Raw genomic sequence first — 288358 nt, 5'->3', positions numbered from 1 at the left:
ACTAGTTTGTATTCCCACCAACAGGGTAAGAGGGTTCCCTTTTCTCCACACCCTCTCCAGCATTTACTGCTTGTAGACTTTTGGATAGCAGCCATTCTCACTGGCGTGAATGGTACCTCACTGTGGTTTTGATTTGCATTTCTCTGATAATGAGCGATGTTGAGCATCTTTTCATGTGTTTGTCAGCCATCTGTATGTCTTCTTTGGAGAAATATCTGTTTAGTTCTTTGGCCCATTTTTTGATTGGGTCATTTATTTTTATGGAATTGAGCTGTAGGAGTTGCTTGTGTATTTTTGAGATTATTTCTTTGTCAGTTGCTTCATTTGATATTATTGTCTCTTAATTTGAAGGCTGTCTTTTCACCTTGCTTATAGTTTCCTTTGTTGTGCAGAAGCTTTTGATTTTAATTAGGTCCCATTTGTTTATTTTTGCTTTTATTTCCAATATTCTGGGAGGTGGGTCATGGAGGATCCTGCTGTGGTTTATGTCGGAGAGAGTTTTGCCTATGTTTTCCTCTAGGAGTTTTATAGTTTCTGGTCTTATGTTTAGATATTTAATCCATTTTGAGTTTATTTTTGTGTATGGTGTTAGGGAGTGTTCTAGTTTCATTCTTTTACAAGTGGCTGACCAGTTTTCCCAGCACCACTTGTTAAAGAGATTGTATTTTCTCCATTTTATATTCTTGCCTCCTTTGTCAAAGATAAGGTGTCCATAGGTGTGTGGTTTATCTCCCGGGTTTCTATTTTGTTCCATTGATCTATATTTCTGTCTTTGTGCCAGTACCATACTGTCTTGGTGACTGTGGCTTTATAGTAGAGCCTGAAGTCAGTCAGGTTGATTCTTCCAGTTCCATTCTCTTTCTCAATATTGCTTTGGCTGTTAGAGGTTTTTTGTATTTCCATACAAATTGTGAAATTATTTGTTCTAGCTCTGTGAAAAATACTGTTGGTATCTTGATAGAGATTGTATTGAGTCTATAGATTACTTTGGGTAGTACACTCATTTTCAATATATTGATTCTTCTGATCCATGAACACGGTATTTTTCTCCATCTATTAGTGTCCTCTTTGATTTCTTTCACCAGTGTTTTATAGTTTTCTATATATAGGTCTTTTCAAATGACTCAGCTCTTCGCATCAGGTTGCCAAAGGATTGGAGTTTCAGCTTCAACATTAGTCCTTCCAATGAATGCCCAGGACTGATCTCCTTTAGGATGGACTGGTTGGATCTCCTTTAAGTCCAAGGGACTCTCAAGAGTCTATTCCAACACCACAGTTCAAAAGCATCAGTTCTTCGGCGATCAGCTTTCTTCCAGTCCAACTCTCACATCCATGCATGACCACTGGAAAAACCATAGCCTTGACTAGACGGACCTTGGTTGGCAAAGTAATGTCTCTGTTTTTTAATATGCTGTCTAGGTTGGTCATAACTTTCCTTCCAAGGAGTCAGTCAGTCAGTCAGTTCAGTCACTCAGTCGTGTCCGACTCTCCGCGACCCCATGAATCACAGCACGCCAGGCCTCCCTGTCCATCACCAACTCCCGGAGTTCACTCAAACTCATGTCCACAGAGTCGGTGATGCCATCCAGCCATCTCACTCTTGGTCGTCCCCTTCTCCTCCCACCCCCAACCTTTCCCAGCATCAGAGTCTTTTCCAGTGAGTCAACTCGTCGCATGAGGTGGCCAAAGTATTGCAGCTTCAGCTTTAGCATCAGTCCTTCCAATGAACACCCAGGATCCATCTCCCTTAGAATGGACTGGTTGGATCTCCTGGTGGTACAAGGGACTCTCGAGTCTTCTCCAACACCACAGTTCAAAGGCATCAATTCTTCAGCGATCAGCTTTCTTCACAGGCCAAGGAGTAAGCATCTTTTAATTTCGTGGCTGCAATCATGATCTGCATTGATTTTGGAGCCCCCAAAAATAAAGTCAGCCACTGTTTCCACTGTTTCTCCATCTATTTGCCATGAAATGATGGCACCAGATGCCATGATCTTAGTTTTCTGAACGCTGAGCTTTAAGCCAACTTTTTCACTCTCCTCTTTCACTTTCATCAAGAGACTCTTTAGTTCTTCAGTTTCTGCCATAAGGGTGATGTCATCTGCCTATCTGAGATTATTGATATTTCACCTGGCAATCTTAATTCCAGCTTGTGCTTCATCCAGCCCAGCATTTCTCATGATGTATTCTGAATATAAATTAAATAAACAGGGTGACAAGATACAGCCTTGACGTACTCCCTTTTCTATTTGGAACCAGTCTGTTGTTCCATGTCCAGTTCTAACTGTTGTTTCCTGACCTGCATACAGGTTTCTCAAGAGGCAGGTGAGGTGGTCTGATATTCCCATCTCTTGAAGAATTTTCCGTAGTTTGTTGTGATCCAGACAGTCAAAGGCTTTGGCATAGTCAATGAAGCAGAAATAGATGTTTTTTCTGGAACTCTCTTGCTTTTTCGATGATCCAGCGGATGTTGGCAGTTTGATCTCTGGTTCCTCTGCCTTTTCTAAAACCTGCTTGAACCTCTGAAAGTTCACAGTTCATGTATTACTGAAGCCTGGCTTGGAGAATTTTAAGCATCACTTTACTAGCTTGTGAGATGAGTGCAATTGTACAGTAGTTTGAGCATTCTTTGGCATTGCCTTTCTTTGGGATTGGAATGAAAACTGACTTTTTCCAGTCCTGTGGCCACTGCTGAGTTTTCCAAATTTGCTGGTGTATTGAGTGCAGCACTTTCACAGCATTATCTTTTAGGATTTGAAATAGCTAAACTGGAATTCCATCACCTTCACTAGCTTTGTTCATAGTGATGCTTCTGAAGGCCCACTTGACTTCACATTCCAGGATGTCTGACTCTAGGTTAGTGATCACACCATCGTGATTATCTGGGTCATGAAGATCCTTTTTGTACAGTTCTTCTGTGTATTCCTGCCACCTCTTCTTAAGATCATCTGCTTTTGTTAGGTCCCTACAATTTCTGTCCTTTATTGAGCCCATCTTTGCATGAAATGTTCCCTTGGTATCTCTAGTTTTCTTGAAGAGATCTCTAGTCTTTCCCATCCTATTGTTTTCCTCTATTTATTTGCATTGATCGCTGAGGAAGGATTTCTTATCTCTTCTTGCTATTCTTTGGAACTCTGCATTCAAATGGTTATATCTTTCCTTTTCTCCTTTGCTTTTCACTTCCCTTCTTTTCACAGCTATTTGTAAGGCTTCCTCAGACAGCCATTTTGCTTTTTTGCTTTCCTTTTCTTGGGGATGGTCTTCATTCCTGTCTCCTGTACAATGTCACAAATCTCTATCCATAGTTCGTCAGGCACTCCGTTGATCTGATCTAGTCCCTTAAATCTATTTCTCACTTCCACTGTATAGTCATAAGGGAACCCCATATTGAGAATCACATGAACAATATGGAAAGGCAAAAAGATAGGACACTGGAAGATGAACTCCCCAGGTCGGTATGTGCACAATATGCTACTGGAGATGAATGGAGAAATAACTCCAGAAAGAATGAAGGGATGGAGCCAAAGCAAAAACGTCACCCATTTGTGGATGTGACTGGTGATAGAAGCAAGGTTCGATGCTGTATAAAGCAATATTGCATGGGAACCTGGAATGTTAGGTCCATGAATCAAGGCAAATTGGAAGTGGTCAAACAGGAGATGGCAAGAGTGAACATTGATATTCTAGGAATCAGTGAACTAAGATGGACTGAAATGGGTGAATTTAACTCAGATGACATATCTACTACTGTGGGCAGGAATCCTTTAGAAGAAATGGAGTAGCCATCATATTCAACAAAAGAGCCTGAAATGCAGGACTTGGATGCAATCTCAAAAACAACAGAATAATCTCTATTCGTTTCCAAGGCAAACAATTCAATATCACAGTAATCCAAGTCTACGTCCCAACCAGTAACGCTGAAGAAGCTGAAGTTGAACAGTTCTATGAAGACCTACAAGACCTTCTAGAACTAACAGCCAAAAAAGATATCCTTAGAGACTGGAATGCAAAAGTAGAAAGTTGGAAACACCTGGAGTAACAGGCAAATTTGGCCTTGGAGTACAGAATGAAGCAGGGCAAAGGCTAATAGAGTTCTGCCAAGAGAACGCACTGGTCATAGCAAACACCCTTTTCCAACAACACAAGAGAAGACTCTACACATGGACATCACCAGATGGTCAACACCAAAATCAGATTGATTATATTCTTTGCAATCAAAGATGGAGAAGCTCTATGCAGTCAGCAAAAACAAGACTGGGAGCTGACTGTGGCTCAGATCATGAACTCCTTATTGCCAAATTCAGACTGAAATTGAAGAAAGTGGAGAAAACCACTAGTCCATTCAGGTATGACCTAATCAAATCCTTTATGACTATACAGTGGAAGTGAGAAATAGATTTAATGGCCACAAATCAAGCCTCAGTAAATTTAAGAAAATTGAAATTGTATCAAGTATCTTCTCTGATCACAACACTATGAGACTAGATGTCAACTACAGGTTAAAAAAAAAAACAGCAAGAAACACAAACTCATGGAGATTAAACAATACATTACTAAATAACAAAGAGATTACTGGAGAAATAAGAAAAGAAATCAAAAGATTCCTAGAAACAAATGACAATGAAAATGTGATGACCCAAAACCTATGGGACTCAGCAAAATCTGTTTAAGAGTGAAGTTTATAGTGATACAATCTTACCTCAAGAAGCAAGAAAAGCATTGACTAGACAGCCTTACTCTACTTCTAAAGCAGCTGGAAAAAGAACAAAAAAACCCCAAAGTCAGTAGAAGGAAGGAGATCATAAAAATCAGAGCAGAATTAAGTGAAAAATAAATGAAGGAAACAGTAACAAAGATTAATAAAACTAAAAGCTGGTTCTTTGAGAAAATAAACAAAACTGAAAAACTACTAGTCAAACTCATCAAATTAATAAAATTAGAAATGAAAAAGGAGAGATTACAACAGACAACACAGAAATACAAAGGATCATAAGAGAATATTATGAGCAACTGTATGCTAATAAAATAGACAACATAGAGGAAATGGACAGATACTTAAAAAAGATCAGTTTCTCAAGACTGAACCAGGAAGAAATAGAAATTATGAACATCCCAATTACAAACACTGAAATTGAAACAGTGATCAAAAATCTCCCCCAAAACAAAAGCCCAGGGCCAGATGGCTTCACAGGGGAATACTGTCAAACATTTAGAAAAGAGCTAATGCCTATTTTTTTGAAACTCTTTCATAAAATTGCAGAGTAAGAGACACTTCCAAACTCATTCTAAGAGGCCCAATCACCCTGATACCAAAACTAGGAGAAGACAATACGAAAAAAGAAAATTACACTCATGAACACAGGTGCAAAAGTCCTCAACAAAATTCTAGCAAACAGAATCCAACAACCCATTAAAAAACTCATACACCATGATCAAGTTGGGTTTATTCCAGGGATGCAAGGATTCTTCAGTATATGAAAATCAGTCAACATGATACACCATATCAATAAATGAAAAATAAAAACCATATGATCATCTCAATAGATGCAGAAAAAGCCTTCGACAAAATCCAGCATCCATTTATGATAAAAATGCTTCAAAACATGGGCATAGATGGAAACTACCTCAACATAGTAAAGGCCATATATGAAAAGCCCACAGCAAATATTCTTCTCAATGGTGAAAAATGAAAAGCTTCCCCTCTAAGATCAGGAACAAGACAAGGGTGTCCACTCTCAACACTATTATCCAACAGAGTTTTCAAAGTCGTAGCTATGGCAGTTAGAGAAGAAAAAGAAATAAAAGGAATCCAGGTTGGAAAAGAAGAAGTAAAACTCTCACTGCTTGCAGATGGCGCGATACTATACACAGAAAACCCAAAAGAAACTATCGGAAAATTACTAGAGCTAATCAGAGAATTCAGCTTTAGCATCAGTCTTTCCAATGAACACCCAGGACTGATCTCCTTTAGGATGGACTGGTTGGATCTCCTTGCAGTTCAAGGGACTCTCAAGAGGCTTCTCCAGCACCACAGCTCAAAAGCATCAACTCTTCGGAGATCAGCTTTCTTCACAGGCCAACTCTCACATCCATACATGACCACGGGAAAAACCATAGCCTTGACTAGATGGACCTTGGTTGGCAAAGTAATGTCTCTGCTTTTTAATATGCTATCTAGGTTGGTCATAACTTTCCTTCCAAGGAGTAAGTATCTTTTAATTTCATGGCTGCAATCAGCATCTGCAGTGATTTTGGAGCCCAAAAAACATAAAGTCTACTTTGGCCACCTCATGCAAAGAGTTGACTCACTGGAAAAGACTCTGATGCTGGGAAGGATTGGGGGCAGGAGGAGACGGGGGCAACAGAAAATGAGATGGCTGGATGGCATCACCGACTTGATGGACATGAGTTTGAGTGAACTCCGGGAGTTGGTGATGGACAGGGAGGCCTGGTGTGCTGTGATTCATGGGGTCACAAAGAGTCGGACACGACTGAACAACTGAACTGAACTGAACTGAAATGAATCAGAGAATTCAGCAAAGTCACGGGATACAAGGTCAATACACAGAAATCACTCGCACTTCTATATACTAACAATGAAAACTCAGAAAGAGAAATTAAGGAATCAATACCACTCACCATTGTAACAAAAAAATAAAATATCTAGGAATAAACCTACCTAAGGAAACAAAAGACCCATATACGGAAAACTATAAGACACTGATGAAAGTAATGAAAGATGTCATAAACAGATGGAGAGATATTCCATGTTCCTGGGTAGGAAGAATCAATATTGTGAAAATGACTATACTACCAAATGCAGTCTACAGATTCAGGGCAAATCTATCAAACTACCAATGGTTTTTTCCACAGAATTAGAACAAAAAATTTCACAATTCATATGGAAACACAAAAGACCCTGAATAGCCAAAGCAGTCTTGAGAAAGAAGAATGGAACTGGAGAAATCAACCTTCCTGACTTCAGACTAGTCTACAAAACTACAGTCATCAATACAATATGGTACTGGCACAAAAACAAAAATATAGACCAATGGAACAAGATAAAGAACACAGAGATAAACCCACACACCTTTGGGTATCTTATTTTTGACAAAGGAGGCAAGATATACAGTGGCTTCAATAAGTGGTGCTGGGAAAACTGGACAACTACATGTAAAAGAAATAAATTAGATCACTGCCTAACACTATACACAAAGCTAAACTTAAAATAGATAAAAGACCTAAATGTAAGACCAGAAACTATTAAATTCTTAGAGGAGAACATAGGCACAACACTCGATGACATAAATTAAAACAAGACTTTCTATGACCCAACTCCTAGAGTAATGGAAATGAAAACAAAAATAAACAAGTGGGATCTAATTAAACTTAAAAACTTTTGCACAGTAAAGGAAACTACAAAGGTGAAAAGACAACCCTCAGAATGGGAGAAAATAATAGCAAGGGAAACAACTGATAAAGAATTAATTTCCAAAATAATCAAGCAGCTTATACAACTCAATACCAGAAAAGCAAACAACCCCATCAAAAAGTGGGAAAGGGACCTGAAGAGACATTTCTGCAAAGACATACAGATGGTTCACAAGCACATGAAAAGATGTTCAGCATCACTTATTAGCAGAGAAATGCAAATCAAAACTGCAATAAGATACCACCTCACACCGGTCAGAATGGCCACCATCAAAAAGTCTACAAACAATAAACGCTGGAGAGGGTGTGGAGAAAAGGGAACACTCTTAACATTGCTGGTGGGAATGTAAACTGATGCAGCCACTATGGAAGATGGTATGGAGACTCCTTAAAAAGCTAGGAATAAAACCACACCAGCAATCCCACTGCCAGGCATATACCCTGAGGAGCGACCTAGATGTTCACCAACAGATGCATGGATAAAGAAGCTGTGGTACATATGTACAACTCAGCCATAAAAAGGAATGCATTTGAATCTGTTCTAATGAGGTGGACAAAACTAGAGCCCATTACACAGAGTGAAGTAAGTCAGAAAGAGAAATATAAATATCATATACTGACACATATACACGGAATCTGAAGAGTTAGCAGTGATGAATTTATTTTCAGGGCAGCAATGGAGGAACAGACATAAGGAACAGACCAATGGACAAGGTGTGAGGAGAGGAAGAAGGAGAGATGCATGGAGAGAGAAACACAGAAATTTACAATATCGTGTGTAAGACAGACGGCCAATGGGAATTTGCTGTATGACTCAAGGAACTCAAACAGGGGCTCTGCAACAAGCATAAGGATGAGGAGGGGAGGGAGAAGGGAGGGAGGTCTGGGAGGGAGGGGACATGGGTGTCCCTATGGCTGATTCTTGTTGATGTTTGACAGAAAACCACAAAGTTCTGTAAAGCAATTATCCTTCAATAAAAAAATTTTAAAAAGAGTCAGACATGACTAAGTGACTAAGCATAGCACAGCATATATATATATATATATATATATATATATATATATATATATATGTATATATATACATGTATGGTGGTGGTGGTTTAGTCACTAAGTCATGTCCAACTCTTGCGACCCCAAGGACTTTAGCCTGTAAGGCTCCTCTGTCCATGGGATTCTCCAGCCAAGAATACTGGAGTGGGTTACCATTTCCATCTGCTATACATGCATACATATATATATATATAATGTATAAAGAATGTGTTGGGGTGTAAAGTGTTATTTGTTGCCATGGTTTTTGTTGAAAACAAGTTTGACAATGCAGTATTGCATAATACATGTAGAGCATTTCACATGATACTAACACATAGGAAGAGAAAAAGGTTTGCCACAAAAATCATGACAGAAGAGTTTCAAGGATGAGCTGATTAATGACGTGAAATGCAGCAGAAAACAGAACAGGATGAAATCTGAGAGCTGGTAGTTTTCCAAAAATTAATTAACTTGTAAAAACTCTACAAAATATGACAGGCTGCAAATAGCTATTGTTATTAACATACACAGTTGTAATGTTTTATAGCGCCAAATGATAGTTAAAAAGAAAAACTATACATGGAAAGAAGCAAAATGATTTCTATACAGAAATTGCAATAAACAATGACTAGAAGCTCCATCCCTTTAAGTTTCCTCTTTAAAAGGAAGTAAACCACTTATACATGTATGTTATGCTCCATCATGTCGCACTTTTCAAAACCCTGAGGACTGTAGACCACCAGGCTCCTCTGCCTGTGGGATTCTCCAGCAAGAATACTGGAGTGGGTTGTTGTGCCCTCCTCCAGCGGATCTCCCCAACCTGGGGATGCAACCTGCATCTGCCTGTGTCTCCCACGTTGCAGGAGGATTCTTTACCACTAGTGCCACCTGGGAAGCCCAGAGGGGCTCTGCTTAGTCACTTTAGCTCCACAGATGGGTAATCATACCTCTTCATTCACAACTCCCCCACCTCTGTCACGTGGGGATACAGTGATTAGAAAGACAGGTATATTCTTGTCTCATACATTAAAGGGTGAAGAGAAATAATGGAGGTATTTTGCTACATAATACGTAGTTCTCTCACAGCTGTGACTGTCAGTCATGGCTATGTATTAGAATTGCCTAAGAAAATTTTAAAAACTGTCATTTTGTTTGTCTGCTTATTTTGTTTCTAAACTGCTCAGGTCATTCTAATATGCAACTAAATTCGATAATTTGCATTGTCCTAGACAGTGCGTCTCGACCTTTAATATGCATTTGAATCACCTGCAGATCATGTCAAAGTACAGATTCTGATTCAGCAGTTCTGGAGCAGTACTTGATGTTACGAATTTCTATCCAAGAGACGATACTGTTGGGCCAAGAATCACACAGTAAATAACAAGGCCCAACTCAGATGACCATTATATCTACTACTGTGGGCAGGATTCCCTTAGAAGAAATGGAGTAGCCATCATGGTCAACAAAAGAGTCCAAAATGCAGTACTTGGATGCAATCTTAAAAATGACAGAATGATTTCTGTTCGTTTCCAAGGCAAACCATTCAATATTACAGTAATCCAAGCCTATGCCCCAACCAGTAACGCTGAAGAAGCCGAAGTTGAACAGTTCTATGAAGACCTACAAGACCTTCTAGAACTAACAGCCAAAAAAGATGTCCTTTTCATTATAGGGGACTGGAATGCAAAAGTAGGACGTCAAGAAACACCTGGAGTAACAGGCAAATTTGGCCTTGGAGCACAGAATGAAGCAGGGCAGAGGCTAATAGAGTTTTGCCAAAAGAATGCACTGGTCATAGGAAACACCCTTTTCCAACAACACAAGAGAAGACTCTACATATGGACATCCCCAGATTGTCAACACTGAAATCAGATTGATTATATTCTTTGGAGCCAAAGATGGAGAAGCTCTATACAGTTAGCAAAAACAAGACCAGGAGCTGACTGTGGCTCAGATTATGAGCTCCTTATTGCCAAATTCAGACTGAAATTGAAGAAAGTAGGGAAAACCACTAGACCATTCAGATATGACCTCAATCAAATCCCTTATGATTATACAGTGGAAGTGAGAAATAGATTTAAGGGACTAGATCTGATAGATAGAGTGCCTGATGAACTCTGGACGGAGGTTCGTGACATTGTACAGGAGAAGGGACCAAGACCATCCCCATGGAAACGAAATGCAAAAAAGCAAAATGGCTGTCTGAGGAGGCCCTACAAATAGCTGTGAAAAGAAGAGACGTGAAAAGCAAAGGAGTAAAGGAAAGATATAAGCACCTGAATGCAGAGTTCCAAAGAATAGCAAGGAGAGACAAGAAAGCCTTCCTCAGTGATCAATGCAAAGAAATAGAGGAAAACAACCGAATAGGAAAGACAAGATTCACTTCAAGAAAATTAGAGATTCCAAGGGAACATTTCATGCAAAGATGGGCTCGATAAAGGACAGAAATGGTATGGACCTAACAGAAGCAGAAGATATTAAGAAGAGGTGGCAAGAATACATAGAAGAACTGTACAAAAAAGGTCTTCACTACCAAGATAATCACGATGGCATGATCACTCACCTGGAGCCAGACATCTTGGAAAGTGAAGTCATGTGGGCCTTAGAGAGCATCACTACGAACAAGGCTAGCAGAGGTGATGGAATTCCAATTGAGATATTTCAAATCCTGAAAGATGATGCTGTGAAAGTGCTGTACTCAATATGCCAGCAAATTTGGAAAACTCAGCAGTGGCCACGGGACTGGAAAATGTCAGTCTTCATTCCAATCCCAAAGAAAGGCAATGCCAAAGAATGATCAAACTACCGCACAGTTGCACTCATCTCACATGCTAGTAAAGTCATGCTCAAAATTCTCCAAGCCAGGCTTCAGCAATATGTGCACCATGAACTTCCAGATGTTCAAGCAGGTTTTAGAAAAGGCAGAGGAACCAGAGATCAAATTGCCAACATCCGCTGGATCATGGAGAAAGCAAGAGAGTTCCAGAAAAACATCTATTTCTGCTTCATTGACTATGCCAAAGCCTTTGACTGTGTGGATCACAATAAACTGTGGAACATTCTGAAAGAGATGGGAATTCCAGACCACCTGATCTGCCTCTTGAGAAACCTGTATGCAGGTCAGGAAGCAACAGTTAGAACTGGAAATGGAACAACAGACTGTTTCCAAATAGGAAAAGGAGTATGACAAGGCTGTATATTGTCACCCTGCTTATTTAACTTCTATGCAGAGTACATCATGAGGAATGCTGGGCTGGAAGAAGCACAAGCTGGAATCAAGATTGCCGGGAGAAATATCAATAACCTCAGATATGCAGATGACACCACTCTTAGGGCAGAAAGTGAAGAGGAACTAAAATGCCTCTTGATGAAAGTGAAAGGGGAGAGTGAAAAAGTTGGCTTGAAGCTCAACATTCAGAAAACTAAGATCATGGCATCTGGTCCCATCACTTCATGGGAAATAGATGGGGAAACAGTGGAAACAGTGTCAGACTTTATTTTTGGGGGCTCCAAAATCACTGCGGATGCTGATTGCAGCCATGAAATTAAAAGACGCTTACTCCTTGGAAGGAAAGTTATGACCAACCTAGATAGCATATTAAAAAGCAGAGACATTACTTTGCCAACCAAGGTCCGTCTAGTCAAGGCTATGGTTTTTCCCATGGTCATGTATGGATGTGAGAGTTGGCCTGTGAAGAAAGCTGATCACTGAACACTTGATGCTTTTGAGCTGTGGTGCTGGAGAAGACTCTTGAGAGTCCCTTGGACTGCAAGGAGATCCAACCAGTCCTTTCTAAAGGAGATCAATCCTGGGTGTTCATTGTAAGGACTGATGCTAAAGCTGAAACTGCAATATTTTGGCCACTTCATGCGAAGAGTTTACTCACTGGAAAAAGACTGTGATGCTGGGAGGGATTGGGGGCGGGAGGAGAAGGGAATAACAGAGAATGAGATGGCTGGATGGCATCACCGACTCAATGGACATGAATTTGAGTGAACTCTGGGAGTTAGTGATGGACATGGAGGCCTGGTGTGCTGTGATTCATGGAGTCGCAAAGAGTTGGACATGACTGAGCGACTGTACTGAACTGAATTGAGAGTGTCTAAAACTAATTACATCTCACCAGTTAATTGTCTTCTGAATGTTCTTCCCTATAAAGCTCCAAGCAGAAGTTATTATTCTTAGAGAATGTCCTAGTTTTAGGTATTGAAAAAATAAATCCTAGAAAAGAAACAGCATCTCAGCATGTCAGAAAATCCACCTCATCTCACCATTCCTGCTGACTATGGGTCATCCAAATAAATAAGTTCATTTAACTAAAATAATGATATTTATTTAGCTTCGCTCGTGGCTCAGGTGGTAAAGAGTCTGCCTGCAACGCAGTAGACCCAGTTTCGATCCCTGTTCAGAAAATCCCCTAGAGAAGGAAACAGGAAGTCTTCTTGCCTGCAAAATCCCATGGACAGAGGAGCCTGGTGGGCTGCAGTCCATGGGGTCGCAAGCATCAAATACAACTTTGCGACTAAACCTACCTACCTGTCGCCTCTCTGTGGCTCTGTGGAATCACACAAGGCATTAGGAATGCTTTGTGTGTGTTCTACAAAGAACAGATCTAGTAGAAAGAGTCCTGGATTAGGACTTAAGAAAGTGGATTCTAGCTTCAGTTCTGCTGAGTGATCTTAATGAAGTCTTTGGTTTTTCTAAGTTTCTAATATTTTCTTAATTTCTCATTATAACTTTCCAGAGGGGCATCACCCCTGGAGTAGACCAAAGGGGACTCTTGGAGGAGGCAATTCCATAGAGGCTGTGAACACATAAAGATGGATTACAGTTAGCCAGATAGTGAAGCAAGAGTACAGGATGAAAGAACACGTGCAAAGGTAAAGAGCCAAGAGAGAGGAAGCCCCCACAAGGGGGTTGGTATGGCTGGACTGTAAGGGGCATTTATTTTGTTTTGTTTTGCTTTAATCTCAGTTTTATTTATTTATTTACTTTACATTATTGTATTGGTTTTGCCATACATTGACATGAATCCGCCCCGGGTGTACATGTGTTCCCCATCTTGAACCCCGCCTCCCACCTCCCTCCCCATCCCATCCCTCTGGGTCATCCCAGTGCATCAGCCCCAAGCATCATGTATCATGCATCAAACTTGGACTGGCGATTCATTTCACATATGATAATATACATGTTTCAATGCCATTCTCCCAAATCATCCCACCCTTGCCCTCTCCCACAGAGTCCAAAAGACTGCTCTATACATCCGTGTCTCTTTTGCTGTCTCGTATACAGGTTTATCGTTACCATCTTTCTAAATTCCGTATATATGCATTAGTATACTGTATTGGTGTTTTTCTTTCTGTAGGGGGCATTTAATGAAGGGGTGAGACACGAGGCTGCAAAGAGGACGGCCGGCTCATTAAATGACAGCAGAGTTGAGCATCTGTTACACACTGCGTCAGACACTTTGCTCCATGCTTTATATACACTATTTCATTTAATCCTCACACAAACTCCACAAGAGGCAAATAGTGAAGAAATTTATGATATGGCTTAGAAACCATCAGAAGCTGAAAACATGTTACCTGACTCATATCCTGTAGTTAATACCTGATAGAGCCAAGTCTCTGCTTCTCTCTTGAGTTCATGGCTCAAATCCACGCGATCAGCTTGAATCGAGAGTCAAAAATGAGTTTTCAACACAGAAAAAAAGATGATAACTTTTGTCATTTCACAGTGATGATCCAAACAGAATGTAGGATAGATTAAAGAAGGTAAAAATGGAGACTTAAATACAGATTAGGATTCCTCCTCAGAGTTACTACAATCTGATCAGTTTATCAGTGATATTTGAGAGCTGAGAATGGGTCTTATTTTTCTTGGATTAGAAGCACTTAACACAGTGCCTGGAATATAGTAGGATATTGGTTGAGGAAATAAATTACTCCTATTATAATTATGTAAAAGAGAAATTATAAATGCCTAAACTAAGGGAGTTGGTGATGGACAGGGAGGCCTGGCGTGCTGTGGTTCATGGGGTCGCTAAGAGTCGGACACGACTGAGCGACTGAACTGAACTGAACTGAACTGAAACTAAGGCAGTGACAAGTGAGATTAGGAATGGAATGGATTAAGCAGCCAGTTGAGTAAATTTCTGCCAGGCAAGTAAATTCATGTTACTTTTAACAGCAGAAATGTTAGAAATTCAGAGGGCTTTTCTAGTATTTTTAATCCACTGTAATGACGGCTATATAACCCTGGAAGATCAAAAAGAAAATAATGGATGTATAAGAGGCTGTGAAAAAAAGAAAGCCTATCAATAAGTAATGTCCGACTCTTTGCCACCCAACAAACTGCCCACAAGGTCCGTGGGATTTCTCAGGTAAGAACTTTGGGTTGTGTTGCCATTTCCTTCTCTGACAGGAGTCCATGGGTGCTCCTTAAATGAGTCCATGCAGGCAGCTTTGACCTTAACATCAGGCAGGTGGGGTCCAAATCAAGTTATGTGGTATGAAGCCTTGACTCAAAAGTAGAAGCTTGGTTTTAAGTCTCTTTTTGGAAGGAGAAGGCATATGACATTGGTTAAATCAGAGCCTCTGATTTCTCATCATGATTATGGAATAATGTGGCAGGGAAGAAATTAAATAATAATGATACTAGCTCTTTTAAAACAGGGCTTTCATGATCTAAATCCAAGTATTGATTAGATTACTTCTGGTGCAAGATCTGCAATGTTTCAACCATATTTATAATTGAGTTTTAACATGAATCTAAGCAAATGCCAAGAGATAGCGAAGGATAGAGAAGCCTGGCATGCTGTAGTCCATGGGGTCACAAAGAGTCAGACACGACTTAACTGCTGAACAACAACAAATACATGTAGATATGGGGATTTTTACGATTTGCAAATTTCCCTTTTTTTCGTTTTTTTTTTATTGGAGGCTAATTATTTTACAATATTATATTGGTTGGTTTTGCCATACATTGACATGAATCCGCCCAGGGTGCACATGAGTTCCCCCTCCCGAACCCCCCTCCATCTCCCTCCTCCCCTTATCTTCCCTCTGGGTCATCTCCTCACACCAGCCCCGAGCATCCTGTAACATGCATCGACCCTGAACTGGTGATTCGTTTCACATATGATAATATACATGTTTCAATGCCATTCTCCCAAACCATCCCACCCTCACCCTCTCCCACAGAGTCCCAAAGACTGTTCTATACATCTGTGTCTCTTTTGCTGTCTTGTATACAGGGTTATCATTTCCATCTTTCTAAATTCCATATATATGCATTAGTATATTGTATTGGTGTTTTTCTTTCTGGCTCACTTCACTCTGTATGATAGGCTCTAGTTTCATCCACCTCATTAGAACTGATTCAAATGTATTCTCTTTAATGGCTGAGTAATACTCCATTGTGTATATGTACCAAAGCTTTCTTATCCATTCGTCTGCAGATGGACATCTAGGTTGCTTCCATGTCCTGGCTATTATAAACAGTGCTGTAATGAATATTGGAGTACACGTGTCTCTTTCAATTCTGGTTTCCTCGGTGTGTATGCCCAGGAGTGTGATTGCTGGATCATATGGCAGTTCTATTTCCAGTTTTTTGAGGAATCTCCACACTGTTCTCCATAGTGGCTGTACTAGTTTGCATTCCCACCAACAGTGTAAGAGGGTTCCCTTCTCTTCACACCCTCTCCAGCATTTATTGCATGTAGACTTTTGGATAGCAGCCATTCTGACTGGTGTGAAATGGTATCTCATTGTGGTTTTGATTTGCATTTCTCTGATTATGAAGGATGTTGAGCATTTTTTCATGTGTTTGTTAGCCATCTGTATGTCTTCTTTGGAGAAATGTCTGTTTAGTTCTTTGGCCCATTTTTTGATTGGGTCATTTATTTCTCTGGAATTGAGCTGCAGGAGTTGCTTGTATATTTTGGAGATTAATCCTTTATCAGTTGCTTCATTTGCTATTATTTTCTCCCATTCTGAAGGCTGTCTTTTCACCTTGCTTATAGTTTCCTTTGCTGTGCAGAAGCTTTTGATTTTAATTAGGTCCCATGTGCTTATTTTTGCTTTTATTTCCAATATTCTGGGAGGTGGGTCTTGGAGGATCCTGCTGTGATTTATGTCAGAGAGTGTTTTGCCTACGTTCTCCTCTAGGAGTTTTATAGTTTCTGGTCGTACATTTAGCTCTCTAATCCATTTTGAGTTTATTTTGGTGTATGGTGTTAGGAAGTGTTCTAGTTTCATTCTTTTACAAGTGGCTGACCAGTTTTCCCAGCACCACTTGTAAAAGAGACTGTCTTTTCTCCATTTTATATTCTTGCCTCCGTTGCCAAAGATAAGGTGTCCATAGGTGTGTGGATTTATCTCTGGGCTTTCTGTTTTGTTCCATTGATCTATATTTCTGTCTTTATGCCAGTACCATACTGTCTTGATGACTGTGGCTTTGTACTAGAGCCTGAAGTCCGGCAGGTTGATTCCCCCAGTTCCATTCTTCTTTCTCAAGATTGCTTTGGCTATTCGAGGTTTTTTGTATTTCCATACAAATTGTGAGATTATTTGTTCTAGTTCTGTGAAAAATATCATTGGTAGCTTGATAGGGATTGCATTGAATGTATAAATTACTTTGGGTAGTATACTCATTTTCACAATATTTATTCTTTCAATCCACAAACACGGTATATTTCTCCATCTATTAGTGTCCTCTTTGATTATTTTCACTAGCATTTTATAGTTTTCTATGTACAAGTCTTTTGTTTCCTTAGGTAGATATATTCCTAAGTATTTAATTCTTTTCTTTGCAACAGTGAATGGAATAGTTTCCTTAATTTCTCTTTCTATTTTCTCATTATTAGTGTATAGGAATGCAAGGGATTTCTGTGTGTTGATTTTATATCCTGCAACTTTACTGTATTCATTGATTATCTCTAGTAGTTTTCTGGTCGAGTCTTCAGGGTTTTCTGTGTAGAGGATCATGTCATCAGCGAACAGTGAAAGTTTTACTCTTCTTTTCCAATTTAAATTTCCCTATTGTGCAATTTTATTACTGATATTGAAGGCTATTAAGACTGAATATAGGTCTATTATAAAAGCTACTGGAACATTATTTATATACTTTGTGTATTTAAAATTTCTATAATGACTATATATTATTTTTATAATCAGTTGATAGCTGAGATTCTTATTTGTGAAGTCTCTGAAATCATATTTGCCAGTGATTTTTATGTAGGAGTCAGAGCAGACAAGAAGTTTATAAATTTAAAGCAAGGAAAATCATTTTCAGTGCTTTAACAGGTAGATTGACAAATTCAGACTCTGAACACAGTTTTGCAAAGGTTTCTAAACTGGACAGAATCAACCTCATTTCCACAATGGTAGTCCAAGTAGGAAGATGTATGCAGAATTAAATGCACAGCACCTGAAACGGTGACCTTTTGCTGAAAAGTCATTTAGAGCAGCATTTGTTTTACAATAAGTGTCATGTTAGGCACAAACAGAAGTAGGACAAAAATGAAAGTTATTTTGTTTTTCTCTTCTATCCAACTTGCAGACTACAACATCAAGAACACAAACCTACATGTAAAAGTTGATGAGACTTTGTTAAAAAGCATCCTGTTTGAACACACTACTTATTTGGACTGGGTGAGACTGCTTCCAAGCTCTGGGTATTTTAATTAGCTCAGTAATTAGGTAGGGTCATAAGGTGTGTGCATTTTCTTTTTTGGCAGATTTCAAAGCATCATAAAATTATGTACTTTCAAAGAGAGTTTAAGGTCAAGATGGTTTTAGATCTAAACTTTTCTGGCTATATGACCTAAGGCAAACTACCGAAACACTCTCAGGCACACATCGCCTTTACTGCAAAGTTGGGGGTAGCTATACACACCTAACTCATACTGTCATCTTATATTTGACATTTTTTGATAATTGAATTACTATATACATCATCATTCCTCAATTGCTTATAAAAATTATTAAAACATACTAAATCTTATCTCATTTTCAGTGTTTTTCCAGCTTTATTGAGGTAGACTGACAAAAATGTGTATATTTAAAAGATGCAGTCTAAAGTTTGATATATTGATACACATGCCCTATAAAATACTCATCACCATCAAATTAATAAATATGCCCATCATCTCACATAGGTATCATTTTCTTTTCTTTTTTTGTGATGAGACTACTTAAGATCAATCTTTTTAGCAAATTTCGACTATATAATACAGTATTGTTAGGTATAGTCACATTGTTATCCACTAGACCACCACAACATCATCTACTTCACCTCTACAAAATAATAAGCCACAGGGATATAACATAAAGCATGAAGAGCAGAGTTGGTAACATTGTAATAATAGTGTATGAAGACAGATGGTTACTAGACAGCGTGATCATTTCACAATGTATGCAAATATCAAATCACTATATACAATACCTGAAAGTAACATAATATTGCACATCCACTCTATTTCAATAAAGATAATTAAACTGGAGGAGAATAAAGAAAGTATGCCTGTTTTTAGTACAGTTCCTTATATAGCACATACATAAGGGTGTTTATAAGCATTATATAATAATACAATTCAAGGGATATTTTCCTTGAAAATATTAATGTGTTTTTTAAACTAAGACATATTATTACATATTTTAATTCCCAATATGAAAAAATCAAATAATATATCCAGTAGGTCATAATGTTTGCATAACATCATTTGAGAACATTGTAAAAATAAAGCAACTCCCAGTTTTGACTAAGGACGTTGGCTGACATTTTACTTACAACATGTTACATTCTGTCTTTATATTTTTAAACAATGGCAAAAATTCAAAATATGAAGCACCAAGCTGCTCTTGTTGGCTCTAGATATGCCTTGCTTTTTTGGGTTTCAGTCAAATATTTGACACCAGTTCAGTTTACTTTTAGATTGTTAATTTCAGAAATAGACATAATCCCATTTATGTAGTTTTCATTTACATCTCCAAGTTATTCAGGAACTATGTCATTGTTTGCAAAATTAATATTTGCACAACACACCCTTCTCATTAGTAATGGTAATGGTATGGAAGAAAGAACAAAGTTTTAAGTCAGACAGTCGAGATTTGAGTTCTTACTTTATAGCCTTTTAATCTTAGGCAATTTCCTTAGACTCTCCCAGTCTTATTTCCTTGAGGGGAAAATAGAGATGGTAATCTCCACCTTATGCTAGCTATAGGATCTAGTTAATCATAATCATAACCATAGTCTGATTCGTAATGATAATCATAATAGAGAGGAGGGAGGGATAGTAGTAGTAACGGTGCTATCTGGGCCAGAAGTAAAGTGAATGCTATTTACAGCGACGTTCATCAAACTGCTTCTGATGAACCAGATATTAAAGTATTTCTAAATGTCTAAATCAATTTAATCCTTGCAGCAATTCTACAACCCTCGATCTTTAGGAATCTGTGGTGGGAGTAAGAAAGGAGGCAAGGGAGAGAGATCATGAATTGTGAAACTACAGAGGTAGAGAAGAACCAAGTCAAGAAAAACTGCTGAGAACACTGGGCTTAACAAGGTTCTGTTCAAGGCGATTAAGCAGGGCAGTAAAGTGATTAGATAGATAACACCCAGAGCTGCTTGAATCAAGTTTTCCAGGTAAGAAAAAGTTCAGATCTGAGCTAAGAGACTATGAGGTGTTCCTTCTCACTCAGTACTTTCAACTTTAAAACTCAATCTTCCTCCTTTTTCCAGCACCACAGTTCAAAAGCATCAGTTCTTTGGCGATCAGCTTTCTTCACAGTCAAACTCTCACATCCATACATGACCACTGGAAAAACCATAGCCTTGACTAGACGGATCTTTGTTGACAAAATAATGTCTCTGCTTTTTAATATGCTATCTAGGTTGGTCATAACTTCCTTCCAAGGAGTAAGCATCCTTTAATTTCATGGCTGCAGTCAGCATCCGCAATGATTTTGGAGCCCAAAAAAATAAAGTCTGACACTGTTTCCCCTGTTTTCCCATCTATTTCCCATGAAGTGATGGGACCAGATGCCATGATCTTAGTTTTCTGAATGTTGAGCTTCAAGCCAACCTTTTCACTCTCCTCTTTCACTTTCATCAAGAGGCTTTTGAGTTCCTCTTCACTTTCTGCCATAAGGGTGGTGTCATCTGCATATCTGAGGTGACTGATATTTCTCCCAGCAATCTTGATTCCAGCTTGTGCTTCTTCCAGCCCAGCGTTCCTCATGATGTACTCTGCATATAAGTTAAATAAGCAGGGTGACAATATACAACCTTGACGTATTCCTTTTCCTATTTGGAACCAGTCTGTTGTTCCATGTCCAGTTCTAACTGTTGCTTCCTGACCTGCATACAGGTTCCTCAAGAGGCAGGTCAGGTGGTCTAGTATTCCCATCTCTTTCACATTATTATGATATAAGGTGGCTGTAATTTTTTATATGACTGCTACCTAGTTTCTAAAAATTGTTAACACTGTTAATTTAGAGTCTCTTTAAATACTGTGCTATTTAGTTTAAATTTTCTTTAAAATTCAATCTTATCCATCTCTTTGTCTTCAGATATTATTAGCATAGTGCCTAATCCTGGAATATGAGAGAGAGAAAAAGAAAAGTAAAACAATAGAAAGAAAATGAGGAAAAGTTGATCATGATAATGATTTACCTTAAGAATCTGATGAAGATTTGTGTTATGGCACCTGGTGGTTCATTGTTATTCAGATCCTTTTGGTGAGCAGTAGGAAAATATGACCTCTCTCTCCTTTAGTGAATAAACAAATATTGTTTATTGGACAATTATTTCGCTTTGGATAGCACTAAAAAGTCAGTAAAAACCTCCTTGGAGAACGTACTTATGTATCTCTTGACTTAGGCACTTAGATGAAAGGCAGTTGAAGAGAAAATAGCTTTATAATTAAAACCCCAGTGGTGTAGGATGATTAGTCACAATAAAATTTATGAATACCATGAGTATAATTTTGTTTGTAACATTTGTATTCATTTAAAAATGGCTCAGACAGTAGAAAAATGCTAACATTTCTTATTTTAGTGTGTTGGAGCTGAATAATTCTTGTATTTCCTTCTTTTTCTCCTCCCCCAGCAATGTGTTCATATTATTTTGATAAAGAAAAATATAATAAAAATTTAAAAATCTAGCACTGAAATATCAAATTCTTGTAAAGAAAGCTTTATTTAAGTCACTTGTCAGTTTTATAAAATTAGATTCTAAATTCAAGTTGGGAAGGAGTACACTTAGAGAACTCTCTCTCAGAATTAAAAGTTATCAAACACTCCTATGTACAAGCATGCATAATGCAAACACCTCTATGTACAAAATATCATGGAACTGAACAGTAAAACCAAAAAGGATGGAAACATACTATAAAGAAAATCCAGTAAGAACAGCAAAATTTGCCAAAGCACCATGTCCCAAATGTTCACCTAGCTCAAGAATAATTCCAGGGAAATTTCCTGGACACCCAACTTAATGGGCACAAATATTTAAAAGAGCAGAATCCTGGAAAACTCTGAGACTATTCTAAGTTAATTTCCTTTTTTAACAAGAGTTTCACTAACTCAGAGAATTAAATCTATCCCTAGGGGACAAGCTCTGGGAAGAGTTAAACAGAGAAACCTGAACCAAATCCTATACGATATAGAACAAAACAAGATTCTAATAAAAATCTGACTAATATGAGAGTGAACCACTCAGTGATGGTGTGTGTGGTGTGGAGATGGAGGTTGTTTATTCAAGAGGAGAGTAGGTGGAAAGGAAGTTGGGAAGAGGAAAGAGAAAAATAAAGACCATAGACTGTGCCAGTTCAGGTAGAGAGGAACTTTGAAGTGTTAATCACTCAGTCGTGTCCAACTGTTTGTGACCCCATGAACTGTAGCCTGCCAGGCTCCTCTGTCCATGGACTTCTCCAGGCAAGAATACTGGAGTGGGTTGCCATTCCCTTCTCCAAAGGATCTTCCTGACCAAGAGAAAGAACCTCGGTCTCCTGCATTGCAGGCTCTTTACCATCTGAGCCATCTAGAGAGGAATTAGGAAATACTATATCAGGAAAATAAGGTCTATGCTTATGCCCAGAACAAAAGCCATTCTTCAGAATGGCTAGGAAAGAATCTTCCTGTCTAATCTAATCGCAGAGCAGTGTCACTGAGAGTAAACATGAACAGTGTGTTTTTGGAGAATTAAGAAAATCATAAAAACAGCAGTTGAGACTTGGAATACCTGAGAAAATGCTATTAAATTTCCCCTTTTCCTAGTAAGAATTTTGTTCTATTTGTCCTCTCAACAAAGTTGGGCAGCTGGAGATAAGATTGACACGGTGAATTTAGTCAGGTGATAAAATCAGACATCCCTGTTGGAGAATGGTATGGAGAGTGGTGAGAAAAAAGCAACCTGGGGTGATCAAAAGAGTGGAGCTGGGACAAGCTGTCTAGCATTAACAACCTTTACAGCAAACAATAGGAATCTATGCAGGAAAGTGGTTCCTGAGTCTGCATGCATGAATTTATAAATGGGGGCTTGTGTTCAGAGATGGGGCTCTAGTTCTTAGGAGTTCAGTTAGTCAATATAATTGACATTCATTGTTATAACAAAGAACTTCCTAATCTTAATCACTTAATGGGAAAACATTTTATTTCTCATTCACAGTGAACCAGTTGGAAGCAGATATAACTGCTCTTCCGAGCAGCTTTACTCCAAATAGTGATTTGGGGAACTGGGGCACCAGGTAATTTTTTCTGAATTTCCAATCTCAATGAGATAGTACTAGCTGATGTCACCTTAGCATAAGAGCCTTCTCTTTATTTCTGCCAGTCTGAACTGTTGTATCTTTGTGAGGTTTCTCCCACTAGACTGGGAAAACTTAAAGGTGGCAATGGTATCTTTAGTCTGTGTTCTGGGTAAAGAAAGATGTTTGAGGGGGAAAAAGAAAAGAAGAAAGAAAAAAGAAAGGAAGGAAAATATGAAAAACTCTGTTTTAAAGGAAGATTATATAGAAAATACAAAGAAAATCAGTTTAAAGAATTCACATAGATGGCAATGACATTTATTTAGTAATAGGGTAATAAGGTTGGAACTGTGGCAAGTAATTTTAAAAAAGCCATTTGTTGAGTGCCTACTATTTGTCAGACACTGTGTTCAGCACTTTACATAGTTTGTTCTAATCTATACAACCATAATTTGAGCTCCATTGCATTCTTTCCATTTTTAAATATCTAAGACTCAGTGAGACTAAGTGACTTCACCAAAATCGTTCAGACAGGTGCATCTGGGATTCAAATTCAAGTCTGTTTTACCCAAAGTTTGTGTAAGTTTTAATACTGCTTCATTCGAAATCTTAAAATTACTGTTGTGTGGAAAGAGGTTTGGCCCTAGGTTTGTGGGTGGGGTCAAGTGTATGGCCTCAGGGGTCTCATAGAAAAATGCAGAGTTAGAGATTTACCCGTATCTTTGTAAGAAAAGACTTAGGCCCCTAAGGGCAGCTTGAGCTTTGTGGTCAGTGAAGTTTTGCCTGTTAATCCTCTTGATGAAAATCAACTCTGGCATATATGATGTTAGAACTGTTGAACTGCAATAAAGAAAGGCAGCTGGAGCTAACTTAAGCAAAACAGGATAACAAATTATACTGGGGAAAAAAAAGAATGTCATGAAACCCAATGGAAAGAGTGAAGGTTGGCCACAGGAAGTGAGTCTTAGCGAGGCAGTAGTGAGTGGTGGTGTGCAATGGGATCTTACTTCCCTACCCAGTAATTGAAGCTACGTAACCTGGATAAGAACCGGGAATCTTAGCCACCAGACCAGTGAGTGCTAAAGACTAGAAGCTGTTTTTCCCTGGATCTCTGCCATCTGTGATAAATGCATTTATCACAGAGGCATAAACTGTAAATGCCGGTACAACGTTTGTTACTAGAGACCTAGCACAACAAGTGGGAGAACTCAGAGAGAAGCAGTTTGTTTAGTTAAGATGGAAGCAAGGCAGAGATACACACCTGGAGAGGAAGGATGTGGACTCCCCACTAGTGAGGAGGAACACAGTGAACAGTTGGTTAAGTCGTTTCTATGGGTCAGTTCTTCCAGGCCTTTGTTCACCTTCAGCCAAATATCTGGTTTCTTATTCCACACCTGACTTACCCTGGGACCCTCCCTGGGCTGCACGTGCATCCCTCAGCCAAGACAGATCTTGAAGTGAATGCTTCTGGGAAGATCAAGATGCATTATGGCCTGGCACTATTCCCTGACTTTTCACCTACAAGCAGCTTTTCTGTGCATGCGTAGTGTCTTCCATGTCCTTAAAAGGGAGGGCTCAGAGATCCCTAATCCTTCACTCAAACAGGGTTTTGATCCTCTTTGTCCGTGCCATGACTATTACATAAAGGTATTTATAAGAAACACAGACTAGCTATTTACCCTGTTTCTGCTGTGACTTCCATTTTGGAGAGCAGACAGAAGGCTGATCATAAATTTCTTAATTGGAGCCCACCGATCTGTTGTCTCAGAAAATGCTAAGAGGAGACTGGTTGCAGGTGTCTCTAGTCTTAAACCCACTTCTTTGTGTCCCTTGAAATGCAAACAGGAGGTCAGTTGTAAAGGTCTAACCTGGAGCCCATCTATCTCCTGCCTCAGACGGACGGGGATTGGGTTCTGGAAATAGAAACTATTGAGAGCCCAGGCAGAAATCTCTCTTTCTCACTTCAACTTCTCTTTATATATGTTTATTCTTTTTCTGTACAGTTTGTCATCCTCTGCTTCCCAGTCTACAAAGTCACACATATTGCGTTTAATTTTACTTCTTGGTCATTAATTTTACTTTTGTGTTATTAATTTCAAAAAGCCAAATAAGGGGTCCCAATTAGTTCAACTTGTATCAGATGTCTATTCATGAACTAATAAACTCTGACCAAGAAGGAGAGAAGTGAAGTAATGAGGTGATTGGTAATCTAAAAGAAACAGTTTTCTTGAAGAACTAGTATAGATTAAATATGGGTGTATATGTAATAGCTGAAGTGAGGGGCAGGTAATTAAGGGGTCTTTATGCTAGACAGAGATTATGACCTTGCTTATACCTCGTGGCTGAAAAGAATATGGACTCTGGAGCCAAGCAGATCTAAATTTGAATATTGTTTGGCAATTTATATAACCTTGTATAGATCATTTTAGCTATTTTTTACTTATACTACTGGGTTTATAACTCATGTTTTTCATAATTACTATGATGCTTGACAATAGAGTATGTGAAATAGCCAGCATACAATGGGTGCTAAAAACTGATATTTGTCATTGTTATTAACAGTTCTTTTACATTCTTTTGTGTCTTTCATCTATATTAAAGTGAGCTTCCTCCTCCCCCAAATATATAGATTTTATAATATCCAAAATCCCAAGAAACAGAAGCCGTTGTGCTATAAATATTACCTGCACAGATTTCACCATATCCGGTATTTGTACACTGTGTCTAATTTGGTAAATAACTCTCAGTTATTTTCCAGTCTTGGATATATTTCCCAATGAAAGATTTTTAGTTAGCCATTGAAAAAATGAAAGCATTAAACCATCTGGAGATAGGGTTTTAGAGTTTGTAAACTGAAGTTAGAGTAAGGTCACATCCCTGTCCCTTTGGCACTGTACATCTGGTCACAGTTTATCTTTCATAAAGTGATTGGTGGTTGATATTTTGTGTTCTGCTCTTTGGAACGGTATCTTCAGGAATCTTGCATTTCTAAACAGCTCAGGATATACTCTGGAATTAGCATGAAATAAAAGTATACATCATATTTGTGGTTTTTAATGAATAACCCTTGGCTTCAGGACTGTCTAGGATCTGTTCCCAGGTATTTTACCTGCTTGAATGTCTTCTGATGTTATTGTTTAGTTGGTATATTGAAGGTTCATATATTCAGGTTGCTTTTCTTGATTTCCGCAATGCATTTCTTTCATCCCTTGCACTGACACTGGTTTTAGTTAACTTGATGATGGTTGTAAATTGGACACATTGTACTTTTCTCTTCCTACCTTAAAATCAGCCTCAACACAAAGTCACTTAAAAAAAAATTCTTTTGAAAACTCTTGAAAATAATGCAAATTTTTATTGAGGGTCTGAAGGATACTGAGAAAGGGATTAGATGGTACATCAAACACCAAACTTCCAAAAGCATAGTAATAAATGCCGCACATTTATTTTTCAGTAGCATGGAGATAAAAATATCTATATATGTGAGATTTAGAGAAAGAGATCAAAATTAATGAAAACATGCTCAATGTCCCATAATTAGGAAATAGCAAAATAGGATTACAACTCACGCCTGTATGGGTCAAAACTCCATGCTCTTAATCACTATATGTAGCTCATATTCACATCCAATATGAAAAGATGTAGAAAATATTCACTGCCTTTAAATTTTACTCTAGAGATCTTCTTACAAAGGAAAGCTTCTTTCCCCAAACACCTTGATAAGCTCTGGAGGCACAAAGGGGCCTAAATACTCAGTTGACTATAACCGAGGATTCAGAGAGGAAGAAACACATTGTGTGCTAAATATTCCTATTTGGAAGAATTTTTCACACACCAGTTTCTGACTCCAGGCATTTCAAATATTATTATTTCTCCATTATGCACATGTCTACCAAAGTTAGAGTGAGATCATGTCATTGTCCCTTTGGCCCTGTAGCTTCAGACCAAAAGTTAAGTATATTGTCAAATGGACAGAGAATATTCGAACAACAAAAGAGTTTATAATAAATTAACTATAAATGAAAGTGAATTATAAACATATTTATCACTAAGTTCAAATCATATGAATTCTCAACTCAGTGTTGCCTTTGTTACCTAGAAGACATTGATGATAGAAATTGAAGATGACATAAATAAATGGAAGGATCTACTATACTCATGGATTGGAAGGATTAATATTCTTAGAATGACCATGATACTCAAGGCAATCTAAAGATCTAATGCAATTGCTGTCAAAATACCAAAGACATTTTTCACAGAACCAAGACAAATAATTTTAAAATTTGCATGAAAAAACAAAAGACCCTGAATAACCAAAATAATCTTGAGAAAAAGAACAAAGCTAGAGGTAACACACTCCTCAATTTCAAATTATTCTACAAAGCTGCATTACTGCAGCTGTATTTGTGGCTGCTTCCTGGAGAATTCCATGGGCAGAGGAGCCTGGCGGGCTACAGTCCATGGGATTGTAGAGTCTGACATGACTGAATGGCTGAGAAAACTCTATGGTACTGGTACAAATACAGATACATAGATCAATGGAACAGAGTAGGGAGTCCAGAAATAAACTCATGCTTGTATGTTCAATTAATCTGCAACTAAGTAAGCAAAAATATACAACAGGGAAAAGGCAGTCTCTTTAATATATGGTATTGGGAAAACTAGGCAGACAAGAAAAAGATCTAAATGGTTCAATTCATGATACAGGATGCTCGGGGCTGGTGCACTGGGATGAACCAGAGGGACGGGGTGGGGAGGGGGTGGGAGGGGGTTCAAGATGGGGAACACGTGTACACCCAGGGCAGATTCATGTCAATGTATGGAAAAACCAATACAATATTGTAAAGTAATTAGCCTCCAATTAAAATAAATTTAAAAAAAATGGATTTCTTTGTCACACCATACACAAAAATAAACTCAAAACAGATTAAAACTTGGGTGTAGGACTTAAAAATCGTAAAACTTCTAGAAAAAATTAGGCAGCACACTCTTTAACACTCTTAGCAAGAATTTTTTTTGGATCAGTGCCCTCAGGGTCGGGGTAGGGGAAAGAAAAATAAGCAAATGGAACTACATGAAACTTAAAAGCCTTTATACAGTGAAGAAAACTATTAACAAACAAAAAGCGGCAGCCTACTGAAAGGGATAAGATATCTGCAAGTGATACATCCAGTAAGTGGTGAAAATGCAAAGAACACATACAACTCAATGCCAAAAAACCAACAACCAAACAAAAAATTGGTTGGAAGGCCTGAATAGACATTTTTAAAAGAACATATGAAGATAGACTGCAGACAAACGAAAAGATGCTCAACATCAGTAATCGTCAGGGAGACACAAATCACATCCACAATGAGATAGTCCCTCACACCTGTCAGAATGACTATCATCAAAAAGACAACAAATAACAAGCATTGGTGGGGGTATAGATAAAAATGTACAATCCCACTTTTGTGTGCTCACAGTGGGACTGTAAATAGTTGAAGTCACTATGGAAATAGTATGTCTATTCCTCAAAAAATTAAAAATAGAACTCCCATATGATCCCGAAGTTTCACTTCTGGATATCTACTACCCTCCCCCAAAAACTTACTAATTGAGAAGATATATGTACCCCTATGATCATTGAAGTGTTATTTACAATAGCAAGGACATGAAAGCAATCTAAATTGATATATGAGTGAATTGATAAAGATGTGATATACCTACATATATAAGATACATATACACACAATGGAATATTACTCAGTTGTAAGAAAAAAAATCAAATCTTTCTATTTGTGACAACATGGATGGATCTAGAGGTTATTATGCTAAGTGTGATTTGTCAGTCAGAGAAAGACAAATATGCATGATCTCATTTTTATGTGGAATCTAAAAAATAAAAGAAATAAAATGAAAACAGACTCACAAATACAGAGAACAAATGGGTGGCTGCCAGAGGGAAGAGAATTTGCAGAAGGGTGCAAAGAAGGTGGAGAGGAGTAAGAGGTACAAATGTCAGTTATAAAATAAAAAAGCCATGGGTATGTAATTTATAGCATAAGGAATATAACCAGGAGTATCATAATTACATTGTATGGGGACATATGGTTGCTAGATTCATTGCGATGATTATTTCATGATGTATGCAAATGTAAAATAATTATGCAGCACACCTGAAATTAGCATAATACTGTATACTAATTTATTTAATTTATATTTAAAGTATATTTAAATTTTTAAACCAGAAAATTTTAAAGCTAAAAATAAAATTTCGATAGCATTATTTTCTCCAAACTGATTTTCTCCAAATTGATTCAATGGTTCAACTAGATCACAATTACAATTGTAGTAAGATATTTTTGTAAAGAACATGACAAGCAGATTCTAAAATGTATAGGGAATTTCAAATGACCCATGTCAAATGATTTTAAAAAGGAAATACAAAGCTGAAAGATTTATACAACTTGATTTAAAGACTTATAAAACTGTATTAGTCAGGCAATGTCATGTTGGTAAAGAGTTCAATGGAAAGGAATAGATAGTATCCAAAATATATTCACATATATATGGCAATTTTTGGAAAATGACGTTAATATAAGAGAGTTTTTTAAACTTTGGACAATGTGGGAGAAGGCGAGGATGGGACGATTTGAGAGAATAGCATTGAAACATGTATATCACCATATGTAAAACAGATGACCAGTGCAAGTTCGATGCATGAAGCAGGGCACTCAAAGCCCGTGCTCTGGGACAACCCCAAGGGATGGGGGGAGTTCAGGATGGGGGACACATGTACACCCATGGCTGATTGTTGTTAGTGTATGCAAAAACCACCACAATATTGTAAAGTCATTATTCTCCAATTAAAATAAATTAATTAAAAAATCAAATAAATGGTGCTAGAATAACTGAATATATTTGTAGGGGAAAAAATGAACATCAATCTTCACCACATACCATTCAGAAAACATCAAATTGAAATGCATTTTACATATGAATTTGCAATCTAAGATATAAAATTTATAGAAGAATATATAAGAACAATCCTTGACACTTATAGTGTGTATCTTATCTAGCACTCAAAGATTGTAAGTTCCCAAAATTGACACATTGAACTTTAACAAAATTCAAAATTTTTGATCCTCAAAGACACCATTAAGGAAAAGACTACAAATTGTAAGAAAAAAATGTGTAGAACATATATCTGATGGAGGATTTTTATCCTCTGTGTATAGAGAACTCTTTTGACCCATTAAAGAAAAAACCCAGTATAAAAATGAGCAAAATATTTTAAGTGATGCTTTCTAAGACAAGATTTAAAATGACTAATAAGCATATGCTGTGCTGTGCTTAGCTTTCCAGTTATGTCTGACACTTGGTGACCCTATGGACTGTAGCCCACCAGGATCCTCTGTTCACGGGATTCTTAAGGCGAGAATACTGGAGTGGATTGCTGTGCCCTCCACTAGGGGATATTCCCAACCTAGGGATCAAACCCAGGTTTCCCACGTTGCAGGTAGTTTCTTTACAATCTGATCCACCAGGGAAGCCGAAGAATACTGAAGTGGTGGAGTGGGTAGCCTATCTCTTCTCCAGGGGATCTTCCTGACCCAGGAATCGAACAGGGGTCTCCTGCATTGCAGGTAGATTCTCTTTACTCAATTCAGAGAAATGCAAATTAGGACCAAAATGAAATACCTTTGGATATATCTGCTAAAATAGCTTAAAAAGATTTTTTAAAATAATAATACTAAATATTAGCAGGATATCGGGTAACTAAAGCTGTTATTCACTGCTGGTACAAATGTAAAATGGTATGACTACATTGCAAAACCATTTGGTTTATGAAGTTTCTTATAAAGTTAAATATACATCTATAATATTACTCAGCTATTCCATAGGTAGATATTTATCTAAGAAAATACAAGATATGCACACATAGGGATTTGTACATAGGTGTTCATAAAGTTTGTAATAGTTTCAAACTGGAAGCTAAGACTAATTTAAACATCAATCAATAGGTGCTTATATTAAAAATGCAGTATATCCATATGATGGAATGCTACTCAGTAATCAAAAGGGACACCATTTTTATACAGGGAACAATACGCATTAATCATGAAATGATTATGCAGAATTAAAGAGCCAAATGCAAAATGATGTGATTCTAGTCATATTCCTTTTGAATATAAAAGTATTTATGTTAATATTAAAATATAAAAGTTTACATGTAAGACAAACTATTCCATCATGAGAGAAATAACATTAGTGACTGACTAGGACCAGATTTTGAAGCAATTCATAAAAGGCACAAAGAAAATGTTTGGTGAAAGGAAAATGTTCTATTTTCAATGTTGATTGTGGCATGAGTAGATAAATTTGTTTGTTTTCATTGGAACGTGCACTTAAAATGGGTACATTTTATTGTACATAATGTGTACTTCAAGCTTCCCTGGTGCCTCAGTTTGTAAAGAATTTGCCTATGACACAGGAGACCCAGGTTCAACCCCTGGGTCAGGAAGATCTCCTGGGGAAGGGAATGGCAACCCACTCCAGTATTCTTGCCTGGAGAATTCCTAGACAGAGGAGCCTGGTGGGCTACAGTCCATGGGGTTGCAAGGAGTCAGACATGAATGAGCGCTGGACACACCACACACACACACACACACACACACACACACACACACACTGCAATGTACACTTCAATATGTAAAGTAAGTAACTCATATGGGAATATGAGGCCATGTTCTGCAATGATCAAAATACCAGAGAATATTAGATTAACTTTCTGAGTCTTGGGGATTTTTTCACTTACAGTATAGATTAAATTCTACATATTACATTGAAATAAATGGTACAGCATAATTAAATATTTATACTTAATAGCTAATCAGTCCTTTCTTTCCCCTTAGTTCCTTTTAAGTAACTATGTTTCTTTCCTTTGGTAAGTATCCCCTCAAACATTGTTCAGGAGAAAACACTAAGAACTTGACCTTTGTAGTAACTAGGTACTAAGCAGAGATCTGCTCTTTGTTTAAGGTTAACCAATTTTCAGGTATGATTTTTGGATTTTTTTCCACTTTTTCTCTTTTTTAAAATTGAAGTATAATTTCCATCAAACTGAACAATATTCACTAGTGAAAATCTAAGTATATTACCATATGTGAAATAGATCACCAGTCCAGGTTCGATGCATCAGACAGGGTGCTCAGGTCCAGTGTAGTGGGATGACCCTGAGGGATAGCATGGGGAGGGAGATGGGAGGGGGGTTCACGATGGGGAACACATGTACACCCATGGTTGATTCATGTGAATGTATGGCAAAAACCACTACGATATTGTAATTAGCCTCCAATTAAAATAAATAAATTAATAAAAAATAAAAGTGACCAATTTCAGCACCTGCTAAACAAAATAAATAAATAAAACTGTCATATATTTTTAAATTAATATTTTTGGGAGTATAGTTGATTTACAATGCTAATTTCTGCTCTACAGCAAAGTTATTCAGTTATACATATACATATGTATATGCATTCTTTTTTACATTCTTTTCCATTATTGTTTATCACTGGATATTGACTATAGTCCTCTGTGCTATACAATAGGACTTTATTGTTTATCCATTCTATATATGAATATCTATATAAATTTGCCTCTGCTAACCCGAAATTCCCAATCCGTCTCTCTCACTGTTCTCCTTGACAACCATAAGTCCATGGTTTGGTTTCTGTTTCATAGGTAGTTTCCTTTGTGTCATATTTTAGATTCTATATATAATTAATATATAGTATTTTTCTTTCCATTTCTGATTTACTTCACTTACTATGTTAATCTGTATTTGCATCCATAGTTTGCTTTTTCATATTCTCACTTACGTCTTTTCTCTTATGAGGGGTTGTCTTTTGTCCTCGCTCAGTCGTGTCCGACTCTCCGCGACCCCATGAATCACAGCACGCCAGGCCTCCCTGTCCATCACCAACTCCCGGAGTTCACTCAGACTCATGTCCACAGAGTCAGTGATGCCATCGAGCCATCTCATCCTCGGTCGTTCCCTTCCCCTCCCGCCCCCAACCTTTCCCAGCATCAGAGTCTTTTCCAGTGAGTCAACTCATCGCATGAGGTGGCCAAAGTATTGGAGTTTCAGCTTTAGCATCAGTCCTTCTAATGAACACCCAGGATCGATCTCCCTCAGAATGGACTGGTTGGATCTCCTTGCGGTACAAGGGACTCTCAAGAGTCTTCTCCAGCACCACAGTTCAAAAGCATCAATTCTTTGACGATCAGCTTTCTTCACAGTCCAACTCTCACATCCATACATGACCACGGGAAAAACCATAGCCTTGACTAGACGGACCTTTGTTGGCAAAGTAATATCTCTGCTTTTTAATATATTATATGCTTGCCAGTTGAGAGTAGTTTCTCATATTGGTTCTTTTATTTCCAGGTAATCTATACACAGTCAGTCAGTCAATCAGTTCAGTCGCTCAGTCGTGTCTGACTCTCCACGACCCCGTGAATCACAGCATGCCAGGACTCCCTATCCATCACCAACTCCCGGAGTTCACTCAAACTCATGTCCACAGAGTCGGTGATGCCATCCAGCCATCTCATTCTCGGTCGTCTCCTTCTCCTCCCGCCCCCAACCTTTCCCAGCATCAGAGTCTTTTCCAGTGAGTCAACTCGTCGCATGAGGTGGCCAAAGTATTGCAGTTTCAGCTTTAGCATCAGTCCTTCCAATGAACACCCAGGATCGATCTCCCTTAGAATGGACTGGTTGGATCTCCTTGCGGTACAAGGGACTCTCAAGAGGCTTCTCCAACACCACAGTTCAAAAGCATCAATTCTTCGGCGATCTATACACATAATTAGTTAAATTCATTGTAAGAGATGCTGGTATAAAGACGAGAAACTCTGAGCTCACTCTTGTAACCCAAGAGCACAAGTTCCAGGGATATTTAGTTTAATTGCTTGAGAGACTGCTTTTTCCTACTCTCTGGATAACTGGTTTTTGAGAAGGACTCTACAATAAATTGTGGATAAACTAGTATGGATTGACTCTGCTTTCCTCAGTAGATATTACTGTTACATTCAAAAAAATTAGTAGTTTACTTTTAAAAATTCTTCAATCAGTAGTGATTCTCATTTCAAAAACTCTAATAATTTTCAAGTCATTTTTCAGTATTCTTCAAACATTTCCCCCCCACACTTTATTTAGAGAATTCAAACTGTTCTCTTGCATCTGGAATGTGTGTTTGTGTTTGCTAATGGGTGAGAGATATATATTTTGGAATATAATTCCTAAATATTTTCTTTTGGTGGGGTTATGTAATAGAATGTTATTGAATGCTAGACATTTGGGGGAATAGTTAATATGTTTGTTTTTAAATCAGTAAATATTTATCAAGCACTGACATGACAGTATGTATTTTGACATGTAGCAAGGGGGAAAATAAGGCTTTCTGCCAAATAATTTTTTTCTCAAATCCTCCAGGCAACAACTGTATGGTCTAAGCCCTTTGGTCTACTCAGAATCATTCTACCACTAGAAAGCTACCCTTCCTTCAACACTTCCCAGTTCTAAAGAGACCATCTGTCACAATGCACCATCTGTAGTAGTCCTGTTCCTTACTTTAGCATTTGGTCATCGCTCAGCAGGTAAAGAATCTGCCTGCCATGCAGGGGACACAGGAGATGCGGGTTCAGGGTTCAACCCCTAGGTTGGAAAGATCCCCTGGAGAAGGAAAATGGCTACGTACTCCAGGATTCTTGATTGAACAATCCCATGGACAGAAGAGTCCAGCAGGCTACAGTCCAAAGGGTCACAAAGAGCCGGATATGACCGAGGAACTAAACCCATTGTTTGCCACTGCTTAGCTCCTGAAATTTTGGCTTAATAAATCTCTTCTTTCTGGAATGTTTCCCCTTGCGTTGATATGCCAGAGCTTCTTTAAAGATGTCCTTGATTTCTTTCAATGGTGGAAATTTTCACCTTTAAAGTGATAAAAACTTGTATAGGTCACAGTTTATGCACTTTTTACTTTTTATCCAATGCCTCATTTATCTTCTGTTTAAAAACCATAATCACCTTGAAATCTGAGTTTCTTTTCTTTTTGTTGTTGTTGCATCTGCAAATCTCTCCCTAGAACATAGTACAGTTTCATATAGAAGACATTATCTATCTTGAAAACCTTCCCCTAACATCCTGCAAACCAAATGAAGTGGTAATCTTTAATGCTTCCACCATATTATTCAAATCATAGCACATCTCATAGGGTTCAAAATTTTTCTGTTGGCCTGTCTCCCTTATTTTTCTATAATTTAGTTAAAGGCTTGAAATGTGCTGATTACCATTTTATGCCAACAGCCTCACTCAGTAACTAGGAATGTAACAGACACTCAGTAAGTATTAATTGAATTAACGAATAAATGCAATGCATTGTAATCCAATGTAATGACTACAAGATATTCTTTACCAACACAGTTTAAAAACTTTTTTCCAATTTACATCTTTTTGGTAAAATTTCAGATCATAATCACAGGTGGACTTTTAAGTGGAAAACTTTTTGAATGACAAATTCGGAAATTGTAAAAAACGGAATATATATTAGGTGCCGTCTCATTGAGCCTCCTTGCTTAGCCAGTTGGAGTATTGAAGCCCTGCAGTTTAGTGGAAATACTCATGTTGCCCAGTTCATGAAGGGCAGATTTTCTCATCTCCTCTTCCATTTTTCCTTTTGTCAAACCATACAGCTTTTCATTTGGTATTGGATTATCCAATTTGGCAAAATTACTGGGAAGGGATTTCAGATTTTTGTTTCTTAGTGGAGTGAATGCTGCTGTGGACTCACTCCTCAGTCACTAGAGTGTCAAAGAGATAGAACAAACCCAGACCAAAATGATTTTGATGCACTCTTGCAAGGAACACCAAAATGGCTACTGTGCACCTCTAAATATATATATGTGTGTATCTATCTATCTATATGAAGATCACTAAGATAGAATTCCAAAATACTCATACTATCTTTGTTAAGGTAGCTGCTACTGCTACTGCTGCTGCTAAGTCACTTTAGTCGTGTCCGACTCTGTGTGACCCCATAGACGAAAGCCCACCAGGCTCCCCTGTCCCTGGGATTCTCCAGGCAAGAACACTGGAGTGGGTTGCCATTTCCTTCTCCTAGGTAGCTACTAGTTCTAATTTTGTTTTCCTCTGATTTTACTGCTTTCCTTACCAACAAGTAACATTTTTGCCTCCAACTCTCATCCCACTGATTTTTATAATCAGTATAAGAAATTTGATAATTGAATTCTTATGATTATTTTCTTTAGCTGTGCAGAAAACATCCGAATTTTACCGATAACAATTATGATCTGTTCCTATTAAAAACACAAATAGATTCCTCTTGGAGAAGGAAACGGTAACCCACTCCAGTATTCTTGCCTGGAGAATCCCATGGACGGAGAAGCCTGGTAGGCTACAGTCCACGGGGTCGCAAAGAGTCGGACACGACTGAGCGACTGAACAGACAGACAGACAGACAGATTCCTCTTATTAATTGTTTGTCTCTTTCCAAAAAAGCGAATTTTATTTATTCTTCTCATCTCCATTCTTTATTCTTCACTTAAAATTTTTTTAATTCTGTGTCTACTTGCGTGTTAATTTTCTTTTAATGTTAAAAAAAAAATCTTAGCTCTATTCAGCCAGTTCATTTAATCTTTGTTATTTGGGATTTTAAATCCAATGTGATGTAAAGTCAAAAGTTTCTATGCCTCTGACATTTGCTGGAATTACTTCATTTGATACTCCAAATAATTTAACTTTGAGTTTTACAAATAGTCTGCCAGTGATTTAATTTTCTTCACTGAATAAAAATGTATTCAGCACCTACTATGTTGTAGGCACTGTGCTGAGTGCTGGTCATACGTGGTACACAAAACAAATGTAATGCTAACACTTTGGTGCATGTAGCCTCATGAAAACTATACATATGTTGAGGTAATAAGGGAGATAAGCACTGAAAAGCATATAAGTGTTTTCAAATCACATAAAAGAAGTAATAGAAGGTTTACCTGGTCAATATCGATATCCAGACATCGATATACTGATGTAGTCAAACACATAACTTGAAAACTTGATGAACAACTGGAGTTGTCCTTAGAAAATATATAAATTTTATAAACTGGGTCAAATATTAAAAATAATTTAAAATCTCAGAAGACATTACAGAAAACTAAAGCCAGTAAAGCTTACTCTAGAAAAGTTGGAGCCGGAAAGGGCAAGAAATGCAAGCTTTCTGGCATAGAGCACTCCCCAACTTGTACACAATTATTCACAAGAGTTTTTTCATTCTAACCAAAATTTAGAAGCAATCCAAATGTCCATTAACAGGTAATGGATAAAAAATGTTATGTTATCCTCATACCGTAGAATAAAAACAATAAAAAGAAAGGAAAATTGGGAAAGGAATACGGTTAAAGCAGGAGGAGAAGGGGACAACAAAGGATGAGGTATTTGGATGGCATCACCCACTCGATGGACATGACTTTAGGCAAGCTCCATGAGTTGGTGATGAACAGGGAAGCCTGATGTGCTGCAGTCCATGGGGTCACAAAGTGTCAGACACGACTGAGCAACTGAACTAAACTGATACTACAGTTTCTAACCAAGGAGAAAAGACATAAAATAGAAGGCATACAAATTGTGAAGGAAGAAGGAAAACTACCTCCTTTTGCAGATGACATGATCATGCTTATAAGAAATCCTGAGGAATTGACATAAAAACTATTACTAAGAAATGAGTTCCAAAAGTTTGCAGTATATCAATTAAAATTCCATACACTGGCAATGAATAATCTGAACAATGAAATGAAGAAATCAATTTCATTTACAATAGCATCATGAAAATATTTAGAAATAAATTTTACAAAGGACACTTGTATATTAAAAATTATAAACATTGTTGAAAGAATTTAAAGAAAACCTAAATAAATGAAAGTATATTCAATGCTCTTGAATCAGAAGACAATATTTTTAAGATGACAATGTTCTCCAAATTGATTTATGGAATTAATGTGATCTGAATCAAAATCTCAGCTGTCTTTTTTTGCAGAAATTAACAAGCTGATCATAAAAATTTTATAGCAATGCAAGTCAGTTCAGTTCAGTTACTCAGTCGTGTCTGATTCTTTATGACCCCATTGACTGCAGCAAGCCAGGCTTCCCTGTCCATCACCAACTCCTGGAGTTTATTCAGACTCATGTCCACTGAGTCGGTGATGCCATCCAGCCATCTCATCCTCTTCTCCTTCCGCCTTCAATCTTTCCCGTCATCAGGATCTTCTCCAATGAGTCAGTTCTTCACATCAGGTGGCCAAAGTATTGGAGCTTCAGCTTCAGTATCAGTCCTTGCAATGAATATTCAGGACTGGTTTCCTTTAACATGGACTGGTTGGATCGCCTTGCAATCCAAGGGACTCTCAAGGGTCTTCTCCAACACCACAGTTCAAAAGCATCAATTCTTCACCACTCAGCTTTCTTTACAGAAAGAAACCAACTCTCACACCCATACATGATGACTGAAAAAACCATAGCCTTGACTAGACGGACCTTTGTTGGCAAAGTAATGCCTCTGCTTTTTAATGTGCTGCCAAGGTTGGTCATAGCTTTTCTTCCAAGGAGCAAGAGTCTTTTAATTCCATGGCTGCAATCACCATCTGCAGTGATTTTGGAGCCACGAAAAAGAAAATCTGTCACTTTTTCCATTGTTTTCCCACCTATTTGACATGAAGTGATGGGACCAGATGCCATGATCTTAGTTTTCTGAATGTTGAGTTTTAAGCCAACTTTCTCACTCTCCTCTTTCACTTTCAGCAAGAGGCTCTTTAGTTCTTCACTTTCTGCCATAAGGGTGGTGTCATCTGCATATCTGAGCTTACTGATATTTCTCCCAGCAATCTTGATTCCAAAGAGTAGGACATGACTCAGTGACTAACACACTGTCACACATATATCTATTCCTTCTCAGATTTTTTTTCCCATAGAGGTTGTTCCGTTCCGTCGCTCAGTCGTGTCCGACTCTATGCGACCCCGTGGACTGTAGCCTACCAGGCTTCTCCATCCATGGGATTCTCCAGGCAAAAATACTGGAGTGGGTTACCATTTCCTTCTCCAATAGAGGTTGTTACAGAGTATTAAATATAGTTCCCTGTGTTCTACAGTAGGTCCTTGTTGGCTATCTATTTTATATATATATGAGTGTGTATGTGTTAATATCAACCTCCTAATTTATCTTTCCCTCTTTTCCCCCTTGGTAACCGTAAGTTTTTTTCTAAGTCTATGAGTCTGTTTTGTACATAAGTTCATTTGTATCATTTTTTAGATTCCAGATATAAGTGTTATCATGTGATATTTGTCTTTTTCTCTCTGACTTACTTCACTTAGTATGACAATCTCTAGGTCCAACTGTGTTGCTGCACATGGCATTATTTCCTTCTTTTTTATGACTAATATTCCATTGTATATACATACCACATGTTCTTTATCCAATTCATCTGTTTTGTGTTTGTTTTCAAATGAGATTTGAAACCAAGTTTTACAGTGTGGGAGACCTGGGTTCGATCCCTTAGTCAGGAAGATCCCCTGGAGAAGGGAATGGCAACCCACTCCAGTACTCTTGCCTGGAAAATTCCATGAATGGAGAAGCTTGCTATAGTCCTTGGGCTTGCAAAGAGTCGGACACGACTTCACTTTCACTTTGACTTTCTAGGGGACACAATGAGTTAAGACAAAGCTCTTCTGGAATTCCTTTCATGAATGTGGAAATATGGTAACAAAGAGTTCGACAAATACTTCTCCAAAGATTTCAGTAAAGTCATTTATTCAACAATGTTTTCAATGCCAAATATGTTCTGGGCACTCTGCTAGATCCTCGTCATGCAGTGGTGTGCAGCTCAGTACAGAGCCCTATTCTAACAATACTTGAAACCTGCTGTATAGCACAGGGAACTATACTCGATATTTTACAATAACCTGTAAGAGAAAGGAATCTGATGGTACTTGCATATCTGTGATGTTTATATACAGACCAGCAGCTGCAAGTGTGATTAGTGGGAGAGAGTCACAGAATCGATTTAGAAGCACATGGTAGGTTAGGTAAGGATTCATTGGTCAAGGGGTGTTTGATTTCAGATTAAAATGAACATATTTTTTTAATCAGGGCCTCTCAGGTGGTGCTGGTGGTAAAGAACCCACCTGCCAATGCAGGAGACCTAAGAGACACAGATCCTATCCCTGGGTTGGGAAGATCCCCTGGAGGAGGGCACGGCAACCCATGCCAGTAGTCTTGCCTGGAAAATTTCATGGACAGAGGAGTCTGGTGGGCTATAGTCCATAGGGTCACAAAGAGTCGGACGTGACTGAAGTGACTTAGCACACATTGATTGGTTTAATCACTAGGCAATAATGCAATATGTCATGAAATCCTCCAACATATCCAGTAAAATATTTTTTTAGAAAAGTGCTTGGTAGAGCTCAGAGTCAAGCTCAGCAGTACCAACACCTGCTAATGGTATTTATAATCTCCTTGTAAGAATGTTGGTGGTCCTAGTGAGAAGGTGCTCCTTTCATATGTTTATGAGTTCACTAAACTGTGATGATGATAAGGGAAGTAGGGTCTATTTGAAAACAAGTACGAGGTATGTGTGGAGCCCACGGAAAATCTGGAGAGTGGTTCACCGCTTTGGAAAATGTTACTTTGCCCCAATAAATGCAAGCCTCAGAGAACGAATCCCAGAGAATACTTTCAATGTTTCTAAAACCTTAAATGTGCTCCAAGCTTCAAAGTTGGTGAGATTCAGTCTTCTTTGAGAGAGAACTTAAACTGTCTGCTGATACACAGGTATTTGTAAACAGGACTCTGTCATCATGTTTGCAATTAGCTAGAAAAGGACTAGTCTTAAACAATAACCCTTCCTTATGAAGTTTCTACCAGAAAATCCTTCCCCAAAGTCTCCACTAAAAAGTGACGTGGACTCCGAAAGAGACATGTCACATTGCTGCATACTAACATAACATAAATAGTTATTTCTAGAAAAAAAAATGCTGCGATGTCAAATAATACAGAAATGTTTATCTAGGATCAGTGAGGCAGCAGCAGCAGAAGTGTATTAAAATTAGAAGTGGGCTTCCCTGGTGGTTCAGTGGTAAAGAATCCACCTGCCAATGCAGGAGACACAGGTTCTATCCTTGATCCGGGAGGATCCCACATGCCATGGAGCTACTAAGCTGATGTACTACAAGTACTGAGCCTGAGATACTAAAGACAGTGAGTGGACTGCAAACTCAGAGAGGCTATCACTTACAGATTTCTTTTAGGAGTGAACAAAGTTTAAATCCTGGAGTAGGATTTTTACAAGTTAAGCACTTCCTAGGTCCAAGCAGTGTTACTCAAATAATATGCATACACGGAATGTAAAGTAGATGCATCTTACTGCTAAGATGGAAAAATGATTTTTTTTCCCCAGAAAAATGTATCAAACATTCTAGGTTTGTGGGACATTCTTATCTTTTCATTTTCTCTTCATTTATCTTAAACCATTGTCATCTGCCATTATATATTAACACTAAACTCAAGTATAAAACAATATCTGCTTTGGTAGAAAATTACACGGTTTGATAGCAATTAAAGTATAATCTTTCATGTTCTTTTATAAGAAGTATTAATAATAATACTTTGGGGCACTCTCAATCTGCACAATTTTGAAAGGCATTGATCTGGGGCTGTAGTCGTGTTTAGTTGCTGAGTTGTGTCTGACTCTTTGCAGCCCCATGGACTATAGACCCCGGACTACTCTATCCACAGGATTTCCCAGGCAAGAATATTGGAGTGGGTTGCCATTTCCTCTGCCAGGGGCTGTAGTAGTCTCAATCTATCACACTCATTGACAAAATTCTATCTCAGGGATATGGAAGAACATTTTGTAGACTTCACATTTTGCCTGGTGAGTTGGCCTATGTTCAACCCAGGCGAATAGAAGCTATATCCTGGGATAAATATATATATGTATATATTTTTTCATCTCTCAACAGCAAACATAGGCTTCTTTGCTCTGCCTGATTTATGAGGAATGCTCCTGTTGTCATCCCCTAAGTAGCTTAAATGATTCTTCTGTATAGAATCTCAATGAGGAGGGTGCCTCCTAGAATAAGCCTGAGAGTGTGGTCACTTTGGCAAGCCTGACACTCTCTGTCCTGGCTAGAGGCCCAACAGGTGCTTTGCAGATGGCTCTTCATGCCTTCAGATTAAACTAATATCTATTTCTTCGAAAGAGGCCACAGTTTCCTAGAAAGAAAGCAGGAAGCTGTCTCTTCACCACTCTGTAGATTCTGATTATCCTCATTACAGGAGGTTGTGCACATTTCTACTGCCAACCACCCCAGGTCACCCTTTTGATTTATGAGGCCTCGCAGAGCCTGGCATAAAGAAGGTAGAGAATTGTGAGTGAACCTTGGTCATCTTTACACAGAGTGACATCAGAGGATAGATGGCAGCTGGTTAAAAATCAGGAGACACTGACACATCCATGCATTAATTCTCCCTCAACCCCTGAATGATTGTACGCCCTTGAATAGGTTACCGAGCCTTGCTAAGTCTAAAATTTTTCACTTTCTATCCCAGTGGCTCCTTTTCCTATGCTTCCAAGGCTGACTCTGACCAAGAAATTATTTCTTCAGATTATGTTGCAAAATTCAGTTTAATTCAGTAGTGAGTTTACAATGGCTCTCCTAGGTGGTTTTATACACTTTTTTCCTGAATCATTGTATATTTGTTTTAAATTTGCTGGTGGATCAGTCAGTAAGGAATCCACCTGCAACACAGCAGATGAGGCTTCGATCCCTGGGTTGGGAAGATCCCCTGAAGAAGGAAATAGCAACCCACTCTAGTATGCTTGCCTAGAGAATCCCAGTGGACAGAGGAGCCTGGCACACCACAGTCCATGGGGTTACAAGAGTTGGACACAACTTAGCAACTAAACTACCAAAACCACCATATATTTGTTTTACAGTTGCTAGTGCGTAAATTCTCCGTGCCTCCACCCCACTTTTATCATCATCTAATGCAGTTTGGGTCTCCTAGAAAGACAGAAATGGCAACCCACTCCAGTGTTCTTGCCTGGAGAATCCCAGGGATAGGGGAGCCCGGTGGGCTGCCGTCTATGGAGTCGCACAGAGTCGGACACGACTGAAGCGACTTAGCAGTAACAGCAGAAAGACAGAACCAGCACTAGACAGACAGTTTCATCTTGCTTTATCATTCCAGACAATTGTTGCTTCTACAAGAACCATTACAAATGGAAGTTGGGGCTGGGTGAGGCAGATGGCCCACATTGGCCACTGACATTATATGACACTGATCTTTATTCCTTTGAAGTCAATTTTTATTCAAGACTGAGACTATTTTCAATTAATTGTGCTGGTTAATGTGTAAGAGACACTATCGGTTATATTAGTAATCAAGATAGATTGTGTCTTTTGTACTTCCATTATCTTTTGGCCATGTAATTCTGTTGGAAGAAAGAAAGTAATTAGGTTTGTTCAGAGTGATTTATTCTTTACAAATATATTCTGCTTATTGTTTCTGATTCTATTGTTTCTTTTCTTGAGAAGCAGAATCATGGCATTTACCATTAAAAAAAATAAAAGCAGCATAAGAGACGTATTTCCATAAAGTCCTCAGTGACATCATGATCTGAATTTGGATCTGAATTATGTTTCTTGAATAATATGAAAACACTAAATTTTTCTTCTGTGCTGTAGCTTTCTGTCTGAGAGTTTGTATAGTATGATGGAAACCCTATGCAATCATACAACTCTGAGTTTAAATAACAATACTTTGCTGCTTTGGGAATCTGGCCTGTGGTTTAACGTTTCATAGCCATAATTTTTCTGCCCATAAAATGGGGTTAATAATAGCTACCTTAGAGCATGTTGTAAGCACTCTATAATAGAGCATCTGTAACAAGCCTGGCAAAGTGCCTGGCAGATTGTTGATATTAGTTTCCTGTCCTCACTCCCTGACTTCACCTTGTAAATCTTTCCTAAGAAGTGTCCCTACTTTGGCAGTCTTTGGCCAAGTCGGAGAGAATGGGAATCTATGACATGTCATTGGGCAAATGGTTATATCTTGTTTCAGTAGCTGCACTCCGGCACCGTCCTGAGTGTATAACAATCATAAGCAGATTTTTTAAATATCCATAACTACGTCTATTTTCTCAACGTGAATAATCTTAAAAGGCAAAAGAAGACAATGGTTCAGAGATGTTGATGATTGAAGTTACCATCAGGTGTATTTGGAAGCTCTGGGCTCTCTGCCCCCAGGTCGGCCAGAAAGCAGCATTTTTTTTCAGAGAGCCAGGGCTAATTCACAGGGCACGTCATATCTATAGTACAGATGTACCAACTGTGTAATAAAGGTTTGGACTCATGGTCTGCAAATTCTCATGCTATTAAGATCTTACATCTAACAGTATCTTCAGGGTTAGGGAAATGTTAATTTGTATATCAATAGCTATTGCTTTGTACCATTTGAAAAGCATGTTTATTTGATCTCCTTAATTGTACACATTCTAAATGAATGGTTGCTTAGTATAAAAATAAATCTCCCTCTATATAAACTATAAAGGCAGATACAAGGTCTGAATTGGTTTATGTGAGAGTGGATGTCTAATTATTTAGATTTTATTTCCAAGTTATTTAGATTCTTTGACCTTTGAATTAACTTGATTTTTCTAACAAATCATTTTTGTTTTTAAAGTCCCATCATTGCTATTCGTGGGAGAAAATAACTCCCTCTAGAAGCTTACTTCTACTGAACTTAACTATGACCTCTCTAATACTTACCATGTGCACAATACTAAATTGGGCACTGCAGAAAATGAGAGAAGACTAAGTGAAAGTAATTAGAGCAAAGCAAAATATTACATAAGGTCGTTCAAAGTGAGAGAAGCCCATCCCATTTAGATACTGGATTGCAGTGAGGGATAGATTTAAGGATGACTTTTAACACAAAGTCACCTACATACCTATACACACGTCTTTAATCTCCTTCTAATACTTATATAGGCATACCTCAAAGATGTGGTGGGTTTTGTTCCAGACCACTTCAATAAAGTGAATATCTCAATAACGTGAGTCACGTGAATTTTTTGGTTTCCCAGTGCATGTTACAGTGATGTTTACAATATACTACAGTTTACACCCCTTCATGGATCACAGCTTTGTCATGCAAAGGGACTTGCATAACTCAGTCACGCTACGAGCCATGCCATTCTCGGCCTCCCAAGACAGTTGGGTCATAGTGAAGTGTTCTGACAAAACATCATCCTAAAAGATGATGCTGTTAAAGTGCTGCACTCATTATACCAGCAAATCTGGAAAACTCAGCAGTGGCCACAGGACTGGAAAAGGTCAAGTTTCATTCCAGTGCCAAATAAGGGCAATGTCAAAGAACGTTCAAACAATTGTGCTCATTTCACATACTAGCAAGGGTGTGTTCAAAATCCTTCAAGCTAGGCTTCAACATTACATGAACCAAGAACTTCCAGATGTACAAGCTGCATTTAGAAAAGGCAGAGAAACCAGAGATCAAATTGCCAATGTTCACTGGATCATGGAGAAAGCAAGGAAATTCCAGAAAAACATCTACCTGTGCTTCATTGACTACACTAAAGTCTTTGACTGTGTGGATCACAACAAACTGTGGAAAATTCTGAAAGAGGTGGGATTACAGAGCACCTTATCTGTCTCCTGAGAAACCTGTTTTCAGGTCCAAAATTACTGTGGACGGTGACTGCAGCCATGAAATTAAAAGATGCCTGCTCTTTGGAAGGAAAGCTAAGGCAAACCTAGACAGCATTTAAAAAGCAGAGACATTGCTTTGATCCATGGGCTGCAGAACAGATGCTGTGTCAGCAGACATGAAAACATTAATCCCATCTCCACCAGAGCTCTTGGGTGACCAGCTGCACTGTCAATGAGCAGTAATATTTTGAAAGGAAATCTTTTTTTTTCCTCCTGAGCAGTAGGTCTCAACAGGGGCTTAAAATATGCAGTAAATCATGTTGTAAACAGATGCGCTATCATCCCAGCTTTGTAGTTTCATTTATAGAGCACAAGCAGAATGGATTTACATAATTCTTTGAGGGGTCTGTGATTTTCAGTGCAGTAAATGAATACCGGCTTCAACTTAAAAGTCATCTGACCAAGAGAATCAGTCTGTCTTTTGAAACTTTAAAGTCAGCCGTTGACTTTTCCTCTCTACCTATGAAAGTCCTAAATGGAATCTTCTTCCAATAGGAGGTTGTTTCATCTACATTGAAAATCCATTGTTTAGTGTAACCAGCTTCATTAATTATTCTAGCTACAATTTCTGGACAGTTTGCTTTAGCTTCTACCTTAGCACTTGCTGCTTCACTTATGACTTTGAGAGATGGCTTCTTTTCTTAAATCTTATGAACTAACAGCTTCTGCTGTGTGTGTGCTCAGACACTCAGTTGTATTTGGCTATGCAACCCTGTGGACTGTAGCCCACCACTCTCCCCTCCGTGGGATTCTCCAGGCAAGAATACTGGAGTGGGTTGCCATTTCCTTCTCCAGGGAAACTTCCTGACCCAGGGATCCAAACTGCATCTCTTCCATCCCTGCACTGGCAGGAGATGCTTCACCAGTAGTGCCACCTGGGACCTCTGCTAGCTTCAATTTTTTCTTCTGCAGCTTCCTCACCTTTCTCAGCCTCAATAGAATTGAAGAGTTAGGCTTTGCTAAGGGAACACTTTGGCTGGTTTGATCCTCTCTTCGGACCATTAAAACTTCCTGCATATCAGCAGTAAGTCTATTTTGTTTTCTTATCATGTGTGTGTTGACCAGAGTAAACTTTAATTTCCTTCAAGAACATTTCCTGGGACTTTCCAGGTGGTCCAGGGGTAAAGAATCTGCCTTCCAATGCAGAGGATGCTGGTTCAGCCCCTGATCGGGAAACTAAGATCACACACGCCATGGGGCAACTAAGCCTGTGTGCCACAACTAAGAACTGATACCACCAAGTACATAAAAAAATTAAAAAAAGAAAAAGAACATTTCCTTTGCAATCTCAACTTGGCTAACTGGTACAAGAGGCCCAGGTCCAGGCCTATCCTGGTTTTTTGGTGTACCTTCCTCCCTAAGCTCAATTATGTATAGGTTTTGGTTTAAATAAGTGATGTGTAACTCTTCCTTTCACTTGAACACTTAGAGGTCATTGCAGAATGACTAACTGGCCTAATTTCAATATTGTTTTTTCTCGAGCATAGTGAGGCCCAAGAAGAGAGGAAAAGTTGCAGGAATGGTCTGTCAGTGGAGCACACAGAACATACACAGTTTTTATTGATAAAATTTGCCATGTTATATAGGCACGGTTCATGTGCCTGAAAACAATTACAATAGTAGTATCACAGGTAACCGTAACAAGAAAAATAATAGTGAAAAAAGTTTGATGTGTCATAGTATTTCACTGGTGTTTTACATATGCTATAAACTCCACACTACATTATTCATATTTTTGTTCAAAGTATCAATTTATATACTAAGAAGATGTAAATAATATGAAAAAGTTTATATACTCACCCACAGAGTCTCCCTTGCAGTGATTATCATTCTTTTGTATAGATTTTTCTTCCATCTGGTATTGCTTTCCTTCTGCCTCACAGACTCCATTAACACTTACTGTAGTGTGGATCTGGTAATGATAAACTTTTTCAGGTTTTGTGTATCTGAGAAAATATCTGTTTAACTTTCATTTGTGAAAAGTGTATTTGCTAGGAATAGACTCATATGCCTGGATATTTATTTACTTATTTCTGATAACAAAATTATATTTTACATTGAAAAATATTCTTTTTCCAAAGATTGCCTGAAGGAACACTATGTATTTGGTATTCCCACATTTAAATTTGCCATGTTGAGTATTCCTGAGTGACCCCACAGGTACAAGGTATGGTATCTATGTCTGAATTTTGGCTAACTTTAACCTATTATTACAAAGGATGTATGCTTGCTGTGCAGAGTGACCTGGGTATTTTATGTTAGATGCTAGACTTTGTATTTTACCTTATTTGATGTTGGACGGTTTTATATTTCTAAATATATTCTTGAGATTTTTCCAAGGTCACAGTTAAGTTACATGGGAAGAGTGATCCTTTTTGACTGATTTTGTCTTGCTTTGTAGATCAAAATGACTTTTATTCTAAGGCTAATCCACAGCTGATCTTTTGACATACTTTACTCGAAATCCTGTGAATTACATATTTTCCAGGCAGAATGGTGGGAAGAGGTACTGTTCCTGGCTCTGCTGGACCAGTGAGCACTACCCCCTTTTACCTTTCTGTAGTTCTTTTTCTGTGCTCGGGCAGGTTTCTTCACACTGATCAATACTCAGGGGCGGCCACTGAAGATTTCTGGAATTCTCTACTAACGCATCTTCTCTTCTAAGTGAAACCCTTTGCTCTCCCAGACTCTCAGCTTCATCCTGGCAATTCAGGAGTCTCCTGGGTTCCATCAGTGTCCTCACTCCCCACATCTCAACCTAGAAACTTTTTAAAGGGAAAGACTGGGGCAATCATGGGATTGACCTTGCATTTTTTCCCATTTTTAGATTTCACTACCCTTCCTCACCCCATGTTCAATATCTTGAAAGCATTGCCTCATATATTTTGTGTGGTTTTTCAGTTGACTCAGATGGGAGGAGACATCTGTATACCAATGGTAGGTTCATGTTGATGTAGGGCAGAAAGAACACAACACTGTAAAGCAACCATCCTTCAATTAAAAATACATACATTTTAAGAAAGGAAAGCTAAATCTATTCCTTGTTTCACCATTTTGGCTGGAAGCAAAAGTCCAATTACGTATTTCAATATTTTTATGTTAATTATAACTTGTGACTCTACTTTGTAGAACTGGTATCGGTTTTCATTGCACAAGTAAATTATCGTTTCAAGATCCCTGTGCTTCCCTAACATTACACTTGCATCAAATAACACAACATTATCTCTTCACTGAACATCCCCTTCAATTGTCTATTCCCTAGTCATATTAGCATACTAACCCTGAGGTCTCTCAGCTTAAACATTAGGTTTTTAGAAAGGTCTTTCCTGACCCTTGCTTCCCATTATCTCCATATTATTCTTGATCAATAATTTTCATTTTTATTATGACCTATGCCATTTCTAATTTTATTTTTGTTTCCTCATTTAACAATTACCTATTTCATTTGAGTTTAATCTTTCTCTTCCCAGTGATTTTTGTCTTTCCCTCTAGTGGGCCCAATTTTCTTGAGGTACTTTGCATCTAGCAGGGAAGACAGACATTAACAGTTTCTAACCTAAAAAGCACCATGTAGGAGAAAAGTAAGGTGATATAGAAGTGATACAGAAGTGATAGAGAGGGGACCTAACTTCTCTGTGTTAGGCTTTTCTGAGAGAGTAGTAGTTAATCTCAAAGACCTTAAAGATGAATAACAGCTAGTAATGAGTGACTTAGGAAAGGAAGAAGGAATTACTATACTTAGCCTAGAGAAAGATGCTTGTTGTGGAAACTAGGTGGGCATAGAAGGAAAGGTGATAGGTAATATTCTTACCTTAAGTTTGAACTTGACTTCCCAGGTGATGCTAGTGGTAAAAACCTGCCTGCCAATGCAGGAGTCAGAAAAGATGTAGGTTTGATCCCTGGGTTAGGAATCTTCCCTGGAGGAGAGCATGGCAACCCACTCCAATATTCTTGCATGGAGAATCCCATGGACAGAGGAGCCTGGCAGGCTACAGTCCATAGGGTCACAAAGAGTCAGACATGACTGAAATGACTTAGCATGTATGCATGCAAGTTTGAACTGTTACCATGTTAAAGAAGAATTAACTGTAGTCTCTACTGCCTCCAATGCAGGAGACCCGGGTTTGATCCCTGGGTCGGGAAGATCCCCTGGAGAAGGAAATGGTAACCCACTCCAGTATTCTTGCCTGGAGAATCCCATGGACGGAGAAGCCTGGTAGGCTAGTCCACGGGGTCGCAAAGAGTCGAACACGACTGAGCGACTGAACAGAACGGAACGGAACTACTGCTTTCAAGTTCAGAGATAAGACAAGAACCAGCATTGGTGGTATAGTGGTGAGCATAACCGCCTTCCAGAGATAAAACAAGGGAATTAAGATGATAATTAAAGTCAGGGGATTTTGACACAATATCAAGAAGATCTTTCTAACACCTGGAAACGTCCAAACCAATTGCTTTCAAAATATAACAAGTTCTCTGAAATTAGAGGTGCTCAAAGATTGCATGATCGATGTTTGAAGATATAAATAAGCATAATTTTGCAGTAGTTCCAAATGTAATATTCTAGTCACAAGTACCCTGAAATATAATTTATTCTGGGACTTAGACTAGCAGTTGAATTTATTCATTCATTTATTTGACAATTACACAGCAAATACCTCTTAGATGCCAAGTATCATTCTAGGTACAAAGTGAACAGAGGAGCTTAAAATAGGCCTGATCCCAGTCCTTAAAACTTCTAACCTAGGAAGTGTCAGGCCCAGATATAATAGCAAGTTTTCACATTAATTAATCCTCAACTTAGCACTGTTCTGAAACATCTTTGTGTTGCTTAGGGTGGCTAGTATAAAGCTTTCCTTGAATGGAAGAAGAGTTAATCAGTGGATACTACATTTAACTATCTGTCACTTGTCTGAGCTTCTTTCTGGAACTTTTCCTTACAACTTCTTCTACCTTGTTAACTAGTACTTACCCTGTAAGACTCAGCTCATACGTCACCACCTTCGGAAAGTAATCCTTGAACAATCATCAATACTCTTAGAAGATACTTTAGTGTTTTCTCCTCCTGGGTCAGCGCTGTTCCAGGACAAATGGTCATCCTGGGCAGGATGATTTGGCATCATCTCAACATAAGCTCTCATTGTTTGTTAAACTTTGCTTAAGGATAGGAGCTAATGAGCATGTCGTGAGACAAGGATAAAGATAGAAATGGACCTAGAGACTGTCATATTGAGTGAAATAAGTCAGAGAAGGAAGTATCATATGACTTCCTTTACATGCAGAATCTAAAAAGAAATGATGCAAATGAACTTGTTTACAAAACAGAAACAGACTCACAGACAGTATTCCCAGGTGGCTCAGTGGTAAAGAATCCACTAGTGGTAAAAGACCCGCTTGTCAGTGCAGGAGATATTAGAGACACGGGTTCGATCTCTGGGTCAGAAGTATCCCCTGGAGGGGGCATGGTAACCCCCTCCAGCATTCTTGCCTGGAAAATTCCATGGAGAGAGGAGCCTAGGGGGCTACAGTCCATAGGGTTGCAAAAGAGTCAAACGTGACTGAGCACACACACACAACACACCGTAAATAACATTGAGGATAAAAGTATGGTTGCTAGGGGAGAAAGACGGAGGAAAGGGATCGTTAGAGACTTTGGGGATGGACAGGAACACATAGCTTAAAAGGGCTAACCAACAAGGGCCTATGGTATAGCACAGGGAATTCTGCTCAATGTTATGTGGCAGCCTGAATGGAAGAAGAGTTTGGGGGAGAATGGATACATGTGTATGTACCGCTCAGTCTCTGCTGGCCACCTCAAAGTATCACAGCATTGTTAATCTGCTACACTCCAATATAAAATATAAGGTTTTTTTAAAAAGATTTTTAAAAATACCCAAATAGATTATACGGTGTCCCAGACTTCTCACTTTCACCCCTCACCTGTCAGTTTTCCAAAGAACAGATCAGAAGCTATTTCTCCCAGTAGATTTGGGAGGGCTGATGATGTAAAAGCCCTGTCAGAGCACTGTCACCAAGGTGATCCATACCTTAAATGCTTCATTAAAGCATCTCAAAGCTTACCTTCAGTCAGTAACAGTGGTAAGGAAAAAAGTATTTGCATCACCAATTATCTGACTTTAGGCAGTTTCAGTTTGTACCATGTCTTTTTTTTTTTGCCCCCTACTTTCAGTAAAACAGCCATTTTAAAAGGGGGAAAAAAAAAGAGGAGTAGAGACAGAGGCCCTTCTCTTACTCAGTACCATTCTTTTCCATTTCATTACCACCCATATTGTGTTCACCAACTGGGCTTATACACTCCCCAAAACTGCTTTAAGTAGAAAAACTCTAATTCTGTAATTCTCTGCCCACAACCTCCATTGTTTTGGGGATTCGCTTTTTAATTATTTTTATTACACCTCTTCAACTATCCAGAATTCTACAGTATCCAGTTAATTGTCCTATTTTTTCCTTATCCACTGGCCTCTTCTTCATTTCTTATGGTCCCCTGTTTCAGGCACTTTTGCCATCTCTATATTTCCTTGCCCCTTTGCCCAGAAAATATCACACTTTAGTTAGTACAATTCTCTCCCTGGGTCAGTGGCTCCATGTTCTTGAAATTCGTTTAACTACAATGGCACAATGAAGCAGAGAGATTGCTCTATAATTCATGACTACTACTATAATTCATGACTATAATTCATGCCAGTTTTAACTGGCAGTATTCCTGTGTTTCTCTGATTAGCTGTCTTTCCTACTTTCTACAACTACTATTTTAAACCTTCTCTATTCTCTCTAAACTTTTGATCTCTTGTCTCATTTCTAACAATTTCAGCAGGTAAAACTTTTTCTATTTTGCAGAAAAAAAATGGAAGCCGTCACAGGGAGACCACTTCAACTTCCCATTTCCAACTTCATAAATCTTCCTGTGTCTTCACCACCTTTTCTTCTTCCCTTCTGTTAAAGGATGTATTCTTCCTCCAATTAAACTCTTCCTGTGTTATGAGTTTCATACTCTTCTTTTCAGGAACTTTTCCTATTGACTAACTTCTTAAGTTCTTCTATTATTTTTGTACTATCTGCTTTCTACTGGATACTTTACATTGCCATTAAACACCCTCTCCCACTAGTAGAGAAAAAAATCCCTGAATTTTCTCACCCCTTTCAACTACTCTCCAGTCTCTCTTCAGCCCTTTATAGCCAAATATCTGAAAAAGTATCCCATTTCCATTTCTTGCATGCTTAGTAACTCCAGTCATATCTGACTCTTTGCGACCCCATGGACTGTAGCCCTTCAGGCTCCTCTGTCCACAGGATTCTCCAGGCAAGGATACTGGAGTGGGTTGCCATGCCTTCCTCCAGGGGGACCTTCCCAACCCAGGGATCAAACCTGCACTTCTTGGGTCTCCTGTATTGGCAGGTGGGTTCTTAAAAATTAGCATCTCCTGGGAAGCCCTTCCATTTCTTATCTTCTATTAATTTCTCAGTCCACTCACTTTGGTTTCTATTATTCAACCAAAACTAGTACGTTAAGCTCTCCAATGACCTCTGGGTTGATTATATTAGTAGATACTTTTCCGTTCCGTTCCGTTCCGTTCTGTCGCTCAGTCGTGTCCGACTCTTTGCGACCCCGTGGACTGTAGCCTACCAGGCTTCTCCGTCCATGGGATTCTCCAGGCAAGAATACTGCCTTCACCATATTTGACTTTTCTGCAGCTGTTCATATAGTTGAACGTACACTATTTCTAGAAGTACCATTTTGTTTTGGCTTTTTGACACCGAATGCTTCTGTTCCACCCCCCGCCCACCCTACCTCTGCTCGCTTCCATCACTTCTCTCATTTCCTTCCTCTTTTCTATGGGTGTTATATGTTAAATAGCCTCAGTGCTCTGCCCTGGGCTTGACCCCATTCCCTTTCCCTCTTTCTCTCTTTTCCTCTCTTTTCTTGTTATGCTTTCTACCTTAACGACTTAATCCACTCTCATCATTTTAAATACCATATGCATGTGAACTGCTAACTTTGTAATACATAAAGCAGTATATATTTGATACCCCAAATATGTCTATTAAAATTTAGACCTCTGTATCCAAATGCTATTCAGTATTTTCTGTACGTTTCACATAGGCAGCAGCACAGACTCATTATTCCAAATTGAAATCCTAATTCCTCCCTTCTCCACAGTAATCATGTCTATGATTCAATCTAGTTTAGCAAATGTAATCTATACCAGCTGGCTGCCGAAGGCTGAGAATACAGTATGACTTTTGAAATCTCATACTTCTTCATCATCAATGTCCAAATTAATCACAATTTTGGTAGTTCCTAGCCTTATACTGCAAGAAGATCCAACCAGTCCATTCTAAAGGAGATCGATCCTGGATGTTCATTGGAGGGACTGATGCTAAAGCTGAAACTGCAATACTTTGGCCACCTCATGCGATGAGTTGACTCACTGGAAAAGACTCTGATGCTGGGAAAGGTTGGGGGCGGGAGGAGAAGGGGACGGCGGAGAATGAGATGGCTGGATGGCATCACTGACTCTGTGGACATGAGTTTGAGTGAACTCCGGGAGTTGGTGATGGACAGGGAGGCCTGGAGTGCTGTGATTCATGGGGTCGCGGAGAGTCGGACACGACTGAGCGACTGAACTGAACTGAACTGAACTGAGATTCTAAATATACCAAAACTCTATTCATTTATTTCTATTTAAACTATAAAATGGCAACCCACTCCAGTGTTCTTGCCTGGAGAATCCCAGGGAGGGGGAGCCTGGTGGGCTGCCGTCTATGGGGTCGCACAGAGTCGGACACGACTGAAGTGACCTAGCAGCAGCAAACTATAAAAACCCTGTTAAATTCGCCATCACCTCTCACACATCTGCTACAATAGCCTCTGATCTGGTCTTGTATCCACAGCGAGTGAGTGAGTGAGTAAAGTCACTCAGTCGTCTCCGGCTGTTTGTGGACTATACAGTCCATGGAATTCCCCAGCCCAGAATACTGGAGTGGGTAGCCTTTCCCTTTTCCAGGGGATCTTCCCAAGGCCTGGCTATTGCCCTACAAATACCAGTTTAAATACTTCTTAATGAGAAAAGATTCCCTAGGACTCTTGAATGGAGAAAGTTTATTTTATACCTTACAGTGTTGTCTACCTATCTCAGCAGAACTTCCCACAAATGAAATTAATTATTATTATTTATTATTATTATTGGCTTGCCTGATGGCTCAGATGATAAAGAATCCTGCAGTGCAGGAGACCCAGGTTCAAAGTCTTTTTTTATCAGGTTCTGGAAGTGGCTCCTTTTAATTATGATAAACTATCACTAAACACAACTTGTATATCTTCTGTAACTCCAATATACAATGGTAGAATTAAAAGCTCCCCAGTTAAAGTACCCTGAGAAGGACAATATCACCTATGGAAATTATAGTCAAGAACACACACATGGAAACATTATTCAGCCATAAAATGGAAAGAAATTCTGACATATACAATAATGCGGATGAACATTGCTAAGGTTGACTTATGCTAGTGAAGTGAAAGTTACTCAGTCCGACTCTTTGTGACTCCAAGGGCTATACATACAGTTCATGGAATTCTACAGGCCAGAATATTGGAGTGGGTAGCCATTCCCTTCTCCAGGGGATCTTCCCAACCAAGTATCAAACCCAGGTCCCTGATTTATGGTAAGTGATATAAACCAGACGTGAAAGGACAATTACTAAATGAGTTCACTTATTTGAGGTACTTAGAATAGTCAAATTCATAGAGAAAGGAAGAACAATGGTTATTAGCAGATTCTGGGGAGAGGAAAATGGAGAGTTATCATTTAATAGATACAGGATTTCAGTTTGGGAAAATGAAAAAGTTCTGGAGACAGATGGTGGTGATATTTGCATAGCAATGTGAATGTACTTAATGCCACTGAATTCTACACTTAAGAATGGTTAAAATGCTACATCTGTTATGTATATTTTACCACAAATAATTTTTTAATTAAAAAATAAAGCAAACCATCCTTTCAGAAATGTAAAAAAAAAAAATGAAAATCTCACAGTAGTTTTTGTCTAGAGCAGATGTTAAATTATCCTGGGCAGGAACTGTGAAAGCTTCCTGCTGGGGAAGTAGGTTCCTTGGTTAATGAGTCTGCCAGACTTGAAGTATCTCCCCTGTTCATTGGCCCCTGTAATTTTGATTTTGTGTGTGTTGGAGGGGGGAGAATTTTTTTCCTATCCACTACCCATATCAGAAAGCAGCAAGAAAGAGTGTGCTTCACTTAGGGCAACTTTAGGAGACTGAGTATTGTGTTAGAAATTTAACAATCATAGGCTCTTGTATGCCAAGTTTGTAGTTTCTTTGGTGAAAACATTCCTTCAAAACCTTAGTAGAAAAATGAGAACACTAACTTAAAAAGATATCTGAATCCCCATGTTCACAACAGCATTATTTACAACAGCCAAGATATGGGAGCAACCTAAGTGTCCACTGACAGATGGATAAAGAAGTTGCAGTATATAAATACAATGAAATATTATTCAGCCTTAAAAAGAAGAGAAATCTTGCCATTTGACATGACATGGATGGACCTTGAGGGTCTTATGCTAAGAGAAGCAAGTCAGAGAGAGAAAAACAAATACAGAATAATCTCATTTATACATAAAACCTAAACAAAACACACAGACACAAATAAACTCATAGAAAAAGATTAGGTTTGTGGTTCCAGAGGTGGGGAAGCAGGGCGGCAATGGGAAGAAAGATTGGGCATTGGATGAAGGTGGTCAAAAAGTACAAAATTCCAGGTATAAGAAAAATAAGTACCAGGAATATAAATAGGACATGATATATATTATTAATATTGCTGTATGTTATAAATGAAAGTTTAGAGTAAAGCCCAAGAGTTTTAATCACACACACAATTCTTTTTGTTTTTGCTTTTTCTGTATCTATATGAGATGACGGATGCTAACTAAACTTGCTGCAGTGATTGTTTCCCAGTATATGGCAGAGAAACCATTATGCTGTACATTTTAAATTTATACAGTGATATATGCCAACTATATCTCAATAAAGCTGAAAAATCACAATAAAAACGTTAGTATACTTTTTGTTTCTAGACAGTTCCATGCAGAATAGCCACACTCAAAGACATCTTTTGGACAAATTTCCATAGAGATTATAGAAAGTTTTTCAGACTTTTATTGTGTTGTTTGCTCTGCTCAGCTCTCTTTCCCTTAACTTAATGTCAGCCATCCTAATGTCATCTGAAACTAAAGTCTTGGCAAGATGGTTGGGAAGCTAATAGTCTTAAATGGATATTTTACCTCTGGCTGAATCTGATGAAAATGTTATATCATGCTCTTTGTGGAATAGAAGCAATTGACTTTTCCAACCTTGTAAGGCCCCAAATTAATGGCATTTTAATCCATTAAAAAGCAGGTCAAGGGTAGGAAGACTTTCCATTAGTAGAACTATAGTCTCTTTCATCTCTATTTGCAAATGGACCATTTCTTGTCTAACTTTAGTGCGTGTCTCTTGAAGTACTTCTCTAAAAATGCCAAGTAACAGCCAACTTGCACAAAAATCTGCATTTTTAAAGCTTATTCCTCTAGAGCTACAAACTTGCGGTCTGTTTCCAAGTTAGCATGTATTTTTGAGTGCATAACAAAGACATTTCTTTCTAGCCTGAACATCTCTCAGCCTGCTACACAACTTGCTAAACTAATGTTACATATTTTGATTTTTATGATGATGGTATACCACTCACAGAAGCCAATTTCTATAATAATAGTGTACAAGCTAAGTAAATGTAACCTAAAATATAGTGTGTCAGGATTTCATTTCTTTCTCTTACAACAATCAAGAAGAAAGCTATCCAGGTGGGCAACTGTGACTCATGTAATCCAAATTCCTGGTATCTTATTTCTTTGTTTTCATTCAAAGTATTATCCTTACCTTGATGTTTGAAGTATATTTCCAGCCTGTGGGGAAAGGGAAAAAAGAAAATGGAGTGAAAGCAGTTTCCTTTGTGATGGGGAGGTACATAGCCCTTTGTTCACATCACATTTGTATAAACAGTCAGTATCTACTACTGACTGCAAGGGAGGCTAAGCCATGTCATTGCTAGGTGGGCATGTTTGATTTAGCTGAATCTCAAGTAATTCATTGCAAAAATGAAGAAGAGGAGAATAGAGAAAGATTTGCAGATTCAGCCACTCCAATGAAATCCCACTAATACAGAAATAATTGGGTGACAAATAATTGCATCATAGTTCAGAATTCAGTTCAGTTCAGTCCCTCAGTCATGCCTATTCTTTGCCACCCCATGGACTGCGGCACACCAGACTTCCCTGTCCATAATCAACTCCCAGAGCTTACTCAAACTCATGTCCATCGAGTCGGTGATGCCATCCAACCATCTCATCCTTTATTTTCCCCTTCTCCTCCCACCTTCAATCTTCCCCAACATTTTCCCCAGGGTCTTTACAAATGAGTCAGTTCTTCACATAAGGTGGCCAAAGTATTGCAGTTTCAGCTTCAGCATCAGTCCTTCCAATGAACACTCAGGACTGATTTCCTTTAGGATGGACTGGGTGGATCTCCTTGCAGTCCAAGGGACTCTCAAGAGTCTTCTCCAACACCACAGTTCAAAAGCATCAATTCTTCAGTGCTCAGCTTTCTTTATAGTCCAACTCTCACATCCATACATGACCACTGGAAAAACCATAGCCTTGACTAGAAGGACCATTGTTGGCAAACTAATGCCTCTGCTTTTTAATATGCTGTCTAGTTTGGTCATAGCTTTTCTTTCAAGGAGCAAGCTTCTTTTAATTTCATGGCTGCAGTCACCATCTGCAGTGATTTTGGGGGCCAAGAAAATAAAGTCTCTCACTATTTCCATTGTTTCCCTGTCCATTTGCCATGAAGTGAGGGGCCCAGATGCCATGATCTTAGTTTTCTAAACGTTGAGTTTTAAGTCAACTTTTTCACTCACCTCTTTCGTTTTCATCAGGAGGCTCTGTAGATCTTCTTCGCTTTCTGCCATAAAGCTGGTGTCATCTGCATATCTGAGGTTATTGATATTTTTCCCAGCAATATTGATTCAGAGAATGGAAAACCACTTCAGTATTCTTGCCTTTAGAACCCCATGAACAGCAGTTCAGAACTGATCATATGTAAATAATTGAGCATGTGTAAATCTGAATTAAGGACTACGAAAGATCAGTGGAGGCATAGTGCTGCCTTCAGGGAGAAACTGATTCAAAAGAGGTTCCAGATAAAGAATTGATTCCCAAGTGGCGGTAGTAGTAAAGAACCTGCTTGCCAATCAGGAGATTCAGGAGATGCGGGTTCAATCCCTGGGTTGGGAAGATTCCCTGGAGGAGGGCACGGTAACCGACTCCAGTATTCTTGCCTGAATAATCCCCATGGACACAGGAGACTGGCAGGCAGCAGTCCATTGGGGTCGCAAAGAGTCACAGAACTGAAGTGACTTAGCAGGTATGACTGCTAGGCTATACACAACTGCATATGGACATAGAGACATTTAAGTTTCTTTGTCAGTAGAAGCAAGAGTGAGTCATGCTTTTGAAATTTCCAGTCTCAGATTCTTGGAGAGCAGGCAAAGAGTCTGAAGGTTAAATTCCACAGAGACCTGTTGAGGAGGAAGAAAAGACAAAAGTCAATTTTTATTTTCTTTCATGTTCCTGAACTTGTTTTCCATCCAGTCTAGCATAAAACCTTTCCTACTCTAGACTGAAAAAACATACAACCTAAATGTTGGGAATTATGCTTTATTCAGTGTATTTTCTGAGGACTGAAGCCCAAAACACAGCCTTTCAGAGCTCTCTGAGGGACTGCTCAAAAGAGATAAGAAAGGAGCCAGGATCATGAGTTCAAACAACAACAAAGGCAGAAAACAGGTAGTTGAAAATGAAAAGACTACTGCCAGTTAAAGAAAATCAGACATCTCTATTAATGACATAGTGCTTTTCTATGCATGGGAAGATACAGATTCTGGGTTCATTGAAATCATTGCTTTGATATGCACCCTCTGGTGGCTCAGATGGTAAAGCATTTGTCTGCAGTGCAGAAGGTTTGGGTTTGATCCCTAGGTTGGGAAGATGCCCTGGAGGAGGAAATGGCCACCCACTCCAGTATTCCTGCCTGGAGAATTCCATGGACAGAGGAGCCTGGCGGGCTACAATCCATGGTGTTGCAAAGAGTCAGACACAACTGAACAACTAACAGAACAACAACTAACTTTCTAGGGACAGTAACCTGCTTTTTTTATATCCTGAATCCCCTCAGGGTGCACAGAGGTCTCGAGCTTGATGGCTGCAAACTCCTTTGTATACTGACAAGACAGCCAACATTTTTCATCCACACTGCACTCTGGGCAATTAGAATAAAATTCTGTAAGTGCTGATTTTCCACTTGGAAAATAACCTAAATTGTTATTGCATGCTAGAGTTTCATTCACTCATTCACTAAATATATTTTGAATTCTTACTATATGCCAGGCTTTAGGTAATGAAGAAAAATTTCCTGTCTTCAGTGTGCTCAGAGTTTAGTTGGAGAAAAAACCTAGAAAATAACTCATCAAATTCGGCCTGATAACTATTCTGAGGGGGCTTCCCTGATGGCTCAGATGATAAAGAATCCACCTGCAATGCAGGAAACTTGGGTTCGGTCCCTGGGTGGGAAAGATACCCCCATCCAGGTAATCGATCTATCCTAAGAGAGGGACTATAGGCTCACAAAAGTTTCCTGATCCCACTGGGAAGAATCCACGTGAAACTTTAAGAAGAAAGGATACTCATCTTGAGCTTGGAGACTAAGTGAGCATCAGTAGGTCTGGTGTGCCAGGAAGCAAGAACACCACACACACATGGATGAGACTCTGAGAAAAAAGAGTATATTTGGGAGAGAGAAAGAATTAAAGAAGTCTGAAATTCCATGTCGGTGTAGAAAAGGAAATAGTGTGTAAAGATTATTGCAAGAGAAGTTGGGAAATTTATTCTCCTCTGGGCTTTAATTTCTTTCACTCAAAATAATTGCTGAGCATCTACTCATGTTTCAAGTCCTGTACTTGGCCTCAGCATAATAAGAATGAGAAAAAACAGAAATGGACTTACCTTTGGGAAGTTCACATTTTATGAAAGAGATAGTCATTAATCAACTAAGCTCATAAAAATATATAAATATATGCTATCAGGCTGTGCAATGACCCAGTGCTGTGTGTTGGTGGGGGGGCACGGGTTGGTGAGCTCAAAGGGCTGAGAAAAGGATTTTAGTCTCATCTCTAACAAATTAAGTAGAAGTTAGAATGCTCTCCAAAGTCTTTCCTATTCAGATGTTTTTTAAGACTTCAAAACATACTATTCAACATGGGTTGTAATAGTTGTAGCTTAAGATTTTTATGGTATGTTTAGAAAGTGAAGGAAGACTAGGAAAAAAGTCCCATCTTATTCCCTCAACAATGCAAAGATGTTTGAGAATGCAATCAGAAACATGGAAGCAGGTGCTAAGATCATTTTTTGGGGTGGGGGGCTCCTGGGACACTTTTATTTAAATCTTAAAGAATAATAAAATAACATACACATCCAGGAAGTATTTCATTATTGGCTGCATTCAGGAAATGCCACATGATAAAAAGACAAATAATGATAACTAATAGACAAGAGAGTCTTTTGAAAATGTGCACTGTCTTAGCACACTAGTGATTTCCTACAGACCTCAGATTGTTGGAGAGAGTCATGCCAACCATGGCTCCATCTGGGGTCAAAAGTTTTACTGCTCAGAACACATGGAAATTCTAATTCAGCAATGACTAAAGGGTGTAGAGGAAGGAAATGGCTCAGTGACCTTGTTACTGCCCCTGTGATTCAATTCCCTTATGTATAAAATTAGGATGAAGTTAAGAATGGGCCTACGCATCTTACAGAAGAGATTTGAGAATGAAATAAAAAATAACTAGAGGGGAAGGAGGGGAGAAATATAATGAGTTTCTATAGAAGTTAGAGGCAATCAGTATTTCTTACAGTTATTTTTGTGTTAAAAATAAATTTTCTTTAATAAGCATGGCAATGGTACTTTTATTTATTTGTTTGTTTTTCACTTTAAAAATTGTCTTTGCTTGCATTAAAAATTTGTTTAGTCTGTGTTGATTTCCATTTATTTTTGCTTTTTGAGATTTTATTCATCTATGACATTCAGAAGTTTGGGAAAGTATTCTGTGTAGAGTAGTTATGAAAAAAAGTTTATTATTATTCATTTTTATTCAACAAACTTCTATTGAGCCTCTTCAGTCTGGCATTCTTAAATTGCTTTCACATTAGCAAGCTTTATTTTCCAACAAAATATCTTATCCTTGAGGGTGTAAGACGCTCTCCAGCTTCTTCAGTTATTTCTCAGGGAATTGACCCAGCTGTGTGAGTGCACGGTAGACATTCCTAAAGGCCTGAATCAGAAGATGGTCTACACTTGTTTTTGTGTAAGAATGACAATGAGTCACTGTCTGGAACTTGTCGCCAGATTTGTTAATGTTAAGCCTTTGGACCATTTCTTGCTAGTTCCCTGAGGGGTCCTTCTTCCTTGACAAGGGTCCCAGGGACAAGGTGTAGCTGCCTTTTCTCTTTAACTTGGCTGGCAGTTATTCATACCTTTAGGATTCTTTTGCCTACTTTACCAGTTAAACTGCCTACTGGGACAGAGTTTTCCTACCTTCTTCTTTTCTATTTGTAAGAAAAATACACAGGCTCTTTTCCGTTTTTGAGTTTAATACTCATGACTCCTCATAAATCAGATAGGGATACCCAAAACAGTAAACTCAGTCAAGTCACAAAGGTTAAGAAAGTTTATTGAGTTCTATCTGGCATGATTCCTCGTCTATACTTTTTGACTTCTTGACAGAAAAGTTAAGGAAAAGTTCCAATTTTTATATCTTAATGTGAATTTCCTCAAAATTCCTTCTCTCAGGCTGGCATATCTAACCGGGGAAAGAAAATTAGCATCCGTTAAGCTACTTCATGGAGAAGGCAATGGCAAGCCACTCCACTACTCTTGCCTAGAAAATCGCATGGACAGAGGAGCCTGGTGGGCTGCAGTCCATGGGGTCGCAACTAGTTGGACATGACTGAGCGACTTCACTTTCACTTTTCACTTTCACACATTGGAGAAGGAAATGGCAACCCACTTCAGTGTTCTTGCCTGGAGAATCCCAGGGACGGGGGAGCCTGGTGGGCTGCGGTCTATGGGGTCGCACAGAGTCGGACACCACTGAAGCGACTTAGCAGCAGCAGCAGCAAGCTACTTCAGGGGCTTCCCACGTAGCACTAGTGGTAAAGAACTCACTTGCCAATGCAGGAGAGGTAAGAGACATAGGTTCAATCCCTGGGTCTGGAAGATCCCCTGGAGAAGGGCATGGCAACCCACTCCAGTATTCTTGCCTGGGGAATCCCACGGACAGAGGAGCCTGGCTGGCTACAGTCCTTACAGGCTAGTGCATAGGGTTACAAAGAGTTGGACACCACTGAAGTGACTTAGCACATGCATGCAAGTTACCTTAGGGCTAGAGTAGGCTCAATAGTGACCACCCAGATATATCACATCCTAATCCCAGGATCCTGTAAATAATATTTTTTATATAAGACAAAGAGGGTTTTGCAGATATAATTAAGGATCTTGAAGATTATCTTAAATTATCTCAGTTCAATTCAGTCATTCAGTCATGTCTGACTCTTTGCAATCCCATGGACTGCAGCAGGCCAGGCTTCCCTGTCCATCACCAACTCCCGGAGCTTGCTCAAACTCATGTCCATCGAGTTGGTGCTGCCATCCAACCATCTCATCCTCTGTCGTCCCCTTCTTTTCCCACCTTCAATCTTTCCCAGCATCAGGGTCTTTTCCAATGAGTCAGTTCTTCGCATCAGGTGGTCAAAGTATTGGAGTGTCAGCTTCTTCAGCATCAGTCCTTCCAGTGATTATTCATGGTTGATTTCCTTTCGGATGGACTGGTTTGATCTCCTTGCTGTCCAAGGGACTCTCAAGAGTCTTCTCCAACACCATAACACAAAAGCATTTATTCTTAGGCGCTCAACTTTCTTTATGGTCCAACTCTCACATCCATACATGACTACTGGAAAAACAAGATTTATCTGGGGGCCCTAAATACAATTGAAAGAGTCTTTATAACAGAGAGGCAGGGGATGATTTTGTTGTAGGAAGGGGACCTCTTCTAGGGCCCAAGAGTCTCATCTAACACTTGGAAATGAATTGTCCAAGGAGACACACATGCTCACAATGTAAGAGACTTTATTGGGGAGGGGTGCTGGGGCAGAGAGAAGCAGGGTAAGGGAACCCAGGAGAACTGGTCTGTCATGCTGCTCACAGTCTCAGGTTTTATGGTAATGGAATTAATTTCCAGATTGTCTCTGGGCAATCATTGTGACTCAGGGTCCTTGCTTGTGTTGTGTGCATTGCTTAGTCAAAATGGATTCCAGCAAGAAGGATTCTGGGAGGTTGGTAGGACATTTGGATTGGCAAATGTCAATCCCTCCTCTCTCCTTTTGACCTTTCCTGAATTCTTCTGGTTGGTGGTAGCTTGTTAGTTCTGCATTCCTTACTGGGACCTCCTGTTGCAAGATAATTCATAAAAGTGATTATTGTCTTGCCTGGCAGGGTGGGCCATTTCTGTCAGTAGTTCCCCTTACAATGACATATACACACTGGAAGAAGAGAAGCCGTGTGATCGTTGAAGCAGAGAGTGGAGTGATGCAGCCCTAAATCAAGATACGCCAGCAGAATCAGGAAGGGGCAAGGAGCAGATTCTCTCCAAGACTCTCTGAAGGGACTGTGGCCCTGTTGACACCTTGATTTTCACCCAGTCCTCTTGACTGAAGACTTCTGACTGCCAGAACTGTGAGAGAATAAATTTCTATTGTCCAAATCCACTACATTTGTGAACCCCAGAAAGCTAATATAAGTGCCCACTTGTCCCAACTGCATATCCTATGATTTTGGTATAGGTGACACCCATATGAAGAGTCCTTGAACCACTGGTTATTTTCTGATGTTAATTATCAAGCTAATCAGAAATGGCCTTTGGGCTAAGATCACATATTGGTATGGGGGCTTTCCAGGAGGCACAGTGGTAAAAATCCACCTGCGAATACAGGAGACACAGGAGATGCAGGTTCTATCCCTGGGTCGGGAAGTTCCCTTGGGGGAGGATATGACAATCTGCTCTAATATTCTTGCCTGAAAAATTCCACAGACACAGGAGCCTGATAGGCTAACGTCCATGAGGTAACAAAGGGTCGAACACGACTGAACAACTGAGCACATAAGCAGAAACTTTTCTTTCATTACTGGAGAAACTGGAGTTTGAGGGAGCAACAAAAATAAGGATAATATGCTTAACTATTAATGCTATTCATTTATCAAGCATTCTGAAGTTCTGGCTATATGACAATCTTTGTCCAAAGTCCTGAAATATACAAGATCTCTGCTCTTGAAGAGGTCACTTGATGAAGGGAAATAGACACACACACACACAACTAAAATAATATGTGGAAAATGGACTAGTGATCAAATGTCTGGAGTATTATAAACACACTGAAGAATGTACAGACTACAGGATGCATCTGTGTGAGCAAAGAGGCAGGGAGGGCCAGGGAAAGCTTCATGGCGAAGCCGACACATAAAGGAGCTGACTAGTAAAGCAGACCAAAAGGGAAAACTTTTATCTGTTTTTTTTCAGTGGATTTAATATTTTGAGGGATGCTGTCTGTATTTGAGTAATAAATAATAGACCAAGAACATCCCTAACTGACAAACAGAATTTATAATCAGTGTAGGATGATCACTACTATTTTACTATTATTTCAGCCAAGAGCAAAGGTATCTATCATTTGGTATTTTTTTCTGTGAAGTCTTTTTTCCAGGTAAAAGTGTGATTTTTTAAATTATGATTTTTAGAATACTGATACAGCTATAGGATTCTCTCTTCATTATTTTCAAGGACAGTCTTCCTTATCTTGGGAAAGACAGTATCTACTTGCACTAAACAATATGGCCTAGAGAAAATTATATTGAAAAGAACCTCATTCAAAGAGGTTCCTTCCTCTCTGAGAGTACTTTTCTGTACATGGCTTTAGCTCTGTTCCTTGGGGACAGCTTGCAGTGTCATTTCCTTGTTAGGCAACAGAAGCAGTTAGGATCTAATCTCCTTTTACAGAGCTCCTATAAAATAACAGTGATAAATGTAATAATCAATGTTTGTAGAGCATTCTATCATGGTACAAAAGAGTTTCACAAAAGTATCTGATTATGGGTTTTTGGAACTGTAAGTAAAACCCTGCTTTTTCATCTCATACAGGTTTTTCTTCTCTCTCTCTTTTTCATCTTTATTGTGAGGTTCTTACTCTTCCAGTTAACATAATGCTTTGTTGAGATATAATTGACATGTAACATTGTCTGAGTTTAAAGCATACATCAGGTGGATTTGACCCACTTATATATAGGGAAATGATTATCATCCAAGCCTTACCTAACACCTCCATCATCTCACATAACTACCCTTTTTGTGTTTTAACAGAACATTCAAGATCTATTCTCTAAGCAACTTTCAAGTATGTAACCAAGTGTGGTTAATTATCATCACCATGGCTGTGTATTAGATCTCAAAAAACTATCCATCTTATAACTGGAAGTTTGTACCTTTTAACCAATGTCTGCTTATTTCCCCCCTCCCTCAGGCAAATTTCTTAATCTCTTTTGGCTTCAATTTCCTCAACTCGGAAGTGAGGTGGCTCATATCCACATGGAGAGCCAAGAGAATGAAGTGAGATTTTGTATGTGAAGTACCCAGGACAGTGGCTGACACAGTAAGTACATAGTGAGAGCTGGCTCCATTGTTTTTGTCTTTTTTTTTTTTTTCTGGAAGTAGTTAAACTTTTATAAAAATTATCTTTTATTCTACTGTTCTTCAACTGCTTCACTCCTCTCAACTCATGACAAGAACCTGCTCATTTTGTCAGAATCTCCTCACCTCCCATCTTTTGACATTGAGGCTAGAAGATGGCTTCTTCAGGTTGAAATCTGAGGAATGCTGATGTGTCTCAGAATTCGACCTGCCTCCAGTGGTGACAGTCCTTGGGTTCTCCCTGAGCTCTTCTTCTGGTCCTTCAGGCATCACATGGTAGATAAAAACTGGCTGTTATTTATGAATAATGTGCTCCCTAGCTCCAGAAAGATTTGAGGCAGTTTTCAGGATTCAGTCCAGTTCAGTTCAGTTCAGTCGTGTCCGACTCTTTGCGACCCCATGAATCACAGCACGCCAGGCCTCCCTGTCCATCACCAACTCCTGGAGTTCACTCAGACTCATGTCCATTGAGTCGGTGATGCCATCCAGCCATCTCATTCTCTGTCGTCCCCTTCTCCTCCCGCCCCCAATCCTTCCCAGCATCAGAGTCTTTTCCAGTGAGTCAGCTCGTCGCATGAGGTGGCCAAAGTATTGGAGTTTCAGCTTTAGCATCAGTCCTTCCAATGAACACCCAGGATTGATCTCCTTTAGAATGGACTGGTTGGATCTCCTTTCAGTCCAAGGGACTCTCAAGAGTCTTCTCCAGCACCACAGTTCAAAAGCATCAATTCTTCAGTGCTCAGCTTTCTTCACAGTCCAACTCTCACATCCATACATTAGATCATGCATAAAACAGTAAAGTTATACGTTAAAAGAGATGACAAGACTATTAGAGCACTTTGTGAATTATAACTGGGATTTGATACAGATTTGTTTTTTTGAACTGAGGGTTACAGTCACTAATCAGTTCACAAAATTAATTGAGATAAGTACATTCCATGAGGTAAAGAAATCGTGATTTTTGTGGAATTTTTAGTTTCAATTATATATTATTGCATGTTTGTAAAATGTATTTGTCTTAAAAAAAAAAATAGAGAAAGATGGCTTGAGGGCCATGAGATTAAGCTGCCAGTGGTTTACTTTTTCTGACACTAGCGGCTCGAGGTGAGAAAGTTCCTGTTTTAACAAACCTTTCTCCAGCACTTATTTTCATCGGGCATTCTTTCACGTGCATGATTTTTTGTTTCTTCCCTAATACTGATGAGCTGCAGTGTAGCATAGGTAGCCTGGGAAAATTCCACACTTTCATCACCCTTGACCGGGCCTCTGGTACAAGTCTGACAGGATTCTTATTCCGTAAGGGACTCTGATAACAGGTAGCAAAGCGCACTGAATGGAGTGAATCGGAGCTTCCCTGAAAATTCCGTCAGTTTTAACCATTAACTCCCTGGACTCTTGACTCAGAAGTTCCTCTAAAGCTCTGCGTCGGTGTTTAGGGACCGGGCGGCAGGGCGAGGGGCAGAGGCTGAGGCCAGGGCTGCGGCGCCGAGGCCGGGCTGGGCGCGGGACGCGGGCCACGGGGGCTGCTTCCGGCTCGGGTTTCCGCGGGGGCCTGCAGAGGGGCCTCTGAGGGGGTGCGGGCACGAGCAGTCAAAAGGAGCAGGGCTGTGTGCGTGTGCGTGTCTGCGTGTGTCTGTGTGTGACCAAAGGGGCGGCGAAGGTCCGACCAGTCAAAAGGAGCAGGGGTGTGTGTGCGTGTGCGTGTCTGTGTGTGTCTGTGTGTGACCAAGAGGCGGCGAACGTCCGACCAGTCAAAAGGAGTAGGGGTGTGCGTGTGCGTGAGTGCGTGTGTCCAAGAGGCGGCGAAGGTCCGACCAGTCAAAAGGAGTGTGTGTGTGTGTCTGTGTGTGACCAAGGGGCGGCGAACGTCCGACCAGTCAAAAGGAGTAGGGGTGTGCGTGTGCGTGAGTGCGTGTGTTCAAGAGGCGGCGAAGGTCCAACCAGTCAAAAGGAGTGTGTGTGTGTGTGTCTGTGTGTGACCAAAGGGCGGCGAAGATCCAACCAGTCAAAAGGAGTAGGGGTTTGTGTGCGTGTGTGTGTGTGTCCAAGGGGCGGCGAAGGTTCAACCAGTCAAAAGGAGCAGGGGTGTGTGTGCGTGTGCGTGTCTGTGTGTGCCTTTGTGTGACCAAAGGGCGGCGAAGGTCCAACCAGTCAAAAGGAGTAGGGGTGTGTGCATGTGCGTGTCTGTGTGTGCCTGTGTGTGACCAAGGGGCGAAGGTGTGTGCATGTGTGTGTGTGTCCAAGGGGCGGCGAAGGTTCAACCAGTCAAAAGGAGTAAGGGTGTGTGTTTGTCTTCGTGTGTGTGTCCGTGTGTGTGTCCAAGGGTAGCGCAGGTCCCCACTCTGAGCACCGTCCTCCACATCTTGCTGTCTTTCCAAGCGGGCCAGCCGGTGTGTGTGTCTCTTTGTGTGTGTGTCTTCGTGTGTGTATCTTTGTGTGTGTGTGTCTTTGTGTGCGTGTGTCCAAGGCGGCGCAGGTCCCCGCTCTGTCTCAGCACCCTCCTCCACATCTTGCTGTGTCTTTTGAAGTGGGGCAGGCCGGTGTATGTGTGTGCGCGCGTGTGCCTGTGCGTGTCATTGTGTGTGCGTGTGTCCAAGGGCGGCGCAGGTCGCCGCTCTGTCTCAGCACCCTCCTGCACATCCTGCTGTCTTTCCCAGCGGGGCCGGCCGCTGGCGGCTGCTGGGCCGCCTCCCGGATCCCAGACCGGGACACCCCGCGCTGCGGCGGCCACAACAGCAGGCTCTCGGCAGACAAAGGGCGGGCGCGGCGGGGAGCGCGCGCTCGGAGCGCGGGTCCCGGCCGCCAGGGGCGCCGCGCAGACCCCGCGCCGGCCGCGGCCGCGGCGCCCGGAAGAGCCGGCTCCGGGCGCAGACCCCGCCCGGGCTGGCGCGGCGCCGGCCCCGGCTCCCGCTCGGTCTTTGACCCTCCGTCCCCTCGCGGCTCCCCGGCCCCCCCCGCGGGCCGCGCCGCTGGAGCCGCTGCGCCCGCGGCCGCCGCTGCTTGTCGGCCGGCGGGCTGAGAGCGCGGCGCGCGGGCCGGCGGCATGGCCGTGTCCTGGAGGAGCTGGCTGGCCAACGAAGGGGTTAAACACCTTTGCCTGGTAGGATGGCGGGCGAGGGTCTCCCGGCGTCTTGTTTCTGCGGCAGCGATCTAGATTCATTCTCTGAACGTGCGCGGGTGGGAAGCTGTGGAAGTTTTGCCTCTAGTGCAAAACATCCTCCACTAACACAAACTTTCTGCCGGTAATACCTGGACATAATAACCATCTCCTCCCTCCCTTCCTCCAAGCCGTCGGGAACTTGCCTACACTTTGATGCGAGAGCGGATGCGGAGGAAGGGAGATCCCTGTTAGTTAACACAGCTTTTCCTTTAACCCCTTAAACATCTTCACCACCCCACCCCCCTTGTCTCTTTTCCCAGATTGTTTCTGTCGGATTTTATTTTATACAGCAAAGAGCCCTCTTCTTTATTATCTATTCATTAAGAGGATATTTTAAAAACTTAAACATACAGTGCTTGGACCTTGGTGATGTCACTCATCACTTAGCCTTGTTTGGTCCTCCAGGGGATATCTGCGATCTTTAGGATACCTATTGCAGCCCAAATACTTAATCCCAGGTGTACAGGGGCTGAGTGAGTTCAGATACGTTTTCCTCTTAGTGGTTTGCAGCTTGCTGGTCAATTGAGAAAGCTTTTTGCAACGACTAATTGAGGTTCCATTGAACGTATTCTGTCCGACCAATGTACTTGAGGTTTCCATTCATCGGGTAGTATTTACTTTTAATTCTTTTTTCTCTTTCTCCATATGATTTAGCTTATCTGGCTCTCCATGAATGTCCTGCTTTTCTGGAAAACCTTCCTGCTGTATAACCAAGGGCCAGAGTATTACTACCTCCACCAGATGCTGGGGGTAAGTGGGCCTTGGGTGACCTGGTGGAGTGGGTATAAGGTGGGCAGACGATGCTACAAGACTTGGGCAATTTTTCTATTTATTGAAGAAACATTCGGTGGGTTGTTCACTTCAGGAGCGTTTGTTAGTCTCTAAAGTAGTCAAGTTTTCATGATTTATCATTTACACTCGTGGAAGTTACAATGATTGACTCTTTTAAGAGCCGAAGATAATCTTATAAAGAGAACTGTTAGGCTAGTAATACCTGAGAAAAGTTGTTACTTCTTGCCAGCTACAAAGTGCCCTGAAGGGTCTCCTTCACTTAAGGGACCAACTGATGACAGGCTTTTCATTCTCACTAATCAAGTCTTCAGCTTGCCCATCAGCTTATCCAGAGGATTTCTGCACTGCTTCCTTTTACTGTTAGTTCTCACACAGTGTGTGTCTAAGGCAGTTATTCATTCTTGGGCATTTCTCAAATGCTTGCCCTAGGTTATTGGCTGATCATTGTTCCGGTGTTCTGGTCTAATAGGAGAATGCTATTGTGCAAAATTTTGCTCTGATTTGTCTCATGTGTCAATATTTTTCTTTCTTTTATATTTTAAGATGTTCCTGTTTTCATTCTGCCTCTCCTTCCCCTTCCTACTTGGTTCCTGAACAAAAATGGTATCACTGAGCACGTCTTACTTTGTGTAAGGAGATAGCTTTTTCTAAGAAACAAACAACAACTATAAGACATTGAAAAATCTTAGGGCATACGAAAAAGCAGATTTTGTCATTCCTTTTCATCGGAGAAGAAAATGAATTTTGAATAAAAGGTGCATCATTTACTTTTTCATGGTTTAATGACTGTTTACAATTATGATTAGTTCAGATGAATTCAGTGGAACCAGTCTTCCATTTCCTGTTTTTATAGTTACAAATCTTATTTCTCTTTAAACCTCAGCTTTTATAGTAGTGCTTGGCACATATTAAGATTGCGAAAAATTGAGGCTGAACTAATTGATTTATATTTTATTTTATAGAGTAAAGCACTGTTTTCATTATCTGTTGTTCACACAGTTGGTGTTTTTAAAGTTTAATAACTTTTTCATGTGTTTGTATGTCTTCTTTGGAGAAATGTCTGTTTAGTCTTTGGCCCATTTTTTGATTGGGTCGTTTATTTTTCTGGAATTGAGCTGCAGGAGTTGCTTGGATATTTTTGAGATTAATCCTTTATCAGTTGCTTCGTTTGCTATTATTTTCTCCCATTCTGAAGGCTGTCTTTTCACCTTGCTTATAGTTTCCTTTGCTGTGCAGAAGCTTTTAATTTTAATTAGGTCCCATTTGTTTATTTTTGCTTTTATTTCCAATATTCTGGGAGGTGGGTCAAGGAGGATCCTGCTGTGATTTATGTCGGAGAATGTTTTGCCTATGTTCTCCTCTAGGAGTTTTATAGTTTCTGGTCTTACATTTAGATCTTTAATCCATTTTGAGTTTATTTTGGTGTATGGTGTTAGGAAGTGTTCTAGTTTCATTCTTTTACAAGTGGTTGACCAGTTTTCCCAGCACCACTTGTTAAAGAGACTGTCTTTTCTCCATTTTATATTCTTGCCTCCTTTGTCAAAGATAAGGTGTCCATAGGTGTGTGGATTTATCTCTGGGCTTTCTATTTTGTTCCATTGATCTATATTTCTGTCTTTATGCCAGTACCATACTGTCTTGATGACTGTGGCTTTGTACTAGAGCCTGAAGTCCGGCAGGTTGATTCCCCCAGTTCCATTCTTCTTTCTCAAGATTGCTTTGGCTATTCGAGGTTTTTTGTATTTCCATACAAAATGTGAAATTATTTGTTCTAGCTCTGTGAAAAACACCTTTGGTAGCTTGATAGGGATTGCATTGAACTTATAAATTACTTTGAGTAATATATTCATTTTCACAATATTTATTCTTCCAATCCATGAACACGGCGAGGGTGGGATGATTTGGGAGAATGCCATTGAAACATGTATATTATCATATGTGAAACGAATCTGACGTGGTTGGGGGCTCCCCACCTCAACACTCTGTGGATTCAAGAGGCCATTCCTTCTGGAAGTGTATAAATTAGCCTGGGATAGAACCTGCATGCTGAATTTACTAATTAAGAAATGAGAAACCAGAACGATAAAGGTGGCATAGAAATACAAGAAACCATTCTTAAATAATCTTTTAAAACTTTGAACAGAGTTACAGATTTTACCTTTTGTGATAAACTGGTATATATAATTTAACCAGAACCAAAAGAAAATTAGTATTGTGTGAATTCTGAAGCACTTTCAACATGTTGTAGGAATAATGTGGACTTTCTTGAGTTTTACACATTCATAAGTAAAGGGTCTGTATCTCGAAAAAAAATAAAGTTTAATAACTTTTTAAAATAATTTTTTTAGAGCTGTTTAGAGTTCACAGTCAAATTAAGGGGAAGGCACAGATTTCCTATATGTTCTCCTATCCCCACACATGCGTAGCCTCTCCCATGATCAACATCACCCACCAGAGTGGTACAGTTATTACTATTTGATGAGCTTGCATTGACACATCATAATCACCCAACATCTGTATTTTAAATGGATTGATAAAAATAGTTGCAAAGATTAAATTCCTAAATCTGAACATTTCTTTCTTTCATCCTACCAACCCTCCATTCAGCCATACAGAAAACTGTCATGAAACCTTTTCTTTTCAAATGGGCACATAAAGAGTAACTTCTCCCCTTTGTCTTCAAGTTGCTTACAATCTAATGGAAGTTCCAACAAGTAAATACTTGTAATTCAATAAGCAAGTTAAAATTTTTTTTCTCTAAGAAATGCATGAAAGTTTACTGGTCTATCATGTTACTTTGTTTCCTCGAAATCCCGTTCGGGTGTAAATTGGCAAACAGGAGGTTTTCCAGTGCAACATAGATCTGACCTATTCATTATATTACTTGATGAACAACTTGGAGACAACTCTTGAGAGTTATGATGGCAAACTTTGCTTTGGAAAATGGTGAATCTTGATCAGGACGTAGATGTAATAATATAAAATCTAAGGAAACAACTTGGAAAGACATAATTGAACTTGGAATTTCAGCTTTATGACATAGTATAAACTAAAATGATAATTTACTTAAAAAATAATTATGTTGGGAACCAAGTTAATTTTTTACTAGGTTGGATGCTGTGTAACAACTTCAAATATATTTTGGTGACAAGTCAAATATGAAGAATACACACATACACACACATATACAGCCCAACTAATTAAATTATATATTTCACCTCTCTCTACATCATCCCACTTTAGTGGTTTTGTTTGAAAGAGATGATAGGCTAGTGAGGTTCAGTGGTGAGGCCCGCAGAAGATAGGCCTGGTACTAAGCAGGGGCTCAATAAATATTGATCAGATGAATGAAGACAAAAAAATAATAAAAGGACTAAATGGAAGACTGTGAGTAAAATGTGCAAGAGGCAGATTGAAGAAGAGCAGGGTCATTGTAAATTAGTTTTCATAGAAACATAAGAAGCATCATAGTTAGTCAAGCCTTAACCGTATAGTTAGGAGTCCATATTTTATGAAGAGTCACTGTGGAAGAGGACAGCTTTTCTTCTTGACATCATGACTAAAGAAGAAAGATGACTTTCATATGTCTTACTTTTCATTAATCACTTACATGAATTTTTTAGTCATTAGTTTATCTACATCATTTGGAATAGATATCTGTCATTTTAGTGAAAAAGGAATTCTAGCTATAGTTTGACTATTTGCTTAATGAAGGAGTATTTAATTTTATTTGTCTTAGGCTTATCCTTCCTAATCTTTTGATTTTTGTGGTACTGTTTCATAGTAAAAGAATTTGCAAGCATTTTTTTGTATTTAAAGGAATACAGCAGAACAATGAGATATAATTAATTTTTAAAATAAATATTGTAGGTGCCCACATTTTACATATTTAATAACTGTATAGTATGAACTTTATGCCTTAGAGCAGTTTTTCTTAGAGCCTACCAGACACTCACAAGAACATGGTTCCACCATGATAGAAATCCTGAAAAGGACATAGATATTCTGATAAGTCTCTTTTAGGTAAATTTTAAGTTAGTAAAAATCATGATGGTATTTCCGGACATGGACTTGATTGCTACCGACACTAAGGAAACAAAGCTTCCATTTGTTGAACATTTTGATAATAGGATTTAGTCTAAGGTTGTCATTATTCGTCTGTAAAATGTAAGGTAATAATAAAGTTGGACTAATATTACAGGAAGAAAATGTCCACAGGATATAGCTCATTTGCAGGAAGTCATAGACATTGAGAAGCAGTAAATTCTTCTCAGTAGTCTAAAAATCTCTGCTTTCTATTGAAAAACAATTTATTTGACAGTTTCTTTAAACTGATGGTATACTAGTCACTTTACAAATATTGTGTTTAACTAGGAAACTATTCTTCCCCTTTGCACTGGGGAAGTGTAGGCTGAGGAATCTGAATGAATGGCTGCCCAAATCCCTTTGGATGGTCAATGTCAAAGTTAGGATTTAAATGCAGTGCTGTCTGGCCTTTTGCTTTTTTTTTTCATGCTGCACAGATTTTCTAGATCACTTCACTGGCCCATCTCAGATAGTCATGTCACTGGTTAGTATTGCTCTTTATCAGTACTGTGCCTGACAGATAAATTATGTGACTCATCCATAACTTAAAATTTCCCAGTAGTACTTCAAAAGAGTAAGAAGCCAGTGGCATTAACTTTAATATATTTTATTTAAAATAATATATCCAAAGTATTGTAATAGATTGAAGCATTCAACATGTGGTCAGTACTTTTAAAAATTATTGATGAGATATTTTATGTTATTTTTGCCTATTCTTTGAAATATAGTATATATTTTCCACTTATGTACATCACAACTCAGCCACTGAATTTTCATTAGAATTACTTGGCCCGTCTTTAAGTTTCACAAAATTTTTACAGATGAAAAAGTGGATTCACTCTTTCATCTGTAAGATATACAAGTTGTCAAATATAAAGATTTTCCACTGACACAAGTGAATTTCAGTTTTTTTCAATTTAAATTAGTAAAGATTAATGAACCTAAAAATCCAGTTCCTTGGTGGCCTTGGACACATCTCATATGCTCAGTAGCCACACATGGTTAGTGGCTACCTTTTGGACAGTACACATGCCGACTGTGGGGAGATTTTATTACCCTCATGGCCAAATGCAGCCATCATTTTGCTTTAAGGCACGCAACTCGCCACCGGTCAGCCACATAAAAAGAAATCAGGATATGGGCAGTCCTAAACAGGAGTTAATTTTGAATGGGAGCTCATGGGCTCTAGTAATTGGTGTGTAACTGTAAAAATATTTCTGACTTAATCTTCTCTGCTTCCTGGGAGGTGGGAGCCTTTGAGAAAAATGCTAAAATTATTTAATCCTCAGAACTAGAGTTATCTTTTTTATTCCTAATAGGCTAAGTGACTGTTCTCAGACCACAGTTAAGGGTTGAAAACTTACATAAGAACTGCTAGGGAAAAGAAGATCTTAAATGATAGAAGATAAAATAATCTTGGGACTTAATATGTCTTAGTAGGAATTTTCATCAGAATTGTTTTTTCCCAGACTGGTTTGACCCAGGCCTGGAGGCAACATGGTCACGGCTGGTTTATGCCTGAGTTAATGTGCTAATCAGACTGTGCACTTCCTAGGAGATGTTTAATTATGACATGCTGTGAATATTGGAATCTTAAAATTAGCTAAGAGGGGGGAAAAAAGTCTTTTGAAGAAAACCAAAGCAAACACTCAAATAAACATACCAAACAACTTTTTTCATCTACAGTGCTTTAAATAAAGGACTCTATTGATTACTTAAGATGAAATTTGTTTTTGATTTATTTTTTTCAAGGAATGGAAAATGTACATAGTATTTTAATAGCAAGTGCTAATGTATTGTGACAGACTCTGAGAGTTTCCTAAATTTTTTGAAATGTTGAGGCAAATTTAACTCAGGATATTTTCATATCAGGAGCCTTCATATATTCATCTATTCCTGAGTTCTATTTCTGACATTTTAATGATTACAGGATATAATTTAATTGGTATAAGCATTTTAATTTGAGAAGAGAATGCATTTTGTGGTACCAGATTCAGTGTGTCTTTATTATTTTTTCCCCAAAGCTAACATTTGTGTATGAATCTTTCAGTTTCAACCTAGTTTTTCTCAGAGTACCATAATGAGAATTTAATTTTTTTGCCTAATCTCACAATTATTGTTTTAGATCTGCTGAATGGACATGAAGTTTTTTTTTCTCATTTTTAAATTCTTATTGAGATACCTGTGTCATTTGGAAGAAGGTTGTAAGCATTGAGGTTTTTTGAATTGTACAGTGATGATCTTTCTTTGGTCAATCATTATCCTTCAAGTGATTTAGAAACATTAACAATTTACCCTCTGAAGTATCCTAGGAATCGTATCAGAATTAACATTTCTCAGAGACAGAAATCTGATGTCATGTGAATTTCTTGAGGTTTGAGATTGGCATCTCTGTGTGAAGGAACCTATGATTTTAAGTCAGCATTGGTTTTACAGCTGACCTGTGTGTGTGTGTGTGTGTGTGTGTGTTAGTCGCTCAGTCATGCCTGACTCTTCGCTATCCCATTGACTGTGGCCCCCCAGGCTCCTCTGTCCATGGAATTCTCCAGGCAAGAATACTCGAGTGGGTGTCCATTCCATTCTTTGGGGATCTTCCTGACCCAGGGATCGAACCCAAGTCTCTCGCATTGTAGGCAGCTTCTTTACTGTCTGAGTCACCAGGGAAGCCCACATCTGGCCTAAGCAGCTATAATTCTGCAGAGAAGGAATATGTGCCTCCTGTCAATTTCAGAAAGCGCTTGATCATTAACTCTTTCTTTTTACTGCTCAGAATATTGTGGTTTCAATTAAAAGGATACTTTTCAATAAGTTGGTCTTTGTTTGTGTTTATTCTTAATATTCTGCTAAGGTGTTAAGCTTCTTGTTTATTGACAGGTGAAATTAGTTCCATTACACTGAGGCAGTCATTATGTACTTAATTCATTTATAAGAGAGACTCATGTAATTTTAGACTTGAAAGAAAACTTTGATGTCTTTAGTTAGATTTTCCCAAATAGAAACATGAGGTTGATAATGAGCTCATTATCACTGACTCAATTGGTGGCTTGGTCACTCTCCTGGTTCATTGATCCTCACTCCAATATGAAGCCTGTTATAATGAACAACTCGATAGACAGGCGTATGTAAGATGCATTAAGCTCCATACTCTGTAGGTCACTAGCTTTTCCTGTTTAAAGGTGTTGAACAGTTCAAGAAGTTATGGAATATTATTGACTTACACCCAGGATAATGTATTTTTCCAGCGTTACAGTTGTTTTAGACTTGTTTCAGACATGTCGGTAAGGATTACGAGATGTATTTGTATTTTTTTTCTGATTACATGATGTTTGCTAGAATTTTAGTACAAGGTTCAACTTCTTTGTTATACTCAGCTAAATGTCCGTTGTATAATTCTCTTTTATCAGTACCATCCAAAACAGCGTAGAATTGAAATTTGAAATTAGTTTCCAAGATTTTCAAATTTACTTCCCTCATTTCATTATTAATAATATCAATTCATTGAAGACTAAGCACCAGGTATTACTCAGAGAGCTTTGCTTAGATTAATTTATTTAATCTTTTCATCCATCCTATGGAGTAGATATTTTTAATTCTTAATTTTGAAGCTAAGACATTGAATTCGAGAAGTGCTGTAACTTGCTGATAAGTGACAGAGCCAGATCTCTAACTCAGACATACTGATTCTAGAACTTGTACAGTTAACCATTGGGTTCTTTTGCCTTTAGTCAATGTTAGTGTTAGACTGAACCATGGGACTGCTGTTTTGGTAGAACAAAAATATCAGCAGTCTCAGATATGCAGATGAAACCACTCCGATGGCAGAAAGCAAAGAGGAACAAAAGAGCCTCTTGATGAGGGTTAAAGAGGAGAGTGAAAAAGCTGGCTTAAAACTCACCATTCAAAAAGCTAAGATCATCGCATCTGGTCCCATCATTTCATGGCAAATAGATGGGGAAAAAGTGGGAAAAAGTGGAAACAGTGGCAGATTTTATTTTCTTATTCTCCAAAATCACTGTGGACAGTGACTGCAGCCACGAAATTAAAAGATGCTTGTTCCTTGCAAGAAAAACTATGACAAACCTAGACAGCATATTGAAAAGCAGAGACATTGCTATACAAAGGCTATACAAAGGTCTGTATAGTCAAAGCTATTGTTTTTCCAATAGTCATGTACAGATGTGAGAGTTGGACCATGAAGAAGGCTGAGTGTCGAAGAATTGATGGTTTTGAAATGTGGTTTTGGAGAAGACTCTTGAGAGTCACTTGGACAGCAAGAAGATCCAACCAGTCCATCCTAAAGGAAATCAGTCCTGAATATTCATTGGAAGGACTGATGCTGAAGCTGAAACTCTTAATACTTTGGCCACCTGATGTGAAAAGTGGACTCACTGGAAAAGACCCTGATGCTGGGAAAAATTGAAGGCAGGAGGAGAAGGGAGCGACAGAGGATGATGGTTGCATGGCATCATCAAGTCACTGGACATAAGTTTGAGCAAGCTGCAGGTTTTAGTGAAGGTCAAGGAAACCTGGTGTACTGTCATCTGTGGGGTGCCAAAGACTTAGCAACTGAGCAACAACAATCAGCCATTTCATGTGATTCAACCTAATGCAAACTATAAATATTTATTAATCACATTGGGAGAGTCGGACACGACTGAGCGAATGAACTGAACTGAACTGAACTGATGCCCCTGATAGCTCAGTTGGTAAAGAATCTGCCTGCAATGAAGAAGACCCCCGGTTTGATTCCTGGTTGAGGAAGACCTGCTAGAGAAGGGATAGGCTACCCAGTCCAGTATTTTTGGGCTTCCCTTGTGTCTCAGCTGGTAAAGAATCCACCTGCCAATGTAGGAGACCTGGGTTCAATCCCTGGGTTGGAAAGACCCCTGGAAAAGGGAAAGGCTACTCACTTCAGTATTTTGGCCTGAAGAGTTCCCTGGACTGTAGAGTCCATGGGGTTGCAAAGAGTTGGACACAACTGAGTGACTTTCACTTTCATACACCAGGCACGGTTAGTTCTTTGGTCATTTGTAATCTCATTTAATCTTTACATAGTTAATTTAATTGTTATAATAATCCTGGAGGATAGGAATGATCACTTTTTACAGAATTGAGAAAAAGATTCTGAGTGGTTAGGTAACTTCCCCATGGTCACCCAGCTAACAACTGCTGCTGCTGCTGCTGCTAAGTCACTTCAGTCATGTCCAACTCTGTGCGACCCCATAGACGGCAGCCCATCAGGCTCCCCATCCCTGGGATTCTCCAGGCAAGAACACTGGAGTGGGTTGCCATTTCCTTCTCCAATGCATGAAAGTTAAGAGTGAAAGTGAAGTCGATCAGTCGTATGTGACTCTTCGCGACCCCATGGACTGCAGACTACCAGACTCCTGCGTCCATGGGATTTTCCAGGCAAGAGTACTGGAGTGGGGTGCCATTGCCTTCTCCGAGCTAACAACTAGAGAAGCCCAATTCTAGCCCACCTTTGTCTCATATTAAAGACCACACTTGATCATGCTGCTCCTCCAGGGAGGTTCTGAGACAAAGAGAGTTAGAGCCTGGAATTTTCTAATCTTTCTAGGTAAGACCATTTGTATGTATGGTTGTGTGTTTTGTCTTAATTAGTAAAGGTAAGACTATAGTTTATGGATTACTCTTAAACCTGCAGCAGACTTGTACGCCTTATCCTGTGTTTTTTATCTCAGTCACTCATTAGGTCAGAATCTTTGTGACCTTATGGACTATACTCCTCCGCCAGGCTTCTCTCTTCGTGGGATATTTCAGGCAAGAATACTGGAGTTGGTTGCCATTTCTTCCTCCAGAAGATTTTTGCAACCCAGGGATTCAACCCACTTCTCCTATGTCTCTTGCATTGTCAGGCGTATTCTTTACCACTGAGCCACCTGGAAATCCTAGCTGATTCCTACTGCATTAATTTGCTGAGGCTTCCGTAACAAAGGACCATAGACTGGGTGGCTGTAACAACAGAAATTCATCTCCTCACAGTTCTGAAGGCTGTATACTTTCTCCTACAGAGTACCCAGCCTGAGGGAGTGAAGCTTGTGGAACTGCAGAATGTTATAGTACCTTAGGTATTGTTCTAGTTCATTTGTCTCATTTGACAGACAGATTTAATACAAGGAAAGGCCATCCTTATATATTCAGTGCAAAGTTGAATGTGGACAGTAGGTCTTTTAACTCTAGTCAGTGTTAATGGTTTATCATGCTAAGCATTGTGGTGAACATAAAATTGATTTCAAAAGTGCATAGGTAATTCTGGGGAGGAAAAATCAATCATCCTTGTGTACACCTTATTCACAAGATTGTAAACTTTGGAGCTGTATGGGTATGAATTTGAATCCTGGCTCAGGCATTTATTTCCCTTTATGATTTTGGCGAATTACTTCTCTAAATCTAACTTTAACTAATTTATAAGGTTAAGTTTAACCTTCCTATTAGGTTAGTTGTGAGGATTCCATAAGAAAATGTTAGTGAAATGTTTAGCCTTTGGTGCATATGTGCATAGCAAAAGATAGCATTATTGTAAATATCAAGTAATATTATTTGATGTTAATGGTGTTAATACTATTAATAGCAGTAAATGGTAATATAAATTATTTATGCTTATCAATAAAAATATTAAAGGGATTCAGAGAGACATGATGATAGGAGGAATTTGCTGAACATATGGCAGATGACATTAGGAGAGAGTGACTTTTCCTTTCCTTTGACCTCTGGCTGCCCCCCTGATCCTTCTGGACAAAGGAAGGCTCTACATTGCTATTTGTAATTGGCACAAAATTTGCACCAGCTTAGTTATGATTGCTGAGTGGAATTTCAGCTTGAGATAGAGCACATTTTATTCAGAAAAGCTTTTATTAATCTTCACTGAACTTTGGCATCTTCAACAGAAAAACAAGGGAAGTAATGCCTATTTCTAGTAGTCATATATTGTGACAGTTGGACTATAAAGAAAGCTGAGTGCCGAAGAATTGATGCTTTTGAACTGTGGTGTTGAAGACTCTTGAGAGCCCCTTGGACAGCAAGGAGATTCAACCAGTCCATCCTAAAGAAAATCAGTCCTGAAATTTCATTGGAAGGACTGATGCTGAAGCTGAAGCCTCAGTACTTTGGCCACTTGATGCAAAGAACCAACTCATTAGAAAAGACCCTGATGCTGGGAGAGATTGAAGGTGGGAGGAGAGGGGACGACAGAGGATGAGATGGTTGGATGGCATCACCGACTCGATGGACATGAGTTTGAGTGAACTCCAGGAGTTGGTGGTGGACAGGGAAGCCTGGCATGCTGCAGTCCATGGGGTCGCAAAGAGTCGGACACAACTGAGCGACTGAACTGAACTGAATGCCTGTTTCACAAGATTACTGTGAACCTTAAAGAAAATTGAAATAATAGCAATAATAGCTAGAGCCGACATTCACTGAGTTGTTCTCATGGGCCCGACGTGATAATTTCTTTAAGCAAAAGAGGAAGCTGAAGCATGGAAATTATAAATAATGTGCTCAAGGATTAAAGTACCTTGTGCAAAGCCTATTATATAATAAGAGTTCCAGAATGCCAGCTTTCCTTCCCTCTTCTCTCATCCTTCATATTCATATACCAAAATCCACTTACCTGTTCTGTATTCCCATTGAAACATGATAAAATGATCCTACTTATCGCAACTGAGCATTAGGTATGACTTAACAAATAGCGAACTACTTTGAAGAATTGAAAGCATCACAGAAGTTAAAAATAATGGTGGTTATTATATATTGTTTCTGTCTGCTGTTCATTCTTTTCAGCTCTTAAGGCGCCAGCCATTGGTACCCTAACAGAGCTCCTTTGGGAGTTGTAAAGGATGGTTTGGACAAAGAAATGAGAAGATTTCATTTTCGTGACAGAAAAGCAACAGGGTACCCTTAATATCTAATATACTTTACATTTGCAGTTTTGATTATCGAAGTAGGATATTAAAGGGCTGTGACTTGTAACTAATAATTGCCACGATATGAACTAAGAGTGAGACGTTAGTATAAATTACCTGGTATCCATGTCTTAATGCAGCTTTTTGATGTGATAAAAGTCGATGTAATAAACAGCCTTACCAAATGTAGTTTCTTTTCGGTTCTGGAAATGGGGTTAAAGAAAAAGGTGGTGGTAAAGAATAAAGGTGGTATTTTCATGACCAATCGAATTTGTTTACAGTTTTAGAAATTGGAAAGTTGAATTTGACAATGACTTCTATCTATGGATAAATGATTCCAACATGTATTTTATAGGCAAAAGTTTTATGCTTTGATGGTTTTCATTGATTTGGACATTGTTAAAGGTCTCCAGACACATATCAAGAATACCAGAGGTCTAATATAGTTTAAGGCAAGAAGAGATGAATAATGTTCACAAAGTGAAAGCATCTTATATATCTGATATATTTAAAAAATGAGTTTGTGAACACCAAGATGCATTTAAGAAATGATCTATGGTGAATGCCTTTCTGATTACTGTCATTTTTCATATGATAGTATTTTCACATAGCTGATTTTAAATTTCAAGTAAGTTTCTTTAATATAATCTTGGAAAGCTCAGGTTCATTGGAAGGATCTGAAGTGGTGATGATCCAAACAAGTTTCTTTTTCCCCCTAGTTATATTTTGGTTATCTTTGTTGACTTCCTTTCCCTGCAATATACCCTCTCTTATGTGCCTTCCAATTAGCATGTTATCCTGTGAACTCTCTGTCACCCCACCCCCTGCAGGAACATGGATTTCAAGGATGCCCTCAAAAGAGATAGTTGTGGAACAAGAAAATAAGAACTGTTTGTTGAAAATACTGATGAGGTAGGGTGATTAGAGTATTTCTTTCGCTGACTTTTCTTGGCCAAGTTACTTTTGATAAGTTACTTTGGGCTTTTAAGCTGTGTTAATTTTCTTGGTTTGAAAAGCATGGGCCCCAAAGCACATTAGTAAAGTGCTTAGAGTTATGCAAACAAAAGTGAAGATACATTTTCTTTTCTTTTTTCCCATAGCTCAGAGTAAAGGGAAAACCAAGCAAATATCAGCAGGATATAATAATGAATTTCAAATTGGAAAAAAAATCACCCATATAAACCACAAGAATGTAGAGCTTCAGTGTGAAAGTTCTTCTTTCACTTGGGAAATGGCATTTGTTGTTGGGCATTCTCTATATTGGCTTTCCCTGGTAGCTCAATTGGTTAAGAATCTGCCTGCAATGCAGGAGACCCTGGTTTGATTCCTGGGTCAGGAAAATCCCCTGGAGAAGGGAATACCTACTCTAGTATTCTGGCCTGGAGAATTGCCTGGACTGTATAGTCCATGGGGTTGCAAAGAGTTAGATGTGACTGAGTGACTTTGACTTTCACATTCTCTGTATTACATCCATTACCTTCAACAAAATTTTTCTGGGATTTGGGCCTTGGCTTGGACTATGTAAAACCCATCATTGAACTACTCAACTGTTTTGATCTTGTGCATTTTTTAAAACATAAGAGAATGAAAAATGAGTCAAATGAAAATCAGAAAAGTTTAGTTTCCTGGATCATAATGGATCTACAGGGTTTCCTTAATTTTGATTTGCCAGAAGAAAACTAGTCTTAGACTTGTACTGGTTTCAAAGCTTGAGTGTGTTATGTGTAAAGGAGAAAATATGCCTTGTTCAATCCACAGATTTTAGATACATGAAATTTAGTTTGTCTTATATGGCATTTATCCTAATTCTTGTTAAAACCAAGAGTCTGCTATTGCTTTTTCCTTAGCACAGAGAAGCTATTAGCTTAAATTTCATGTATAGTAATATCTGTGAAAATTTCAGATTATCAATGGCAGCAATGTAATACAGTTAAGAGAAAATTAATTTTGGGGACAAATTGACCTAAGTTGAAATCTTGACTTTATGTCTTAATAACTGTATCTTGAGTAATTCATTGAAATCTTCAAAGTCTTACATTCCTCAGTTTTAAACTGAGAATTATGTTATTAAATTGAACTACATAAAAATTCCAATATTGAAACATTTTGACTTAAAAAATGGCAATTTTGCATATTTTAAGCTTATTTCTCTTTTATAGGATTATTATCATTATTATTATTACTGATTTGAGACAAGCATAAAGTAAGATGAGGAAGAAATGAGTTGTGTTTCTTTCCTTCCTTCTGATGCCAAGTGATAGTAGACAGATTCATGAAAATGCTAGACTCATTTCTTTCAGGAAAGACTGTTGAAGTTCAGAATGTTTTTATATTGAAATGTATTTGTAAATGTTTCCTAATACTTAAAGTTTCCTAAGTAAACTAAGAGAAGTTAATGTCTAATTTTGTGGAAATGTATAAATTATGAAGAATTGGGTTGGCCAAAAAGTTCAAGTTTTTCCATAGGATGGTATGGAAAAACTCAAACGAACTTTTTGGTCAAGTCAATATTTAAGAAGACAGTTTGCAAATTATAGTATACATTTTTTTCTTCTTTATGATTTCAGAATTATTTGACTGATCAGTCATGTTTGACTCTTCATGACCCTTGGACTGTAACTTGCCAGGTTCCTCTGTCCATGTGATTGTCCAGGCAAGAATACTGGAATGGGTTGCCATTTCCTCCTTCGGAGGATCTTCCCAACTCAGGGACTGAACCTGAGTCTCCTGTGTCTCCTTCATTATAGGCAGATTCTTTACCTCTGAGCCAATGGGGACTGTCACAATTAATTGCTTTTCGATTAGCAGTAGTTCTCAAATTTTAGCTCCAAATTTGTTGATCTTTTTAAAACTTTCCATTGAGCAAATCAAAGATTGAGGTTCCTATGAAGAAGACCAGTTTCATAGGACACTAGCAGTAGATCCTCTCTGGAAAAACAAAGGATTCAAAAAACCTATGTTTCTGCTATTGGGTAGAGAGTGTTTAAATATATACCTTAGCTTGCAGCACCCAGTCTTCATGGGTCTGTGCAAGACCCCTGCTTTCTTTCTTCACTGTTTATTTGTCTACTAATCCCTTAACCACTCTTCCTTCCACAATCCCGTTTTCCTCCCAACATTGGCAACTTTTCTAATAGTGTGTGGACATGTATCCTATTGGTGTTTTATTATGCATGTAGTTTTTGCTTGCTTTTTTAATCCACAAGAATGACTTTGTGGGAAGGACTTTCTCTCTTTCTTGCTTTTCTTCATCTGGTATTGTGTTTCAAGGGCTTCCTTAGTGGCTCAGTGGTAAAGAATCCGCCTGCCAATGCAGGAGATGCGGATTCAGTCCCTGGGCTGAACAGATCCCCTAGAATTAAGAAATGACAACCCACTCCAGTATTCTTGCCTAGAGGAGCCTGGTGAGCTACAGTCCATGGGGTCACAAAGATTCAGGCATGACTTAGTGACTAAACAACAACAAATTATGTTTCCGAGTCTCTCTGTGTGACTGCATTTCTTTGGTCCTTTGCCTCTAGCTGCTGTAACCATTCCACAGTTTGCACCTGCCACAGTTTACTTGCTTGTCCTCCTAGAAATAGACACGTATTCCCCACTACTTCAAGAGACATCATGATGAACACAGAGCATGCTATGACAGTGTGAATAGTTTAAGGTAGTTTGCTAGTTTTATGATTTAAAAACTGCCTACTGGGTTTTCTTGAGATGGAAGACTACAAATTTGTTCATATTGTAAAAAATATAAAATTTTGGTATTTATTATAATGGTTTTAGTTGGATGATGATAGTGGAGGTGATATCACACAGGGTACAGTTCTAAAAAAATAAGACACTTGATTATAATAGCTCATTTTCAATGAGAAATCTTAGGGATATTGGGTGACTGAAGGGATGAATGCAGTGAGTGTTTTAAGTATTATTTAATTTCTGTATTTACATGGCTTCTTTCTTATGTATTGCCGATACTGAAAACCATCTAAACAAAAGATAGCCATATTAACAGTTACAGTAAAAGCAACAGCAACAAAAGAACATCGGATTGTGAAATACTAGGAAACTGGACAAACCAAGGAGAGAACATTAAAACGGTAGGTGAATACAATGAAATGAATTACAGAAAAGACAAGTTAAACAAAGATGTGTTACAGCAATTCACTAACTTTCTGAGCTGTAAAGTATTAACAGAGAACTTGTACCTGCCTAAAGGAGAAGGAAATGGCAACCCATTCCAGTATTCTTGCCTAGGAAATTCCATGGACAGAGGAGGCTATGGTGGCTGGTGGCTATGGTCTATGGGGTTGCAAAGAGTCAGATATGGTTAAGTGACGAAACAACAACACCAACCAACCCAAAAGACTAACCAAGGTTAGAAAAGTTAGGAGCATGGAGTGTAAGTGGAGGATTGTTTGGTTTATTTTTTGTTGTTTTGTTTTGTACATGGCAGCATATCAGGGTTTTATTTACTAATATTTTAATGCATGTTGAAATACTTTTTTTTTTCAGAAACTGTTAACTAAGTGTCTTAACAGCACATAAACTAACCACACTGTAAGAAATATAATATGGCACTTGAATAATATGCAGCTTGAATAATCTTTAATGTTTGGGCCACTTAAGTATTAAAGAATCAGTAATTTTGTCTCTTAGCCCTCCCATGCCCTCAGTAATTCTTCTTTACAATACCTGGAGCCCTTTTTTTCCTTGGTAGCTGTGTGTCACTCATTATGATTTACATTCTTCCCTGTTCCTGTCCTGTTCTGTCTTGACCTATTGATCCTGTGCTTTAAGTGAACATCTCTTCATTTATCTGAAGGTTAGAATAAAAGAGGTCAGCAAGTTAATGTCCTTCTGAAAGCTTCCTCTTTAAGCCATGAAAATACCTGCAGGATGATTTTTACAAGTTTATTGTGCATTTTTGAGTATGAAGCTAATGTATAAAATTAAGGAAAACAATAGAAAATACACAAAAATGATAATGAAAATTGCCCCTTATTTTCATTTAAAGGTAATATTCCTCCTTCTCAAGTTATACTTTTAAGACATTCCCCCTTTATTTTCTTTAGAAAATAATTTTCTTTTGACTTCCATATGAATTAAATATTTTTCCCTATTTATTATAGAATATAAGGGAAAATGTAAAAAAATAATATATATCTCAGCATCTGTACATACCCATGGTTAACATTTTAATGTGTTTTTAAGATTCAAGTTTTTTTAAATAACAATGTGATCATTTCAAATAAACAGTTTTGTACTCTCTTTTTAAAATATAACATTAAATATCACATCAGATTTATCCCTGTAATCACAAACTGTTATACTTGCATTATTTATTTTTAATATTTTACTAAAGGAATAAAAACACACCTCACTTAAACATTCTTATATTTTTGGACATCCAATTAAACCACTTAACTTAAGCATTCTCATATTTTTGGACATTCAGTTGGCTTCTGTTACTTCACTTACCTAGAAAATGCTGTGAAAAACATCATTGTGTAGAATACCCCTTTGGGTATATTATAAGAATTTCAAAGTATGTTAACGCATTTCATTTATTGTGAATTTTTTTTTATCCATTTGATTCTTGGTACTTAATTATTAACTATACTACATTTCAAAATACCCGCTTCCCTATGAATGCCAATAACACAAAATTAGAAACTTCTTTTAACTTCTAAGAGATATAACCAACTGTATGTATAAAATCTATGTCAATTTCTATACCTATGCTTATGCCTGTATATGTAGTTTAACATTTGTATACAGGCATATTCTTAATTCAAAAATATCACATTTTTATTATTTTTTATTATTTTATTTCTATTATATAAGTTACTTTATTTTATTTTTAATGGCTACATAGTAGCGCATAATATGTATGATCATTTGTTTTATATTTCTCCACTGTTGGCCTTTTTAGTTTTATTCATTGTATCACAGATTGTACTGCAGTGAATATTTTAGAAATTTATATGTATCCTTGGTTCATTTATTTGCTATTTACTTTCTTAAGAAAGTTCAGGCTGTGATGTTTTAATCTTACTTACTGTCAGGAAAAAAACTTTATTTACATTTTTCTTTACCAATATATCATATTATATTTGATTTAATGTATTGTTCTACCAGCAGATGGACTAATATGGCCACTGTATGTTGACTAATTAAGCACTGAAGAGTCTTAATTTGACTCAAAGAGTTTGTCAGAAGAGTCTAATACTTAAATATGTGTGCAATAGGAAGTTAGGTAAATGATCTATAACAAATGATCAATTCATTCTGTCCATCTTCATTTTACCTACTCTGGTAGGTATTTGTGCCATTGGGCTTCCCAGGTGGTGCTAGTGGTGAAGAACCTGCCTGCCAATGCAGGAGACATAAGAGATGTGAGTTCGATCCCTGGGTCAGGGAGATCGCCTGAAGAAGGGAATGGCAACCCACTCAGTATTCTTGCCTTGAGAATCCCATGGACAAAGGAGCCTGGTGGGCTACAGTCCATAGTGCTGTGCAAAGTTGGACATGACTGAAGTGACCTAGCACACATGCAATGTATCCAGAGTTCTTACTCTTAGAATTGATAACTTCTTGAAACTATATGCATAAAATATATATATATATATTTTTTTTTTTTTTCCAAAGAAACAATGGAAGAAAGCCTGTTTCTAAGTTGGAAGTTATGGTTAAATGATGCTGAATTAGCCAATATTGCTAGTATTTTGAAGACAGAGATAGAACTTAAAGACACTTTATAGATTCAGTTGAAAATGTTATTAACAAACAAGATTTAATTCAGCAGTTGTAAAATAGATATGTTTAAGTAGGTTATGCTTGACAGACATGTGAAAAAAATCTTATTTTTTTTAAATTTTTATTTTTATTGGAGGCTAATTATTTTACAATATTATATTGGTTGGTTTTGCCATACATTGACATGAATCCACCCCAGTTGTACATGAGTTTCCCCTCCTGAACCCCCTTCCCACCTCCCTCCTCCCCTTATCCTCCCTCTGGGTCATCCCCACATACCAGCCCCGAGCATCCTGTAACATGCATCGACCCTGAACTGGTGATTCGTTTCACATATGAATATACATGTTTCAATGCCATTCTCCCAAACCATCCCACCCTCACCCTCTCCCACAGAGTCCCAAAGACTGTTCTATACATCTGTGTCTCTTTTGCTGTCTTGTATACAGGGTTATCATTTGCATCTTTCTAAATTCCATATATATGCGTTAGTATATTGCATTGGTGTTTTTCTTTCTGGCTTACTTCACTCTGTATAATAGGCTCCAGTTTCATCCACCTCATTAGAACTGATTCAAATGCATTCTTTTTAATGGCTGAGTTATACTCCATTGTGTATATGTACCAAAGCTTTCTTATCCATTCGTCTGCAGATGGACATCTAGGTTGCTTCCATGTCCTGGCTATTATAAACAGTGCTGCAGTGGACATTGGAGTACATGTGTCTCTTTCAATTCTGGTTTCCTCGGTGTGTATGCCCAGGAGTGCGATTGCTGGGTCATATGGCAGTTCTATTTCCAATTTTTTGAGGAATCTCCACACTGTTCTCCATAGTGGCTGTACTAGTTTGCATTCCCACCAACAGTGTAAGAGGGTTCCCTTCTCTCCACACCCTCTCCAGCATTTATTGCATGTAGACTTTTGGATAGCAGCCATTCTGACTGGTGTGAAATGGTATCTCATTGTGGTTTTGATTTGCATCTCTCTGATTATGAGGGATGTTGAGCAATTTTCATGTGTTTGTTAGCCATCTGTATGTCTTCTTTGGAGAAATGTCTGTTTAGTTCTTCGGCCCATTTTTTGATTGGGTCATTTATTTCTCTGGAATTGAGCTGCAGGAGCTGCTTGTATATTTTGGAGATTAATCCTTTATCAGTTGCTTCATTTGCTATTATGTTCTCCCATTCTGAAGGCTGTCTTTTCACCTTGCTTATAGTTTCCTTTGCTGTGCAGAAGCTTTTGATTTTAATTAGGTCCCATTTGTTTATTTTTGCTTTTATTTCCAATATTCTGGGAGGTGGGTCTTGGAGGATCCTGCTGTGATTTATGTCAGAGAGTGTTTTGCCTACGTTCTCCTCTAGGAGTTTCTGGTCTTACATTTAGCTCTCTAATCCATTTTGAGTTTATTTTGGTGTATGGTGTTAGGAAGTGTTCTAGTTTCATTCTTTTACAAGTGGCTGACCAGTTTTCCCAGCACCACTTGTTAAAGAGACTGTCTTTTCTCCATTTTATATTCTTGCCTCCTTTGTCAAAGATAAGGTGTCCATAGGTGTGTGGCTTTATCTCTGGGCTTTCTATTTTGTTCCATTGATCTATATTTCTGTCTTTATGCCAGTACCATACTGTCTTGATGACTGTGGCTTTGTAGTAGAGCCTGAAGTCTGGCAGGTTAATTCCTCCAGTTCCATTTTTCTTCTTTAAGATTGCTTTGGCTATTCGAGGTTTTTTGTATTTCCATACAAATTGTGAGATTATTTGTTCTAGTTCTGTGAAAAATATTGTTGGTAGCTTGATAGGGATTGCATTGAATGTATAAATTACTTTGGGTAGTATACTCATTTTTACAATATTTATTCTTCCAATCCACGAATACGGTATATTTCTCCATCTATTCGTGTCCTCTTTGATTACTTTCACTAGTGTTTTATAGCTTTCTATGTACAAGTCTTTTGTTTCCTTAGGTAGATATATTCCTAAGTATTTAATTCTTTTTGTTGCAACAGTGAATGGAATAATTTCCTTAATTTCTCTTTCTATTTTCTCATTATTAGTGTATAGGAATGCAAGGGATTTCTGTGTGTTGATTTTATATCCTGCAACTTTACTGTATTCACTGATTAGCTCTAGTAGTTTTCTGGTCGAGTCTTTAGGGTTTTCTGTGTAGAGGATCATGTCATCAGCGAACAGTGAAAGTTTTACTTCTTCTTTTCCAATTTGTATTCCTTTTATGTCTTTTTCTGCTCTGATTGCTGTAGCCAAAACTTCCAGCACTATATTGAATAGTAGTGGGGAGAGTGGGCACCCTTGTCTTGTTCCTGACTTTAGGGGAAATGCTTTCAGTTTTTCACCATTGAGGATAATGTCTGCTGTGGGTTTGTCATATATAGCTTTTATTATGTTGAGATATGTCCGTTTTATTCCCACTTTCTGGAGTGTTTTTATCATAAATGGATGTTGAATTTTGTCGAAGGCTTTTCCTGCATCTATTGAGATAATCATATGATTTTTATTTTTCAGTTTGTTAATGTGGTGTATTTCGTTGATTGATTTGTGGATATTGAAGAATCCTTGCATTCCTGGGATAAAGCCCACTTGGTCATGATGTATGATCATCTTAATGTGTTGTTGGATTCTGATTGCTAGAATTTTGTTACGGATTTTTGCATCTATGTTCATCAGTGATATTGACCTGTAGTTTTCTTTTTTGTGGTATCTTTACCAGGTTTTGGGATTAGGGTGATGGTGGCCTCATAGAATGAGTTTGGAAGTTTCCCTCCTCAGCAATTTTCTGGAAGAGTTTGAGGAGAATAGGTGTTAGCTCTTCTCTAAATTTTTGGTAGAATTCAGCTGTGAAGCCGTCTGGACCTGGGCTTTTGTTTGCTAGAAGATTTCTGATTACAGCCTCTAGTTCCGTGCTTGTGATGGGTCTCTTCAGGTTTTCTATTTCTTCCTGGTTCAGTTTTGGAAAGTTGTACTTTTCTAGGTCCATTTCTTCCAGGTTATTCATTTTATTGCCATGTAATTGCTGATAGTATTCTCTAATAATCCTTTGGATTTCTGTGTTGTCGGTTGTGATCTCTCCATTTTCATTTCTAATTTTATTGATTTGGTTCTTCTCCCTTTGTTTCTTGATGAGTCTGGCTAGTGGTTTGTCAATTTTATTTACCTTCTCAAAGAACCAGCTTTTGGTTGTTTATTTTTGCTATGGTCTCTTTTGTTTCTTTTGCATGTATCTCTGCCCTAATTTTTACGATTTCTTTCCTTCTGCTAACTCTGGGGTTCTTCATTTCTTCCTTTTCTAGTTGCTTTAGATGTAGAGTTAGGTTATTTAGTTGATTTTTTCTTGTTTCTTGAGGTGTGCCTGTATTGCTATGAACTTCCCCCTTAGCACTGCTTTTACAGTGTCCCAGAGGTTTTGGGTTGTTGTGTTTTCATTTTCATTCATTTCTATGCATATTCTGATTTCTCTTTTGATTTCTTCTATGATTAGTTCATTATTCAGCAGCGTGTTGTTCAGCCTCCATATGTTGGCATTTTTAATGGTTTTTCTCCCGTAATTGAGATCTAATCTTACTGCATTGTGGTCAGAAAAGATGCTTGGAATGATTTCAGTTTTTTTTAGTTTACCAAGGCTAGATTTATGGCCCAGGATGTGATCTATCCTGGAAAAGGTTCCGTGTGTGCTTGAGAAAAAGGTGAAATTCATTGTTTTGGGGTGAAATGTCCTATAGAGATCTATTAGGTCTAACTGGTCTATTGTATCATTTAAAGTTTGTGTTTCCTTGTTAATTTTCTGTTTAGTTGATCTATCCATAGATGTAAGTGGGGTATTAAAATCTCCCACTATTATTGCATTATTGTTACTTTCCCCTTTCATACTTGTTAGTAATTGTCTTACATATTGCGGTGCTCCTATGTTGGGTGCATAAATATTTATAATTGTTATATCCTTCTTGGATTGATCCTTTGATCATTATGTAGTTTCCTTCTTTGTCTCTTTTCACAGCCTTTGTTTTAAAGTCTATTTTATCTGATATGAGTATTGCTACTCCTGCTTTCTTTTGGTCTCAATTTGCATGGAATATCTTTTTCCAGCCCTTCACTTTCAGTCTGTATGTGTCCCTCGTTTTGAGGTGGGTCTCTTGTAGACAACATATATGGGGGTCTTGTTTTTTTATCCATTCAGCCAGCCTTTGTCTTTTGGTTGGGGCATTCAACCCATTTACGTTTAAGGTAATTATTGATAAGTACGATCCCGTTGCCATTTTCTTTATTGCTTTGCTTTCGAGTTTATACACCCTGTCTGTGTTTCCTGTCTAGAGAAGATCCTTTAGCATTTGTTGGAGAGCTGGTTTGGTGATGCTGAATTCTCTCAGCTTTGGCTTGTCTGTAAAGCTTTTGATTTCTCCGTCATATTTGAATGAGATCCTTGCTGGGTACAGTAATCTGGGCTGTAGGTTATTTTCTTTCATCACTTTAAGTATGTCTTGCTATTCCGTCCTGGCCTGAAGAGTTTCTGTTGAAAGATCAGGTGTTATCCTTATGGGAATCCCCTTGTGTGTTATTTTCTGCTTTTCCCTTGCTGCTTTTAATATTTGTTCTTTGTGTTTGATCTTTGTTAATTTGATTAATATGTGTCTTGGAGTATTTCGCCTTGGGTTTATCCTGTTGGGGACTCTCTGGTTTTCTTGGACTTGGGTGATTATTTCTTTCCCCATTTTAGGGAAGTTTTCAACTATTATCTCCTCAAGTATTCTCTCATGGTCTTTCTTTTTGTCTTCTTCTTCTGGGACTCCTATGATTCGAATGTTGGAGCGTTTAACATTGTCCCAGAGGTCTCTAATATTGTCCTCATTTCTTTTAATTCATTTTTCTTTTTTCCTCTCTGTTTCATTTATTTCTACAGTTCTATCTTCTAGCTAGCTTATCCTGTCTTCTGCCTCTGTTATTCTACTGTTTGTTCCCTCCAGAGTGTTTCTGATCTCATCTATTGCATTATTCATTGTATATTGACTCTTTTTTATTTCCTCTAAGTCCTTATTAAACCTTTCTTCCATCTTCTCAATCCTTTTCTCCAGGTTATTTATCTGTAACTCCATTTTGCTTTCAAGATTTTGAATCATTTTCACTATCAAAATTCGAAATTCTTTATCAGGCAGATTCCCTATATCTTCCTCTTTTGTTTGTGTTGGTGGGCATTTATCTTGTTCCTTTACTTGCTGGGTATTTCTCTGCCTCTTCATCTTGCTTATATTGCTTTGCTTGGGGTGGCCTTTCCGTCTTCTGGCAGTTTGTGGAGTTCTCTTTATTATGTAGTTTCCTCGCTGTGTGTGAGGTTGGATGGGTGACTTGTCAAGGTTCCCTGGTTAGGGAAGCTTGTGTCGGTATTCTGGTGGGTGGAGCTGGATTTCTTCTCTCTGGAGTGCAATGAAGTGTCCAATAATGAGTTATGAGATGTCAGTGGGTTTGGAATGACTTTGGGTAGCCTGTATATTGAAGCTCAGGGCTATTTTCCTGTGTTGCTGGAGAATTTGCATGGTATTTCTTGCTCTGGAACTTGTTGACCCTTGGGTGGTGCTTTTTTTTAGTGTAGGTATGGAGACGTTTGATGAGCTCCTATTGATTAATGTTCCCTGGAGTCAGGAGTTCTCCTGTGTTCTCAGGATTCGGGCTTAAGCCTCTTGCCTCTGGTTTTTGGTCTTATTCTTGGAGTAGTCTCTAGACTTCTCTATCTGTCATTTCCAAGGTGGTTCCCTCTGTTTTAGCTTCTGTTTGCTGGTCTCTTCAGTGTCTAATTTCCACCCTGATACTAGGGGGTGGGTGGACACTTTTTAAGGCTCAGTTGTTCAGTCCCGTTTTGGGAAGGGAGGAACGCTGCAGACAAATATCTCTGGCGTCTGTGGGGTGTGCTCGTAGCATCTCGGCCACACTGGGTTTGCCCCCGCTCACAGCGTGTGTGTTGTCCCAGTCTACACTGCACAGGCTCTAGGTTGCTCTGCCGGGAAGTGTCCAAGGCCTGTCCTGGGTTGTATGCACTTCCCAGGTCTGAGCGGCTCAAGTTCAGTTTCTCGGGTACTCCACAAAGGCTCAGACTTGTTTGGGCCTGCGTTTTGTGCCTTCCCCGGTTGGAGCAGCTCAGGGGACCAGGTGTTTGGCGAGTGTGGTAACTGCAACTTATCGCCTCCCCAGTCCCTGCCACTCGGTTTTCTGGGTGTACAACTGGCGTACCTTCTCAGGCGGATATCGACCGGCCTGAGCCCAAGAAGTCTTGATTAGCAACAAGCCTGCCTGCAGTTTGTATCGGATGCCTTTCTGGGGCCGTGGTTGCCCCCTCCGGCTCTGGCTGACCTCCCTGACTGTCTCGGCAGGGGATGGGGGTTGGGCGATGGGCTGACTGCAGCCGGCTCGCTCTGCTCAGCCCTTTGTTCTGTGAGCGGAGCTGGTGGAGTCTTAGGTTCGAGCTTTCCGCCTTTTTGTGGGGAAGCTATCCCACAGTCTGCTTTGCTATCCCCAGTTCTATCAGATTGCCCTCGCGGCATTCAAGCCCAGTCCTCTCTCTAAGCATTTCAGCCGGCTCCTCCCTGCCCAGCCCCCGCTTGCTAATGGCGTATGCAGGCGTCTGCACTGCTTCTCTGCTGGGAGTTACCGTTTGGTAGGTAATCTGTGGGTTTTAATTGTTTCTTTCTTTTTCCTTCCGGTTATGTGGCCCTCTGAGGTTTCAAGGCTCGCCACAGATTCATCAGTGAGAGTGTTTCCTGGTGTTTGGAAACCTCTCTTTTTAAAGCCTCCCTTCCCGGGACGGAGCTCCGTCCTTAATTCTTTTGTCTCTCTTTTTATCTTTTATGTTTTTTCCTACCTCCTTTCGAAGACAATGGGCTGCTGATGTCCTCTGCCAGCATTCAGAAGTTGTTTTGTGGACTTTACTCCACGTCCAAATGTTCTTTTGATGAATTTGTGGGGGAGAGAGTGGTCTCGCCGTCCTATTCCTCCGCCATCTTGTTCCTTCTCCAAAAATCTTAATATTGAATATCCTATATCCAATATATGAGTTTTAATATATATTGTTATGCATAGTCTGATTAAAATTCTAACCAAGTGAGTAAGTACCATTGATATGAGTATTGTTTTCTTCCAAAAATAATTGCATATGCTCCGATTATTGGTACATCTGCTTTGCCTTATAAAATTTTAGGGGGAATTTTGATAGATTGAAAATGGTGTAAAGAAGTGGAAGAACAATACAAGAAAGAAGAGTAGCTTGCTGCTGCTAAGTCACTTCAGTCGTGTCCGACTCTGTGCAACCCCATAGACGGCAGCCCACCAGGCTCCCCCGTCCCTGGGATTCTCCAGGCAAGAACACTGGAGTGGGTTGCCATTTCCTTCTCCAATGTGTGAAAGTGAAAAGTGAAAGTGAAGTCGCTCAGTCATGTCTGACTTGTAGCGACCCCATGGACTGCAGCCTACCAGGCTCCTCTGTCCATGGGATTTTCTAGGCAAGTGTACTGGAGTTGGAAGAGTAGCTTAGAGGTAACCATATATTCAGCAATTGTGATCAGATGTTCTGAATCTGTGATAATGGAGCAACAACCAACCAGTCTCTGCAAAATACATTTCATTCCTCAGTGCTTTCCCCTGTGCAGGGATCATTTGTGTCAGAGGAGGAAAATGTAAAAATGACATACAATCAAATGCTCTGTAACTCTTGAGGCCCTTTTGTTGGGCCTTAGAAAGGAGTGGAGGCAAAGAAATAGGTGTGAGTATCCACAGTAATGTCATAGGTGAATTTTAAAAATTCCATTTTAATTATGTTTATCAGCCAAAGAGGTCAAATAATTTTCACTTGATATGTGTTTACCTTTTAGATCAGTTCCATAAAGGAAAGTGGAGGGCATTTTTATTTCGGTTCTGTTAAATTCTTCAGTGCTCAGTTTTGGAGACTAGTGACCTTGGCAGAGGTCACAGGTGTTAGGTGTGTTAAAAATTTCATACCTTTTAATTGGTGACTGGTCACTAGACAGCATTGCCTTTAAAAACCCATGAATGTGTTCTTGTGCAGTTCTGACTACCATTTACATTGAATTTAAGTTTTTCCAGACAGACGCAAAGTCTAGAAGTGAATCTCTTCTGCTCTCGAGGCTTTTGGCACAGGAAAGACAGCAGAGAAAATCAGGACAGAACTGTCATATGTCAGGTCTTGCGTTCTCTCTGTAGTAGCTAAATTTCTTTCTGATTCACAGTAGATTTCTAAGGAAAGACCACATTCTCACTGAAAATGGAAGGAAGTTCATTTCTAGAAAGTGCAGAATGAAGTATGTTGTTGTTTTAGTTGCTAAGTCATGATCGACTTTGTGACCCCATGGACTATAGTTGGCCAGGCCTCCCTGTCCATGGAATTTCCCAGGCAAGAATACTGGAGTGGGTTGCCATTTCCTTCTCCTGAGGGATCTTCCTGACCCAAGGATCCAACCTACCTCTTCTGCATTGGAAGGTAGATTCCTGATCACTGAGTCACCTGGGAACCTCTAGAATAAAGTATGATGACATCTAAAAGGAAAGATTTGAGTTAAACATAAAGTTTCTGGTCAATGTATCAGAATCAACATTATACTTTTGGTGGTGCCTTAAGTTATATGGGTAAAATTTTTCTCCAAGCATCCTTCTTTCAAACTTATTTTCGAGACAGTGTTAACAAAAAATAAGGCAGTTTATAGATAGGAAGAAAGGTCAGCCTAAGTCAAAAATTACATCATAGTTGAAAGTCTCCAGGCAGTAAGTTGACAGAAACCAGCTAGGATCATTTGGAATGAATTAAAATTTTTTTATTATAGCATGAAGGGGCATTCATGAGCTTTTGGATATACCCCAAGAGCCCTGAATTGGTAGCTTTTATTGGGATTTATTGAGAAATAATTACTCCAGTTATTATTAACTACTTTCTGGTTGCTCATGACACATTATTCATTATTGTTTCCATATGAAACCTTATGAAAATAGTTAGGTAATCCACGTTTGAAGTAATTCTTCCTTGAAATGTTTTTGTCCTTAAGTGCGATCTTTCTCACATGGAATGTTCATCATTTTCTAAATTAATATCCCTTTCACGATATATTATTAGTGTAAATTAAGCACTTAAATTAGAGTCACAATTTTCGTTTATAGATACAGCAAAAATAAATTGTTCTGATTTTCTGCCATGAGCCCTTTTATTTACTATGAAGGCAATAAAAATGCCTACCATTGACTTGGAAATTATATAGAGTACTTTACGAGGTTGTCTCTTCTTGCTCATGTATTTGTCTCACGACTACTTTCTTTGGCTATCATTGCTAAAGGAACATTTTCCCCAAGGAATATTTTGTTGAAATAGATTTCTCTAGTATTGACCATGAATTTTTGAGGTTCCTAGGAATAAGGGTCAGTTTGGGTACGCAGAGTACATCATGAGGAACGCTGGGCTGGAAGAAGCACAAGCTGGAGTCAAGATTGCCAGGAGAAATATAATAATCTCAGATATGTAGATGACACCACCCTTATGGCAGAAATAGAAGAGTAACTAAAAAGCCTCTTGATGAAAGTGAAAGAGGAGAATGAGAAAGTTGGCTTGAAGCTCAACATTCAGAAAACTAAGATCATGGCATCTGAGCCTATCACTTCACGGGAAATAGATGGAGAAACAGTAGAAACAGTGTCAGACTTAATTTTTCCGGTCTCCAGAATCACTGCAGATGCTGATTGCAGCCATGAAATTAAAAGACACTTACTCCTTGGAAGGAAAGTTATGACCAACCTAGATAGCATATTAAAAAGCAGAGACATTACTTTGCCAACCAAGGTCCGTCTAGTCAAGGCTATGGTTTTTCCTGTGGTCATGTATGGATGTGAGAGTTGGACTGTGAAGAAAGCTGATCGCTGAAGAATTGATGCTTTTGAACTGTGGTGCTGGAGAAAACTTTTGAGAGTCCTTTGTACTGCAAGGAGATCCAACCAGTCCATTCTAAAGGAGATCAATCCTGGGTGTTCATTGGAGGGACTGATGCTAAAGCTGAAACTCCAATCCTTTGGCCACCTCATGCGAAGAGTTGACTCACTGGAAAGGACTCTGATGCTGGGAGGGATTGGGGGCGGGAGGAGATGGGGACACAGAGAATGAGATGGCTGAATGGCATCACTGACTCGATGGACATGAGTTTGAGTGAACTCCGGGAGTTGGTGATGGACAGGGAGGCCTGGCGTGCTGTGATTCATGGGGTCGCGGAGAGTCGGACACAACTGAGTGACTGAACTGAACTGATACTGCCACTTTCTAGCTTTGTGGGGGAAGACAAGCATGTGATAAATAGGTAAACCATTACAATGTATTGAGTCAAGTGTTTCAAAATAGGTATAGTGAAAGTCAAAAGGGAAATTTTGAGAAAGATGCCTCAGATTTTTCAGGATATTGGAAAAGGAGAAAACTTTGGAGATGTAAATGAGGTTACTGTTGGAGATGTTGGCCTTAGCAAGGGCTCCGTGAGAAAATGAGCCGCGGGCTGAGACTTGAGGAATAATGAGTTCATGTGATAGCATAGAGGTAGTTAGAAGAGGTGTAATGCCATCATGATAGAAGAAGGGCAGCAGCATACGCTGCAGATAGGGAAGTGAGATATGCAATAAAGTGTGCAGTCGCTGGTCAGGATGATGCATCCAGGAGGTAAACTGAGTTATATAATGCGAAAGTGTAACTGAGTGCCCTTACGGTTTCAGCAGTTTGGCTTATTTACAGGCTTCTAGTATAAGTTGGATCAACAAGAAGGTTGGACTGGATGACATATACAGTCTCATCATAGAGCTACAGCGGCCCTGAGAGTTTTCTTCACATTGCATGTTGCTCAGTTCGATACAGAAGATCCCAGTGCCTACAGTGGTGGGTGTTGGGAAAATGGAGACAGAGTTGGTATCCTGGGAAACATGGTTTGATGGAAAGACCAGGTCCGGAGTTCTGATCCTAGCTGTGAACTAGATAGATCTCTTGGGTAATCACGCTCGGTTTTGATTCTTTTTCCTTTATTTCCAAAATGAGGGCATTAAAGGATCATCTCAGAGGCTCACTCATTCATGATCAACCATACATTAATTGAATACCTACTAGTTACCATTGACTATGCCAAAGCCTTTGACTGTGTGGATCACAATAAACTGTGGAAAATTCTGAAAGAGATGGGAATACCAAACCACCTGACCTACCTCTTGAGAAACCTGTATGCAGGTCAGGAAGCAACAGTCAGAACTGTACATGGAACAACAGACTGGTTCCAAATAGGAAAAGGAGTATGTCAAGGCTGTATATTGTCACCTTGCCTATTTAACTTATATGCAGAGTACATCATGAGGAACCCTGGGCTGGAAGAAGCACAAGCTGGAATCAAGATTGCTGGGAGAAATATCAATAACCTCAGATATGTAGATGACACTACCCTAATGGCAGAAAGTGAAGAGGAACTCAAAAGCCTCCTGATGAAAGTGAAAGAGGAGAGTGAAAAGGTTGGCTTGAAGCTCAACATTCAGAAAACTAAGATCATGGCATCTGGTCCCATCACTTCATGGGAAATAGATGGAAAAACAGTGGAAACAGTGTCAGACTTTATTTTTTTGGGCTCCAAAATCACTTCGGATGCTGATTGCAGCCATGAAATTAAAAGATGCTTACTCCTTGGAAGGAAAGTTATGACCAAACTTGATAGTATATTAAAAAGCAGAGACATTACTTTGCCAACAAAGGTCCGTCTAGTCAAGGCTATGGTTTTTCCAGTGGTCATGTATGGATGTGAGAGTTGGACTGTGAAGAAAGCTGATCGCCGAAGAATTGATGCTTTTGAACTGTGGTGTTGGAGAAGACTCTTGAGAGTCCCTTGTACTGCAAGGAGATCCAACCAGTCCATTCTAAAGGAGATCAATCCTGGGTGTTCATTGGAAGGACCGATTTCTAAAGCTGAAACTGCAATACTTTGGCCACCTCATGCGATGAGTTGACTCACTGGAAAAGACTCTGATGCTAGGAAAGGTTGGGGGCGGGAGGAGAAGGGGACGACAGAGAATGAGATGGCTGGATGGCATCACCGACTCTGTGGACATGAGTTTGAGTGAGCTCCGGGAGTTGGTGATGGACAGGGAGGCCTGGCGTGCTGTGATTCATGGGGTCGTGGAGAGTCGGACACGACTGAGCGACTGAACTGAACTGAATTAGTTACCTGGAACGCTCTTTAGTTCTTTAGATACACTTGAGTGGAATAAAGCTTGTGATGGGCAGCTACTATGCTCCGCATCTTCTAGGCTCTGCCTCCGTTACAAAACTTCTTGAACCACCACTGCACTGTAAATTCGTTAGTTCTTGGGACAAATGCATGGTTGATGATGAGAGTTGTCTCTCTGCTTTAGACCCATTTTGAACTCAATTAAGAAAATCGGTTGAATTTGCTTTTTGTTTAACATCATTTCCACAGTCTAAATAGAAAATAAACAGCAAGTAATAAGTAACTAGCAAAAAAGCATAAAATAGGAAATGTGCATTAAAATGATTATAACATAACCATATTTATTTAAGAATGTATTCCACTATCAAGTGGCAAATTTCAACAGTGCAAAAACTGAAATTATATGTTCATCAACCTAATAGTAAAAGTGCTTCAAACTCAGGTCTGTTTGTCTCCAAAGTGATTGTAAAACAATGACTAGCAAACCGGATTGTACCTACTGCAGGAACTCCTACAGATCTAAAGAATCAGAATTTCAGAAAGTACAACAGAGATAGCATTTGTTTTTAAATAATCCATCAAGTAATTTTAATGTGTAATTAGAGAAATATTTGGAGAAGGCAATGGCAAGCCACTCCAGTACTCTTGCCTAGAAAATCCCATGAATGGAGGAGCCTGGTAGGATGCAGTCCATGGGGTCGCTACGATTCAGACATGACTGAGCGACTTCACTTTGACTTTTCATTTTCCACATTGGAGAAGGAAATGGCAACCCACTCCAGTGTTCTTGCCTGGAGAATCCCAGGGACGGGGGAGCCTGGTGGGCTGCCGTCTATGGGGTCGCACAGAGTCGGACACGACTAAAGTGATTTAGCAGCAGCAGCAGAGAAATATTAAAGATTTATATAAAATGACAGGAAAATCCAGTGGTTGGATAAAAGGCTAAATAACTGAAAGAATAAGGACGTTTTATGGTTTGGAAAGAGGATTTGAATCCACATCCCTGTTCTGATGAGCAGCAGATTCTGTTCTTAAGGAAGTAACAGAGAGCATAAAAGGAGGCCAGGGTTCCAGAACTGTGTCTGTATGAACTAACTGGCAATGCAGACAGAGGCAAAAGTTTGGCCTGTATGACATGTAAGGCCTCATGAAAGAGCTAAGTTCTATGATTATAAAAATAATTAAGAATTAGGTGTTGTGTAAGCTTTATTTGGTTTGATTAAAAATATTTCCTTGGAGAAAAAGAGTCAATAAAATTGACCTTAACAAGTACAAATTTACATAATTTTTGACAAACATAAAATACCAGATCAGAATATAAAAAATCTTTTGTAAACCTCTATGCTAATTTTTATTTTTATTTTTTCCTTGAAATGACTAATTGTTGACTCACCATAGGTAACTAGGAAAATGACTAATTATTAAAGATTGCTAGTAATACTACTCTGGCCTTTTCAGATCCCTTTGAACACCGGTTTTGCATAGATATTTACATGTAGAATTTCATTTTATATTTCCCTAAAATTGCTGAGAAAATTCCCAGCTGAGAGAAAAACGTTCATTTGAAAGTTAATTTACCAGAAAAGGTAGTTTGCAAGTCCTCTCTAGAGTCAACTATTTCAACAGAATTTTGTTACAGTTTAATAGCTCTGTCAAAAACTTGGATGAAGATGAGGAAAACATGAATGTAAAACTTTCAGCTAAGGCAAAATTGGAAGGAAAAAGTAAAAATAGAGCATTCACATCCAATATAATATAATGGGCTAACACTAATACATTCTTACATTTATGTACCTGCTGTCTCACACTTCTGTCCCCTCCCCGCCTTTTTTTTTTTAAGTGCAGGATAGAGGGGTTGTTTCTTGATAGCAATTCATGTGAGAAAATTGTAAACACAAGATGAGTCATTATGCAACATAGTTCCCCACAATATAACAGTCTTGGAATCAGCAGAACTTGTCCTTAGTGAGAGAGAGCATAATATTAACTACTGAATTCTGGTAAATTGGAAAAGGTCACTGAGATGATTGCTGAGTGATATCCGACTCTTTGCAACCCCATGGACTGCAGCACGCCAGGCATCCCTGTCCCTGTCTGTCTTCAGAGTTTGCTCAAATTTGAGCAAATTTGCTCCATTGAGTTGGTGATGCCATCCAACCTCTGTCATCCTCTGTCATCCCCTTCTCCTCCTGCCTTCACTCTTTCCCAGCTTCAGGGTCTTTTCCAATCAGGTGGGCAAAGTATTGGAGCTTCAGCTTCAGCATCAGTCCTTCCAACGAATATTCAGGGTCAATTTCCTTTAGAACTGACTGGTTTGATTTCCTTGCTGTCCGTGGAATTCTCAAGAATCTTCTCCAATACCACAGTTTGAAAGCATCAGTTCTTCAGTGCTCAGCCTTCTTTATGGTCCAACTCTCATATCTGTACATGACTACTGGAAAAACCATAGTTTTGACTAGATGGACTTTTGATGGCAAAGTGATGTTTCTGCTTTTTAATAATACACTGTCTAGGTTGGTCATAACTTTTCTTCCAAGGAGCAAGCGTCTTTTAATTTTGCAGTTGCAGTCACCATCCTGGAGAAGGCAATGGCACCCCACTCCAGTACTCTTGCCTGGAAAATCCCATGGATGAGGAGCCTGTTGGGCTGCAGTCCATGGGGTCGCTATGAGTCGGACATGACTGAAGCAACTGAGCAGCAGCAGCAGCAGTCACCATCCACCGTCAGTGATTTTTGGAGCCCTAGAAAATAAAATCTGCCACTGTTTCCATCTATTTGCCATGAAGTGATGGGACCAGATACCATGATCTTAGTTTTTTGAATGTTGAGTTTTAACCCATCTTTTTCAATCTCCTCTTTCACCTTTATCAAGAGTTTAGTTCCTTTTTGCTTTCTGCCATAAGGGTGGTATTATCTGCATATCTGAAGTTATTGATATTTCTCCCAGCAATCTTGATTCCAGCTTGTGATACATCCAGCCCAGCATTTTGCATGATGTACTCTGCATATAAGTTGAATAAGCAGGGTGAGAATATACAGCTTAATGTACTCCTTTCCCAATGTTGAACCAGTCCATCGTTCCATGTCTGATTTTAACTCTTGCATCTTACCCTGCATACAGGTTTCTCAGGAGACAGGTAAGGTAGTCTGGTATTCCCAACTCTTTAAGAATTTCCCACAGTTTGTTGTGATCCACACAGTCAAAGGCTTTAGCATAATCAATGAAGCAGAATTTTTTTTTTAAATTCTATTGCTTTCTCTATGATCCAACAGATTTTGGCAATTTGATCTCTGGTTCTTCTGCCTTTTCTAAATCCAGCTTGTACTTCTGGAAGTTCTCAGTTCACATATTGCTGAAGCCTAGCTTTAAGGATTTTGAACATTACATAGCGTGTGAAATAAGCACAATTGTCTTATAGTTTGAACATTCTTTGGCATCCCTTTCTTTGGAATTGGGATGAAAACTAAACTTTTCCAGTCCTATGGCCACTGCTGAGTTTTCCAAATTTGCTGTCATATTGAGTGCAGCACTTTCACAGCATCATCTTTTAGGATTTGAAATAGCTGTTAGAATTCTGTCACTTCCACTAACTTTATAGTAATACATCCTAAGGCCCACTTGACTTCACACTTCAGGATGCCTAGTTCTAGGTGACTAACCACACCATCATGTTTACCTGGGTCATTAATACCTTTTTTTTATAGTTCTGTGTATTCTTGCCATCTCTTCTTAATCTCAACTGCTTCTGTTCAGTCCTTGCTGTTTCTGTCCTTTATTGTGTCCATGTTTGCTTGAAATTTTCCCTTGCTATCTCCAATTTTCTTGAAGAGATCTGTGGTCTTTCCCATCTATTGTTTTCCTCTATTTGTTTGCATTGTTTTCTTTTTTTTTTCTTTTTCTTTTTTTAAAATTTTTATTTAATAAATGGTACAAAGCACAATGCCAAAAACATTGAGTTAAAATTTCACCAAATGAAAAAATACTATAGAATACACAGTTGTAAAAAGCTACATTAAGTTATTTTACAACTGCCTCAAGCTGCAAAAAGAAAAAAAACCCAATGCCATACCTAAGTTATTCCTCTCTCAAAATAATGCCATTTATGTTATAAACCATGAGCACCCCATCAAAAGATGGGAACTGCTTTTGTATATATATATAATATATATATATAACTGTATCACTTTGCTATACACCTGAAACAAACACAACACTGTAAATAAAACATAGTACAATATAAAATAAAAATAAGTAACAGACCTTTGGGGCTTTACACCGAGTTAGAGTTCCTATCAGAGGGATAACAGCACCACAGCCGTACTGAATCCTCATGAAGGAGGCACACAAATGACTGGATTACAAGAGCTACAGGAATGAGAGCTGCTCACTTCCCAGAAACTACAGCTCACAGAAAACCAACAAAGGCACGAGATACAGACCATTTACTTATGAATGTGTAAAACTCAAGAAAGTCCACATTATTCCTACAACATGTTGAAAGTGCTTCAGAATTCACACAATACTAATTTTCTTTTGGTTCTGGTTAAATTATATATACCAGTTTATAACAAATGGTAAAATCTGTAACTCTGTTCAAAGTTTTAAAAGATTACTTAAGAATAATTTCTTGTATTTCTATGCCACCTTTATAGTTCTGATTTCTCATTTCTTAATTAGTAAATTCAGCGTGCAGGTTCTATCCCAGGCTAATTTATACACTCCCAGAAGGAACGGCCTCTTAAATCCACAGTGTTGAGGTGGGGAGCCCCCAACCACGTCAGATTCATTTGACATATGATAATATACATATCTCTCCTTGCCATTCTCTGGAACTCTGCATTAAGCTGGGTATATCTTTCCCTTTCTCCTTTGCCTTTCCCTTCCCTTCTTTTCTCAGATACTCGTTCGTAAGGCCTCCTCAGACAACTATGCGTTCCTGCATTTCCTTTTCCTTGGGGATCGTTTTGGTCATTGCCTCCTGTACAATATTACAAACCTCTATCCATAATTCTTCAGGAACTCTGTCTACCAGATCTTCCCCATTAAATCTGTTTGTCACTTTTACTATATAATCACAAAGGATTTGATTTAGAAAGGTCTAGTGTTTTTCACTACTTTTTTCATGGGGGGAGTCTTAAAATTATAGCAAGAATTTTAGAGGCCTAAAGAATTGTGTTTAACCCAAAGAAAACAAAAGTGAGCTAGAAAATCATCTACATTTCTTTTCCATATTTTTGCCAGTGCCATGTGGCATGTAAGATCTTAGTTCCCTAACCAGGAGACAAATCTGCACCTCTGCATTGGAAGCACACAGTCTTAACCACTGGACTGCCAGGGAAGTCCTGAAGCCATCCTAGTTTTAGCTTCAGTTATTTAATGTCTATTTTAGAATATTTTTATCCAGAGTGGCCTTGTAGGTAGAAGTTATAAAAACACATATTTCATGTCAGTGTAAGAAAACAAAATAGAAATTTTTGATGGTAGAACTGTTTGCTCTCTCTGGACATATTCAACAAAGGGTGTGGATTGTCTTTGATTAGGACTCTCATGAGAGATTAAACACTGGGTTGATGGTGGCATATGGGTTTGACCATTTTAGTTCTCCGATTTTAGATGTATATGTTTTAGGAAATTATTTAGCAAAATAAACTTACTGATAAACTGTTTAGTTGAAACTGAATCCTTTCTATATGTAAGGTTCATATATAATTACCATAAAATGTATTTCTTGTCTGAAACAAAATCTCACTTTTGTGATGATTAACTGCACAAAGTACTGCCGTTGCCCAAATTATGTTCTTCCAATTAGTTATGCACACTTCATTCAGAGTTTTCATTGCCAAATTCTGATGACTTCTTACCACCTCCCTGCTCATGGCATAATGCTCTGCACTGATTTTAGGATAAACACACACATTTTTAATATGACCTACAAAGTTCAGCAAGGTCTAGCCCTACCTGCTTCTCCAGTTTTATATTATACTATTCTCCATTTCTGATCCAACCGTATTGGCCTACTATTAATTTCTCACGTATGCAATGTGCTCCCATTTTCCGCACATCAGTTTCATGCTGGGGCTTTTTTTTTTTCTGGCATAGTTGTTCTCATTCCTAAACCGTTCAGATTTCAGTCCACTTTTCCTTTAGTCCAGGAAGCCTACCTGATCTTCCTATGTAGATCACATTCCCTGTTATATATATATATGCACATATTCTGTAGTTCTCATTCACTGCATTGATCTCAGTGTATTGTTTATAGTTTACATTTGATTGTGTAGCTGTTTGATTGTCATGTTTTCATTACTAAAATATAACATCCTAAGGAAGAAAGCATGTTTTGTTTTAATTATTGAAGTCCCTGTACCTTGTGATATGTGTAAATGTATGTTGAGTGAACAATATAAGTGGGATAGTTAACACCTACTATGGAAGTACAGGAGAGACGATTTAGAGAAAGGATGTGATATACTGACCCTAATCAATAAGGTAATTTTATATAGTGCTCGCCGTTTTTAGACCAGTTTTACTTTTCACAAAAGTCATGAAAGCTGGGATTATTATATCACATAATATTCTTTTAATTCTATGGATAAGAAAATTTTATTTTTCTCAACTTTACAAATAAGGACAGTTAACAAGCAAGAAGAATAGTTATTAAGTAATAGATTTAAGATTAAAAAAAGAAAAACAAATGTGTGCTTGAGATTTTAGGAAGATGACCGTGTACTCGTTGTTATACTTAGATAACTACATTCTTTTATGGATGTGTGTGTGTGTTAGTCACTCAGTTGTGTCCTACTGTTTGTGACCCCATGGACTGTAGCTCACTAGGCTTCTCTGTCCGTGGAATTCTCCAAGCAAGAATACTGGCATGGGTAGCCATTTGCTTCTCCAGGTGATCTTCCTAACTCGGGGATCAAATCTGGTCTTCTGCACTGCAGGCAGATTCTTTATCATCTGTGCCACCAGGGAAGCCCCACCACATTCTTTTATAATTTGCTTTATATGGTATATTTTCTTATAGGACTGTCTTAGTTCAGGCTGCTACAACAAAATACTGGGTGATTTAAACATTTATTTCTTTCAGTTTTGAAGGCTGGGAAGTCTAAGAACAAGATGCCTGCAGCTTTGGTGTCTGTTGAGAGCCCTTTTCCTGGTTTGCAGATGGCTTCCTTCTTGCTGTATCCTCAAGGAAGAGAGAGGGAACGCTGGTCTCTTCCCGTTTTAAATAAGAGCACTAATCCCATCTCATCTCGGGGCTCTATTCTCATGATCTTGTCTAAACCTAATTACCTACCAAAGGCTCCACCTTCAAATACCATCGTGATAGGGTTTCAATGTATATGTTTGGGGGACACAAACATTTAGGCCTTAGGAAGGACCAAACTATGTATTGTTTATACATACTCATCTAAAATATATTTCTAGTTTTATAATTTTACACATGGAATTTTCAGTTACCTTTGAGACTTGTCTGCAATGCAGGGAGGGGTTCGATCCCTGGGTTAGGAATTTCCCCTGGAGAAAGGAATGGCTACCTATTCCAGTATTTTTGCCTGGAGAACTCCACGGACAGAGGAGCCTGGCGGACTGTAGTCGATGGGGTTGCAAAGAGTCAGACACAATTGAGTGACTAACACTTTCACACTTTTTGAGATCTTCACAGGTAAGATTTGAACCATGAAAGTTATGCTGCCATCTAGTGATAACTAACCTGAATGGAATTGGAAAACTAGAGTAGCAGGTTAAGCTCTCCAGGAATGGTAGAACATGTCATCCACATAGAATGGGCTGGACATATAACTTAGGCAGACATTTCTTTTTAGTGGACATTTGAAGTAGCTGATTCTTACAAAGATCATGAATTAATAATGACTAAATAAAACAAATCTTAGCTGTAGAATATTACCCATGTAGTAACTGGATTAGATGGTTTCCTGTGATTGTGCCATTTAACTGAAATCTGTCTCCGTTTCCTTACTCTCTTGACTGCTTCTGAATGAGAGAGTTTTGTACTCTGATAACCTAATAAAACCCTGAAGAAGGAAATGGTAACCCATTCCAGGATTCTTGCCTGGAGAATCCCATGGATGGAGAAGCCTGGTAGGCTACAGTCCATGGGGTCGCAAAGAGTCGGACACGACTGAGCGACTGAACAGAACCTAATAAAAAGCAATTTTCATCTTGGTTTAAAGAACTAACCATATTCAGGAACAAACATATATGAGGATATGAGTCCTTGGTGAAATTTCCAGTTAGATTTTGCAGCATCATAAGGAAGAAGTGGAATGCTAAAATAAGCTTCATTTATTCCAAGTAGACACTTAAAGCCACTTTGAATTAAATTACTGTGATTTAATGTAAACACAACAATAAAACACTTCCAGATATTCAATAAATGGTTAGAAAATACATAATATGTAAGAATTTTCTTTAAAGCACTGAACCACAAAGAAAATTTGAATAATTTATGTGTATTTCTTAAGTCTTGAACATACGTGATCGATTTTAGCTGATGTATTTAAGTGAGTTATTGTCCTAGTACGTTAGAACTGCAGATAAAATTACCATTAAAATCCCTCAAGCTAAAATTTTCTTATATGCACATCCAGATTAAAAAGAGATAACAATTATTCTATTTCTCTGGAGGCCTAAACAACAAAAATTTATCCCTCTGAAATGATAATTTTGCTCGCAGATGTGAGAAAATTGTATTTAACAATTTTTCTTAGTTAGTCCAGAGAGGATTGTTTCTCTTTGTCCATTTACTGGTATGCTCATTGAACTGTATCCCTGAGGTGTTCAAACTCATGGTGGAGAAATAGCCTAACTGGAAAAATTAATTACTTTTCATATAGTTCAATGAAAATTATGGCTTTCCTGACCTAGCTTCTTACCCTGTGTCCCCTTCAGGAATAATATTTCATGTGCTGACAATAAGCAGTGTGTAACAGAGTTGCTATTTTGCCAGAAGTTAAGTTGGGAATTTCAGGGTCATGAGCAATTTTAAGATAAGTAAAGCAATTGACTTACACCTGTTTCTTTGTTGATGCCCTTAACGTAAAGTAGTTTTGTGTTTATTGCAAGACAAGTGCACAAATATGACCCCATCTCTTGGGGTCATATTTTCATGTGACACACTGTTTGTATGAAGAATGTAGATAGTATCAGAAGACAGCAGATGTCAATCTAGCAGGAATTTGATTTAAAATTAGTTGCCAAAAGTATTGGATCATACCAGAGGAGTGTGCGTCTTTAAAAAATATGTTGTATTGCGTAGTTATGATCAGCTTTTTATGAAGCACAGATGATCTGGGACCTCTCTTGGTTCTGGGTTAGGGAAGACCATTTTTTTAAAAAAAATATTGTGTTTGCTTATTTTGTAGTTGAGTTGCAATGTTATGTTAATTTTTTCTGTACAGCAAAGTGATTCAGTTATGCATCCATGCTATACATATATGTGTGTGCTTTTTCATATTCCTTTCCATTAGTGTTTATCACAGGATTTCGAATATAGTTCACTGTGCTATATAGTAGGACCTTGTTTATCCATTCTGTATATAATACTTTGCATCCACTAAACCCAAACTCCCAATCCGTCCCTCCCACACTCCCCTCTGCCTTGGCAACCATTAAGTCTTTTCTCTATCTGCAAATCTGTTTCTGTTTCATAGATAAGTTCCTTTGTATCATATTTTAGACTCCACATATAAGTGATGTCATATGGTATTTGTCTTTCTCTTTCTGACTTACTTCACTTGGTATGATAATCTCTAGGTCCATCCAGTCCAGGTTGATACAGATAGCATTATTCCATTTTTATGGCTGAGTAGTATTCCACTGTATATATGTACCACATCTTTTTTGTGTGGTATCAGGAAAGCATCAGGAAAGAACTTTAGAGGAGGAGTGCTTAAGAGGAAGCCTGAAAGATGGGTAGTGTCAGTAATGTGGAGAGCTTAAAGTCATATCCTAGTGTGGAAAGGAGTTATCCGGAGGCTCAGAGTGCTCTAGAGAGTACACAATTGAAAAGACCTTTGTCTGAAATTCTTGTTAACTTATCAGTGAACAAAGGATTCAACTCTGCACCTGTGTGGATGCACAGAATTTTCTGAAACTTTAGGGCTCTTACCACCCAGATCATTATAGAAGGAGTGGAATAAGAAATTGACCTTGCCCTGAAATGATGTAATCAGGTGATGAGAACACTAGTAGAAATGAGAGGAGGCTAAGTTTTATGGCAGTGCAGAAGAGAAAGAGACCAGGCTCTCTTTTGCTAAGAGAGAAGGTGGAGGGTTATTCAAGACCCTTGAAGGAGTTGGCGTTTGCCATGGTTCTGCAGGGTGAGGTTGGCAGCATGTTTGTAGTTTACTTGTGTCCTTGACTGTGTTTTGACTCTTGCCTTATTTGTTCAGCTAGGATTGTGTCTAAGCAGAGCCTCTGCATCTGTTCTTAACCTCAACTGCAGCCTTATCCTCTTACCCATGTGCCGTACGCTCCTGGCTTACCTTCGAGGATCGCAGAAGGTAAGGAAAAAAAGTTCTAGTCACTGATTACAGCATAGCTTTCAAGTGTAAAAGTATCGCGTTCAGTTCAGTTCAGTTCATTCACTCAGTCGTGTTCGACTCTTTGTGACCCCATGAATCACAGCACTCCAGGAGTCCTACTTAATTTTCATGCTCTGAATTTTTGCTGGAGCGATTTCTTCAAAGACGATCCTGATGTAGTAAAAACCTCATCATCTGCCAAGGTGATCACTGAACTATTATTTGTAGAAATAACTTTCTGTAGGTTGCCAGCTATTGTAAGTTAGGGCAGTGGATAATAGAAAGAGTATCAGATACTGTGCTAACATATATAGAATTCACATATATACTTGTGAATCCTCGCATGATTTTGGGTGTATTGCAAACAAAGAACCTGAAGCATAAAGAGTTCAGTTAACTTGACCAAGACCTTAGGACTAGTGAATGGTAGAGCTGAGATCAGCCCCAGTTCTTTCCACTAAACTATTCCTCATTGAAGTCTTGTAGTTTCATTTAATTAAATGCAGGTGAGCACACTAGAGCCCCGTGCTGTGCTTAGTCTCTCAGTCGTGTCCGACTCTGCTTCCCCATGGACTGTAGCCAGCCAGGCTCCTCTGTTTATGGGATTCTCCAGGCAAGAGTACTGGTGTGGGTTGCCATTTCCTCCTCCAGCGGATCTTCCCAACCCAGGGATCAAACCCAGGTCTCCCACATTGCAGACATATTCTTTACCGTCTGAGCCACCAAGGAGGCCCAAGAGCCCCACGGACTTTGATTAATACACAGGATGGCTGCTGGCATTGGTGGCAGTTTCTTAAAACACATTCCTGTTTTGAGTTGTGTCAGTGACTTGAAATAGAGTTCTTGAATATGATGTGATGTTGTGTATGATATTTAGTGTGAAAGAAAGGATTTGAGAAAAGAGAAAAGCTCTTTGAAAGTTAAAAATCCAACTCAAGTTGTTTTCTGTCTTCTCTTGTCCGTGTGTGTGTATTTATGTACGTGTGTGTTCGTTGCTTTCTTCACTAAGATAGTTAGGCACTTCTGGATCGATACTGATATTTCAAAAGGAGTTGTTTACATGAGGTCATTTTGATGTTCTGTGAAGTTCATGTAAGTGGATTTACTGCAGTTAAAGTTCTCAATCTTTTCATGAAATTATATTTAGAAACTCTTTACCCTTAATGCAGTAATTTGTGGAAATAACTCTTTCTGTAGGTTGCCAGCTATTGTGAAATGCTAGGTTTTGATCCCTGTGGCTGGCTATTGGCTTGGTATGAAGAAAGAGAAGATAAATGGCAGGAAATGGAAAGTGCCCACCTAAGTCTGTGGTGTTTAATAAGACTGAGAATTGTCCCCCAGCATGAAACAGTATTCAAAGATGCTTGACGTTTTATTTTTGTACAAGATCAAGCAGGCATTTAAACCTGTAGATGAAATTGTTTTATTTTAAAATAATCTTAGCTTTTCCACCACAAAAGGAAATCACACATATTGTAAAATGAAAACACTGCAGAAATATGCAAAGTTATCAGTGAAGTGTCCCCCTAATGTTGCTCTGCCAGCACAACCACAGTTTGAGAAAAATGGCTGCAAATATGTTAAGATATACAGTGCCATTAATTTTAAACAATATAGGATCATAGTGTAGTTTATGTGTTGTAACATTTTTACCTAACAATATATCTCGAGTGTTTTTCCATGTCAATACTAAGCTTCTTCACATTCTCTCTAATGATTTGAGTGTTCCACTGACTAGAGACATCATACTTCATCTCATCAGGTTTTAATTGATAGACCTCTGCCATATTTCCAAAGCTTTGTGCATGTCACTGATTTGCTGCATCACTTTTATCATATTAAATTTTTTAAATTTAGGTTCCAAGTCGGAGAACCAGAAGATTGTTGGATAAAAGCAGAACATTCCACATAACCTGTGGTGTGACTATCTGTATTTTCTCAGGTGAGGAAAACAAAAAGATGTTAAGTATTATGTTAGAACATTTTATGAATGGCATTTTTATTGTTTATGGTTTTCTTATTATGTAGCTTAATTTTCTCTTCCGTGTGTATAAAGAAATTTGTCTAATGGCCTTACAGAAAATGGGTAGGTCAAGTATATTTATATATGTGTTCAAAGTTTGGTCCTTAAGCTGGTAATGATTGTTTTTCTAAAAGGAAATAATTTCATTTACAAAGATTAGAAAAAGGTTATTAAAAGTTTTCAACATCTAAAATTAATGACATGATACAAGTTTAAATTCTTGAAAATTAAACTGTGAAATGTACATTCATAGAATATGATTCCTTCAAAATTATATATATATATTTTTTTATTTTCTTTAAGTAATTAATTTATTTTTTTATCGGAGGCAAATTATTTTACAATATTATATTGGTTGGTTTTGCCATACATTGACATGAATTCGCCCCGGGTTTACATAAGTTCACCCTTCTGAATCCTCCTCCCACCTCCCTCCTCCCTTTATCCTCCCTCTGGGTCATCCCCGCACGCCAGCCCTGAGTATCCTATAACATGCATCGACCCTGAACTAGTGATTCGTTTCACATATGACAACATACGTGTTTCAATGCCATTCTCCCAAATCATCCCACCCTCACCCTCTCCCACAGAGTCCCAAAGACTGTTCTATACATCTGTGTCTCTTTTGCTGTCTCGTATACACTGTTATCATTTGCATCTTTCTAAATTCCATATATATGCGTTAGTATACTATATTGGTGTTTTTCTTTCTGGCTTACTTCACTCTGTATAATAGGCTCCAGTTTCATCCACCTCATTAGAACTGATTCAAATGTATTCTTTTTAATAGCTGAGTAATACTCCATTGTGTATATGTACCAAAGCTTTCTTATCCATTCGTCTGCAGATGGACATCTAGGTTGCTTCCATGTCCTGGCTATTGTAAACAGTGCTGCAATGAACATTGGAGTACATGTGTCTCTTTCAATTCTGGTTTCCTCGGTGTGTATGCCCAGGAGTGCGATTGCTGGATCATATGGCAGTTCTATTTCCAGTTTTTTGAGGAATCTCCACACTGTTCTCCATAGTGGCTGTACTAGTTTGCATTCCCACCAACAGTGTAAGAGGGTTCCTTTCTCTCCACATCCTCTCCAGCATTTATTGCATGTAGACTTTTGGATAGCAGCCATTCTGACTGGTGTGAAATGGTATCTCATTGTGGTTTTGATTTGCATCTCTCTGATTATGAGGGATGTTGAGCATTTTTTCATGTGTTTGTTAGCCATCCTTATGTCTTCTTTGGAGAAATGTCTGTTTAGTTCTTCAGCCCATTTTTTGATTGGGTCATTTATTTCTCTGGAATTGAGCTGCAGGAGCTGCTTGTATAATTTGGAGATTAATCCTTTATCAGTTGCTTCATTTGCTATTATGTTCTCCCATTCTGAAGGCTGTCTTTTCACCTTGCTTATAGTTTCCTTTGCTGTGCAGAAGCTTTTGATTTTAATTAGGTCCCATTTGTTTATTTTTGCTTTTATTTCTAATATTCTGGGAGGTGGGTCATGGAGGATCCTGCTGTGATTTATGTCAGAGAGTGTTTTGCCTACGTTCTCCTCTAGGAGTTTTATAGTTTCTGGTCTTACATTTAGCTCTTTAATCCATTTTGAGTTTATTTTGGTGTATGGTGTTAGGAAGTGTTCTAGTTTCATTCTTTTACAAGTGGCTGACCAGTTTTCCCAGCACCACTTGTTAAAGAGACTGTCTTTTCTCCATTTTATATTCTTGCCCCCTTTGTCAAAGATAAGGTGTCCATAGGTGCGTGGATTTATCTCTGGGATTTCTATTTTGTTCCATTGATCTATATTTCTGTCTTTATGCCAGTACCATACTGTCTTGATGACTGTGGCTTTGTAGTAGAGTCTGAAGTCCGGCAGGTTAATTCCCCCAGTTCCATTTTTCTTCCTCAAGATTGCTTTGGCTATTTGAGGTTTTTTGTATTTCCATACAAATTGTGAGATTATTTGTTCTAGTTCTGTGAAAAATATCATTGGTAGCTTGATAGGGATTGCATTGAATGTATAAATTACTTTGGGTAGTATACTAATTTTTACAATATTTATTCTTCCAATCCATGAACATGGTATATTTCTCCATCTATTCGTGTCCTCTTTGATTACTTTCAGTAGTGTTTTATAGTTTTCTTCGTACAAGTCTTTTGTTTCCTTAGGTAGATATATTCCTAAGTATTTAATTATTTTCGTTGCAACAGTGAATGGAATAGTTTCCTTAATTTCTCTTTCTATTTTCTCATTATTCGTGTATAGGAATGCAAGGGATTTCTGTGTGTTGATTTTATATCCTGCAACGTTACTGTAATCATTGACTAGCTCTAGTAGTTTTCTGGTAGAGTCTCTAGGGTTTTCTGTGTAGAGGATCATGTCATCAGCGAACAGTGAAAGTTTTACTTCTTCTTTTCCAATTTGTATTTTTTTTTATGTCTTTTTCTGCTCTGATTGCTGTAGCCAAAACTTCCAGAACTATGTTGAATAGTAGTGGTGAGAGTGGGCACCCTTGTCTTGTTCCTGACTTTAGGGGAAATGCTTTCAGTTTTTCACCATTGAGGATAATGTTTGCTGTGGGTTTGTCATATATAGCTTTTATTATGTTGAGGTATGTCCCTTCTATTCCCCCTTTCTGGAGGGTTTTTATCATAAATGGATGTTGAATTTTGTCGAAGGCTTTCTCTGCATCTATTGAGATAATCATATGATTTTTATTTTTCAGTTTGTTAATGTGGTGTATTACGTTGATTGATTTGCGGATATTGAAGAATCCTTGCATTCCTGGGATAAAGCCCACTTGGTCATGTTGTATGATCTTCTTAATGTGTTGTTGGATTCTGATTGATATTACTACTTGGGCAGAAGAGCAAATGTCAAAATCATGGAAGTTTATTCTGCTCAATTCCAAGTTAAAATGTAAAGTGAGAATCTTTGATTTTTAAGAATCATTTTAAAATAAAGGTTTATCCTGAGCAAAGTTTTGAAGCAGAAAGTTATAAACATTTTTATTAAGTGCATGCATGCTGTCACTTCAGTCATGTCTGACTCTTTGTGAAACTATAGACTGTAGCTCGCCAGGCCCCACTGTCCATGGGATTCTCCAGGCAAGAATACAAGAGTGGGTTGCCATTTCCTTCTCCGTGGGATCTTCCAGATCCAAAGATCAAACCTGTCTCCTGTATTAGCAGGCAGGTTTTTTACCCTGGGAAGCACATGGACTCTGTCAATGGATTGTGTAGGTCTATCCCCAGGTGCTCATCTGCCTTACTGTGTGACATGATCTCTCTGATCTTCATTTTGTTGTTAACCATAAAATGGATTGACAGCAGCACCTACCTCACGGTTTTAAGAAGAAAATGAAAACACGCATGTGAAGTTCTTAGGACAGAATTAATTATTATAATTTACAACCTCATGAGTAAATTATCTCAGTGCTATTGTGTTTGTTTGCTTAGTCATTCAGTGGTGTCCAGCTGTTTATGACCCCTTGAAGTATAGCCCTCCAGGCTCCTCTGTCCATGGGGTTTCCCATGTAAGAATACTGGAGTGGGTTGCCATTTGTGGTAAGGATTAGGGTTAGATTAAAGCTAGAGAGTGAAAGGTCAAAAATAGAGGATGGTCAGGAAACATTGGCACATTCTTAACTTGATTTTTTCTAGACAGTAGTTGTGTCCAAATATTCCATCAGTTGGAGAACAACCCCGAGACTGAAATAGTGTAGAGTGTTGCCATGACTGAGCTTGTGATTCAGAGGGTTTGCATTCTGCCGCTCACTAGGGGTCTGACCATAGCTAAGTTACCTTTCTTTTCTTCTTGATTTAAAGATTTATTTATTTTTGACTTTGCTGGGTCTTCACTGCTGTGGGCTTTCTCTGTTTATAGCAGGCTTCAGTAGCTGTGGCACATGTGGGATCTTCCAGGATTAGGGATTGAACCTATGTCCCCTGCATTGGCAGGTGGATTCTTAACCACTGACCACCAGCACAGCCCCTTAGCTTACCCTTAGTTTTCTTATCTGTAAAATAGGGATGTATTATCTGTAAAACAGGATTAAATGAGAAAATCCACACAAAGCACATCACTTTCTCTCTGCTGCCTAAAATCTAAAGCTGCAAATTATTTCAAACTAAAAAACTTTTAGGGGTCTTCCCAGGTGGCTCAGTGATAAAAATATGCCTGCCAATGCAGGAGACACAGATTCGACCCCTGGGTTGGGAAGATCCCCTGGAGGAGGAAATGGCAACCAACTCCAGTATTCTTGAATGGAGAATCCCATGGACAGAGGAGCCTGGTGGGCTACAGTCCGTGGGGTCACAAAGAGTCAGATACAACTGAACGACTGAGCACACACACAAAAGCCTTTTAAGGAAGGTGAATGTATCTCTTAAGGATGTATTTCCTACAGCTGTTAGGGCACTTTTTTCGGGAGAATTAGAAAGAATGGTATTTCCTCTTAGGATGCCTTTGAACTTTTGAGACATAGAATATGTAGTGAACATATAAGCCTTCTGTTTATAATAGAGGGATTTTTTTCTTATAGAGTTTAAGAAATGCTGAAGCTGTAGGACACAGTTTTGCTTCAGTAATGTTTCATGTCTGTGCCACAGTTGAGTATCACCTTTATTTCTTTGGAACTCTGGGTTCTTTTGGAACCCACTTTCAGTTTCCTGTCTATTTATTTATGGGACCCTTTTCCTTCCTTTAATCTGGGCACTGGCAGGAGTTCATGAATCCTTTAAATAACCCCTACATTATTTACCGTTCTATCCCTTCTCTCTCACTTTTATTTGTCTTGGGGAGTAATTCAGAACACTTGGCCCATCTACATTCATCTCATATGCTAGGTTGGATTGGTTGTAGAATTTTCACTTTCCAGGTCATGTCTTTTTTTGAATCACAGCACTCCATAAAGTATAAATTGTAATGTTTTCCTAAGCAATTTTGGTTCATTTATCTTATTAACTCTCTTATTTCTGTCACCATTTTATAGAAGAGTAAACTGAGGCATTAGTAGGCAAGTGATGTGGGCAAGAAAACAGGTTTTCTAGCTGATTAAATGGTGCTTTTTGCATTACATTGTAATGTGCTGTTAATTTTAACCTTATTTCATCTGTAAGGAAAGCCTGAGAGGGAGGAGGTTATTATAGTGCTGTGCAAAAAGTCATTTGCTTCTTTCTTCTCTAACCTCATGATAATTTTCTTTTTTCTGACCATGCCAAAGGGAATTTCTCTTCAGCTCTCTAGTAATTTCCTCTCTTTGTTATAAGCTCCGAGTCAGTTGACTACTCATTAGCGCACCACTGTAGGCAGGTTATTAAATGGTGGTTATTATCTTCCTGAGTTCTTGTCCCATGAAGTTGTTACCAACACTTTTGCTATTGGATTGAAACACTATGTCTTGAATCTGTGGACTATGAAAAATGTTAACTGGTTAAAAGCCTTCTCATGGGCTTTTATCTTAGGTAGAGTGTCAGTTAAGTATACAAAATATATAACATGTTTGGAGCTATAGGAGAGGTGAAAGATTGGAAAATATATAATACAGCAGTTACCCCTTATCCATGGGGAATACTTTCCAAGACTTCCAGTGAATGCTTGAAATCAATGATGATATATCCTGTATAAACTGTTTTTTCCTATACAAACACACCTGTGATAAAATTAATTTATAAAGTAGGCACAGTTAAAGATTAGCAATAATTAGTAATGTTACAATTGTAACAATATACTATAATAAAAACTAAGTGAGTGTGATCCTCTTCTCTCTCAAAGTATCTTATTGTACCAATTTAATACCTCTTCCATCTTAACTAACGTGCACTGTGGTTGGTCACTTCTGCAGTTTGAGGTGTGACAGCAAAGTGAGTACAAAATTCTTTTTCCTTTCCCATTTCCGGGATAGACGATTCACTCTTACTGTGGATCTTAGCAACCTCAACATAGGAAATTTATTTTCCTTATTAAGTCAGAACTTTCACCTTTTCACTTAAAGGAGGCACTTTACAGCTTCCTTTGGCGTATCTGAATTGCTAGCATCACTACTCTTGTAGTTTGGGGTCATTATTAAATAAAACAAGGGCGACTTGATCCAAATACTGCACTATCTCAGACTGTGGATCTGATAACCAAACCAGTTACTAAGTGGCCAGTGGGTGGGATGTGTTGGACTGAGGGATGATTCACGTCCCAGGTGGGATGGCGTGGGACAGCCAGAGATTTCATCACACTCAGAACAGCATGCAATTTAAAACTTAAACTGTTTATTTCTGGAATTTTCCACTGAATGTTTTCAGATCACAGGTAACTAAAGCTGCAGATGGTGAAACAATGAGTAAGGGGGGTTTTTACTGTATTCAGGAGATGCTTAAATGAATAAATAAATTCCTGTATTATTATGCACATATGTGTGTGTATGTGTGTCAGTGTGTGTTGGTGTATTTCTAACTCTTGACTTATTAGGGTTATTTTATTTCGGCTTTTGAAAATTCTGTTTCTTTACATTATTTCTCGTACTAAAACTGTGTATAATTAAGATTTTTGTGCTTTGAAGACTTCCCTTTTAATTGAACATTTTATGGCCTATGTGGTTGTCAAAGTGTGACTCTGTGTTTATGTAAGGAGGGGAACCAACTCCCCTTTATTGAGTATATCTGCAAACCCCACTGACTGGTGTGATTCTGTAGGTGTGCACGTGGCCGCCCACCTGGTCAACGCCCTCAGCTTCTCAGTGAACTACCGTGAGGATTTTGTCGAACTGAACGCAGCGAGATACCGAGAGGAGGTGGGTGGCCTCTGTCTTCTCATTTACTTTGACTTGTTGTGAGATGACTAACGAGGGTCTGTGATTTTCGCAGAAAATTTGTACCTTGCTGCTCCTTTTGAGTGCTTTTAAAATGCACTTGTCAAGTTGAGTTTTATTCCTTTTCAACAGAAAATATATGTAATTACTATTTCACAGTCCTCCTGCTGAACCTGAAAGTTCGGAGAGTGTCTACTTATTGCATTCTGCGGTGTTCACATGGTTGCCACTCAGGCCTGCCTTCTGCCTCCCAACAGTTTTGTCTAATTCCCATCACTCAGTGGAGATTGTTGGGTAAAAACACAACAGGGTAAAAATCCTTCAGAAACTCATACTGTGCTTGAGGAGGAAAAGGGCAGAAAAGAAAGTTGACTGATGATCCTAGACCATCAGTTGATTTTACTTAAAAATATTATTGCATTTTAATGCTTTACTTTGTTTTATTTTGTTCTGTAATCCTTATAATAGGTGACCTTGGGCTGAATTCTATAGGGGGCAATATCTAACTTAGAGGTGCTCTTCTCCATGTGGAGCTGCCCATAAAGTGAGATTGTATGTCCAGGGAGCCGAGCTGGACCAAGAAACAGAACGTGCACAGCCCTAGTTGGGGCTCTGTTGCTTGACACTCTCATGGTGTCCTCAGGCTGCCTTTGATTCCCAAAGCCAAGACTGCATCAACACCAAAATGTTCAGGGTCCCATGTGATCAGAACCTCGCCCTGTTCTGCTCAGTTTGGTAGTGACTTAATAGATTGTTCTCCTCACTCCATCTTCCCCTTACACATCACCAGAGTTCTCTAGGTTCGTACCACAGTGGTCATGCACTCGACCTCCCTCCCAAGACAAACCAAAGGCCAAAGTAATGGCAAACAAACACGGACATAAATCATTAAACCAAAATAACAAGTAGCCCTAGATAAATCCCTTAACTATACTAGTATCTTTTCATATACCAGTGTGATTTCATTGACCTGGGTTAGAGGCAGCCACTAATATTTTTCACTGCTGAGCAATCTGTATGCAGGTCAGTTTCACTCCTGAGAAATCTGTATGCAGATCAAGAAGCAATAGTTAGAACCGGGCATGGAACAGCAGACTGGTTCCAAATTGGGAAAGGAGTACGTCAAGGCTGTATATTGTCACCGTGTTTATTTAACTTATATTCAGAGTACATCATGCGAAATGCCAGACTGGATGAAGCACAAGCTGGAATCAAGACTGTCAGGAGAAACATCAATAACCTCAGATATGCAGATGACACCACCCTTGTGGCAGAAAGTGGAGAGGAACTGAAGAGCATCCGGATGAAAATGAAAGAGGAGTGTAAAACAACTCCTCAGCATTCAAAAAATGAAGATCATGGCATCTGGTCCCATCACTTCATGGCAAATAGATGGGGAAGCAATGGAAACAGTGACAGACTATTTTCTTGGGCTCCAAAATCACTGCAGATGGTGACTGCAGCCATGAAATTAAAAGACGCTCCTTGGAAGAAAAGTTATGACAAATCTAGACAGCATATTCAAAAGTAGAGACATCACTTTACCGACAAAGGTCTATATAGTCAAAGCTATGGTTTTTCCAGTAGTCATGTATGGAAGTGAGAGTTGGACCATAAAGAAAGCTGAGCACCGAAGAACTGATGCTTTTGAACTGTGGTGTTAGAGAAGACTCTTAGGAGTTCTTTGGACTGCAAGGAGATCCAACCAGTCCATCCTAAAGGAAATCAGTCCTGAATATTCATTGGAAGGACTAATGCTGAAGCTGAAGCTCCAATAACTTGGCCACCTGGTGCGAAGAACTGACTCATTGGAAAAGATTCTGATGCTGGGAAAGATTGAAGGAGGGAGGAGAAGGGGACGACAGAGGATGAGATGGTTGGATGGCATCACTGACTCGATGGACATGAGTTTGAGTAAGCTCTGGGAGTTAGTGATGGACAGAGAAGCCTTGGTGTGCTGCAGACCATGGGGTCGCAAAGAGTCAGAAATGACTGAGCGACTGAACTAATATTTTTAAAAAGTTCACCAGGTGATTGTAGAGTATGTGCTGTGCTTAGTTGCTCAGTCATGTCCAACTCTTTGCGACTCTGTGGACTGTAACCCACCAGCTCCTCTGTCCTTGGGGATTCTCCAGGCAAGTATAGTGGAGTGGATTGCCATGCCCTCCTTCAGGGAATCTTCCCAACCCAGGGGTCAAACACGGGTCTCCCGCCTTGCAGGAGTATATCTGGCATTAAGAACCATGGAGAAGACCAGCTCCTTAGCATGCCAGTGGAAGCTCCGCATGTAATGATTTCATCCCAGGGAGAGCCCAGCACCTCTCCCTCTCTCCCATCACTTGCCCTGATTGTATGGGGTTACTTGTATCTTACTTCTGCCATGAAAATTCTTTTTTAATCTTTTCCTTCTTTGCTTCTCTTTTCTGCTTTATAATTCATATGTCTTCAATAACTGTAATGATTTAATCATTTTATTTTAATATACTTTTTCTTAAGATGCCAGTATTCTAGTCATTTTAGGATTTCTAGGCATTATATTTATTTCACTTTAAGAGAGATAGAGGCTTAATGTAAAATATTTTAGAACTCCCAAGTAAGTGAAAATTGAAAGCTTGTCTTCCAAAATAGCCACAGGTAATGATTTTATGTTTTCTTATTTTAAGTGATGTTTTATGATATATATTCTTTAGCAATAGCAGTTTGTAAATTTTTGTATTGTGACTTACTGTAGCAGAAAGTATAATTCTACCTCATCTTCTTCATATGAATATACCATAATTTATTTTTAGTCTTTTTCTTATTCACAAATGTTGAGCTGATTCCAGGTCTTTGTCATAAACTGCATGCTAATAAATTTATTTTTGTTATACAGTTCTGCTAGGCAGATTTATAGAAGTAATTTTGGTTTCAAAGGTACACACATTTTTACTTTTGTTGGACAAATTACTTTCCAAAAAAACTTCACCAGTTGATACACTCTACCAATTTTATTGCAATGCTTATTTCTACACCTCACTTGTTGTTTAAAAAATACTGCAGATAAGATGGATGAAAAATAGTAATTCATTTTCATTTGCATTTTCCTTTTTTCCCCCTTCTTTCCTCCCTTCCTTTGATTCTTCAATCATGTCTTTCTCCCTTTCTTCTTTCTTTTAATAAATATTTTTGAGTGCTTAGTAAGTATCAGGCCATGTACTAGATTAAGATGAAAAAATACACATTCACACAGAGAGATAATACATACATAAACAGTTGTATCCTTCTGTGACTTGTCTTTGCAAAGGATGGTTTGTGTCATGCACCTTACTGTTCTTGCTGTGTGCTTACACTCTTGTTTTCTCCACGTCCCCAGTGACCCCTCCATTCTCCAGTGTGTGGTGGGTGGCACATTCCTGATGGAATAGCTCAGTTGGCCTCATCTTGTCTCTTATACCCCGTCTTCATTCCCTAGCAGCTTTATTCATCTTCTGAGGTTTCCTAGCTAATTATTCATATTTCTGGTATTACCACTTTGTTCAGTCCATCTTGTATGCTTCCTAGTTGTTTATGTATTAAGTTCCTCAAGATTATGGGCCTCACTAGTGGTTCAGATGGTCAAGAATCTGCTTGAAATGTAGGAGACCTGGATTCGATCCCTGATTTGGGAAGATCCCCTGGAGAAGGGAATGACTATGCACTCCAGTATTCTTGCTGGAAAATTCCATGGACAGAGGAGCCTGGCAGGCTACAGTCCATGGGGTCACAAAGAGTCAGACACAATTGAACAACTAACACTTTGATACTCTAGGTTAACCTTTAGTCATGTTTTGAACGCCGTGTTTCTAACTAGAAGCCATTGGACCTAAGCTGGATGAGGAGCTATTCTTGGGCAAATGGTCCTTATTCAGGGTCCCTGAAATTATTTGAATGGCTTCCTACTTTGTATATAGCTTGGTCTGACCACAGATTCAATAGATGCATGAGAAAAGTAATTCATAAGTTGTATAATATTAGGCCCCTTTGGATAAAAATTAATCCACATTCTACTGGGCATTGATTTAAGATTTCCACAAGACAGAAGGGAGCTGATTTCAGCCCATTATACCATGTAGTTTAAAGGAAATATTACAGTAACAATATTAATGTATTTCTAATTAGAAGGAAGCTATCTTCCTTATTTGAACATTATCACTACTTTTCACAGTAGCATTTGAAACATTTTAGTTCTCAGTATTCTTCGCATTGAATTTGCACAACATAACCCCCTCTATATATTTTATTACTTTTGATTCTCACTGTTTTGACACTTGCTAGGTGCAGTTGGCAGTTGTGGTAGACAGAGCATATATTAATGTTTCCACATTATAGCTAAAAGTATTGAGTCCCAAAATGATCAAAGGGTGGGCTTCAGGCCACTCTCACTAGCCTATAATTGTTCATTAGGATGAAAGCTTTGACCTTCTGACTCATCCAATATTCTTCCCTTTTCAAATGGATAAATTTCTTGGAGTTGGATTTTGTATGCGTGATAATCTCCTCTGGGCTTCTCTGGTGGCTGAGACAGTAAAGAATCTGCCTGTAAATTAGAATACATGAATTCAATCCCTGGGTTGGGAAGATCCCCTGGAGAAGGGAATAGCAACCCGCTCCAGTATTCTTGCCTGGAGAATTCCATGGACAGAGGAGCCTGGCGGGGTACAGTCAATGGGGTCGCAAAGAGTAGGAAATGATTGAGCAACTACCACCACCACCACCATAATCTCCTCTAGCATTGTAAAAAATTTATGAAACTTAATTGAATCTCTGTTATTTCCATTGGGAGGATAATATCCTACATGCCTACCACATGGCTCTTATTGCTCACAGACTCCTTGCAGAATTTTGTGTTGATCAATTTTTATTTTTCAGCCATTTTTTTTTTTTTCCTTTTTCTTTAGGATCCTAGAAAACTGCTCTTCACAACTGGTAAGTTGTTATCACTGTGGCTTCTATACTGTGTTTATATATATGCCAAAATACCACATGGGAAATGTTCATGTCAAACAACTGTTCAAGCATAAGGTTTCAATGAAACCTAAGGGCCGGGGCAAACCATCAGGGTTCAAAGGAATGAAGAGTAAAATTAAGCAAATGTGTTTGCCTTTCATATATTCTTTCAATGGAAATTGCATAATACTAGGGGCTTAGGAGCGCCTGCCATGTGCCCACTGTTATGACAAGTACTATTGGAGATAATACAGAGGAAATAGTTTTCTGTTTTTGAAGTTTTGGAGAAAAAATACCAAGCAGTCTGAGTATCAGTGTAGTTCGTAATATTCAGTAATTTAGTAGGATATTTTCTGATCTTAAAACCTCTAAGGAAGAGGAGAAACTGTCCCTAAAATAAGTTATTTTTCTTGAAATGTGTCTCTGTTCTCATTTTTAATTTATTTTCCCTTCTTAAACATGTTGTCCATAAAATCTCAGTCTAGACTATTAATTTGTTAAAGTGCATTTGAACATCTCAAAATTTGGCCCTGATGTTAGTACAGTTCTAACTATTTTTTCTCTTTCTCAATCTTACATTTATAATAATGAAAAGGAGACTGTATTTGGGGGATTTTGGGCACCTGTTTCTGAGACACGATGAGTATAGATGGGAGATGGTCTGTCATAAAGTCTTGGCTGTACTACCTTATTCTGGATCAGAATTGGATACAGGACTGAGATATGGCTCTGTCAAATGCATTGTTTCTTTTGTGAATCAGTCATATGATGAAAAATAATAATTCAGGGGTTTCCCCCTCATGTCACAGCTACATATTATATATTTTCTGCATATAGGTTATGATATTTGCCATTTGCAAACTACATATTTCACAGTTTTCTCCTTAGGAACACAATTTAGTTTTGTTTACAACTTTGCTCATTGAGAACATGTTTTTATTAAAGCCTTAAGAATTGGATGAGAAGAGAAGGGAGGAAAAGCAGAAAAATAATACCTTATGTATGAATCAATGTATTTTTTGGTTCATATGGATCAATTTAAGAGAAATAAAGAAGAACTTTGTTTTAATATTCTTTTACTGCATTGACTATAGTTGAAGTCTTCAGTTCAGTTCAGTTCAGTCGCTCAGTCGTGTCTGACTCTTTGTGACCCCATGAATCACAGCACACCAGGACTCCCTGTCCATCACCAACTCCCGGAGTTCACTCAAACTCATGTCCATCGAGTCGGTGATGCCATCCAGCCATCTCATTCTCTGTCGTCCCCTTCTCCTCCTGCCCCCAATCCTTCTCAGCATCAGAGTCTTTTCCAGTGAGTCAACTCGTCGCATGAGGTGGCCAAAGTATTGGAGTTTCAGCTTAAAAATGCTTTAAAAAGTTTAGTTTATAAAAATATAAAAAATCTCTTATATGACAAATATATTACATTAAGAAACTTAGTAAAATTAATGCTTATAAGTAGGTGATCTCTCCCCCTAGCATGAAATACCATCATCCTCTGTTCTTTCTCAGAAGTTCCTATCAGTGTGTTGGGCTAAGTAGAGATCATATTATACTTAAAAACACAAATTCCTGGTTTCACCCTAGAGAGAGACCAAGCTGGGACCCAGCAATGTGTTTTATTAACCTTCTCAGTACTGCTTTGCCTTTACTGAGTGTCTGATTATGCTCCTAAGCATAACTTCTCACCACTACCTACCTTTCACCTCCTCTCTTACTCTCTTTTCTTCACCTGTTCAACTCTCACTCATCCTTCAAGTGCCAGTTGATATACCCCTTATGCACAGATTTCTCCCTAATTCCACTAAGCAGAGCTGATCTGTTCTTGGCCTGGACCCCTAAAGATACAGGGTAAAATACTATGAATAATTGGTTTCCTTCCATATACTGGAGAATAATTTATTACCTACATATATGGTGTTTTCCACTTGAAATCAGTTTCTTCACAGTGGAACAGGGCCACCCGCAGGGCATGCAGAGAAAACATTTCGTGGAGTTTCTGTCAATACAAGCAATTTGAATTGCCCCAGATCAGCATGTCAGTATCACTTTGGTGGCCCAGTTCCATAAAATTTGATGAAAGAAATACTATACTTTTCATCAGGAGCCATCTATTTACCAGGAATACAGACCCGGTCTCCCTAAATATGATGCGAAAGCTCCTCTGGTATTTTGACTCACTAAATAAATGTTAAAAACATTCCAATTAAGAACTTATAGAATAAATTTAATAGATTGAATTATTCAAACATTTAAAAACGCATGCTACATATCTCCAAATTTGGTAGTACTTTGGATGATGAGAATAAAATGCCCAATATCCAATTTCAATTAGAAAAACCCTCATAAACAAACACAGTCATGTCTCCAATTATCTTAGTAAAAACAGGATGATGAATACAAGATGGTATATTTCTGACTACATCTGGGTAGGGATGAAAATGATCTTTCAGTTCATCTATAAATGGCAGTGTAGTGCAGTCATTCATTTTATGGGCTACTAATTAACCTAATATGCATAGATCAAAAACAATAAGAGTAAACGCAATAAGCATTTTTTTCCTAAGAAAACAAGTATAGATTTTGCTTTATAACTTGAAGACTGAGAGTTACAGTGTACTTCATTTTGCTATGTGACTTTGCCCAGTGAACTCAGACTAGCCCAATACTTTCTAACCTGTGCTTCCTGACTCTTGGGATATGTGTGCTAATAGAGGCTAATTTATTGGGACTTGGCTGGGCTGTTATCCAACGCTAGGTTAGGATGCCCTTTGATGTACCTCGAAAATGCTCAATGTTTGGCTCTCTTTCAGCACTTAATACCTTATGTTGCAATTGCCTGCTTATTGTGTCTCCCACACTGGACTGAGATTTATTTTAGAGCATGATTCATTTTTACTCTGGCACTTGGTAGTGCAATACAGATGCCCAGAAAGTAGTCCCTGAATGGATAAAAGTCATTTTCTTGGCCTATTTTAAAGGGAGCATAATTGCTTTATAAGGTTGTGTTAGTTTCTGGAAAGAGTGTGGAGAAAAGGGAACCTTCTTGCACTTCTGGTGGGAATGTAAATCAGCCACAATGGTGGCTCAGATGGTAAAAAATCTGCCTGCAGTGCAGGAGACCTGGGTTCAATCCTTGGGTTGGGAAGATCTCCTGCAGGAGGGCATGGTACCCACTCTAGTATTCTTGCCTGGAGAATTCCATGGACAGAGGAGCCTGCTGGGCTGCAGTCGATGGAGTCTCAAAGAGTCAGAAACAACTGAGAGACTAACACTTTTGTGGAGAACAGTGTGGAGGTTCCTTAAAAACTAAAATTAGAACTATCATATGACCCAGCAATCCCACTACTGGACATGGTGGTGGTGCTGGTGGTGGTTTAGTTGCTAAGTCGTGTCCAACTCTTGTGACCCTGTGGACTGTAGCCTGCCAGGCTCCTCTGTCCATGGGGATTCTTTAGGCAAGAATACTGGAGTGGGTTGTCAGTTCCTTCTCCAGTGGATCTTCCCGACCCAGGAATCGAACCCAGGTCTCCTGCATTGCAGGCAGATTCATTACCAACTGAGCTATGAGGGAAGCCCACTACTAGGTATAGACCCTGAGTAAACCATAATTCAAAAAGACACATGAGGGGAAGAATGTCCACCTATGGTTAATTCGTGTTGATGTATGGCAGAAATCAAACCAATTTTGTAAACCAAACCAAACAATCAATTAAAATAAATTTTAAAAAGGACATATATACCCCAGTGTTCAATGCAGCACTATTTATAATAGCCAGCACATGGAAGTAACCTAAATGTTACATATGAATGGATAAAGAAGATGTAGTATATAATATATACAATGAAATATTACTCAACCTTAAAAATGAATGAAATTGGGTCATTTGTAGACAAGTCATCTGTTTTTAAACTCTTCTACTTGTAACAGAGATATTCTCTGCAACATTCCAGATAATTGGTTGTCCAGCCTCTGTTTAATTGCAGTGACAGAAAATCTTATTTTTTTTTAAACTGAAGTATAGTTAATTTTCAATGTTGTGTTAGTTTCAAGTGTATAGCAAAGTGATTCAGTTATACATGCATATATATATGTGTGTGTGTGTATGTATATATGTGTGTTTGTGTATATGTATATGTATATTTTTTCAGATTCTTTTCCTTTACAGGTTATTACAAGATATTGAGTATAGTTCCCTGTGCTATGCAGTATGTCATTGCTGTTTACCTATTTTATACATAGTAATATACATATATTAATCCCTAAATTCTATTTTATCTCCCCCGCTCTCTCCTCTTTGGTTTTTAAGTTACCCATTCCACCATTTTTTCTGACCACTGTGACTGTAATTTTTTTTCTTCTTGTTGCTAATTATGTCAGTTTTTCTTCTTCATTGCTATGAAGTCTATTACTTTATAAATTGCAAACTCTGGAATTTTTGTACTTCTGGGAGAGAGAAAGGAAAAATGAATTCTTTTGAAAAGAAAGATAACTTCATAAATCTGAAAGAATATTAAAAAGCATTGAATTGATTCTCCTTAGTTTACAGATGAGATTCAGTGCGATGGGGATTTGGCTTAAGGGACGATAACAGGGCTATAATTCCAGGATATGCACATATGCCCTAGATTATTTGAGGCTTCTATTTCATCTTGATTTCAAATGGCTGAGGTCAACTATTTCACCCTGTTTTTCTAACATGTTTTCCATGATCTGCTTTAAAAGGAATGCTCAAGTTCAATGTTTGGGCAAGTATCTGTTCAAATTTAAATTGGTTTCTTGACTTTAGTACCTCTCAGAAAATTTACATTAATGTGCCCTGTGATTCTTCAAGGAATAGTTACAGCATTTTTCATCTCTGGAAATTAATACCTAAAAGAATTGATGTTCAAATAATATGCTTTGGAACTTATACCTCCATTCTAAACATGCTCCATTTTTTCAGGTGTCCTGATGAAGTGATTTGCTTACATTCTAAAACTAATTTTGGCACGTTCAGGAATATATACAGGAAACCTTGTATGTAGACACAGTAGACATTCATAAAGCCTCAATGAAATTACTTGAAAGGCCTCTCCAACCACAAATTTCACATTATAGAGTCATCTGGGATTCTATCATTTATTTATTCATTTGGGCAGATAGGGATTTTTTAAATTACTTGGAACCAGAAAGAGGGACCTTCTCTCTTTTTTCTTCTTTAAATTTGAGTTATAACTGAAGTACTCTAAATTATACATAGGTAAAGTATGTTATTTGCTCACTTTTGACATATGTATATACATAAGAAACCATGATCAAAATGAAGATAATAAATACGTCCATCATTCAAAAAATGTTTTTTGCTCTTTTGTAATGCATCCTGCTCTCGACCCCTGCTAGTTATGGATCTGCTTTCTACCACTAAAGAATGCTTTGAATTTTCTAGAATGTTGTATAAAAGAAATCATAGAGCTTATATTCTTTCAGGGTTTTTTTGGGGGGAGAGTCTGGTTTTTTTCACTCAGGCTAATAATTTTGTGATTCATCTGGGTTCATATGCATAGATATATGTCATTTTTTAACTGCTTATTAATTTTTCAGGCACAATAAATAATTATTCATCCATCCATCTGTTGATGGAGATTTAAATTGTTTGTAGGCCTTGGGTATTAAAGTGGTTAATGAATATTTTTGAAGAGGTTAGGAGTGGATATGTTTGTGTTTTGGGGGGATAAGTGTTTGGAAGAGGAAAGGCTTGGTTGTTTTGTAGAACTGCTGTTCTTTTTAAATAGTGCTATTAATCTTTTTGTGTGAACTAGTGTACTTATCTTGCTCTTCTGTTACCCCTAGGAAGTAAAGCAATGGCAGAGACAATAGCAAAGGGAGTGCCCTATGAAAGAAGTTAGAGGGGAGATGATTTGGATTGGGGCATCTGGGAAAGGCAAGTTTTGCTAGGCTTCCAAATCTGTGTACTGGGAAGAGTGAAAAGGAGGGTGTACTCAAGTATTAAGTTCCATAGACCGACTCCCTTATTTCTCATGTGACCCTTTACAAGTGGAAACTTGTTTCTACTGTATTGGAATTTCCAGTATTATTTTCCACCCATTCTACGCCCTCTGCGACTCTAATGATGCATATCAGTACTGCCCTGGTGTCATCCCAGCTTGTTTGCTTCTGTTGATGGCTCTCACTCCCTGATGGGCCTTCTGTTTCGTAGGTGCTTCCTTGTGAAGAAGAAGAGTGGGGCGGTGTCTATACTTTTGGAGACAGAAGTGTTTTAATACCTTTCCTAGAAAGATTTGAGGTGGATTTTCTTAGCTAGGTCATTTAGTACTTATTGTTGCTCATATGATTGTAAGAGTAAATAAAGGTAACTTACAGACAATATTTTATTTGATAGTAAAAAGGTAATAAGAAATGAGACTGCTGTGGTCTTTCAGTCTTTGATATAGCATCACCTATTCATTCTGGATGTCCCCTATGAGCTAACACTAGGTTTGCAGCAATCCATTATGCCAGTATTAATTTTGTGAAATGACATGTTTGCACGCTTTCTTTTTAAGAACAAGTGTTATGTAATATCAGAAACACTGATTTTAAAATATTTTCCATAAGGGGAATTATGTCTGAGAGTATTCTTAAAAAATCAGCACTGTAACTTTTTTCTTCACATTCACCATGTTTTGTTCTATACTTGAAGATGTGGTTTTTAGAAAGCTTCAGGTTTTGCTTATTTTTTTTTTTGGAAATTTTTCCTAGATAGTGAAGTCCAAAAGAAATTATTTGACATTGACTTTGATGGAGAAAACCAAAGCAGTTAGGGTATGGGATGTCAGCTGTGTCCTGTTGTATTAGTTATTGATGTTTGCTGTAGTGTGTTCCTGTAAAAGTGTGCGTGTAGTCACCATTCTGATTGGAATATTTGAAAAATACCAAAAAGGACTTTTCTGTGAAGGGTGGAAAAGATTCTACTTTGTCTTAAGTACCTTGAAACTAATGCTAATTCAAAAAAAAAAAAAGGTTTTTCTTGACAGAGAACATGCAAGGTGATAGATGATCTCAATTAGGCTTCCCACAGAGCAGCCTAGTACTTTGACTTTTAAGGTAATAATTTTTTGTACTTTTTTTCTCAGTATGACTTAAGTTAAAATGTACTTATGTGTATTTTTATAGTTCCTGGCCTGACAGGGGTCTGCATGGTACTGGTGCTATTCTTGATGATTACAGCTTCAACATATGCAATACGGTGAGTGTCAGAGCCATTATTTTGATTTTTCTTGGTCAGACTATTTAGATTTCCTTCAGATTATCTTCATTTTCATATGTAGAAAATGTCTTGATTAACCCAAATGCTTAGTCAATGCAGTATTCTGGTTCCTGTGTAACTAAGAGAGAAATAGAGACATTTCTATATATAATTTCCTGTTTTAGAAAAATCTTTCAGTCAAATATTCTGAGTGATAAGGAATTGTGTATGGGGACGTTTCAAGTAAGTATTCTCAAGTGGAATAAAAGGAAGGTGTGTCTTACTAAACATTAAAAAATATGCCTCAATAACTTAGAATAGGGCATTACTATGACATACACCTGAAACTAATATAATATTATAAGGAAACTATACTTTAATTAATAAAAACAGAATAGGACTTACTTATAAAAATGACCAAGGCCTTGAACTAAGTGATAGTTGGTAGAAAGCCCTGAAGAGGACTTTGCCATATGTGAGAGCTTGCTAAGTAATGAAGGTGCCATTACAAGTTTGTGAGGAAAGGAAGGCTTAAATGAGTGAAAGTCTAGCTCAGTGAAAAAGTTAACTGTGAAAAATTACACCACTGGAGATTTGGAGGAAACTTTAAGTTATATTTATCGGTGCTCATAATTCACAAGGGGAAATATAGGAAATATTTAGCTATCTAAAAATATGAAAACTAAAACTCCTGAATGCCAATATGCATTATAAAAATTGGAAGGTAAACATGTTACTGGGAACATTATTACACTCACATGGAGCTATGCATGCATGTTAAGCTGCTTCAGTCGTGTCTGACTCTGTGAGCCTGTGGACTGTTGCTCACCTGGCTCCTCTTCCATTCTTCAGGCGAGAATATTGGAGTGGGTTTCCATGCCCTCCTCCAGGGGATCTTCCTCACTCAGGGATTGAACCCGTGTCTCATGTCTCCTGCATTGACAGGCAGGTTCTTTACCAGTAGTGCCTCCTGGGAAACCCTTCTATGGTACTAGTACATTCTTAAATTTGAATAGTTTACTTGCAATAGTTGAGAACTATGCCGTAGAAATGGGTAATTTCTATGAACAGGGAAGCACAGAAGAATTGAAAGCAAGTAACACACAAATGAAATAATACCCAGTTCCAAGATACTGGAGACGTATATAGTCGAGTCTGGGTTTGGGGAGACAGGCACTCCTACCCTATGATTGGGTTCTTAATTCATAACCATATTTTATAGAGCAATGGGTGGTGTATATAAAGAAATCTTACAAAATGTGTGTCCTTTGACATAATTCTACTTCTAGAAATTTAGATTAAAAAAGATCAGATCTATGCAAGAAGGTGACTGTTATAAGGGTGTTACTGATCTTGTTTATGGTAGCAATCTGTGACTGAAGTAAATGTGACTGTATTGGTTATTGCCTAAACTGGGAGTTCTAAAAGGTTTCAGAAGTTATATCAGAATCATCTAAGCTTTTATCAGATAGCTTCCCTCCACCTCCAAGAGTCTAATATATGAGCATCCACTCAGATATATGAAATAAGTAACTGATAGCCTTTTTACTTCTTTCGAACATTTTATAGGTTGTGTTTATTGTACCCCTCCCTTTTTAGAATCTTGGTCCTCCCCCAGGCCAGTAACACAAGGTATTAAAGTTATATACTGTATAGAAAAATCATATAAAATTTTGATGAGCATTTATTTATCTCCATCTGAATTTCCTTTGAACTACTCTCAAAATACCTATGAGGATAGAAACATTAGTTGTTTTTAAATCATTTGAAAATTGAGAATATTGATAAAGAAAGGCAGCAGTAGTACACATTAGCAGACTCTTGCCTGCTCCTTAGTCTTACATCATAATAATTTAAAAATGAACACCTGACTTTAATTTTTTCCATGTATCTTTATTTGAAATACAAAGAATCTTCAAGATGATAAAGTGTTGTTTGTAATTTTTGTCAGTTTTCTGCAATGGTATGCTAATATGTTGATATTAATAGATAAGTCTCAGATGAACTCATATTTCAACTTTCAATAGGGACATGTATTTGAAAGAATGCATGCTTGTTTTATTGAGATGCAGTAGGAAGTGAAATTGAAATTAAGTTGTTTGTTTTTTTCAGAGTTTCTAACTATGACATCTTCTGGTATACACATAATCTCTTCTTTGTCTTCTACATGTTGCTGATGTTACATGTATCAGGGTAAGTTTAATAGTTAAAAACCACGTGTGCTTAAAAACGGGGTAATGACAGATGAGTCTATAGAAATTTTCATAGGAAATGGCAAAATTGTTTGGTTACTGGAATTGAGGGTAGTATCAAGAGTGGGCTGAATTGCTCTAGTTTGGACATAGCACGTTTTAATGGAACTAGCCTAAAAGTATATTCAAATGGAAAGACAACATTGCTTCTCCCACAGTGTTGTAGATTTTAAAGTCTTCTATAATTATATCTTTTTTCTAATTTTTTAAAAAATTTTTATTTGGAGGGAATATATGTATACTATTATAGTTATATCTTGATAAACTTTAAAATAAAATGAGCACGAAGTGAAGAACTTCAATATATTTAATGTTTGAATTTTCAGGAATTCCTTATGTCTTGCTGCTGCAGAGTTTGTAACAATGGAATTACCAATTTTTAGTTTAAGAAGTCCTAGGGGCACTAGTATTTGCCGAGAAAGCCAAGGATTTACAAGGACCAAAGAAAAAACATCTGTGAAAAGCACCAGAAAATCACAGAGGGAAAAACAATAGCTTCTAAGTTGTTTCAAAAAATATATCCCCAATTCTGTGAAACATATGTGAACCCAAGCAGTATACTCAAATGTATGGTGCTTAAAATAATTCATTATGTTAGAGGATGTAAGTAATATACTTTTTGTGTATGTACACGTCTATATGATTACTACAGTGGACCTATGGACTTAACACTCACACTAATCTGACACAGTAGGCTATTGTTCGGCACCAGATTCACTTGGTTTAGTAGAAGGATACAGGACTGGAAACAGAATGTGAGCAGGATAATGTCAGATGCTTCTTCAGTGGGAGTCCCTCTAGATGTTCAGGAACCGTTTCCCACCCTCTCTCCATTACCTCCTATGTAGTAACTCAGTTTTAAGATGAGATTGTATGGGTAGGTAAGGACTACTTTGCCTTGGGGAAGGCTCAAGCTCCACAGAAATCAATCTTTTGATAACCATCAGCTTTACTAAAGGGATGCTCTCAGTTGCTAGAACACACTGCATCAGGAAGCTGAATCAGCATCCTCCTTGTCCAGATGTGTTCCATTGGTAACAAACAATGCTGACTGGCAGCACAGCTGTCACTCCTTGTTTGTCTTAACCAGAAGTGTTTCCAGGGAGACAGTATGTGGAGAAGAGTTCAGGCCTGCTGTTAAATTTTTCTTCAGAATGTTTTCTAATATACTTTCCCAGTACAGTAAATCTTATGCATTAATGATATACTTATCTCAAGCTGCCTGTTCAAAATGTTTTTCCTCCAGTTTTGGAGGCCACTGGTTTAGATATCAGCATTTTATGGACCTCTGTCTCCCATGTCCTTGTTTAGTTTGTTCTGTATCATGGTTCTAGAACATATAATTGTAGAGCATTAGACATATGGCTGGGCTTCTCTGGTGGCTCAGATGGTACAGAATCTGCCTGCAGTGCAAAAGACCTGGGTTTGATCACTGGGTTAGGAAGATCCCCTGGAGAAGGGGATGGAAACCCACTCTAGCAGTCTTGCCTGGAGAATCCCATGGATAGTGGAGTTGGCAGAGTCCATGGGGTTACAAAGAGTAGGACACAACTGAGAACTGAAACACACACACACACACACACACACGATATATGGCCACACATAATCCTGACATCCAGCCACCTATGGCTGCCACACAGGGAAGAGGGCCACAGTCAGTGGAACCTCTGGGTTCTGTTCTTTTCCCTTGTGGGGCTAGCATATTCTGTAACACCAAGAAAGCCCTTGGTAGAGAAAATCTGCTTTATGTTCTGTTCTTTAAATGGCTTGTTTGGTTGTCCAGGGCTATTATCATAAAAATGTACTATGACCTAACAGATGTGCTACTAATGGTAATACTAATTTAAAACATTTGCATAATGTTTACTATACGCCAGGCATAAACTCAAAATGATTTAGATGCTTTATACTATTAAAGGATTATAGTTCTATAAGGATAAATAATACTGTTAAACACCCTTTACATGAGAAAATAGGTTTAGGGAGAGTACATAACTTGCTAAAGATTGCTTAACTGATGTATTTTGCTTTCAGATCCAGGCATTCTGACTCAAAAACCCATAGTGTTTCTGTTTTGTTTTGTTGTTTTTTAGAGAGTTCAATGCTTTTAAAAATTTGGTTTTAAGTTTTTTTCCCAAACGTATTCATTTTTAATTGAAGGAAAATTGCTTCCCAATATTGTGTTGGCCTCTGCCATTCATCAACATGAGTCAGCCGTAGGAATACATGTGTCCCCTCCATCTTGAACGTCCCCCCGGCCTCTCACCCCTTCCCAGCCCTCTAAGTTGTTACAGAGTCCTGGTTTGGATTCCCCGAGTCATGCAGCACATTCCCATCGGTTATCTGTGTCACACACGGCAGTGCATATGCTTCCGTGTACTGTCCCCCTTCGTCCTGCCATCTCCATCCCCTCAGCACCGTAAGTCTGTTCTCTGTGTCTGCATCTCCACTGTTGCCCTGTAAATAGGTTCATAAGTACCATCTTTCTAGATTCCATATATATGTTTTTCTCTTTCTGACTTACTTCAGTCTGTATAATGGGGAACGCCTTTGAGTCAGTTCTGATGATGTGGATGAACATAGAGCCTATTATACAAGGTCTTAAGTTTTTATTTTAAAGCTTAATATCTTGATTTACCTGGGCTTGTTCTCTCTAGCTATAATAGATTAGAGAAAAATATAATAACTTGCTGGTAAAATTAGTTATGCATTTTTTTTGCTTCTAAGCTGTACTAAATTAAAATTCTGAGAAGATCTGTTTCTTTGTATTTCAAATAGAATCACTTTTCTAAGGTTCAAGAGTTTAAATAAACTTCTGAAATTTAGAGAGTATTGAGTTCTTTCTCCATTTTTGGGGGAAATACAATATATATTTAAATCTTGATTTTACTCTTGTGGAAGTAAACAGAAAGTGACTTTAATTTTTATAAAGAAATAACCAAACACATCTACAGAATGACTTATATTTTCAATCTGTTATACCAACTGAATTAATAGTTCTTTGCTGACTCTGTGGACATGAGTTTGAGTGAACTCCGGGAGTTGGTGATGGACAGGGAGGCCTGGCGTGCTGTGATTCATGGGGTCGCGGAGAGTTGGACACGACTGAGCGACTGAACTGAACTGAACTGCATATTATAGATAAAAATGATGAAAACAGTTATTCTAATATTGAAATGTGTCTTGCAACAAATATACAATACTCTAAGCATTCTGTAGTATAAATATTTTATGAAGTTTAATTTTTAATTGGAGAATAATTGGCAAATAGAATATATTTAAAGTGTACAAGCAAATTAATACATCTATCATGTTACATAGTTACCTATTTTTCTGGCATGAACACTTGAGATTTACTCTCTTAGCAAATTTCAAGTATACAATATGGTATTGTTAACTGTAGTCATTGTGCTATAAGTCAAATCTGTCAAATTTATTCATCTTCTAACTAAAAGTTTGTAATTCTGTGAAGCTACATAGTTTACGCTTCTGGTATCGGGAAAAAACTACTACTGATAAATCTTACAGCTTTTTCAAAATGAAACATTTCTCAAATGTTCTTTTTTATTGCAAAAGATCTATCTGTAAGTAAATCTATTGAAGCTATTATTTGTTCCAATGTTGAAGACTTAGATATATTTTTATTTATAAAATGCTTTGTTAATTTTACTATCTAGTTTTTGGTTATACAAGTAAAGTACAGCTATTCAAAACAAGCTTCTTGAATTTATATTGAAGTTTATAGTAGAGTATGCTTTAAATTTGAACAGAAACTCACTATTTGTTGGGCATCGATGTGGTGAGTAAAATAATAAGGTATAGAAGAACAGTGTAATATGTAAGCTTTAGTCTCCCAGCATTGGTTATTATTTTGAAATTAAAAAAAATCAATTGAAAGTGCTAAAGGCAATTTTAAACTACATATTTTCCAAGTATAAACATACTTTATTTTCCAGAATTCTAGTAGTGCAGAAAATTGAAGGATCAACATAGGCTAGAAATTGTAGACAGTTTTTTAATTCAACAGCGAAGCTATTTGAAATTGTTGACTTTTATAATAAGGAGGCACAATTGCTTTATATAATTTTCTAAAGCCAATTTTATTTTTATAAAATCTCATTTTGAAGTAAGTTCAAATGATGATTTTGACCAAGATTCTTTCAGTCTCCCTACAACATATCTAAGTAAATTTCTAATTTTGAAAATCCCATTATGTTTTTGGAACGCTCTAATTTTTATGAAGTTATTTCTCTTTTGAAATAGATTCCAGAGCCCACATTCTTAACTACTAAATCAAGCTGGCTATTGGCATGGCTTCCCTGTATCCCATTTAAAGCTGGAAATTGAAATTAAATGTGGTGCTCCTTGGGTATGCAATCTATGTTGGCTAAGTGGAAGTCTTAGCTTTGCTCAAAATATTACATGCAATATTATTTAGGATTCAATTACCTTGATTGTTTGCTGTGTGGTTAGTTGCTCCGTTGTGTCCGACTCTTTTGACTCCATGAACTGTAATCTGCCAGGCTCCTCTGTCCATGGAATTCTCCAGGCAAGAGTACTGGAGTTGATAGCCATTTCCTTCTCCAGGGGATCATCCTGACCCAGGAATCAAACCAGGGTCTCCTGCATTGCAGGCAGATTCTTTACCAACTGAGCTACAAGGGAAGCCCAGTTACCTTGATTATGCATGCCTTTAGCTTAACCTAGTTTTTATTCATTTTGCCTATGTATTAGATTTTTTTCCATTAGTATTTATAAGCATTTATATTGCCTGGCACCCTAAAAAAGAATATTTCATAGACACTAAACTCAGTTTTTTTTCAGCGATTAAATGGATTTTTTAAATACATCATTTTTTTCTCTAGGAGATCAGTGTGGCATGGCAATTAAGAGCTTACATCACTTACTAGCTGTCGGACCTTGCCAGATAATTTGTCCTTTCTTGTTTATCCATTACATGGGATTAATAATAAAATATCCGTATGATAGAGTTATCTCATAGGTTTAAATAAGTGAATGCAGCAATTTAGGCAGAATATAGATATACTGAATAAATGTTAGCAAGAAAAAAATTATACTTGCACTAATACAAGTACCTGTTTAAGGAAGACACTCCACATTTAATTGGTTGAACAGTAATTTTTTTTTATAAACACACTTTTTTTTTTCAAGAGCCCAGATTTTCCTGTCAGCAAAGTAATCTGGTGAACCTGTAATGAAAATTGCTTAGCAGATCAGAGAATATTCCTTAAAAGGGCAGCAGTCTTTATATGTTGTTAGACCTCAAAAGGGCAATAGATTTTAATGATAAAGGTTTATTTGAGGACTTTAAGACAAACCTTCTCCTAAGGAATTTTTTTCCTCATGTATTTTAATACACTTTTATAGGAGATTGCTATTTTTACACTGCATTTAAAGATATTTCAATTCAGAAGACATTCAGAAAAAATATTGAAAAGCCAAAAATATTTCCTCTTTCCAGACACAAATGTAACTGGACCTTTCTTTCTTCATTTTCATTTGAAAAACTCATCAAGGGGAGAGATATACTGCCATTCTCACTTACTGATAAAAGGGATATTGGAGGGAAAAGCAATTATGAATGTCACAGAGTCTCAGCCCAGAGCCTCACTGGACTCCTTTGAAAGGCACATGGAAGGAACGCATTGTAAATGAGATTTGGCACCTTAGCCTCTCAATTTTAAGACAGTCAGCACTCCCACTGGCTTTAGCTCTAGGAAGTGTTGCGTGGGTGGTAATTGTATTTTACTTTTTATTTACATAAGAGGCGAAATATAATGTGAGAATTCTGGAAAAGAAAGGGGGGAGGTCCTCCTCAGATGTGTGGATGACAGTGAGAGCCAAATAATAGTAAATATTAATAACTGAGCCAGCTGGACTTTTCAAACCATATTTTATTATTATATATAAATGATACGTGAATTATTCTTTTAAACAGAGCTTTCTGCCACTTGGGACTATTTACTGGCATGAGTTCATTATAGAGCATGATTTATATTCTGCTTAAATCATTTTTTCAGAAACTTTAAAAGGAATGGCTTTCTATGAGTGTGTTTCTAGAAACATTTATTCTTTAAACCCAAGGAACACAGTGAGTAGCCTTTGTCAACAAGTACAGTGAACCAGAGGCATTGTCAGCTTCATAGGAATTAAAGTCAAGAAGTTAACCTGGTGCAGAAAAATACTTATGATATGAGGCTTATTGTGTTGGTTTATCTTTCTTCTACTATGCCCTCAGGAGGAGGAAATTAAGAATATACTGTTGAAGGAATTTATGCAACATAGTTAAGTGTTAGAAGTTGCTGGTTCCCCAAATTTTTTCTTTTAGAAGCACTTGTACTGAGGTCTCCTTTTACCCACTCTGGCGTGGAGGGAGGAGAGGCTTGTGGGATTTTCTTCCTGGGGAGAGCACCTGCCCTTCTTAGAATGTCAGAAGGAAACTTGGCAAAGTCACGTGAAAGGAAGGCCCGGAAGCTGTAGGTTAAGCCAAAAGTAGTGCAGCATCACCGACTCAACAGGTGTGAATTTGAGCAAATTCTGGGAGATAGAGGACAGAGGAGCCTGGTGTGCTGCTGTCCATTAGGTCGCAGAGTTGGACACAACTTAGCGATTGAAAAACAGCAGCAACAGGAAAATATTAATGGGCTTCCAGGTGGTGCTAGTGCTAAAGAATCCACCTGCCAGTGTGAGAGATGCAAGAGACACTGGTTCGATCCCTGGGTTGGAAAGATCCTTTGGAGTAGGAAATGGCAACCCACTACAGTATTCCTGCCTGGGAAATCCCATGGATAGACGAGCCTGGTGGACTACAGTCTGTAGGGTCACAAAGAATCAGACACACGTGAGCACACACACATGCACGAATATAAAACCTTAGGTAAAAGGGAGAAAGTCAGGTGATAGCTGAAGTTGTAGTTGAATAGTAGAAAATCCCAGTGTTCTCTGCAGCCTACAGCCTATTATACATCTGTGAGTTAGAATTCTAAAGAGGAAAAACAATACAGCAGGGTGATATATCCGAGGTAAATTGTAGTGTTTTTGAGGATAGGATTATTTCCTTTTAAAAAGCTTTCTGTTTTATGTGGGGGTGTAGCCGATTCACAGTGCTGTGATAGTTTCAGGTGCATAGCAAAGAGACTCAGCCATGCATACACACATATCCATTCTCCTCCAAGCACCTCTTCCATCCAGGTTGCCACAGAGCATTGAGCAGGGTTCCATGAGCTATACAGCAGGTCCTTGTTGGTTGGGATAGGACTATTTCTTCCTCATCTTTATGTGTGAAATTCCTTTCACAAGTCATCATTCGCTCAGTATTTGCTGGATTATGTGAAATTCTGTTAATTGGCCTTTATCTAGGAGTGTGTTGTCCTTCTAGGCCCTTACAATTTTCTTCAAATACTGAAGTATTGCAGACAACAATAAAAATAATCTGTGTATTTGTTTAAATATAACTTGGCTTGCCATTCTGGGCCTGTCACTTACATTTAGTGTTGTTTAGATAATAAGTTATTATGGCAACTGGAATATCAATTCATGTGCCAGAGGAATTAACTTTGAAGTCTTGACTATTTTGGTTGTGTTGTAGACTGGCATATTTTTATTGGAGATTTTTGTGTGCCTCTTTGCCTAAAAATTCTTTGGATTGTGGGAGAAAATTTTTTATCTCTTTGTCTTCTTTCACTTTTTGGTTTTTAATTTTTCACTTAAATTATACAGGGTGAATAAAATTCCTGGGAAAGTAAGTCTTTGTTATATGCAGTCCAAAGTCCCCTTCCATAATATTTTTATATTTTCTATATGTTAATAAATATAATGTTCTATACAACTGTGACCTTTAGATATGTATGTATTTTTCTCACTTCTAATTTCCTATTCACAGGATTTATTTTCATTCTTAGGTAAAAATGATTCTTTATGTAATAATTCCTGAATAAAGTCTTATGATTTATTTACTTTTGTTGCTATTTTGTCCTGAAAGCCAGGTGAGGGTGGGAACTGAGATTATGGGGTATTTTCTGTGATAAGGATGCCATATGTATATATAGATGTAAGTAATATATACAAGACATTTTCATGTACATAAATTGATTTTTACTGTGTGTGTATGTGTGTGTGTGTGCGTGCGTGTGCGCACACGCATGCATGCGTGATCAGTTGTGTCTGACTCTTTGCGACCCCTGAACTGTATCCTGCCAGGCTCCTCTGTCCATGGGATTCTCCAAACAAGAATACTGGAGTGGGTTGCCATGCCCTTCCCCAGGGGATTTTCCTGACCCAGGCATCAAACCCATGTCTCCCGCACTGGCAGGTGGATTCTTTACCACTGAGCCACCAGGGAAGCTCAATTTATGCTACAAGCTATACTTATTAATTAATTTTTAATCTTCTAAGTTATGAGTTTACCTTCTCCCCATTTTGAGGATAGAAATAGTGAACTTCAGAGCGAATACTTTCTCATGTAATTTTAACCTAGGTTTTTCTCCTGGGACCTTGGTTATAATAACAAATGGTTCTGGCTTGAGGTACAGGGTAAAATGGTTGGAGAGGAAGGAGAAGGAACAAGGGCTAAATTTATTATAAGAAATATTTTCAGTACATCAGTGTTTTTCTGAAATGTGGAATAATTCTTTTATCCCACACTGCCATTTTAGTAAAGCCTGAAAGCAGAGGAAATAGTAACAAATATTAGATGCTTACATATTTTTTCCTTCCCAAGAGATCAAAGTCCTTTCCTTTATAAACCTGTTAAGTAGAGGATAACAGGTACTATCTCTCTTTCAGCTGAGGAAGCTTATTAGAATGACCTATTTTACTTTGCACACTTAAGGGAGGTTTGACTCTCGATCCTAGGTCCTTAGATTCCAAGGCTTTGTTTTGCCAGCTGCACAGAGTCTGTGGCAGGATACTTAATTGCAGGGCTTACTACATAGTGAAAATACAGGGCCCTTTGATAATAAATTGTTAAGCGTTTGAAGATGATGGCAACAGAACACTTAATCAATTACAATGCCTCTCTAAGAGTAGGAGCCCATGAGACCACACGGGTCATACATCCATGATGCTGGCTGGTCTGTGTTACTCGAGTCAAGCTGAAGGATGCAAATACATTCAGGCATCCAAAGCAGGAACTCAGGAAAAATGGAGAGGCACATTTCTGGCTAGAATTTGGCTAGACCAGACAAAGTGAGGATGAGAATAGAAGCTTTGGTTGGGTGAATATCCAGATGCTTACAGTTTCCCTGAGGTATACTGGGTACTTAGCTTAGAAAAGTGCTCTAGTTTCAGAGGATGCTAAGAGATAGGCTTGACTTTTTTGATTACTTGTCTGCTTAGGTTAGGATGGACTCAGTTCAGGGCAGGACTGAGATCTCAGGTTGGACTTCACAGTACTCAAGGGTGAAGAGGGATGCTGTTAGTTGCAGACTAATTTAGTGTTGTTCCCTGCAAAGGTGAATGTACACACATGGTTTATTTTACTAAATGCCATTTGTGAAAGTCTGGACATCTTTATTGAAGTCAGATCGAGTTCAAACTAACTTCTCTGTTAAAACCAGATGACTCCTCAATCACGTTTCAACAGACACAACAAAAATTGTTTATATACTTCTAGAATTCATTAATCCATTCAGTGAATATTTATTGAACACTTGTTATGAATTACAGGCCCTGTTTTAAACACTATAAAAATAGAGGCACAAGACAAATCTTTGATCTTAAGTACTGTACATTCTAGTAGATTCCACAGAATTCCAGTGGATTTTGAAATACTGAATTTGGGTGTATTTTGTCATTTTCTTAAGCTTTTTGTTTTTTGTACTTGAAGCAAAGTGAAAAAAATGACCAGCAATTAGGTATTGTTTTCTATAAAGAAAAGGAGCATTTTGTATGTTATAGAATGCTAGGTAAAAAATAGATTCCTTGTGGGATTTTTTCCTCCACTTTAAAAAAGAATTAAAATCACTAAAACCATAAATGTCTCATAAGCGACACTGCCTTTGTTAGAAATTTGTAACTTGCAATTAAAGTAGAGATAATTTTGTGACACTCCTTTTGGAGGGCATGGTGTTTTGTAGTATTTAACTTTTACTAGAAAATGTTCTTGTGAGTTCTGTGTTTTAATCTGGTAAGGATTTATTCCCTGTACTATATTACTTTCAGTGACTTTGTCACAGCCAGGCATTAAAAAGTTAGTAGCATAACTGAAATATTTCATGAGGCAAAATGGAGAAATAGAAGGAAACCTGTTTTGTGGAAATGCTGTTGAGTATTGAAAGTGCATCTTGAAATCCTTATGATTGCAAAAACAATAGTGTCCACAACCACATATTTTGATACACCATAAAATCCTAGATTTCTCATGATTGAAGAACACTAGACATTCCACAGATACTTCAAAGTCTCTCTTTTGGAACATAATTCCCGAAAAAATTAGTAATAAACTTTCTTCTTCCCACAGTCTGTGTGCCTCCATCCGCCACTGTATCACTAGCTTAACTTGGCAAGACTTTCTGCTTTCAGTTGACTAACATCGTTTTTTTTCCTTTTTCATTTTCAAATGATTTTTCATTTAATCTTGAGAGATACAACAATATAAGAATGTGCCTTTTATTTTAACTTTTGGATACACTTGCCATATTTAAAAAATTATGTAGTTGTTACTTACTTTGAAAAAGTAATTCACTAGGAATACATTGACGGAGAAGGCAATGGCAAGCCACTCCAGTCTCTTGCCTAGAAAATCCCATGGATGGTTGAGCCTGGTGGGCTGCAGTCCGTGGGGTCCCTAAGAGTCGGACACGACTGAGCGACTTCACTTTCACTTTCACACACTGGAGAAGGAAATGGCAACCCACTCCAGTTTTCTTGCCTGGAGAATCCCAGGGATGGGGGAGCCTGGTGGGCTTCCATCTATGGGGTCACACAGAGTCGGACACGACTGAAGTGACTTAGCAGGAGCAGGAATACATTGAAGACTTAAAACATGCAAGACACTTGCTGGAGAGTTGAAGAGATTTGGCAGGGAGTATGGTTATAAGGCGAATGCATAATGCACAAGATATTAGCCCTTTTACTAGTTTGGGGATAAACAGTGTAATTTGTTCATTGTAATCTCTCATATTGAATTCCGTTTCCCTGTCCTTTAACATTGGGATCTCCGTTTCCTTCAGTTGCTTCTCCCACGAAGCCCTTTCCAGACTGTCATAATCAGAGTTCATCATCTCTGAGTGCTCTTTAGAGGCCATTACACATCTGTATAGCATTACTCATTTTGGTTTTGTTGCTGTTCTTGCTTTCATATCTAATTATACCCATTAAAGTTGTGGTATGGCTATTCAGTTTAGATTAATTAAAGTGAAATAATATGATAAATTCAATTTTTACCACATTTCAACAGCTGCATGTAGCCCATGGCTTGACAACACAGATTTAGATCATTTCCACCATCACATAAAGTTCTTTTGGATGGCAGTAAACTGTAAGCTTCTTGAAGGCAGCAGCTGCTGCTGCTGCTAAGTCGCTTTAGTCGTGTCCGACTCTGTGCGACCCTAGAGATGGCAGACCACCAGGCTCCCCCATCCCCAGGATTCTGCAGGCAAGAACACTGGAATGGGTTGCCATTTCCTTCTCCAATGCATGACAGTGAAAAGTGAAGGTGAAGTCGCTCAGTCATGTCCGACTCTTAGCGACCCCATGGACTGCAGCCTACCCGGCTCCTCTGTCCATGGGATTTTCCAGGCAAGAGTACTGGAGTGGGTTGCCATTGTCTTCTCTGCTTGAAGGCAGAGGCTATATCATTTAAATTAATCAGTCTCAAAATTTAAATAACAATCAGTGTGACAAAGGTATATCTCAGTGGGGCTGTAGGGCAACAAGGAAGATCAGGATTATTTGGCAGGTAGAGAAGAGAGCTGTGCATTTTTTAAAGTATTACTTCAAATGAATTTTGTTATTGCATTAAACTCTAAAGAAAGACAGATATATTATGTCTGCTGAAATAAATATAGGTACTAGGGATTCAAATAAATCATAGAGACCACATATTGAACTCAGTTTTAACAAATGTTGTCACAGTGAAGTAACTGGATTAAAAGATGATATCTGATTTTATCTATCTATCCTATGTCTATAATATTTAATGTGCATTCCTATTCAAAATTCACCTGATGCGAAGAGCTGACTTTCTGGAAACAACCTTGATGCTGGGAAAGATTGAGGGCAGGAGAAGAAAGGGACAACAGAGGATTAAATAGTTGGATGGCATCACTGACTCGACGTGAATTTGAGCAAACTCCAAGAGATGGAGAAGGACAGGGAAGCCTGGCGTGCTGCAGTCCACGGGCTTGTAGAGAGTGGGACACAATTTGGTGACTGAACAACAAAATTCAAAATTTTTCATGAAAGTATTTTAGGGGCTTGAAATATAATTTTTAAAGAGATATTTTATTTAAGGTTGCGAGTTCTAAGAAGTTCTGCGCTTCAGTTCAGTTCAGTTGCTCAGTTGTGTTCAACTCGCTGTGACCCCATGGACTGCAGCACGCCACGCTTCCCTGTCCATCACCAACTCCCGTAGCTATCTACACTATCCTGTAGTTCTGCACTAGTACCAAAGAAATGAACACTGCTACTTTTCACTAGTACAATGAAAAGGTAAGTTTATTGCATTTCATTGAACTTGAAAAATAACATAAAATTATTCAGTTCAGTTCAGTCTCTCAGTCGTGTCCGACTCTCTGCGACCCCATGAATCACAGCATGCCAGGCCTCCCTGTCCATCACCAACTCCCGGAGTTCACTCAAACTCATGTCCATAGAGTCAGTGATGCCATCCAGCCATCTCATTCTCTGTCATCCCCTTCTCCTATTGGCTAGCTAGAAATATACTACTTCCTTTTCCAGATATATAGAGCCATGTAGAGCCATAAAATTTTATTCATCGCATACATTGGCCTTTGATTTCAGAATATTGTTCATAAGTAGAATGGAAATTCTGCAGGGAAAGCAAGCCTAGTACACGGGAAGGAGCATGGCCTTTGTCCTCTGACTTGACCACTGACTGGCAGTGTGGTCTTGGGCAGATTACCTAACAACTTTGAATGTTTTCACTCATTCTAAGATGAAGAGACTGATCTTTTTTTTTTAATTCTAACTTATTGGAGTATAGTTACTTTACAATGTTATGTTAGTTTCTGCTATATAGCAAAGTGAGTTAGCTATATGTATACCTATATCCCCTCTTTTTTGAATTTCCTTCGAGGCCACTAATCTTTACCACACACATGTATTATGAAGTTTGTGGAAATAGATTAAATAGATTATAAAGCATCAAGCACCTGTCTGGTATGTACTACCTCTCCTTATAATACTAAGTTCAAAACCTGCCACTGTCCTACCTTTTGAACTCATCAGTGTCTTGATCACCTAATTTATACAAAGGGCTTCCTTGGTGGCTCAAATGCTAAAGAATCTGCCTGCAATGCAGGAGACCCAGGTTCAATCCCTAGATCAGTAAGATCCCCTGGAAAAGGGAATGGCTACCCACTCCAGTATTCTTATCTGGAGAATTCCATGGACAGAGGAGCCTGGTGGGCTACAGTCCATGGAGTTGCAAAGAGTCAGACACCTCTGAGCGACTAACACACACACAATTTATACAAAACCCCCAAGATTCTGTGCTTGATTTTTTTTTTCTTATGAATGGTAATTTTTGTTTGTTTATCATTGTCTGTCAATAGATCTTTTCTCTTTTGTACGTGTTCCTTCAATGACAATAATTACATTCTGAGACAAAGAAAATACCCCTTTAATGGGCATAGACATAGTAACCTATGCCATTAAACTTGAGAAAAGCTTAAAATAACATAAAACTCCCCAAATTAAAAGAGATTTTAGAAAATTTTGTGCTGCTTTATATACCAGGAACAGCATTGTTGTTGTTTTTTTTTTTGATTGGACTGGCCTGCAGATTTGTACTGTGTAGTAACATTTATCCTAATAAGGACCATTTGTACATGGGGTAATGTCCAACCTGAATGCTGTTATGATTTAGGAGAAGGAATAAATTACATTTCTATGCCTGATGTTCAGCAGCCCCTTCTTTCTCACTGTCTCTCTTACACACACACAGACACTCTATCTGACCTAATTTCCAGGCTTTAATTCATTTTGAACCCCTTTCTTCGATGTCTCCTTCTTTAACCAACTTATTTGCTTTGCATGGTACAGGTTTTTGGAATGAGGGAGATCAAGTTTCTGAATACCATGCCATTCCTTTCTCCAAAGGATCCTCCCAACCCAGGAATTGAACCCAGGTCTCTTGCACTGCAGACGGATTCTTTACCATCTGAGCCACTAGGGAAGCCCATGCTTTGACTACTGCTGACTGAATCTCTGACCTAAACAATTTGGGTTTCTCATCTGTAAAATGGGAATAAAATCACCTTGTATGTTATTTTGAAGTTTAAGTGGGAAATTTGTTGTTATTGTTGTTTAGTCACTAAGTCATGTCTGATTCTTTTGCGACCCCATGAACCAAGCTCCTCTGTTCATGGGATTCTCCAAACAAGAATACTGGAGTGAGTTTCCATTTCCTTCAAGGGATGCTCCCAACCCAGAGATCTGACCATGTCTCCTGCACTGGCAGGCAGGTTCTTTATCACTGAGCCACCAGAGAAACTCAAGTAGGAAATAGATGTTTACAAATTTTCTGACATACTTTCTTAGTAAATATTGAGCTGTCTGTCCTTTATCTTTTTCAAATGAATGTTTTGAGGATCTAGTGATCCAGTGAGTTAGCATGCTGTATAGTAAGAGGTGAAGAGCATAGAATTTGAATCAAACCTGAGTTCAAATCTTGGCTCTGCCACTTACTTGTTGGGATATTATTTAATCTGTTAAAATAGTTTCTTAATTGATAAATAGTTATTCCTGTTTACAGTAGTTGTTGTGAGGATAATGTGAAATGAATATAAATTGTTTTGGCCTGGACCTCATTCTTACTATACATTACTAAGCTGTCATTAAATCACTCTACTCAAATCATCACCTGTGGTCTGAGTTATATTCCGCTTCTCTAAAGTTATCTTCTAAACTGGGAGAGGGTGAAGGTGGGATGATTTGGGAGAATGGCATTGTAGCATGTATATTATCATATGAGAAATGAATCACCAGTCCAGGTTCGATGCATGATACAGGATACTTGGAGCTGGTGCACAGGGATGACCTGGAGGGAGGATATGGGGACAAGGGAGGTGGGAGGGGGGTTCAAGAGGGACACCCGGGACAGATTCGTGTCAATGTATGGCAAAACCAACCAATATACCAATGTAAAGTAATTTGCCTCCAATAAAAATAAATAAATAAATAAACTGGACTTTAAATTTCTGAAGGGTTAGGAGCCAGGTCTGAGTATTTCTTGAACTCGGTAGCACCACCTAGGATCATGCCAGTTTCATTGTGCCAATGTTTGTGCAACTTATGGCCGATAGAAAACCTCCAGATTTTTGGCCTGTCCACCAGTCAGCCACTACCCTCAGGGTAGTCATTGGGAGCAGCAGATTTGGGTAACTCATTACTTGTAATCAAAGCTGCACCAAATTATCAAATTTTCTAAGTACAGTGACACAACAATTGTATTATGTGACTAGAACTTTATAAAGGATTGTGTACTTCTCTCACACTTGTACAATATCCTTGCATTTCTTCCATACCTAGACCATATTTACTTTACTTCAGAAAATGTGTGTGTGGCCTACCCTGGATATTATGTAATACAGTCCGCTACTTAGAAGCTCCTTTCTTGTACTATGTATTCTGTGATGACTAGTTGTGGTAAGAAAGTAAAATAAAATGAAGAGCAAAAGGGAATTGAACATAAATATAAGGAGGAAATGAGAGAATGATCAGGTTGAGTAGATGGTACACTCCACCAAAGACTGACTTAGTCATTGCTTTCCTAACTTTCATATATTGGATCTATTTCATATCATTATTCTTGTTAGAGTCTTTGTTGTTTTAAAATAGTATCTTTGTAAAAATCATTTATATAATTATTGTAGCTGTGGTAAACTTAAACATGTACTTTTTAAAATATACTAAAATTATTTGGGTAATTTAAAATGTGAAGGTTTAGGGTTAGGGTCAGCATAAAGGGTAGTTTAAAAACACTCTTAGCCAACCAAGAAAAATAATTTTGGAAATTAAAATTTTAATATTTTCAAAATTAAAATAAACATTTCAGTGCTTTTCAAAGTCTTACCTTTTTCTTCAAGATTTACTTAGGCAAAAAAAAAAAAAAACCTCTTATATAAATCTATGATTTGATGCACTATCCCTGTGAAGTAGATCTTACTTAACTCCTTTTGATAAGAAATACAGAACAGAGAAAGTTGAAGACTTATCTTAAATCTCACAAAATATGAAATAATCAGAATGGGATTTTAGGGTTTTAGGTTTTCCTTCCTGATTCATTAATGTGAGCCTTTTCTGTGGTTCTTGTTTATGGAGAAATCGAAAAGTAAACTGGTTTAGGGTCTGATGGAGTCTATTAAATTTTTTCAGATCATAGGAGATGCACACTTCCAGTTTCTGTTACTGTGTTTGTTTAACATTCCTCTGTGAATCAGAAAGGCTTGTTTTGTCTTGTCTTAGCCAAATCAAATATGAACCCTGTACTTTTCCATTTGTGTTTGAAATTATAGTGAAGGTACTCATATTATAGAGTTTATTGAAGTGAAAACTTCTATGTGATTGTATAAATGCTTAATAGACTTGAAATAAAAGCTGTCAAATTCAAGAACATTTGGAAAGTTTGCATGCCTCTTCCCTACCATGTATTTATGGCATATTTTGGGGGAGGGGAACCAAATTTTTTAATTTAGTTCCATAGTAATGAATTTGTTAAGATTTTTAAGATTTCTCAATTACTGTTATATAAGATATATGAGAAACACTCCTTGAATAAATAATATGTGGAAGTCAACAAGAAAAAAAGGTTATTTTATTATGCTGTGTCTTTGATTTCAATTTCCTTTTTATCTCTTTGTTTTAAATTTTTTATGAATTTTAGAGGGCTGCTGAAGTATCAAACTAATTTAGATACCCACCCTCCTGGCTGCATTAATCTTAATGGAACCCACTACCAGAATACTCATTTACCAGAGCATCTCTCAGAACATTTTTATGAATCTTTTCCTGGAGGATTTTCAAAGCCTGATGAACTTACCCAGAACACATCTGTGAAGATTTGTATGGAAGAGCCCAGGTTCCAAGCTAATTTTCCACAGGTCAGATTAGTCCTATGTCTTTACTGATTTCTGCAAAATCCATGTTCCCATAAAAAATTGATCAACATTGCATTTAAACATGTTTTTGAAGGTAATAAAGCAGTTATTCCTACAGAAGAGAATGTTTCAGGCTGTTTCAGTAGGAAATTTAGTATGTGTTATTCCATAATAGGCAGCCTACAGTTCAATGAGATAGACCTATGATATTACAGAATATAGAAAATTCCTGTTTAACTCATCATATGATCTTTGCAAATTGTGCTTGCCATAAGAAAGATACATTCCTTATGCATTGAGAAAAGTAGGTTGAATAAGAAAAATAATAGTGAAAAATCTAGTACTACTACTAATAATTATTATAGTATAGTATAATATTATGTATAATATTATGAACACTAAGCTGTAAAATAAATTTATTGAATGCTTAATATCATCTGCTAGGGACTGTGCTAAAATATATTGTATGCTTTTTTAACATTCACAATAACTCTTTGAAGCAATTACCATCATCCTTAATTTTCTGATGAGGAAATTATGGTATAATATTATTATGGTACACTATTATGTATAATATTATAAATACTGAGTTGTAAAATCAGTTTATTGAATGCTTGATATTATCTGCTTGGGGCTGTGCTAAAATACATTATATGCATTTTTTTAATGTTCACAATAACTCTTTGAAGCAATTATTGTCAGCTTTAATTTTCTGATGAGGAAATTGTGGATTAACTATGTAAATATACTCTGACCAACCTCTATAAATTAACATGTAGGAGAAGAAGAGTACAAAATCAAGTAATCTTGCTCTCAGAAAATACTCTTGCTCTTCCCCAAATACTCAACTAGTAGTTTAATAAGAGTCATAATCTTCCCTTGTAGCCATGGGAGCTGCCCACATGGGTATTACACCCTGTATTCTGTGTCTCTACCAAATGAAAGTTGGGTAATAGTGAAATTGAATGTCTGTTTTAAGAAGAAAGGGGAGTCGAAAGATAGTGATTTGTAGATGCCTTGGGAATGAGTGTGTTAGTCTTGTTTTCTTATTAATAACAATCCTCTAGATTTCTTTTAAGCTTTACAATCTTCAGAGTTTTCTGGCTTCACACAATGCTTTATGTTAGGGAAGGCAGGTATTGTGAGTCCCATTTACTTGTGTGATGCCCAAAGGCTAAGCAACTGTCCCAAAGTGGCAGAGCTTGTCCTGTGATGCTTACTCTGCAAACAGTTTCTAACTGTTGGGTTGGCCAAAAAGTTCATTTGGGTTTTTCTATAAGATGTTCAGTTCAGTTCAGTTCAGTCACTCAGTTGTGTCCAACTCTTTGCAACCCCATGAACTGCAGCACGCCAGGCCTCCATGTCCATCACCAACTCCTGGAGTCCACCCAAACCCATGTCCATTGAGTCGGTGATGCCATCCAACCATCTCATCCTCTGTTGTCCCCTTCTCCTCCTGCCCTCAATCTTTCCTAGCATCGGGGTCTTTTCAAATGAGTCAGCTCTTTGCATCAGGTGGCCAAAGGATTGGAGTTTCAGCTTTAGCATCAGTCCTTCCAATGAATACCCAGGACTGATCCCCTTTAGGATGGACTGGTTGGATCTCCTTGCAGTCCAAGGGACTCTCAAGAGTCTTCTCCAACACCACAGTTCAAAAGCATCAATTTTTCAGTGCTCAGCTTTCTTTATTGTCCAACTCTCACATCCGTACATGACCACTGGAAAAACCATAGCCTTGACTAGATGGACCTTTGTTGTCAAAGTAATGTCTCTGCTTTTTAATATGCTGTCTAGGTTGGTCATAACTTTACTTCCAAGGAATAAGCATCTTTTAATTTCATGGCTGCAGTCACCATCTGCAGTGATTTTGGAGCCCAGAAAAATAGTCAGCCACTGTTTCCACTGTTTCCCCATCTATTTGCCATGAAGTGATGGGACCGGATGCCATGATCTTAGTTTTCTGAATGTTGAGTTTTAACCCAACTTTTTCACTCTCCTCTTTCACTTCATCAAGAGCCTCTTTAGTTCTTCTTCACTTTCTGCATTAAGGGTGGTGTCATTGGCATATCTGATGTTATTTATATTTCTCCCGGCAACCTTGATTCCAGCGTGTGCTTCCTCCAGCCCAGCGTTTCTCATGATGTACTCTGCATATAAGTTAAATAAGTAGGGTGACAATATACAGCCTTGATGTACTCCTTTTCCTATTTGGAACCAGTCTGTTGTTCCATGTCCAGTTCTAACTGTTGCTTCCTGACCCGTATAAGATGGGAATGCAAAAATCTGAATAAATTTTTTGGCCAACCCAATAAATGTGAGGAGCAGGCATGACCTTCATGGAAGAAGGACCTTCTGGAATAACACTGTAGATTAGGTTTTAAAAGGTGACCATGAAAATACATTTGGGTTGGGCGCCTCCAAGTGTTGAGGGAGATAAAGCGTGTAGTTACAGGAGATAGGCTGACCACCCAGGCTATGCAGTTATCCTGGGATCAGCGTTATGCCTCCAGCATACATGCAAAATTGTCTTGGTTTCCAAATTCTAAATAGTATCTCCTTTTCTTGTTATATTATGTAAAAGTAAATTGTGAACAACACATATGGTATGCCCATATTTAAAAATATGTACATATACATATTTTACATTGCGTATACATTTTGTATATGTATATTATGCATGCATATTGTGTGCATTAAAAGTACCTAGGGTTCTCTTTTTTTTTTTAAACAAATATTAGACTGGTGCTGTGTTTTTTTTTTTTTTTAGACTGGTACATTTTTTATTAAAATACTCCAGATTTACTTGAGCTTTTACTTCTCTTCTTCCTTTAGAGAAAGATATTGTATATATACAACATATATTTCTTGTGGGCCCAGAAGGATATGTGAAACAATAAACTACCTGTTAATGGTAGTTGTATGCTTGATAGTGGCTTGAGGGTAGGGTCCTGACATTACTTTCCCTTCTATTTTATACTTTACTCTTGTTTCAGTAAGTTGCAATGATTATTTGTTGCTTTTTATTCATTTTTCTTTACACTTTGTTATTTCACTCCAGATTAAATTATCATTGCTGTAATATGTCAAATAAGCAGTGAGGCAGGATATAAAGAGTCCTATAACACAAGTATTTCTTAAAGTGTATTTCAAAAATTCTCCATTAGACCTGGCTTTGGATTTCTGGACCTTTGTGCCTATATTGTGCTGAAAGGCTTTACAGGTGTATCCGGAGCAATAAGCCAGTCACTATCATCTCAGTCACAAGTCATCCGTCAGATGTCATGGAAATCCGAATGGTCAAAGAAAATTTTAAAGCAAGACCTGGCCAGGTGAGTCAGTGTCCAGCAAGTTTTAAAATACCCTTTATCTGTTTTTTTTTTTTTTCAAAATTAGCATTATTAAAATATTTGAACTTCTTTCTTGGTTATTTAAAAATTGTTTTTTGCTTTTTAGTACATTATTCTACATTGTCCCAGTGTGTCTGCATTGGAAAACCATCCATTTACTCTCACAATGGTAAGAAACTTGTTTTTTGATTTTTCTAATGTTTAGAATGAAATGCATCTTTCTCTTTGTGTGTGTATGCACTCCACCTCATTCTAAAAATCATTCAAGGCTGTCACAATATCCTTAATGTTTAAGAAAACCATCTTTTTACAAGAAATATAATTACTTATACAGAAACTTTGTAACTGTTAATTATTTTCTAAAAATTTAAACTGCAGGAAATAGTGTGTTTAATGTATGAAATCTTTTTGATTCAAAATGCAGGAATATTTGGACTCTTCCTTTCATAAAATATGTACCAAATTATAAAGTGTGCACGATTTTCTTTAGAGAGATTAAATTTAAGGAAATAGAGTACTGTGGGTTGAGATGGAAGCATAAGTAAATGTTTAGAAAAGAAAAATCTCAGTGTAATTGGCATCGGGGCTGTGTATGGAGAAGGAAAAGGAAAATAAAGTCAGAAAAATACAATAGAACAAATAAGGCGGGGAAATCTAGCTAAATCATGGTATCATCAAATATTGTTAGCCCATTCCATAATGTTATTTTTTGCCTTATACAAATGGCATGAGCCCATTATGGATAAAGTAAATAATTCAGAAGCATATAGGATCACATCATAACTTTTCCTCTTTTCCCTGCTCCCAAGTCCTGTTCTTGAGTTTCACAAATGGTCTTGCAGATATTTCCTTACATTCTTTGGCATTTATGGGTATCTACCATTCATTTGCTGGATCCCTTGTCTTAAAAGTTTTCTTTTTTCACTCACCAATAGGTCATGGACAACTTCCCATGTTACTGTATTTGCAAATGCCTCATTGTTTTTAATCACTGTATGTCACAGTAGAAACGCAGTGTAATTTATTTAATATTTTCCATTGATGATGGAGGTTAAGATTTTATTCAGTTTCTATCAAAAGTAACTGAGACAGGGACCACATGTTTACATGTTAGAATTGAACAAATTATGTGGGGAGGTCCAGAAAAACAGCATGTTGACGTGCTAAAGTTTAGAGATGGAGTTCTGCTGGGATTGGCTGTGCTGTGTGCAGGTAGCATCAGTCATGTCCAACTCTTTGTGACCGCATGGACTGTAGCCCTCCAGGCCCCTCTGTCCATGGGAGTTTCCGTGCAAGAATACTGGAGTGGGTTACCATGCCCTTCTGCAGGGGATCTTGCTGACCCAGGAATTGAACCTCTGTCTTTTATGTCTCCTGCACTGGCAGACAAGTTCTTTATCACTAGCACCACCTGGAAAGCCCCTATTGGAACCGCTGTTAAATGTGATGTATTATTCAAGTTGAAAACTTTGAAACCTTGGCCAAGTTGCTTCATCTTTTTTGTACATTCATTTCTTAGTATAATATTATTATAAAAACAGTAGCTGTTCACACACACGTTATGAGTTCAAATGAGCTACTACAAATAAAGCATGTAGAACACAACCTGGAATGTGAAAAGTATCAAGTATATGTCAATATATGTTAGCAAGTATTATAATTTTTATTTGCAGTGTGAATTTGCCCCTTGAGAGCATGTACTTGTGAAGATGGCTAGGCCAGAAACATTTGTATTTAAGAAATAACACAAACTGAGAGAAAGTTTCAAATGTTTAACGAAAAAGCAGGAGTTATATATCCAATCCCTTATGATTATACAGTGGAAATGAGGAATAGATTCAAGGGACTAGATGTGGTAGACAGTGTCTGAAGAACTATGGATGGAAGTTCATAATATTGTACAGGAGGTAATGACTAAAACCATCCCAAAGGAAAAGAAATTTCAAAAAGACAAAGTGGTTGTCTGAGGAGGCTTAACAAATAGCTGAGGAAAGAAGAGAAGTGAAAGGTAAGGAAGTAATATATACTTCCTTGGAAAAATACACCCAACTGAAGACAGAGTTCTAGAAACTAGAAGGAGAGAAAAGGAAGCATTCCTAAGTGAACAATAGGAATAGAGGAAAGCAATAGAATGGGAAAGACTTTCTCTTTTTAGAGATCTCTTCTAGAAAACTGGAGATATCAAGGGAACATTTCATGTAAGGATGGGCATTATAAAGGACAGAAATGATAAGGACCTAACAGAAGCAAAAGGTATTAAGTAGAGGTGGCAAGAGTACACAGAGGAACTATACAGAAAGGTCTTAATGACCTGGATAACCATGATGGTGTGATCACTCACCTAGAACCATACATCCTGGAGTGTGAAGGCAAGTGGACTTTAGGAAGCATTACTGTGCACGAAGCTAGTGGAAGTAATGGAATTCCAGCTGAGCTATTTAAAATCCTAAAAGATGATGCTGTTAAAGTGCTGCACCCAGTATGTCAGCAAATTTGGAAAAGTCACCAGTGGCCATAGGACTGGAAAAGGTCAGTTTTCATTCCAGTTCTAAAGAAGAGCACTGCCAAAGAATGTTAAAACTATTGTACTATACTCTATGAATTACCAAATTGCATTCAAGGACAGAAGAGCCTGGCAGGCTACAGTCCATATGTCCACAAAGAATTGATTAGACTGAGCAACTAACACTTTCACTTATTTCAGCAAGGTAAAACTCAAAATCGTTGAAGCTTGTCTTAGCAGCACATGAACTGAGAACTTGCAGGTGTACAAACTGAGTTTAGAAAAGGCAGAGGAACCAGAGTCAAACTGTAAAACATTTGTTGGATCACAGAGAAAGGAAAGGAGTTCCAGAAAAACATCTACTTCTGCTTCATTGACAATAGCCTTTGACTGTGTGGGTCAGTTAAAACTGAAAAATTTTTAAAGAACTGGGAATGCCAGACCAACTTATCTGTCTCCTCAAAAACTTGTATGCAGGTCAGGAAGCAGCAGTTAGAACAGGACATGGAACAACAGACTGGTTCCAAGTTGGAAAAGGAGAATGTCAAGGATGTATATTGTCACCCTGTTTTTTTAACTTATATTCAGATTACATCATGAAAAAAACTGGACTGGATGAATCTTACAAACAAAATTCACAAACCTAAGATTGAATCACAAACAGGACTGCTGGAAGAAATATCAACAACCTCAGATATGATACCACTCTAATGGCAGAAAATGAAGAAGGACTAAAGAGCCCCTTGATGAGGGTGAAACAGGAGAGTTGGCTTAAAATTCAGCATTTAGAAAATGAAGATCTTGGCATCTGGTCCTATCACTTCATGGCAAGTAGAAGGGAGAAAAGTAGTAACAGTGACAAATTTTCTTTTGTTGATCTCCAAAATCATTGCCAATGGTGACTGCAGCCATGAAATTAAAAAGACACTTTCTCCTTGGAAGAAAAGCTATGACAAACCTAGACAGCATATTAAAAAGCAGAGACATCACTTTGCTGACAAAGGTCTGTATAGTAAAAGCTGTGGTTTTTCCAGTAGTCATGTATGGATGTGAGATTTGGACCATATAGAAGACTAAGCGCCGAAGAATTGATGCCTTCAAACTGGTGCTAGAAATGACTCTTGAGAGTCCCTTGGACAGTAGGGAGATCAAATCAGTCCATCCTAAAGGAAATCAGTCCTGAATATTCATTGGAATATTCATTCAGCTGAAGCTGAAACTTCAATACTTTGGCCACTTGTTGTGAAGAACTGACTCATTGGAAAAGATCTCGATGCTGGGAAAGATTGAAGGCGGAAGGAGAAGAGGGTGGCAGAGGATGAGATGGTTAGGTAGCACCACCAACTCAATGGATATGAATTTGAGCAAACTCTGGGAGATGAAATCCCAAGGTATAGAAATATGACTAAAAGGTTCAAAGTTTTGTTGTTAATGTTCAGTTGCTCAGTCCTGTCCAACTTTTTCTGATCCCATGGACTATAGCTCGCCAGGCTCCGCTATCCATGGGATTTCCCAGACAAGAATGCTGGAGTGGGTTACCATTTCCTTCTCCATCAGAGTGTGTTGGATGAGGCGAAAAGGGTGGATGCCTGGGATTCTGTATCCGTCATAGTTTTTCTTCTCTCTTACTTTCTTCAATTAAGGCAAGATTTTTCCTTATTCTTTCTGCTGCTTCTAGGCCGTCTCTTCGGTTCTCTTAAAGGAACATGGGTCTCTGAAGATTCCCTAAGAAAAACAAGGAAAAAGGACTTAAAATAGTTTGGAAAACAGCGTTTACTATATATCACTTAAAAATTCACAATGTATTTTACCCCGTTAATGGTTTCCAAACATTCTTTAATGAATAGTCCCAATAAATTTTACTCATCCATTTTTTTAACCCGTTTTTACTTTCTCACTCTAAGTTCTTTGTCTAAACTAATCTCTTTGCCCTGGGAACCAATTATTGTGTCTTCACACCCCAAGTACCACACATTCTCTTGACCTTTTCCTCTTTTAAGACACTGCATATTCTCTTCAGCAATTAGTGCCGTTAAATTACTTGTTTAATGCCTGTCTCTCAGATGGTAAAGAATCTGCCTGCAAGACAGGAGACCCAAATTCAATCCCTGGGTTAGGCAGATCCCCTGGAGAAGGGTGTGGCAACCATCCACAGTATTCTTGCCTGGAGAATCCCTCAGACGAGGACCCTGGCAAGCTACAGTCCATGGGGTGGCAAAGAATGGGACACAACTGAATGACTAACATTTCTTCCTAGACCGTAAGATTCAGGAGCCCTTTGAAGGAAACATTCAGAGTTCAGTGTCTGGTGCACAGAGTAACACAATATATATCTGTTGAAAGAATGAAAAGCACTTAATATCTAATCAGTGTTTGGGATATACTTTGAGAAATATTTGGAAGATGGCTTATCTTTTCCTCCCATCTCTTACTTGAAAGATAAAGGCAGAGAAAAAAAAAGTTAGAGGAATTAAGGAGAAGCAAGAAATGCTATGGCTGACATGACTCTCAGTCAAAGAGCCAACTTCCAGTCAGATTCTGAGTCTAACTTTAAGGTCATGATGACTATTTATCTTTAGCTATGAAAAGGAGCAGGAAATGTACTTGTGACAAAGGTGGCTGGGGAAGAACCACCAAAGACAAGTGCAAACAATTTACTGAGAACATCTGGTCAGAGCCAGTAGGTCATTTTTCTCTTCTACTGCCCCATTCTCAGGGCTACCAATGGAAAATTACTTGTTCCTAATTTCTGTTGGTAATTTGACATTTTGAACTGTGGTGCTGGAGAATACTTTTGAGAGTCCCTTGAACAGCAAGGAGATCAAACCGGTCAGTCCTAAAGGAAATCAAACTGGAATATTCACTGGAAAGACTCACGCTGAAGGTAAAGCTCCAATACTTTGGCCACCTGATGAGACAAGCTGACTCATTGGAACAGACCCTGATGCTTGGAAAGACTGAAGGCAGGAGAACAGGGAGACAGAGAATGAGAAGGTTGCATGGCATTCCCAACTCAGTGAACATCCCTTTGAGCAAACTCCAGGAGATGTTGAAGGACAGGGAAGCCTGGTGTGCTGCAGTCCATGGGGTCACAAAGAATTGGACATGACTGAGCGACTGAACAACATTTGCCAAATGTTCTCAGTATTTCTTAGGTTTGCCTTGCAACCTGTAGGTCAAAATAGATCTTGTCTTTGCAAGTGTATGTTTTATATTCACATCCATCCTTGTTTTAAACATCTTTTTTAAAAATATGTTTTGATGATGCCCTATTAAACCTCAATTTAAGGTTTGATTGTTTTAAAAATAATTATATCTAATAGATATTTTAAATTTCAGCAATAGTTGGCTTCCAGAAGAATTTTCAAGGCAAAGGAAGATTCTTTTCATCAGACCATCTGTGTACCATGCATTTTGTGTAGGCTTAGGAATCGAGTTATAGCCCTCCCAGATTTGGGGTTTTGCTAGCTGACTCACTCATATCATCCCCTAAAGGAGTTTCTGTTTTCATAAAAAGGGAAAGCGGTGAATCGCCTTGCTGCCTGGAAATGAATTTGAGTAAAGCAAAAACATTTCTGGGCTAAATTTTACATTATGCTATTATGTTAATTTACTGTATTTTCCTGCCATTTCCTTCTTTTGTTCAATTACTTCTGTTTGGCACTTACATGTAAAATGACTGCTTTTCAGGCACTTTCACTGGCTGGTTCCTTTATGGATTCCTTTGAAATAAAACAAAGCAAAACACAGTGATTTCCCATATGCCAAACCCCACTAAAATTTTATACACATCTTGTCTTTGTCACGGATAACAGTACCTACTAATTAAATGCCTAAGAGGTTCCTTCTTAAACTTTGAAAATATTGCATTATTTAATTCTTCTACAATTCCAAAGATGTGTATTGTAACTCTGTATGATGCAGAAAATAATGTAACTCAAAGATATCAAATAGCATAATTGATTAGTGACACAGACAAGACAGAAACACAGACCTGCCTGTCTGAAAGGTGCGTTGTCAGCTATTCTACCCTGCCTGTGTCCTGCCTCCCTACTGGCCTTGGTCAGTGCATTCCTATTTCTAAAAATCCTGTTGCTTTAGGACATATCTGTTGGAGTCAACAAAAAATAATTATTGTTTTAAAGAGAAATTTACTGAAACTCTAAAAATGTATTTTCAGGAGAAATATGCAGTTGAAAGTTTTATACTGTCTACACTACTCAACTTTTCTAATATTGTGGAAAATTGAAAGTCAAGTAAATTCCCCTGCTAGAAAAGTCTAATACTTAACTTTAATATACTCTGCCAATATAAGGAAAATTCAAATATATAAAATATACATTGGTCACAAATTCAAGTTGCTTGAATTTCATCTAATTTTTAAAATGAAGATTCAGTTCAGTTCAATTTAGTTGCTCAGTCGTGTCCAACTCTTTGCGACCCCATGGACTGCAGCATGCAGGCCTCCCTGTCCATCACCAACTCCTGGAACTTACTTAAACTCATGTCCATCAAGTCGATGATGACATCCAACCATCTCATCCTCTGTCATCCCCTTCTCCTCCTGCCCTCAATCTTTCCCAGCATCAGAGTCTTTTCCAGTGTGTCAGTTCTTCATATCAAGTACCCAAAATATTGGAGTTTCAGCTTCAACATCAGTTGTTCCAATGAATATTCAGAACTGATTTCCTTTAGGATGGACTGGTTGGATCTCCTTGCAGTCCAAGGAACTCTCAAGAGTCTTCTCCAACAGCACAGTTTAAAAGCATCAATTCTTTGGCGTTCTCTTTATAGTTCAACTCTTCCATCCATACATGACTACTGGAAAAGCCATAGCTTTGACTAGATGGATTTTTGTTGGCAAAGAAATGTCTCTGCTTTTTTAATATACTGTCTAGGTTGGTGCTAGTTTTTCTTCCAAGGAGCAAGAGTTTTTTAATTTCATGTCTGCAGTCACACAATCTGCAGTGATTTTGGAGCCCCCCAAAATAAAATCTGTCACTGTTTCCATTGTTTCCCCTTCTACTTGCCATGAAGTGATGGGACCAGATGCCATTATCTTCGTTTTCTGAATGTTCAGTTTTCAGCCAACTTTTTCACTCTCCTCTTTCAGTTTCCTCAAGAGACTCCTTAGTTCTTCTTCACTTTCTGCCATAAGGGTGGTGTCATCTGCGTATCTGAGGTTATTGATATTGTTCCCGGCAATCCTGATTCTAGCTTGCACTTCATCCAGCGTGGAATTTCTTATGATATACTCTGTATATAAGTTAAATAAGCAAGGTGACAATAGGCAGCCTTGACATACTACTTTCCCAATTTGGAACAGTCTATTGTTCCATGTCCAGTTCTAACTGTTGCTTCTTGACCTGCATACAGATTTCTGAGGAGGCAGGTCAGGTGGTCTGGTATTCTCATCTCTTAAAGAATTTTCCACAGTTTGTTGTGATCCACACAGTCAGAGGCTTTGGAATAGTCAATAAAGCAAAAGTAGATGTTTTTCTGGAACTCTCTTGCCTTTTCGATGATCCAGCAGATGTTGAAATTTGATCTCTGGTTCCTCTGCGTTTTCTAAATCCAGCTTGAACATATGAAAGTTCATGGTTCCTATACTGTTGAAGCCTAGCTTGGAGAATTTTGAGCATTACATTGCTCGTGTGTGAGATGAGTGCAATTGTGTGATAGTTTGAACATTCTTTGACATTGGCTTTCTTTGGAATTGGAATGAAAACTGACCTTTTCCAGTCCTATAGCCACTGCTGATTCTTCCAGATTTGCTGGTATATTTAGTGCAGCACTTTCACAGCATCATCTTTTCAGATTTGAAATAGCTCAACTGGAATTCCATCACCTTCACTAGCTTTGTTCGTAGTGATGCTTCCTAAGGCCCACTTGACATCACATTCCAGGATGTCTGGCTCTAGGTCAGTGATCACACCATCGTGATTATCTGGGTCATGAAGACCTTTTTTGATTAGTTTTTCTGGGTATTGTTGCCACCTCTTCTAAATCTCTTCTGCTTCTGTTAGGTTCATGCCATTTCTGTCCTTTATTGTTCCCATCTTTGCATGAAATGTTCCCATGGTATCTCTAGTTTTCCTGAAGAGATATCTAGTCTTTCCCATTCAACTGTTTTCATCTATTTCTTTGCATTGATCGCTGAGGAAGGCTTTCTTATCTCTCCTTGCTATTCTTTGGAACTCTGCATTAAAGTGGGTGTATATCTTTCTTTTCTCCTTTGCTTTTGCTTCTCTTCTTTTCACAGCTATTTGTAAGGCCTCTTCAGAGAATCATTTTACCTTTTTGCATTTCTTTTTCTTGGGGATGGTCTTGATCACTGCCTCCTGTATAATATCACGATCCTTCGTCCATAGTTCTTCAAGCACTCTGTCTATCAGATCTAATCCCTTGAATCTGTTTGTCACTTCTGCTGTATAATTGTAAGGGATTTGATTTAGGTCATACCTGAATGGTCTAGTGGTTTTCTTTACTTTCTTCAATTTAAGTCTGAATTTGGCAATAAGGAGTTCATGATCTGAGCCACAGTCAACTCCCAGTCTTATTTTTGCTGACTGTATAGAGCTTCTCCATCTTTGGCTGAAAAGAATATAATCAATCTGATTTCGGTGTTGACCATCTGGTGATATCCATGTGTAGAGTCTTCTCTTATGTTGTTGAAACAGGGTGTTTGCTATGACCAGTGTGTTCTCTTGGCAAAACTGTATTAGTAAATAGTTTTGATGAACCTGGAGTCCAATCAATCTGATTTCAGCATTGGCCATCTGGTGATGCCCATGTGTAGAGTCTTCTCTTGTGTTGTTGGAACAGAGTGTTTGCTATTACCAGCGTGTTCTCTTGGCAAAACTCTGTTAGCCTTTGACCTGCTTCATTTTGTACTCCTAGGTCAAATTTTCCTATTATTCCAGGTAACGCTTGGCTTCTTACTTTTGCGTTCTAGTCCCCTATAATCAAGAGGACATCTTTTTTGGGTGTTACTTCTAGAAGATTTTGTAGGTCTTCATAAAAATGGAGATAATGCTTTTACAACTGAAAATGGGAAAAAGTTGGTGCAAAGATAAGGTACAGAAGCACTGTAGTATTTTTCATAATTTCACTCAAAATAAACCTAAGTTTTGAGCACTGGTTTAATAGAAACCCAGAGATTGGCGTTTTCATTACTTAAAGTGCTTCATCATTTCTTATACTTGACATTGACTTTGCTACATAAAGAAGGCATGCTGATTTGGTGGGTCTTTTCAAAATGGTGTGATTGTTTTTTGCTATAGCACTTGCCTTCTCTCAGGGTACAGCCAGCAGGCACATGTTTGGTGACTAAAGTTGATGGAGATCAGAGGGTGTTGTGTAGACCATAGATTTTGGAATCCTGAACAACTTGGTTTATATCCACCACTTATTAGTACTTGGACAAGATAACACACTCTGTTTACTTCTTTATAAAACATGGATAATAATAATAACCGGATCTCAACATTCAAAAAACTGATATCATGGCGTCTAGTCCCACCACTTCTTGGCAAATAAATGGGGAAACAATGGAAACAGTGACAGACTTTATTTTCTTGGTCTCCTAAATTACTGCAGACAGTAACTACAGCCAAGAAATTAGAAAATGCTTGCTCCTTGGAAGAAAAGCTATGACAAACCTAGACAGCATATTAAAAAGCAGAGACATTACTTTGCCAACAAAGGTCTGTCTAGTCAAAACTATGGTTTTTCCAGTAGTCATTTATGGATATGAGAGTTGGACCATAAAGAAGGCTGAGCGCCAAATAATCAATGCTTTGAACTGTGGTGTTGGAGAAGACTCTTGAGAGTACTTTGGACTGCTCAGAGATCCAACCAGTCCCTCCTGAAGGAAATCATTCCTGAGTATTCATTGGAAGGACTGATGCTGAAGCTGAAACTCCAAGACTTTGGCCACCTGATGCAAAGAGCTGACTCATTTGAAAATATCCTAATGCTGGGAAAGATTGAAGTTGGAAGAGAAGGGGATGACAGAGGATGAGATGGTTGAATGGCATCATCGACTCAATAGACATGAGTTTGAGCAAACTCTGGGAGATAGTAAATGGTAGGGGAAACCTGTTCTGCTGCAGTTCATGGGGTCTCAAAGAGTTGGACATTACTGAGTGACTGAACAACAATGTAGCTCTGAATATGAATTTAAAAGATGTAACTAGGTTCTAAGTGTGGTGCTTGGTACACAGTAAGTTCTCAGTCAGTTAGAAATTGTTATGATTTTTTTTTCTGATATTGACTGGCCAATCAGAATTAAATTGAATGTATTTTTGCTTCTTTCTCCGTCATGAAATAACTGATTGAGCTGTGACCACAGAATGGTTTAGAAATGGTCATTTGAAGGACTGGTGGTGCCTCTTGTGGTTTACTAGCCCTTAGGATGGGATGTTTCAGGTTGGGTTTCCAGGAAAACAGGTTGGAATTAGAGATTTGCATGCCAGAAATTTGTCAGGGAGCGTGCTTAGATCAAGAGCTTCCTGGGTGGTGCTAGTAGTAAAGATCCTGCCTGGCAATGCAGGAGGCATAAGACACATGGGTTTGATCCCTGGGTCAGGAAGATTCCCTGAAGGAGGGCATGCCAAGCCACTCCAGTAGTCTTGCCTGGAAAATCCCATGGATCGAGGAGCCTGTTGGGCTACAGTCCATGGGGTTGCAAAGATTTGGACATGACTTGGGTGACTTAGCATGCCCACACACACAAGCACAGGTCCACATGTGGTAAGGAGTGAGGGACAGATGAGGCAAGATAAAAGTTCAGCTGTGATGTAGATGTAACAGAGGCCTCAACAGGAGCTCTGGGAGGAAAATGATAGTCCTGAACTGTCCTTTCTTGAAGTCAGGAGGACAAATCCTTATACTCCCAAATTACAGTCCTTGGATTTGATGCTTAGACATGGGTGGAGAAGCTTTCTGCTGTGAATGGTGATTCCTCGGGAGAGTCTCAGAAGTGAACTCAGCATGCAACACTTTTTACCAGCTAGGAGATAGGGGAGATGAGCGTTTTAATCCTGAAAACTGGCCAAAGGGAGAAGGGAGGAGGACTTGAACAGTGCAGCAGTTTCCACTGTATGTGACTCTTAGATGTTGCTGTTGTTCAAGTGCCAAGTCATGTACCACTCTCTGCAACCCCATGAACTGCAGCACGCCAGGCCTCCCCATCCTTCACCATCTCTCAGTGTTTGCCCACGCCCATGTCCATTGAGTCGGTGATGCCATCCAACCATCTCATCCTCTGTCACCCTCTTCTCCTTTGCCTTCAGTCTTTCCCTGTGTGAAGGTTTTATCCAATGAATTGGATCTTCACATCAGGTGGCCAAAGTATTGGAGCAATGCAGGAGACCTGCATTTGATCCCTGGGTTGGGAAGATCCTCTGAAGAAGGAAATGGCAACCCACTTCAGTATTCTTGCCTGGAGAATTCCATGGACAGAGGAGCCTGGTGGGCTACAGTCCATAGGGTCACAAAGAGTCAGACACAACTGAGTGACTAGCAGATAGATATATTTAAATTTATGTATGTATATATGTTTTTATAACTATAAATATACAAAAGATGTATTAAAATATACCCTTTGTGAGATAATTCTATTTTTAAAACTCAAACTTGAGACACATAAATTCTAGTTTATCGGAAGTTCTTGAACTTTACAAATTTGTAGTCCAAACAGCAGATTTACTTGTTTCTTTGGCTGCTGTGGGGGAAGGTGGTACCTAAAGCATAAATTATTTAAAGGATCAAAGAAACCAAAGTAACACAGTTGATGACAAAATTGAAGTCAAAATTCAAGTTTTCTGGTTCTTCTCCATCTTTCAGTCTTTATTGGCTTAAAATCTTGGGTAGAATTCTCATTTTATTTTTGACCAAGTAGTTGATCTCTTAAGTGTTTTCTAGCTGTTCTCTGTAATTACCAATGTTTGGATTTTCTACCAAAACAAATGCATTAAGGAAACGTCTCATCTAATTTGAAGCGTAAATCAGAGATAGTTTTAAAAAGGCCAAACTTAAGAAAGCATGAAACCTATTGCTTACTACTGAGTGTCATATCTCTTAGTATTTAACTGAGGTAGATATTAATTATCATTCTTTTTAATGTGAATTCTCAAATAATACAGAATATGATTTTTATGGTACTAATTGATTAAAGCTTTCATAATATCTCTATATCCTTTCATTATTGTTTTTATCCAAAATTACACATGTGCTTTCCTGACATCTGTATTCTAAGTTGTATGATTCATTATTTTTAAGCTTGGATAACCTGATTTCACATATTTTTCCATGAGTCACAGGAAGGTCTAGTTGTTAGTTTGTTATTGTCTGTACTTTTACATAGCATGCCTGTATTTCCCATCATTTTTCTGCTTTTTGTTTTTCATCTTTCATCCAGTCACTTGGGTTTAGTCTTTCCCATTTTCAGTGAAAACCAGACAAGAATGGCCATGGATTTGTTAAGACTGGCAAACTATTTTTTTTATTATTTATTTAATTCCATGGATTTAAATAAAACCAGAAAGTCTGCATCAGTTGTTTTGATCTTGGGTTTGGTCTCATCTATTTGACTCTTAAAAATTGCTTTTCTCTAGGGTTTAACAAATTTTTTGCTTAGATACATTAGAAACTCAGCTGAGACAGATGATAGATTAGCAAGGCAACAGTGTGTCTTAAACATAGAGCAGGCACGGTGATAGGAATCGCTCCAGAAGGTCACTAGTGTCCAGGAAACTTAACAGGGTATCTGAATTCTCTGAAAAGTTGACATTATCTAATTGTTCTAGTTTGACTTTTTTCCTGGAGAAAATATTCTTTCGGTGCCTGATATGAGCCTGAATGATATATGGACTCAAATAGGTCAGTGTATTCAGAGCAAACCTGTTGTTTAATATTAAACTTGATTTATTCAATTGGTATTTTTGAATGCTTCCTTGTACTTAGGTACCAAAGAGAAAATGATCGATAAGATCCTTTCTTGACTTCAAGTCACCTTTCAGCTACTGCCCCATTTCTCACTTCTTTAATTCTTCTCCTCTTATTCTCTCTTAAGTCCATCAACTTCTGCCCATACCACTCTACTTAAGCATTTTTGAGGTCAACAGTGCCCATGTTATTTCTAGGTCCAAGGGTCATTTCCCAGTCCCCAACTGGATTGACCTTTCAGCACCATTTGGCCCAGCTGATCACTTCTTTATTGACACACTGCTTTAATTTTGCTTCCAGGGTATTCACTCACCTGGTTTGTGTCCTAGGTTTCTGGGTACTTTTACTCAGTTTTTTATTTTTGCTGTTCCTCGTCATCCTAACCTCTAAATATGAGAATACTCCAGTGTCCATTCCTTGAATTTCTTTTCCTCTCCAGCTAGATTCATTTCTCTAACAGTCTTATCTAATCTTATCTTGATGTATCTGTATACTATAATCTTCCAAATTTATATCTCCAGCCCAGGCCCCACCTCTGAAATTTAAGAACCTATATTCAGTTGTCTACAAGGAACTTCCACTTGGAAGTCTAACAGACATCATAAATTAACATTTCTAAAGTTGAACTAATCTTTACCTATCTTCTCCTACTTCAGTTAATATCAACTCAGTTGTCCAGGTTGCTTACGTTGAAAATCTGGACATCGTTCTTGACTTTTGTCGTTTTTTTTTTAAAGCATAGTCAACAATCCACCCACAGATTTTCTTGGTTCTACCTCCAAAGTATATTCACCATTTCTGTGGCTGTCACCCAGGTCCTATCTGTGACTCTCTCAATAGCCTCCTGGTGGCTCTCCATCTGTCTGCTTTACTCACCTACCATTTAATCTTAACAAGCATCCAGGGTGATCATTTTGAAGTGAAAACCAGATCATGTCATTTTTCTGTTCAAACACCAGTCAGTTCTCAGCTTGAGTTATAGTTGATATCTGCTGACTTGTATCTCTGTGTGTGTGTGTGTGTGTGTGTGAGTGAGTTGGGGAGGTCAGAGATCAGTGTGTCTGGAATACACTAAGACAAAGGAAAGATGATAGGAGATAAGGTCAGAGAAATCATGCTGCTGCTGCTAAATCGCTTCAGTCGTGTCCGACTCTGTGCGACCCTATAGACGGCAGCCCACCAGGCTCCCCCATCCCTGGGATTCTCCAGGCAAGAACGCTGGAGTGAGTTGCCATTTCCTTCTCCAAGACAAATAATCAGCAGTCAGATTTGGTAGGTTAATATAACACTGCGAAGGCTTTCATTTTTACTTTGAGAGAGAAAGGAGCCATTGCAGGTCTCTGGGTGGAGGAAGGACGTCACCTGGCTTACTTTTTAACAGGGTCACTCCGGCTGCTGTGTTAAGATGAAGGGAGAAAGGAGAGGAGCAGAGGACCAGTTTGGAGGCTGCTGTGGTTGTCCAGCCGGGGTGTGACAACGCTCAGAGTGGAGCTGGTGGCAGTTCCTGATATATTTGAAAGTTAGAGTTAGCAGGATTTCTTGATAGACTGGGTATGTGAAGGACGTGGAAGAGTTAAGGTTTGGTTTGGTTTGGTTTGGTCTGAGCAACTGGAGCTGCATTAACTAAGATAGGGAGGGCTGTGGAGACAGCAGGTTATGATGAGGATTTGTAGAGCTCAGTTTGGGAGGTGTAGATGTGAAACGACACTTAGGCTGCTGCTGCTGCTAAGTCACTTCAGTCGTGTTCGACTCTGTGCGACCCCGCAGACGGCAGCCCACCAGGCTCCCCCATCCCTGGGATTCTCCAGGCAAGAACACTGGAGTGAGTTGCCATTTTGTATTAAACCTCTCCTGAGCAAGTGAATGACATCTCAGCACTCCTTTCCATGGTATGGGTTGTTCCTGCATCCTGAGCCCTTTTTGTCCCACCTCTGCTTGTCCAACTTGTGTTTGGTTTTCTGGGGATAGAGTTGCCTGGCTTGTGCTTGGGGTGACGGGACATCATTATCCCAAATACAGACATGGACACTTCTCTTTGTTTAAAGTTATAAGTCCAAACTCAGCTTTCTCCTGTTGTCTCTTTGAGACTTGAGTTTTCCCAAACTTACTGTGTAGGAAGGATGTTCTCAAGGTGATCCCCTTTTCGAAGATAGTGGGATTTCAGCTCTGAAATTTGTTTCAGTCAGTTCCCAAACTACCGTCTCATCCACATTTTATCTTTCAAAATTTGCTTACATCTCTCCATTATTCCCCATGTAGTGTCTATATTTTTATATTCCCAAACTATTCTCTTAGTGGTTTTTTTTTTTTGAGGGAGTTGAGATAAATGCACACATTCTATGGAAGTTAGCAAAAATCTCATTCACATACTTTTCCAGGAGCTTTCTGTTTAATATTTAGCATATTTTATCATGCAAATATATGACTAAATACTAATTTTTCCTTCAAGTAAAACAGTAAATACTGAAATGTTATATTTGTCAAAATGTTTAGAGTCAAGATGTTACACCAACTGTGATGGATTTTGCACTTATAGCTCATTATCTCCTGTCTTACTTTTAGAACAGTCCTCATTTGTGAAATTGCAGGAGCTCCTGTAACTTTGTAATACTTAAAACATATATGTTGAAAGGATAAATTTTAGAAGAATCACCCATTGCTAAAGTCCTTATTTACTCTCAGGATAATTCTCCAGCGTTTCATTAACGGATACTTGAATGCATATCTGCTGAGTGTAAGATGCTGTGGAATATATAATGATTTAGAAATAGTTCTTGATCTCAAGACACTTAAGTCTATTAATACCAGGAAAAATATTACACTAAATTAAAGAAGTGGAATCATAATAAAGGATGTAAAAGTCAAGTAATTTGAAATTTCAGGGAAGTTAAGAATTTTTGTAGCATGGGAAAATGAGATTTCTTCATGAAAGAAGTGGTCTTTGATATAAGTCTTAAAGAATTGCTAGTGTTCAGTATGAGAAATGGGAATGAAGTCATTATCAATAGTATATGGGGAAATGAAGAGACAAGAAAATAGAGTAGTTGATCCATGTTGGTTTAGCTGGATTAGTGTGAATCTAAGAGAAACAATGCAATATAAAACTGGAAAGGGTTTGGAACAAATGTGGTTGGTCATGGACTGTAGGAAAGAAAGAATATGTGGATTTTCCTATGAAAGTGTTAGTTGCTCAGTCGTGTCCTACTCTTTGTGGCCACATGTACTGTAGCCCACCAGGCTCCTCTGTCCGTGGAATTCTCTAGGCAAGAATACTGGAGTGGGTTGCCATCCCCTCTCCAGGGGATCTTCCCCACCCAGAGACTGAACCCAGGTCGTGTGCACTGTAGGCAGATTCTTTACCACCTGAGCCACCAGTGAAGCCTGTAAAATGTATTTTCCTATACAAGGACATGAAAGGTTAATCAATAGGAGACTGCTATGATCAGACATTTTCTTTGGTAATATGATTCAGAAGAACTTGAAAGTTCATTGAATTCTGGCAGGAAGAGAAATACCTGGCATTACTCTGAGATTTGAACCTCTTTTCCGGTAGGATGTAGGTTCTATGTCCAGATCTATGGGAATTAGAAAAAGATGTTTTGGAAAATAAGATGAAAGCAATTTTGGATGTATTACAATTTAGAGTGAATTTCAGGTGGAAATTATCTAGCAGGCGTAGAAAATGTGAAGCTAGAGCTTTGGAAAAGAGATTTAAAAATAAAGATGTGACTATAATGATTAAAGAACATAATATTCTGTGATCATTTTCTCTGGTTTAAGATATTTGTTACATTAAAAATTTAATGCTTACTGTAATAACATGCATTTTAGGATTATTTTTATTTTTTATTGCAAACCTCTTGATTTAAAAAGAAACCCATTGTGGCTTTTAAATTTCTTTTCCATGTTGGATAAATTATTGTGCAGTGACATCATTTTTACATTTTGTTCTCAAATGTAAGATGCTTATGTAATATCTGTTTATATTTTTGTGGGACAGTTATAAAATCATTAGTCATTTGAGCACATTAGAAACCCAATGCCGTTTTGAACAAATAATTTGAAGAAAAGGGTTTTTTTCTCCAGGATATCAAAGCACACATTCCTCCAGGGCTGTTGCTGCACATTCTGTCACCTTATCTACTTCTCCTTAAACTAGGTGATGACTGTTCTGCTACTTACACTAAGGTCAGCATCAGCCATGCTCCATTCTCTTCACCTAGGAAACTTAAGTGAGACTAAAGTAAGACTCAGCAATGCTTTGATGTTTATCTTTTAAATTAAACTTTTAAAATATTTAAAATCATGGGTTTTGGAGGGTTTTGATCATAAATGGGTATTGAATCTTGTCAAGGGCTTTCTCTGCATCTATTGAGATAATCATATGGTTTTTATTTTTCATTTTGTTAATGTGGTGTATTGCATTGATTGATTTGTGGATATTGAAGAATCCTTGCATCCCTGGGATAAAGCCCACTTGGTCATGATGTATGATCTTTTTAATGTGTTGTTGGATTCTGATTGCTAGAATTTTGTTAAGGATTTTTGCATCTATGTTCATCAGTGATATTGGCCTGAAGTTCTCTTTTTTTGTGGCATCTTTGTCAGGTTTTGGTATTAGGGTGATGGTGCCCGCATAGAATGAGTTTGGAAGTTTAACTTCCTCTGCAATTTTCTGGAAGAGTTTGAGTAGGATAGGTGTTAGCTCTTCTCTAAATTTTTGATAGAATTCAGCTGTGAAGCTGTCTGGACCTGGGCTTTTGTTGGCTGGAATATTTCTGATTACAGTTTCAATTTCCGTGCTTGTGTTGGGTCTGTTAAGATTTTCTATCTCTTCCTGGTTCAGTTTTGGAAAGTTGTAATTTTCTAAGAATTTGTCCATTTCTTCCAAGTTGTCCATTTTATTGGCATATAGTTGCTGATAGTAGTCTCTTATGATCCTTTGCATTTCTGTGTTGTCTGTTGTGATCTCTCCATTTTCATTACATAAACATTCAAAAGCATAATTTTTAAATAAATGTGTATGAAGTGAGTTATTTTCTCTGTTTTCAATTTTACCTCCCAGGAGTTAATATTTTTAAAATGTATTATATATTCTCATCAGTGTATTTCTGTGTATTAAGAACGAATACTAATATATGTTTTTATTTTAATAACGTGAACTTTATTACGTGTATTTTCCTTCAATGTTTTTAACTAAAAATTTGTCATTACCATATTTCTTTATAATGTTCTAAGAGAAGACAGTAAAGCGTCTGTCTGCCTGCAGTGAGGGAGACCCAGGTTTGATCCCTGAGTCAGGAAGATCCCCTGGAGAAGGAAGTGGCTACCCACTCCAGTACTTTTGCCTGGAAAATCCCATGGACTGAGGAACCTGGTAGGCTACAGGGTTGCAAAGAGTCAGACATGACTGAGCAACTTCACTTTCACTTTTTCAAGAGAAGACAACCATAGATATGAATATTATTTATTCCCTTTCAGAAGTTTTCTAAGCAGCTTTTAAAAGATGGTGAAACAACATTAAAGAATCTCTGCACTGCTTCAGACAACATCAGTGAATCCGAACATTATTTGTGGAAAGCTGCTAACATGTTATTTTAAGAACTTCAGCCATTATTTCAGAACGCACATGCTGAAGTCATTCTGTGTGCTGTTCTGTTCTGGCCTCCTTCAAATTTGGGGTGATGTGATTGGGAAAAGACTCTGTTAAAATCTATCTTCTTAATTCCTAGCAAGTTTGAGGAAGTATCAGTGATTTATAAAGGCATTATTCCCAAGAGTTTGGGAGAAACAGTATTGAGTTTCCTCTACTCACAACTAGATCAGCTTTTAAAGCTATGCTGGGAAGGGTTGGGGGCGGGAGGAGAAGGGGACGACCGAGAATGAGATGGCTGGATGGCATCACCGACTCTGTGGACATGAGTTTGAGTGAACTCCAGGAGTTGGTGATGGACAGGGAGGCCTGGCGTGCTGTGATTCATGGGGTCGTGGAGACTCGGTCACGACTGAGCGACTGAACTGAACTGAACTGATGCATTTGGCCAGCATTTAGAAGAGGGAGGTGTAAAGTCTACTACAACATGAGGGAATGTTAAAATCGTATGTAGTTATCATTCACAGGGTCTGCACTGAAAGAATACAACAGAGTTGTGAATATTTGGCAAAATGCACATTTCCTTTAGAATACATTATAAGGTTAAATCAAGCCAGATGCGTACTCAGACATACAAAGACTAACTTTGTTGCTCCCTGTTCTGTCTTCTTGGCTTAGGTCTTCTTTTCATAACCTGAGATTTAATTCACAGCAAGGGAAACGTCAGGAGACATGCGGACAATCAGATTGGTAGCCTAGAACTCTGCTGAGAGCCTTGCTTTCTGGTGGCTACAGCTTTTACTCCATGGCAGCTCTGGCCAGCATTAAGTAGTGTGAAGCCAAAGTGGTGGGTGGTCTTTACAGATCACATCATTTAATGACAAAACTGATTGGAGTTATTAAAAACTAGAATGTAAGTTAAATAGTTAAATATTAGAGTCAAAATTATAAATAAAAATATCATTTTAATAGTATCAATGATATTTAAATAGTATGATTTAAATTGTGGTTTGGAAATTCCATGTTACAGTAGATCTCAACCCTGAACATGTGCTTTTTAGTTTATAATTTGTCATGAACAGATGATGAAAACCTAACTGTTTATTTAGTGTTTTCATTGACTTCCAATCTATCTTTCTTTGATGAGTTTTTAAATATCTCCATGGTGTCTTCACCTTCCTTTATTTCTTTTCCTTAGAGTATCCTTATGTAACCTATATTAACTGGTCAACACAGTGAGCTTGAAGATCTTCAGCTTGCTTCATGAAACCCATTCTGTATTACAGGGTCCTCAGAGCCACTGCCATTTTCTTTTATCTGTGCTTTAACTTCAGCCCATATTTTTATTTAATTTATATTATTGTACATTGATTCTAAGGGCTTCTCTATTAGCTCAGCTGTGAAGAATTCAGCTGCAATGCAGGAGAAGTGCAGGAGACCAGGGTTCAATCCCTGGGTTGGGAAGATGCCCTGGAGAAGGAAATGGCAACCTTCTCCAGTATTCTTGCCTGGGAGTCCCATGGACAGAGGAGCCTGGCAGACTACAGTCCGTAGGGTCACAAAGAGTTGGGCAGGACTTATTGACTAAACAATAACATATTGATTCTACTCATCTTCAAAAAATCCTTTTTTTCCTTCTACTCCATTTGATTTATCATACAACCCTTACCCATTTTCCATATCTTTGCTTTAGTGGAGACAGTGGCCTGCCACAGTTAAGAAGTGTATAGTCAGACAGACCTGGGTCCAAGCTCTGTCTTGGATCTACTCTACTCAATTTTCTTAACTGTTAAAGACAACTCACCAGGGTTATCATGAGCTTTTAGAAATGAACTTGGCACCCGTGGTACTCGATGAACACTGTTTAGTCACGTGCACATGATCCCTTACCCATAACTCTTATGTTAGATGTATTTTCAGAATTCAGAATTTCAAGGCTTTTTAAAAATAAAAAGTATACATATTTAATGTTTTACATAAAACCTTTAACAGGATATGAGGCAGCATTCTTAAACAAGTGGGTATTTCATTAGGAAAGTACTTCTGTGTAAAAGTTCATTAACCTCACATCATTACCTTCCCATCAATTCAGTTGGATAGTACCACCGAATGGGCCATTAAAAAAAACTCATTTTTTGAGAAATTTTGAATTTTAGAATTGTGGAAAGAGATTGGGATTCTTAAAAGGAGATTCTGCATTTTCTTATTGTGAACTGAAAATTATTCTACCATTTTTACTATGTGGCTATTTTCTATATTTCCTAAACGTGGGACCATAGATACTTTTTGTTATCTCCAGTACCCAGTACCCTTTTCCAGGTACCCTTACATTTTACTCTAGAGTTTTTTGAGAATTAAGGGAGAGAATGAAATAAAACTCTTTCAGTAGGAGTTCCTTCACTAGACATAATGAATTCAGGTCATTCTGATGACTTTTTTTTTTTCATTTCACTGGAATTTATTAGAATGTGAAGTATATAATAATATCTGTGAAGAAAAAGACACTAAAATCATTAGTCTCCATTTCTTCCTTTGTGGTTAAAAGCTGTATCCTCATAAATATTTCAACTCAGAGGATACTTAAGCAAGATTTGTGATTAGATACACTAGCAGTTTTAGGCTATGTGTATTATTTGTTTTACATAAATATGTATGGGTTTTTAGAGAAATAGGTATTGTCTTATTGACTGCTTGGCATTGCTTTATTTTTCCCCCACTAATGAGGATCTGTATAGATTTTTAGTCCATTCCTTTTTATTTTCTATTGATTTTGGAGATATGCTATGAGAATAAAAGTAGTAATTGAATCAAAGTCTGGTAATACATAATTATTATTCAGAATTGATTCCAGTATTTATTTATTTTTTTAGTGTCCTACTGAAACCAAAGCCACATTTGGGGTCCACCTTAAGATAGTAGGAGACTGGACAGGTATGTGGAACATAGAGTTTTAAAATATATGCTTTGAAAATAGTAGGTCATACAATAATTTTAATGTTTAACTAATGGAATAACCAACATGTTTAGAAATGTATGTATGTTCTCAAGCTGTTGCTTTGTTTTCCTTCTTTGCTTGTACATTTTTGATATTCAAGTGTTTTTTTTTTTCCTTGTAAGATGTATTTTTGGAATTGGAATACCTTGGATATCGGTAATTGTTAACAGTGTGTTGTTCGTGTGATTGTAAATCATAGATTTCTACCTGCTTGTCAGATGTACTGGCAGCAGAGAGAACATCGAAATGTATGATTTAGTGAATGCAATTTTAAAATTAGTATATTTACTTTCAAAATATTCAACACCTAGTATTCAGTTCAGTTCAGTCGCTCAGTCGTGTCTGACTCTGCGACCCTATGGACTGCAGCATGCCAGGCCTCCCTGTCCATCACCAACTCCCGGAGTTTACTCAAACTCATGTCCATTGAATCGGTGATGCCACCCAAGCATCTCATCCTCTGTAGTCCTCTTCTCCCAACTTCAATCTTTCCCAGCATCAGGGTCTTTTCCAATGAGTCAGTTCTTTGCATCAGGTGGCCAAAGTATTGGGGTTTCAGCTTCCAAATCAGTCCGTCAAGTGAACACCCAGGACCGATCTCCTTTAGGATGGACTGGTTGGATCTCCTTGCAGTCCAAGGGACTCTCAAGAACCTTCTTCAACACCACAGTTCAAAAGCATCAATTCTTCGGCACTCAGCTTTCTTCATAGTCCAACTCTCACATCCACATAACTACTGGAAAAACCATAGCTTTGACTAGGCGGACCTTTGTTGGCAAAGTAATGTCTTTGCATTTTAGTATGCTGTCTAGGTTGGTCATAACTTTTCTTCCAAGAAGCAAGCATCTTTTAATTTACAATCACACAAATCTAGTTCCTGCATGACCTTTTGCATGGTATTATCTGTATATATGTATAACAACGCTATAGCATCTTTGGAATGGTGGTCATTTATAATAGCTGATTTGTTAATGATATTTTGCGCTTTTATTGATTTTTTTAATCTGAAAGGTGCATTGTATTAAGAGCTGTGAATAAGTAAAAGAAATATTACACCTCCTTATATTCCCTTGGCCCAACAGAGTGACTGACAAGTGACTGGTCAGTAAATGTTAACTTGTTGGCTGATTGTTTATTTTGGTTTATCAAAAGAAAGGATGCAAATGTAAATAAAGAGTAATTTTTTAATTGAGTCCTGAACTAGGAGTTGATTTGTGAAAACTACAGGGAATCAGAAAAAGGCAGAGTCAGATCTAGGGCCATATGAGAAGCTTCACAGAGAAGACAGAATGTAAGCCCAACTTGAGAATCAGGCTGGTAAAGAAAGAAGGTGACCCACAGCACTGTCAAAAATCAGGCAAGGTAAATTTTCCCTTATTCAAGAAAGGTAAGTTTCTTAAATAAGGCTATTAGAAGTAAAGATAATGTTTTGGGAAGTAGTATGGTAAAACCATTTAGAGTCAACCTGGTGCAGATCTTGAATGCCTTGACAAGGTGTTAGAACAGCTTAGAGATGTTAGGGAACATTTGAAGGATTGGAAGCATCGTAGTGAAAGTGGTACTGATAACTTGCTAGTGGACAGGATTAGGATCAATGAAGACTTATTGGTCCTGGAAGGCAGAGGAGAAGGAATCAGTGGAGGAGTGAGGCTGGAAACTGAGGATGTATTTGCTAGCGCAGTGTAAGAAGTTAGTTTTAGAAGAGGGGGCTATTTATTGTAAAAATCAGGAAAGGACAAGATGTTTTGTAACAGAGAAGGGATATTTTAGAAAAGTAAGTTGAAAAAATGTGTGTGATACACTTAAAAATAATCGTTTGTGTAAAATTCTTTGTCTATAGAAAGAGCAGTCAACTTGGAGATGAGAAGAGAATGGGGGAAATATGCAGCATAGGATTTAATGGGCAGATGACAAAACTAATTCAAAGATATCTGAGCAGTGATGACCTGTTTGGAATCATGAAAAACATCAGGCTTTAGTTCATATTATTTATTTGATAGCTTTCGAACAAGATTACGGTAGTTCATTGTGAGAAGGATACTGATGTTGTGTAGAAATAGCAATTCCCATAATCCCAGAACTAGTTGATATAAGTAAAGAGGTTTTCTTTGCACAGTTTGGCAAATAAAAATTTAGTGAAGTTCTTCTCTGGTAAGAATACCAATATAGAAAGAATTAACTTTAGCAATGAATGATAATCAATAGAATTCTATATCTGAAGGGAAACAAGCACAATGAAATCATAATTTAATTCATCAGGGTAAGGAGAAAATTTATCATGGCTTATTACTAGCTATTGTTACTGAATTTCTTCATAAAGTTATTTTCTATTGTCTTTATCTCATCATTTATTTTAATTTTTTCTGTTAGGAGTTCTTAATAGTTTTAATTTTATCCTCTTTTTTAATGTACAGTGCCATGGAGGGGGAAACAAGCTCACTCTATTCGGAGAGTTCAGTTCCAGTTAGATGCTTTTCAATTAACAGACTTTATTGGTTGTTGACTTTAAAGTTGATTTAGGGGAAAATGTCAGGCATTCACGCAGAGAACCACTAAATAATTCTGCCACTGCCACTTTAGTTCAGAAAATGTTTTAGCTGTCTTATAAAAATAATTATGGAAGGAAAAATGGGAATAGTATTGCTGAAATCAAGGATTATTGATTTTATTCTAAAAGAATTGATTATTATGTATTACTCCGTATTAAAAGCAGTAGATATAGAAAATATACCAAAGAGATGCTTAAGAAGTTGAATAACAGGTTTACTTTTTAAACTGATTGAGAAATGTTTTACTGTGACTAGTCTTTCCCTGAAATATGTTCTGCCTTCTGAGCCACAAGGGAAGCCCAAGAATACTAGAGTGCGTAACCTGTCCCTTCTCCAGCAGATCTTCCCGACTCAGGAATCGAACCTGGATCTCCTGCATTGCAGGTGGATTCTTTACCAACTGAACTATCAGGAAAGACCGATATGTTCTGCCTAGGCAGGACTAAAGAACAGGTTTAGTGCCACCTCATGGGCCTAATCTAAGTCTAACCCGCTACACCCAGTTGCAAGATTATTCAAGGAGTAAACGAAGCAGCTGTATAGCACAGGACAAGGAAGCAACGAAATTTCATATTTGTTGTTTAGCTTTTGGGGCTTCCCCAGTGGCTCAGTGGTAAGGAATCCGCCTGCAATGTAGAAGACACAGAGAGGCAGGGTCAGTCCCTGGGTTGGGAAGATCCTGTGGAAGATGGCATGGCAACCCACTCCAGTATTCTTGCTTGGAGAATCCCATGGACAGAGGAGCCTGGTGGCCTACAGTCCATGGGGTCGCAAAGAGAGTCAGACACAACTGAAGCGACTGAGCATGCGCACTAGTTTCATCTCCTAAGTATGTGAAAGACTCATTAAGTTTAGAAGACTCTTCAAATCTCTTTAATTCTGCAATTCAGGTTTTTCTTTGAAATGATGATGATAGAGGGGTGGAGTGAATTATCTGAGGAGATTTCTCTTTGAACGAAATTAATACCTGTTGTTTTTCTAGAATCAGTCCTGCTTTCCAATTTCAAATGTATGGTTACATTTTGATTGCCAGTTGGTGTGCTTATCATTTTCATAGTCCCAAATATTTTTTTTACTTTCTTCGTTAGGTATCATTACTACTGGATAATGTCTCATCATTGGTTATTTTAATGGTTTAAGTAGCAGGTTACTCTAGAGAGATTTGACTTTTACTATAAAACATCATACACCTAATATCCACATGTAATTAATCTGAAAATCTTGTCATTGTTCCGCTCAGTAATTAATGGATTGATGATAATTGGATGGACATCCAACAAAAGGCCAGTTGTGTGTATCACATAACGGTTTTTCTTGGAATCTTGGTTATCAGTTCCCATCCTGTCTACTTGTAAATCTTGCTATGATCTAAAGATATGATTAACTTGAGAATTGAAAGCAGGAAAACAGGGCCATGTAACACTTTGGATTTGCCTTGATCACATAACACACTGACACTTTACTGTTATCTTAGATAGTGGTCTCCTTAGAGACTGGTCCAGGAGAGAGGTAATAACTGTCTCTGTTTCCTTCTACTCATGTTAGCCAGGCATGTTTTATACTTCTTCACCTAGATGATTGCTTTTGAAAAGATTAAAACAGAATATATATAATATATTCTAAGTTTTTTTGGGGGGGGCCTCTTGACAGATTATGACTACTCTAAATTATAATAATGTAATTATTTTATAATTACATGTTCTGGAAAAATTATGACATCTTCCCTACCCTAAATCTATGTGTAAATAGCTTTGGTTGTTGCAAAATGCAAGACAATTAAAGTATTCCTATTGAAGGACATGCCAAAAGAAGTGATCTATAGTGACTAGAAATATACTTTTGTTGTTTCTATGACTAGCAAATTATAATGGTTAGTCATTTGTGGAAGACAGCATTTAAACTATTTGTAAATTTTGGCTAATCAATATTTATTAAACATTTAGTTTATGCCAGATGCTGCACTAGCTTCTATAGATACAACATTGCCCAAAATAGACAAGGTCCCTGCTCTCATAGAGACTGTGTTCTAGTCAATAAAGACCTCCCAGAAACAAAAAAGCAAATCAATATGTAGTGTGTTAGATAGTGATAAGTGCTATGAGAAAAATAAAGGTAAGGCAGTAAGAATGGTGAAGGGCGGTAGTGCTATTTTAGATAGGGGTAGGACTATTTTAGATACAGACTTTCTGAATAGACAGGTAAGTAGATGAGGGAATACATCAGGTGGATCTCAGGGAAAAGTACATTTAGACAAAGGAAACAGTAAGTCCAAAGTCCCTGAGGTGGGGGTAACTTTGGATATTCAGGGAAGGCAAGGATCCCAGTGGGGCTGGAATTCAGTCAGTGAATGATGGTGGTGGGAAATGAGATCAGTGCGGAGAGTGGGGGCAGTCAGACTCCATGGGCTGTGGCAGGACTTCGACTTTAATCTGATTGAATTAAAAGCATGATTTTGAAGTCTACATCTGAATGATTATTTTGTTCTAGTCACATTAGCTAGTGTTTGGCAAGCCAAAAATTTTTTTTTGTTTTCCAAAAAAAAAAGAATTGAGTTTAGGGAGGAAAAAGTAAATGGTGATACCTCTGAGCATCGTAGAAAACATCTTGAAAAAAAACTAAACAGGTCAAACTTTTTTGATGGAGGAGGAGGTGTAACATCATTTTGAGATGCCTCAGTGGAGACTCTATCTCCTGCCACATGGCCCTGGTTTATGGGCTCTGATAGCCTCACCTATCCACTGTGTTTCCCACCAGCTCGTATATGGATGGTAGTAGCTTCCTGTTACCCTTTGGATTTTTCCTCTAGCTTTAATACGGCTTCCCAGTTTTTATTCATCTGAGTCACTCGTTCCCTCTCTCAGATTCCTTCCACTTAAATGATACAGAACCCTTCCTGGATTGGGCTGGACCCAGACTATTACAGGAGGTCAGCAAATCGTCTCTGAACAGAGCACTGAATCACTGAGAGGAGTGGGAGAGATATGGGAGAGAGTAGAGGGCGTGAAAATGTCCTTAAGCAGTCAAACGCTTGTGTCCAAGGACCGGTAAGAAGTGCAGTGTTGCTGGAGCTAAGTGGAAATGTTTTAAGGAATGAAGTCTGAGAAATGCCCATAGACTGGATATGATAGGCATTTGCAGGCTTCAGTTTTTATTATAAATGTTATGGAGACTTATTGGAGGATTTTGATTAGGGTTTGACTCATATTTTAAAGTGGTGAAAAAGAATATGATGGGGTGGGCAAGAGTGGAAGTCAGGAGATAAGAGAGAAGCTCTTGCTGACGTCTAGACAAAGGAAATGCTAGTTACGCCCAGGGTGACAGAGACTAGAGCTTGAGAAGTGGGTGGATCTTGAAGGTGTATCTTTCAAGTTTTGTGGATCCTTTGGGGGCGGGTTATAAAAAAGCTATGAATTGTATATAACACCGAGGTTTTCAGTTTCCTTAAATGGACTGTGTTGCTGCTTATTAAGATAAAGAACACTGTGGCGTATTAGGAGGATAAGAGTGGACATTGAAAGTTCAGTTCCATACATTTTAAATTTGAGAGCTCTAAGCTAGAGATCTCAACTTGGGAACCATTACTACCTTCATGGATTTAAATCCTTGACGCTGGTCAGGATCACCTAAGGCAGTAATTCTCAATTATGTATGATCCAGCATCATGTTTTATAACATTTTATATGCCACTTTACATTCTTAAATGTACAGATATTATATATACAAATGATTTATAAAAAAATCAATAAAATGTTCTAACCTTAGTATAAAGGAGCTGTGTAAACAATTTATAGTAAATGATTTACACTCAGTATTTAAGTTTTTTGGCATGACTACACTGGAAGTCAAAATGAAATAGGTGACTTATAGCCACATACAAAGTGAGTATGAGTAAGACAATTTCAAACGCAGGCTCCCAAAGGCCAGTGCTGTTGAGGCCCAGTTTCTTTATCTGGTGTGCTTTCACAATGGTAAACATCTTTTGGTTAAGTTCTAAGCACGATAGAGTACAATATTACTTTAGTTTTTAGTGTGGTTACAATGCTAGAAATTCCAGTGTATATTTAAATCATGCAAAATCTTTGCATTTTTTAAGGGTTTTTAAAATACTATTTAATCTTTTTTTATTTTATTTTTTTTACCTTTATTGATCTCTTTTATTTATTTATTTTTTACTTTACAATTTTGTATTGGTTTTGCCATACATTGACATGAATCCGCCCCGGATGTACATGTGTTCCCCATCTTGAACCCACCTCCCTCCCCATACCATCCCTCTGGTGCATTTTTTATAATTATAAATGAGTTTTTCATTTACACGAAAGTCCAGAAAGTCATTTGAAAAGCATATGGGGGTGTGACAGTTTCTTGTTGCAGAGTATTCTCCACAAATTGCAGTATGTTTGCTGGTTCTGACCTCTACTCTGTAAATGTCAGTAATATATCATAACTGTAAAAACCAAGTTGCCTCCATGAGCTCTCAACACTGCCCGTAAGAGGTGGTATTCTTGATCAGGAGCAGCTAGTTTAAGAAATGTGTATAGATAGAGAAGAAATGTAACTAAGCCCTGAGACATATCAACATATTGAGCTAAGCAAAGGTGATTAAGAAAGAGTGATCAGTGAAGAAAAAGAGGAACCTGGGGCAAGTCAGAGTCCTGGACACCATAGGACAGTGTTTGAAAAAAGAGGAATGAACCAGTTGGGTCAAATGCTGCTGAAGAGTGGAGTAAAATGGACTAATGACCTTAGGCATCGTTATTTAATGGAGTGCTGGAAAGAGAAGATGATGATAGTAAGAGAAGAACTGGAGATGATAAGCAGAGACAAAGCTGGTGTGTTGGAGTCAGCTCCTATGAGCTCACTGGGTTACTGGGAGCTTCTTTTCCAACTCTGCATTCAGTGAAGTCAAGTTTCATCCACAATGTGACTATTCACTCCATAGAAATTGACAAACCCCGTAAAGTAAGGGTTAGAAAGATTTTTAAGACCTGGCTATTAAATATTTGTCAGCATATCACTGGACAAATTCTAAGGAGTTTGGATGTAAAATGAAGTAAAGAAATAGGGCAATAGTTGAATGGGGGAAGACTTAGGGGGAAGGCAGATATAAGTTTAGAGTGAGTATAAAATAGATATATACAGTTTTATCTGTTTATATATATGCATGCTAAGTCACTTCAGTCGTGTCTGACTCTTTGTGACCCTATGGGTTGTAGCCCACCAGGATCCTCTGTCCATGGGATTTTCCAGGCAAGAATACTGCAATGGATTGCCATTCCTTCTCCAAGAGATCTTCCTGACCCAGGAATCCAAGTCACATCTCTTATGTCTCCTTCATTGAAAGGCAGTTTCTTTTACCACTAGCACCACCTGGGAAGCCCAGTTTATATATTTATATAGATATACATATATATAATGTGTACGTATATTGAATGTGAACAATTATATTTCTATATTCCTGAGGACAATATGAAAAATAAGATTGAAATGGAGATGGAAATATAAGGATGTGTCTTGTGGAAGCTTCCTGATTGATGCTTTTGAATTGTGATGCTGGAGAAGACTCTTGAGAGTCCCTTGGACTGCAAGGAGATCCAACCAGTCAATCCTAAAGGAAATCAACCCCGAATATTCATTGGAAGGACTGATGCTGAAGCTCCAATACTTTGGCCACCTGATGTGAAGGGCTGACTCATTAGAAAAGACCCTGATGCTAGGAAAGATTGAAGGCAGGAAGACAAGGGGATGATAGAGGGTGAGATGGTTAGATGGCATCACCGACTCAATGGACATGAGTTTGAGCAAGCTCTGGGAGTTGGTGATGGACAGGGAAGCCTGGTGTGCTCCTTGGGGTTGCAGAGTTGGGCTCAACTAAGCGACTGAACTGAACTGAACTGAGAGATGTAAATATTGATCGTGCTGGAGAGTTAGAGGGTATAGTTACAGAAGCAAAGTCCATAATGGTCTCCTGATGGATTCTGACAGAGCTGGATTCCAATGTACAAGTGGAAGAGCTGACCTCTGACAAGGCAGCTGGGCAAGTTCATGCTTTACAGGAAGACAGAGAAGTGGTTATAGAGCATCTCTTCTGTTTGAAGTGAGTGGAATGGGATTTCTCCTCTGATTCCTTAGATGTTCTTGGTGAAATAAATAGTAAAGTTGTTTCTGAGAATGAGGAAGTGAGGCGTGCTTTGAATCTTGCGGAGAAGGAAGAAAGTATAATATGTCATTTGAAGTCGTAAATCGACAAGTGAAGCATGATGGCCCTTCGGAGCAGCCTACTGAGATATGTGGTTCAACATTTAAAGTGAGACAAGTCAGAATAATTTTGAGTTTTTCCCAGGCATGGCCCACTTCTTCAGATTAACTATTGAGCAGGTGGGGAGTTGGATTTCACCAGCATTGGTCCATTCCTGATTAAATTCACTATAGCTGTCACCTCCAATCCATTCTCTGCACTGTAACCATAGAAACTTCAAAGCATGAATCCAATTAAATCCCTGCTTTTGCTTTAAACACATTAATAGCTTCCATTGCTTCTAGGATAAAGCAAAAAAGAAATCCTTCCAATGGCCTGGAAAGGCCTCCTTGCACAGTCCCTGACTTACCTCTCATCTTGATTGAGTTTTTTCTTCTCTGCACAACAGTACTCTTGGCTGTTCTGTCCCTCTTGCTTCCCTTGCTGCCTCTCCCCGCTTATGTAATCCTGATCCATATTGTCACAGTACTCTCCACCACCCTCTCCCACCTCTACCTACATAGGCACCCAGTATCTTTACATCAGCTCAGGAGCCACTTCTTCTGCGAAGCCTTCTAGACGTCCCAGTTTGTTGTTTCTTATATGCTGCTGTCAACTATATTTCTTTTCTTGAGAGCGCTTATCTCCACTGGTAACTGTATATTCAAAGTGTGATCGTTGGCATAACAAGTTTTCTCCAGTATGCTAAAAGCATTATCATAGTAGGGACCTGTGTCTCTTTTTGCTCACTGTTGTACTCAAGGACCCATTAAAATGGTTGTTTTAAATAAACGCAGATATTTGATAAGGGAAGAGAGGAAGGGAGAGGGAAGGTGGAGGGAAAGGAGGGAGAGAGGAGGAGGAAGGAAGGAAAGAGGGGAAGAGAGGGAGGAGGAAGGGAGGTGAGAAAGCAGGTAAGCAAGCAGAAAGGTGTGTCCTCTGCTTCCTGAAAAGTCACCAGCGGTGGGGCAGTGGTCAGAGACATCAAGGTAGTACTGTGGCCACCCACGTGAAGGAGGCAGAGGATAAGGAGCCGCAGAGGATGAGATGGCATCACTGACTCCATGGACGTGAGTGTGAGCAACGGAGACAGTGCAGGACGGGGAAGTTTCGTGTGCTGCGGTTCGTGGGGTCGCAAAGAGCTGGACACAGCTCAGCGACTGGATAACGAAAATACGGTGCCTCGGGAGAGAGATTTGGGAGGCTTTCTGCACCAAAATGAGTGTAATGGAAAAACGCAGCACTTGTCGAGAGTGAGAGATTGTTCCAGGGGGAGAAACAGCTTGAACGATGGCTCAGAGGGGTGAATTACCATGGAAATCCAGAACAATATCATGCTGTTGGAAGGCAGGCTGGGATGGTATCCAGAGGTCATGTCATGGAGGAGCTTGTAGGAATTACTCAAACGTGTGGCCTTTTTTTCTAAAGATGTTGGTGAAAAATTGAAGGGTTTAAACAGGAACTGAAATCAGATTTGTACTTATATGTGTCACCCTACTGGTATTATACAGATTGGAAAGGAGAAAGACTAGGTTAGAAGCAAAGATACCAAGGTCTGTCATGGTGTCTAGCAAGCTGTGAGTGCATGGTAAGCCACCTCAGCTTGGCCTGTTCTTTGTGACTCTGTGGTCTGAAGGCCACCAGGCTCCTCTGTCCATGTGATTCTCCAGGCAAGAATACTGGAGTGGGTTGCCATGCCCTCCCATGGGCATCATCCTGATCCAGGGATCAAACTCATGTTTCTTTTGTCTTCTGCACTGGCAGGCAGGTTCTTTACTGCTGGGAAGTAGAGAACCTGGGAAGCCCGTCAAGCAAAACGAGGAAATCAGAATGCTGTTTTGTGACCAAATAAGTCAGACTGAACAGTAACTGAGGAAAGCATTATTGTTAACCTTATAAAAATCATCTTTGGAAGAAAATGCAGAGAAGTTTGGGGATGGTAGAAATCGCTGTGAATTACTCTGGGAGTTGGTGATGGACAGGGAGGCCTGGTGTGCTGTGATTCATGGGGTCGCAAAGAGTCAGACACGACTGAGCAACTGAACTGACTGACTGACTGACTGTCTCAGTAAAGTGGAGGCCAGTAAGTGGAGAGAATCCGTGTTCAAAGAGAAGTGTATAGCAAATGGGCCTATTTCTAAATTGCCCCAGAACTCTGAGAGGGATTGAATTTATATTGGTCTGGCCTTTTATTAGCGGTGGGTGATGAGTAGCAAATCCATAGGCAATAACTTGTATATCTATCTGTCTGGGTAAATGTGAGCAAGGTTTTGACAAACGGTGTCTTGAGGTATGTATTATTTGTATAATGAAACACATTGTAACTCTAGCCTCATGTGAGTCTATGTGGAAATCATTGAAGACAATTAGTTAATATGATGTAATTTAACATAACTCATTTGCTGTCATAATATAGTAAATCATTCAATAAATATGAGCTGCACTTAAATCCCATATTTCATAGTCTGAGAATTCAAGGAAATTTTTCTGTCAGGGAAATGAGAAATTTGTATTACCACTTAAGTGCCCATCTGTTCTCAGGAGAGAGGATAAATTTGTTTTCCCCTTGGTTTCTCAGTTTATGAACATGAAATCTATGCTGTCATTTTTTAGTAGATGACAGCTCACTTATAATGCCATAGAAAATATAGAGATTGCTTAGTAAATGACTGGAATTCACTACTCATCCATTCTAGTTCAGTTATTTTACAACTCCAAAGATAGGGGAAAATACAACATTTTTTATTTTTTAATCCAATAAAAATATTACTTTTTACTTTTGAAAATATGCGAATTATTCAATTTCTGGACCTGGAAGTAGAGTTATTACAGCAAAGTGGTTTGTTTGCATGGATTAGTTAGTTTTTATTATGAACTGTTTTGTTCCTAAGTTTGGCTTCTCTTTTATCTACTATTTTCTGCTTGATTTTACTATATAGTATTAAGGAAAATAAGAATAGTGATGGGCTTCCCCAGAGTCCAATGTTTAAGACTCTGCTTCATTAACGGGGCACAGTTGGATCCCAGGTCAGGGAATTAGGAACCTGCATGCTATTCAGCACAGCCAAAAAAAAAAAAGAATAATGAGAAATTTTCTTGGTAACATAATTTCTTAAGCAATGTCAAAAATATTACAATAATGTCCTGGGTGGTCAAGAAAGAATACATCATTTTGCCAAGCTAGTCTGGTGGTAATGGACTAAATAATTTCAAAGCCAAAAAGGCAAAAATTTTGTTACATTTTCATTATCATGAGAAACATTTTTAAGTACTTATTTGTTTGATGTAATTGCTAAGCACATTTTAAAGGACACTAAATGAATATGTTTCCTGTTTGCTATTTGTAAAATTGTAATTTTTAAAGCAAAATTGTAACTTAATGGATTATAATCACGCAGGCAGTGTTCTTTAAGATCATCCAAATGAACACACCTAAGACATCAAGTACGTTAATGCCAAAGGATCTTCCAGTGATTCAAAGGCAATCGAGTCAGGGAACTTTGGGAATAGAGTCTAGTAAAAATACTATTGCTCTTATTATGATTTTTGAACTTTAACAAAGGAGGAAGGTGGGATAAACATATAAATGGAAAAGCGAAATATTTCCATGAAATGAGATTTTGAGACAATTTGGGGGTGACAAATTATGGACATGGAATGCTAAGGAACACCAAGAAATGTAGTTTAAGTAGGTAATAGAGTTAGGGAAGAAGAGTTAAAATAAGATCTGTCACAGAGTACTGAAAAAGAGAAGGCGATCTTATTTTTTGTTGGCACTGTATTAAGAAACTAGTAACATGTCTTGAGATGGAGCTCCCAAATAATTAGAAGAAAGGGAAAGGCTACAAGGTCCATGCAGAAAAGTTGGTATGTCCTAGACATTACCTAGCAGAGAGTTATGCCACTGATTGGAGCAAATAAGAAAATACATTTTAAGAGTTAGATTGTCCTTCAGGAATAGTCAACTGATCTGTCATCCTTTCTCCCCCCAGCTCCTTTCCCTCATTTGTGATGTATTCCTCTGATATTACACTTGCACAATGACAGTGAAAAGCTTTTGTTGCTGCTGGGATGGTGGACTTTTCAGTGGTGGTTTGGTAAATTGTGTCAAGACATAATACTCGACTATATAGACTTTCAGAGTTGGCAGAGAGCATAGTAGAAAAGACAACCAGGGTTAAGAAGCAAACTGAAAGGAAATGATAATGTACCTTTTTCCTTTTTTTAGGCCTAGGAATCCCTTTATATGAATAGATACTCCTATTCTTGCTTTTTCCACAGAGCAGACACAGAGGCAACAGTTTTCAGTCATCCTTTAAAAAGAAGTTCTTAATTGTATTTATTACATATTGTATTAATTGTTTATGTAGCTAGAGGAGTTGGCCTTTATTATGTAAACTTCCAACAAAAAAATTTCCTGAGTCTCTTGAAGGCAGTCATTTTGTGTTCACTGTTTTTTCATGTTAAAAGGAAATCAAGAGGAAAAAAACTGATATAATTTCAATGAGAATTGAGAGTCAAGTGACATAAAGAAAATTAAAGACTTTTTGAAGAATAAAATAGTTGAAAGGGACATGCAGTGTCACTAGATATAAAGGCAAGATATTTAAAACTCTTAATTCTTCCCCAAATAATTTACAACCTTAATATAATTTCAGTTAAAATGAGAACTCAAGATAAAAAATAATATGAATTATTTGAAGAAAACCCACAAAAACAATTAAAAATGAGTAACAAGAAAGTCTAGAAAAATTTGAGTAGCAGCATAGGACTGGCTCTATTAAAACATGTTATAAAGTGAAATTGATTTTAGAAAAAAGCTAAGAATTTACAAACCTAAATCACATGCCTAGGAAAGTGAAAGTGTTAGTTGCTCAGTAGTGTCTGGCTCTTTAAGATCCTATAGACTGTAGCCCGCCAGGTTCCTCTGTCCATATAATTCTCCAGACAAGAAGACTGGAGTGGGTTGCCATTTCCTACTTCAGGGAATCTTCCTGGCAAAGGGATCAAGCCCAGGTCTCCTGCATTGCAGGTAGGTTCTTTACCATCTGAGGCACCAGGGAATCCCCATATGTCTAGGAACTTGAAGCTGTTAAGTGGATGAGCTGAGATTTTAACTCAGGCTCATATTATGCTAAAGAATGTGCTTTTTATAATTCACTACACTGTCTCCACTGAGCTCCAGTAGCATACTGGGCACCTACCGACCTGGGGAATTCCTCATTCAGTATCCTATCATTTTGCCCTTTGTTACTGTTCACGGGGTTCTCAAGGCAAGTATACTGAAGTGGTTTGCCATTCCCTTCTCCAGGGGACCACATTCGGCTGTGGTCCATGTGATTAGATCAGCTAGTTTCCTGTGATTATGATTTCAGTTTGTCTGCCCTCTGGTGCCCCCTAGCAGATGCTGATTGCAGCCATGAAATTAAAAGACGCTTGCTCCTTGGAAGGAAAGTTATGACCAACCTTGATAGTATATTAAAAAGCAGAGACATTACTTTGCCGACCAAGGTCCGTCTAGTCAAGGCAATGGTTTTTCCCGTGGTCATGTATGGATGTGAGAGTTGGACTGTGAAGAAAGCTGATCGCCGAAGAATCGATGCTTTTGAACTGTGGTGTTGGAGAAGACTCTTGAGAGTCCCTTATACTGCAAGGAGATCCAACCAGTCCATTCTAAAGGAGATCAATCCTGGATGTTCATTGGAGGGACTGATGCTAAAGCTGAAACTGCAATACTTTGGCCACCTCATGAGACGAGTTGACTCACTGGAAAAGACTCTGATGCTGGGAAAGGTTGGGGGCGGGAGGAGAAGGGGACGACAGAGAATGAGATGGCTGGATGGCATCACCAACTCTGTGGACATGAGTTTGAGTGTACTCCGGGAGTTGGTGATGGACAGAGAGGCCTGGCGTGCTGTGATTCATGGGGTCGCGGAGAGTCGGACACGACTGAGCGACTGAACTGAACTGAACTGAACTGAACACTGTCTCCAATATAGTTCAATTAATTTAAGCACTGTGGCCCTTGAGCAAAAAAAGATAAGAAATATATTAAGAAAGGAAAATAATCTAGAGCAGATCCTTTAATCCATGGAAATACATATCATATGATAAAAGAAGCTCCATAAATCAATGCAAAGTGTTAGTCTGTAAATAATTAAAGCATTTTAAAAAATTAAATCTTTTTCTCTGATGACCAAAAATTACTTCCAGATATGTTAAGTGCACGTGTGCCCAGTTGCTCAGTCGTGTCCAACTCTTTGCGACCCCATGGGCTCTAGCCTGCCTGCTTCAGTACCTAACTTTATTATGCTGAAAATAAAAATAAAAACAAAGTTTTTACTGGTAGGCATATTTTGTGAAGGCCTCTTCAAGGGATCGGAATCCAAATTGGCCCTGAAATCTTGGTCAGGGTTTAGTTAAAGGAAGGAGAAGTCCTGGTATCGAATGCAGGAGGAAAAAAAAAAAAACAGAGGTAGGGGGAATCCCAAATTTGTCCAAGGAAACAGCCTAATGAAGGAAGTGAATTTATATTTGCTTGTTGCTCTTCCCTAATCCATCATTTCATAGGTTTGGCCTTTGACCAGGAGATCCTGTGTTGAAGAACAGAGAAAGCTACCGCTGCACAGTTGGTTTTGATACATTTCAAAGGCCCATGTATTTCACACCATTGATTTTGTGTGCCCCAGGTTTTAGGTTAGGACTTAATAAAAAACATTAAAACAACAACAACAACAAAAAACAAAAAACCCTCCAGTTTCTTTGGATCTTGGGTAAAATTACCTATTCCTTTTTGAATATGCACCCAGTGGGTATTGAGTTTGTACAGAAAGCAAGGACTGAATTAGTATCAAGCTGAGCCTTGATCACTTTGAGGTGTTTCTTTTGTTGAATGCCAGCATTGTCAGAAAAAGTGCATTTGCTGTGACAAATGAAAAGAAAACATTTTTCTTGAGAGGAAGATTGTGGAAAGCTTAGTAGCAATAATGTGTGTATCTAAAAATGCCTCTGTTACTTGCTTTCACTTTCCTTGAACCTCCATTCTTTTTTTTCCCACCCTGTCAATTTTCGTAGTTTAGCCTCAGTGGCAATAGAAGAGAATACATATTCTGTCAGAAAGCCAGTAATAGACATGGTTTCATTGATGTATTTAGAGGCCAGCAAGTCTGTTTGCAGTTCTTTCAAGAGCTGCTTTTGATTTTTTTTTTTAATAGTATGTTTAACAAGTAGGAGCTAGAATAATGAATGTTAAAGGAATAGACACTGTCCATTAAATAGATTTTCTTTGTGTTATACTGCATTGCCTCCCTTCAGACCTTACAGTGCTGAAAGTACCAGATGTGTAGACACACAGATTGTATATGTGACCCTGCTGCATTTTTCTCTTCTGTAATCCTCAGGCAGGAAGAAAATAGGGGAGGTGGGGGCAGAAAGGGAGTGCAGTATTTTCTCTGTGGAGAATGAGGCAGAGGGATACGGTAGAAAGAACACTTGACTGTGAGTTTTTAAGGTTTGCTTTTGTTTCTGTTTGTTTGTTTGTTTCTGTTTTTTAAATCTCTGCCTTTTGCTAGCCGTTTGGCCCAGGGCCAGTCAGTCTGGTTTTTAGGTTGCTCACCTTGAACATGTGGCATTGATATAATTTTCTCATTTCCCAGCTCACTGCTGATGTAAAGCTTTATAATTCTTTGCAGGGAAATATATCCTAAAATGCAGATAAAATTCTACACAGAGGTAAAGTGATAACAGATTCATTGAGATATAGTTGAGAAAAATCTCACAGGGAATATTGTAGAGAATAAATGCCAAGTATGGGAGTTTTATGTTTGTTTTCTTTATAGCTCCTATTAGGGTATTTATTCATTTATTAGCTCTGGTTGTATGTACTTTGTCCTGTGTTCTTATCTTCTGAGGTTACAAGTGTAGACTTGCTTTATTCCCTCCTTGGGTAACACAGGTATAGATTCTGTTTTTTTATGTGTGTTCCTTTGACATTGGCCTTAATATTTGTGAAGAAGGTAGTTTTATATAACCAGAGCATGCAGCTAATTATTTTTTAGTTCTAGAATTGCAGTCTGTTTCAATTTGAGTCTTTTATCAATAGAAGATTCATCTATATCTTTAATAGAAAAATATTCTTGCTCTGCAAGTAGATTTTCTGATTTATCTAAAATAGTATTAATTTGATGCTTTTGATGTTGCTTTAAAAGAAATATTTTTAATAGCAACTATTGTTATTCAGTACTGAGTTACCATGGTAATAAAGAACATTCACTTGATTTAAACTTTTCAAAAAAGGAAAATGTATACTCTGTATCTTTCTAGTTAGTTTGGATATACTTCTGAATTTGTCCTTTAATTCTCATTTTTTGAAGTAATTTGTTTCTTCTAAGATTAGTGTGCGTATTTCTTTTCCTAAGAAAATAAAATGCCAAATTTTAACAAACCATTCATTTCTTTGAATCCCTAAGAGAACAGCTTTTTTTCTTGCCCTCTTTAAGTAATTTTATAATTATATTCTAAATTATTTTTCAAGTAGATAGGGAGAGGAAAACTTTTTCTTACTCCCCTTCTAGATTCTTTGGCTGGCTGAATATTTAAATTAACCTAAGCCAGATTAATGAGAAAATAATTTTTTTTTATTTCATATGTATGAAAGAAAGAATGAAGCTCAGCTCCTAAAAAGATGAAGCTCCCTGGCAGTCAGGAATTGAGGCTTATATTCCATGCTGAGCTAAAGAGAAGTGTAGCGTCTTCAAAGGGGAGGAATAAAATTCACAGGAAGATGGGAAGAACAAATGTTTGGTAAATAAATGATTTCTGTGCCATGCAGATCATTGTCACACATAAGAGGTTATCTCTGGTAATACCTCTCTTCCTGGTAAGGCCCCTTATCTAAATTCTTTTACATAGTTAAGGGGGAGGTAAAAAGCTCTTCCTGAGTCTGTTCATCCTTGATTGTTCTGGTTTGAAATAATCCATATGCCTAAGTGGCACATTATGGGTTGGCCTGCCCTGAGCCCCATTGTGGCTGTAATTGCTTTGCAGTTCTTTTGTTGTCCTGGCATCTCCTTGTGAAAAAACAAGGCTGCCCTTGAGAAGTAGAATTTGTTGTTTTTTTTTCCTGTGTGCCTGACAAATAATAGGTACTTAATGGAAGTTTATTGAGTGAGTGAATAAATGAATAAAGGATGCTTTAACTGATTATATGTTAGACAGAAAAAATGCTAGCAAAATTACTCACTTCATCTAATATAAATAAGAAGGACTTCTTTCTGGCTTATTTCACTTTTTTATAAAACCTCCCTGCCTCTTTTGCTTTTTATTCCCAGCATATCTGGGCAAAGTTGGTGGTTCTTTTCTTCTAGACCATTAGAGTACACGTTTGCCACTCACTTGTTTGCAGTGTGCATCTCTTTTGATAAGATATATATCTTTCTTACTAGACCTTTCGTATATTGAGGATCTAACCTGGTGCCTGATTTTTACTACATGATCATAAATGTTTGCTGAAAAAATAATTTTAGATATGCAAATTTTGCTTGTGTATTTAAATAGTCCTCAAATATTATGGGAAAATTAACTTGTATCTTCTCTTTTAAGAAGCGTGTGTGTGTGTGTGCATGTGCGCTCATGCATCTGTGCTGCTTCTGCATCAGTGTTATGTCTTCCTCAGGAGGTAGAGGAGTAGAGAGTGTTGCAAAAGCTGTAACGCAGGGAGTGTGAATGACAAATACCCTTGAAGGTATGTGTATGTGATAGTATACACATCTATCTTTTAAAAAAATTATTCAGTTCAGTTCAGTCGCTCAGTCCTGTCCGACTCCCCGTGACCCCATGAATCACAGCACGCCAGGCCTCCCTATCCATCAACAACTCCCGGAGTTCACTCAAACTCATGTCCATCGAGTCGGTGATGCCATCCAGCCATCTCATTCTTGGTCGTCCCCTTCTCCTCCCGCCCCCAACCTTTCCCAGCATCAGAGTCTTTTCCAGTGAGTCAGCTCGTCACATGAGGTGGCCAAAGTATTGCAGCTTCAGCTTTACCATCAGTCCTTCCAATGAACACCCAGGATTGATCTCCTTTAGAATGGACTGGTTGGATCTCCTTGCAGTACAAGGGACTCTCAAGTGTCTTCTCCAACACATTCTCTTTAAAATACAAACCAGATATAAATAAAATAAAAGTTAATGCCTTTTTCAACTTCCATCTCAAACCGTTAGCCATATTTATCCTTGATTCTTTGGTATATATGCTTCTAGACTTCCTAGTTATATTATAGATGAAGTTATCCAACACCTTGGAGAGACTGGAAAACTGGAGAGAACATATTATACGATGACTATCAACTCCCTAATGACATTCCCATGAAGGATTATTTTACTACAGCTTTGAGAAATACATTGGTGATAGGCATTCTATAACCCGTGATAGTGTCTGGGGTGACAGTTTGCAGGCCAAGAATGACAAGCAAGAGAGACTGTCATTAAAGTGTGCTCTTGAACTTGGTAGAGATGGTGAGGTCCCAGAGAGGCGGGAGTTAGGAGACAGCACTTAACTGGTAGAGTCAGGATGGGTGTGGTTACCATTATGGGCAGCTTATCTGGAACCATGGTCAGAACAGACTCACCTTTGGCGCTGACTAACTGACCATGGTACTCTTAGGACTCAAACAGATGGGCAGCCTAGAAAGTCGTACTTGGTTTGTACGAATGAAAACTCAAGGATTTGCAAACAAAGGTATAACCCGAGTCATCTGCGGAGGGAGTCACAACCCTACACCCATTTCCTAGATCTCAGTCGGTTCATAGATTCTGAACCCCTTGATAAAGTGATGGTCAAGTTCCTTTGAGGAAAAAAAAACATGTCAAAAATTAAACTGTAAAATGATCCTCTTACCCCATAACCATTTGACAGGCTGCCTGTGCGTGGGTGAAAGAGAAATATTCAACTTTTGGGGAAGTAACTCTAAGGTGACCCCATTTTCTGAGGAACCAAAAACCTTACTACAGTAAACCAGTAAGGTCTTATAGGAAGTTAATAGGGCTTTAAAGTGTGTGTGCTTGAACACCTCACCCCAAGTCCGTACCTCATTAACCAGAACAAGGACTTGACCAGCTTACTTCTCTCTGTATAATTTCCTTTCTAAGGAGAAGGATGTCTTTGGGAACTATTCCTGGATTTTTGTGATGTAGTAAAGGGGGTGAGTAAAAAATGACTAGACAAGTGAGAGAATTTTCATTGGGAGGGACTGGGTTTCATTTTTAAAACATGAGCAAGAGGAAGAAGAAACGACAGGAAGTTGAGTGTAGAAAGGAAAGATAGGAGAGGCTGGGGGAAGTGAAACAAGTACCTAGTCTTCCTAACACAAGAATGCAAGCTAGGGACTCTTGGGAGATAAACTTTGCCTTACAGTAGAGAATGTTGTGGAGAAGGCGATGGCACCCCACTCCAGTCCTCTTGCCTGGAAAATCCCATGGGCAGAGGAGCCTGGTAGGCTGCAGTCCGTGGGGTCTCGAAGAGTTGGACACGACTGAACGACTTCACTTTCACTTTTCACTTTCATACATTGGAGAAGGAAAGGGCAACCCACTCCAGTGTTCTTGCCTGGAGAATCCCAGGGACGGGGGAGCTTGCAGGGCTACCGTCTATGGGGTCACACAGAGTCGGACACAACTGAAGCGACTTAGCAGCAGCAGCAGAGAATGTTGAGAAAGACAGTGGAAGGAATGTGAAAGAGCTTAAGATGTTTGGGGACACTCAGAATGCACATTCTCTGTCTTCTTCACCTCATGGATTCATGGTTACTTTTTGAGCAATTCTGTAAAATTAAAATAGCCTTATTATCTGTTGATGAATAGCTTGACACAATGCACAAAGATCAGACCACCTGGATCCTGGTTATTGTAAAGTCACTTTTTTTCTTGACATTGATCACCTACTGTACTTTCTACATATTTTTGTGTTAAATTAATATCACTGGATATTGGATATGAAATAATAAATAACTTCGGAATTAGATGTTGATTCATCCAGAAATGTTGAGTGTTTCCATGTGTTCCGTGGAATCATTATGGCTTTCAGGATGGATGGTAAAATATTCTAGTTACATGTTACATGTTCATCTAGTTACATGTTCTAGTTACATGTTACATGTTCATCACCAACTTTCTTGAGGAAGACAAATTTAATATATACTTTTAAATTAATCATTATCTTTCCTTGGCTTATTACTTAGCTAAGGAAAGTACTTATTACTTCTTTCCTTAGCTTATTACTGTTGAAATGAGTTACTGCGTTTTATGATAAAGGTCAAAACCACTCTATTAGAGTGTGCAGGGACTTCCCTGGTGATCCAGTGGTTAAGACTTCATCTTCCAGTGCAGGGGTTGTGGGTTCAACACCTGTTCAGGGAGCCGACCTAACCTAGCACATGCCTCACGGCCAAAAGATGAATATAAAACAGAAGCAATATTGTAACAATTTCAATAAAGCCTTAAAAACTGGTCCACATGAAAAAAATCTTTAAAAAATGTGTTCCAGCTACTCTCTATATTAGAGTGTTTAATCTCTATTTCCTATACTTTTTTTATGTCAATCTAATTGTAATTTTCTGCATTTCCTACTGACACTGGCTCATGAACGCTTGATGGTTATGTGCATCTTAGGGACTGCAGCATGGGGCATGGTGCAACTGGCTAGTATACCATGTGACCTGAAAGGCCACTTGTTTATTTCTCCCAACATCAGATTAGATGGTGTTACTTGTCGCAGGATATGTGTGTTTGAGGGCATATCTGACAGCATTTCTTCTTAACAATGATCACCTGTATTGCAGTGAAGTTTACATTAGTTCCATTACCTCTGGAAAGGAAATGACTTACTTTGACTTAACTGTACATACATCCATCTCACCCAGTAGTAGCCAAGAGCATGACAGAGGCTTTAAGTATGAGGGACTTCCTTGGTGGCTCAGCAGTAAACAATCCACCTGCAATGCAGGAAATGCAGGAGACGCTGGTTCCATCCCTGGGTCAGGGAGATACCCCGGAGAAGGGAATGGCAAGCCACTCCAGTATTCTTGCTTGGAGAATTCCATGGGCAGAGGAGCCTGGAGGGCTACAGTCCATGGGTCAGAAAGAGTCAGACACAGCTGAGCAACTAACACTGTGTACAAAGTGGAAGACTGTCAAGCCCACCTGCTGCAGGTTGGGCTCACCGGAAACAGACTCGGAGAAGTAATTTGTGAAGTAAGATGCTTATTAGGGAACAACACCTGTGAAAGGAAGAAGAAGGCAGTGGGATTGGGTGGAGGAAGGAACTGAACCACTACGTAGAATCTACAAACCCTCAGCCAGAGTGGTGGGAAGCTCTGCAGCGAATATTACCCATCAGCGTTGCCTGTGTACAGCTCAGCCACCCCAGCCTTCTTCAGTCCCTGGCTCCGAGCTGTTTTGTAAAAAAGCATTTCCTTTGTACCTGAAGCTGAGGATGTAACTGATAGCTGGAGGCTACCAGCTGACTCTGGTTTTTTCTTTTTCTTTTTTTTTGCAGTGCTAGGGAGAAGACTTTTATTTTTTTTCTCATTCCAGGGATATATTTGCATACTGTTTTGTTGTCATGCAAAATTTTGTCACATTTGTTCCTTTTTGCACGTTGGGGAGGATTGCACATTGCTTATTTTCCACCAAAAGGAAAATGAAGAATTTGAGTCACAGTAAGGCAATGGCAACCCACTCCAGTACTCTTGCCTAGAAAATCCCATGGATGGAGGAGCCTGGTAGGCTGCAGTCCCTGGGGTCACTAAGGGTCGGACACGACTGAGCAACTTCACTTTCACTTTTCACTTTCATACATTGGAGAAGGAAATGGCAACCCACTCCAGTGTTCTTGCCCGGAGAATCCCAGGGACGTCTATGGGGTCACACAGAGTCGAACATGACTGAAGTGACGCAGCAGCAGCAGCAGCAGCAAGTGTACTAAAAAATTGAAATTAGAATTGGAAAGATTATTTTTTCTCATCTTTGTTTACGAGTAAATATGTACATTGTCTCACGATTGGTGGTCCAGGGAACCCAAATTACTGTAGCTGTGTGCAGCATGTCATCCAAGCCTGGTCTCCTCAGAATTCCTCTGTTGATTGAATGAGAGAAAGAAAGAGTGGGTGAAAGGCTACGAAAGCTTGTGTTAATTAAGATATATCCCCTACTGGTAGAAAATCATGGTCGGACATTATCACATCATTAGTCAGCTCATCAAAATATCACTTTGCAGAAAATCCTCTAGTTCTTTTCAGTGTCTTTAATGAAATTGTTCTAAGAAGCCCTGTGAAGGAACTGAGCTCTAGTTTTTGGATAATTACCATTTTCTTAAGAAATAGACTTTGGGCATACTGAGAAAGCAGTTCAATTGGCATGATGTTTTGCTCCAAGGGAAGAAGTACTATTTTAAAATTTTTGCTATTTAAGCAAGGCAACATCAGTTTATTTTTGTTTTTTCCTGAGCATTAGATAAATGATGGACTACTAATAGTTGAAATCTAGGAGACTAAAGAAGCATCAGTGTAAGCATTAGAAACAATTTTTCATATACTTAGATTTTCTGAGGATAACTATCATTTAATTGTATTCTCATAAAGAAAAATTGTCATCATACTTTTATGGGAAAAAGTTAATTATTCACACTTAGAATTTATACATATAGTGATAAAAATAGAAATTTTAAAAAGACAATTTTCAGGTACTCTGTATAGTTTCTATTTGGGTATATGTGAATTTTTTTGACCTAATTACTCAAGGATCTGCATGTTCACTTGGTATCACTTACATTTATGATACTCAGATTAAAGTGAGCTTCAGATATAGGCATATTAATTATAGACTTCATAATGTGGGTAGCTTTATAAATGATCTCATATGCTACTTTTGCTGTGTATCTAGGGTGGTGATTTTTTGTTTTTTTCATTCTATTAATATAATGTCATCTCCAGACATGTTCTTCCAGATTTATAATCAAGTGGGTTTTGTGCTTATATAAACAAGGATAATCTATAGCTGTATTATATTATGCTTATTTTGTATTAATTATTTTTTTCTTTGCATTTAAATCAGCTGGGGAATCACTCAGCAAACTTTAACTTATATTAGTTTTTAGCACCCAAGAATATATCATACTTAATATTGTTTGATTGAACAATTCTTCACTTGATGTGTAAAGTTCATGTCTGCTGTTGGGTTTTGGTTTTATTTTTCAAGACCTATTTTAGGAAAGGCATAATGGAGGGCAAAAAACACTGCAAATCATTCATTAAATGGGATGCTACATAAAATGACTAGTAGACTGAAAAGCAAAGGTCATGTCATCAGAAAAATTTAGTAGTCATTTCATTGAAATAAGCACTGATTTTGTTAATAAAGATGGCAGCATATCAGTTAATGATAGAATTTAATTTGAATAATATAAACTCGAAGAATAAGTGTACCTGAAGGAGAAAAATAAAGTATGCTTTCTTGGATCTGTGGTCTATAGGGTTACAGCCGCCTCTGTTTGAATTTTCTTAGCTCTTCCCCAAGTGTATTATAAGGACTGTCAGAGCAGTAGAAACAAAATGCAAAGTAGAAGTCACATCTGATTCCATATATTTTAATAAATATGAAGATATAATCCACATCCTGCTTCTCAGCCATACTTGGTAACCACTGCTCACAGATGGTTACAAATGTTTATTCATTGCTCACAAATGTTTACCATCTAGTTGTTTAGTAGCCTGGAAACATTAACTGTCATCAGTTGTCAATTTTAAGCACTTTGTTGAAATGGCTCCCCTTCAGTTAGTGATGGATTTACTGCAGTGTGGAGTTTCAGCTTTGTACTCTGTCTCAGCCTGATGATGTAACTCTGTCAAGGCTAGAGGACAGGTCCCCTGGCTTTTTTTTTTTAAGTAATTAATTTATTTTTTATTGGAGGCAAATTATTTTACAATATTATATTGGTTGGTTTTGCCATATATTGACATGAATTCGCCCTGGGTTTACATGGTTGATCGATGATGACCAATGGAGCTCTTCTAAAAAAACATTAACATGAACAAATAATTTCATGTATCCAGTAAAAATGGAAATTGGAAATAGCCTTCCAACTAATATATATCCAGCCGCTTAATATATATCAAGCACTGTTCTGTATCCCGGTGGTATAATATCCATCTACTAGGAGAGGGGTGATCAGTCAGTCACTTCAGTCGCTCACTCGTGTCCGACTCTTTGCGACCCCGTGGACTGCAGCACGCCAGGCCTCCCTCCATCACCAACTCCCATAGCTTGCTCAGACTCATGTCCAATCAGCCGGTGATGCCCATGATGCCATCCAACCATCTCATCCTCTGTCGTCCCCTTCTCCTCCTGCCTTCAACCTTTCCCAGCATCAGGGTCTTTTCAACTGAGTCAGTTCTTCGCATCAAGTGGCCAAAGCATTGGAGTTTCAGTTTCAGCATCAGTCCTTCCAATGAATGTTCAGGACTGATTTCCTTTACGATTGACTGGTTGGATCTCCTTGCAGTCCAAGGGACTCTCAAGAGTCTTCTCCAACACCACAGTTCAAAAGCATCAGTTCTTCAGCACTCAGCTTTCTTTATAGTCCAACTCTCACATCCATACATGACCACTGGAAAAACCATAGTTTTGACTAGACAGACCTTTATTGGCAAAGTAATGTCTCTGCTTTTTAATATGCTGTCTAGGTTGGTCATGGCTTTTCTTCCAGAGCAAGCGTCTTTTAATTTCAAGGGTGAATAGGAAAATAAATATACTAATAAAAATGTAATATGATAGATTCCATGAGCATGTAAGCACAGAGTGCCCTATGAGTACAGGAGGGCCATCTGTTCCAGATTTGGCAGAAAGAGGAGGGATCCTTCCCTATGGATGACTCTAGAGATAATGACCATCCAAAATTCCTGTGGATGCTGATTGCAGCCTTGAAATTGAAAGATGCTTACTCCTTGGAAGGAAAGTTATGACCAACCTATATAGCATATTAAAAAGCAGAGACATTACTTTGCCAACCAAGGTCCATCTAGTCAAGGCTATGGTTTTTCCCGTGGTCATGTATGGATGTGAGAGTTGGACTGTGAAGAAAGCTGATCGCAGAGGAATTGATGCTTTTGAACTGTGGTGTTGGAGAAGACTCTTGAGAGTCCCATGGACTGCAAGGAGATCCAGCCAGTCCATTCTAAGGGAGATCGATCCTGGGTGTTCATTGGAAGGACTGATGCTAAAGCTGAAACTGCAATACTTTGGCCACCTCATGCGAAGAGTTGACTCACTGGAAAAGACTCTGATGCTGGGAGGGATTGGGGGTGGGAGGAGACGTGGACGACACAGGATGAGATGGCTGGATGGCATCACCAACTCGATGGACATGAGTTTGAGTGAACTCCGTGAGTTGGTGATGGACCGGGAGGCCTGGCGTACTATGATTCATGGAGTTGCAAAGAGTCGGATACGACTGAGCGACTGAACTGAACTGAACTGAATCCTAGAAATGTGGGATCAGTATTAGAGTGACAGGTTACTCTATCAATACAGATAGCTTTTTGTTATAACTGTTTCTTAAGATGGAACTGAGGAATGTTCTTTCTGTGCACTCTTTTATTTCCTTCTCTTCTGTTTCCTTTCTCTCTACTTGTCTCTTTTTCCTCTCTCTCTCTTTTCCTCCCTTTCTCCCTCTTTCCTTTATTATGAATTCATGAGCACAAAAATATATTAATCATGTTCTTGGTTCATGACCCCGTGTCGTCACTGGGTAATTCCTGGCTCTCATTCATTCATTCACTGATTTATGATGCTATAACAAATACACACGGCATTATTAACAATTGCATACATTTCTTCCCCTTACTCCTCCTAAACTGTAATCATTATCCCAAATTGGGTATATTATACCTGTTTTCCCAGGTTTGCCAGGTTTGCTTTGTTGGGTCACATATCCAAACAACACAGTGCTTAGTTATTTTTAACTCAGAAAATAATATTTTTCTGTGTGTAATCTGCTGATATTATTTTTCACTCAAGATCCTACTGATATGATTTACTGTGTTTTTATTTGTAACTGAATTCATTGTCTTATTTCAAGGAATATTCCATTGTGTGAATATACTACAGATTATCCTTTCTTCTGTTCATAGACAGTTGAGTTGTTTCCATTTATGGTGTTCTGAACAGGGCTGCCATGAATGGTCTTTTTCTTGCTGTCTTAGACATATTTGAATATTTCTGCATAATATTTACCAGGCTAATAGGTTATGCAAAATTTAAGCTTAGAAGACAATACCAATTTGTTTTCCAAAACTATTGCATCAACTTTCATTTCCACCAGAAACATATAAGAGCTTATGTTGATACAGTCCTAACATTTGGTCCTGTGAGATTAATTTCTATCAATTGAATGTGACACAATGTGAATACTCTCTTATGGTGTGTGGTTTTAATTCTCATTTCCCAGGTTACTAATGAATTTGTACATCTCTTTGTATATTTATTAGTCATATATGTTTCTTCTAACCTTTCAATTGTAAAATTTTAGTATTAATTTATACTAATGAATACTTGCTATATTTATATGCACAGTTGTTATGATATCTTATTCAGAAAAATATGCAGTCATTAAAGTGATGTAAAGACCTATTTTAGTAGCACATAAAATGGTGAGTTAATTTTAATATAAGAAATGAAGTCAGAATAGCTAATTTTAAAAATAGGAAATAATTTTATTTTGAAGCTATTTTATGACTTTTTTTTCATAACTTGATGTTTATTTTTCTTTTGACAGAACGATTTCGAGACTTACTACTTCCACCATCTAGTCAAGACTCCGAGATTCTGCCCTTCATTCAACCTAGAAATTATCCCAAGTAAGCAATAAGAGCCCCCTAGATATTGTGAAGGGAATGGGTATAATGATGGACAAGCTTTGGGAGAGCAAAAACAAAATGTTTCCTTTCTTAGGATTTCTGAAAAAACATGAATAACCTAACCTAACTAACTAGGGCACTTTCCAGCACTGTAATGTCTCAGGTTCTTCACAGGTGGGTCAGAGAAAAAAGTTTGCTGCACATTTATGCCAGCTATGGTCGGGAGCTGTTGCCAAGTGCAAGCCACAAGGTATCTGCATCAGTGTCTGGTTGTGTTTCTTTTGGCTTGATGCTGTACCAACATCGTCAGATAGTTTGTGAATGATCCCTCATCTGGTTTCTGTTTCAACAGAGTCAGATACTTTGTGGATAGTCCCTCACTGGTTTCCTGTTTTCTATTCATTAATGTAACAATTTATTTATTTATTTATTTATTTTTGTTTTTTATCCTATAATTTTTTTTGTTTGTTTGTTTGTTTTTAGGTAATTAATTTATTTTTTATTGGAGGCAAATTATTTTACAATATTATATTGGTTGGTTTTGCCATACATTGATATGAATTTGCCCCGGGTTTACGTAAGTTCCCCCTCCTGAACCGCCCTCCCACCTCCCTCCTCCCTTTATCCTCCCTCTGGGTCATCCCCGCATGCCAGCCCCGAGCATCCTATAACATGCATTGACCCTGAACTAGTGATTCGTTTCACATATGACAACATACGTGTTTCAATGCCATTCTCCCAAATCATCCCACCCTCACCCTCTCCCACAGAGTCCCAAAGACTGTTCTATACATCTGTGTCTCTTTTGCTGTCTCGCATACAGGGTTATCATTTGCATCTTTCTAAATTCCATATATATGTGTTAGTATACTGTATTGGTGTTTTTCTTTCTGGCTTACTTCACTCTGTATAATAGGCTCCAGTTTCATCCACCTCATTAGAACTGATTCAAATGTATTCTTTTTAATGGCTGAATAATACTCCATTGTGTATATGTACCAAAGCTTTCTTATCCATTCATCTGCAGATGGACATCTAGGTTGCTTCCATGTCCTGGCTATTATAAACAGTGCTGCAATGAACATTGGAGTACACGTGTCTCTTTCAATTCTGGTTTCCTTGGTGTGTATGCCCAGAAGTGCGATTGCTGGATCATGTGGCAGTTCTATTTCCAGTTTTTTGAGGAATCTCCACACTGTTCTCCATAGTGGCTGTACTAGTTTGCATTCCCACCAACAGTGTAAGAGGGTTCCTTTCTCTCCACATCCTCTCCAGCATTTATTGCATGTAGACTTTTGGATAGCAGCCATTCTGACTGGTGTGAAATGGTATCTCATTGTGGTTTTGATTTGCATCTCTCTGATTATGAGGGATGTTGAGCATTTTTTCATGTGTTTGTTAGCCATCTTTATGTCTTCTTTGGAGAAATGTCTGTTTAGTTCTTTGGCCCATTTTTTGATTGGGTCATTTATTTCTCTGGAATTGAGCTGCAGGAGCTGCTTGTATAATTTGGAGATTAATCCTTTATCAGTTGTTTCATTTGCTATTATTTTCTCCCATTCTGAAGGCTGTCTTTTCACCTTACTTATTAATAAATGGTTTTTGAAATGAAACATGCTGCTGCTGCTGCTGCTAAGTCACTTCAGTCGTGTCCGACTCTGTGCGACCCCACAGACGGCAGCCCACCTGGCTCCCCCGTCCCTGGGATTCTCCAGGCAAGAACACTGGAGTGGGTTGCCATTTCCTTCTCCAGTGTGTGAAAGTGAAGTCGCTCAGTCATGTCTGACTCGTAGCGAGCCCATGGACTGCAGCCTACCAGGCTCCTCCGTCCATGGGATTTTCTAGGCAAGAGTACTGGAGTGGCTTTCCATTGCCTTCTCCACGATTTTTAAAATTTCTATATATTCTTTGCCATCTTGGTAATTCTTTCTAAAATGGGCCAGTCTTTTTCTTAATGTGCCTCATCTTCCCAGAGAATAAAGTACCAGGTTTTTATTTTGTTTCCACCCTAAAAGCTGATGTGTGCTGGCATCTTGATCCTTCCTGCGGAAGCTTGAAATACCCTCTACTTTTTTAATAATCTGACTCTCTTTACTAGCTATTATCCAACAGGCTAAGTATCAATAAACTATTATCTGAACTAAAAAAAAAAAGGTCACCAAGTTAAAGAATTAGAGCTTGGTTTGCACATATTTAATCAAACCTCATGGTGATGCTAAGTGATTCATGCTTTGATCAGCTTGGCAGTTTATTCAAGAATTTACTGAACTTCACTTTTAGGATAATTTTTCCCCATTTACTTAGATATGATAATATTTACTTAATTCTTATCACAAAATAAATGTGGAGTCTGAATTATTGTTTCATTGTTTCTGATGTTAATTCAGGTTTAATCTCTAGCAATAATCTTCCAATCGCCTTCCAGTATGCGCTGGGACATACATGTGCCTGCACAAGCCTTGCACGAGCACATTGCTCTTCATGTGAATGTTGGCAGGGAGCATGGAGGTACTCGAAGAGGTCCATGCATGTCCATCCGGATTTTGGCCCACAGCTACTGTTTGCGAAGACCAATGATGCTTGTTTTGCTGCCTCTTAGGCTTACTGTCCGCCTGACACCATTGTTTAAGAGGGGGCTCACAGCAATTTCTCAGCTGTTAATCTGTCTGTAGCTGTTTCCCTAGGTGTCCTCACCTATTATCATTTTACATGTATCCTGCTTGTTCTTAGATTACTTTTCTGACAGTGATGTGATCCAGTCTGCTGTTTAACAGACATCATGAGACAGTCCTTTATCAGTGTCTAACCCTTCAAGTAGACATTCTTTTTGAAATCTGTAGATTAAAATAATAAAAATCATCCATTGATGCCACACACACCATATTACGGCAATTAAGCATGCAGACTCAAACATATTGCTTTACCTGCTGACTTGGTGGCCTGGGTGACGTGACCCTCTGTGCCTCAGTTCCACCTGTGGCAAAGGAGTAAGATAAGCACACTTACCATTCAAGTGTGCTGCAAAGATCAAAAGATGTGATGAAAAAATATTTTAAACTGAGCTTGACACATAGTAATTACTGCATTTTAGCTGCCATGTTTAAAATTGCATATAAAATTACCTAGATTTACATGTTTTCAAATACAGTAGGAAATAGATTGTTCATTTGTCTTTCAGGATAGCATTGATGTCAAGTTGCTTTCATCAACCCAACCTTGTTAATATTTAGAGAAGTACAATTTGTTCAGGATTTCTAAATTACTGCTAGATGCTGATGTGAGGTACTGCTTCAGTTCAGTTCAGTAGTTCAGTCATGTCCAACTCTTTGTGACCCCATGGACTGTAGCATGCCAGGCTTCCTACCCATCACCAACTCTCAGGTCCTACTCAAACTCATGTCCATCAAGTCGGTGATGCCATCCAACCATCTCATCCTCTGTCATCCCCTTCTCCTCCCACCTTCAATCTTTCCCAACGTCAGGGTCTTTTCCAGTGAGTCACTTCTTTGCATCAGGTGGCTAAATTATTGGAGTTTCAGCTTCAACATCGTCCTTCCAATGAATGTTCAGGTCTGATTTCCTTTAGGATGGACTGATTGGATCTCTTTGCAGTCCAAGGGACTCTCAAGTGTCTTCTCCAACACCACAGTTCAACAGCATCAGTTCTTCAACGCTCAGCTTTTCTTATAGTCCAACTCTCACATCCATACATGACTACTGGAAAAATCATAGCTTCGACTAAACTACCTTTGTCAGCAAAGTAATGTCTCTGCTTTTTAATATGCTGTCTAGTTTGGTCATAGCTTTTCTTCCAAGGAGCAAGTATCTTTTAGTTTCATGGCTGCAGTCACCATCTGCAGTGATTTTGGAACCAAAAAAATAAAGTCTGTCACTGTTTCCATTGTTTCCCCATCTATTTGCCATGAAGCAATCAGACCGGATGCCATGATATTAGTTTTCTGAAAGTTGAGTTTTAAGCCAACTTTTTCACTCTCCTCTTTCACTTTCATCAAGAGTCTGTTTAGTTCTTCCTCGCTTTCTGCCATCGGATGGTGTCATCTGCATATCTGAGGTTATTGATATTTCTCCTGGCAATCTTGATTCCAGCTTGTGATTCATCCAGCCCAACGCTTCTCATGATGTACTCTACATGTAGGTTAAATAAGCAGGGTAACAATATACAGCCCTGACATATTCTTTTCCAGATTTGGAACCAGTCTGTTGTTCCATGTCCATTTCTAACGGTTGCTTCTTGACCTGCCTACAGATTTCTCAAGAGCAGATCAGGTGGTCTAGTATTCCCATCTCTTTCAGAATTTTCCACAGTTTATTGTGATCCACACAGTCAAAGGCTTTGGATTAGTTAACACAGCAGAAGTAGATGCTTTTCTGGAACTCTGTTGCTTTTTCTTTGATCCAACGGATGTTGGCAATTTGATCTCCAGTTCTTCTGCCTTTCCTAAATCATCTGGAAGTTCACGGTTCATTTACTGTTGAAACCTGTCTTGGAGAATTTTGATCATTACTTTACTAGCATGTGAGATGAGTGTAATTGTGCGGTAGTTTGAGCATTCTTTGGCATTGCCTTTCTTTGGGATTGGAATGAAAATTGACCTTTTCCAGTCCTGTGGCCACTGCTGATTCTTCCAGATTTGCTGGCATATTGAGTGCAGCACTTCCACAACATCATCTTTTAGGATTTGAAATAGCTCCACTGGAATTCCATCACCTCCACTAGCTTTGTGAAGTAGCCATCATAGTCAACAAAAGAGTCCAAAATGCAGTACTTGGATGCAATCTCAAAAACAACAGAATGATCTCTGTTCATTTCCAAGGCAAACCATTCAATATCACAGTGAAAGTGGAATTCGCTCACCTGTGTCTATCTCTTTGCGACCCCATGGACTATACAACCCATGGAATTCTCTAGGCCACGATACTGGAGTGGTAGCCTTTCCCTTCTCCAAGGGATCTTCCCAACAATATCACAGTAATCTAAATCTATGCCCTGACAGTAATGCTGAGGAAGCTGAAGTTGAATGGTTCTATGAAGACCTACAAGACCTTCTAGAATTAACACCCAAAAAAGATGTCTTTTTCATTATAGGGGACTGGAATGCAAAAGTAGGAAGTCAAGGAATACCTGCAGTAACAGACAAATTTGTCCTTGGAATACAAAACAAAGCAGGTCAAAGACTAACAGAGTTTTGCCAAGAGAACACGCTGGTCATAGCAAACACTCTCTTCCGACAACACAAGAAAAGACTCTTCATGTGGACATCACCAGATGTTCAACACCAAAATCAGATTGATTATATTCTTTGCAGCCTAAGATGGAAAAGATCTATACAGTCAGCAAAAACAAGACCGGGAGCTGCCTGTGGCTCAGATCATGAACTCCTTATTGCCAAATTTACACTTAAATTGAAGAAAGTAGGGAAAACCAGTAGACCATTCAGGTATAACCTAAATCAAATCCCTTCTGATTATACAGTGGAAGTGACAAATAGATTTAAGGGATTATATCTGATAGAGTGCCTATCAGTGGACAGTTCGTGGCACTGTACAGGAGTCAGGGATCAAGACCATACCCAAGTAAAAGAAATGCAAAAAGGTGAAATGGTTGTCTGGGGAGGCCTTACAAATAGCTGAGAACAGAAGAGAAGCCAAAGGCAAAGGAGGAAAGGAAAGATATACCCATTTGAATGCAGAGTTCAAAAGAATAACAAAGAGAGATAAGAAAGCCTTCCTCATTGATCAGTGCAAAGAAATAGAAGAAAACAATAGAATGGGAAAATCTATAGACCTCTTCGAGAAAATTAGAGATGCCAAGGGAACATTTCATAAAAGATGGGTACAATAAAGGACAGAAATGGTGTGGGCCTAACAAAAGCAGAAGATATTAAGAAGAGGTGGCAAGAATATACAGAAGAACTATACAAAAAAGATCTTCATGACCCAGATAACCACAATGATGTGATTATTCACCTAGAGCTGGACATCCTGGAATGCAAAGTCAAGTGGGCCTTAGGAAGCATCTCTGCAAACAAAGCTAGTGGATGTAATGTAATTCCAGTTGAGATACTGCTTAGGTGACCACTTAACATCTTTATGAGCTTCTATTTTCTGAACTATCAATGAAAACATGCTAATTAAAGGTTTCTGTGCCTGAATAATAATTATATAAAAATTCTGTATTAAATACAATTCATTTATTTTGTTACACAATATTAAGCATTTTCATCTTCCCATAGCTGATTAGATTTAATATCTCCTTTGGCTGAATTCTAGCAGGTTCTGGAGGACACAGAAGGAACAATATGATTCAGTTCGTGCTGTCCTAGGGAGTGTAGAGTTGGTCCAGACAAGGGCATAGGAATGAAAACTCCGGACATGTTAACAATACCCATGTAAAGAAGGTTGGAGTGTGGACTTCCCTGGTGATCCAGTGGTTAAGAATTCACCTTCCAACGCAGGGGGCGCAGGTTTGATCCCTGGTTGGGGAACTAAGATCCTACATGCCTCGTGGCCAGAAAACCAAAATGTAAAGCAGAAGCAAAATTGTAAGAAATTTAATAAAGACTTTTTAAAAAGTAAGAAGAATGTTGGGGTAAAAGATGAGAAAGTTGTGGTAAGAGGCAATTAGTAAATACAAGTGGGCAGGGAATCTGTGTACGTCTAAACCTAATTCAAACTAATTTTGCATTATTCATGGTTTTTAGTACTGCCATTTGTTCTCTCGTTTATGCTCACTCTCAAATATACTCTCATTATTCATTATTGAAGATAACTAAAAGGAGTTTGTAATTTTGTGTCAAAGAAAATTTTCTCGAATGCTGAAAGTTTAATGAAACCATTAGTATTTCTTGCTTTTATTCACAGTACAGTATACCTATTTACATTATGATTTTTTTTATTCTTTTACTGACTCACTGAATATAGATTCCATTAGTGAGAGATACGTTTCAAGAGCTATAATATGGGTTAAGAAGTGACCTACTTGCCTTATATTATATGGTGTCCCAGAGAGATTTACAGAGGATAATATAGCTGGCTACTTTGAGTGAGACTCACTTTGCATTGGTTAATATAGACTGATAAAGGGACTGTGTAGTTTGGATTGGGGGGATGGGTCTGTAGTGAGTATTGTGTCCCTGTAATTTAAACATCTTATCAAGAGACACCTAATCGATAATAAAACGGGAAAAAGGGTGTCCTTTATCTAGGAAAAAATATTCATGGAGAGAACTGACTAGTTCTTGAAATGTGTGTGTACATGTCACTTAAAAAAACATTACCTACGATGATAATGGAGACCATTTTTCTAAAATATAACAAAGCTAATTAATCACATTCTTACATTCATGAATTCAAATTTGACCCATTGCCAAAGCTAGACACATCCGTTCTTTTCAGAATGTCAGAGAAGACATTGGTCAGAGTAGGATAGATGTGTCAGACATAGATGAGTGACAAGAAGGAAATGATGCATACTTAATACAAAATAAATGTTGATTCATAGCTTAGAGGAAAGAAATGAAGATAATGAAGCTTAAGTTTGGTTGCTCATTTCTTAACTGGCATCATTGTTATTATTTTTAAGGATCCAGGTTTATAATGTATTTAAAATAGAGGGTAGCTATAGATATTCTTATCCTTGCAAATTCAGCTGGGCATGTAGAATGGTTGAGGACATTAGGCAGAATTTTACTCGTAAATGACCTGCAGCCATTTTGACAATTAGTCTACCAAAACATATTTCAATGGCTCTGAAAGTTTAATCATAATATATATAAAAATATGGTGAAAAATAGGAATTAAATGTTGCATATCTCTATTTGGTTGTCATAAATATCAGATTCTCTGGATTGCTTAATGTCAGAAGTGCTTAGAGAGGGGAATATTATTTATAACAAAATTCAAAGCTCTTTCTTTTTGGCATGGTTTGCCACCAAAGGACAACTTTGATTATTTGGACAATGAAAGCAATCTCCTAACCCAATGTCATTTCCAATGGACTGCTTATAAATAGCTTAAAATGGTGAAATTGAGTAATATAGCTAAATTGCAGAGCTTCAGATGACCTTTCTGGATGTCATCTATTCTCCAACTTGCCTTCCTTTTTCTTCCCAAAGAAAGTTTTGATCCTCTTCTTCCAGAGACCCTCTCTCCCTCTTTAGTAATTTTTGTTCAGTCTGCCCATCTGTAATATTTTTGTCGCCTTAACTAAGTTATGCTCATTCATAATAAAAATAACAACATTGAATGCTTACTACTTGCCAGAATTGTGTCATGAGCTTTATATGCATTATTTCATTTAATCTTTACCATCCCCCTAAGACTTCAATAGGATCATATCCCCAATTATACAGATTATACAGCTTAAGGGACTAAAATTTATAGGGGTTAAGTGATTTATCCAAAATCACACAGCAAAGCTGGGTCTCAAACCCAGGTCTGTCTGCCCCCCAAATTATAACTAATTGTGTTATACTGCCTCTCATTTATTCAACAGATCTTGTCTCCATTCTTCAAATATTTATTGAAAAATTACATGCATCAAAAGCACTCAGAATTACTGAAAACACAAAAGTGAATCAGTTCAGTTCAGTTCAGTCGCTCAGTCCTGTCCGACTGTTTGTGACCCCATGAATCACAGCACGCCAGGCCTCCCTGTCCATCCCCAACTCCCGGAGTTCACTCAAACTCATGTCCATCGAGTCGGTATGCCATCCAGCCATATCATTCTTTGTCGTCCCCTTCTCCTCCCACCCCCAATCCCTCCCAGCATGAGAGTCTTTTCCAGTGAGTCAATTCGTCGCATGAGGTGGCCTAAGTATTGGAGCTTCAACTTTAGCATCAGTCCTTCCAATGAACACCCAGGATTGATCTCCTTTAGAATGGATTGGTTGGATCTCCTTGCAGTCCACGGGACTCTCAAGAGTCTTCTCCAACACCACAGTTCAAAAGCATCAGTTCTTCGGCAATTGGCTTCCTTAACAGTCCAACTCTCTCATCCATACATGACCACTGGAAAAACCATAGCCTTGGGACAGACCTTGGTTGGCAAAGTAATGTCTCTGCTTTTTCATATGCTGTCTAAGTTGGTGATAACTTTCTTTCCAAGGAGTAAGCCTATTTTAATTTCATGGCTGCAATCAGCATCCACAGTGATTTTGGAGCCCCCAAAAATAAAGTCTGACACTGTTTCCACTGTTTCCCCATCTATTTCCCATGAAGTGATGGGACCAGATGCCTTTATCTTAGTTTTCTGAATGTTGAGCTTCAAGCCAACTTTTTCACTTACCTCTTTCACTTTCATCAAGAGGATTTTTAGTTCCTCTTCACTTTCTGCCATAACGGTGGTGTCATCTGCATATCTGTTATTGATATTTCTCCTGCCAAACTTGATTCCAGCTCGTGCTTCTTCCAGCCCAGCGTTCCTCATGATGTACTCTGCATATAAGTTAAATAAGCAGGGTGACAATACACAACCTTGACGTACTCCTTTTCCTATTTGGAATCAGTCTGTTGTTCCATGTCCAGTTCTAACTGTTGCTTCCTGACCTGCATACAGGTTTCTCAAGAGGCAGATCAGGTGGTCTGGTATTCCCATCTCTTTCAGAATTTTCCACAGTTTATTGTGATCCACACAGTCAAAGGCTTTGGCATAGTCAATGAAGCAGAAATAGACTTTTTTCTGGAACTCTCTTGCTTTTTTCCATGATCCAGCAGATGTTGACAATTTGACCTCTGGTTCCTCTGCCTTTTCTAAAACCAGCTTGAACATCAGGAAGTTCACGGTTCACGTATTGCTGAAGCCTGGAGAATTTAGAGCATGACTTTACTAGCGTGTGAGATGAGTGCAGTTGTGCAGTAGTTGGAGCATTCTTTGGCATTGCCTTTCTTTGGGATTGGGATGAAGACTGACCTTTTCCAGTACTGTGGCCATTGCTGAGTTTTCCAAATTTGCTGGCATATTGAGTGCAGCACTTTCACAACATCATCTTTCAGGATGTGAAATAGCTCAACTGGAATTCCGTCACCTCCACTAGCTTTGTTCGTAGTGATGCTTTCTAAGGCCCACTTGACTTCACATTCCAAGATGTCTGTCTCTAGGTCAGTGATCACATTATCGTGACTATCTTGCTCGTGAAGATCTTTTTTGTACAGTTCTTCTGTGTATTCTTGCCACCTCTTCTTAATATCTTCTGCTCTGTTAGGTCCATACCATTTCTGTCCTTTATCGAGCCCATCTTTGCATGAAATGTTCCCTTGGAATCTGTAATTTTCTTGAAGAGATCTCTTGTTTTTCCTATTCTGTTGTTTTCCTCTATTTCTTTGCATTGATCACTGAGGAAGGCTTTCTTATCTCTCCTTGCTATTCTTTGGAACTCTGCATTCAGATGCTTATATCTTTCCTTTTCTCCTTTGCTTTTCGCCTCTCTTCTTTTCACAGCTATTTGTAAGGCCTCCTCAGACAGCCATTTTGCTTTTTTGCATTTCTTTTCCATGGGGATGGTCTTGGTCCCTGTCTCCTGTAGAATGTCACAAACCTCCATCTATAGTTCATGAGGCACTCTATCAGATCTAGTCCCTGAAATCTATTTCTCACTTCCACTGTATAATCATAAGGTATTTGATTTAGGTCATATCTGAAATGTCTAGTGGTTTTCCCTACTTTCTTCAATTTAAGTGTGAATTTGGCAATAAGGAGTTCATGATCTGAGCCACAGTCAGCTCCTGGCCTTGTTTTTGCTAACTTTATAGAGTTTCTCCATCTTTGGCTGCAAAGAATGTAATCAATCTGATTTCGGTGTTGACCATCTGGTGATGTCCTTGTGTAGAGTCTTCCCTTGTATTGTTGAAACAGGGTGTTTGCTATGACCAGTGCGTTCTCTTGGCAAAACTCTATTAGTAATAGTTTTGACGAACCTGGAATCCAGTGTGAGAAAAGCAGAATCAGAGTTTAATGGAGAAATTAATGATAGCAATATGATAAGTCCTATAAATGATAAAGAAGTACACCAAATTCAATGAGAGAAGGGAAGGTAAAGTACTTTCCTGTCTAGATAATTCATGTAAAGGTTAATTTTCCCTTTGAGTGAAATCTCGACAGGTGCTTTGGACCCTGATGAAGAGGCTTTTTGCCTTGAACAAGGAGCATAACAGCATATGGAACCATGAAAGTGGGTGGTTCATTGAGAGATGATATTTCACATTCAGTAGGGAGGTGATAAAGGATCAGAGATGTCATATAGTAATGGGGAAAAGCCGAGAGATGTCTGAGAATTGAGCAGGTCCAGTCCGCAGACTGGGATGCAAAGAAGAGGTGGGAAGAAGATGGAAAGGGTGAGGGAGGTGAGGGAAGAAGGACTTCAAGGACGGAATTCAAGCTTTTTCTCTTGCACCACGTCCTGTCTTACCGTCCCCTTGACTGACGACAAGGGGCAGGTCTCTCTGAGCATGACTGTTCCCCTCTCTTTCTCATATAATACTGTCAATGTAGGAAAAACTCTGCTTCTTCTTTACTCTGACACCAGATGTGTGGGACTTTTCCCCACACCAGCCAGTTCTTCCGTATCAGCCAGGTACCTGGCAATTCAATTCATTTCTGACACTAACCAGAGTTGGTTGCAGAGCCCGCAGATTAAGGGCTCAGTCCAGGAAGATTGCTCACCCCCATTTCAGATGCCAGTCACAAGTAATATGTCCCCAGGTTACTCACATCTTCTGCCCAAATTAGCTATAAATTATGGTCCCCATGACCCCCTTCTTGGGTTCTGTCCTTTGCTCACAGAACTCAGGGAAAGATGCATGGATTTATTGTGCAATAAAGGATATGAAAAAGCAGGTGAACAGCCAGATGGAGATACGCAGAGAGTGAGTTAGGTCTGGGAGCATCCTGAATATAGAGATTCTACTCCCATAGACTTGGGATGCATGCCTCCTTGGCATGGAGATGTGTTCACCAAGCTGGGCAATCTAAAGCTCTCTTTGGGGAGGTGTTTTCACAGAGGCACGATCAGCTGGTAACTTCACTCCCAGCTTCTCTTCCCCTCTCGAGAGAATAGTGGGGTGAAGCTGAAAGTTTTAAGTTTCTAATCCTGTCCTGGCATTTCTGGTGACCAGCCACATCCTAGAGCCTACCAAGGGTTGTCTCCTTAGAACCAGAGACATTCCTAGAAGCAGGAAATAGAGCCAGGACATAGGAACTCTGTGTCAGATGCACCTGTCATTGAGGAAATTACAAAGGTCTTAGTAACCCTGCGTCAGGAATTAGAGTTAAAGATGAGGCACTAGGATAAAAGATTCTCCTGCTACCCAGAATCACAAGAGTTTAAGGAGCTCTGTGTCAGGAACTAGGGTTAGATGGGTAGATGCTTATTAATATACAGATAGATTTATATGGCGATATTGATACAGATACTTTACTTCCTTCTAATGTTGCTTTGAGGAGTTCACAGCACCTAGTGTAATTCTACTTTGATGACATAAAATACCTGACCTTTTGCAAATGTGAATTCCCATCACTATCCTCATTCCCAGCTCTGTTCTGCTGCTGCTGCTGCTGCTAAGTCACTTCAGTCGTGTCCGACTCTGTGTGACCCCATAGACGGAAGCCCACCAGGCTCCCCCGTCCCTGGGATTCTCCAGGCAAGAACACTGGAGTGGGTTGCCATTTCCTTCTCCAATGTGTGAAAGTGAAAAGTGAAAGTGAAGTCGCTCAGTCGTGTCCGACCCTTAGCGACCCCACACTGCAGCCTACCAGGCTCCTCCATCCATGGGATTTTCTAGGCAAGAGTACTGGAGTGGCTTGCCATTGCCTTCTCCGATAGCTCTGTTCTACCTTTTCCCAAATCTATGCCTCACCTCAGGGCAGGGGCGTGAGGCTCTACCCCATGGTCTGCTTTATTGTCTTCATTCCAGTCTAGATCCTGCCAGAACTGACATCGTTTGCCCAACAACGTTGGTTCTGGGTGATGAGAACTGTTTGTAGAGTGATTAAAAAGAAAGAGCACATCACACCTATTCATAATATTCTTCATAATATCCATAATATTAAAAGATTATTGTCTTTCATTTTCTCATCCTTAAACTTAGTTTTTTTCTTTTATATAGTAAATGATATTCCAACACCTGACTGGCAGGAGATGTAAAAAAAACATGATATTCTAGCTAGAATGTAGAATGCAGCAATAAGGATTCTTAATTCTTGAATATTTTCAAATCTAGGTAAGCACATTGTTGGACATAAGCTATCCCTAGATAGTAGGTCCCAGCCCTGGGCAAGGATTCACAAGTAAAAATGCTGCCATCAAGACTGCAAAAACACGTGGACCTCAAAAAAAAAAAAAAATCTACAGGAAGCAAGGCACTGCGGCAATTGTGAAGATTCCACTCAGACATTTGATAACTATTCATGCAAGATGAATGGACAAGTAATAAGGATGCCTCCGTGTTGAGTAAGAGGAATTCATTCTGGACTCCAGGCAGAACTGGTTCAAGGACAGAGCCAAGATGAGCTGTCACTGGGAGGTCAGGCAGCTGAAATCTTGGAACAGGCTGAGGAAGTAAACACTTCCTGGGAGATGAAGTACCCTGCAGTCTCCTTCTCGTGCCTGTGAGAGTTCTTTGCTTTCTTTATTCTGCCTTATTCTGCGTTTTCAGCTGTCAGACGTCTCCTCATGCTTCAGTTATTTTCAGGGTTTTGTCTGTTTTTAATAATTTGTGCATGTGTTTGTTTGTGGCTGTGCTGGGCCTTCGTTGCTGCTCTGGCTTTTCTCCATTTGCAGGAGTGGGGGTTGTGCTCTAGCTGCGGTGCGCTGGCTCCTTGGTGTCACTATCTAGTTGCCGAGCAGGGGCCCTGGACACTGGGCTCTGTAGTTGAAGTGCGCTGGGTCAGGGCCTAGTTGCTTCACAGCATATGGAATCTTCCCGTACCAGGGAGCAAACCCTTGTCTGTCTTTACCACTGCGCCACCTGGGAAGCCCTGTTTGTGTTTTACGCAGAAATTGCCTATCAGTTGAGAGAGAAAGTGGCCTGCCTGAAGTTCTTCCTTTGTTAAAAATCTTAGAATCCTAATATCCTTGGATAGAAACAACCTCCTTTTTGTCTACAGTGAAAGTATCACCTGCTTAGTTGTGTCCCACTCATTGCGACTCCAAGGATTGTAGCCACCAGGCTCCTTTGTCCATGTGATTCTCCAGGCAGGAATACTGGAGTGGGTTGCCATTTCCTTCTCCAAAGGATCCTCCCAACCCAGGAATCGCACCTGGATCTCCTGCAGTGCAGGCAGATTCTTTACCATCTGAGCCAACCGGGAAGCCCTTTTTGCATAAGGTGATGTATATGTAGCTCCTCAACAGTATTGGCAGAGTTGTCAGAGTTAAACCAGATTTTAGGACCAGTTTATGACCCATTTGTTGATGTTCAGTCTCTGAGTTGTGTCTGACTCTTTGTGACTCCATGGACTGTAGCACGCCAGTATTCCCTGTCCCAAATTGGAGTTTGCCCAAATTCATGTCCATTGAGTCAGTTATGCTATCTAATCATCTCATCCTCTGCTGCCCGCTTCTCCTTTTTTCCTTATGAACCTACAGTGTAAATGAATAGTTTAAAAGCAGTTAAAAATTAATCAATTCTTAATGTTTATGATCATATAATTTTGATAATATGCTTGTTTTATGGGAATTTCTTGCCAAAGAATTTTTCTCCTTGGAGCCGTTAAATTAATTAATTTTTCTGTTTGGAAAACCTTGCTTGTATAATTCAGAACTCCAAGAAACAGATATCAATCAAAGCAGTTTTTCAAAAAATGTTGCTTTTATTTATGCATGAGATTGCATTAGTATTCATCACTCATTAATTACAGAGATTTCTTAGCCCTCTACTGGTGAAATTTCCTTCCTTAAGCTATTCCTAATGTCTAAACAATGTGGGCCACCACCTGCCACCTCCTACCAAGCCTTCACTTAAATGTGAAGGGTCTGCCCAGGTCACCATATTTAAAATGCCCACCTGCTCCAGCTCACTCTGTATCCTCCTTACCTGCTTTACTAGCACCGTCAATGTAACCTGGGCTATTATGAGAAATACAGGTTGTCAGATTTCGCCCCAGAATTATTGACCCAGGAAATCTGGGCATGGAGTCCAGCACTCTGTTTTAGCAAGCCCTTCAAAAATTTCTGATGCAAATTAACATTTAAGGACCATTAGAGAAAGAGAGAAAGATTTCAAGGACTTTCTCAAATTTTTTAACTCCCTCCCTCCCACTTCTTGTTTTTATTGATAAGATTACTTCCTGGGAATGAAAACGACACCTATCCTCTTCAGGGAAATAGTTAATCACATTCATCATTTCCCCAGAAAAAAACAGTTATTTGAGGGATGGCTCCAAACTTCCATCCTGCAAAGCCGGATTTTCCAGGAGTTCCTTGACACAGTGTGCCCTTTTCATATTTTATTTTGCCTTTATGTTCCCTGGGTCAGGAAGATTCCCTGGAGAAGGGAATGGTAACCCAATCCAGTATTCTTGCCTGGAGAATTCCATGGACTGAGGAGCCTGGTGGGCCATAGTCCAGAGGGTCTCAAAGAATCAAACACGACCAAGCGACTAACACTTTATGTCTTATCCCTAATCAAAATAATTTAAAATTGATTGCGATCATTAATATGCAATCATTAAGAAGATGAGCTTTGGAGTCAGTCTTACCAGAAATTTAATAATAATCTTTCTTCCTTTTTTTTTTTTGTTTAAAAATGTTATTAAGAAAGATGTGATAGATAATGTTTAATTTTCTAATTAAAACTTTTAATTCTGTATTAAAGTATAGCAGATTAACAGTGCTGTGAGAGTTTCTGGTGGCCAACAAAGGGACTCAGCTGTACATTGACAAATTCCCCTCCCATCCAGGCTGCCACATAACATTGAGTAGAGTTCTTAGTGCTACACAGTGTGTCCTTGTTGGTTATTTATTTTAATACAGCAGTGTGTACATGTCCATCCAAAACTCCCTAATTATCCCTTAGCTTCAGCAACCATATGCTCATTCTCTAAGTCTTGATTCTGTTTCCGTTTTGTAAATAAGTTCATTTGTATCATTTCTTGCTTAGATTCCACATATAAGGAATGTCATATGATATTTCTCTTTCTCTGTCTGACTCATTTCACACAGTATAACAATCTTTAGGTCCGTTCATGTTGCTGCAAATGGCATTATTTAGTTTCTTTTTATTTTTTTTATAATGAATATAGATCTCTCATCATCTTTTTTTTTAAATTTTTATTGGAGGCTAATTATTTTACAATATTATATTGGTTGGTTTTGCCATACATTGACATGACTGAGTAGTACTCCATTTTATACATGTACCACATATTCTTTACCCGTTCCTCTGTTAATGGACATTTAGATTGCTTCCATGTCTTGGCTATTTGAAGAAGGAATGAACACTGGGGGACATGTATCCTTTCAGATTATGTCTTTTTCCAGATATATGCTCAGGAGTGAGATTGAGTGACAATCTTTCTTTTTAATAGATGTATGGCCTTGAGGAAATTGCTCAAGATTTTTGAGTTTTGGTTCCCTCTCTAATAAAAGGGAGATTATACCTTCCTGTGAAAGTTGTGATGTAGATTAGGAGTGAAGGTATATATAGAACATTTAGATAGTCCCTGAATTAAAGTAAGGGCTTCCCTCATAGCTCAGTTGGTAAAGTATCTGCCTGCAATACAGGAGACCCTGGTTCAATTCCTGGATCAGGAAGATCCGCTAGAGAAAGGATAGGCTACCCACTCCAGTATTCTTAGGCTTCTCTTGTGGCTCAGCAGGTAAAGAAACCACCTGCAATGTGGGAGACCTGGATTCGATCCCTGGGTTGGGAAGATCCCCTGGAGAAGGGAAAGGCTACCCACTCCAGTATTCTGGCCTGGAAAATTCCAAATAAATGTTCAATGAGGAATATCTATTATTATGATGCCTTATTTTAGGTTTCAAGAGGTAAGGATCTCAGATAGTTATTGACTTTTACTAGATTAGAATAACTTTTAAAGTAAAAGCTAATCAGATGAAGATAAAAAGGAAAATTATTTTCCAAAATGTACATTTGCATCAGCATTAAATGGATATAAATTATAGATTTTTATTATTAATGATAATATCTATCACATGCTTACTATGTCCAGGCACCATGTTAAAACATTTGTCAAGTATATTTACATTCAGGTACATAAAAGAAAAATATAGCTAAAATGATGGAGGCTTATTTTTCTCATGTGTTAACATGTACCAAGATAACTGGTGGTTTAGGGAAATCCCTCGCGGTCCAGTGGTTAGGACTCCACATTCTCCCTGCTGAGGGCTCAGTTTCAGTCCCTGGTTGGGGAACTAAAATCCCACAAGCTGGGTGGTTAGGCCAGAAAAGAAACAAAAAATTGAGAAAAAAAGATAAGTGGTGGCTTATATTGATTCAGAGTCAGCATATTACATCTCAGGTGTCTGCAACGCCTGTCCCCTTTCCTTCTCTTGATTGTAAAATGCTTCATTCAGCCTCCACCATCATATCCTCTTTCCAGACAGAGAAAGAAAAGCATGAAAGATACCAGCAACTTGAGTCAGTGTCCTCCTTTCCAAAGAGCTTCTCAGGACCCCAGACCTCATCTTACATCTTATTAGCCTAAAGTGGGTCTTATGTCTTGGTAAGAAAAGGTGGGAAATATTAATATAGTCATTTTTGTCTTAAGTGGATGCATTACAGTAACACCACCACCAATTGGGAATGAGGACAGAAAACGGATACAGGGCAGACAAGCAGCGGTCTTTACCTTACCTGAATTACCCTCTTAAGTCTTATAATAACCAGTGAGGCATGTATTATTCATATCACCTTCTGTTTACAAAGAGTGTAATTGAGTTACCAAGTGCTAGGTGACTTGCTACTAGAAGCTACTTGCAGCTACTAGCTGGTGTAGCTATGATTTAAACTTGATTTAGAGCCTACATTCTAATTTACTATATTGCTATATATTAAACAAGTTTTATTCACTTCCTTAAGTTTTTTTAAATAAGTCTTTTAAGCTGCATTTTCCCTCCTACTCAGATTTTAAAAGACTAATTTTTGCTGTTGAAATCTCTGTACTGAAAGAAATTGCTGTGAAAGTTTTGAGAACAGAGAATTTTACCCTGCTGTGAGCATTTTCCCTTCTTGTGAATGCGGTCGCAAGTGTATTAAGTCTCTAAAGTTAAAGGCACGTGAACATGTGGAGCATATTTTATTCTTTCAGTACTTCTTTCAACCCAAAATTTTCAGTGCCTATTGTATGCCAGCAACTGGAGATAACAACTGAGCTAAACTGTTTTTCTGGGTTTTTGAGTTAGTAGTAAAACCCAAGCAGGACACATGCTGATTCCTAGACAATAAGGCTAGCTGTATTTATAAAAGTGTGTTTTATTTTGTGGTGTTTTGTTGTTTTCAAAGCAGTTTCATGTGCAGTGCTTTGTTATACCTATTTATCCTACTTATATTGGGTTAGCCAAAATTTTGTTCAGGTTTTTCTGTACCAGCTTATGGAAAACCCCAAACAAACATTTTGGCCAACCCAGTAAAATTTTCCTCCTGTTTATTGAACGCGTCTACAATCAAAGGGTAAGCATAGAAGATAGAATGATACAAACTTATGGGACAGTGATGATTTTTTTCTGTCTCAAAAATGTTGCAGCTGGTAAATTGGGTCCCCCACTGAAATTCAACATTTTGGGATTCTGCATTCCAGAATCATCTAAGGAAGAGAAAAGTGTTGGCAGAGGAAGATGAGCCAAACATTAAAATCCATATACTCACAAAATGTGATAATATCACACTTAATTCCCAAAGGCTGTCTAACTTAATAGGCTGAGATTTTATTAATGGTATTTCTGAATTCTTTCTTGGATTTTACTTTTATATATAGTTGTATGTTCATTGTTTTGGTTTGGTTTCGTTTCAGAGTCTACAGTGATATATGTGTAACATTACTTGTCTATCTTCCTTTTCACCCACATATTTTTCTGTTGGTATTTAGTGCTCATTTTTCTACAGCAGTTATTCTGTGCTCCTGGTAACGCTAATGTGAATTATGTTAGATTTTATTTGCATTCTCTATTAACCATTCAATTTTGGGGAAGATTCACATTCAGATAGCAGACATTACCCTCCAGATCTTGAAAGAACTAATTCATCACTTTCTACAAAGTCTCAAAGAAGATTCACAGAATACAAAAGAAAATTAGATGGAAAATCCCACTTTATTATCAGCATTCATGGAGTTCTCTGGAAAAATGCACTGTGTGTGCTTAGTCACTCAGTCATGTTTGACTCTTGCGACTCCACATACTGTAGCCTGCCAGGCTCCTCTGTCTATGAAATTCTCTAGGCAAGAATACTGGAGTGGGTATCCATTCCCTTCCCAACCCAGGGATCAAACCTGTGTCTTCTGCATTGTGGGCAGATTCTTTATCATCTTAGCCACCAGGGAAGCACAAGAGCAATGCATCTCAGACATTAATGTGCTTACAGACCACCCAGGAGCCCTGATAAACACAGATTCTGATTCAGTAAGTCTGAAGTTGGATCTGAGTCTCCTTCTACCAAGTTCTCATGTAGAATTGATACTTTTGGCCCAAGAACCACATTTTTAATGGAAACAAACCACGTATTAGTCAAAGGCTAATGAAGGGCTTTTCATTCCTTTCAAGATCAAATTTTATCATAGCTGTGACCAGGGAAGAGAAAAGTGCTCTGCTTACTGAACAGAAAAGGAGAGGAGAATAAGGAAGCCTCTCTCCTCGTGGTCACCTGTCTTTGATAGCAAAGGAAAATGCAAAAGCCCTCTCCACCCAGCTGAGTTATCAGTGATTACTAACACCATATCTGCAATGGTTTTTTCCTTAAAGTCTGTTTCGTCTGAACTAAATGTTAACTACAGATATTTTGCTTTTGAATACATTTCCCTCTTATGTCTTTATTCTTTAACTTTCAACTTTTTGTACCCTTTTGTTTTAGGTGAATCTCTTGAAAGATCCATTATTGTATTTTATTGTCTTTCTCTAGACTGACAGTAGTTTACTGAACTTGAGATTTTAGTTAATTTACTTTGAATTACATTTTATAGCATTATTTTATAATGATTATTTGTCCCATATTTTCTGTTCCACTCTCTTTTCTTTTTGGCTGTGAAGACAACATGTATAATAATGATAGAAACCATGGTCTACTTCTTAACTGGACTGAGCTTTCTACACTAATAGAAAAGAAGTGGCAAAGCAGAATACAGCACAAACAAATTTGAGGATTAAAAGTTTATTCAAACTAAAATTAGCCTGCAACTAAGATAAAGACCTGCTGTACACCTTGCTTTCAGCAGAAAGATAAAGTTGCCATGTGGAAAAAAGAGGAGCGCTAGTAAAAGGATGGGATCATTTGTTTGAGAAAAAGAAATTGCAAAATATTTGAGCCTAAAGGCATGTAAGTGGACAGAAAATTAAAAAGACTCACTATCATCTTAATAAATAAAAGTTCATATGAAATATAAATTTTAAAATAGCACTCTTTGTTGGAAAGGCTGATGTCGTATTCAAGTCTAAACATCTAAATTCAATCTTAAAGTGTTGATTTTACCTGAATGTCTTCTTTCCAAAAGCTTTCAGAAATAATTTTAATATGGCCTGCAGCTGGGTTTAAATATACATTGGACTGGGGTGTGAAATTTGGTTAGGTGCTTTGCTTGAAAATTCACTAGGAACTGTCAGCTTATAATTCATGCTTCCAGGTAACTGCCTAATGTGTGGATAGTTTGAAGAGTTTGGTAGCTTTTATTTTATATTATTGAAACTAATTTCCTGATATTATTAAGCATTTCAAGTCACATATTAGCAGATCAAGCCAACATTAGCCAGCACAAAAAAACAAAGGGCAAAAAACAATTCTCCTTAACTTTCTACAAGAACTAAGTCTATCAGTGGGGATCCAGCTATATGTTTATGTCTATGCGTGCTTGCTAAGTCACTTCAGGCCTGTCCAACTCTTTGTAACCCCATGGACTGTAGCCTGCCAGACTCCTCTGTCCATGGCATTCTCCAGGCAAGAATACTGAAGTGGGTTGCCATGCCCTTCTCCAGGGGATCTTCCCGACCCAGGGATCCAACCCATATCTCTTATGTCTCCTGCATTGGCAGGCGTGTTCCTGACCACCAGTGCCACCTGGAAGGCTCCTTATATATATATACGTATGTGTGAATTTAAGAGTAAAAATAAACATTATATAACATACTTTATGCTCAATAATAATCTGACTAGTATATAGAAAGCCTACAAATCTAAGCATACACACATTAATAACTTTAATACATGTTTGATATGGTAGGAGATAAAAATAATTGCTTATGGTCATAAGCCACAAAGAATATCCTATCTAGATGAATAAGTGAAGTGAATACTGTTACTCATAGCTTATCCCTCAAAGGTTAGGCCATGCATGTGGTGGGCAAGAGCCAGTGTGTGGGTTCTGAATCGGGTTGGAGGGCAGGTCAGGGATTCCTGCAAACGGCCCAGACTCCTCAAGTGAAATGTCTTCAGTAAATAAAGCAGAGATCAGACAGTTGGCTCTGCAGAAGGAGGTAATGAAGACAATTGACTTGTTTTGTCCTTGATTCTGAGAGGAACTGGAAAAGAAATCTCCCCTGATACTTAATAAACACAAGCTCCATCTCACTTGGGTTAGAACAGTGAGTTCGTAATATGTGCCTAGCCCAATGAAAACAGAGACAAAAATTTAAAGTGATTCCAGATTCATGGCATCCTCTTGTGGTCTGGAAGAGGAAAATGAAAATCCTCTTTTGGGGGGATACATTTTAATCCTCAAAGGATTCCTATACATGAGGCACCAAGGAGCTCATACTTTTAGAAAATATGTAAACAAATCACCACGAGTACTTGTTAGTAAAGCTGGATATTTAAAAAGTATGAAGCAAACGTTTAATATATCTAAAGAATAAAAGAGTATTCAAATAATAATTGAGGGGCACAGTTCTTCCTGCGCTAACCTACTGTGTTCCCCCTTTGCCTGGGAAAGTAATAAAGCCACTCTTTCTTTCTCCTCCATAAAAAATAAAATAATGATTGAGACAAAGGACAATCAAATTTCTCAAGACATTTTTGAAAAAGAGCCAATAGAACTTCTAGAAGTGAGCGATAACAGTATCACAAACTTGAGCAGTTTATCACAGCCATGGAGAATTGGCAAATAGAACTGAAATAATTATCCGGAACGCAGCACACAGAGACAAAGATATGGGGAACATGAAAGAAAGGTTGAGATGCGGGAGATGGGATGAGAAGTCCACTTTACATTAGAGGTTTAAAAGATAAAAAAGAGATAGTGAAAGGAGATGTAGTATTTTAAGAAATATTAGTTCAACTTTGGGGCTATCAATAAGTCCCAAGCAACATAATAAAAATAAATTCACTCTAGGCAAAGTCATTATTTACTTACAGAAAAGTAAAAGCAGAGGCCAATACTTAACATAAAAGTAATCAAGAAAGGAGAGGAGAAGAAACCAAAAGTTAGACAAACAGTTCAAGGGGATAGTGTTGCGGGTAATTCAACATCGTCGAACCAAATTCAACAGTTCAAAGGGAGAGACTGTCAGACTGAAATGAGAAAATGAAAGGGGCGATACGCTGTTTGCAAGAGCTCCACTCAGAACAGGAAGGCAAAGACAGGCTGAAAAGCTGAAGAAGGTGAAGAATACAGCAGAGACATTCTAAGCAAGGAAATGATGTTTCAGATCCAGTAGACTTTAAGGTAGAAATGTTCTCAGGCATAAAGAGAGCTAATATTTGATAGAAAAAGGTTCAGTTGATTATTTCTCTGGTTGACAGAATTAGAATAAAGTCCGGAAGATAGTTTGGTTTGTTGGATTTCATAAGCAGAGATGGAGTTTATTCTGGGGGTAGACTTAAACCGCTTATTAAATGTGTGCCCTTGAGGAAATATTTAACCTTCTAGAATCTCAGCTTCCTACTCAATGAAGTAGAATAATACCATTTAACTCCTGTTTAATAATCACAGATAATTCATCTGAGGCATGCAGCACTGTGCCAGTTACATAGCTTTACTGATGTCAGAAAAGTCAAGGAAAAGGCTGTTGGTTTTACACTGCAGGATCTTTACATAAGCAGAAAGATCAGGACTATACATTTATCTTGGTTAGAAGAATAATCCTTGGGATGTCTAATTTACTTCAAAGATAGCTATTCTCTTATAGAAACCTCACTGTCCCAGAGGCTTGTTATATTCTGAAATTTCATTAAAAAATAACATTTCCTTTGGTAACAACTGAGAGAGAATATATGGAGGAATGCCCATTTTTGCCAAACTCGGGATTGATCTGAGATCAAACTAGAGCTGGATAGAGATGTGTTTCATAATCTTCAAGGTGCTATAAAGTTGTTCAGTGTTATTATCTATCTAATGCCTATTAAGAAAAAAAATATATATATATACTTTTACCCTTATTTACTGTCCTCTCAGCCTTCTCTTTCACTGGGCACAGCTAATAGTCACAAGGTCTTCTATGTTTTAGGCTAGCACATCACATAAAGTATCTTTATTGAATATATTTTCTATATTCAATCTGATCTCTAATGTGAAATTTTAGTTACTAAGAAACTTGCACATTTCAAAATGTGTAATTAAACAGTAATTTTATGTTCACAGAGAAAGTGGGGGACAGAGCATTTCAGAATCATAACAACAAAACTATTCAGCCTCCGCCCCCCCCCCCGCCCCCGCCATATTCATCCCTTGCTGGGATTTCCATAATAATAGTTTGTTTGTTTTTTTTAAAACCTGTAAGTGCATGGCTCTAAAACTTAAACACCCCGATCAATTCCAGAATTTGACCCCACATCACTTTTGCTGAGAAAAACAGACGCCTTTTCATATCCCTGCCAAGGGATATGTTGTCAACTGGGAAAAAAACAAAAATTGTACAACGTAAGAGACCTGGGAATTGAGTTAATTCAGAATCTTAGTGAGGAAAGTAGCCCAGCAAACAGCCTTTAAGGTAGCTCTGAGAAACTATTTCAAAGAGATAGGGGTGGAGGCCATCATGCATGTGATTTTGATGAAGACGTCAGTGTAATCAAGCACATATCTCAGTAGAAGCTTGCCGTTAGGCAGTTAGGCCTGAATGATTTTAGTGCTTTTTCTCGTGTAAGAAGATGCAAGAATCCAGGTTCGTAAGAATTTCTCCTGAAATATTTCTAACTACATATGAAGGATTTTTTTCTTTTTGCCTGTTTCCCTAGAGCACAGTGCCCCTCATCTTGATCTTGACCCCAAGCTTCTTTCAGGTGTGCCATCGTCAGCAACTGCAGTGGCAAATGGCTTGGTTCTTGGAGAACTGGATGCTGGCAACACCTTTTGCTTCACACACTCATTGAGAGAGTGTCTGTATGTTTTTTTCACATTTATCCCCTGCCTGATGGAGCACAGGCTGCTCAAACAAAGCAGCTGGGTGGCAGTGGTATGCCTCCGTTTCTCCTTGGACACAGGCAGGGTTAGTTCCAGAAAATTCTCACGTGTGACCCATGACTGTCACCGAAGCACCTCTTATTTTCAAGCGGAAAGTTGTATTTAGATCTGAGTTGTTCAACCTAGCAGGTTCTCTTTACAAACTAGATACGGTCCATCTTTCTTCACTTTTTAGTCTTCCTCACACCCTGTCCCCCATGCCCACCCCAATATTCCATCTAGGAGGCATGAAACTTCAGACTGGTCATGGCCCCTTGTGGTCCCAAGGGCCTCATTTATTGAATGGAGATAATAATACTGTACATACATCACAAAATGTTACAGGTATATAGCACTATATGTGAAAAGTACGAAGCATTGAATGTATTGTGCCATATTTCATACTTGTGTGTTTTTTGTCTTAACCACTTCCCTCTTTTTAACCTTCTTAAAGACTGAAGTTGTGATTACTCAGTTCCTAATCTCTTTCTGTTTTTTCTCCTTTTTTTAATTTCTTTTTTTTTTTTTTGCTGCAGCAGATAGTAATGTGCCTTACTCAGAGTAAATCTTTCATTATTTTATGTTGAATTACATAACAACACATTAATTTCCCCCCATTTATTTAGTCTCCTTCAGATCAAATTCCTACATGCATCTATCATCTCACACTGCACTTAGTTCATTTCTTGTGTTGATGCTGGGCTCTCCAAGGGCTTGATGGTACTCTGGAGGCACTCGCTGATGCCATTGAATTAAAGCATTTCTGATATTTGCGGCCCTGTACAATTCTTAGTAGGCTTTTTCTGTGTCATATCTAACTGGTTTGTTTTTGTTTTTTTGGATGAATAAAATCAGAGTTAGGATAAGTCACTTGCCTGTGATCCCAGTGCTAGTGAATGACTAGAACCCCCACATTCTTGTCTTCTTGCCCAAGGTTATTTCAGAATATCAGAGAGTGGTTATTTAGGGTGTGGGGAGGGTGTGTGTGTGGTCTGGAAAGCAGATAAGTAGGAAAGAGATAACTTCATGATTCCTTACTCTGTTCTTTGTTGGTCAAATAACATGTCCTTTGTTATACCTTTTAAGAAGGGTTGAAACTGAAAAATGATTTTTCTTTACCTTTCTAGGTTCTTGGCTGAAACCCCCCACAGTAATGAGACAGATTAGCAATATTAAAAATAAAGATATTTATATCATTAGGCTGAATACACAAACTTGATTTTTTGGACAGTTACTATTTTTTAAGAAAGTTATTTTTACTAAGAAAGAAGCTTTAAAATGGCAGCGTTTTATATATATGTAGCTTTTTAAACATAAGGGTATCTAGAACTAGGCAGTCCATAGAGGGTATGGTAGTTTTACAGTCATCAAAGATAAGTGTTCAGGCCATCAACTCAACACGTACTCAGGCACCAAAAAGGAGGGAAGAAGAGGACAGGGATAAAGAGACGCAACTTTCAACCGAGACAGCTTCCTTCAAGGAGCCTTCCAATTTTTCTTTGTTTTGCATCTGCAAATACCTCTTATTGTTACACTAAAATCCATTTATAGAAATTTTCGTTAGCTGGTTTATAGGTCTTAGTTACAAGGTTATAGTTTCATCAAGGAACATAGCAGTTATTTTATTGAAATTGAAATTGCCACTGGGACATTTCAATAGGAAAAAAAAAAGGAGGGATGGAGTGATTGGTATTTTTTTAACTTTTTATTTGGGCTCCAAAATCACTGCAGATGCTGATTGCAGCCATGAAATTAAAAGACGCTTACTCCTTGGAAGGAAGGTTATAACCAACCTAGATAGCATATTAAAAAGCAGAGACATTACTTTGCCAACAAAGGTCCGTCTAGTCAAGGCTATGGTTTTTCCCGTGGTCATGTATGGATGTGAGAGTTGGACTGTGAAGAAGGCTGATCGCCAAAGAACTGATGCTTTTGAACTGTGGTGCTGGAGAAGACTCTTGAGAATCCCTTGGACTGCAAGGAGATCCAACCAGTCCATCCTAAAGGAGATCAGTCCTAGGTGTTCATTGGAAGGACTGATGCTAAAGCTGAAATTCCAATACTTTGGCCACCTCATGCGACAACTTGACTCACTGGAAAAGACTCTGATGCTGGGAGGGATTGGGGGCGGGAGGAGAAGGGGACGACAGAGAATGAGATGGCTGGATGGTATCACCGACTCAATGGACATGAGTTTGAGTGAACTCCGGGAGTTGGTGATGGACAGGGAGGCCTGGCGTGCTGTGATTCATGGGGTTGCAAAGAGTCGGACATGACTGAGCGACTGAACTGAACTGATAGCTGATTAACAACCTTGTGATTGTTTCAGGTGGACAGCAGAGGAACTCAGACATACATGTAGGTGTATCAGCTCTCTCCCAAATGCCCTCCCATCCATGCTGCCACATAACATTGAGCAGAGTTCACTGTGTTGTACAGTAGGTCCTTGTTGGTTATCCATTTTAAATATAGCAGTGTGATCGCTTCTCGGCCTTTTGGCTAAGATCAAGTGTAAATATAGCAGTGTGTACATGTTGATTTCAAACTTCCTAAATATCCCTTCCCCCTATTCTTCCCCCCAGCAACCATAAGCTCAATCTTTAAGTCTGTTTTATAAATAAGTTCATTTGTATCATTTCTTTTCAGATTCCATGTGTAAGGGATGTTATACAGTATTTCTCCTTCTCTGTCTGACTTACTTCACTCAGGATGACAATCTCTAGGTCCATCCTTGTTCCTGCAGATGGCATTATTTCATTATTTTTAATGGCTGGGTAACAGAGATCAAATTGCCAACATCCGCTGGATCATGGAGAAAGCAAGAGAGTTCCAGAAAACCATCTATTTCTGCTTCATTGACTATGCCAAAGACTTTGACTGTGTGGATCACAATAAACTGTGGAAAATTCTGAAAGAGATGGGAATACCAGACCACCTGATCTGCCTCTTGAGAAACCTGTATGCAGGTCAGGAAGCAACAGTTAGAACTGGACATGGAACAGCAGACTGGTTCCAAATAGGAAAAGGAGTACGTCAAGGTTGTGTATTGTCACCCTGCTTATTTAACTTATATGCAAAGTACATCATGAGGAACGCTGGGCTGGAAGAAGCACAAACTGGAATCAAGATTGCCAGGAGAAATATCAATAACCTCAGATATGCAGATGACACCACCCTTATGGCAGAAAGTGAAGAGGAACTCAAAAGACTCTTGATGAAAGTGAAAGAGGAGAATGAAAAGGTTGGCTTGAAGCTCAACATTCAGAAAACAAAGATCATGGCATCTGTTCCCATCACTTCATGGGAAATAGATGGAAAAACAGTGGAAACAGTGTCAGACTTTATTTTTTGGGGCTCCAAAATCACTGCAGATGCTGATTGCAGCCATGAAATTAAAAGACGCTTACTCCTTGGAAGGAAAGTTATGACCAACCTTGATAGTATATTAAAAAGCAGAGACATTACTTTGCCAACAAAGGTCCGTCTAGTCAAGGCTATGGTTTTTCCCGTGGTCATGTATGGATGTGAGAGTTGGACTGTGAAGAAAGCTGATCACCGAAGAATTGATGCTTTTGAACTGTGGTGTTGGAGAAGACTCTTGAGAGTCCCTTGGACTGCAAGGAGATCCAACCAGTCCATTCTAAAGGAGATCAGTCCTGGGTGTTCATTGGAAGGACTGATGCTAAAGCTGAAACTCCAATACTTTGGCCACCTCATGCGATGAGTGACTCACTGGATAAGACTCTGATGCTAGGAAAGATTGGGGGAGGGAGGAGAAGGGGACAACAGAGAATGAGATGGCTGGATGGTATCACCGACTCGATGGACATGAGTTTGAGTGAACTCCGGGAGTTGGTGATGGACAGGGAGGCCTGGCATGCTGTGATTCATGGGGTTGCGGAGAGTCGGACACGACTGAGCAACTGAACTGAACTGAACATTCCATTGTATGTATGTGCTATATCTTCTTTATCCATTCCTCTGCCAGTGGACATTTAGATTGCTTCCATGTCTTGGCTGTTGTAAACAGTGCTGCAGGTTTTCTAATTGCACTTCCATTTAAATCACATTAGGCTGAACGTAGTCATGCAGCCAAAATTGATGCAACTCAGTGTTGGACGTGTAATATTTTAGCTGAGCACTTTGCTTCCTTGAATAGCATTAATGTTTTGTTACTAAGCAATAGTAACACCTAAATGTTCATCAACAGATAAATGGATAAAGAAGATGTGATATATATATATATATGTAATATTTTATATAATTACATATATACATATACAATGGAATGTTACTCAGCCATAAAGGAATGAAATCACGCCATTCACAGCAATGTGTATGGACCTAGAGATTATCATGCTAAAGTAAAATGAGAAAGACAAATATTATATAATAATGCTTATATGTGGAATCTAAAAAAAATGATATAAATGAACTTATTTACAAAACAGAAATAGACTCACAGACATAAAAAACAAACTTGTGATTACCAAAGAGTGGGGAGGAGGTGCAAATTAGGAATTTAGAATAATACATACACACTACTGTATATAAAATAGATAACCAACAGGGACCTTTACTATATAGCCCAGGGAACTCTAATCAGTATTCTATAATAACCGATAAAGGGAAATAATCTGAAAAAGAATAGATATGTGTATATGTATAACTGAATCACTGCTATACACACAAACTAACAGAACATTGTAAATCAACTATATGTCAATTAAAAAAAAATAAGAATGGAAGGATGAATATTGAGTGAGCAGTTAACAAGTTTCATTGTAGTTAAGAAGGATTTCATACACATAGACATACACACACACACACACAGATATTTGAATATACAAAGTAATGAGAGATTCCTTTGACATTGTTGTAGGCTCTATACTAATAAACCTAGTCAGAGCAAGAAGAGGAACAGGGTCAGCTTCTTTTCTGTTTACATGGTAAAGGTTTCAAGAAATATTTTTGCTACTGACTTTACCATGGAGAATAGCATTATTGAATTTAGACACAATGAAACAAGATATTTTAATTTAGTCCAATATATAGTAATAAAATAAATCAAAGCTTTAACTAGTCCTTGGCTCACCACCATGGTCCTAATCTACATTTCCCTTCACGTTAATTGATATTTCCCTCAAAATAGGAATGCTTTGAAACCGGTGTACTTGTTTTTATATTGGTAGTTCATAAACAACACTTTTTGTTTCTTTAGACTTATCACTATGAGAAACAATGAAATGAGGCCTGGGCTATCACAAAGCTTAGACACTAGATTTAGCATTCTTGCCACATATTATAGAAACTTAATTTAACTCATTTTCATTTTTTTCCACCCTTGTCTGCCTTCTCCACAGGCTATATATTGATGGTCCCTTTGGAAGTCCATTTGAAGAGTCACTGAACTATGAGGTTAGCCTCTGCGTGGCTGGAGGCATTGGAGTCACTCCATTTGCGTCAATCCTCAACACTCTGCTGTATGTCATTTTGATCCATTATATTAGTCCACATAGAGAGCTGTCTATTTCAGACATCTCTTTTAGTAAGAAGTAATTCCTTAGAGAATTCTTCTACTTGTTCAAAAATCTCTATTTACCGATTGATATGGGGAATAAATGAGTGCTTCTCAATATGTGGTCTATGGTTTTCAGCATGTTCTCTTGTAAAATAACATCCTTATCACAATTATGCCTTACTCTGTCCTTTTCCTCTATTAAAGTCATTCCACCGGCCCCTATTTCTCTGCCTTCTCATCAGGGGTAAGTGGCATTACTAATTCATTTAGTCAACAAATATTTTTGACCATTTATGTGCGATTGATCTTACAGTTACTGGTAATATTACAATGACTGAGTAATGTCTCTGCCCTTGAAAAGTTTAATTTCAAATAGGGCAGGCAAAAAATAGACCAGTGAAAAATTCACAAGTAACATCATTTCAGAAAGTATTAGAAGTGTGGTGAAGAGAAGAAAGATCAATGGGATGTAGACATAAAGGGTCAGGGTTATAATAGAGGTATCGTCAGGAAATCCTCTCCGAGGAGATGACAAACGAGCACATCATTCCTGGGTCTGTTACTCAGCAGATTTATAGCAGATTGAAGAATAGAAATTTCAGAGGTAAGATTGCTTACGCAGGATATACTTATTCAGTTATTTTAGTTTTGGTTTACAAGCAAAAATTAATTGACAGGGATTCTCATGAAACCACAAGCAAAATCTGTTCCATTCACTTTTCAAGAAAACACAGTTTTCTTTAAAAGTCTGTTTTATGAAGTATGAAAAAAGAAATAATAATTTGAGGTGATGTGTTTGAATGATATTTTGATTTTAAAAGCTTGATATAAATTTGGGACTTTTGGGAGGTTCTTTAAAAAATAACTATATTCCAAGCCAGAAATCAGTTGTTTCTGAAAACATATTGCAAGTTATTTGGACACCTAAAGTTTAAACAAGGGAATAATATTTTGTTAACCTCAAATTTACTTCATAATTATAAGGAGGAATCCAGACTTGGAATTGTGAATTGCTGGAATGCATTACATAGTAGGTGGTTGTGAAATCTCTTTCTTTAATGATTATTAAGAAGGGGATAAACAACCAGCTTTCTGGAATGGTTTTGGCTCATTTTGTCTGGAACCCAGGGCAAGATGACCATTGGCGCCCTTCTGAGTGATAGAATTAGCAGAAAAATAAGAAAACTTTTTTCCTGAGATGCAGAGCTGATCCAAGAGTTTAGTTTATTGCCTTCAAGTGGAAATGGGTAATATGCATATAGTATCCACAAGCATGAACACTTTAATTCATGGATTATATTATATCTCTGACTCCGTATATTGCATTTGAAATTAATTTGAGAGTTAGAGTAAGTGGTGTATCAGATACTAGAATGTAGATGACTGTTTTCTCTGTAGATTACTTACTAATAGGAAGCAAAATTTCAAGGATATAGGGATTCTTAATTCTTTTGCCATCATAATCAGTCTTGTGTTATTTCACTTTTAAAGGGATGACTGGAAACCATACAAGCTTAGAAGATTGTATTTTATTTGGGTATGCAGAGATATCCAGTCCTTCCGCTGGTTTGCAGACTTACTCTGTGTGTTGTATAACAAGGTAAACTTAGGTTTGTTTTTACTTTTGCATTCTCTTTAATTTTAAAAGTAGCCATTTTATTTCAAATTATAAAATAATAGGTGCTCGCTATAGAATAATATGCAGAGGAGTCAGTCAGTCAGTTCAGTTGCTCAGTCGTGTCCAACTCTTTGTGACCCCATGAATTGCAGCATACCAGGCCTCCTTGTCCATCACCAACTCCCGGAGTCCACTCAAATTCATGCAGAGTTGTAGTGAGGAGGAAAAATATCCCTTAAGCTTAAAAAAAAACAGAGATAGAATCTTTTAATAATTTGGTGCACATCTTTCCAGATATTGGTATCTGTGAATTTGTATATCTAAGACATGTTTTAACATAGAATGTTTTAACATGAAAATGAATGCATATGGTTGGTAATATATGCATATCAGAAACATATTATGCAAATATGAATGCAAATGGGATTGTGACTGAAGACAGATGGAAGAAAACATCTGCAGACAATTACTGCTACACTTTTCAGCCTTTATTCTCATAGTCATATCTACAACTTCAACATTCCAAGTGGATCATCAGCCAACTTTTGGCCCAATATACAGAATTTCCAAAATCTCAACTTCTAAGCTGTATTCCTTCCAGAGATGAAAGCAGGCATTTTCATCTATCTTACCTGCAACTTTTACTTGTCTATTAATATATCTATTTTTAAGTTATTCAGGTAATACATACATGCATCGTTGCTACAGATTTTTGTAAAAATCTACATGAAGCAACATCTCCATCCAATCCACATAACCAGACGTTACTCATGAGCATTCTGAAAATTCTATCATACTATTTGTATTGTTCCACAAATTGCTTTTTTAAAGTGTATTTCTATCTAACCAGACACAAAAGTGTAAATATTGTGTGATTTCTTTTATATAAGGGACCAGGGGTAGTCTAATTCATAGAGACAGACAGTAGAAGGGTGGTTGCCAGAGGTTTCCCAGAGGGCAAATGGGGAGTTACTGTTTAAAAGATATAGAGTTTCAGTTTGGGAAGATGAAAAAATTCTGGAAATGGATTGGTGATGAAGGTTGCACAACAATATGAATATATTTAATGCTAATCAACTGTATACTTAAAAACAGCTAAAATGATCAAGCTTATGCTATGTGTATTTTACTGCAATAAAAAAAAAAGCGCAGATTCCTGGGACTCACCAAGGGCCTGCTAAATCAGGAGAAAAAAAACAGAGAGACGAGAAGCCACTGAAAGGATTTGAACAGACTGATATGATTGTAGGTCATCTTGAGAGTATATGTGAAAATACAATTCTCGGGGTACTGCAGCTTCCAGAGGAGCAGAAAATGAGTAATAAGTCAGGAAAGGAGATTAATCAGAGTGGCCAGTGAGGTGGTAGGAAACCAAGAGGTGGTAGGAAACCAAGAGGTAGTAGTTCTGTACTTAAGGTTAAGAGAGGAAAATCTTTCAAGAAGAGCATCATCGCCACTTTCAAGTGTGTGTTTTCTCTAGATTAATGTCTAAAACTGGACTTCCTGAGTTGGAAGCTGTGAGGACTTCAGGAATGAATTTAAATTTGTAATAGGTACTGACAAAATGTCCCCCAAAGATGCTAAACAATTTACCTTTCCACCAAAGGATATAAGATAAATTTACTCCAAACGTTATATTACCGATCTTTTACATTTCTAGGGGATCTCACTGTATTTTTCCTTGAAACAAATGAGATTGAACCTCTCTTCCTGTGCTTATCAACCACTTGTATTTCTTGTTGGAGTTCCCATTTCTACCTTTGCCTGTTTTTCTAGATTAAAACTTTCTTTCTTGAAAAGATATAGAACTTATAATTGGATCCAAGAGCACATTTAAATAATAGATGCTTTATAGGGCAAGTAGCAGAGCAGGAAAGGAATAAAGGAAATAAAAAATATAGAAATGGCTGGATAGTCAAAGTAGTTGAATCTTAAAATTTCTTCTCAAGTTTTTTGGTGGATATGTTTAATCCTTAGGAATCCATGGAATAAATAATATAAATGCTTAGAACTAGTGTAAACAATGTGTGTTGATTATTTTCTACACACACCTCTGCACACCTGTTTTGATTTTTCACATCAAGAGGATGGAGATGGACACAGGTCCTTCGACCCTCTGAGGATGATGTTGAAAAGGCTTTTATTGTCTTCTGCATTTGCAAATGAGTTACCAAATTCAGCATGTGTGTGTGTGTGTTAAAAATTAGTATCTACTGTCTACAATGAGGGATAAGCTAAAATGGAGACATTGATATTTAAAATGTGTTATTTATTTCTCTCTGGAGTCTGTGGGCACCGAACACATTATTGATGCAGCAGTTATTGGCGTGATCTCAGAGCAGCATCCCAGGAGACATTTAAGACAAAAATCAATGCAAGTCATGTGTTTTGTGAGGGGCTGTCCATTACTGGCACTTGGAAATTCCTCCATTCCCTCACAGTTAAGATTCGTGCTGCTGCTGCTGCTGCTAAGTCACTTCAGTCGTGTCCGACTCTGTGTGACCCCATAGATGGAAGCCCACCAGGCTTCCCCATCCCGAGGATTCTCCAGGCAAGAACACTGGAGTGGGTTGCCATTTCCTTCTCCAATGTGTGAAAGTAAAAAGTGAAAGTGAAGTCGCTCAGTCGTGTCCGACCCTTAGCGACCCCACGGACTGCAGCCTATCAGGCTCCTCCATCCATGGGATTTTCTAGGCAAGATTCGTGCACCCTGATTCAATTCCTAAAGGGCTTTAAAATGACTTTAGTGTTTGGATATAACTTGAGGCATCTGTGGCATGGAATATAATGATTATATTTTAAGAATATTATGGGTTCTGAGAATCATCACTTACCACTTTCAAAGTAAAATAGGTTTTTATTGGGATTTTATAATTTGGCAGTGCCACCTATCAGAGAATGTGTAGTTTTAGTTCTGGAGGAAACCTGTGAGATGCGCTCATTGTCCTAATGAAGAAACTGGGGCCTCTGTAAGTTGAGTACCTCTCTAGAAGTCTCAAGGTCAGACGGTGATGACAATAGAAACATGTTTCTTAGTCACCTGTCCGGTGCCCTTACTACTGTAACAGGTGTCAGAGGGGTGCTGTGACCTCACTTAAGTCACTCGGTATTTGCAAAACAACTTCTGCATTCCCAAAACTTTGAGTTTGAGTCCCAATGTATCCCTTAAAAATCATTGTTTTCACGCTCTATAAAAACAGTTGTTGTTGTTGTTGAGTTATTAAGTCATGTCCAACTCTTTGCAACCCCATGGATGGTAGCACACCCATCCCCTCTGTCCTCCACTATTTCCTGGAGTTTGCTCAAATTCATGTTGAGTCAGTGATGACATCCAACCATCTCACCCTCTCTTGCCTTCAATCTTTCCCAGCATCAGGGTCTTTTCCAATGAGTCACCTCTTCACATCAGGTGGCCAAAGTATTGGAGCTTCAGCAAGCCTTTCCAATGAATAATAGAAACAGTACTTGCAATCAGTTGATTAATTTGCTGCAATAAGATCCACCAAAACCGTGCCATCTCCAGCAAACCTACTGTGCACACTGATGCTCAGGAAATAGTTTGGCTGCTGTAAATGTGCTGGTCTCTTCTAGGCCTTTCCTTGGGTTCTCACATCAGATACTCCTCTCTGTTCTCCAGAGTGTACCGTGGTTGTGTTCCTTCCTTCTCTTCTGATTTTGATTTCTTTTCCTTCTCTTTAGCATTTCTTTGTTTTAGGGTGATAAAAGGAGGCCCTAAGAAAAATAATATTTTTTTTAGTGTAGATTTCACAAGTCAGGATTCAGCCAGAGCAAGGCCAGGGTCATGAGCAGATTCATTGTGCCTTCTGGATGAAAGAAGCATGTTGGTCAAAACCCTGTTACCCACTTTGTTGAATTCACTGTTCTTCAGATATTTTTCTTGGTCCGTGTATTTTTCAAGCTATCAAAGTGTGTGAGAGCTTTCCCAGACGCTTTTATTTTGGCAGATACACTCCGTGCCTCATACATTTTTATATAAGGGAAGTCAGTGCTGCATAGGAGGAAGGAATGGTTCCATCCCTACCTTATTTGTTTTCATTTGTTTTGGTTTCTGTGATGCCTAGTATGCATCTTGTGTATCACTTTTGACTTTTTTGTAGAGAAAAGCATGTTCTTTATGAGTGAAATCTTGAGTAAAATTTAGAGACTCAGCGAATAAAATAAGAAATAAGTGAGAGGATTTAAAGGAATATTACTATAGTATTTAGCATATTTGATTTTGTGTCTGTGAAGATAGCAGAATTGATCCCATCCATTTCCTTCATTATAACTAGTTAAATCTGTCAGGGACAGGTTATTAATGTTAGAATGCCATGTGTGTGGTGCACGTATATGTGTGTGTGTATACACATTTGCTCGTAGATGTTAGCTGTGGTAAGACCAGATACATCTTAACAGATTGCAGACTCACATATGTTAGGTTAGGAGAGAGTCTGTGAACACAGAACACAGTTTAATGTCTTTTTACTTTTATGTCCTCTCAGTTTTGGCAAGAGAACAGACCTGATTATGTCAACATTCAGCTGTACCTCAGTCAGACAGATGGGATACAGGTATGTGACTGGATGTTATTGTAAATTAAACAAGTCTCTTGAGAACAGAAGATATACTGTAGGGGCTGCGCTGGAAGGAAATTTCTGCAGGTGGTTTGAAGAGACGATTCCCAGAGGAAAACCACTTTTGGAATGTATCCAGCGAACTCATGGCTCACCCTTGAAGTCAGCCGTTTTCTGCCTTTCATCTGTCCTCACCTGGGACTGATGGACCTTTGAGCTCATCTCTCTCCTTTTCACATCACCTCACCTAGAGATGAGAACACAAGTGAATAGTCTTGTGATCGTATTCATCGAGGGGAGGTTTTATGTGGCAAGAGAAGAGAAGGTCATACACAATTAAGCTTGTTTCTCTTCAAGGGAAACTAAAAAATGAAACATCCATCGTGCATTATTTCCTTCACTGCTAGATGCTGTATTGAGCATCTCATACACATTATCTCGTGTAATTCCAACAGATTCAAGAGGTAAACGATATTGTGACCCCCATATCATAGGTGAGGAAACTGTATATAGACAACATTGAGGAGATATATAGCCATATAAACCTGGGTATGAATGCTTTCACAAGTTTTATTGTTATATTTTCCATCATATATTTTCTGTAATTCTTTGAATGCAAAATATGAATGCTTGTCTGTTACTTCAAAACTAATCTAAGCCTATTTTTTTAGTCAGATTTCTACCCTACTTGGTATGTAAAAACATTTTATCTTGTACTGTCATGAAGCAAATCAGTAACATTATGCCTCATGGTTTTGCAGTGATTAGGATAGGAAGCATAAATTACATCTGGTTCTCAGTTTGTCTCCCTGGGACTCGGACACTTTTTTTTTCTCACTTGACTCTCTTTACCATCAATTCAGATCTAATACTCTTGTTAATTGCAAACAACAGTCCATTAGAAGTTGTTTTTTGATAGATCCCAAATTTGGGGCTCTGCTTTATTAGACTGTCATGTTCAGGATCATTTCCCCAAATTTATGATGACAGTTTGCAGTGTCTTACTCATATAATGAGCCAAATATGACAACTTTGCTGTACAAAAATGCTTCAACAAAGCTTATGTGTTGCGCCCTCTTTGAGAGTAGGCAATTAGAATGCATTCTTTAATGCTGCAGTTGCTAGCAACTAACTGAAGTCTAGGAAAGTCAGTCATTTGTACTAATGGTATTCAAGAAGATAATTGATTTTAAAGGGAAAGAGGGAGGAAATGGTGCTTCTAAATGGTTATACTTAATAGGTTGCCGTTTGACACTTATATTCTTTATGTCACAGCAATTTGGTAGGAAGCCACAGCAACAGGAAAGATGATGTTATAGAAATGAATTATTTGCCCAATTCTGTGTCATATAAAGCATAGTGCTTTCTTTTTGGCAGAAGATAATTGGAGAAAAATATCAAGCACTGAATTCAAGACTTTTTATTGGACGTCCTCGGTGGAAACTTCTGTTTGATGAAATAGCAAAATGTAACAGAGGGTAAGTACTATTCCTCAAAAAATTTGACATGTGGCTAATGATCCAATTAAAATATTAAAGATTACTTAGTAATGGGTTTGAAAATTACAGAGTCACTTAAATACTCAATTATCACTACTAAAGATGGAAGCAAAGCTAGAACTACCTCAAGTATCTGTAATGCCAAATAATTAAAATTTGGCTTAAAAACAGTCTATAAATACTTATTTATGAACCAAACTGTCATACCTACTTTTAAATTTGCATAGATCCCATAGCATAAATTAGGTCATCATTGGGAAAGTTTTTGTAAATCACATTAGCAAACAAGGGAGCTCTTCAAATAGTTCTGATGCACTTAAAAATTAGATTTTTGGTACATTTTTACCAGAATGAATACATTTTTAAAAAACTGTTAGTTTTTAAAACTCTTAGAGATTTTAATATTTCTCTAAATCAGAAATATTTTCAAACATATTTTTTCTTGGAAGCTATCAGTTCAGTTCAGTTCAGTCGCTTAGTCGTGTCTGACTCTTTGCGACCCCATGAATCACATAACACCAGGCCTCACTGTCCATCACCAACTCCCGGAGTTCACTCAAACTCATGTCCATCGAGTCAGTGATGCCATCCAGCCATCTCATTCTCTGTTGTCCCCGTCTCCTCCTACCCCCAATCCCTCCTAGCATCAGACTCTTTTCCAGTGAGTCAACTCGTCGCATGAGGTGGCCAAAGTATTGCAGTTTCAGCTTTAGCATAAGTCCTTCCAATGAACACCGAGGATTGATCTCCTTTAGAATGGACTGGTTGGATCTCCTTGCAGTCCAAGGGACTCTCAAGAGTCTTCTCCAGCACCACAGTTCAAAAGCATCAATTCTTCGGTGATCAGCTTTCTTCACAGTCCAACTCTCACATCCATACATGACCACGGGAAAAACCATAGCCTTGACTAGACGGACCTTTGTTGGCAAAATAATGTCTCTGCTTTTTAATATGCTATCTAGGCTGGTCATAACTTTCCTTCCAAGGAGTAAGCGTCTTTTAATTTCATGGCTGCAATCAGCATCCGCAGTGATTTTGGAGCCCAAAAAAAATAAAGTCTGACACTGTTTCCACTGTTTTTCCATCTATTTCCCATGAAGTGATGGGACCAGATGCCATGATCTTTGTTTTCTGAATGTTGAGCTTCAAGCCAACCTTTTCACTCTCCTCTTTCACTTTCAGCAAGAGGCCTTTGAGTTCCTCTTCACTTTCTGCCATAAGGGTGGTATCATCTGCATATCTGAGGTTATTGATATTTCTCCCGGCAATCTTGATTCCAGCTTGTGCTTCTTCCAGCCCAGCGTTCCTCATGATGTACTCTGCATATAAGTTAAATAAGCATATAATTCTATAAAAAAATCTTAAGAGTTATGGGCTGTATGTCTATGATCTGAAGAGATTACAGTTGATAAAAGCATTCATTTTTGGGTACAGACTAGGGAGCCTGTTTGGTAATCTGTAAAGTTACCATAGTGCAGGGCAATGATTTATACAAACTCTAAAAGCATTTTGAAAACCATATACCCACTCACACATTTTAAAGTTGGCATTGAAAAAGTTTTATCAGAACTTTAAATAGTTCCAAAGGCTGCAATTTCTAACATATTGCAGATACTGACATTTTAAAATTAATATAACTTTTAAACATATCTGCTGGAATCTAAATATCATAGTTTCTCGATACCAACCTTATATATTTGTGTCTTTGTAAGTTTCATGGTCAGTTGGAAATTTTATATCACCCTTTTTTCTACTGGAACTAGAACTTCTATCCTGTCTAACCTGCAGAATTTTACCAAATTCAGTATAATTTTGCACTTTAATGAATCATACTTTTGCTGGTAAACTAAACACACTTACACAATAAGAATGTATATAAATTGAAGATTTAATTTTTAAAATTTCCTGTGACTCTAAGGAATCAGTGATTTTTTTTAATAATTATTAATACATAGTTGATTATAATTTTGAAGGTATATTTTGATAAATATAAAAGGATATTTGATTTTAATTGAATGAGGCAGCCTGTTAGATGAAAAGTTATTTTTTAACCACAGTTTCTCAATTTATGGATGAATATGATGTTGAAATAATCTCTGATTCGTCATGGTATTTGGCGTCACCTTCAGAGACTTCGTTTTAAGAATCATGGTTTGAAACCCCTTAAGCAAAATCTAAAAAGGAAAATAGTGACCCATGTAATTCAGACTGCATCCATGTTTGAAAGCATTTCTGCATTTCCTTCCCTTCATGAATAACTGTGGGTTAAAGATGAAAGCATTTTTTAGAAAGCAGAGGTCCTTTGTAACATACAAGGTTCTAGTTAAAGGTGAAGTATCAGATAAAGAAAAAAGTCAACTCAGTTTTGGTAATATTCTTCCCATTCTTTCTTCAAAATCACCCACCTTAGATGAGATAATCTTCTCATACTCACCTGAGTCTTCCCATGTACCACAGACTCCTTCTTCCCTAATGACATTTCAGTTCAGTTTAGTTCAGTTCAATGAACGCCTATGATGTACTCTGCATATAAGTAAAATAAGCAGGGTGACATTATACAGCCTTGACGTACTCCTTTCCCTATTTGGAACCAGCGAACTAAAATGGACTGGAATGGGTGAATTTAACTCAGATGACCATTATATCTACTACTTTGGGCAAGAATTCCCTAGAAGAAATGGAGTAGCCATCATAGTCAACAAAAATTTCTGAAATGCAGTTCAGTTCAGTTCAGTCGCTCAGTCATGTCCGACTTTTGTGACCCCATGAACTGCAGCACGCCAGGCCTTCCTGTCCATCACCAACTCCCGGAGCCTACACAAACTCATGTCCATTGAGTAGGTGATGCCATCCAACCATCTCATCCTCTGTTGTCCCCTTCTCCTCCTGCCCTCAATCTTTCTCAGCGTCCGGGTCTTTTCCAATGAGTCAGTTCTTTGCATCAGGTGGCCACAGTATTTGAGTTTCAGCTTCAGCATCAGTCCTTCCAGTGAACACCCAGGACTGATCTCCTTTAGGACTGAATGGTTGTATCTCCTTGCTGTTCAAGGGACTCTCAAGAGTCTCCTCCAACACCACAGTTCAAAAGCAGCAATTCTTCGGTGCTCAACTTTCTTTATGATCCAACTCTCACATCCATACATGACTACTGTAAAAACCGTAGCTTTGATTAGACAGACCTTTGTCAGCAAAGTGATGTCTCTGCTTTTTAATATGCTGTCTAGGTTGGTCATAGCTTTTCTTTCAAGGAGCAAGCATCTTTCAATTTCATGGCTACAGTCGCCATCTGCAGTGATTTTGGAGCCCCCCAAAATAAAGTCTGTCACTGTTTCCCCATCTGTTTGCCATGAAGGGATGGGACTAAATGCCATGATCTTTATTTTTTAGAATGTTGAGTTTTAAGTCAGGTCTTTTACTCTCCTTTTTCACTTTCATCCAGATGCCCTTTAGTTCCTCTTTGCTTTCTGCCATAAGGGTGGTGTCATCTGCATATCTGACGTTATTGATATTTCTCCAGGCTATCTTGATTCCAGCTCGTGCTTCATCCAGCTCAGCATTTCATATGATGTACTCTGAACTCCAGTACCCTTGCCTAGAAAATCCCATGGACGGAGGAGCTGGTAGGCTGCAGTCCACGGGGTCACGAAGAGTCGGACACAACTGAGCGGCTTCACTTTCACTTTTCACTTCCATGCATTGGAGAAGGAAATGGCAGCCCACTCTAGTACTCTCGCCTGGAGAATGCCAGGGATGGGGGAGCCTGGTGGGCTGCCGTCTATGGGGTCGCACAGAGTTGGACTCGACTGAAGCGACTTAGCAGCAGCAGCAGCACTCTGCATATAAGTTAAATAAGCAGGGTGAGAATATACAGCCTTAATGTACTCCTTCAGACAAGTATTCTTTTATTTTCACAGTCTGGTGCTGAAAACCTGGATAGTTTGTTTCTTTGTTCTGCTTGTTCAGCTCAATTTTAAAACCAAACCCCAAAACAGTAGAGGATCATTTGCAAGAAATTACACTGGGATATTTGGTTTCTTTGGTTAGTTCTCCAGAGTTCTGCTTTGTTACACTGTTCATATTGTGAGGGATTTTGTATGTTTGTTCCGTTATTTGTTCATTTTCTTAAAAAGACAAAGCTGATTTAAGAGGAGCAAGTATGTACCAGGTCCTGTTGAGGCAACAGTGTTAATGCAACACTTCCACTCTGTGTTTTTGCTTGGGGCAGGCACCTAAACTGCATTATTTTTTTAGATTTTTGTGTAGCATTACTAGGGCAAGAGTGGATCAACATCTTAAGGGCTCATTAACTGGAAAAAGGCACTATTTAAATAGAAGTCCCCATTTTAGATATAAAATTTTGGTTTACTTCATTGACATAAATTCCTGAGAGAATATAAAGAAGTAAAAATAGAGAAAGAGAGGCATAGAAATTGGCACAAATGTTTGAGAGTGTTCTCTTCCTTGTATGTCTTTTTAAAAATAATTTATTACACCTGAGATTGAGTTTCCTATTGTTTATAATAAAAATGTATGTCATATCTTAACTTAGTTGCATGTACACATCATGTAAAGGGGAAGATAAATAACTTCATGTGACCTTTGGAGGAGAGAAAACTCTTCTGTGATTGGATGAAGTATCTGAGACATCTCTATATTTTACTACTTAATGGTATTTTGAAAACAAAACAAATTAAGTGTACCTAGGTTTGGTCTCTGACATTTGTTCCTGTATCCCTGGGTCATGTCACTTAAACCTTCTGAATCTGTAATACAAGGAGTGAATAATCTCTAGGAGTAAATAAACTTTCATTATATGAGATCACACGCTTTAATATTGCATGGAAGAAACAAGTGTTGGTATAATAGGAAAATATTCAAAAATATATTGAACATTTATGGAACTAGTTGCCAACATCTGTCCCCAAACAACATTATCTCCTGGCACATAAGTTTGTCTCTACCCATCTCTACAAAATTTTTGTAGGTAAATCTCTAGATGGTTGTTGGATTGCAGTAACCTAATTAAAATATGTGCAAATGAATTACAAAGATGCTTCAGCAATATGTGAACCGTAAACTTCCAGATGTTCAAGCAGGTTTTAGAAAAGGCAGAGGAACCAGAGATCAAACTGCCAACATCCACTATATCATGGAGAAAGCAAGAGAGTTTCAGAAAAACATCTATTTCTGCTTCATTGACTATGCCAAAGCCTTTGACTGTGTGGATCACAATAAACTGTGGAAAATTCTGAAGGAGATGGGAATACCAGACTACCTGACCTGCCTCTTGAGAAACCTGTATGCAGGTCAGGAAGCAACAATTAGAACTGTACATGGAACAACAGATTGGTTCCAAATAGGAAAAGGAGTACGTCAAGGCTGTATCTTGTCACCCTGCTTATTTAACTTATATGCAGAGTACATCATGAGGAACACTGGGCTGGAAGAAGCACAAGCTGGAATCAAGATTGCTGGGAGAAATATCAATAACCTCAGATATGCAGATGACACCACTCTTATGGAAGAACTTGAAGAGGAACTCAAAGGCCTCTTGATGAAAGCGAAAGAGGAGAGTGAAAAGGTTGGCTTGAAGCTCAACATTCAGAAAACAAAGATCATGGCATCTGGTCCTATCACTTCATGGAAAATAGATGGGGAAACAGTGGAAACAGTGTCAGACTTTACTTTTTTGGGCTCCAAAATCATTGCAGATGCTGATTGCAGCCATGAAATTAAAAGACGCTTGCTCCTTGGAAGGAAAGTTATGACCAACCTAGATAGCATATTAAAAAGCAGAGACATTATTTTGCTAACAAAGGTCTGTCTAGTCAAGGCTATGGTTTTTCCCGTGGTCATGTATGGATGTGAGAGTTGGACTGTGAAGAAAGCTGATTGCCGAAGAATTGATGCTTTTGAACTGTGGTGCTGGAGAAGACTCTTGAGGGTCCCATGGACTGCAAGGAGATCCAACCAGTCCATTCTAAAGGAGATCAATCCTGGGTGTTCATTGGAAGGACTTATGCTAAAGCTGAAACTCCAATACTTTGGCCACCTCATGCAACGAGTTGACTCACTGAAAAAGACTCTGATGCTGGGAGGGATTGGGGGCTGGAGGAGACGGGGACGACAGAGAATGAGATGACTGAATGGCATCACCGACTTGATGGACATGAGTTTGAGTGCACTCCGGGAGTTGGTGATGGACAGGAAGGCTGGAGTGCTGTGATTCATGGGGTCGCAAAGAGTCGGACATGACTGAGCGACTGAACTGAACTGATATGAATGAAAATTTGTGCAAATGAATTACAAAGATAAATTGTAGATCTTGAAAAGTTGTAGGATGTCATTGTTAGTGAAAGTGACATGGTAAAAGCCTTCAAATAACACAAAGATCTCCTACAGTTAAGGTGAAAAGACAACCTTCAGTATGAGAGAAAATAATAAAAAATGAATCAACTGACAAAGAGTTAATCTGAAAAATATGCAAGCAACTCCTGCAGCTCAATTCCCGAAAAATAAACGACCCAATCAAAAAACGGGCCAAAGAACTAAACAGACATTTCTCCAAAGAAGACATACAGATGGCTAACAAACACATGAAAAGATGCTCAACATCACTCATAATCAGAGAAATGCAAATCAAAACCACAATGAGGTACCATTTCATGCCAGTCAGAATGGCTGCTATCCAAAAGTCCACAAGCAATAAATGCTGGAGAGGGTGTGGAGAAAAGGGAACCCTCTTACACTGTTGGTGGGAATGCAAACTAGTACAGCCACTATGGAGAACAGTGTGGAGATTCCTTAAAAAACTGGAAATAAAACTGCCATACTACCCAGCAATCGCACTCCTGGGCATACATACCAAGGAAACCAGAATTGAAAGAGACACATGTACTCCAATGTCCATCACAGCACTGTTTATAATAGCCAGGACATGGAAGCAACCTAGATGTCCATCTGCAGACGAATGGATAAGAAAGCTTTGGTACATATACACAATGGAGTATTACTCAGCCATTAAAAAGAATACATTTGAATCAGTTCTAATGAGGTGGATGAAACTGGAGCCTATTATACAGAGTGAAGTAAGCCAGAAAGAAAAACACCAATACAGTATACTAACACATATATATGGAATTTAGAAAGATGGAAATGATAACCCTGTATACGAGACAGCAAAAGAGACACAAATGTATAGAACAGTCTTTTGGACTCTGTGGGAGAGGGCGAGGGTGGGATGATTTGGGAGAATGGCATTGAAACATGTATATTATCATCCGTGAAACGAATCACCAGTCCAGGTTCAATGCATGATACAGGATGCTCGGGGCTGGTGTACTGGGAAGAACCAGAGGGATGGGATGGGGAGGGAGGTGGGAGGGGGGTTCAAGATGGGGAACACATGTACACCCAGGGCAGATTCATGTCAATGTATGGCAAAACCAATACAATAATGTAAAGTAATTAGCCTCCAATTTAAATAAATTAAAAAACAAAATAAAACAATAATAAAATTTAAATCCCATTTTAAAAAAGTAAAATAAACTACTTAACAATTGGATGACAAATTTTTTTTAAAAAATCATAGATTGTGCTTTAAAAATAATGTTTCTGTTGTGAAGTATTTGAGATAAGCCTTCAGGAAATCTGCAAAATTTGAAAATCTAAATCTGCATTTGCCTATGAAAGCCAAGAAAGCAAATGGTATCTTCTCATCATAATGCAGTGTTGACAAAGACTGTATACAAATTGTATACAAACAGACACTGTGTCAAAAATAGGACAAAATGTCTCATTCCATTTTCATCTTAATGACAACTATACTATTACTGGCTTTTTTTTTTTTTGGTAATTATATTTTTTCAGTAGTACAGTTTTATTCATTTTAAGTTATCCATTATGTCTAGCCCTGGTTTTGGTAGTAACCTGCATTTTATCAAGTGTAAGAATTCATTTTATGCTTTTTTTTTCTTTCTTCTGCTCCTTTGAGTTTAATTAGCTCTTCTTTTACTAGTCACTTTAAGATGGAACCATAGCTCACTGATTTTAGATCTTTGTCTTTTTATAATAAAAATGTTTAGTACTATAAATTTCCCTCTAAACATCTCTTTAGCTACATACCACAAATGTTAATGTATTTTATTTTTATCTTTACATGCATCAAAATATTTCTAAAGTTTTCATGTGATTTCATTCTGTCCCCCTGGTTATTTATTTATTTTTAAAATGTGTATTTGTTTGTTTATTTTCGGCTATGCTGAGTCTTCCGCTGTGTGGGCTTTACTCCAGTTGTCGCGTGTGGGTTTCTCTTTGCGGTGGCTTCTCTAGTTGCAAGCATGGGCTCTAGCGCGCTCAGGCTTCGGTTGTTTCGACATGTGGACTCGGTAGTTCTGGCTTTGGATTAAAATATTGTTCATTTGTTCAGCTTTGTTGAGAAATAATTGACATACAATTGTGTACAGTGTAACAACTGGATATCTGTTGCAAAATGACAACCAAAATAAAGTTAGTTAACATATCACCTCACACAATTACGAAGTTTGTGTTTGTGTGGCGAGAACTTTAAAGATCTATCTTCCTAACTTTCAAACATACGATATAGTATTACTAACTATAGTCACCATGCTGCCCATTACATCTAGAACTTACTCCTCTTGTAGCGATAAGTTTGTAACCCTTTGTCCGTCTTCATTCACCCCCGACCTCCCCCACCTGCCTCTGGCAACCTCCCACCCGCTTCCTATCAGTTTGGGTTTTTAGATTCCGCAGATGAGTGAGATCGTACAGTATTTGTCTTTCTTTGTCTGATTTATTTTACTCATCATGATGCCAGCAAGTTTCATCCATACTGTTGCAAATAGTAAGGTTGTATCTTTTAATAGCTGAATTTTATTTCGATGTGTGTGTGTATCACATCACATCACATTTTTCTTTGTCCATTCATCCATCAGTGGACACTAAGGTTGTTTCCGTGTCTTGACCATTCTAGATAATACTGCCATAAACATAGGGATGCAGATAACACTTCAATACAAGTGAGTTCATTTTCTATGAATATATATACACAGTAGAGGGATTGTTGTATCATATGACAGTTTTATTTTTAATTTTTTGAGAAACCTCCAAACGATTTTCCATATGGGTTATATCAATTTACATTCTCAGAAGTGTACAAAGATTTCCTTTTCTTCACATCCAGGCCTATATTTGCCTTTTGTAAAAATGTCTGTTCAGTTCTTATACCTATTTTTTAGTTGTGTTATTTGTCTTTTGACATCTTATGATCTGTTAACATATTTTAAATATTGACCTTTTATCAGTCACATCATTTGCAATTGTTTTCTCCCATATAGTAGGCTGTCTTTTCATTTTGTCAAAAGTATCCTTTGCTGTGCAGAAGCTTTTAACTTTATATGGCCCCATTTATTGTTTTAATTAATTTATTTATTTTGATTGGAGGCTAATTACTTTACAATATTGTAGTGGTTTTTGCCATACATTGACATGAATCAGCCATGGGTATACATGTGTCCCCTGTCCCGAATCCCCAACTCACCTCCCACCCCATCCCATCCCTCAGGGTCATCCCAGTGCACCAGCCCTGCTGTCTCGTGCATGGAACGTGGCCTGGTGATCTGTTTCACATATGATAATATACATATTTCAATGTTATTCTCTCAAATCATCCTACCCTCACCTTCTTCCAGAGTCCAAAAGTCTGTTTTTATCTCTGTGTCTCTTTTGCTGTCTTGCATATACGCTCATCATTACCATCTTTCTAAATTCCATATATATGCATTAATATACCGGAGAAGGCAATGGCAAGCCACTCCAGTACTATTGCCTAGAAAATCCCATGGATTGAGGATCCTGGTAGTCTGCAGTCTGTGGGGTCGCTAAGGGTCGGACACGACTGAGCAACTTCACTTTCACTTTTCACTTTCACACATTGGAGAAGGAAATGGCAACCCACTCCAGTGATCTTGCCTGGAGAATCCCAGGGACGGGGGAGCCTGGTGGGCTTCCGTCTATGGGATCTGGGATCACACAGAGTCGGACACAACTGAAGTGACTTGGCAGCAGCAGCAGCATTAATATACTGAATTGGTGTTTTCCTTTCTGACTTACTTCACTCTGTATAAGAGGCTCCAGTTTCATCCACCTCATTAGAACTGATTCAAAAGCTTTCTTTTTAATGGCTAATATTCCATTGTGTATATGGACTGAACTGAACTGAACTGAACTGAACCATAGCTTTCTTATCCGTCTGCTGATGGACATCTAGGTTGCTTCCATGTCCTAGCTATTATAAACAGTGTTGTGATGAACATTGGAGTACATGTGTTTCTTCCACTTCTGGTTTCCTCGGTGTGTATACCCAGCAGTGGGATTGCTGGGTCGTATGGCAGTTCTATTTCCAGTTTTTTAAGGAATCTCCACACGGTTCTCCATAGTGGTTGTACTAGTTTACATTCCCACCAACAGTGTAAGAGGGTTCCCTTTTCTCTACGTCCTCTCCAGCATTTATTGTTTGTAGACTTTTTGTTTTGTTTTGTTTTAATTTAATTTTTTTTAAAATTTTTATTGGAGGCTTATTATTTTATAATATTATATTGGTTGGTTTTGCCATACACTGACATGAATCCACCCTGGGTGTACATTGTTTGTAGACTTTTTGATAGCAGCCATTCTGACCAGCGTGAGATGGTACCTCATTGTGGTTTTGATCTGCATTTCTCTGATAATGAGTGATGTTGAACATCTTTTCATGTGTTTGTTAGTATATGGCCCCATTTATTTTTACTTTTGTTACCTTTGCCTTAGGATACAGATCCAAAAACATATTACTGTGATTTATATCAAAGAATGTACTGCCTATTTTTTCTAGGAGTTTTATGACTTCCAGTCTTATATTTAGGTCTTTCATCTGAGATTATTTTTGTGTGTGGTTTGAGAAGTGGCACTAATTTCATTCTTTTTACATGAACTGAACAGTTTTCTGAACACCACAAACCAAATTCAAAAGCAATACATTAAAAGGAATATATCCCATCACCAAGTGGGATTTATCTGAGGGATACAAGGATGGTTCAATAACTTTATATCTTGTATGGTTGGTATATCATAAACCAATGTGGTAATACATTAAAAAATTGAAGAATAAAAATCATACGATCATCTCAATAGATGCAGAAAAACATTTTGACAAAATTCAGCATCATTCAGTGAATTCAGTATCATTCAACATACTCTTCAAAAGATAAAATCTCTTCAAAAAGTGGATAAAGAGGGAACATAATTCAACATACTAACTCTATATGATAAGCATGCAGCTAATATCTTAGTGGTGAAAAGCTGAAAGCATTTCCTCTTATTGGGTTATGATTATTATTTATTTTTGATAGTAAATTATATGAATTTCTTCTATATTTTATATATTTCAGATATGTAGTTTGCAAATATATTCTCCCATTCCCTAGCTTGCCTTTTCATTTAGTTGGTCATTTGTTTTACTGTGCAGAAGCTTCTTAATTTGATGTAATCCTGCTTGTTTGTTTTTAGTTTTGTTGCTTGTATTTTTGTCATCAGTTTTACCAGAAATTATTTGGTGTCAGAAATTATTACCAATACCCCTGTCAATAAGTTTTTCCCCTGTGTTCCTTCAAACATTTAATTGTTTAAGATCTTGATGAAAGTGAAAGAGGAGAGTGAAAATGTTGGCTTAAAACTCACCATTCAGAAAACGAAGATCATGGCATCCAGTCCCATCACTTCATGGCAAATAGATGGGGAAACAGTGGAAACAGTGACAGACTTTATTTGGTGGGGCTCCAGAATCACTGCAGATGGTGACTGCAGCCATGAAATTAAAATATACTTGCTCCTTGAAAGAAAAGCTATGACCAACCTAAACAGCATATTAAAAAGCAGAGACATCACTTTAGCAACAAAGGTCCATCTAGTCAAAGCTATGGTTTTTCCAGTAGTCATGTATGGATGTGAGAGTTGGACTATAAAGAAAGCTGAGCACTGAAGAATTAATACTTTTGAACTGTGGTATTGGAGAAGACTCTTGAGAGTCCCTTGGACAGCAAGGAGATCAAACCAGTCAATCCTAAAGGAAATCAGTCCTGAATATTCATTGGAAGGACTGATGGCTGAAGTTGAAACTCGAATACTTTGGCCACCTGATGTGAAGAGCTAACTCACTGGAAAAGACCGTGATGCTGAGAAAGATTGAAGGCAGTAGGAGAAATGGATGACAGAAGATGAGATGCTTGGATGGCATCACTGACACGATGGACATGAATTTGAGTAGGCTCCGGGAGTTGGTGATGGATAAGGAGGCCTGACGTGCTCCAGCCCATGGGGTTGCAGAGTCAGATATGACTGAGTGACTGAACTGAAGGTCCTGGAGTCAAGTCTTTGATTTCTTGAGAGTTAATTTTGGACGTAGTATGAGATAGGGTGCAATTCCATTCTTTTACATGTGAATATCCAGTCTTCCCAACACTGTGTATTGAAGAGACTGTCTTTTCCTCTTTGAGTATTCTGGCTTCCACGAATTGAGTTATAGTCAGGGCTTCCCAGGTAGCTCAGCTGGTAAAGAATCTGCCTGCAATGCAGTAGACCTGGGTTCAATTCCTGGGTTGGGAAGATCTCCTGGAGAAGGGAACAGCTACCCACTCCTGGAGAAGGGAACAGCTACCCACTCCAGTATTCTGGCCTGGAGAATTCCAAGGACTGTATAGACCATGGGGTCCCAAAGAGTGGGACATGACTGAGCAACTTTCATTTTCCAACAGTTTACCTTTGCTTTCAATTTATCTCATTTGTTCTTTCCTCCTTTCTTTACTTTCTTTTCAGTTCAGTACTTTTTTATGATTCCATTTTTTTCTCCTGTAGTGGCACACTAGCCTTACTTGTCTCTTTGACTTTAGTTACTTTCTTAAAGACTTTTTTCCCAAGTTGCAATCCTTGAACTAACATAACCTGGAAACTTGTTGGAAAAACAAATTCTTTGAGCTGTATCCAAGATCTGCTGAATAAGAGCATCTAGGAATAGGGCCTTGCTATCTGTGGTCTGTGAAATATCTTAGGTGATGCTGATGAAGTTGAGATTGGAGAAGCATATCTGTAGCTTTATATTGTATAGCATTAGCTTATCACAGTGTATTTCAAACTTATCATCCCACCTCATGTGGATAGTCCACATCCCATCACTCTACATCTCTTTGGCTTTTGTTCTTATTCATCTTTCTTCTACAATACTATAAATGCCATAATTTATTACTAATTTTGTTTTAAATATCAATTATATTTTAAAGAGACTAAAAATTTGACAAAATATTCATTATACATATTTACAGATTCACCATTTTGTTGTACTTCATAGCTTTGGGTAATTTACGTTTCTTTTTTTTTTTCCAGGTGCATATAAATTGTTTTATTTCATAATATATTTATTCTAAAATGTCATACTTACAATGGTTTTTTATTACAATTCAGTTTTTTAATTTATTTTTATTGGAGTGTAATTGATTTACAATGTTGTGTTACTTTCTGCTATAGTTTTACTATTCTATCTGATTTCTGATGAATTCCATTTATATACCTTAAAGGGCTGGTTCACTGGTGATAAATTCCCTCACCTTCTGTTAGAAAAGTTTGTATTCTATCTTTAATTTTGAAAGTTACAATATTTTTGTTTGGTATAAAGTTTGCTTGAGATAGAATCAGTTCACTTCAGTTCAGTCGCTCAGTCGTGTCCGACTCTTTGCAACCCCATGAATCACAGCACGCCAGGCCTCCCTGTCTATCACAAACTCCCAGGATTCACTCAAACTCATGTCCATCGAGTCGGTGATGCCATCCAGCCATCTCATTCTCTATCGTCCCCGTCTCCTCCTGCCCCCAATCCCTCCCAGCATCAGAGTCTTTTCCAGTGAGTCAGTTCTTCACATGAGGTGGCCAAAGTATTGGAATTTCAGCTTTAGCATCAGTCCTTCCAGTGAACACCCAGGACTGATCTCCTTTAGAATGGACTGGTTGGATCTCCTTGCAGTCCAAGGGACTCTCAAGAGTCTTCTCCAACACCAGAGTTCAAAAGCATCAATTCTTCGGTGATCAGCTTTCTTCACAGTCCAACTCTCACATCCATACATGACCACTGGAAAAACCATAGCCTTGACTAGACAGACCTTTGTTGGCAAAGTAATGTCTCTGGTTTTTAATATGCTATCTAGGTTGGTCATAACTTTCCTTCCAAGGAGTAAGCATCTTTTAATTTCATGGCTGCAATGAGCATCCGCATAGTTGACCTTATTTGATCTTTCAGCACTTTGAAGATTTCACTTCATTGCCTCTGACTTACACAGTTTGTGACAAGAAGTCTATCCTTCATCTCCTTCACCTTCTACTTATTATTTGTAAATGTGTCTCCACCCCTGCCCCTGCCAGCTGCTTTTGTGTTGTTCTCTTTGTAGCTGATTTTCAGAGTTTTGTTTGTCGCCTATAATGTTATGTGTATGTGCATGTGTGTGTGTGGATATCCTCTTTAGGGTTCATTAGATCATTGGATTTGTTTGTTTTATTAAACTTGCAAAAATGTTGGCAATTAGTTATTCATTTTTTTCATTTCCTTTCTGTCTTACTTATCTTGAGACCATGATTACACATATGAAAGATTGCCTGGTATTGTCTGTTTTGACCTTGAGGCTCCATTTCTTTTCTGCCCAATTTTTGTTCTTTCTGTGCATCCGTTTGGATAGATTCCACTGCTGTGTCTTCAAGTTTGCTTCTCTTTTCTTCTTCAGTGCCTATTCTTCTGTTAACCCATTAGTTAACCCGTAGTATATTTATCATTTTAAATTCGCATTTAATCTCTAGCATTTCCACTTAGGCCTTTAAAAAATCTTTTGCCTTTCTCATCAAACTGATGCTCAACCTTAAACATATGAAGCATGTTTCTCGTCACTGTTTCAATGACCGTATTTGGTAATTCCATTATTTCTGTCATTTTTGTCCTGATCATTTTTGACTGATCTTTTTTTCTTTATTAGTTTGCTAGGCCTTCCATAATAAAATTCCACAGGATTGATGGATTAAATAAGTTTACTTTCTCACCATTCTTAGCACTGAAATTTCAGGTGATAGCAGGAAACAGTGACAGACTTTATTTTCTTGAGCTCCAGAATCACTGCAGACAAGAAATTAAAAGATGCTTGCTCCTTGAAAGTAAAGCTATGAGAAACATAGCGTATTAAAAAGCGGAGACATTGCTTTGCCAACAAAGGTCCGTATAGTTAAAGCTATGGTTTTTGCAGTAGTCATGTATGGATGTGAGAGCTGGACTGTAAAGAAGGCTGAACACCAAAGAATTGATGCTTTTGAACTGTGGTGTTGGAGGAGACTCTTGGGAATCCTTTGGACAGCAAGGAGATCAAACCAGTCAATTGTAAAGGAAATCAGTCCCTAATATTCATTGGAAGGACTGATACTGAAGCTGAAGCTTCAATATTTTGGCCTCCCAGTGCAAAGAGCTGACTCATTGGAAAAGACCCTGATGCTGGGAAAAATTGAGGGCAGGAAGAGAAGGGGACGACAGAGGATGAGATGGTTGGATGGCATCATTGACTCAATGGACATGAGTTTGGGCAGGCTGCAGGAGATGGTGAGGGACAGGGAAGCCTGGCATGCTGCAATACATGAAGTCCCAAAGAGTCTGACATCACTAAGCAACTGAACAACAAAAACAAGGGTTGATTTCCTCTGAGACCCTCCTTGCATTGCAGAAGACCACCCTCTTGCTGTCTATTCACATGGTCATTCTTTTACCTGTGTATGTGCATCTCTAGTGTATCTTTAATGCCTTCTCTCATAAGGACCCTACTCAAATTGCAATAAGGTTCACCCAAATAACATCATTCTAGCTTAATTATGTCTTTAAAGGTCCTACGTCCCAATATAGCCACATTCTGGGGTACTGAGGATAGAGTTTCAACCTGTGAATTTGGGGGAAGGGGCAAGATTCAACCCCTAACACTTTTAGTTACAATTCATAATTTCTTGCTATTCCTGATAATTTTTTGATTTGGGTGGAATGACTCACAAACTGGAATCAGGATTGCAGGGAGAAATATCAACAACCTTAGAATGCAGATGATATCACTCTAACGGCAGACAGCAAAGAGGAACTAAACAGCCTCTTGATAAATGTGAAAGAGGAGAGTGAAAGAGCTGGCTTAAAACTCAACATTCAAAAAATGAAGATCATGGCCTCCAGTCACTTCACTTCATGGCCTCCAGTCACATCACTTCATGGCAAATAGGTGGGGGAAAATTAGACAATGACAGATTTTATTTTCTTGGGCTCCAGAATCACCGCAGATGGTGACTGCAGCCAAGAAATTAAAAGACACTTGCTTCTTAGAAGAAAAGCAATGGCAAACCTAAACAGTGTATTAAAAAGCAAAGACATTACTTTGCCTACAAAGGTCCATACAGTCAAAGCTATATTTTTTTCCAGTATGTATGGATGTGAGATCTGAACAATAATAAGAAGCAGAGCAGCGAAGAATTTATGCCTTCAAACTGTGGTGCTGGAGAAGACTCTTGAGAGTCCCTTGACTAGCAAGGAGATCAAACCACTCAGTCCTAAAGGATACCAACCCTGAATAGTCATTGGAAGGACTGTTGCTGAAGTTGAAGCTCCAAAACTTTGGCCACATGATGCAAAGAGCCAGCTCACTGGAGAAGACCCTGATGCTAGGAAAGATTGAAACAAAGAGGAGAAGGGGGCAAGAATGGATGAGATGGTTCGATGTCATCACTGACTCAATGGACATGAGTTTGAACAAACTGCGAGATAGTGAAGGACAGGGAAGCCTGGTATGCTGCAGTCAATGGGGTCACAAAGAGCAGGACACAACTGAGGGACTCAATGACAACAATAATTTTGTACTTCTAGATATCTAATCCCAAAATGTATTTATTCTTTTCAATACTGTTGCACTTGTTTCTGGCATACAGTTTTGTTACTTGGGTTTAGTTTGATCTTTCCAGAGCTTGCTTTGAAGCTATGTTAGTAATGACAGGAAGATCCCCTGGAGAAGGAAATGGCAACCCACTCCAGTACTCTTGCCTGGTAAATCCAATGGACAGAGGAGCATGATGGACCACAGTCCATTGGGTTGCAAAGAGTTGGATGCAACTGAGCACACTTGCACACACAGTATGAGTCCAGAGCACCCTCCAGTCTAAAGCTAAAAGTAAGGTGAGTAAGTGAAGTCGCTCAGTCATGTCCAAGTCTTTGCGACCCCGTGGAGTGTAGCCTACCAGCCTGCTCCATCCATGGGATTCTGCAGGCAAGAACACTGCAGTGGGTTCCATTTCCTTCTCCGGGGAATCTTCCCGACCCAGGGATCAAACCTGGGGCTTCCACATTGCAGGCAGACAGTTTACCCTCTGAGCCACCAGAGAAGCTCAGTTTAAGGCTAATTTTAGCAAATCCTGCCTACTGTTTGCAAGTAAGGTAATACCTTTTAAAGTCTCCTATCCATTGCCAATATATTATATGTAGGTATTTCCATTTTAGCTTGTGGTAATATGAATTGTTGATAACCTTGTATAAACTCAGAATTTTTTGGCCTGCTTCTTCCTAGTAGTTCTTTACCCAGCTTCCCAAGGAGATTAGCACTCAGCCAAAGACTTGAAGATGCTTCCCTGCAGATCTCCAGAGCGTCTTTCTTTTGATATTGCCTCTCTCCATATAGCTGCTTTAGTCTTAATGAACTCCATTCCTTTCTCTTTAACGCAGCAAGACCACCAGTCTCTGGATGAGTTTCCCTCTTATGAGCTTCAGCTCACTTTTTTAATCGTTTGTTGCATTATTTTTAAATTTTCTTTTTAATTGGAGGATAACAGGTGGTGGTGGTGTCTGCTGTACATCAGTGCGAATCAGTCATAATTATGGATATATCCTCCCACTCCTGAGCTCCCCGCTTCGTCCCCTCCTGTGCTTCATCTTTTAAATCGCCTTCAGGCAACAAGTAGAGACAATTTTTGTGCTCCCTTTAATTTTTTCATCTTTCTTAGGGATGAACAGTTCTGTGCTGCCTATTGGCCAGTATCTGGAAATAATAGTTTTATATATTCTTTGTTTTGTCCTATTTTTTAAAGGCAAGAGGGTAAATCTGGTCCCTATTACTCTATCATGGATGCAAGTAGAAATTTATTTTGTGGTTCTTTGTTCCATTTTTCAAGGTTAAAACTTTTCAATAAACCTATATTTTCAGTATTTATTATAAATTTAGGTACCCGTTTTAATGAATTATCTTTCTGTTCAGCAACAATTATTCTCAGATAATGAATACATACTGTATTTATCCAAGCTTTGATTAGAATTGTTAATCATTTTTATATCCTAGGAAGAATTCTATACAAATCAACAAACTTTGAAGGAAATCAATGTGAAATAGTAGTCATTTCATGGAATGTATTTATTCTATTTGTTAGGAATATGTATCATTTGTCTACTGAAATGTTACTGAATAATAAAACCTGCTGGCATAAAACGTATCCAGATTAATATTTTTATTGTTTTAATGTGGACATAAAGTAGTCACTTAAAATTATTCTTCCAAATTGGTAATAACTTCCTTGTCTTTTGTCTTATTCACCACGTCTGGTGAAAATCTGTGAGGTCTTTAGAGAAAAAAAAGTCTGTAAAGCATCTAGTATGAGAAGAACTGATATGGTCCAGGGTGGATGGGAATCTGTTCATATGTCACATGTGAGGCAGTTGACAACTATCAGTTACTGCTCTTGACTTGATTTCTGCCCTCATCAATGACATGCAGACTGATCAGTCTCTCTCTGATAATTAACAAATATGTGTTATATTTTTTGAATTATCTTGATTTCTAGCATAAAAAACATGAGGTAAATAAAATATCTTCTCTTACATTTGGTAATACAGTGGTTGGAAAATTATTTGTATACAAAGATGTATACATCAAGAAATTATCTTTATTAACACTTTAAACACACTACTGAAAAAATACTTCTTGTCATGTTCTGCCTAATTTTCCATCTGATTTTCCATTTTCTCTCTTTGTCTTTCCAGGAAAACAGTTGGTGTTTTTTGCTGTGGACCCAATTCGATTTCTAAGACTCTTCATAAGCTGAGTAATCGAAACAATTCCTATGGGACAAGATTTGAGTACAATAAAGAATCTTTCAGTTGAAAACCTCTGAGATGAACAAGGACTCTAAAGAAGGAATGAGTGCAATTTCTAAGGCTTTGAAATGCAGCTGAATCAAACAGCTGTGTCATGCCAAACAGTAGCAAGGTTTTCTTATTTATGATTATTTAAAATGGAAATGCAGAGAGAATGTGGCAGGATGACAGGTCTCATTACACATTTAATCTGGAAACCAAAGAGGCCCTGAAGGATATCTGATGTGATTATTCACTTTTCACTGCTCAGATTAAAAGAAAACTATTATGTGCACACTGTTGATTTTTATGGCAGATTCAAGAACTTCCTAGTAAGGAGTTGCACTTGCTCATTGTGAGGCTGATAGCCTTGGTTCTCTTTTAAATTGTTTTTGGTTGAACAAATGCAAGATTGAACAAAATTAAAAATGCATTGAAACTCAGATTACATTTTCTACATGAGTATAAATAGAAGCATTGATTTAGAAAAGCTTGAGGCCAATATACTAGGTGTCTGAAAATACAGCACAGGATTCTGAGTTGATACGGGTACTTCGTGTTGCTTGCTCACTACTGACGCTAATACCTCTACTTGATATTTGTAGGCTTTATGCTCAATGAACCTTTTGCAGATGCTGATATAATATCTATTGATTTTTTTTATATTTTTCTTTCATCTTTGTTCCTTTGTCTAAGGAAATCTGCCCTCCCTTGGCGTGTGTTAGACACGATGATTTAATCACTCCTTTCCATTCCCAATTTATTTATCACTATTGCATCTTAATGAGGAAATATCATTATGTAAATTATAAAGGGACATACAGACTGATAATTTTTTTTTCCTTTTTCAGGATTTTGACTTCCATTATTATTTCCATTTTTCCCAGTGTAGTTTATCTTTAGGTTTTAATCTCTTAGTCTGCATTTTGAAGACCAAAAGGTGTTGTGTCTGCCAGTGGTCACTGATATAAATTCTTTCTCTTTTTTCACACATTGGTTTATGATGGAGACAAAGTGTGGTCACTTCCTTGAATAGGAAACCTGTATTTTACTCTTTATACAAGAGGAAATACTTAATCAGTTATGGAAATTTAAGTTCTGAATCAAGAATATTAGCGTTGCACTATCTGGCATTCTGGGTCTTGATAAAGAATTACTGAGTTTAAAGTCACTGTAGGGATTGTGCTCGTGATCCTATCAGCTTATGCTCCCTGCCCATTATATTCTCAGCTCAGAAAATATATTTCACTACCTTAAGAATTAAGGCATTTTTACAATTTAGGGTTTTCTTTTGTAGACTTGCTATCAAATATAACACATTGCTGAAATCAGCAACATAGCTTGTCTTGCCTTTGTTAAAATTTTGCATGATATAACATAACATGATAGATTCTACTGTCATCTTTTTGCTCTGACTCACCAATAGCAATCAAGCATGCTAAACCATCTAGCATTAAATGCCCACAAACATATTACAGCTATTTCTTGCTCTCCTTGGAACGCTTTCTTATTCTCTCTGGAAGGAAAGTGAGTCAGAAAAAGATATGGGAAATGTGCAATGTTCCTGCAGATTTAGCTCTGAAGGCATATGTAATAACCAGTACATCTTGACAACACTTTCTAAAATAAAAATAATTTTCATAAAAACACATAACAGGAGAAAACTGGTAAAAATAAATGAGTTAGTACAGGCTTATATGCAATATTCTTTAATAATTATAATTTATTTATGTGATTCTGCTAATAAACCTCATTTCAGTAAAACTGGCGGAAGAAGAAGAGTGATCTTTCCAAGTAGGACTGCTATACTAGATGAAACTCTTTGCCTATTTTATTTAAATTCCAGTGGATGTTCAAACACTGAGTGTTCAGTTCAGCCGCTCAGTCATGTCCGACTCTCTGCGACCCCATGAATCACAGCACGCCAAGCCTCCCTGTCTCTCACCAACTCCCGGAGTTCACTCAAACTCATGTCCATAGACTTGGCAATGCCATCCAGCCATCTCATTCTCTGTCGTCCCCGTCTCCTCCAGCCCCCAATCCCTCCCAGCATCAGAGTCTTTTCCAGTGAGTCAACTCTTCGCATGAGGTGGCCAAAGTATTGCAGTTTCAGCTTTAGCATCAGTCCTTCCAATGAACACCCAGGATTGATCTCATTTAGAATGGACTGGTTTGATCTCCTTGCAGTACAAGTGACTCTCAAGAGTCTTCTCCAGCACCACAGTTCAAAAGCATCAATTCTTCAGCGATCAGCTTTCTTCATAGTCCAACCCTCACATCGATACATGACCACGGGAAAAACCATAGCTTTGACTAGACGGACCTTTGTTGGCAAAGTAATGTCTTTGGTTTTTAATATACTATCTAGGTTGGTCATAACTTTCCTTCTGAGGAGTAAGCGTCTTTTAATTTCAAGGCTGCAGTCAGCATCCACAGTGATTTTGGAGCCCAAAAAATAAAGTCTGACGCTGTCTCCACTGTTTTTCCATCTATTTCATGAAGTGATGGGACCAGATGCCATGATCTTTGTTTTCTGAATGTTGAGCTTCAAGCCAACCTTTTCACTCTCCTCTTTCACTTTCATCAGGAGGCTTTTGAGTTCCTCTTCACTTTCTGCCATAAGGGTGGTGTCATCTGCATATCTGAGGTTATTGATATTTCTCCCAGCAATCTTGATTCCAGCTCGTGCTTCTTCCAGCCCGGCGTTCCTCATGATGTACTCTGCATAGAAGTTAAATAAGCAGGGTGACAATATACAGCCTTGACATTTACTATTTGGAACCAGTTTGTTGTTCCATGTACAGTTCTGACTGTTGCTTCCTGACCTGCATACAGGTTTCTCAAGAGGCAGGTCAGGTGGTCTGGGATTCCCATCTCTTTCAGAATTTTCCACAGTTTATTGTGATCCACACAGTCAAAGGCTTTGGCATAGTCAATGAAGCAGAAATAGATGTTTTTCTGGAACTCTCTTGCTTTCTGCATGATCCAGCGGATGTTGGCAATTTGATCTCTGGTGCCTCTGCCTTTTCTAAAACCTGCTTGAACGTCCGGAAGTTCACGGTTCACATATTGCTGAAGCCTGGCTTGGAGAATTTTGAGCATGACTTTACTAGCTTGTGAGATGAGTGCAACTGTGCGGTAGTTTGAGCATTCTTTGGCATTGCCTTTCTTTGGGATTGGAATGAAGACTGACCTTTTCCAGTCCTGTGGCCACTGCTGAGTCTTCCAAATTTGCTGGCATATTGAGTGCAGCACTTTCACAACATCATCTTTCAGGATTTGAAATAGCTCAATTGGAATTCCATCACCTCCACTAGCTTTGTTCATAGTGATGCTTTCTAAGGCTAATTTTTGCTTCTATAAGTAGGAATGAAACTAGGACTTCATCTTGTGTGTATAAGAGCTTTGTTTTGTTTTGAGGAATTCTTTCTCTGGGGCTAATTCTTATCAGACTGATCTTTAAAAAGTAATTTTAATGGCAATAAATGTTAAAATTGAAATGGTATCCTTGAAATCTCTGTAAGCTTACTTTAGGTTTGCAAAAGATAAAGCAGGCAGAGTTTTTTCACAAGATGGCACAAATGAGTGTGCAGCAGTGTAACCTTAGGCATTTCGGTTCTGAGGCTGTTAATGTCCCTGGCTCATGGTGTGACTACGGAAAATTGCTCTTTACTCTGGGATGAAGGTTTCTCATTTGGACCAGATCTGTAGTTTTTAGTCTTTTTAGTAATGTATATTTTTGAGAACTTGATTAAAATGAATATTATGACACACCTACAAAATATTACATTTAGTTTTGGTGGGCCCACAGTCTCCCAAAGCAATGGCTCCTTTTTGAGAACCTCTGAACAAAATAAGGTCTTCCCAGGGGTTCAGTGTGTTAGGAATCCACCTGCAATGCAGGGAACACAGCAGACACAGAAGACATGACTTTGATCCCTGGGTCAGGAAGATCCCCTGGAGGAGATCATGGCAACCCAGTCCAGTATTCTCAGCTGGAGAATGCCACGAAAGAGGAGCCTGGCGGGCTACAGTCCCCAGGGTAGCAGAAAGTCAGACATGACTGAGCTTCTGAGCACACACGCACAAACAGAAGAATTGTCTTTATAGTTTTGTGGGTTTTTTTAATCGATACCTTTCAGTTCTCTGATTTTTTGGAGGAAACTATCAATTTTCTTACAGGATTTTTCTGAGAAATGAACTATGTAGACAAAGGAAAGGAAATTCTCTTTATATTCCCCCAGACCAAGAATCCAATGGAATTTTCCATTCAATTTTTAATCTTTTTTGGATCTCCTGTTTTGTGTAAGGGAATGCTCTGATTTTTATGTATCAATTTTTTTACAATACTAAACTCACTCACACAGACCCCACTCACATACATTTAGAGCTTGCTGCTTTTGTCTTTTGGCGTGTTTTTTCATTTTGTCTTTATTTGTCTTTTTAAATTCAAATTAAAGTTCAGATGATTGATAGTTTTTTGTTTTGTTTTGTTTTTAATTTAGTGACTTTAAACACCGCGCAGGCATTGTGATAGTATAAACGTTTAAAACAAAGAAATAAAGCAGTGTAAACAAAGCATAGGCTGAATTGATTTAATCAATGTATCCATGTTACTCATAATCCCCCAAATCAGAGTTTGTTTGAAGCATTAACAGCAGGTAATGGATTTAAATTATAAGTCATCATTAAAGAGACTTGCTGGAAGCAAATGGGCCAGGATTGTCATCAATAGATCAAGTTGGTGATAAAGAATACTTATTACATTAATAAGAAAAAAATTTAAGTAAAAAAATGTGTTTCTTTTCTTTAAGGATGGTAAACTCAGTGATTTTTCTAAACACCCCATGAGACACATTTTAAAGTGCTTCTCCGATACGCAGATTCCTTTTCTTATGTTATCCAGGATACTTTAATGTATTATAGAAACATAAAGTGATGAGATGGTTGGATGGCATCACTGATTCAATGGACATGAGTTTGAGCAAACTCTGGGAGAGAGTGAAGGACAGGGAAGCCTGGCGTGCTGCAGCTCATGAGGTCACAAAGAGTCAGACACAACTGAGCAACTGAACAACAAAGCGCTGAAGTTGGAACTACTCTGATTGTGCAGGTGAAGAATCTGAGGCCCAAAGGGAGATGAAAACTTGCTTCAAGTCATCCATTGAGTTTGTGACAGACTAGACTTTAGCAATCTCTGCTAATGAAAGGGGCTTTCCCCCTTCCTGTGACAAATACATCTAATAAGTCACATCTGTTGGCTTGAACCTCCCCATAAACTCTATTTAGTGCTAGATGGAAAATAATGTATGAGTGTTAATTCCACATTCCGTTCCGTTCCGTTCCGTCGCTCAGTCGTGTACAACTCTTTGCGACCCCGTGGACTGTAGCCTACCAGGCCTCTCCGTCCATGGGATTCTCCAGGCAAGAATACTGGAGTGGGTTACCATTTCCTTCTCCAGGGGATCTTCCCTACCCAGGGATCGAACCCGGGTCTCCCGCATTGGAGGTAGACGCTTTAACCTCTGAGCCACCAGGGAAGCCCTAATTCCACATTCAGATACAGAAAATCAGTCTTTTCCCCTGTGTTTCTTTTAATTTCTTACTCAGTCTTATATGTTTTGCTGATTAGAATTTATTTCCAGAGAGCAGTTTTAAAATATGTCAGTTGTGGTAAAGGAATTATGTTTTCCAGGAGTTTGTAATGGAGAAATACGTAGCAGTATAGTTTCTAGGAAATGCTAATGTTGTAATTTTACATTTAGAGTCATAGACCAAAGTCATAACTTCAACAGCTTTCTAACCACCCAGGGAAATGTTGATATTAAAACAAATGACTTTGGTTCTCTGTTCACATGACCATAACACACTTCTTGTTCAGGAGAAGAGAGTCAGCTTTTTGTAAACTCCTGAGACAGGAAATAAATGACATCAAACATAATGAGATGGACATTTAGTTCTACTACCACAGAACGAGAACTCTTTTTCCTTCTGCCTAAATCTCCCCTCCATTACCCCAACTCCTTTATTTCATTCTGTAGTATTCTCAAAGGACAGAGTTGAAAAGCTAGCTAGATGAGGTTTTCCAAAGGAATAAAGCAGACTTTCAGTACTTAGCAAACAAATGTCTAGCGAGGGAAAACAGAAAAAAGGTCATGTGAATCATTTAAAATTAGTAGAGTTAGGCAGCATTGTTTTAGACCAAACACCAGTAATGTTTTTGAAGCTAATACACAGAATTTTTATTTTCTCCTATACAAAAGTTTGGGTTTCTCTTACCGTCTTATTTGGGTTTCTCTTACCTTGGTCATGGAATATCTCTTCACAGCTGCTGTACCTTACCTTGGACGAGGGGTATCTCCTCAAGGCCACCCCTCCTGACCTTGAATGTGGAGAGGCTCCTCTCAGCCCTCCTGTGCCCGCGCAGCCACCGCCTCTTGGACATGGGACAGCTCCTCTCGGCCACCGCCCTGACCTTGGTCGTGGGGCAGCTCCTCTCGGCCACGCAAACCCAAATAGGACGGTAGGTATTGGGAGGGGGCATTAGAGGGCAGAAACACTGAAATCATAATCACAAAAAACTAGTTGATCTGATCATATGGACCAGAGCCCTGTCTAACTCAATGAAACTAAGCCATGCCATGTGGGGTCACCCAAGACCGGCGGGTCATGGTGGAGAGGTCTGACAGAATGTGGTCCACTGGAGAAGGGAATGGCAAACCACTTCAGTATACTTGCCTTGAGAACCCCATGAACAGTATCAAAAGGCAAAATGATAGGATAATGAATGAGGAATTCCTCAGGTTGGTAAGTGCCCAGTATGCTACTGGAGATCAGTGGAGAAATAACTCCAGAAAGAATGAAGGGATGGAGCCAAAGCGAAACAAATACCCAGTTGTGGATGTGACTGGTGATAGAAGCAAGGTCCGATGCTGCAAAGAGCAATATTGAATAGGAACCTGGAATGTTAGGTCCATGAATCAAGGCAAATTGGAAGTGGTCAAACAGGAGATGACAAGAGTGAACGTCGACATTCTAGGAATCAGTGAACTAAAATGGACTGGAATGGGTGAATTTAACTCAGATGACCATTATATCTACTACTGTGGGCAGGAATCCCTTAGAAGAAATGGAGTAGCCATAATGGTCAACAAAAGAGTCCGAAATGCAGTACTTGGACTCAATCATAAAAATGACAGAATGATTTCTGTTTGTTTCCAAGGAAAATGATTCAATATTACAGTAATCCAAGTCTATTCCCCAACCAGTAATGCTGAAGAAGCCGAAGTTGAACAGTTCCATGAAGACCTACAAGACCTTTTAGAATTAACACCCAAAAAAGATGTCCTTTTCATTATAGGGGATTGGAATGCAAACGTAGGAAGTCAAGAAACACCTGGAGTAACAGGCAAATTTGGCCTTGGAGCACAGAATGAAGTAGGGCAAAAGCTAATAGAGTTTTGCCAAGAGAACGCACTGGTCAGAGCAAACACCCTCTTCCAACAACACAAGAGAAGACTCTACACGTGGACATCCTCGGATGGTCAACACCGAAATCAGATTGATTATATTCTTTGCAGCCAAAGATGGAGAAGTTCTATACAGTTAGCAAAAACAAGACCAGGAGCTGACTGTGGCTCAGATCATGAACTCCTTATTGCCAAATTCAGACTGAAATTGAAGAAAGTAGGGAAAACCACTAGACCATTCAGATATGACCTAAATCAAATCCCTTATGATTATACAGTAGAAGTGAGAAATAGATTTAAGGGACTAGATCTGATAGAGTGCCTGATGAACTCTGGACGGAGGTTCGTGACATTGTACAGGAGACAGAGACCAAGACCATCCCCATGGAAAAGAAATGCAAAAAAGCAAAATGGCTGTCTGAGGAGGCCTTACAAATAGCTGTGAAAAGAAGAGAAGCGAAAAGCAAAGGAGAAAAGGAAAGATATAAGCATCTGAATGCAGAGTTCCAAAGAATAGCAAGGAGAAATAAGAAAGCCTTCCTCAGCAATCAATGCAAAGAAATAGAGGAAAACAACAGAATAGGAAAAATAAGAGATCTTTTCAAGAAAATTAGAGATATCAAGGGAACATTTTATGCAAAGATGGGCTCGATAACGGACAGAAATGGTATGGATCTGACAGAAGCAGAAGATATTAAGAAGAGGTGGCAAGAATACACAGAAGAACTGTACAAAAAAGATCTTCACGACGAAGATAATCACGATGTCCTGATCACTCACCTGGAACCACACATCTTGGAATGTGAAGTCAAGTGGGCCTTAGAGAGCATCACTACGAACAAAGCTAGTGGAGGTGATGGAATTCCAATTGAGCTATTTCAAATCCTGAAAGATGATACTGTGAAAGTGCTGCACTCAATATGCCAGCAAATTTGGAAAACTCAACAATGGCCACAGGACTGGAAAAGGTCAGTCTTCATTCCAATCCCAAAGAAAGGCAATGCCGAAGAATGCTCAAACTACCGCACGATTGCACTCATCTCACACGCTAGTAAAGTCATGCTCAAAATTCTCCAAGCCAGGCAATATGTGAACCGTGAACTTCCAGATGTTCAAGCAGGTTTTAGAAAAGGAAGAGGCACCAGAGATCAAATTGCCAACATCTGCTGGATCATGGAGAAAGCAAGAGAGTTCCAGAAAAACATCTATTTCTGCTTCATTGACTATGCCAAAGCCTTTGACTGTGTGGATCACAATAAACTGTGGAACATTCTGAAAGATATGAGAATACCAGACCACCTGACCTGCCTCTTGAGAAACCTGTATGCAGGTCAGGAAGCAAGAGTTAGAACTGGACATGGAACAACAGACTGGTTCCAAATAGAAAAAGGAGTACGTCAAGGTTGTATATTGTCACCCTGCTTATTTAACTTCTATGCAGAGTACATCATGAGGAACGCTGGACTGGATGAAGCACAAGCTGGAATCAAGATTGCCGGGAGAAATATCAATAACCTCAGATATGCAGATATACCACCCTTATGGCAGAAAGTGAAGAGAAACTAAAAAGCCTTTGCCAACAAAGGTCCGTCTAGTCAAGGCTATGGTTTTTCCCGTGATCATGTATGAATGTGAGAGTTGGGCTGTGAAGAAAGCTGATCACTGAAGAATTGATGCTTTTGAACTGTGGTGCTGGAGAAGACTCTTGAGAGTCCCTTGGACTGCAAGGAGATCCAACCAGTCCATTCTAAAGGAGATCAATCCTAGGTGTTCATTGGAAGGACTGATGCTAAAGCTGAAACTCCAATACTCGTCAACCTCATGCGACGAGTTGACTCACTGGAAAAGAGTCTGATGCTAGGAGGGATTGGGGGTGGGAGGAGAAGGGGATGACAGAGAATGAGATGGCTGGATGGCATCACCGACTTGATGGACATGAGTTTGAGTGAACTCCGGGAGTTGGATGGACAGGGAGGCCTGGCGTGCTGTGATTCATGGGGTCACAGAGAGTCGGACACGACTGAGCGACTGAACTGAACTGAACTGAACTGATACAAAAGTTTGACGTTCTTGTGTATAGAATCTAAAAATAGATTTTTATTGTATTTCACACTGGTGCAAAATCCCCAGTAGTCTTAATGCAGAGTCTTAATACTGTAACTTTAGAATTGGTAAGGGCAGGAAATGCCTCATAGGAGCAAAACTGGAAGAGAGAAAAAGGGAATCAAAGAAAGAAAACTGTTTAACAGATCAGGACATGTTAATGCTCTTTTTTTCATAGAATAAATGCTCAAATGTGTGGTAAAACTAGCTATTATTCTGGTTTGGAAAAATGTAAAGGATGTTGTGTTTGGTTCATCTTTAGGAATCCTCTCATTTTCATTGTTAACTTGAATTTTTGTAGAATGTTTACTTTTGATCAGAATTCTATTTGGCTTCTATAAGAATTAGAGCTTTGATGAGCTGCCGGTTGACCTGGAGACAACCCGGATATTTCGATGAGGACCAGCACCACATAAATGCTTTCGTATATGTGGCTATAAAGGGAGGCTGCCACGCACTGCTTCAGCTGCCCTCGCTGCACACAGACATTCTGTCACTGCACGGTCATATTTCTCAGCGCTTATCCTTCTACCCAGAGAGTGAAATCTTCCTAAAAACGCAGATGCTGAGAAAGACATTCTGCTGTATCAACAGCGTATCTGTTCACCTACATCAGCACATTCATCTAAAGATAGTTACCATTTTAGGATAACTGTAAAATTCATTTTAGTGGGGAGAAATATCCCCAAAGCATAATATGGGAGGAAAGCTTGCCTATTGTATGTATACATCACAGTATATATATATATATATATATATACACACACAAGCACAATTCTCTCAGTCGTGTCCCACTCTTTGTGATCCCATGGACTGTAGCCCGCCAGGCTCCTCTGTCCATGGGGATTCACCAGTCAAGAATACTAAAGCGCCAGTCCAGGTTCAATGCATGATACAGGATGCTCAGGGCTGGTGTACTGGGATGAACCAGAAGGATGGGATGGGGAGGGAGGTGGGAGGGGGGTTCAAGATGGGGAACACATGTACACCTGGGGGGAATTCATGTCAATGTATGTCAAAACCAATACAATAGTGTAAAGTAATTACCCTCCAATTAAAATAAATAAATAAAAAATAAAAGGATTATTTTAAGAAAATAAAAGAATACTAAAGAGGATTGCCATGCCCTCTTCTGGGGGATCTTCCTGACTCGGATCTAACCCGTGTTTCTTAAGTCTCCTGCATTGGCAGCTGGGTTCTTTACCACTAGCATCACATCACCTGGGAAGCTGAGCCTTAAGGAAGGCAGAATACTTTATGACACACGTACTGGAACCTGACCTGGCTTGCACGCCAGGCTCAGTGATTAGATGTGCTACACAGTTTAAGCTGCAAACCCTCAGAGACTATCCAGTTCAGGAAAATACCAGCTCTTGAGTCAGCTTGGCATTGTGAATCACATACCCGGGTACCCACTAGGTACAGTGATATTCTTATTCAAAGGTGGCCAATATTTGCTCACCAGATGGCATTAAGAGAAAAGTGTCTTTATGATCCTGTTCTTTTCATTAAAATTTAAGTTCAGATTTGGGGAAAGTAAACATCACTTTAAAAAGTGGGACTAACTGGCAGCAGTTCTGTTCTTCCCTGAGAGTGTGCTAGTTTTATCATTTTATTCAGCCACCTCCAGTGTTTAGAGTGAACAGGATCCTGGGTTAGAAATCAGAAGACTTGTAGCCTTTGGCCTTGAAAAGTATCCGACCACGTGCATAGAAATAGAAATACTATCTTCCTCTGCTAAACTCACAAGGACGCACTACGGCCAGCACGCAGAGGAGAGGAGGAGAGGGTGGTGAAGAACTGGGCAAATCTTCCTTAATAGGTGTCTTGCTAGTACAGTCAAAACACTTCTCTATGTAAAAACACAGGCTTTTCTGAGTCACAGCCGTTGTTGACTCAAAGAATTTATATTTTCTGGGCAAGTAGAAAAGTACCCACAAGCAAATCGGCACCACTCTCTCTCCTGAGAGTTGTATAAACAAAGCCACCTTTTTGTCCTGTATAACTGCCTTCTGAATTCCTCTTGAGTATTTTAGATCAGGCACAATGTGACTGGAGATAGCTGGATTTATCTGTGAGAGTTGAACTAGGAATTGTTGGAGGGTGATACAAGTTACCTGCTTATTTAAGGTTTGATGGAGAAAAATCAGGTGCTTTTGAGACATCCTAGAGAATTAAAACAAGGCCTTAATCTTAGAACTAGAAATAATTCTAAAAAAGCTTTGTAGGAGTAGTTATACAAAGCACCTGCATTGTAGCTATTTTTTCCTGGATGGAAATAAAATTATCTTTTTTCTTACTCTTAACAAAGACACTGTATTATATATTTTCATCAAAGCTTTGTAGATATTTGTATTTAAATTATGTGTATGCATATGTATGTGAGAATATTTTTATGATGGATTTAAGGAAAAACTGCCTATATGAAATGACATTCTACAATAATGTGTAATGATACTTTTCAACTTTCATTAATAAGCATTCAATAGTGGCAGGTTCCCAATTGGAGAAAACATAGTTCACTTATCACAATATGAGATGCTCAGAATTCTAAGCACTTGATTTCTTGTTGAGCTAAATGGAAGTGTGATTTTATACGGTGCTGGAGAAGAAGCATTGTGTCAGATTCAATACTTAAAGAATTGGGAAAAAAGACACTTATTTATATATGTAAGTTTATTGTTGTAGAATTATGGTACATTGTAGAAAACCTTCATTGTTTTGCTAAACAAATAAAGGTTGGGTAAATATTTTTAAAATTCCTTTCATTATAAACAAATTTCATGCCTTTGGTAGTAATAATTAAGAATTTTTTTCAGGATTTTGAGTATGTTAGTGTTTTTTCATCCTATGAAAGACCAAATGATCACACTAGTTTTACTTGTGAAGATATTAAGCGAGTGATATTTAAGAAATTTTTTTTTGAAAAGATTTTGAATGTAGTATAATTCCAAGCTTCTCACCACTCTTGTAACTTTCAGTTCAGCAGGATGTATAATTGGGAATTGTGGAATTCTAGTCTCTAAACTAACTGTGCTGGGTTTGGGGTTTGGATTTTATTTTTGGTTTCTTTGTGTTTTGGCATTATTCTGCAAGCTAATAGTTATGCTCATTAAAACACTGAAATATTTATATAATTTTAAGACGCAAAGCTATGCATATTTCTCTTCAGAAAAATTAATAAAATATAATATGTTCATTAAGAATTCTAATAATGAGTTTTCATACTTAATTATTGACAAATTTCCATTTGCCTAAACATTGACTATACTGTAAATATTTACACCCATACAGAAAGTTCTGCTTAAAGAATTTGGTTTATTTTCCCCAATATGTCATCATCTCCATTTTTTGAAATTTATGCATTACATGAAATAAAGTGTTAGGTAGTTAGAATAGGGAAAACGAGTCCAAAATGGCAGTGGCTAAAAGACAAGGAAGGGAAAAGCACACGGGAATAGAACAAAAGAAGGTCAAAGAAAGGTCCAAGGACCGGAGTAAGGACTTCAGGAAGAACAGCACTCCTGGCTGAGCCCAGTTTGCATAGGGCAGGCCCAGGGGAAAGAAAACATATGAAAGGAGGAGCCAAGCACTCTGGCTCTTTCTCTCTCTCTCTACCCTCTCCCCCTGCTCCCCCTCCCTGTGCACTCTGGTGCTCTCCTCCACTTTCTTCTCTTCTTCGAGGATGGATTCTCCCACTATCTTCTAAATAAAGCAGAGCTGTAACATTGATTTGTCTAAGTGCTATGACATGGTTTGTTCAAGACCCGAGAGCTGTGTTGTGCAGAGGGCTTTAATGTCCATCGCCCCAAATCATTGTTGTGATGAGACAAGAACCAAGAAACATACACTCGCCTGACAAAAGAATAATAGGATAATAGCTCACAGGTATGTCAGACATTTACATAGGTGGAATATGAGCAGTTTGCTTTGTTGTAGACACCAGTGTTCCAGTACCATTTGAAAACTAACTGTGTGATTTCCCCATTTGCAAAATGCAGACCAGAATTTTCTCTTAAGATTTATTCCATCTTGTGTTTCTGTGCTGGCTGTGAACCTGTCATTTTAGAGTGGACAGAATTAGTAAAAATGCTTCAGTATACATGATTACGGTCATGTTTAGGTTCTAAGGCATGCAAAATTGGAAAACCTTCTTGCTTCAGGATAAAAAATATTTGCTTCAGAGTAAAGGACTTTCTGGTGGCTCGGTGGTAAAGAATCCGCCTGTCCGTGGAGGTGAGAGTTCAATCGCTGGGTCAGGAAGATCTGGAGAAGGAAATGGCCACCCACTCCAGTATTCTTGCCTGGAAGATCCCATGGACAGAAGAGCCTGGTGGGCTACAGTCCATGGGGTCGCAAAGAGTGGGACATGACTCAGCAACTAAACAACAATGACAACAACAAAAGACGTTATGCTGTCTGCATCTCTAAATGTATGCTCTTGATGTTCCATTGTTATTCATTGTTTTCTTTCATCTAAAAGTCATTCGTCGATCAAATCAGCTGCCACAGTGCCCTCATTTATAGAGCTTTAGGAGTAGCGACTTGTTTGTAGGGTTTAAGCAGGTTACTTCACTACATGGAACTGCATTTTTCTCAATCAATTCCTACCACTTTATAATCCGTCAAGGGATTTATTTTCAGGGTATCTGCCTTCCTGAGAGGGTGTCTTGCCTCATGTGTTTTGCCAAGTGGTCAAGCATTCTATAATGAGCATTCCAATAGGTCAAGTTCAGACGCATTTAAAAAGCAAGATTAGCCATTATGTGCTTGCATTCCCCATGTGCATTATTTGCTTTGTATCACAATGGGGTCATGAGTGCATGTTTTAATAGCATTCGTGTTGTAAAATTACTCATCAGCAGCGGCCAGAAAAAACACAAAAGATAATTGGAAAAAAATACTTTGGGAGGGTGTGCAAATCAAGGAGACTTTGATGCAAACCTCAATTCTGAAGATTAAAAGTTCCTTTAAAATGACTTTCCTCATTCATATTGATTACCTTGCTGTCAGGAATGTGTTTGCCAGAGCTCAAAAATATGAAAATGTATGACAATAAAAGTTTCTCATCAGGCTTTTTATTAGGCAATGAAATATACAAGAAATCTTTTTAAGTGGCTTGTGTTGCAGAGACCCTGTTTGCAGCTTGGTGGTAAATATGTCATCTACTGGGAGATATAAGCCAATATCCAAACCTGTTTTTGCATCTCAGATATAGACCCCATGGTATTGTATAAATAATATTTTTTACTTACAATGACTATTAATTGTGACAGATTTCCAAGTCACCTGATATACATTTTGACAAGATGATTTCTGAAATTTAATTCCAGGTTTGTGCTGAAAGAAGACTTCTATAGGAGGTATTGATTATTAGGCAAATTTAGACTTCAAGTTTTTAGAATAGCTCTCTGTCTTGGGTTTCTTTTGATTCCCTGGTGGCTCAAATGATAAAGAATCTGCCTGCAGTGCAGGAGACCTGGGTTCAATCCCTGAGTCCGGCAAATCCCCTGGAGAAGGGAATGGCAATCCACTCCAGCATTCTTGCTTGAAGGATTCATGAACAGAGGAACCTGGCAGCCTATAATCCATGGGTTCCCAAAGAGTCAGACACCAATGAATGACTAACACTTTCACTTTTGGGTTTCTTTTATGGTGGTGGTGAGAAATGGTTAGTTATTTATTTAAATCTGTAATAGGATACTTGGGGGGAAATGCATTTTCATCTCCCAAAGCAGATGAAAAAAATAACATTTCTAGCAATGTTCTACAACTGTGTAGCTTCTGTTAAGCTTTGCCTTTCGAGTAGTTGCTTGTACCATTTAACACCTGTTAGTAACAGGAAGTTTATCCAAAATTACATAAGCTGGCAGATGAGCCCTGGGAGCCACGACCATACTCTGAAGTTGAACTGTGACTACAATTTCTCTTCTCAGTTGTCTAATAAATATAAAGTCCATTCCTCACTGCTGGTGCCAGCCGGCAAAGAGAACAGGTCCGGACTGCAACGACGTAGAACCCTGAGAAAAGAATTAAGGAGTAAAGAATGGGGTCGAGAGGACTGAATGCTCGTGAGGCAAATCAGGGACTTTCTTGAAAAGGGCCAGGGTTTTTATGCCAAGTGAGACAGGGAACAGGGTACATAAAAATACCAAGTCATTTACCAGGTTAGTTATTGCATCTATAGAAGATTACAAAGGCTTGTTTGCTTTCTAAGACAAGCTTGGCATTTAGACCAATGCTCACCAGATAAGAAAAACTAGTCCTCAGGCTATAAAGATTAGGGAGTACATTCTTAATCTATTTTAAGAGATAAGGAAAACATACCTACATAAATCTGGGGGAAAAAACAAGAAATCTAGCAAAGGGTTATTTGCTGTGTTTTTCTTAAGGAAGAACAAATAAGGCCTGGTAAACGTTTTATGACTCTCTTAAGGGGTGGCGGGACAGGGAACAGCACTTACAAGGCATTCCCAGGGCCAACATTTGTGGCCTTGTTCAGGCCGGCTCCCCGCACCTCACCTGTTTCATTGAATCCAGCTTTAGCCTGAAACATTAAACTTAAAAGCTTTTGCACAGCGAAGGAAACTGTAAACAAGGTGAAAAGCAACCCTCAGAATGGGAAAAATTAACAGCAGATGAAACAACTGACAAAGGATTAATTTCCAAAATATACAAGCAGCTCATACAACTCAATATCAGAGAAACAACACAATAAAAAAATGGGGAAAAGATCTAAACAGGCATTTCTCTAAAGAAGACATTCAGATGGCTAACAAACATATGAAAAGATGCTCAGCATCACTCATTATTAGATAAATGCAAATCAAAACTACAAAGATATCCCCTCACACTGATCCGAATGACCATCATCAAAAAGTCCGCCAACAATAAATGCTGGAGAGGGTGTGGAGAAAAGGGAACCCTCTTGTACTCTTGGTGGGAATGTAAATTGATACAACCGCTATGGAAGACGGTATGGAGTTTCCTTAAAAAACTAGGAATAAAACCACCATCAGTTCAGTTCAGTTCAGTCGCTCAGTCGTGTCCGACTCTCCGAGACCCCATGAATCACAGCACGCCAGGCCTCCCTGTCCATCACCAACTCCCGGAGTACACTCAAACTCATGTCCATCGAGTCGGTGATGCCATCCAGCCATCTCATTCTCTGTCGGCCCCTTCTCCTCCCGCCCCCAACCTTTCCCAGCATCAGAGTCTTTTCCAGTGAGTCAACTCGTTGAATGAGGTGGCCAAAGTATTGCAGTTTCAGCTTCAGCATCAGTCCCTCCAATGAACATCCAGGACTGATCTCCTTTAGAATGGACTGGTTGGATCTCCTTGCAGTATAAGGGACTCTCAAGAGTCTTCTCCAACACCACAGTTCAAAAGCATCAATTCTTCGGCGATCAGCTTTCTTCACAGTCCAACTCTCACATCCATACATGACCATGGGAAAAACCATTGCCTTGACTAGACGGACCTTGGTTGGCAAAGTAATGTCTCTGCTTTTTAATATACTATCAAGGTTGGTCATAACTTTCCTTCCAAGGAGCAAGCATCTTTTAATTTCATGGCTGCAATCAGCATCTGCAGTGATTTTGGAGCCCAAAAAAATAAAGTCTGACACTGTTTCCACTGTTTTTCCATCTATTTCCCATGAAGTGATGGGACCAGATGCCATGATCTTTGTTTTCTGAATGCTGAGCTTCAAGCCAACCTTTTCACTCTCCTCTTTCACTTTCATCAAGAGGCCTTTGAGTTCCTCTTCACTTTCTGCCATAAGGGTAGTGTCATCTGCATATCTGAGATTGTTGATATTTCTCCCAGCATTCTTGATTCCAGCTTGTGCTTCTTCCAGCCCAGTGTTCCTCATGATGTACTCTGCATATAAGTTAAATAAGCAAGGTGACAATATACAACCTTGACGTACACCTTTTCCTGTTTGGAACCAGTCTGTTGTTCCATGTCCAGTTCTAACAGTTGCTTCCTGACCTGCATACAGGTTTCTCAAGAGGCAGGTCAGGTGGTCTGGGATTCCCATCTCTTTCAGAATGTTCCACAGTTTATTGTGATCGACACAGTCAAAGGCTTTGGCATAGTCAATGAAGCAGAAATAGATGTTTTTCTGAAACTCTCTTGCTTTCTCCATGATCCAGCGGATGTTGGCAATTTGATCTCTGGTGCCATATGACCCAGCAATCCCTCTCCTAGGCACATGCCCTGAGGAAACCAAAATTGAAAAAGACACATTTACCCCAATGTTCATTGCAGCACTATTTACAACAGCTAGAACATGGACACAACCTGTTGGAAGGAATCCATCAACAACTTCCATCAGTCCATGGAAGTTGTCCATCAACAACTGAATGGATAAAGAAGTTGTGGTACGTATACACAAAGGAATATTAATCATAAAAAGGAATGCATTTGAGTCCGTTCTAATGATGTGGATGAAAATAGAGCCTATTATACAGAGTGTGAAAGTGAAAGTCACTCAGTTGTGTCCATCTTCGACCCTATGAACTATACAGTCCATGGAGTTATCCAGGCCACAATATTGGAGAAAGTTGCCATTTCCTTCTCTAGGGGATCTTCCCGACTCAGGGATCGAACCCAGGTCTCCCACATTGCAGGCTGATTCTTTACTAGCTGAGCCACAAATCAGAAAGAGAAAGATAAATATTGTATATAATGCATATTTATGGAATCTAGAAAGATGGTACTGAATTTTTTTACAAGGCAGCAATGGAGAAAAAGATATAGAGAACAGACTTGTGGACACATGGAGAGGGGAGGAGAGGGTGAGATGTGTGGAGAGAGTAACATGGAAACTTACATTACCGTATGTAAAATAGATAGCCAATGGGAATTTGCTGCATGTCTTAGGAAACTCAAACAGGGGCTCTGTATCAACCTAGAGGGGTGGGGTGGGGAGGGAGGTGGGAGGGAGGTTCAAAAGGGAGGAGATGTGTGCATATGTATGGCTGATTCATGTTGAGGTCGTCAAAGAAAACAAAATTCTGTAAAGCAATTATCCTTCAGTTAATAAGTAAATAAATTTATAAAAAGTTAAAAAGAGAATCCTTCATTTATTTTTTCCTGCTGGTCCCTCAGCTCAGCTATAGACTTGAGACCAGTGACATTCTGTGCTGTACTCAGCATATGCTGTGTTCTCAGTCACCCAGTCGTGTTTGACTCTTTGTGGCCACTTGGACTGAGCCTGCCAGGCTCCTCTCTCCATGGGATTCTTCAGGCAAGAATACTGGAAAGGATTGTCATTTCCTATTGCAGGCGATCTTCCCGACCCAGGGACTGAACCCATGTCTCTTGCATCTCCTGCATTGCTGGCAGATTCTTTTCCACTGCACCACCTGGGTCCATTCTCTGCTTCTTTATGTTCCCCAGTCATCTTCTGAATTAGCCTATTATCCTTGGTTCCAAGTTTTCCTTTCCCTCGGGGCTTGGGCACATCACCACTGGCTCTGCTCAGCAACAGCCCCCCTGCACCCCTGGTTGCAGTAATTGCCCGTCACATACCAGTGTGCTACAGAACCAGATGTCTCTATGGCAGGCTGTTCAGTAGTTTATTTACATAGGACGTGATGCTGCAAGTACAATCGACTCTTTTTTCCTGGTAGTTCTGTTCTATAAAGATCACACAGGCACACACACTGAATTCGTGAATACTGAACCTTTGCTCCCAATTCAGTTCTTGTGAGCATCTGATCCCAGTATTTTTATCAACCAATCAATACATGACCTGTATGTTTGTGTGTTTCGGGTTAAACACACTTTATTTAATATATATCATCAATTCATTAGTGTTGAATTCACAGCCAGCAGCACTATAATTCATGCCTGAATGAAAGTTGTCTAACACATGTATATTCTCCAGAAGGCACATCATAGATAGATTATGAAGGTTTTATTAGGCCTCATTTATTGTTAGTTCAGTTCAGTTCAGTCGCTCAGTCATGTCCAACTCTTCATGACCTCAATATATATATATTATTATGTGTAAAAATTATGCAAACACTTGTGTTCAGCAAAGGTTAACATGGCAAGCCTGAGACTGTTGTTTATCTTATGAAGGCCTTCTTGCAGGATTGGCCATCTGGGAACCTAAATTTCAGGAGCATTCCTACCACCCTAACTGCTAAGAGGGACTAGGTGTAACTGAACTTTTGTGTGAACAATGAGGTTTGTACTGAACACCTGCTGAGGGCCTGGAATTTTGGTGAGTGCTGGGCAGAGGCCTTGTGTGATCAACCCCTCATAAAACTCTGGACACTAATGACCTTCACTGGCTCATAACATTTCACAAAATTTGTCACAACTTATTGCTGGAGAACTTCTGTGTTTCTTATATGATCTTGCTGGGAGAAGATTTTGGAGGCAAATGCCTGGTTTCCTCTGGACTTTCCCCTACACACCTTTTCCCTTGGCTGATTTTGCTCTGTATCCTTTTGCTGTAATGATTTCTAGCTGTGAGTGCAATTACATGCCAAGGCTTGTGAGTTCTAAATAGTAATCATGAAACCTAAGTCACACTGGGCTCCTCGGCCACAACCTGCATGACTCTTAGTACAGTGGGTGTCCACTGGTTTTGTACCTGAGGAGTTAACGAACCAGATTACTTTGATACAACTTAGGCTGAAATCGTGGGTGTGAATCCCATGGATTTGGAGGGCCGACTGTGTTCCTGTGCCACACTGTACATAAGGAGCTTGAGCATCTTCAGATTTTGGTGCCCATGGGGGCTCTTGGAATCAATCTCCCATGCACACTGAGACAACTATAACTTGTGTTCTCACTGTTCTACGTGCCTGGGAGAGAAGTGGAGTCTCCCTTCCATTCATAGAGCGGACCCCCTTGCTCTCTTCTTTGTTGTATCTCTTTTCTCTGTTTTCTTTCTTTTTTTCCATCTGACAGATTAAGAGCGGTAAGTGCCCCAGATTTGGACTCATCCTTTACTAGCAGTTGGAGGCTCCATGGGGGACTTTCTTAAGCCTCTTGCACCAGCCGAGGTTTACCAGTAACCTCCAAATTGGAGTTAGACACTGGCACGGTTACTAATATCACTCTCTCTCCTCTTCTAATATTGTGTACTGTATAGACTTCTTATACCTTGGAAGGAAAGCTATGACCAACCTAGACAGCATATTAAAAAGCAGAGACGTTACTTTGCCAACAAAGATCTGTCTAGTAAAAGCTACAGTTTTTCCAGTAGTCATGTATGACATGGATGTGAGAGTTGGACTATAAAGAAAACTGAGCACTGAAGAACTGACGCTTTTGAACTGTGGTGTTGGAGAAGATTCTTGAGAGTCCCTTGGACTGCAAGAAGATCCAACCAGTTCAATCCTAAAGGACTCATGTTGAAGCTGAAACTCTAATACTTCGGCCATCTGATGTGAAGAGCTGACTCATTGGAAAAGACCCTGATGCTGGGAAAGATTGAAGGCGGGAGGAGAAGGGGATGGCAGAGGATAAGATGGTTGGATGGCATCACCGACTCAATGTACATGAGTTTGAGTAAACTCCAGGAATTGGTGATGGACAGGGAGGCCTGGCGTGCTGCAGTCCATGGGGTCACAAAGAGTCGGACATGACTGAGCGATTGAACTTAACTGAACAAAAAATGACATGCAAAAATAATGGATGTTAAGCAGAGGTACTGTGGGATTTCAACCATTTTTTGATCCCCTTTGAAAATTATTAAAATACTCCCTAAAGCATTAATACTCCTTGTCTGTTTCCCTCCTTTTTATTCTCATCCTCTTCTTCAACCTATTTATTTCCATGTTTACTTTGAGTGGATTGTGGTGAATGTAATCTGTGTTGATAGAATTAGCTGTTCATTAAGATATTCCTTTTTCTCTTTGTTCAGTTCAGTTCGTTCAGTTCAGCCCCTCAGTTGTGTCCGACTCTTTGCGACCCCATGAATCACAGAATGCCAGGCCTCCCGGTCCATCACCAATACCCGGAGTTCACTCAAACTCATGTCCATCAAGTTGGTGAAATGCCATCCAGCCATCTGATTCTCTGCCGTCCCCTTCTCCTCGCTCCCCCAACCTTTCCCAGCATAAGAGTCTTTTCCAATGAGTCAACTCTTCGCACGAGGTGACCAAAGTATTGGAGATTCAGCTTAAGCACCACTCCTTCCAATGAACACCCAGGATTGATCTCCTTTAGAATGGACTGGGTGGATCTACTGGCAGTCCAAGGGACTCTCAAGAGTCTTCTCCAACACCACAGTTCAAAAGCATCAATTCTTCGGCGATCAGCTTTCTTCACAGTCCAACTCTCACATCCATACATGACCACGGGAAAAACCATAGCCTTGACTAGACGGACCTTTGTGGCAAAGTAATGTTTCTGCTTTTTAATATACTATCTAGGTTGGTCATAACTTTCCTTCCAAGGAGTAAACATCACTTAATTTCATGGCTGCAATCAGCATCTGCAGTGATTTTTGAGACCAAAAAAATAAAGTCTGACACTGTTTCCACTGTTTCCCCATCTATTTCCCATGAAGTGATGGGACCAGATGCCATGATCTTAGTTTTCTGAATGTTGAGCTTCAAGCCAACCTTTTCACTCTCTTCTTTCACTTTCATCAAGAGGCATTTGAGTTCCTCTTCAATTTCTGCCATAAGGGTGGTGTCATCTGCATATCTGAGGTTATTGATATTTTTCCCAGCAATCTTGATTCCAGCTTGTGTTTCTTCCAGCCCAGCGTACTTATATGATGTACTCTGCATATAAGTTAAATAAGCAGGGTGACAATATACAACCCTGACATACTCCTTTTCCTATTTGGAGCCAGTCTGTTGTTCCATATCCAGTTCTAACTGTTGTTTCCACACCTGCATAAGGTTTCTCAAGAGGCAGGTCAGGTGGTCTGTTATTCCCATCTCTTTCAGAATTTCCCACAGTTTGTAGTGATCCACACAGTCAAAGGTTTTGGCATAGTCAATGAAGCAGAAATAGATGTTTTTCTGGAACTCTCTTGCTTTCTCCATGATCCAGCAGATGTTGGCAATGGGATCTCTGGTTCCTCTGCCTTTCTAAAATCAGATTGGACATCTGGAAGTTCACGGTTCACGTATTGCTGAAGCCTGGCTTAGAGAATTTTGAGCATGACTTTACTAGTGTGTGAGATGCGTGCAATTGTGCGGTAGTTTCAGCATTCTTTGGCATTGCCTTTCTTTGGGATTGGAATGAAGACTGACCTTTTCCAGTCCTGTGGCCACTGCTGAGTTTTCCATATTTGCTGGCATATTGAGTGCAACACTTTCACAGCATCATCTTTCAGGATTTGAAATAGCTCCACTGGAATTCCATCACCTCCACTAGCTTTGTTCGTAGTGATGCTCTCTAAGGCCCACTTGACTTCACATTCCAAGATCTGGCTCTAGGTCAGTGATCACACCATTGTGATTATCTTGGTTGTGAACATCTTTTTTGTACAGTTCTTCTGTGTATTCTTGCCACCTCTTCTTAATATCTTCTGCTTCTGTTAGGTCCATACCATTTCTGTCCTTTATCGAGCCCATCTTTGCATGAAATGTTCCCTTGGAATCTCTAATTTTCTTGAAGAGATCTCTTGTTTTTCCTATTCTGTTGTTTTCCTCTATTTCTTTGCATTGATCGCTGAGGAAGGCTTTTTTATCTCTCCTTGCTATTCTTTGGAACTCTGCATTCAGATGCTTATATCTTTCCTTTCCTCCTTTGCTTTTCGCTTCTCTTCTTTTCACAGCTATTTGTAGGGCCTCCTCAGACAGCCATTTTGCTTTTTTGCATTTCTTTTCCAGGGGGATGGTCTTGGTCCCTGTCTCCTGTACAATGTCATGAACCTCCGTCCAGAGTTCATCAGGCACTCTATCTATCAGATCTAGACCCTTAGATCTATTTCTCACTTCCACTGTATAATCATAAGGGATTTGATTTAGGTCATATCTGAATGGTCTAGTGGTTTTCCCTACTTTCTTCAATTTCAGTCTGAATTTCGCAATAAGGAGTTCATGATCTGAGCCACAGTCAGCTCCTGGTCTTATTTTTGCTAACTGTATAGAGCTTCTCCATCTTTGGCTGCAAAGAATATAATCAATCTGATTTCGGTGTTGACCATCTGGGGATGTCCATGTGTAGAGTCTTCTCTTGTGTTGTTGGAAGAGGGTGTTTGCTCTGACCAGTGCGTTCTCTTGGCAAAATTCTATTAACCTTTGCCCTGATTCATTTTGTGCTCCAAGGCCAAATTTGCCTGTTACTCCAGGTGTTTCTTGACTTCCTACTTTTGCATTCCAGTCCCCTATAATGAAAAGGACATCTTTTTTGGGTGTTAGTTGTCAAAGGTCTTGTAGGTCTTCATAGAATCATTCAAATTCAGCTTCTACAGTATTACTCTTTGGGGCATAGGCTTGGATTACTGTAATATTGAATGGTTTGCCTTGGAAACGAACAGAGGTCATTCTGTCGTTTTTGAGATTGCATCCAAGTACTGCATTTCGGACTCCTTTGTTGACCATGATGGCTACTCCATTTCTTCTAAGGGATTCCTGCCCACAGTAGTAGATATAATGGTCATCTGAGTTAAATTCACCCATTCCAGTCCATTTTAGTTCACTGATTCCTAGAATGTCGACGTTCACTCTTGCCATCTCCTGTTTGACCACTTCCAATTTGCCTTGATTCATGGACCTAACATTGCAGGTTCCTATGAAATATTGCTCTTTGCAGCATTGGAGCTTGCTTCTATCACCAGTCACATCCACAACTGGGTATTGTTTTTGCTTTGGCTCCATCCCTTCTCTTTCTTCCTGGAGTTATTTCTCCATTGATCTCCAGTAGCATGTTGGGCACCTACTGAACTGGGGAGTTCCTCATTCAGCATCCTATCATTTTGCCTTTTGATACTGTTCATGGGGTTCTCAAGGCAAGTATACTGAAGTGGTTTGCCATTCCCTTCTCCAGTGGACCACATTCTGTCAGACCTCTCCACCATGACCCGCCGGTCTTGGGTGACCCCACATGGCATGGCTTAGTTTCATTGGGTTAGACAATGCTGTGGTCTGTGTGATCAGATCGACTAGATTTCTGTGATTACAATTTCAGTGTGTCTGCCCTCTGACGCCCTCTTGCAATACCTACTGTCTTATTTGGTTTCTCTTACCTTGGTCGTGTGGTATCTCTTCACGGCTGCTCCAGCAAAGTGTAGCCACTGCACCTTACCTTGAATGAGGGGTATCTCCCCACGGCTGCCCCTCCTGATCTTGGACGTGGAGTAGCTCCTCTCAGTCCTCCTGCACCCACGCAGCCACCGCCACTTGGACGTGGGGTAGCTCCTCTCAGCCGCCGCCCCTGGCCTCAGGCAAGGGGAAGCTCCTCTCGGGCGTTTTAGTCTCCAGCCCATCACTTTAAGTGATTGAGTCAAATCTGTTTTTGATTTAAGATTAAGTCAGATCTCTTAATTCCAACTGTGATCTACAGAAGAGGTTACATTCCCAAGAAAATCAAGCTCTACCCCTTTCAGTTCAGTTCAGTTCAATTCAGTCACTCAGTCGTGACCGACTCTTTGCAACCCCATGAATCACAGCACGCCAGGCCTCCCTGTCCATCACCAACTCCCGGAGTTCACTCAAACTCATGTCCATTGAGTCGATGATGCCATCCAG

At 38.6% G+C, this 288358-nt stretch overlaps 1 protein-coding gene across 3 annotated transcripts; it reads left to right on the top strand.

Moving 5' to 3' along the window:
* The first annotated feature begins 69942 nt into the window (after positions 1 to 69942).
* Positions 69943 to 268669, top strand: NOX4 (NADPH oxidase 4). 3 transcript variants are annotated; one of them, XM_055416176.2, is made up of 18 exons: positions 69943 to 70077; positions 70792 to 70887; positions 112335 to 112445; positions 114324 to 114408; positions 121172 to 121269; positions 126204 to 126231; positions 133409 to 133481; positions 135594 to 135674; positions 152823 to 153039; positions 156201 to 156365; positions 156490 to 156552; positions 178300 to 178360; positions 206038 to 206119; positions 236039 to 236158; positions 237688 to 237796; positions 242317 to 242385; positions 243766 to 243866; positions 263017 to 268669. In XM_055416176.2, exons 1-18 carry the CDS (start codon positions 70021 to 70023, stop codon positions 263135 to 263137), a joined length of 1737 nt encoding a protein of 578 aa, XP_055272151.2. In that variant the 5' UTR covers positions 69943 to 70020; the 3' UTR covers positions 263138 to 268669. The 3 variants fall into 3 exon arrangements, with proteins under 3 accessions (XP_055272151.2, XP_055272152.2, XP_055272154.2); XM_055416179.2 differs by having other exon boundaries at positions 70043 to 70077; positions 112339 to 112445; XM_055416177.2 differs by lacking the exon at positions 112335 to 112445.
* The last annotated feature ends 19689 nt before the right edge of the window (positions 268670 to 288358 follow it).

The sequence above is a fragment of the Moschus berezovskii genome, chromosome 25 (genome assembly GCF_049115385.1).
Source record: "Moschus berezovskii isolate FMDL1 chromosome 25, NW_MosBer_1.0, whole genome shotgun sequence".
NCBI lineage: Eukaryota > Metazoa > Chordata > Mammalia > Artiodactyla > Moschidae > Moschus > Moschus berezovskii.
Note: the sequence above shows the minus strand (reverse complement) of the source record. Positions and strands in the feature narration are given on the sequence as shown.

What these genes read in the sequence shown, in the direction of transcription:
- NOX4 (XM_055416176.2), top strand. Translation starts at nt 70,021, where the DNA reads ATGGCCGTGTCCTGGAGGAGCTGGCTGGCCAACGAAGGGGTTAAACAC. An exon ending in ACCTCCACCAGATGCTGGGG is followed by an intron (nt 70,888 to 112,334) that starts GTAAGTGGGCCT and finishes TTATTTGTTCAG; the next exon opens with CTAGGATTGTGTCTAAGCAG. An exon ending in TCAATCCTCAACACTCTGCT is followed by an intron (nt 236,159 to 237,687) that starts GTATGTCATTTT and finishes TCACTTTTAAAG; the next exon opens with GGATGACTGGAAACCATACA.